Genomic DNA, 249,608 nt, shown 5'->3' with positions numbered 1-249,608 from the left:
TTTGGGCTATGGAGGGAAGATCTAGTACTATCTCCATGTTACATTGCTTCTGGAAGCATCTCAAATCTTGACTATGGCAAGGAAGAATTATGAAATAATTCAGTGCATGAGCACTATAGGACCTGGTCAGCTTTGCACTGAACAGAACTCCACATCTACATTAGCTCTGCTTTTGCTTCTCAGTATCAAACATCCAGATATAACAGTGCTAGGCACTATTACTTACATCTCTCAAACAGATGCAGAATCCAGAAGACCCAGTCCAGTTAATGACAGAAAAAGGCCACCCTTGGAATAACTATGCTAAGTCACTTCAGTCGTGTCTGACTCTGTGTGACCCCATAACGGCAGCCACCAGGCTCCTCCATCCCTGGGATTCTTCAGGCAAGAACACTGGAGTGGGTTGCCATTTCCTTCTCCAATGCATGAAAGTGAAAAGTGAAAGCGAAGTCGCTCAGTCGTTGGAATAACTACTGGATTCTAATTATAATGTTACCTGTATATCCCAGGTGGCTCAGTAGGTAAAGAATCTATCTGCAATGCAGGAGACGCGAGAGTCTTGGGTTGGATCCCTGGGTTGGGAAGATTCCCTGGAGGAAGGAATGGCAATCCACTCCAGTATTCTTGCCTGGAGAATCCCATGGACACAGGAGCCTAGCAGGCTACAGTTCATGCAGTCACAAAGTTGGACACCACTGAAGTGACTTCAGTGAGTGGTTGCTGCACACCACCGGAGCGGCCAAGAGGAGATACCCTATGTCCAAGGTCAGGAGCGGCAGCCGAGAGGAGATACCCCACATCCAAGGTAAGGTGCAGTGGCTGCACTTTGCTGGAGCAGCCGTGAAGAGATACCCCACGACCAAGGTAAGAGAAACCCAAGTAAGACAGTAGGCGCTGAGAGAGGGCATCAGAGAGCAGACAGACTGAAACCAGAATCACAGAAAACTAGCCAATCTGATCACATGGACCACGGCCTTGTCTAACTCAATGAAACTAAGCCATGATGTGTGGGGCCATCCAAGATGAATGGGTCATGGTGGAGAGGTGTGACAGAATGTGGTCCCCTGGAGAAGGGAATGGCAAACCACTTCAGTATTCTTACCTTGAGAACCCCATGAACAGTATGAAAAGGCAAAAAGAAAGAGGAACTCCCCAGGTAAGTAGGTGCCCAATATGCTACTGGAGATCAGTGGAGAAATAATTCCAGAAAGAATGAAAGGATGGAGCCAAAGCAAAAATAACACCCCAGTTCTGGATGTGACTGGTGATAGAAGCAAGGTCCAATGCTGTAAAGAGCAATATTGCACAGGAACCTGGAATGTTAGGCCCATGAATCAAGGCAAATTGAAAGTGGTCAAACAGGAGATAGAAAGAGTGAATGTCAACATTCTAGGAATCAGCGAACTAAAATGGACTGGAATGGGTGAATTTAACTCATATGACCACTATATCTACTACTGTGGGCAGGAATCCCTTAGAAGAAATGGAGTAGCCATCCTAGTCAACAAGAGAGTCTGAAATGCAGTACTTGGATCCAATATTAAAAATGACAGAATGATCTCTGTTCGTTTCTAAGACAAACCATTCAATATCACGGTGATCCAAGTCTACGCCCCAACAAGTAACACTGAAGAAGCTGAATTTGAACGGTTCAATGAAGACCTACAAGACTTTTTAGAACTAACACCCCCAAAAGATGTCATTTTCATGATAGGGGATTGGAATTCAAAAGTAGGAAGTCAAGAAATACTAGGAGTAACAGGCAAATTTGGCCTTGGAGTATAGAATGAAGCAGGGCAAAGGCTAATAGTTGTGCCAGGAGACGCACTGGTCTTAGCAAACATCCTCTTCCAACAACACAAAAGAAGACTACACAAGGACATCACCAGATGGCCAACACCGAAATCAGATTGATTTTATTCTTTGTAGTCAAAGATGGAGAAGCTCTATACAGTCAGCAAAAACAAGACCGAATGCTAACTGTTGCTCAGATCATGAACTCCTTATTGCCAAATACAGACTGAAATTGAAGAAAGTGGAGAACACCACTAGACCATTCAGGTATGACCTAAATCAAATCCCTTATGATTATACAGTGGAAGTGAGAAATAGATTTAAAAGACTAGATCTGATAGACAGAGTGCCTGATGAACTATGGACAGAGGTTCGTGACACTGTACAGGAGACAGGGATCAAGACCATCCCCAAGAAAAAAAAAATGCAAAAAAGCAAAATGGCTGTCTGAGGAGGCCTTACAAATAGCTGTGCAAAGAAGAGAAGCAAAAACCAAAGAGAAAAGGAAAGATATACCCATTTGAATGCAGAATAGCAAGGAGAGATAAGAAAGCCTTCTTCAGCAATCAGTGCAAAGAAATAGAAGAAAACAATAGAATGGGAAAGACTAGAGATCTCTTCAAGAAAATAGAGATACCAAGGGAACATTTCATGCAAAGATGGCTCAATAAAGGACAGAAATGGTATGGACCTAATAGAAGCAGAAGATATTAAGAAGAGGTGGCAAGAATACACAGAAGAACTGCACAAAAAAGATCTTCACAACCCAGATAATCACAATGGTGTGATCACTCACCTAGAGCCAGACATCCTGGAATGTGGTGTCAAGTGGGCTTTAGGAAGCATCACTACAAACAAAGGTACTGGAGGTGATCAAAGTCCAGTTGAGCTATTTCAAATCCTAAAAGATGATGCTGTGAAAGTGGTGCACACAATATGCCAGCAAATTTGGAAAACTCAGCCGTGGCCACAGAACTGGAAAAGGTCAGTTTTCATTCCAATCCCGAACAAAGGCAATGCCAAAGAATGCTTAAACTACTGCACAATTGCACTCATCTCACACACTACTAAAGTAATGCTTAAAATTCTCCAAGCCAGGCTTATACAGTATGTCAACCATGAACTTCCAGATGTTCAAGCTGGTTTTAGAAAAGGCAGAAGAACCAGAGTTCAAATTGCCAACGTCCACTGGATCATCGAAAAAGCAAGAGAGTTCCAGAAAAACATCTATTTCTGCTTTATTGACTATGCCAAAGCCTTTGACTGTGTGGATCACAATAAACTGTGGAAAATTCTGAAAGAGATGGGAATACCAGACCACCTGACCTGCCTTTTGAGAAAACTGTATGCAGGTCAGGAAGCAAGTGAGAACTGAACGTGGAACAACAGACTGATTGGAAATAGGAAAAAGAGTAGTAAATGTGTTTTTATCTTAGGGGGGCTCCAAAATCACTGCAGATGGTGATTGCAGCCATGAATTTAAAAGACGCTTACTCCTTGGAAGGAAAGTTATGACCAACCTAGACACCATATTCAAAAGCAGACACATTACGTTGTCAGCAAAGTTCCATCTAGTCAAGGATATGGTTTTTCCAGTCATCATGTATGGATGTGAGAGTTGGACTATAAAGAAAGCTGAGCACTGAAGAATTGATGCTTTTGAACTGTGTTGTTGGAGAAAACTCTTGAGTCCCTTGGACTGCAAGGAGATCCAATCAGTCCATGCTAAAGGAGATCACGCCTGGGTGTTCATTGGAAGGAATGATGCTAAAGCTGAAACTCCAATACTTTGGCCACCTGACACAAAGAGCTGACTCATTTGAAAAGACCCTGATGCTGGGAAAGATTGAGGGCAGGAGGAGAAGTGGACAACAGAGGATGAGATGGTTGGATGGCATCACCGACTCAATGGACATTAGTTTGGGTAAACTCCAGGAGTTGGTGATGGACAGGGAGGCCTGGCATGCTACAGTTCATGGGGTTGCAAAGAGTTGGACACACTCAATATGACAGTTGACCAACTGAACTGAACTGAAGTGACTTAGCAAGACACCTGTATATCTACCCACTGAATACAGCCTTGATCGTCCATATAGCTGGCTTATAATGGTAGATAAAAGAATTCTGACAGGTCGTCAACAATTCCCAGATTGTAGCCCTCAACAGTTTATGATACCTTCCCTTTGTTTCCTATCAGAGGCACATACTCAGCATTCTGGGTGAGGAGGGCAGAGCCTGTAAGACTCTCAGCCCTAGATGATCTAGAGAATCAGTGATTATTACAAAATGCTGCAATACACAAAGAATACAAAATGCTGCAATATGCAAAGAACAATTATTTCTTGGTCAGAACTTGACTGAGGTTGGCTTCAAATTTTTTCTAACATTGGGACAAAGCAATTAGAGTGCAAATGTTCTGACAAAAAAATAAAAACATGCTTTACTGAGTTTGAGTCTAAGGCAAAAGATGAGGGGATCAGAAGAACAAGATAATATTACCGGCTTTTATATGCACTCTATTATTATCTTTCCTTTGCATAGCTCTTATAGTGATCGGTTCTAATGGTCAGCATTCATATAGTAGTTAAAATGAAGTTTTTAACTTCCTGTTAAAAACCTTGTCTAGGTTCCTTCCTTAACACACACGTGCTCGTTCCTACCCATCCTTCAAGGCTGTCCTCCTTCATGAAGCCTTTTGTTTTACATCTACAAAAGCTCTAACTATTCAAGCACTTGTCATGACCAGTGATTTGCTATTATCAGACCTTCTCATATCTCCTTTTGTGACTATGTCTTATCTGCCTCAACCATAATCACTTTGAGGGCTGGGATATTGTCCACATTGCCTTGCCCATACTAAAGTCTCTAGAAGCATCTGCTTACCTAATCTGGCTTTCTTTCCTTGAGACAGCTCAAGTTCTTATTCTTTGGCAGGTGCTTTTAGGTTTCAGGGAAACAGAGATGAAAAATCAGAAGATTCCCTGGTGGCTCAGGCAGTAAAAAAGCTGCCTGCAATTACAGGAGACCCAGGTTCAATCCCTGGGTTGGGAAGATCCGCTGGACAAGGAAATGGCAACCCACTCCAGGATTCTTGCCTAGAGAATTCCATGGACAGAGGAGCCTGGTGGACTACAGTCAATGAGGTTACAAAGAGTCAGACCTGACTGAGCGACGGACAATTTCACCCTTAAACGGCTTACCTTCTTAGTAAAAAAGTGGAAGAGAGGAAACTTTTTGGGTCTCTGTACAAAGCTGCAGCAGCAGACTGTAGGAAATAGTATATAAGAGCTGAAAACACATTGGACTCTGAATTAGGATGCTTTGATTTCATTTCTAATTTGATGTGTATCTTGAGTACATTTCTTAACCATTTGTCATCTATTTCCTTATATGTCATGGTGAAAGTGAAGTCGCTCAGTCGGGTCTGACTCTTCGCGACCCTGTGGACTGTAGCCTACATATGATTACTGGGGGAATTGATTGAATCAGAAAACAGATGCAAAGCATGTTGCAGGGAACTTCCTCAACCTGATAAAAAGCATCTATGAAAAACCCATGGTAAAACTACACCTAACATGAAAGTTTGAAAGCTTTCTCCCAAAGATGAGTAATAAGACAAGAATGTCTTGCTCTTACCACTGCCATTTAACATTCTACTGGAAGTCCTAGCCAAGTGCCAAGTGAGAACATGAAATGAAAAGAATCAAGATTGGAAAGGATGAAGTAAAATTCTCTATATTTCCAGATGACACGATATTATATAGAAAACACTAAAGAATCAGTTAAAAAAAACTATTAAAGCTATTAAATGCATTCAGCAAGCTTTCAGGACACAAGGCCAATATACAAAAGTCAGTTGTATTTCTATAAACTAGCAAAGAATAACTGGAAAATGAAATTTAAAAAACAACTCCCTTTATAATAGCATTAAAAAGAATAAAATACCAAGGAATAAATTTAAAAAAAGAAGTGCAAGACTTCTATACTCGAAACCACAAAATACTATTGAAAGGAATTAAAGAAAACCAAAGTAAACAGAAAAACATCTTATGCTCTTGAATTGAAACTTAATATTGTTAAGGTGGCAATACTCGTCAAATTAAATTATGGATTCACAGCAAACACTACCAAAATCCCAGCTACATTTTTTGCAAAAACTGACAATCTGAGTCTAAAAATTATATGGAAATGCAAGGGACCAGAATATCCAAAACAGTCTTGAAAACAGAACATAGCTGGAGGACTTGCACTTCCCAATTTTAAAACTTAATATAGAGATACAGTAACCAAGACAATGTAGTACTAGCATAAGGACAGACATATAGATCAATGGAATAGAAGCGAGAGCCCAGAATAAAACCATACATTTCCAGTCAACTGATTTTTGAAGACAGTGCTAAGACCATTCAATGGGGGAAAATAAATCTTTTCAACAAATAATACAAAGACAACTGGATATCCACATGCAAAACAATGAATTTGAACCCTTATCTCAAACCATAAACAAAATCCAGCTTGAAATGAATCAAAGACCTAAAAGTAGGAGTTAAAACTAAAACTCGGAGGTGCTGACAGTCCCCATGGCGGCTGTGCCGGAGCCCGGGGACCCTGGGAAGGGGAAGGCAGATTTAGAAGATTATGTGACATTGGAATAGGAGGATTTATCTTGGCGACTTTAGGATGCTGGTTCCATTGTAGGTATAATTATGCAAAGCTAAGAATCCAGAAAAGACTTGCAGAAAAGGAATTAAAAATAAGATTATATATGAAAGTGCCCATCTTGATCCTGAAAGAAAACAAATCAGTGGCAGCAGCAGCAATTGAGCATAGAAAAGAACTCACTTCAGTGTGAACAAAGCTGAGATGAGCTACAGAAAGCATTTTATGTACCATAAGAAGACTTGCAATTTGTAAATAAAGTACGGGTAAGTAGTAAAATAAAAAAAAATTTTTTTAAACTCAAAAAATATATAGGTGTAAATCTCCATGACCTTGGATTAGGCAACGCCTTCTTAGATACAACATCAAAGCACAAACGACAAGAAAACATAGAGAAATTGGACTTCATCAAAATTAAAACCTTTTGTCTCAACACCATTACAAAAGTAAAAAGTCAACATCAGAAATATATGGGAATCATATAGCTGATAAGAAACTTGCATCTAGAACATATAAAGAACTTTTGCAACTCAATGATCAACAGAGAAACCAGTGTTTAAAAATGGGTAAACCCTCTGAATAGACGTATTTCCAAAGAACGTATAAGAATGGTCAACAAACACATGAAACAATGCTCAACTTCATTAATTATTTGGGAAATGTAAATAAAAATCCCAGTGAGATGCCACTTCACACCTACTAGGAAGGTGTAATGAAAGAGGCAGATAATAACAAGTGTTGTTGAGAATATGGAGAAATTGAAATCCTTATTTAGTGCTGCTGGGACTGTAAAGTGGTGCAACTCCTGTAGGAAAGAGTCTGGCAGTTCTTCAAAAGTTTAAACATAGTTACCATATGACCCAGTAATTCAACTCCTAGGTATATGCCCAAGACAAATGAAAACATATCCATAGAAAAACTTGTAGGCAAATGTTCATAGCAACATTATCAACAATAGCCAAAAAGCAAAAATAAACCAAATGTTCATTAACTGATAAACAAACAAAATATGACATATTCATACAAAAGGAGTTATTATCCAGCCAAAAAAGGAGTGAAATTCTCATACAAGTTACAACATGGATGAACCTTGAAAATATCATGCTAAATGAAAGAAGCTAGTCACAGAAGGCCACACAGTATGTGATCCCATTTATAAGAAATGTCCAGGACACAAATCTATAGATACAGAAAAGTTGATTACTAGGGGCTGGGGACTGGTTGGTGGGCAATGGGAGTGACTGATAATGAGTATAGGGTTTCCTTTGGAAGTGATGAAAATATTCTAAAATTACTTGTGGTGATGGTCACACAACTGTGAATACACTAAAAACTACAGATTTTGTGTTTTAAATGGGTGAATTGCATGGTGTACAAATTACAGCTTAATAAAGAGGAAAAGAGAAGACAAGAAAGTATGTTGGAAAAAGTCTTAAGATGCCATACATAGAGGCACAGTCTTTGAAGAATTTAGTCGCCACGTCAATCTGGAGTTGGATAAACATACATATACACTTTTCTTAGAGGAACCATTATGTGGCTAGGGACTAGAAAGAAAGCATTGTCAGTGGAACAAGATGAACAAAGCACTCTTACTGGCCACTTCCCAGGACAGGGGAATAGTCCTGTGATACAAACCCATTCCCCACCCCTAATCGTCTTTTACTCTACTCCTCTCCCTGTGTTTCGATAGCTGAAGCATAGTGTACTGTTATTAGAAGACTGAAGGTAGCCCACCAGTTTGTGTATGAGAAGCCTGAAATATGTATCTCTTTATTAAGAGTTTCAAGAGTTAGGAAATTCCTAAGATTTCAATACATTGCTCAGGTTCTGCATTACAGATAAACTAGTATTTATAATCAAAGGCTTGGGTTTGTATTATGCTGACCTATTTAGTTTGTTAATTAACCAGTGAGTCATCTCTAGTTCTATGATATGTTGGTCACAGTTCCAAGTCTGTTGCTACCACTGCTGCTGTTTCATTTTTGAAAAGATACTGTATTTATATATGCAGTCAATTCATATAAATATGGTAACAATAACAATACCATCTATGGACATGATGCCATTGGTGCACTGGTTACTCAGAAAATCTGCATGGAATTGCTTACTTTCTCTATGGGTTAACATTCTTGTGATAAGCTAACACTACTATGCTGACTTTATTCACAGTTTACAAGCTGTTCAAAGACTATCAAAACAGTAGTTTCCAGGGAACCTGGAGTCAAGCTTAATTGCAAAAATAATCAGTATAGCAGAAATGTATTCTTGATGTGAATTCATCTGTAGAGGCCAAATCACTTCATGAAATCATTAAACTATATAAACAGTAATACCTAACATATGCAGTGTTTCAAGGCATACTTAGTGGCTTTCTCTAGTCTAACCCACCGTGTTCTCTCTATATACCTTTCTACCCTCAGTTTGGAAGCTGGTGAAAATAATTGTGTAAAATTTTGCCATGACCTGGAGAACTCATTGGCCACAGGACACAAAATTATCTTTACCTTTTCCTTTTTTCTCCTTAGTCATCAATAAGTCATGGCCAATCTTTCCACATAGTATCTCTTGCACTTGTCCTTTCTTCTCCATTCTTGTTTACATCTATGGGCTTATGGACTCATTAGATTACTGCAATAACTATCTAACTGGTTTCCATATGTCCATCTCTCTCAGACTCAAAGGCATCTGGCAGCAATATAAAGGATTACCTTCATAAAAATAATATTTAGTCAAGTAATCTCTCCATTCAAAAACCTTGACTGGTTTCCTCCTGTTCATTGAGTAAAGTCAAAATACTATTATCCTGGTATTCAAGGCTTTCCAATATCTAGGTCCAAATAGTCTTTCTAGATTTAGCATCTACTACTCCCTTGAACAAAACTGGTCCTTTCACCATTACCCTGAACTTTTACAAAATCTTTCTACACCTTTGCGCGTGATGGTCCTTCTGCCTAGAATAGCTTCTCATCTTTGAAAGCCTGTTCAAGGCTTTCCTTTCTCCATGAAGTCATCCCTGAACATTAACACTCACAGCAGCTTCTCATCCCTTGAATATGATATGAGTTATGGACAATGTCATTCATTTGGCAGTTCTCATAGACAACTTATCTTGTCTTATATTGTTAATTCTTGTATTATTTAATTTCGTGTCTATCTTGCCGCCTCAACTAGACTGCAACTTCCTTGAGGGCAGGGGTGATTTGTTACACTTTTTAAAGTGACCCACAGGGCACAGTATATACTGGGGGATAGGATAGAGACTGGTCATTGACAAAAGATTACTCAAGTTTCCCTAAGACATCTCATTCTCAGAAGGCAGCACTCTCTCTGGGTGACAGTTTTTTTTACATATATGTGCCACATATAATAGTTTTAAAGGTGAAACTAACTCTTCACGTGACTCCAAGATATTAAGGAATTACCGACTGCCTCTGGAATTTCTGAATCCCTTATTAAAATACAAAATTAATCTTTTATAAGTAATTTCATGCTCCCCTGAAAGCTTAAAAATAACATGTAAAGAAATATGCCCAAGCCAGGTGCATAATGATCTCTAAGATTTACTTGATCACAGAGTATTTAAAAAGCCAAAGCTCCATACAATACACTTATATTTCAGTGTCTGTTTTCTGGTGTGTTTTTTTTTTTTTTAATGTCTATAAGATAGGCTAAACTACATATGAAAAATAAATCTAGGACTTAATGTTTACATGAAAGGCAGCCAAAATTTTATGGATAGTTCAAGGTAAAAATGTCCTTCACATCTTGGTCTCTCCTGAATTATTTAGTTAATCTGAGGTTTCTTCATAGTTAGAGATGTAATCCTTAGCCAGCAGCTGCTAAATACGTGGTGGTTATGGATACTGACCCAAGAAATGCTGTGATCATCAAGTTCTATCAAAATCCTTATTAACCTTGTTAACTGAAGAAAGTCATCATTACAAAGTCCCTACCCTCAGACTCTGCTGCTAAACTTTGAAGTAACTGCAAATCTCAGAGATGTTTGTTTAGCTTTATGGAGAGTCTCAGCTGATGAAGCTTAGGCAACAAAGGCTGCTTGCTAGGCAAACACAGGCCACAATGGAATCCCTTGCCTCGTATGTTAGAGAGACCACTGACTGGAATACCTAGCATCATTGGATCAAAACTTGAAGGACTGGTAAGCCTGGTATTTCTATGTATATCCTTTCTTTGTGAAATTTTCCTTTTCACATAATGCTTCTATTTCCTTTAGCCCAGTCTAGACCACTGGAAGGCAAGGTTTCAAATTATCTCCTCAGTTGGAAGTATCCATGTTTTGTGAAAATTTTATCAATTTATTCTCCAAGGATTAGTATGATAATGAATTTAGCTTCCTATCAAGAAAAATGCTAAGTTCAAAGTATTATTTCCTTCACTTCTAATTACAAAGAAGTTTTACCTTTTATTGTGTTCCATTATACAATTTTACACAGTACCATTAATATTTTAAGCGACAATTAAGCAAATCGAATTAGTTTTTGAACTCTACTTCTCAGTATATAGATTTACCTAAAAAAGTACAAACTAAGCACAGTGGTGCAATTTTCCAGGCACTTTCAAGTTGCTTAAATATTTACAAATATGTAAGCACCCTGTATGAAAGCATGAAAGTTTTGGTGTCAGGAGGAAACACTCTGTGTATAACAAATCTTTAAATTTTTAACATTTGCACAGCTCCAAATATTCCTGAGAAAGTTCAGTCTTGTTGTCACTTGACATCTGCATGTCCTCATATTTCAGCAGTGTATCTTGGGGAACCATAACTTCGGTCACTCGATGTACCACTAATTGCACAAAATACATGTAATGTGTTGCTCATCCAGGGAGAATGCATTGGGTCTTCTTGTATTATCTAAAACGAAAGAAATGGCATGTTTATCACTAAGCAAAATAGCCATGGCCAAAAAAGGTATGTGTATACAAAATCATAGGCATATTCCAATTTATCACTGACACTTAGCTATTTAAAATGATATAAAGCAGAAAGAGCAAAGAAAAACATTACCGACTCAAATCTTCAAAGCTGTATTACAAAGGCAGCGTATCAAAAAAGCAGAAAAGATCTGGTTACTCATTAAGAAAAACGAAAGGTTGTAAAATGCAAAATTCAACAGCAACTGAGACGTAACACAGTCTTTAAAAATTTTTTTTAACAGATGGTCATAACAAGAGCCTAAACAATGAACTTCTTGATATGAGTTTATAGATCATCTTCTAAGAGTGGTTCTCAAGTTCACTGGGGGGCTTTTGAAATATCCTGATACCCATGCCCTTTCCCTGGAGATTTCATAAATAATTTTAAGTAAAGAGAAAATAAGTCAAATTTTCAAATGTATACCATAATTATGTAAACTAATTGATGCAAAACATTTTTCTTGGAAATGAAGAACTTCATAAATATATACATATAATCATATTCAGTTCAGTTCAGTCGCTCAGTAGTATCTGACTCTTTGCGACCCCATGAATCACAGCACACCAGGCATCCCTGTCCATCACCAACTCCCAGAGTTCACTCAAACTCATGTCCATCGAGTCGGTGATGCCATCCAGCCATCTCATCCTCTGTCATCCCCTTCTCCTCCTGCCCCCAATCCCTCCTAGCATCAGAGTTTTTTCCAATGAGTCAACTCTTCGCATGAGGTGGCCAAAGTACTGGAGTTTCAGCTTTAGCATCATTCCTTCAAAAGAATACCCAGGGCTGATCTCCTTTAGAATGGACTGGTTGGATCTCCTTGGAGTCCAAGGGACTTTCAAGAGTCTTCTCCAACACCACAGTTCAAAAGCATCAATTTTTCGGCGCTCAACCTCTCTTCACAGTCCAACGCTCACATCCATACATGACCACTGGTAAAACCATAGCCTTGACTAGACAGACCTTTGTTGGCAAAGTAATATCTCTGCTTTTCAATATACTATCTAGGTTGGTCATAACTTTCCTTCCAAGGAGTAAGTGTCTCTTAATTTAGTATAGATGTTTTAAAAATTATCCATTTTGTGTGATCAAAATCAACTGATATCTCATGCACAGACAAGATGGAAGAACAACATACACATCACATCCAACCTCTTTACTGTACAGTACCAACTTAGGTTTCAAGCTTTCAATACTAGGTTCTCAAGTTAGCTTTGAAACTTCAGTATTAAGCCTGCAAATTGGCTTCTGGTGGCAGAAATGGGTCATATCATTTGTGCTGCTGCAAATCATGTCTTATATAAAATCCGTAAAATAGAAAAATTTCCTCTTACAAGAGAAAGAACTTCATATTTTGGTATAGGGTAACAGATAACACTGAAAAGGGCCAAGGAATAGCCAGGCCATATCTTTTTGTCAAGTCATCATTTGTGGAGCTAAACAGATAACTCACATTTCAGTACACAGCTATATTTTATCTTCTTTTGTATTATATTTGCCTTTGGGAAATAATATATCTCAAAGTGTCTGACTAAAAAAAAAAAAAAAAAAGCTCTCTTTTATATGGAAATATTGGAAATACTGATTTACAAAAATTCACTAAAAAGTCAACATTTGCCCAAACCAAGGTGCATCTAAATAGGATACATCATGACAATACAGATTTCATAAATATAAACCAATAGAAAGTAAGACTTTTCTTGGTTACCTATCAATATAGAATATAGAAGAATTTAAACTACAGGAGAATATATAATATCAAGGGTCTAAAATTTGGTCTCTAGAACTGAACATAATAGCCATGGTTTATAGAAATTAAATGAGAAAGACAGGTGGAAAATATGACAGCAGATTCATAAAATCCAAATTTCAGGGTGTTAAAGAGACAAGGGACTTCCCTGGTGGTCCAGAGGATGGGACTCCACGCTCCCAGTGCAGGGGGCCTGGGTTCAGTCTCTGCTCGGGGAGCTGGATCCCACATGCCGCAGCTAAGACATGGTGCAGCCAAATAAATTTAAAAAAAAAAAAAGAGAGAGAGAGACAAGAGGCCCAAAATGGAGTCACTTGTGCTAAACCCACATCACCTGAGAATTACTATCAACCTAACTGCAGTTTCAGTCTTTTCCAGGCAGGTAATCTGAACTAGTCAAAAAAGTACATGCATTACTTTCAAGTTTGAAATTTCCTGGTCAGCACTAGTGAGGTACTTCACTGGACAGACCCTTGCTGTGCCCCAGAGGAAGGTGACCTTGCTTGAAACAATCAGGTCTCTTTTAGAATAACTTCCTTGACCAGACTCCTTCTACCTGTAAAAGGCTTCCATTTTCTACAGCTCTTCAGAGCTCCTTTCTCTCTGACAGATGGGATGCTGCCAGACTCATGAATCACTGAATAAAGCCAAAATCTTTTAAACTGACTTGGCTGACTCTGAATAAAAAGCAGAGACATTACTTTGCCAACAAAGGTCCATCTAGTCAAAGCTATGGTTTTTCCAGTAGTCATGTATGGATGTGAGAGTTGGACCATAAAGAAGGCTGAATGCCGAAGAATGAATTCTTTCAAACTGTGGTGTTGGAGAAGACTCTTGAGAGTCCCTTGGACTGCAAGCAGATCAAACCAATCATAAGGGAAATCACCCCTGAATATTCATTGGAAAGACTGATTCTGAAGCTGAAGTTCCAATACTTTGGCCACTTGATGTGAAGAGCTGAGTAACGGGAAAATACTGATGCTGGGAAAGATTGAAGGCAGGAGGAGAAAGGGACAACAGAGGATGAGATGATTGGATGTAATCACCAAATCAATGGATGAGAGTTTGAGCAAACTCCGGGAGGTGTTGAAGGACAGGGAAGCCTGGTGTGTTGCAGTGCATGGGGTTGCAGAGTCAGACATGACCGAGTAACTGAACAACAACATCAGTTCAATTTTGATTTTTAGCAAGGAAAAAAGAACTGTATAGGATGACTGCTCTAAATATCTTGATCATCATACTAGCAGTAAATTGAATAATTTGCTTTCAATTTGAATAATTTAGAGTTCAAGGCTAGGTCATACAGTTGCATGCAAATCCTTTAACTGTAATATACCAGTGAAGTTGCTCAGTCGTGTCCAAATGTTTGCAATCCCATGGACTATAGCCTACCAGGCTCCTCTATGCATGGAATTTTCCAGGCAAGAGTACTGGAGTGCATTGCCATTTCTTTCTCCAGGGGATCTTCCTGACCCGGGGATCGATCCCAGGTCTCCCACACTGCAGGCAGATGCTTTACCATCTGAGCCACCAGGGAAGCCCCTATAACTGTAATATATATTGGCTTAAAATGCTATAATTGTTTTATATTTTTGTAAAGGAGGAGTTTTGCTGTTTTTCCCTATAGACAATGGAGAACAGAACCCCGTAAACTGGACAGTTTCTAGGAACAAATTATGTAGTCTATTTGATTAAAGTATTCCCCAGATGGCTCAGATGGTAAAGAATTCACCTACAATGCAGGAGACCCGAGTTTGATCCCTGGGTTCAGAAGATCCCCTGGAGAAGGAAATAGCAACCCACTCCATTCTTGCCTGGAGAATTCCACAGACAAAAGAGCCTGGGGAGCTACAGTCCATGGGGTCACAAAGAGTTGGACATGACTGAGTGACTAACACTTCAACATACCCCAGAACAGTGAAGGTGAAGAGAGGCATATCCCCACCGTACTCAGGGGCTGAACCTGAGATACAGACAATAAAGGAAGTGGAATGATTCCCTGCCTGCCTAGTCCTGATCACCAGCCTGCTTTAGGAAGGAGACAAAAAAGGACCTCGGAAAACTGAGCAGCAAAGGTATGCCTTGGGATGGTTTACACTCACTCCTAAGTGGGCTAACAGAAGTCAAGATGACAGAAAGAGGAAACAGATCACTGAGTCCAGACTCCTCAGGCCGGCGAGATTCCCTGCCATGAGAATAGGAGAGCAGGAGACTGGGATGACTCATCTCACTGCAAGATGGATGATGAAAGTCTAGCTGCCTGGCTTCTCCATACTGAGAAGATGACCATGGTTAGAAAATTGGACTCCTGGTCACGCAGTGCAACTCTGGACTAATTATAACAAATTTCCCAAAGTCCTTTCTAAGAGAAAGCATACAAGATACCATAAGAGATAGCTAGCTCTTCTAGCTAGAGGAGAGACAGTCAAGTAGCTCCTATAGCAGAGATAGTCAACTAGCTCCTGTTTTCCTTGAAATCTCTCTTCTGCCCCTCCCCACCATTACACTGCAGTGCTTTGGCACTAACCATGGTCAGTCTATTTGTAAGGACACCCTCCATGTGATGGTCTCACCCAGGGGAGTGTCTTCAGGCAAGCAGTGAAATGCTCATACCAGGACAGAGGAGGTTCTCCTTTCTGGAACCAGCAATAAGAATGTGTTCTCTAAAGGGCTGTAGTTATCCTTGTTTCTTTTAAGGGGTCTGAATTTCATAAAAAATTGAGAGTCTGAAGAGTTTCTGAAGCAAATATTGATCTTATTGGCTGTTTTCCTTCTTAAGGAAAGCAAAGAGACATTATGTAAGCTCAATAGGGCTCAGGCACTGAGAACCAGACCATCAGGCCATGACTTTTACATCTGTGGTGAAGACGTTAAAATAGTTCAGTGACAATCCATGTATAGAGTGGTTGCAAACACAGATTTCAGGAGCCTAATATAGGAATGACGTTTACAAGGACAATTCAGGAGTACTCTGGTTTTAAGGCAAGTAGATGTATAAAAGTCTTAACTGCTTAATTATGACAGAATTTGGCTGTCAGTGGTGAGCAGATCTTTGCCTCTATATGTTTCAGATTGTGTTTTACTAAGTTAGCTATAATTGACATTAACAGGCAAATATTACAATGCTAGGTATTATAAAAAGAGTTTTGCAGGCTATATGGGTATTAAGACAATTCTTGAATTTTGGAACTCACTCAGGATCTCACCTAAACGATAGTACAGTTGTCACTCGGTATCCTCAGAGGATTAGTTCCAGGACCACTGCCCCCCTTCTCCCATGGTTATTAAACTGAGGATGCTCAAGTCCCTTATATAAAATCACACAGTATTTTCATGTAACTCATGCATATCCTCCCCTGTACTTTAAAATCATCTCCAGATTATTTATAATAGTTAATACAATGTAAATGCTATGTAAATAGCTGCCTACATACAGGAAACTAAAGTTTTGCTTTTTTGGAACTTTCTGGAAATTTTTCTTCAAATATTTTTGATCTGAAGTTGGTTGAATCCAAGGATGTGGAAGCTGCGAATATGGAAGGCCAACTGTATGCAGTTTTCTACATCTAAGACAGGGGTATTCATTTAGGGATCTGGCACTTCTCTAGGATCCTTCTTGAGAGACCTTAGCCATGCTCACAGTAGATTAATTCACACTTGCCCAACTATTCACTTCTAATGGCACTGTGGCACAAAGAACAAAATAGTTTAACATCTGAAACACCTGCTAAAGCAATTGTCAGTGATTGTTTCAAATCTGATTTGCATTATATCATTTATATGGGTAAAGAATATAAGAACAGATTTTAAAATAAGAGACTAAGTAATTTCAAGGTAATACTATTTCAAACTAATAGGTTTGCTAAGTAACACTTTAGGGACCCAGATCATGTTTTCCTTTTCAATCACCCTAATACTTGCCTGTTCATGAATAATGTCAGACAATTCTTTCACCATGTCTCTGAAATTTGACTTGAGCCCTTCATGGTATTCAATCTGATCCTCTTTAATTAACCGTTCATTTAGTTCCAGTGCAATGCTGCATGCTTGGATGAACTTCCTATAGATGAAGATCAAAGATAAAGTTTTTGTTACTTATTACTCAAAAGTCTCTCTGACAATTTAATATTTACTTTAACCACAGCTTGCCTAGAAGGAAGATTAGAACCCCATATTTTCTCACTGTGTTTTTGCTAATGCCATCTCCTAAGTCTGAAATATCTTTCCTTTTCTATCTTTGTCTTCTGGTTTCTTATCTCCTTCCAAACCTGGCTTGAAATATATACCCTCTGGGAAGCCTGCCTGCTCAATCACTTGATATGATCTCAGCTATGCTTGCACTTGCATTAATTAACATCTATAGACAATGTCAGTTATTGAAAAATAATTTATTTGGGGCTATGTACCCAGTACACTGCTGGGTGCTTATAGGCATGAAGTATCTGCCCTGGGCTGGTAAGAGTGGCGACAGAGAGATTATAATGTATCATAAAAACTTTTTTTATCATTATTTCATATGTTTATGTTTCATGTCCATAATTAGAACGCAAATCTTAGGGGACAAAGTACCTCACTGACCATTTGTGCTGTATCCCTGTCATAGCAAAGAGCAGAATCTTTTTGTACATGCCAGGCATTAATAAACATTGAATGAATGAGTACTAAGTAAGTAAGGAAGTGTTAGACGCTCAGTCATGCCTGACTCTTTGCGACCCTGTGGACTACAGCCCACCAGGCTCCTCTGTCCATGAGATTTTGCAGGCAAGGATACTGGAGTGGGTTGCCATTTCCTTCTCCAGGGGGTCTTCCCAACCCAGGGATCAAACCCGGGTCTCCTGCACTGCAGGCAGATTCTTTACCGACTGAGCTACAAGGGAATGAGTAATGGTTACTCTGTAACCTGAAACAGCTGATAATACAGAGATAGGAAAAGTAAATGAAATAAGTCAGGAGCAAATGAGTGGAGATAATCTTTCTACTCAGTCTGTTTAAATCATCTTTCTCTCTTATTCTGAATCTAAGTTCTTTTATATAAGAAACAGATTTTTCTACTGTGCAACCATTCAGACATGCATTGGCTTAGAGGGATGCTCAGTCCAGAAAAGATTATCGTATGCCCTAGAATAGCAGAATCCAAGTGGAACTAAGGATACAGGATAGAAGCAAACCTATCCAACCTTTCCTAGCCTAAATGGTCTGGAAAAGCTGTGACATGAGCTCAATCAGGCAAAGGAGGAAATCACATAATGAATGTGGGCTTGTGTTTGTGTCACAATATCCACAGCAATGAAGTCGTTGTCATATTTAACGCCTTGGGTCACTAGGATACTGTTACAGTTCTGCAGCAAGAAAGAGATCACACATTTCCTGACTACCTAAAATACCACTAGAAGGTAACTTAAACGTTATAAAAGTGAACAGATAATTTTTTTAGAAGGACATTATTTGGTGAATATTTTGATTTCACTTAAGAAGACAATGGAGTAAAAGAAAACTAGAGGTCTGATCTGAAAACTGCAAAGCACTTACCTAAACATGTCTTTCAACTCATTTACTTTTTTGGCTGGATACTTGCTAGCTTGACTGTCATTTAAGAAAGCCCTTGCATATGCTAACGGACCTGCATTTACCTAAATTACAAAAGGAGAAAAATGAGGGTTGTTAGGATGTAATCAAAAAGTAATTTTTTCATTTCTCTTTTTAAAAAGAATACAATATACAAAAATCCATACCTGAGAAACATATTTACTATTCTTACTATAAATTTATTTGAAAAAGATTAAAGCAAATCATCTGCCAAAATTATACTCTAACAAGTTACTTAACAATTTCTGCTATCTAAATATAGGGCTTAGCTATAGTCAGAGGGATTTATGTTAAAGCTATCTGACATAACAAAAAATTTACAGAAACTGAACATAATGTCTTTATTAAATTAATAAATAATGTAGAGATTTTTGCACCCAGTCAGAGTATAAGACAATTATAATTAGTGTTTGTTCTGTGCCCTTATGAAAGCAAGAGGAACAACAAGAAACATTTAATACATGGTTAGCAACCAACATACCTGCACTGAAACACAGCCCTGCAATTTAAGTTGGAGCTGAATCATGTCCACATCAGCAGAGGAGCAAAGCTTTTGCAGCTCTGCAGTTTTATCTTTTATTTCATCAGTGGCAACATCAATTGGCTTTAAATGAATCTGCTGCTCATAGTTTATAGCAATCCTCTTCTTCACATATGGAAACGAGTTTGAAGCTATTACAGATTAAGATTGACAGATGAGTTTTTAAGACAGCACATCAAATAGCCAAACTAAAACAAAAATCTATTGTGCTTAATTCTCCCCATATTTAATCTGGAAAAATCCCTTAGAGACCAAATATTGCCTTATTACTTCAGGACTGAAGGAGAAATTCTCTCTGAGACGACTCAGACTAAGCATGAATTACATATGGGAAAGGAATGGTTTATAACATAGCCATGTTTGTGTAAGTGAGTGACTGAACTGAAGGACAATAAATGATTAAAATTTTAGTTACATTTTCCTGCTGACCAGCTGCTGCTTGTATGTATCAAAAAAGATCATGTCAAACAAAGAAGTTATGCCAAGTCCTACTTACTAGTCAAGATTGTACGGCGTTTGCACTGTTCCTCTATACAGCCTTGCTTTTTGCCTGACAATGTATAAGGAGCCTCAAAAACAAATCTGTTGATATTATGGTTTCTTTCAAACTCAGTTTTTCTTTCTGTGAGTTCTTTATCATCAAAGTAGGGCTTCACATAAGTGACTTGGATATGAGCATATTTGGGATCAAGCTCTTTGACATTTACCTGGAAAGTAAGAAAGTTTTGTGTTTTATTAAACAGGAGGGAAAATGGGGTACAGGTAAGCTACTAACGCCTCTGAGATCAACTGTGGAACAGTGTCATTGAATACACTGCGAGATGAATATACACTTGGAAGAGGTCTTTGCTCTTTCTTCAAGGATTGTTTCCTTCTGATTATTAAGAAGTTACAGAAGCTATTTGGAGATTACAGAAATGTAGACAGAAAAAACTGCAATGCTACCACTCAGCAATGACCATCATTCACATTCTCATATATTTCCTTGTCATCTTTTTTTCTATGCATATATATTTATTTACAAACTGGAGATCATGCTGAGCATTGCTTTATCATTTGCTTTTTTGAAATGTTTATTTAGTTTTATTTGCTTTTATGTTACATTCAACTTCTTTTTTAATTTTTATTTTTTTAATATAAATTTATTTATTTTAATTGGAGGCTAATTACTTTACAATATTGTATTGGTTTTGCCACACATTGACTTGAATCCAGCACGGGTGTACATGTGCTCCCCATGTATTAAAATGGCTAACTGCACATTTGAATTCCACCTCAAAAAATACCTATTACAGAGAGGATTCTCAGAAGATGGCAGAGCACCAGACGTCTATCTTCTTATAGAGACAATACTTACACCGTCATTACCTATCTGATGGAACAATTTTGGAACTCTGGAGTCTGTTGAAGACTTGCAACTTCCAGGGGAAGACTTGGACAGAAAATTGCCTTAAATTTGATTTTGTTCAATTTTAACTCTGGGCACAATGGCAGCCACCCATACCTCATCCCTCAAGTACTACGGCAGATAGCTGTGTGCATATTCCTAGAACAGCTTGTAGGAGCCAGGATGAACAATGACCCTGTCTTCCAAATATTGTGAATCTGTGCTATGACTGCTGATTGCTGCTTCTGGTCACAGGGGGACAGTCAAAGAGGCTGTGGCCATTTTTATACCACCTCTTCCCTTTGTTGCAATGCCCTCCCCCTCTGCCTAAAGTGACTTTCAGGGTATTTAACAGACCAGCACCTTTCCTCTCTCTTTCATTTTCCTCTCCATCCCCTCTTAGGAGCTGGACATCCAATACTAGACTGTTCTAAGGTAATTGCATAAATGAGGGTGACTAGAAAGTCGCTGCGTATGCCCAGGGGAAGGCACAGGCTCAGAAAAGACTTGAGAAGATCCCAAATTTACACCTCAGGTGGATTCTTGGGACAGACATAGCTTACAACAATTAAAAACAACAACAAAACCCAGGAAACTCTGGGACAGGGAGAGAATCTGATTTTCAGAGGGATCACAATATTAAATACAAATGTCCAGTTTTCAACACCAAAAAAAATTGCAAGGCATACAAAGAAATAGGACAGTATGGCCCACTCAAAAAAGAAAAATAAACCAATAGACATTATCACTGAAAAAAAAGTGATAGCAGATCTCCTAGAAAAAGACATTAAAACAGCAGTATTCATGATCAAAGAACTGTGGAAAAAGTCAAGAAAACTATTTATCAACAAATGTCAATATCAATAAATAGCTAGAAAATCTAAAAGGAAATCAAAAAACCTTTTTTTCAGAGGTGAACAATACAATAACTGAAATGAAAAGTCACCAGAGGGAATTAAAGGTAAACTGCAGCAGGTGTAAGAAATAGTGAGCCTACTTGAAGATAAGATCAATGATCCATCAGAGGAACACAAAGGAAAAAAATTAAAGACGAACAGAGGCTACGGAACCTGTGGAACATTATCCAGCAGGTGAAAATACACACTAGGGGAGTACTTGAAGCAGAAAAGTGAGAGAAAGGGGCAGGGAGACTATCTGAAGAAATAATGGGTCAACTCTCAAATCTGATGAAAGACACAAAGCTCAACAAACTCCAAGCAGGGTAACTCTAAGAGACCCACGGTGAGACACATTAAAATCAAATGTCAAAAGCCAAAGCCAAAGAGAGAATTTTGCAACAATCAAGAGACAAATGGCACGTCACACACAAGGAATCCTGAATAAGATGGTCAGATTTCCCATCAGAAACTTAGGAGGCCAGAAGGCAGTGGACTGCTATATTCAAAGTGCTAAAAAAAAATCTATTAATCAAGAATCCTATATCTGACAAAGCTAGTGGAGGTGATGGAATTCCAGTTGAGCTATTTCAAATCCTGAAAGATGATGCTGTGAAAGTGCTACACTCAATATGCCAGCACATTTGGAAAACTCAGCAGTGGCCACGGGACTGGAAAAGGTCAATTTTCGTTCCTATCCCAAAGAAAGGCAGTGCCAAAGAATGCTCAAACTACAGCACAATTGCACTCATCTCACACGCTACTAAAGTAATGCTTAAAATTCCCCATGCCAGGCTTCAGCAATACGGGAACCGTGAACTTCCAGATGTTGAAGCTGGTTTTAGAAAAGGCAGAGGAACCAGAGATCAAACTGCTGCCAACATTTGCTGGATCATCGAAAAAGCAAGAGAGTTCCAGAAAAACATCTCTTTCTGCTTTATTGACTGTGCGAAAGCGTTTGACTGTGTGGATCACAATTAACTGTGGAAAAATCTTAAAGAGAAAATCTCCTGAGAAATCTGTATGCAGGTCAGGAAGCAACAGTTAGAACTGGACATGGAATAACAGACTGGTTCCAAATAGGAAAAGGAGTACATCAAGGCTGTATATTGTCACCCTGCTTATTTAACTTATATGCAGAGTACATCATGAGAAACGCTGGGCTGGAGGAAGTACAAGCTGGAATCAAGACTGGCAGGAGAAATATCAATAACCTCAGATAGGCAGATGACACCACCCTTATGGCAGGAAGTGAACTAAAGAGCCTCTTGATGAAAGTGAAAGAGGAGAGTGAAAAAGTTGGTTTAAAGCTCAACATTCAGAAAACGAAGATCATGGCATTTGGTCCCATCACTTCCTGGCAAATAGATGGGGAAACAGTGGAAACAGTGGCTGACTTTATTTTTCTGGGGCTCCAAAATCACTGCAGATGGTGACTGCAGCCATGAAATTAAAAGACTCTTACTCCTTAGAAGGAAAGTTATGACCAACCTAGACATCATATTAAAAAGCAGAGACATTGCCAACAAAGGTCCGTCCAGTCAATGCTATGGTTTTTCCACTAGTTTTGTATGGATGTGACAGTTGGACTATAAAGAGAGCTGAGCGCCGAAGAATTGATGCTTTTGAACTGTGGTGTTGGAGAAGACTCTCGAGAGTCCCTTGGACTGCAAGGAGATCCAACCAGTCCATCCTAAAGGAGATTAGTCCTGGGTGATCATTGGAAGGACTGATGTTGAAGCTGAAACTCCAATCCTTTGGCCACCTCATGCAAAGAGCTGACTCATTGGAAAAGACCCTGATGCTGGGGACGGTTGAGGGCAGGAGGAGAAGGGGACGACAGAGGATGAGATGGTTGGATGGCATAACCAACTCGATGGACATGGGTTTGGGTGAACTCCGGGAGTTGGTGATGGACAGGGAGGCCTGGCGTGCTGCAGTTCATGGTGTCACAAAAGAGTCGGACACGACTGAGAGGCTGAACTGAACAGAACTGATATCTGGCAAAACTGTCCTCAAAAGTGAGGAAAAATTAAGGCACTCCCAGATAAAGAGAGGCTGAAGGAGCTTGTCACCACTAGACCTGCCCCATGTGAAATGCCACAGGGAGTCCTGCTGGTCACAATGAAAGAACATCAGACAGGAATTCAAACCTGTATGAAGGTCTCAGTAAAGATAAATACATGGGTAATTATAAAATCTAGTATTAACATAACAATAGTAATAATTCGTTTTTATTTCTCCATGATGTAAAAGATTAATACATTATAAAATTATTACTATAGGGGACTTTCCTGGTGGTGCAGTGGTTAAGGATCCTTCATCCAGTGCAGGGGAGAATACACTGCATTAACAGAATGAAGGAAAAAAAAACACACACACACACACAATCATCTAAATCAATACAGAAAACACATTCGATTATAAAATTCAATACCCTTTCATAATGAAAACACTCAACAAATTAGGAATAGAAAGAAATGACTACAATCCTATGAAGGGCCACTGTGAAAAACCCACAGCAAACACCATATTCAATGCTGTGACAAGAGATAGAAACTTTCTTAGTAGCTTTTAAAACTTTTCCAAAAAGCCTATATTCAAAACTTCTTTATTTTTTTTCCCATTAAATATCTAGATTTCTCCAGAGAAACTTAGGAAATAGTTGAAGCTAATTATCTAAATAACACAAAGCATAGAAGAAAAATAAAAAGAGATCAAGACGGATTTTAACGTTATAAAAATGAACTAAGCATATGGTAAAACATTAAAAAAGTACACTTGAAAAGTAAAAAATGGTTTTTTTCTCCATAAGACTCTAGACTCTCTCCTTTGAGATACCATGGTTAACACTTGTATCATTCCATCTATGGCCGATTCATATTGATGTATGGCAAAAACCATCACAATACTGTAAAGTAATTATCCTCCAATTAAAATAAATAAATTTATATAAAAAGAATATATTTTGATTGGATTACATCCAAACTTATAAATATTTTAAGTAGTTTAGTTAGATCCTTTATGAAGGCAGTACCACGTCCTTAACCGTATGGACATTAGATTGTTTTGAGTTTTGTGCTATATAAACTTAAGAGCAATAAACATCTTAAACATACATCTTTATGTGTGTACATCTACAAGATAAAATCTTAAATGTGAAATTATTGGGTCCAGGAAACGTACATTTAAAATACTGGAAAATATTGCCCACTGTTCTTTAAACTGTTTGTGCCCTTAGGCAGATTTTATTCTTTGGCAAGTAAAAGAGTGTTTAAAATTCTTAATTCCACACATTAAGAAAGAAGAAGGATTTTGAAAGTAGCAACTGCTTCTTTTATCTGTTGCCTATGAAGAGTGACTAAAATATTGTGTTTACAAAGAGGGTCAGGAGTCCAGCTGCCTGATGGTGGTTTGTCATTAGTGCCTGTTGGCCAGGTTTTCAGAGGCAGCATAACGTAGAAAACTGCATGTTTTTCTGCAAGCCTGGCTTTCTAATAACTTTCCATTTATAGTATCAGTAGTGTGCTAGCAAGCCTAAAACTTGCTGGCTACAAAAGAGAAAACTTCTGTGGTCTTAAGAAGACTGAAACTGATAAGAAGCAGAGAGGTTTTGCCAAATGTTAATGAATTTTGGACCTGCAAGCATACCTGTTTTTAAATGTCTAAGGCATATGTTCAAGATAAAATCATCTCCATAAGATACAGCTAAATTTACAAAGTGAAGAGATCATTTTCATGGGGGAAAATGAAGTGTCTTTACCATCGCCAAGGGCCTTTCACTCTGGCAATGCTGCCTGTTAGCTATCAAGTGTTTTGCAGAGCACCATGCACATCACAGTCACTCGGTACGTATTTCTGGGGCCTGCAGATCTTGCACTGTGTTAAAGGGCTTTCCTACCGTAAAAATCAGCTCTCATCCTGAACATGCCCATGGTGACTAAGGACAATCAGTCATTCCCATTGTGCTCTTCTGCAATTCTGTCTATAAGGAACTATGCATTTCTAAGAAACAGCCTCTCTTGCTGGAACCTTTCTCATCCTTGCCTTGGCAGGGTCTAGTGGGATGGATCATCTTTAGATCAAGGCATCTCTCCTAAACCTACATCACTGCAAATATAGCTACTGAACTAAGGCTATCTTAAGAGTGAAATGTGTGTCATAAGATGATTTTTTTTTAAAATCTCATTTATTTTTATTTTTGGCTCCACTTGATCTTCTTTGCTGTGGCTTGCGGACTTTCTCAGGTTGCAATGAGCAGTGAGTACTGTCTAGTTGTGGTGTGTGGGGTTTAGAGCGCCAGTGCAGTGGCTGTGGTGCACAGGTTGAGTTTCCCCACAGCACGTGGAATCCTCCTGGACCAGGGATCGCACCTGTGTCTCCTGCGTTGGCAGGCAGACTTTTACCCACTGGACCACTAGGGATGTCCCACCTAAGATGATTTATTCATACAGTATGAAATTGACAATCACGAGGCACAACAGCAGTAACAATAATGGCTGACATTGGTTGAGCATGCTAGCTTCTATGCTGTTATTGAAGGCGTTTTTATGCATCAAGAACTCAATCACTTTGCATACCTTAACTAATTTAATCCCAACAACAACTCTATGAGGAAGGCACTACTATTAAGTTCATTTTACTAACGAGAACGATGAGGCACAGAGAGGTAAAGTAAATTCCCCATGGTTACACAGCTAGCAAGTGGCAGAGAATGGAGATCTGAATCCTTCTCTCTGATTCCAAAGCCCCTGTCCTTTCTTTCGGGATCTGGAAAGACTCTATTTCCCATGCCTCTCCTCTACCAGCTAAAAAAGGAAAAAGTCAGAAGCAATGTGCCACATTTGGAACTAATAAATAATGATTTCAAAATGCAGGGCATGTTACCTTGTCTGAATCCTGAATTATTTTGACATTCTCTGTACCAAATTTTTCACCATAAAGTTTAACAAGTCTCAGGGAAATCTCTGAGAGGCCGGTGAGCTTTGGCTCTTTATAGATGTACTCCTTTCCATCCTCTTCTTCAAAAAAAGACTATTATAAAGTTAAACATACAATAATTTATAAGTATTATGAGCAAATATAGCATTTAAAGAACATCCACTAAGTAATCAGCAACAATGTATTTGAAATAGATTTTAAACAATGGTACTAAAAGCCACACGCATATATTATAGCTGAAATAAATGAGAACGTTCAAACTCACAGTCATATGAGCACATCATTGGCCTGAATGTTTTTACACTAGATTTTTTATCACTTGCATACTTACCTGACTTTTATTTGAAAACTTTCAGTACTGCGTATTAAATTAACATTTAAGAAGCCTGACTGAAAATGAAACTGAAGGAAACTTCAAATCTTATATGCTGTCCTCTGACCTAGTGGATTTAGATCTGGAGACCAAAGTGAACATTACACTGAGAAAGTGTCACACCTGCTCTTGTGACAGGTGCTTTATCTAGACAGAATCCTAGGGCCAGTAACTGCTGCTATGGTACTCTAATAACTCAAAGGTGAATGTTTAAAAAGGAAAACAACTTGATGAACTAAAGAATACTTACTTGGCCATAAAAGGCAACTCTGAAGAAAGTGCCTAAAAGTCTTTTCTTTGTGTGCATAACCTCCAAAATTTTTGTGTAAGCTCCATGAAGAGTTCTGTAAACTTGAGTAAGCTTCTGAAAATATGAGAATAAACAAATTAGCTTTATCTTTTGGTTAGTTATGAAATGTCTACAATAAATGCATAAGGGGAAAAAATCAATACTATTTCCTTTCCAAAATGGTTTTGGTGGGGTCATTCGCACTCCCTTCTCCCATGGTCACAGAAAAAATGCCTTAACAACTTTAGGTGAGAGGGTAGAGCTTAAAATGGTCAAATAACACTGTAATTCTAAATATCATGCTTCATGTCATTCATATCTCAATGGTAGTATATACATTAAAAGTACTGTGTTATTGACTACTTTTTTCCTTATGTCTGAATTATTGTAACTGAAAAAGAAGCAAAATGCTTTGCTATAGCCCTAAGGTAGACAGATGTGAGTAAACAATCATGCAAACACTTTAGGAGAGGAAAGTAAAATGAAGACACAAAAATAACAGTATAAGCCAGAGAGAGGAATGCTTTTATAACAAGTTCACAGACACTTCCAAAGAATATATTCTTCTACACACTCAGAAAAAGGGAATGTACTATGCAAAGAACATTATCTAGAATGTGAAAAGACACCATACAGAACAGGAGAAAATATTTGCAAGTCACATATCTGATGTTTTCTTATCCAAAAAATATAAGGAACTCTCATGGTTAAACAACAAAATGAAAAACAACCCAATTTAAAAGTGAGCAAAGGACTTGGATAGACACCTCTCCAGAGACTATATAAAATCGGCCAACAAAGACATGAAAAGCTGTTCAAAATCGTTAGTCATTGAGGAATTAGAAAGCCAAACCACAATGTGACACCACTTCACATTCACTAGGATGGCACATTCACTAGGTTCTAATGAGAACCCCAGAACACAAGTGCCAACCAGATGTGCTGCTGGGAAGGTAAAAGGGACAACAATTTGGTGGTTCCTCAGAAGTTATAAATGGAATTACTATGTAACCCAGCAATTCCCCTCTTAGGTGTCTATCCAAGATAAACAAAAACACGCCCACACAGAAACTTACTCATAACTGTTTACAACAGCACTCTTTATAATAGCCAAAATGTGGAAACAACCCAAACATACAAACAAATTTTGGCGTAGCCATACCATGGAATATCATTCAGCCATGAAAAAGGAATGAAGTTCTGATATAGGTTACAACTTGAATGAACCTCTAAATATTATGCTAAGTAAAAGAAGCCACACACAACAGGTCACATCTTGTATTCATCTTTTTCATGACACATCCAGAACAGGCAAATCCATAGACGGAAAGCAGATTAGTGGTCACCAGTGGGGTGCGGGAGGGGATGAAGAGTGATTCCTTGAAGGAGATGGAGTTTTTCCTGGGATGAGAAAAACGTTTTGAACATAGAGAGAGGTGGTGGGAGCAAAATACGAAGAATGCGCTAAATGCCACTGAACTGCAAACTAGAAAACGGTTCACTGTATGCTGGTGAATTTCATTTCAAGTCTAAAAGGGGAGCCGGGAAGCAGATGTTCTTTGTTTCACATTCTTTCCATACTATTTTCTGCAGTTGAAGTCAATTTGAGGGAAGTTTTCCTTCCTTAATGGCTGCTCTGGCTGACACTTTTTAGCCCACCCCATAAAGAACACTGAAAACTTACTTTATCCCACCCAGGATGCTTCTGAATCTATTCAGACCCTTGCCTCTCTACAAGGAAATAGGAGTAGTTCCCCAATAGAACATATTGTTTCCTTTAATGTGTAGGGAATATACATATTTTTTCCCTATTAGTCCATTGAGTAGCAATATGTTCTCTGGGTTTCTAATAACCTGGTCTTCAACTTAAGTGTAAGACAGTAGGTACTTTGGCACTTTTACAAAGGTTCTTAGGATGCAATGCTTTGACAGAAAGAGCAATGCCGATTCTTGTCTTGTCTCATAGGCTATCCTTTGTCATCTATATAACATAGATTTAATTACTTAACTCTCACTTTTTAATATAATCATTTGGGCTGCACTATGATTTTTTAGGCATGTCCCCATATACAGCAAAAGCAGGGCAAAGAGTAGGAAGACCCAGAACCCAGGAAGAAAGAGTGAGTTTGATAAGAGCCAATTTGGAGAAGAGATTAGAACACTACACAGATGACATTAAATGTATGTTTTCACTCTGGGACACTTCCACAATGAAAGGCTACTTGTTATATATGTTTAAGGATAGACTGCTTTGCTTTTAAAAATGGCTTGAGTCCTAAGCATCCCTTTCCAGCTTAGCAGGGATAGAAAATTATGCTATGGACTCAGATTCTTGAATATAAAAAGTCCTGTTGAGTGCTGGTGGCAATAGCTATACTATGATTTTTTTACTAATTGTCCTTGATCAAAGATTTATGTGGCAGACAAAACTGGAAAAGCTCCTCATAAAAGGGTAATTCCTAGTAACTTATTATCCCCCCACTATCATCTGTTAGCAACTTCAGCCTCACCATCAAATTGAAAAGAAGTGATTCACACCTATATCTCTTCCCTGACCACATGGAAATCCAGTAACTTTTGTGTGTGTGTGTGAAGGACAACATGGATTGTTCTCTGCCATGAGTGGAGAAGGGAAGATTGCTGGATAAAACCGCTGTGAGAAAAACTGGCATAATGCTAATTTTAATTTACATTTTAAACATTGCATCCTTAATTTCATTTGGAAAATTTAAATGAATATAAGGTAGGACTTGGAGCAGGCGATGGCACCCCACTCCAGTACTCTTGCCTGGAAAATCCCACAGACGGAGGAGCCTGGTGGGCTGCAGTCCATGGGGTTGCTCAGAGTCGGACAGGACTGAGCAACTTCACTTTCACTTTTCACCTTCATGCATTGGAGAAGGAAATGGCAACCCACTCCTGTGTTCTTGCCTGGAGAATCCCAGGGATGGGGGAGCCTGGTGGGCTGCAGTCTCTGGGGTCGCACAGAGTCGGACACGACTGAAGTGACTTAGCAGCAGCAGCAAGGTAGGACTGGCATTTTAGGACTTTTCAGAATTTTTTAAGGATAGGAATTTAAGACCAAAATAAAACATATACGTGAATGATGCAAATGTTTCAGTTGCTTACCTCAAACTCTCGACGTTTCTCATAAATTGGAATGATCAACTTGGAAATTTCAGAAATTACTTCATAACGCTCTGCTTTCCATAAGCCATCCACACATTGTTCTAGCAATTCCAGCAAAACTTCCTGCATTGAGAAAAAAATGCAATCAAGAATTAGAGATATGTGAGCTCTGCGCAAATATAGTTTGAACTATTTCAAAGGAATAAAAAACAGAACGTACTAAATTTAAGGAAATGCACAGGAGTACAGTTGTGTAACTATATATTCTAAATGACATGCTTGAAATACTTGAAATTGAAACCACATTCTTAAAATTTGAAATTAATATTGACAATAGAAAACTACTATTTACTTTGTTTAGCACGTAATAAAGATGTTAACCAAACTTACATAATGTAACATGTTCAGAAGTACTTTTAAAATGGGATATGGTTTTCCAAACTGAGGATATTTAAATGTCTAACAGGGTAAATTCCACTAAGCCTACAAATGTCCATGATTTTTGCTTTCTACTAAAATTATATTTATATGCAGTTAATAGAGTCTTAAGGTAATTTCACAATTTTCAAGCTGCTGCATCAGTTACATCGGGGTTTATTAAAATGATGTGATTTTGGTCAACAATGCTTCCTTCCTAACTGTTGGTTTGAAAACCAGTGAGAATGATAGTATAATACCTCACGAGAGAGATCTCTGACTTTGCCATAATAACAGCTACTATAAAACAACCATCATAGCATGTTCTCAACAATGAAAAGATGATGCCGATTATTCATGCTATCCATATGTCTTAACAGTTTGTTTCTATCTTAAAGAGATGAATTTCAGTCCTATAAAACTGACTGCTACAACGGCTCTCAATGTATGTCCTCTAGTCAATTCTGAATTTATCTTGTTTCTAAAAAAGCTCTTTTCCTTGTGTTTCCCACCTAGCCAGTGGGTCATATCCTACAGACTAGAAAATTAAAAGCAATTTTGACTTTACTCTTTATTATAGGTTGAACTGTGTCGCTCACAAAGATAAGCTGAAGCCCTAACTCCCAGTGCCTCAGAATGTAACCTTATTTGGAAATAGGGTCACTGGAGATAATGAGTGAAGGTGACATCACACTGGAGTGACTTACTTAGTGAAGGGATTTACTGGGTGAGGCTTACTCCAAAAGGACAGAGACGAACAGGGAGAACATCATGTGACTACAGAGGCAGAGACTGGAAAGACAAGACCAACAGCCACCAGCAGAGCTAGGAGGAGGCAAGGAAGGCTGCTACCCAGAGTGTCAAAGGAAACATGACCATACTGACACCTCGATGTCAGACCTCTGGACTCTAGAACTGTGAGACAATAAAGTTCTATTGTCTTAAATCACCCAGTTTGTGTACGTTGTTATGGCAACTCTAGGAAACTAATACGCTCTCAATCTTGACTCATCTTCTAATCAGTTCATCGCCAAGTTCTGCCACTTTTACTTCCTAAATATTTCTCAACTCTGACCCTTCCTCTCCATTTCTACTCTCATTGCTAAGATTCAGGACATCATTACTGTTTTCTAACAGATCCTCCTGCCTCCAGCCTTGGCACTTTCAAATCTGTCCTCTATAAATCTGCCAGAGGGTTTTGATTAAAATACAAACCAGACTACATCCCTCTTCCCTTGTAATCTCATGGCTCCCCATCATTTGCAGAACTAAGGACAAATTCCTTCATTTGGCACACAAGGTTTGCAGTGATCTGGCTGATATTTCATAAAATCATCGCTCCTCAAGCGAGCCTTGTACCTAATACCCCAGCAGTGATGAACTACTATTAGTTTCTCTGAAGCCCCACGGTGTTGGCTTAACTTTGTGCCTTTGTCCATTCTGTGCCCTCGTGTCCTTTAATCCCTTTCACGTAGTTAACCCTGTAAGAAAAGTTAGATTTCACCTCTTCCAGGATCCTTCTCCTGATTAACACAGAGTAGCGACACGAGGCCTATTTTTCTTACTATGATACCACATTGGGTGGATATTTATCACTATACTTGCCCGTTATATATGTATCTGACTTTACAAGTTGGCTGTGACTCTTTAAGTGTAGGGACAGCACATTTATTATATTGTTTTTTTCAGTCACTAGCAGGGTGGTAGTAAATAGATGTTCATTAAATGTTGCTACTTGATAATCTATATATTAACATTTAATAGTTAAATTTTCCAATAAAAGTTGAAAGGAGGAACTTTGGGGAAATCACAAAAAAAATCTATTAAAAACTAGTAATGTTTGTCCCAGGAATGTAAAGTTGGTTTACAATTAGGAAAAAATCCAATGTAAACAGAAAGAGGCATGAAAACAGAATAAAAGAGAAAAAACGTGATGTCTAGCAATAGTTGCAGAAAAAGACTTTGAAAAAATTCAATATCCCTTCGCAATGTTAAAAAAGAATCCACCTAGAACAGGGAATCGAAGAGATTGTTCTCAATCTGATAAAGAGCATTTATTAAAAACCTGCAGGCTGAACACTCTTCTCCTCAATTTGGGAACAAGTCAAACTGCCTGCTCTTATCATTTCTATTCAACATTATGCTGAAGGTGCTAGCCAGTGTAATAAGGCAGGAGAGAAAGAAAGAGAGAAGGGAAAGAGATGAGGAAATGTGACACTATCTTTCTGTGCAGATGACATGATGGTGTATGTAGAAAATCCTAAGGAATATACAAACTACTAAAACAAGTAAGAGGATTTAGGAAGGTTGCACATCATAAGAGCAACATATAGAATCACTGTATTTATGTAGAGTAGCAACAACAAATTGAAAAATAAGATTAAAAAACCAAACAATACTATTTCCAGTAGCATCAGAACATCCATTATCTAACAAAATTTCCAGGAAAGGGCTTCTACTCTGAAAAAGCACAAAATATTGCTGGGTGAAATTAAAAACCTAAACAAGACTTGATTGAAAGACTCAGTATTGTTCAAGCTATCCATTCTCCACGCAGTGATATATAAATGTAACAAAATCTTGACAAAGCTTCCAGCAGGCTATTTTGAGGAAAGAGAAAAGATGTTCTGAAATTCTATATGGAAATCAAAGGATACAGAATAGCCAAAGTGACTTTGAAAAAGAACAAAGTTGAAGGACTAAGACTATATTATTCCATAACTTACAAACTTGCAGCATTCAAGACAGTGTGATATTGGTATCAACATGGTCAAATAGATCAGTGGCACAAAACAGAGTCGAGAAATAGATCACAAACATATAAAGAACTGAAATTTAGCTAAGGTGCCAAACCAATTCAGCAGGGGTGCAAGAAGTTTTATTTCTCCCCAAATGGTGTGGACTATGTAAAATACCTGTCTACAAAAAATAAATCTTGACTTCTATCTCATCATATACTCAAAAATGAATTCTAAAGAGACTGTAGACCCAAACATAAAACTCAGGAACAAAGTTCATAGCAGAACATATCAGGCAATATCTTCACAGTCTCGAGGTAAGTAAGGATTTCTCAGACCAAACGTACACACACAGACACACACACACATAAATAAACCATTAAAAAAGAGTAAATTGGACTTTATCAAAACCAAAAGTTTCCGCTCAAGAAAAGACTTAGTGAAGAAAATACATAAACGAATCAAACAGTGGTAAATAATCTGCAGCACATATATCTGATGATGGACTTATATCCAGAATATGGAAATAACTCCCATAAATCAACAACAAAAAGAAAAATGCACTTTCTAAAATGGGCAAAAGAATTGAACAAACATTCCACAAAAGATAAATGACAGACAAAGACTGCATGAAAAATGCTCAACACCATTAGTCATTAGAGAAATACAAATGAAAAACACAGTGAGATACCATTTCATGTCTAATAGGATGGCAAAAATACAAAAAGATTAGCAACAGCTAATGTTGGTGAGGAAGTGAAGCAGCTGGAACTCTCATCCATTGTTGATGGGATATAAAATGGTCCAACCACTTTTAAAAATTCTTGACAATTTCATATAACGTTACATATAAAACTTCCCGAGATGTATGGATGTATCTCCAAAAATTTCTGCCAACCAAAAGAGGCAAATACAAAGGTAGATACGGAATGATTTCATTTTTATGACACCAAATACTGTTAAAACTAATCTACATCAGATATTGGGACTGGGCAAACTGACTGGAAATGGGCTCAATAGAACTCTCTGGGGGTAATGCACATGTTCTACTTTTTTGTTTCTCATAGTAATGTGTTACCATGGTGTTATATGGGTGTAGACAACTGTCAAAATTCATCAAGTTGTCCACCTAATATGTGTGCATTTTATTGTATGTTAATTTTTCTTTAAAACTATTTCAAATCAAAAGTCAGAAATGCAGTGTTAAAAACAAATTAAATTATTAATGGGTTAATTCACCTACATAAAGAAGCCACTAAATGAACACTAGTTTGTATCTTTCATTTCAATAAAACCTGTAAGTCAGTGGCAGTTATTTTCCATTGGCTAGGGCATGAGGAAGAAGCCGTATTATATAAACTGAAACATAAAATGGCACTATGGAGAATATGATTCTACTGTATACCTTAAATGAAAGGCACATATAAATTATTACGGTAGAACACAAAGCAGTTGTAACAAATGTGTTTGCATAGGAAACTGATTATAGTTCTTGACCAATAAGAAATATTACTACTTTCCCTTGGAGTACAAAAAAGGGTCAGGCTTAAGGCCACTTCTATGACTAAGCTGAAGCTACTGTTTGGAAAAAAGGACGTAACTGCAGTTGTGCTAATCCACTTATCTCCCATGAACTCCCTGGAATCTACCTGCTGTGAGCCCACACAAACTGGAGATCTTACATGAAAACATCTAAGTCTAACTAAAACCCAAAAAATGAATTAATTTACCCCAGGCTTCACAGTCAAGCAATGAACTGGGATTAAAATTCAAGTATCTGACTCTCTGTTATGATTAGTTAATCCAGCAAACACGTTTTAAACATCAACTCTTCTAAGTTCCGGGAGTAAAAGCCAAGTTTACTATCCAGTTGGTCAGTGATAAAGCCGGACATTTATGTAGCACCTAATGACTTACAAAGAACCTTCATGTTTATTGTGAAGTGACCAGGATAGTATTATTATCTTTATTTTATTTCACTTAAGAAATATTTATTGATTTCATACTATGTGCTAATCATTTGGGGCTTCCCTGGTGGTGCAGACGCTGAAGAATCTGCCTGTAATGCAGGAGACCCAGGTTTGATCCCTGGGTTGGGAAGAGGCCCTGGAGAAGGAAATGGCAACCCACTCCAGCATTTTTGATGCTAGAAGGGCTCCTATTGTTATGAATCTTTTTTCATTTTCATTGGAGGATAATTGCTTTACAATGTTGTGTTCATTTCTGCCACACAACATGAGTCAGTCATTAAGTGTGTGTGTGTGTGTGTGTGTGTGTGCGTGTGTATACCCTCTCTCTTGAGCCTCCCTCCTACCCCCAGATCCTAGCCCTCTAGGTCATCATGGAGCACCGGATTCAGCTCCCTGTGTATACAGCAACTTCCCACTAGCTATGTGTTTTATATACGGTCATGTACACGTTTTAATGCTACTCTCTCAGTTCATCCCACCTTCTCTTTCCCCCGACTGTGTCCACAAGTCCACTCTGTACATCTGTGCCTCTAGTTATACTGCTGAGGAGAGACTCACAGAGAAGTAGTGGGCAAAAAAAAGAGGTAGGAGGTAAAGCTTCTAGGCATAGATCATTTTAGCTAAATGAACAAGAGCTAGCTTGAAATTGCTTATATGTAAAAAATACAGTTCATAGAGTACAAAGTGTGTCTCTGTCACTTTAAATTGCTGCATTTTATGTTTCTTAATACAACCTTAAAAAAATTCATTTCTGTGGGCCTGCAAGCACTTCAGTCTCCCCCCTTTTGTTGTTTCTTTTTTTGGTCTTCACATTCCTTAAATGTGAACGTCACTGTGATTCAGTTCTTGGTTCTCTGGTCTTCACTTGCTATGTTATCTCCCATTATCAGTGTGCTTTGCTTCTCACACAGCTATGACTTCCAGATGTAGCTCCACAACCCTGATCTCTCTCCTTAGATTCAGTTCTTAATGCCTAATGACCTGATGTTGTTTCCATTTCAATAACCTTCCACTGATACTTCAAATTCAATACTCATCAAAAAATGGACTTCATCACCTTCCCTGTAAAATTGTCCATCCATCATTATTCTATAAATATCCAAACCTGAAATCTCAATGCTACTTTTGACTCTTCTCCTACACAGCCAGCAAGTCTCCTCTTTTCCTCAGTGGTCCCTGAACCTGTCACAAGCTGGGTTTAGGCCTGGCTGCTTCACAACTGGACACTCAGGGCAGCCCACATTCCAGCCTCTGACCCCAGCCACCATCCATCGACCTCCAATACATTTCCCACATTACCACCTATTTAACCTTTCCTCCTGCTTCATTTCATCTTGTTATCATTCTGTTCAAAAACCTTTGACAGCAATTCAACATTCTAATCAATAAAGTCCAGACATTCAAAGCTTCTCAAATTCCACTACTACTCTCCCCTATGCAAACCCAATGGCTTAGCCAGAGTGATCCATTCACTGTGCCCCCTAAAATACGCCTTACACTTTCCCACCTCTTAACTTTTATCCCAGCTATTCTCCGCTGCTGCTGAAATGACTTCAGGGTATCCTCATTCTTTAAAGCTCTCTCTAGTCCTAACTCTCCTCAGCCCAAAGGTATCTCTCACCTTTGACTGCCTATTGTCTGTATTATTCAAATGACACTGTCTTGCTTTTCTCCATTTTGTGTAGGTGGGTTGTCTCTTTAGGTAGACTCTGGAGGTCAGGGATCAGCCGTATCTAATTATTTTATATCTCTTCTATCACCAAGTCCAAAGCCTTATTGAGTGAGTGACAACAGCAGCTGTTTACCATCCATATGAAGCTCAGAGCAGAAATTTTCCATCTTTAAAACACCTGGAAGCCTCCTCTCTTTAGCTGTTACATTGTTAATTCTATTTTTTATGGAGATGTGTTCTAAGTATGGTACCTGTGACCTGGTTACTGAAAGGTGATTGGATGATGATACATGGTACATTTCTAAAGCCAGACAGTAAGAACTGTTGCAGAGATAGGGCTCCACATTCCACAAAGGCACATCTGATCCCTGGGTAGTTTTAGTCCTTATAGTTCATCAACCCTTAGTTACCTTTCAAATTAAGTTAGCTGTAATAATTTCTTAACGTAAATATATTTAAAGAAGTTACATTTATCTAACTGACAATGCAGGCCCTGGAGTCTTACTTCACTATAATGGACATCCATCATTCCAGCATCCTCCTTCATTGCTCCTTCTTCATCTATGTTGGGAGTAATTTTCTTGAAGGCTGAACATCCATTAGGGAATAATTCTGTGTAAATAAAAAGCAGTGAAGTAAATTTACTTTTTAAAAGTGTTTTGTAAATGAAAGACAGACTTACATGCATTACCTATCCTTAAAAATAAACACATACTTTTGGTAAGGAACAAAGTCATAAGTGTAATTTTCTGTTACAAAAAAAACAAAAACAAAAACTTTTTTTTACCAATTCTATCTACTATATATCCTACCAGTCTTTTCCCCAAATGATGAGCTCAATATACTTACAAATAAGTTTCATTCTCTGACTATCTCTCATCTGCAATGCTTGGTATAGTAACAGTTTCCTGATATGATCTATTTATTGACTATGCCAAAGCTTTTGAATGTGTGGATCACAATAAACTGTGGAAAATTCTGAAAGAGATGGGAATACCAGACCACCTGACCTGCCTCTTGAGAAACCTGTATGCAGGTCAGGAAGCAAAAGTTAGAACCAGACATGGAACAACAGACTGGTTCCAAATAGGAAAAGGAGTACGTCAAGGCTGTATATTGTCACCCTGTTGATTTAACTTATATGCAGAGTACATCATGAGAAACACTGGGCTGGAGGAAGCACAAGCTGGAAGCAAGATTGCTGGGATGGCATCTGGTCTCATCACTTCATGGCAAATAGATGGGGAAACAGTGGCTGAGTTTATTTTTCGGGGCTCCAAAATCACTGCAGATGGTGATTGCAGCCATGAAATTAAAACACTCTTACTCCTTGGAAAGAAAGTTATGACCAACCTAGACAACATATTAAAAAGAAGAGACATTACTTTGTCAACAAAGGTCCATCAAGTCAATGCTATGGTTTTTCCAGTAGTCATGTATGGATGTGAGAGTTGGACTATAAAGAAAGCTGAGCACAGAAGAATTGATGCTTTTGAACTGTGCTGTTAGAGAAGACTCTTGAGAGTCCTCTGGACTGCAAGGAGATCCAACCAGTCCATCCTAAAGGAGATCAGTCCTGGGTGTTCATTGGAAGGACTGATGTTGAAGTTGAAACTCCAATACTCTGGCCACCTGATATGAAGAGCTGACTCATTTGAAAGGACCCTGATGTTGCAAAAGACTGAAGGCAGGAGAAGGGGATAACAGAGGATGAGATGGTTAGATGGCATCACCGACTCAATGGACACGAGTTTGGGTAAACTCCGGGAGTTGGTGATGGACAGGGAGGCCTGGCGGATTGTGGTTCATGGGGTTGCAAAGAGTTGGACGTGTCTGAGCGACTGAACTGAACTGAATATGATCTAAAAATTAACACTTTGATCCTGTGTATGTTTATCGTCTGTCACCTAAACAAAGAGGGCATGTACTTTTCAGGTGAACACTGAACGAGCTTTTGTAAGCATCTCTAGTTCCTTGTTTTACTGGAGAATTGGAAAAGTGGCCTAGGACTTGTAAAGAGAGGCAGGAAATAAAATAGATGCCAAGGACGGGGAATCCTTAGAGAAATAGGATGGGGCACTGGAAGAACCAGAGCTTTTGGAATTAGACAGACCCAGTTTTATCATTAACTGTGTGATTTTAGACATGTTTCTCTCTAGGACTGTATCTGTAAAACAGATAACCACTACTTATAAGAATTCAGTGAAAAGTAAAGTGTTTAGAGCAGTAAGGGGAGGGAGGAGGGAGGAGGGTTCAGGATGGGGAACGTGGGTATACCTGTGGCGGAGTCATTTCGATATTTGGCAAAACTAATACAATATTGTAAAGTTTAAAAATAAAATAAAATTAAAAAAAAAAACATACAACAACTGTTTAATAAATTTGTTTAACCAAAGCTACCAATAAGTAAACTAGGTTTCTGAAGATAACGTTAAATAATTGCTAGCACTTGGTATAGTGACTGCAGTTGGACCACTGGGAGGGTAAGTAGTGAGCCCCAGCTGAAAACTATTGCTGTAGGATTGTGGACCAAATTGTTACCATCAAACAAGAGTCTGGGGCTAGAAGGCCACATGGTTGCCGCACAGATTTTGCACTTAGGAACACGTCCAAACACTCTTGCTGTGGTTGAATTTACCCCTATATAAGTCGGTTGTCACTTTAAAGGAAAATTCAGTCTCCTAATAACAGAATCTGCTAGTTAGTAGAAAATCACTGGTCGCAAAGGGGACAAACAGCTACTGTTCTACAATCTAATAGTGATGATTAGACATGATGATGTTCTCACGACTAAATGTTTGGTAAGCTTCCTGGTGTTAGAGGCTGGAGAAGGAAGAAAGAAGGTTTAAGAAAGCCAAACCTCATATTGAGATTTCTCAGCATTTTGATGGAAAAAGGGTCATGTATCATGACTTGGTCTACGGGACACTCGTTGAGTAGCAGTGCATTGTGAGCAGTGCATTGAAATTTAGGAGAAAACATCCCACTTGCTTCATAAAGTGAAGGGTTAGTTAGGCAGTTAAGGAAGAGGACCCCAAAACTTGAGAACAGGTAAAGAATGTAGTCCTTAACAAAGAAAAGACTCAACCCCCTGAAGGGCTCATGCAGCTACATCCATGACTGGGGGAAAAATTCTGTCTACTCTGAGGATATTATTATTTTAAATGATTCCCACATCCAGGGTTTCTAGAAAAGGCCGGGATTCAGGAGAGGATAAAAAGGGGTCAAAGCATCTCAGGAAAGGGTCTTTCGGTGTGTATCTCAAGTAGAGGGAGGGTAAATTATGGTTCCTGTCAGAAACAAACAGGTTAAGAGCTACTTTTGGACTCTCTGGTCTATATCATCTGGTGTAAAGACTACTCTTAAGGATTTTTTCAGCTTTAGAGTCCACTCTTCTTACTAAATGCTAAATGCATATATAAATATATATGTCCCTGTTTGTTTAAGTTATCAACACCCACCAAACTAATGATAAGAGGAGTCTTTTTTGTGGGTCTTCAAAACGCTTTTTTGTGGGATTTCCCTGGTGGCTCAGACGGTAAAGCGTCTGTCTACCATGCGGGAGACCTGGGTTTGAGCCCTGGGTTGGGAAGATCCCCTGAAGAAGGAAATGGCAATCCATTCCAGTACTATTGCCTGGAAAATCCCATGGACAGAGGAGCCTGGTAGGCTACAGTCTATGGGGTCGCAAAGAGTCAGACACGACTGAACAACTTCACTTTAAAAATGCTTGGGGAAAACTTTGATTCCCTTTAGTCTTGTTTCGTTTAGTCTTGTTTCAGATGAAACAAGTTACTAAATCTAGGCCAGTGTACATCTGTTTGAGGGCTCTTCTGTGGCCCTATGTAGCATTATGTCACATGGTCTTAAAGAGTCAGCTTTAAATCTTTCTGGTATGTGACCTGGATTCCTGATTCTGCCCTTCAGAGCTGTGGCTTCTGTTTTCCTGATGTTATCCTAGGGCAAGCAAGATGCAAACTGTCCAACTAGACCACTACCTTGAGCACAAATGGTCCTGTGGACAAAGGGGAGGAGAGTTTGGAGGGTGGGAACGCTACCCTTGCTAAAATAAGACTGCCAGTTAGAAGAGGATTAGGAGCCAAGCCTCAAGTGGAGGGCTAAAGGGGAAAGGCTGTAACTGGGAAGGAACTGAGGAAAGGAAAAGCTACGCAGAATGGAAGCTGTCAGATCCTGGGTATAGAGACTTGGGAAAGCGACCAACATTACCCGATAAGGCATGACAAGAACAGACTCTATGGGAAAGGAAATTCCTTTGCCTGGGGTGATGGAGGAGCTCTACAGGCCTGAAGCTTTGCTGAATCTCGGATGCTCTGTGGTGGTGGAAGAATGCACACTTGATTCTTGTCTACCCTGGGAGAAAACAGCTGTGCACTGTCTCAGGAAGAGAAGAGGTGCAGGAGTCTAGTCTCCAGAGAATGACACCTAGAACATGTTGAGGTTTGCAGACAAAGTGAAGTAAGGAAATTTAGATCTGTTTTTTGATTATGTATTTTTGGGACTGGGAGTAACTAACACCTCATATCACCGCTTAGAGGTAACTTAGAAAAAGGGAAGAAAGTGAGATCCTTGAGATCTCTGGTACAAAGAACAAGAGCTCTGGCTGAAAGAAGTTTGCAGGTGGGAGTGAGGCAGGAAGCACTGTACCTCTCTCTCCACTTTCCCGTTCCGTTCAGTGCCTGAAGCATGAAAAGCAGGATCTAGAAATGGCCCCTCTCTGGTCTTCTGTGGTCACTTCGGGATGCCAGGGGTACCAAGTCTTTGCTCACTCAGGAGACCACCCAATGGGACAAACTAATTTTTTTTTCTTAAAAACTCTAAACAGGAGAACATCTGTCTCCAATGCGTCAGCTGTAGTGTTTCATTCCATCTTGATGAAAAAGAAAGCTTTATGATGACTTCAAGAGAAATGGCATACAATGTTGAGAAAACTGAAAAATTTTGCTAATTGATATGTCAGAGATTTTGTCTTAATCATAAAAGGATATTTGACATAAATCAAAGGGTTCTACAATTGCTATATTATTTTTGATAAATAACTTTGTCTTAAGTGTAAATGGAAATTTTTCTTTCAGTCCTGCACTCAAATGTACTTTTATTTACTCTGTGAATATCCAGGTCTTACCTAGGTTATGGATTTCTCAGACTGGAAGACAGGTTAACAGATTAAGATTTTAACTTGTGTTTTAACACTAGTGGTTTAGCTTGGCATGACTATCATACTTTAATCACAAAATTAACAAAATCAGGTGTTTCAGATCATTTGAATGAAAGAAGTGAAGGGAGGGAAACCCTAAGGCTTTTACTACTGCCACAATTTCAGAATAAGATGTTCTAGTTTAAGTGAGTAGAATTTTCCAGGCTTAAAAATGGATGGTACCTATAAATAAACATGTAAACTTCTCCTAAATTTAACATTACTTTTGTTAAAATGCAAAACATCTTTTCCTGTGCAGAGAAGGGCTCTTTGATTTCTACAAAGGATAAATTCTGAAACAAACAAACAAACAAAAAAACCAACAACCCTTGAAGGTTTTGTAAAATAAGTATTTAAATGATCGGTTAAAACCACTGTTTTCACTTCTTGAAACATGTCACATTGTTTGCTGTTCAGACTGGCTGCCTCAAGCTAATGTCCAAAAAAATTCACAGCAAATTTATATATTTCAGTTCCTATTTTCTCCAATCCTATATAGTTATAATTCTAAAGCTTAAGAACTGATAATGGAGAGAAATAATTCTTGATTTTTGCTTAGTTTTAAGGTCTTTGCCCCTCTGAAAAATTTCTAAGGAAATACTTTAATATAGTTAACTATTTTCAGTATCGAATGGGTGTAGTTTTATACTTAGTAGACATAAAACTCTTATTTCAAATTTCTACTAATTGAAAAGATGAGATAATATTAACCTTATATATCTGAAAGACATACCTAAAACCTTAATTAGTTTTGTTTAGGGGTTTCATATTTGTTAGTTTATTTTTAACTGCAGGTGTGCAATTTCAGTATTTGTTTTTATGGCAGTTTCACAGGCATACCAGTGATGTAAGGAAAAGAAGCTTCAAACAAGGCCTTCTTTTGATACTTAATTTTGTTCTCCACTTTAAAACCACATATGTACTAAAAAGAAAATACTAGAACATGTCAATTTCAAACATATGATTGTTGAAAAGAAATTCAGTACCAAACAGAAAGTGGTTAATTTAATATGCAAGGAAAATGGATCATTTTAGTTATGCCATTTTGTTTGTGAAGAAAAATACCTGGTTAACTATAGAAATTCTGGAATTAAAATATAAACCATGGTTGTGTTCTCATAGCCAAAACCAGAGTGATGTGACTTCCACAAGATGGTTTCATTTTCCAGTAATGTTACTCATTTGACTGCCTTCAAGGAAATACTGAGTTGGCCAAAAAGTTCTTTTGGGGTTTTCCATATGATGTTACAAGAAACCAAAATGGAGTTTTTGGCCAACCCAATAGCTTGGCAATTATGATCGATAATAGGAGATGTCTTTGCAGTGCCCAATGTCAATCAGTTTTAAAAAACTTTTTATTTCGTATTGGAGTAGAGCCAAATAATAATGCTGTGACAGTTTCAGGTGGACAGCAAAGGGCTCAGCCATACATATATGTGTATCTGTTGTCTGAACTCAACTGGTTTACTATTTAAGTAGTTGTTACAGTGGTCAACAATACTAATTTTGGAAAGAGAAGCTTTCAGGCAGATTCCTGAATTAGACTTGTGGAATCCTGAGCCCTTTAAGACCATGACTCCTTTTGTGGATGCCCCCCTGCCAGCCCTATACCAGCCCCAGCTCTATTGAGACACAATTGTTATTGATCACTGTGTACATTTAAGGTGTATGTGTTGATTTGATACATGTATATATTGTGAAGTGATTACCACACTAGAGTTCATCACCACACATAATTACCATTTTGGACAGAGGAAAAACATTTAAGATCTACTTTCGTAGCAACGTTCAAGTATATAACAAAATCTACTTCACTGTAATCACTATATACATTAGATATCCAGAACATATTCATCCTGTAGGTGGACATTTGCACCCTTTGACCAAAATCGCCCTATTTTTGGCACCCCTCTGGCTACCACCATTCTACTTTCTGCAGCTACAAGTTTGGCTTAAGATTCCACGTATAAGTAAGATTGTACAGTATTTGTCTTTCTCTTTCTCAGATTTATTTCACTTAGCAGGATATCCTCAAGGTCCAGTCGTGTCGTCACAAATGGGAGGATTCCCTTCTTTCCATTGACTACATGTGCCATGTCTTCTTCATCCATTCATATGGATCCATTTCATGTTTCCATAATACTAATTGGCATCATTTCACTTCAACAGGAAGAACTTTTCTCAGCATTTCTTGGAAGACAGGTCTAGTGGTGATGGACTCCCTCAACTTTTGTTTGCCTGGAAAAGTACTCATCTGTCCATTTCTGAAGGACAAATTTGCTGGATGAAGTATCCTTGGTTGGCAGTAACTTTTTCCTTTCAGAACTTGAAAAATATCATCCTACCCTCTCCTAGCCTATAAGATTTCTGCTGATAGCATCCCACAGATCATATAGGCTTTCTTCACTCTTCATCCTTATCTTCTCCTCTGACTCGATAATTTCAAAGGTCTAGTATTTTAATGCAGATTATTTCTTCTCCTTGATCCATTCTATTTTTAATACTCTCTATTTCAGTTTTAACTTCATTCATTGTATTCGTAAGTGCCAGAAAATGTTTGGTTCTTTTTATGAGATTTCCATCTCTGTTTAACTCCTCATTTTGTCTGTGTATTATTTTCCTGATTTTACTAAATTTTCTGTTTTATTGTAGCTCATTGAGCTTCCTTAGAAAAGCTGTTTTGAATTCTTTATTAGATAAATTGCAGATCTCTTTCTTACTATAAGATTATTATGATCCTTTGGGGGTGTCATATTTCCTTCATTTTTCATGTTCCTTGAAATTTTGCATTACTATCTTCACATTTTAAATGTCAGCCACCTTCAACCAATTTTACTGATTGAGGGTGAGAAATACTTTCCATCTGTCCTGCTAGAGATTCTGAGGCTTTCACAGACCTTCTATGGATACACCTGCTCTGCAATTCTGGCTCACATATATGACAGAATTCATAACCACATATGTCTTTTCCCCATCATGTAACACACAAGGCCAGGTGCTAACAGTCTCTCATTTGATTTCCCAATGGTGGTGCTACTTGTGGTCTCCCCCTGGCCCGCAAACTCTGGCTGGCTTTCTGCACAAGCTCACTAGCCCTCTGTGAGAGCTGACTCTCACTGCCTTCAGCAGCAAGCACACACATCCAGCTACAGGATGGAGGAGAGTGTGGCTGAGGCACATGGAGCACAGGAGGTGCCTGTGGCCCAGTGGGGGATCCACAGGCTAAATATCTCTAGGGATCTGTTGGCAGGCTTTTTCATGAAGTCCATGATGTGGTTAGTAGGGTCTGTTTGCCTGTAATGCCCTCTCAGAATCCTATCTGCAGCTCCCTCAGCCTCTTCCTGCCTCCATCATTCAGCTCACAACTCAGTACTCTGGATAGAGCAAGAGAGAAATGGGCCTCTTTGGGAGCATCCTGTGCTGCTGGGAAATATAGTACCTCATCATATGCTCTCACTTTTCCCTGCATTAGAAATCAAGGGTGAGAAAGTCTCACTTGGCACTGAGCTTTGCCACCTTGTGGAAGGTGACATGAATAAATCAAACTATTCCTCTTACCCTCTTCAATGCATTCAAACTTGTATAATTTTTGCTCCAATAGTATCCTAGAACTTCTCCACTGGACTTCTGGACTTCCCCCAAGGCTTTCTTGTCTGTGGGTGATTATCCAAAATAAGTGTTCTCCGGGGGATCCTAGACTGCAGCTGACAGAGGCTGGAGCCAGCTCATAGGCCACTGCAAGGTCCACAGACAGAACACAGGTCTGTCTGCCCATTACCTGACACATGGGTGGGTAAAATTCCTCCCAGGTCCCTTGGTATGTGGGGCTGGATCCCACAGCTCCCACAAAGGCACTTCATCCATGTATGGATGCCAAATTGTTCTTGAGATGGTTATACAAACAAATGACATATTATAGGGCCATCTAGCTGATGTGTGAACTCCCTTTCTTGTCTTTTTAGCATTTTCAAAAATATATTTCTTTCTTTCTTTGCCTGCACTGGGTCTTAGTTGTAGCAGGTGAGACCTTTAGTTGCGGCATACACGATCTGATTCCCTGACCAGGGACAGAACATGAGAACTGGGAGTGCAGGGAAGTCCTGTCAACTCCCTGTTAATACCAAGATACTGTTACACTAAAATGCTGTAGAGATAGAATTCGTGGAAAGTTGTTGGTAAAGTTGGGGCAGACAGGGGAAAATAAGTGATGTATGTTATCCAGAGCTTCCCATAAGCCCTGAGAAGAATTTAATCTGTGGCAGTCTTGCAGGGAGACAGTCTTGGAAAACAAACATTGAGCATCAGGCCTGGCCCTGTACTATTTAACTTATTCTTGTACTCTTAATGAAAGCAGAAGGCAAATGAACAATCCAGTTTTCTTTTAGAACAACTTCTGTTCAACAGTGAGTCAGATGAAAGGTGAGCATATTTTCAGAGCTCAATCATATCCCATTCATAGCTGCAAGCTACAAAGATAAAACTCCTTGGGCTAACTGAAGTTCTCCCTGACTTGACGAACAGAAATATCTTACTTTTTCGATGAAGAAACTCTGCAACCAAAGCTGCTACATGGACATAACACATTGCTGCCTGCAAAAGGAGACAAGGAACCGTGAGATTGTGCTCCAGGGGTTTGGGAAGGCTTGTGTTTAGAACAAAGTCATAAGTAGTCACCTCTGAAAAATCTCCATTTTTTATATGAATCTTGGCCATACTATCAAGCCAGGTTTTCCTGAGCTCTGGGGTACTTGCGTAGGACTTGGCTAAGCTATACTGGAGATCAATTAGCATTTCGGGGTCCTTCTCATGCTCCTTCATTTGAGCTGTGGCCATAAGAACAGTACGGATTCTCTTGGTCAAGTCTTTGACTTCTGAGGGAAAAGCAGTTGCCTAATATCAAAACAAACAAAAAAGACATGTTTTTCAATGTTATCCATGTGCTGTAAACCTAAGCAGCCCATCCTGGGAATAACATAGAACTTTTACCCCTTGTTAGAAATCTTGGTGTTAGGTTCTTGGTTCTTGGCATGTGGGCATGCCTCAAGAGTTTTAAATTAATTCTTTAAACAATATTCTACTATCTCAGGCTTCAAAAGCACTGAGTTTGATGGTAGTATATTCCTAACACATAAAAGTACAGACTCTGGAGCCAGACTACCTGGTTTTGAACCCCACCTCCTCTGCTGTCAGTTCAATGTCAATTAAGGTAATCCATATTCACTTTTACTGTGTAATTTTAGTTACAATAATAACTAAAAATTGATATCTTACTATGTACCAAGCAGAGGCCTGGGCACTTTACATGTTTAAAGTTTATAACAACATTATGAATTAAGACTATCATAATTCATTTTACTAATGGGAAAACTGAGATACACAGCAGTTAAGTAGTCTGGCCAAAGTTGTGAAGTTGGTAAGTGGTAGAGACAGGACTGACATCCAGGCAGTTAGGCTACAGAGCTCATGACCTTAGTCATTCTTCCATCGACCCACTACCATATGCATTAACATGAAAACAAATTTCAAATTATGGAAATAAGAGTTTATGAATCACAGAACACTCTCAACAAGTTAACTACATCATTACTTTCTCTTAAAGGGTTGCTTTTGTCTTCAAAAATAGGAAGTTAGAGTTTCCTATTCACCCCACTGGAGTAATCACAATTATATGTAGGGTTCTGAGAAGAGGAGTAGGGACAGGTACAGGCCTTAGGGAGCTTTTCAATGTGAATATCACCAAAGGTGGAGAAAATAATTTTCAAAAGAGTCTTCTTTAAAGATGACTTTTAAAAATTGTTATTGGTGTGTGTGTGTGTGTGTGTGTGTGTGTATAAAGTCTCTTCATATACATTAATAGAGGTTTCATTTACTGGGAGAAATCTATACCTTTGTTGTAATAGAGTTTATTGGTAATGATTGCCCTACCAGAATAAAACTGTCATTTCACAAATGAATCATGAAAAACATTTCCTATCACGGAGGGCTAAAACAGACCCCATTTACTTTGTAAAAGCTGGCAGTCTAACTTTTATATAACATGGAATTAAGGATGGTAAAAAATGGAAAATACTCTTAGGGTATGAGTAAAAGATGCTAAAGGACATAAGCTATTGCTGTGCTCATGGGATTAGTTGGAGCATATACTGATTTCCTAAGGACCCAGTAGAACTGGCTGAAAAGTTCTACTTTCCCAGCCTGAGACTGGCTGGCACTATTCAGTGTTTTTTGTTTTCTTCAGTCTAAGCAACATTCCTATGGGAATATGTTTTGGTACAAAGATTCGACACGTCCCAAACATCAAGTATGCTATGACTGCAAACTTTTTTTTCCAGATTTTACACAAATTGTCAAATTATGCTGGAAGATGACCTTTCCCAAGAATGGGGACGATTCCTCTGGGAGGAAACATTCTCAATTGGCAAAGGAGTCTTCTTCCCTTCTACATGTACATCACTAAAGAACAGAACCTACTCTCCATACAACAGAACAAATAAGCTTTTACAACGTTTTAGGTTTTAAATATATAGGTAGGTCTGAGGAGTGGTGGTCAGGGTCATGGGTTTGACCTCAGCCAATGGTTACCTAAGAACGATAGCCTTGGACATGGGTTTGCCAATGAGTATCTCTGGCATGCCCCAGTTACCAGATGATTCTTTCATCTCGGAATATAATGTTGTAATGAATCCCTTCTGTGCCATTTCTCATCTGCTAACAAAAGGATCCAGCAGCTATCAGCAACTCTAGAAAGTGATGTTTTGTGAAATTTCCAACTCAGTGTTTAATTAACCAATCTTATAAATGGTAACAACGGTTGAGAAAAAACCCATTTCTTTGTTGAGTAAGTTTAAAATGCAACCCCAGAAAAAATTGAAATCCTATCATACTTAAGTATACACAGTACAGTCATTCATCCATCCATTCAACTAATACTGAATATCTACTGTGTACCTGGCAGTGTTCTACGTGCTAGAGGTACAGGGATGGACTAGACAAAGCCTTGACCTCTGAAGCTCACATTCTGTACACTTGATACTATATAAAAGTTCTGAATCCAATGCACAGTTTACCTTGAGAAGTGAAACTCCCCTGACAGTGAACATGGTCCTAATTTTTCACTTAAAGTGAGAACATACCTTCATAGGTCTGTCACTGTTTGCAAAGTTATTGATAATGAATAAAGACTCCTGAAATCTCGATCCTCCGCTTAGTGCTACATCTGCTATCAGCTGGCTTACAGCAATTATTATCTGTGGAAAGAAGAAAACACCATCTTTCAAATGTCTTTTGAACACATGTTGCTTGTTCTCTTCAATGTACAAACCCATAGGCATTCATATGAAATGCTTCTTTTAAAGATATTAGAGTTCCAAGAAAAGCTACTTTCTTCTTATATGAGGGATTTAAATTCTTCTATTGAAATAGCAATGGTAGGGGCTTCAGAATCTGCCTGCCAACGCTGGAGACATGGGTTCGATTCCTGGTTCGGGAAGATCCCACATGCCACAGAGCACTGAGCCACAACGAGTGCCTCTGCACTCTAGAGCCCGTGAGCTATAACTACTGAGCCCACATGCCATGGCTACTGAAGACTGCGTGTCCTAGAGTCCATGCTCTGCAACACGAGAAGCCACTGCAATGAGAAGCTTGCACACAGCAATGAAGAGCAGCCCCTACTCATTGCAAATAGAGAAAAGGCTACACAGCAATGAAGAATCCAGCACAGGCAAAAATAAACAAAAAAAAAATTTTAGCTAAAGACAAAGTCATATCATAAAAAAGAAATATCAACTTCAGTAAAGCTACAAGATACAAACAAACTTAATACAGAGAAACCCCTTGCATTCCTATACACTAACAATGAAAAATCAGAGAGAAATTAAGGAACAACTCCTTCACTACTTCAACAACAAGAGTAAAAACCTAGGAATAAACCTACCTAAAGGGACAAAAGACTCAAAGGCAGAAAACTATAAGACACTGATGAAAGAAATCAAACACAACACAAATAGATGGAGAAATACACCATGTTCGTGGATTGGAAAAAAAATCAATATTGGGAAAATGACCATACCCATACTACCCAAAGTAATCTACAGATTCAATGCAATCCCTATCAAATTACCAATGGCATTTTTCACAGAACTAGAACAAAAAATTTTACAATATGTACGGAAATACAAAAGACCCCAAATAGCCAAAGCAACCTTGAGAAAGAAAAAATGGAGCTAGAGGAATCAACCTTGCTGACTTCTGACTATACTACAAAGCTACAGTAATCAAGACAGTATGGTATTGGCACAAAACCAGAATTATAGATCAATGGAGGTTCCTAGTTTCAAATTTTATTCAGAGTTCTCTTGGTTTGATGTGAAAAATCTTCCAAACACATAGCACAGCTAGACCTGAAACCGTTTTCATAATTAGTGAACTGATACAATGGTAAATACAGGTATCTGCCTTCAGTATGTTTGCTAGTTAGTAGTTTTGGCAAAGTTGGGAATAAATGACATTTCTTTGATGGTTTATTATTTCTTTTCACTAGTCTATCTCAGTGTGCTGGACTTCCAACTCCAGTGGCTCAGCTCTCTCCTTTGTTTCTGACTAGGGCCCATCTAAATAATGCCATGTAATGGTGCTTCTAGGCCTCAATGATGGCTCAGCTGTAAAGAATCTGCCTGCAGTTCAGGAGATGTCGGTTTGATCCCAGGGTCAGGAAGATACCCTGGAAGAAGGCATGGCAAGCCACTCCAGTATTTTTGGCTGGAGAATCCCATTAAGAGAGGAGCCTGGTGATCTACAGTCCGTAGGGTCGCAAAGAGTCAGACACGACTGAAGCAACTGAGCATGTATGCATGGTACTTTTAAATCTCTCAGGCTCCCGTTAATGATTCAGGCTAAGGTGTTAGTGGCCAGAAGCTTTACCCCTGGTCCTGAGAAGCAAGATACTGTAGGAGTTGGGTGTAGGCTCTTGAGTCCAACTGACCTAGATTCAAACTTTGACTTTATCAATTACGCACTGAATGGCTTTGAGAAAATGAATAAACCCCCTGTGCCTCACTTTCCTTAAAGGCAATATAGGGATAATAACAATACCTACATTATAGAGCGTTGTGAGGATTTAAAAGATCATAATCATAATACTACAAGTTAATCAGCTTATTTAGCACTTACAACCAGAGTCTGCAATTTATTAATTCATTTCTATTTGAATTTTATTTTTAAACTTTACAATATTGTATTAGTTTTGCCAAATATCAAAATGAATCTGCCACAGGTATACATGTGTTCCCCATCCTGAACCCTCCTCCCGCCTCCCTCCCCATGCCATCCCTCTGGGTCGTCCCAGTGCACCAGTCCCAAGAATCCAGTATCGTGCATTGAACATGGACTTGTGACTCGTTTCATACATGATATTATACATGTTTCAATGCTATTCTCCCAAATCTCCCCACCCTGTCCCTCTCCCACAGAGTCCATAAGACTGATCTATACATCAGAGTCTCTTTTGCTGTCTCGTACACAGGGTTATTGTTACCATCTTTCTAAATTCCATATATATGCATTAGTATACTGTATTGGTGTTTTTCTTTCTGGCTTACTTCACTCTGTATAATAGGCTCCAATTTCATCCACCTCATTAGAACTGATTCAAATGTATTCTTTTTAATGGCTGAGTAATACTCCACTGTGTATATGTACCACTGCTTTCTTATCCATTCATCTGCTGATGGACATCTAGGGTGCTTCCATGTCCTGGCTATTATAAACAGTGATGCGATGAACATTGGGGTACACGTGTCTCTTTCCCTTCTGGTTTCCTCAGTGTGTATGCCCAGCAGTGGGATTGCTGGATCATAATGCAGCTCTATTTCCAGTTTTTTAAGGAATCTCCACACTGTTCTCCATAGTGGCTGTACTAGTTTGCATTCCCACCAACAGTGTAAGAGGGTTCCCTTTTCTCCACACCCTCTCCAACATTTATTGCTTGTAGACTTTTGGATCGCACCCATTCTGACTGGCGTGAAATGGTACCTCATACTGGTTTTGATTTGCATTTCTCTGATAATGAGTGATGTTGAGCATCTTTTCATCTGTTTGTTAGCCATCTGTATGTCTTCTTTGGAGAAATGTCTATTTAGTTCTTTGGCCCATTTTTTGATTGGGTCATTTATTTTTCTGGAATTGAGCTGTCACAGTTGCTTGTATATTTTTGAGATTAGTTGTTTGTCAGTTGCTTCATTTGCTATTATTTTCTCCCATTCTGAAGGCTGCCTTTTCACCTTGCTAATATTAGAATATAGGACTTGAGACAAATTGATGTTTTAACACAGAAGAATGGACCCTAATAGGGAAATTCAAAAATATCAGCACACTAATTGCAGAAATGCTTTGGAAGAAGGTGGTATTCAAGTGACATCTCAATGAAAGCAAGTATTAGACACCCTAACATATAATGCTAGACCTAGTATCCAAAAATAACTAGATACAACATTTTACAGAAAGCATATACTTCTATCAGAGTTTCACATCTCTCATGACGTTTCTAAAAAGCTACTTATGGCCATTTCTTTATTTATAACCCAGTCTCCAACAAACAAATGCAATGGGACTGATCATGGCAGTAAAGATAGAAATATGACCAAGCATTTCCCATATTACAAAGAGGGCAACTGAGCCAAGAACTCCCAACTGTGTTTCAGTTCACACCTGTTTCATCACATAAGCAAAAAATTATGGAGATGTTGAATAACAACTGCCATATACTAAGTGTCTATTATGAGCTAGGCATTTTGTGCCTGGCACTACACACACTTTATTTTTAACCCTCATTATAAACCCCACAAGCTAAAACATACTTGGCCTCATTTTACAGATGAGGCAAATAGTTAAGACAAACTGAGTAACTTCCCTGCCACTGCTGCTGCTGCTAAGTCGCTTCAGTCGTGTCCAACTCTGTGCAACTCCATAGACGGCAGCCCACCAGGCTCCCCCGTCCCTGGGACTCTCCAGGCAAGAACACTAGAGTGGGTTGCCATTTCCTTCAATGCATGAAAGTGAAAAGAGAAAGTGAAGTCGCTCAGTCGTGTCCGACTCTTAGTGACCCCATGTACTTGCAGCCCACCAGGGTCCTCCATCCATGGGATTTTCCAGGCAAGAGTACTGGAGTGGGGTGCCATTGCCTTCTCCAGAGTAACTTCCTTAGAGTCACATATTAAGTAAGTAGCTAAGCTATGATTGAAGTCCAGGTAGGTATGTTTCCAAAGTCCATGTTTTCCACTAAACTTTGAGACTTCACTCATTTCTTAACTAACTGGGCATGCCGGAACATGATAAAACACAAGTAACTTCATTTGTTACTTAATCATCTCTTTAATACTCACCATAACCATATGAGGTAGGTATGGATATTTACCACTGTTTTACTTATGAAGCATCTGAGGTACTGAGAGACCAAAGAAGTCCTTGCTAAGGTCACACAGTATGTGATACTTGTGGGATCTGAAAACTATGCTCTTAATATCTCTGTTCTCAAGCCGTGCTGTCCAGTAGAAATAGGATATGAGTCCCATGTGTAATATTGAATTGTCTAGCAGCCACATTAAAAAGTAAAACGACACAAGTGAATTTTGATTTATTTTACTTAAACCAATATATCCAAAATATCATTTGAGCATATAGTCAATATAAAGCAATCGAGATATTTTACTTCTTTGCACTAAATGTTCAAAAGTCAATACGTCCTGAATTGAGACTAGCCACATTTCAAGTACTAGATGGCCACCTGTGGCTAGTAGCTTTGTATTAGACTGGGGAGCTCTAGATCTTAATGTAGAGAGGCTAAAGTTTGAACAGAAGAAAGAGAAGCTTCGGTGTTCACTGACCTGCAGATGTGTCCTTAAAAACGTTTTCCTTTTGGTGTACTCAAAGTTGTTTCTCATCAGAAGATACAAAAGCGCAGAGGCTTCATTCCTGGTTGAGCTAATCTTTGATGTGCAGCACTTTAGAACCTCGTAGCAAAATGCAGCACACATGTTTACCCTTCCTTTGAAAAAGGCCGAGGGAAACTAAACAATAGGAAAAACATAAAGAATTATCTGAAAAACCATAAAACAGAAATCAATCAACTATCAAGTGCCTACAGTATTCTCCCTAAAACTAAGCTGGGTGCGTTGAGGATACACAATCAACATAAGATTAGGGCACCGCTCTGGAGAACCCAAGCTAGATAAAAACATACAGACCAGCATGTATTAATGAACGACTGAAATGATGACTCATTTCATGATGATGGTCTCAATTTGGGCCATAAAAATGGGAAGGCCAATCTGCATGACTTACTCTTTTGCTTTATATTTAAACAGTTCCTTACATTGTAAACTTCCAAATGCTGTGAAAATTATATCTATTCAGCAAAGAAAGTTGATCTTTTAACAAAATGGAGTATAGATGAAGTGTAGACACACAAACATAAACACGTGCATCCTCTACTCATAAACAGTGGTGAGTAAAATACAGGTTGGCATAGAAAAAGTACACAAGTGACTATCTAATGCTCAAAACAGGCAAGGGACTGCTACTTTTGGAATGTATTGAGTCTGCTTTGTGGAATATAAGCTGTACATAGAACATAGGCTTATTGCAAACTTCCATGCTGACATGTCTCGGCAAGTGAGTACTTAGCTGCTCCAGGGTACACAGTGCATTTTTTCAGGGAGTGTGAAGCTAGATTCTTTCAAAATCATTCTCAGGAATATTGGATTTAAACCCATATTATAGGAATCAACGTAAGGCTAGGGCCTAATTTCAATATTATTTCTCAGAAATATTGAATTTAAGCCCATATTATAGGAATCTATCTTCTTTTTATCACCTTAACACTAAGTACAATGCTTCTTACTTTTTATGCATCGTCATCTATTAATGAACATTTAATAAATGTTTTCTGGCTGGCACTGAAAAAAAATCTCATCAGTGGTTTCACCAGATCAAATAAACCTTGTTGGGCAAGATACTCCTGTATGAAAATACAGGAAGGGAAGGCACAGCAGTAGAGTAGTTAATCTGCTATAGGAAGTCTTCTATCTGTCACTTCTCTGAGTGGGCAATGACCAAAATTATCAATGACCTTGTAATGCCAATTCCAATGGACTCCCTTTCCACCTTATCTTGTTAGGCCACTCTGTACTGCATAATAATGCTGATACTCTCTTCTCCTTTGCTTCTTTCTTGCCTTTCTTCTATATCTGTGACTGCTGCCTTTCATCTCCTCCATAGACTCCTCTTCCAACCCCTTCTATGTTGCTTTTCTCCAACATACTGCTCTAAACTTTTTGTTGTTGTTCTTGCTCTTCCAGGGGAACTTAAACCACTCCCATGGCTCCAACTGCCACTGGTATGCTGATGAGCTCCCTAATTCACTCTGTTCCAACTAAACTGAACTTTCAGTTCCCAGAATTTCAAGCTCTATCCCTTCTCCCTAGAATGTTCTTCCTTGAGCTTTTCAAATGGCTGGCCCCTTTTCATGTTTCAGGTCTCATTTTAGAAGTGACAAACCCAGATTCCAACTACATGACGTTCTAGAAAAGCAAGACTGGGGAGACAGTAAAAAGACTGTAGATTTCCAGGGGGTGGTGGGGAGGGGAGTGGTGAATTGGTGGAGATTTTTAGGGCAGTTAAAATACTTCGTTTGATACTAAGATGGGAACATGTCATTTTTCCAAACCCATGGGATATGCACTGAGAATGAGTCTTAATGTGCACTGTGCACCTTGCAACACTGTTGTTGTTTAGTTGCTAAGTCGTGTCTGACTCTTTCCCGATCACATGGACTTTAGCCTGCCAGGCTCCTCTGTTCATGGGATTTCCAAGGCAAAAATACTGGAGCAGGTTGCCATTTCCTTCTGTAGGTGATCTTCCCAGTGCAGGGATTGAACCTGACTCTCTTGTATTATCAGCCAAGTTCTTTTTACCACTGACCCACCAGGGGAACCCATGAGGAAGATTATTATGTGTCAATGTAAATTCATCAGTTGTAATAAATGCAGCACTCTGGTGGCAGATGTTGATAATCAGGGAGACTGTATGTATGGTTGTGGGGGTGGGGATATATAGGAAACTTCTGTATTTCCCATTGTATTTTGCTGTGAATTTAAAATTGGTTTCAAAACATAGAGTCTTAATTTAAAAAGTTAAAATATAAAAATAAGTGACAGACCCATCAAAAGTAACCCCCACAAATCATTATCCTCTATTTCACCCCCTTGGTTCCTTCTAAGAACTTGTTCCGATTACCATTTTATTTACTAATTTATTTTCTCTCCCCCTTCCACCCACTGAAATCTGCATGACAGCAGAGATTATGCTTCTGTACTATATTCAAAGAGATTTTCCCATACCTGCAACAATTTTCTTAGTACAAATCTAATTATGTTGCTTTCCTGCTCCCCAACACCTAAAAGATGAAATCTAATTGAAAAACATGAGGATACAACCATCTGGTCCTCACTGACTTCTTCAGTCTCATCTCAGTTGCTGAGTACAAACTAAATCCTAACTTGAGTGCTGCAGAGAAATGTTGCTCAATTAGTGTTTCCTGTCCTTCCATTTACCCTCAGTTCTCTGTAGGCTTCCTTTATCCTAATGGTATTTGTAGGTGCGCATCAATGTGTGCTTTCCTCTACTGGACAATAAGTCTTCACACTGTATCCTTGACACAAAGTCTGACACCAGGAATTACCCATCCAGTCACTGTTCATTAAATGAATTATTTCTGAATCTCGTTCCCTTAGTTTTTTGTCATATGTTTCCACTGAACTCAGTTTTCCATTTATTTCTTTATTCACAAAATTGCATTAAAGAATGGCAATTTAAAAATAAACCTTCAAAATCATCTACTTTTCTATGAATTTGGGACAATAAGTTGCCATGCAAATAATGACAAAAAAAAGTTGCTCAGCTAGCCTATTCCAAGAATCAGTTAACTGAATTTGTCTTGTTGGAGTTACACATACCAGAGTGGAAGCCTAGACTGTGCCTTTCCATAATTTTAACTCCGTCTAGGTTTCTGATGCTTAACAGACCAGCAATAAATTTTTGCTGAGTCATATTTGTTCCTAAAAACCTAGTCTGAAGTTTTAGTTTACATGAAGTAAATGGCCTGAAAATCTGGAGCCCAAAGATACAGTTAGCACTGAAAGGAAGGATTCATCCATCTATACATGTATTAAGTGCCTACCACTTGCAAGATACCATACAAGGCCCTGGGGTTTTGTACCTTGTCTCTGCTTTGAAAGTGATTACACATGAGTGCACTCACAATTTATATATCTTCAGCATGATAATACTTTAAAAAGAAACCAAAGAGAAGAAATATTGGCCGTTGATAACTTTACCATGACACTCCTCAAAGGAGCCTACTGGGGAAAAAAAAAAAAAGGAATAACAAAATGAAATTAAAAGCACGTGCTGATTTTAGGGAATTCATGGTCAGGCCCTCTTTCTGTATTTTGCTGTTCTGTATTAATGTTTACAAAGGCAAGATTTAATGGCTTCATTAGCTGAGGTTTGGAGATCCTGTTCCCCTGATCTTTCTTACCAAGAAGCAAGGCCACTCGCAGCCGCAAAGATTTGTTCCTTACCTTACTAATGAACGCTCGAAGTGAGGCAAATACATGTTTCAGCGACACTTCAGACTGCCCATTTTTAAGAAAAGCAAGATGAATATCAAATACTTTTTTCATTAATGGGTTGTGGCCATCATTATTTAAAAGTTGACTCTAGAAAACATAAAAAAGCTTTTTTTGACAAATAGTTTATGCTGCTCCCCCTAAAATGAGAGAACAGTCTTTACCAATACCTATTCATCAAACCACTGCTTGAAAATTAACAATAAGAAGCTTGCTGCTGCTGCTGCTAAGTTACTTCAATCCTGTCTGACTTTGTGCGACCCCATAGACGGCAGCCCACCAAGCTCCTCTGTCCCTGGGATTCTCCAGACAAGAATACTAGAGTGGGTTGCCATTTCCTTCTCCAATGCATGAAAGTGAAAAGTGAAAGTGAAGTCGCTCAGTCGTGTCCGATTCTTAGCGACCCCATGGACTGCAGCCCACCAGGCTCCTCCATCCATGGGATTTTCCAGGCAAGAGTACTGGAGTGGGGTGCCATTGCCTTCTCCTATAGCTTTTGTATTTCTCTGACAGAAACAAAGTAATGTAAGAATTAAGGAAAACATCAATTCTATTTTAAAATTCTATTATCCAATTTGTTTTAAAATGTATGTTTAGTGTATGTCTAGCCACTGGAGACAATTAAACCCTCTAGGAGTAGAGATAATAACAGGTATCACAATTGAAAGACTACACAAACTGTTTAAAGGTTCCTTAGATACTAATTAGGAATAGGCTGCAGAATCTCTTTATGAAGTATTAAATTTGTTCTGATTAATGTGCAACTCAAATTCATTTTTATTGTGCCAGTAAATAAAGACGTTTGATTTCAAAATGTGCACTCTTATTCCTTGCTTCTATTCAAATATTTCTTAATTTATTTAATATACATCTCTTGGTAGATGACAGGCACTATCCTAAGTGCTTTAGAAATTTTAACTCACTGTTTTATTGTGAGACTGGAGGTGGAAAGGGGGACTGACTGCATATGGGCACCAAGGATCTTTTTGAGATAATGGGAATGATTGGATTGTAATGACTGCACAACTCTGTAAACTTACTAAAGTAAAGATATAAAAGAAACTAGAAACTGTAGAGACGAAGATTGCCGGGAGAAATGTCAATAACCTCAGATATGCAGATGACACCACCCTTATGGCAGAAAATGAAGAGGAACTAAAAAGCCTCTTGATGAAAGTGAAAGTGGAGAGTGAAAAAGTTGGCTTAAAGCTCAACATTCAGAAAACGAAGATCATGGCATCTGGTCCCACCACTTCATGGGAAATAGATGGGGAAACAGTGGAAACAGTGTCAGACTTTATTTTTCTGGGCTCCAAAATCACTGCAGATGGTGACTGCAGCCATGAAATTAAAAGACGCTTACTCCTTGGAAGGGAAGTTATGACCAACCTAGATAGCATATTGAAAAGCAGAGACATAACTTTGCCAACAAAGGTTCGTCTAGTCAAGGCTATGGTTTTTCCAGCGGTCATGTATGGATGTGAGAGTTGGACTGTGAAGAAGGCTGAGCGCCGAAGAATTGATGCTTTTGAACTGTGGTGTTGGAGAAGACTCTTGAGAGTCCCTTGCACTGCAAGGAGATCCAACCAGTCCATTCTGAAGGAGATCAGCCCTGGGATTTCTTTGGAAGGAATGATGCTAAAGCTGAAACTCCAGTACTTTGGCCACTTCATGCGAAGAGTTGACTCATTGGAAAAGACTCTGATGCTGGGAGGGATTGGGGGCAGGAGGAGAAGGGGACGACAGAGGATGAGATGGCTGGATGGCATCACTGACTCGATGGACGTGAGTCTGAGTGAACTCTGGGAGTTGGTGATGGACAGGGAGGCCTGGCGTGCTGTGATTCATGGGGTCGCAGAGTCGGACACGACTGAGTGACTGATCTGATCTGATCTATTGGTTTGTGACCCTTTTTGTTTAAAAAAGAATGCATTGGATAATGTCTTCAGCCCTGCTCTCCTGTCCTTTAAGAAACCAATTAGTAGGTTACAAATTGGCCGTAAGTAACAACAAAAAACCAAAACCATATGACTATTTGTAAGAGATTTAATGGTAACACTGATAGCCAGAATCCAAGAATGGTGCTCCATCTTTCTGGCTCCTCCCTTGCAGTCAAGTGAAGTGAAGTCTCTCAGTCTGTGTCCGACTCTTTGCAACCCCGTGGACTATAGCCTACCAGGCTCCTCGGTCCTTGGGATTTTCCAGGTAAGAGTGCTGGAGTAGGTTGCCATTTCCTTCTCCAGGGGATCTTCCTGACCCAGGGATCAAGCCCAGGTCTCCCACATTGCAGGCAGACACTTTACCGTCTGAGCTATCAGGGAAGCCCAAAACCATATGCATATTTGTAACAGATTTAATGGTAACACTGATAGCCAGAATCCCAGAATGGTGCTCCATCTTTCTGTCTCCTCCCATAGTCTACTTAAAAGCATGGGGAGGTGGTTAGAAGCAAGGACTCTTGTGATAACTAGCCAAGATTAAATTCCTGATCTGCTACTGACTAGCTATGTGACATTAAGTTCCCTGTGAGTTTCACTTTTCTCACTTTAAAATGGGAAAAATAATAGTATCTACATCACAAAGCTAGTATGAGGATTAAAGGTGAGTTAATACTTGTGCTTTTAAGTTGACTGAGGTTTAATTTACATACAACAAAATTTACCTATTTTAAATGTATCATTCAGTTATTTTTAGTAAAGTTACAGAGTCGTGCAGTCACTGCAATCCATTCTTTCCCATCATCTCAAAAAGATCCTTGGTGCCCATCTGCAGTGCTCTTTTCCACCTCCAGTCCCACAATAGAAAAGTGAGTTAATATTTCTAAAGCACTTAGGATAGTGCCTGTCATCTAACAGAGATGTCAACTAACAAGAGATGTGTGTTACATAAATAAGAAATGTCTGAATAGGAGGAAGAAATAACAATGCAAACCTTGAGACCAAATGTCTTATTTACTGGCAAAATAAAAAATGAATTTGGGTTGAATTTTAATCAGAACAAACTTAATACTTCATACAGAAATTCTGCAGTCTATTTCTCATTACTATCTAATTCAGTTTTCCCTTATAAGACTCTTTGAAAAGCACAGGCCTGGTTTCCATAGTAAATCTGGAGGCCTGAAGCAATTAACTGAATTACTTTGAGAAGGGGAAAGAAAAGAAAAAAAAATCTGTGAAGCTCAGATGAAAAGCCAGCAAGAGTTTTCACTTTTGACTTCTCCCACTACTGTTACCTCACATTATGGTTATATGGGCTCCCCTGGTAGCTCAGCTGGTAAAGAATCCGCCTGCAATGTGGGAAGCCTGGGTTCAGTCTCTCAGTTGGAAGATTCCCTGGAGGAGGAAATGGCAAACCACTCCAGTATTCTTGCCTGGAGAATCCCAGGGACAGAGGAGCCTAGAAGGCTACAACCATGGGGTCACAGAGTCGGACACGACTGAGTGACTAAGCAAAGCACATAGTTATATAGTGTTTATTCAAAGCTCTCTAACATCCATTATCTCATTTTACACCTTCAGCAACCCTGCAAGATAACTGCTTTCAGTTTCTTCTTCTTCTATTTTTTAATCCTAGCAATGATGATTTGTACTGAGAGGCAAGCATCTGAGTAAAACCAATAAACCCCTGACAAGGGACGCCAGCCAGCCAGCCTGCCTGGATATCATCTGGCTTGACAAGACACCTCATCTCAACAGGTATTTGGACAGACTGACTCAATCATAATTTAGGCTAAAAATGACTGGATATTTTCATAAAAGTATGAAAAAACCTGTTTTTAAACACAAAAATAACAGAGAAGGGAAATAAAGAACAAATTATTAACAGTCCAACTCTCTCATTTTAAGGCTGAGTCTCAGTTATTTCTGGAGGTCACACTAGGTCTGCCACCCACGTTTCCTGACTGCTCACTGGGGTCTTTTATACTAAGCTTCATCTGTCTAGTTAATTTTTGCATACTTTCTTTGCAATGATACCAACTGAATCCTAACTTTTCATTTTTACCTTGAAACACTGAGTGAAAAATGATATGGTATCTAATACTGTTAGGGAAACTTCCGTAGCAGTATTTCCTTCAAGAAGTGCCTGATGGAAAATGTCTGCTTCAGTTGTTGAAGAACCTGAAATTTAAAAAAAAAAAAAAAGGAAATTAAAACTGTATGACACAGGGATTCACATAACAGTTTTGAATGACTTTCTCTCCCAAAGACTCAGAGAGGTACAAGCAAAAAGACACCAGGCTCTCAATACCTGCAGACTTAATGAGTTTCGCTGTATTTACTCCTTAATCGAATACAATCTGGGTTAATCAATTCTGCTATTTTTTTTTTTTTACTTCAGCTCTGTATCAACAGCTCTGCAACAAATAAATAGGTGCCAACTTCTTTGTAGACAAGATGTGAGTGATGAACTAGGTATGTAACTAAGAAATAACGTGGGAGGCATTTTAGGCTGTGCTGCTAATTATATGTGCAAAAATGAGAAACTCATAGAAATGTAGCTATGTTATGTACAGGGGTTCCCTATGGCCTGATGTTTTCGATGATGCCAATGGTGTGAGACTTGTTTCTAAATCAGAAGGAAAACAAAGCATCTGGGCCAACTGAAAGACAGCTTCAATACACTGTTACAAGAGACAAAGAGCAAAGCTGAAGGCTGTCCCACTCCAATTTGTTTTGAAAGGTCCTGAGTCTAGTAGCTCAGCATCCATCTGCTCAAGACATTTGTGTTTATGATTAGTCCTCATAGCAGAGCCAGTTCTGCTGGCTTCCTCTTATGCAACCTCTAAAGGACTGTCTGGTAATGAACATTGTCTCACTCTTTGACTTTTTATTAAGATTTGCTTTCAGAGAATAGCTTTCATGTATATAACCCTCTAGCTTCCTACTGAACTTGTCAATATTTCAACCTGTGTGAAATACGTCTTTGTCAAAATAGTATTTACAGTGCTCTGACCTCTGCAGACAGCTCAGCATGGGCAATCCCTTAATAATCACTGAATGAACAACAGTCACTCTAAACAAATATTATATATACTATTATATTCAAATGTCATTATTTACATTAAAGTATGGATAAAAGATATTGAATGTAAAATAATACAAGAATAATAATTCAATGAGAAAATTAATTTCCTTCATATTAAACTAAGAACTCACTATTAACTAAAATTGCTAAAAACAATGCATGCATATTTGATATTATATTCACATATGATGAAATGACTGTACAGAAACTGAGATGTGAAATGATGTCCAGCTGTACTGGTGATTTAGGTTAAATAGTATTAACATCTGTTTCAAATGGGTACCCTACCCACATTCTGCACTTACTGTGATTAAGTGTAAATGAACTTTCCAGGCTACTAAGATGCTGAAGCCGGGCCTGCATTATTCCTGATCTGTTTCGGAGAGCTGGCATGGTTTGTGATTTTCGGTCTACTCCAAAGTGTTTTGACAGCCAGGCATCATGCACCCTAAAATAAATGTTAAAGTTAGGAAATGGATTACTCTAATACTGTATCTCAATGTTACATTTTTTAACTATGTGGCTTAAATGAGACGTCACTGGGAGTTGTTATAATGCTTACTGTATATTTCAAATACCTTATACTACAAGAATGCAAGTAAGGAATTTAGAGAGAGTTTCTTACTTCCCTTCCTCCTCTCAAAAATATCAGACAGTGGATAATATATCAGAGTGGACAATACTGCAATAAGATTCCATCTTTATCTCAGGAGATAAGGAAAGGCAAGAGTCAGAGAAAACAATGAGAGGGACACTCAAGAGTTGACATGGCAGGGGGTGGTTTCCTGGAGTCAGATATTTAAGAATGAGCACCTATCGGTTTCTGTACCAGAGTTAAACTTGGATCAGAAATTTTTACTCTACAAAGATGTCTATTTGCATATTTTTATTTTGTTTTCCTTTATTTTAGGGTTTCATTAAAAAAATTAACAACTAGGTAATGCAGGGCCTGAGAAAGAAGAAGAGTTTGTCCATCCTCTAGTAAACACAGAAGGCAGGTCACCAGCATCTTAGAGGTTAAGGTTCATGATGGTAGTTACCATACCAGTTCCCAACCAGCTCCCAGTGCTGGGAAGACAACAAAAATCGTCACCTGAATTATTAGTATGTCCCAGAGTCTCAGCAATAAACCTAATCCAAACCACCTCCTTGGGCTTCCCTCATAGCCCAGTTGGTAAAGAATATGCCTGCAATGCAGGAGATCCCGGTTCAATTCCTGGGTCAGGAAGATGCCCTGGAGAAGGGACAGGCTACCCATTCCAGTATTCTGGCCTAGAGAATGCCATGGACTGCAAAGAGTTGGATATGACTGAGTGACTTTCACTTTCTTTCAAACTGCCTCTTTAGTTTTTGGAAGTGCCATGAAATTTACTTTCATAAAGAAAATAATTCTATTTAAGATCCTTTAATGTCTAACTCTACCTTTGAAATATATCTTATCAAAATAAGCAAGTAATCTTTTCCTTAGGATCCCACAAACATTTTCTAAAGTATTTATTTCACTAAGACTTACACAGCAAAAAGAAGAAAGAAATAATATATAATGCATGTTGCAATTACTGTTTGGGATTTCTGTTTACATTACTAACTGAGGTGAATATTGATAGGTTGTAGACAAAAGGACACAACTGACAGTTGTCCTCGCTTGACAATTTCCTGCCTTCCCCTGGATCTAGTCTTTTCTCACATCCTTCAGAAGAGACAAGCATCTGTTCTAGGATTAGACCGGAAACGGTGCACATCAGTCTAACCATTACCCTTTGGGAAACTTAAAAAAATGTTACACTTCACATCAGGTTAATTTCAACTTTAAGTTGAGAAGCATTAAATAAATCATGCGTATCTTCAGGCTAGCTCAAAAGGAAGCATCTAGGTTTTGCATGGCATGATTAAGACTGCCCTCTGTTGGAAGAGAAGAAAAAAAGAGGGAATTGCACTGCTATGGGAATTACCTTGCTATGTTTCTTTTCCCCATGTATCTAAAGTGAAACAAACATACTCTAGAAAGAAAAACAGTAGCATGTTAGTACTATATTACCATACTTTGCATTTTAACAAATAATATTTGAAAATTCATGTGTTACAAAGAATGACCTATTTAAAATCATATTACAAGAATATGTTTTGGTATACACAAATAAATATACAACCACCAGCCATATTATATCACTCTACATTCATTTGCTACAGTTACTTCAGCACCAACAAGTCTCAGGTCTTCATATACAATTATAATGACATATTTTTAAAAAACGTATCAATGCAAATCATCCTTCGAGCTTTATAGTGTGTGTCATAGCAAAGGTCTCTAATATAGTCATTCACACCTAAAAAGGTTCTTAAGCCCTAAAAATTGTGGCAATTGCTATTTTTTTATAATGGCATTAAACCACTTTCTAGTATAGAAAATCCCAAACATACAAAAGTAGAGAGGACAGCAAACTAAACCCCACATACCCAGCACCCACGAGCTTCAACAATTATCAACTCATGGCCACTCCTGTTTAACTTCTACCCCAAACAGGTCCTCCCCACTCCCTCCACACTTACTACCTCCTCCATAATTTTAAAGTAAATCCCCAACAATATCATCTATTTTCATTAGTGAATATTTCATTTTTAGAGTGTTTTTTTTTTAATCCTGCTTTGTTTGCAAATATTTTCTCCAAATGTTTTGCTGGACATGCACATACACTATCATATATGTTATGTGTACTATTTATTTTAAAATGTATTTAGAAATTACACATCACTCTAATTTCTCTCTTACCTTTCAACAAAATAGCTCAGCAAACAATATAGGACAACTTCCCCCCTCCACTTAGGAAAAAATCAAGTACCTTGGAATATATATACATGTACACACAAACACACATTTCTGAAGTGGGTAGAATTACTTGGCTCTATCTAAAGATACACATTCTAAACTCCAACATTTAAGGGGCTCCATTAAGCCAGCATCTGCTCTAAATGAATGATTAGGACAGCTGGTGCCACTTCCAGTTTTCCAGGTCACACAAATATTCCTGATGGTCTGCAAAGATGGGCTATTATTAGCTAGTTTTCTATAATACCACAAGCATTTCGTTTACATGTTTTTCTTCTATGTGTGAAGAAGCTATATGTCAACCTATAAACTATGAAAATAGTTTAACATTCCCTACATTATGTACAAATATGCTGATGAAAACAAAAAAGGAGTAATATTTCATTAACTATAAACATTAAGCTCCCCAAAATAAGAGGAAATTTTATGAAAATAAGACAACTTACTCTAGAAGTATGAGAATGTTTATGAGCTCCTGGGGAGATACCTTGTTCCAGTAAGTTAACAGTGTATCTGAAAATGGAATAAAGTGTTACAGCTTGAAATAGCAGAGACCATAACAGCAAATATTAATAGCACAGTGAATTCCAAAGTACCAATAACTTTAGTTTCAATAACCATCAACTCATAACCAGTTCTGTCTCATCTGAATCCTGCCCTCCTATCTCATCTCACTGCCCAATACCCACACTACACTCTATTGAATTAATTCCAAATATACTGCTAAATCTGTAATTATTTTCAACTTTAACAATTATTTTTATTTACTTTATTTTTTTTAATTTTATTTTTAAACTTTACATAATTGTATTAGTTTTGCCAAATATCAAAATGAATCCACCACAGGTATACATGTGTTCCCCATCCTGAACCCTCCTCCCTCCTCCCTCCCCATACCATCCCTCTGGGTCGTCCAAGTGCACTAGCCCCAAGCACCCAGTATCGTGCATCAAACCTGGACTGGCAACTCGTTTCATACATGATATTTTACATGTTTCATGTTCTTTTTGATGGCTTATCATCCCTGAAGACAGGAAGCGAAGTAGACCTGGGGTTTTTCTTAAAATTTTATGCAAAATGGTGCATTTATGTGCATTGTTCCGAAGGCAGGGTCAAGCACCTTTGCCTGCTACTCAAAGGACTTGGAGAACCAAAAAGTTTGAGAACTTGAGAGGAAAAGTGATAACTTATTTTCCTCTTTCTCTTTGGATTATTAACCCTGAAGTTCTAGCAATATACATACATACCACACAGATTCGTGCAACAACTATTTTAGATACAAAAGCCTCTATATCACATATACTTCTCTTTTGAGTTGTTCTTTTTTTTTTAACTTCCAACACACTCACTGAAAGTTTTTTAAAAGAAAAATATTACCCCCACTTAACCTTCCATTCCGTTTTGTAACCTATTCAGATATAGCTAATGGTGTCAGCAGTTTCACGTCTAAATTTTAAAAACCTAGTGGAAGTGTTACTCAGTCGTGTCCGACTCTTTGTGACCACATGGACAGTAGCTTCATTGGGCTCTTCTGTCCATGGAATTCTCCAGGCAGGAATACTGGAGTGGGTTGCCATTTCCTTCTCCAGGGGATCTTCCCGATCCAGAGTCTGAACCTGGCTCTCCCACATTGCCGGCAGACTCGTTACCTACTGCTGCTGCTGCTAAGTTGCTTCAGTCGTGTCCGACTCTGTGCGACCCATAGACGGCAGCCTACCAGGCTTCCCATCCCTGGGGTTCTCCAGGCAAGAACACTGGAGTGGGTTGCCATTTCCTTCTCCAATGCATGAAAGTTAAAAGCGAAAGTGAAGTCGCTCAGTCGTGTCCGACTCTAGCGACCCCATGGACTGCAGCCTACCAGGCTCCTCCGTCCATGGGATTTTCTAGGCAAAAGTACTGGAGTGGGCTGCCATTGCCTTCTCCGCATTACCTACTGAGCCACCAGCAAAGCTCTAGCATGGCAATTCTGTAACTGATTACTGTTGCGATCCATGCTAGAGCTTTGCTGGTGGTGTTACCTACTGAGCCACCAACACCACCAGCAAAGCTCTAGCGTGGATCGCACAGTAATCAGTTACAAAACTGCCAGTCTCCCGAGAGCCTCTAAATCTAGGAATGGACCACTAAGCAATGTTGCCTAAACGGAGGGGTGACAGGGAGGAAAGAGTGCATGGCTTTTGACTTTATGTCCAACTTACTAATGACCATGGGTATTTGTGGTTTTCAATGATTATAAAATATTGACTGTCCGGAATAAAGATGCTAAAATCGGGTCAAATTAATTTGTTTCAAAAATAAAGCAAGGGGTAAGTTCCAACCCCCCCCCCCTTTTGTGACGCACTTCAGCTCAGCGGGGCTTTCCCAGAATTCACTGCGTTTCCACTCTCTCTAGTCTCCTGTCGGCACGGGGTCGCTTGAAGCCGCCATCTTCCCTGCCTTGTGCCTTCGCTCTTCTCGGCAAAGGAGGCTGGTGTCTCCTTCCAGCCCCCCACCTACGTCCTGCTGTCCACCCCTGAGCCATCTTTGATCCATCTTCTCGCCTACTGGGTGCCCTGAGACGACTTCACAGGTCTGTAAAAGCGGTGAAACTCTCGATTGGTCCGCGGCCCAGTTCTAGTTGACGGCCCTTCCGCCATTTTTTGGTGGTGCCTGTCTCCACTATTTGACAATCCCAGTTAGAGAATCAAGATGGAGGCGCGCGATGTGGGTGAAGAAGACAGGAAAAGTGGGCAGAGCTCTTCTGAAGAATATACAATTCAGAAGGTTAGCCTCTGTGATGTGTCTTCTGAAGATTTTAAAAAAACCTGGCTAACACTAAAAGAGCTCCATGACAGAGAGCTACGCCGACTTCAGGGGAAAGTAAACAGTTTGAGAAAAGAGCGATTGTCAGACGGGAGGAGGACAGGCTCCATATCCAGAATTAAAGAGTTGACGGAGCAAAAGAGAGCGCTGAATGACACTATCCATGACCTGCGAGGTCAGTTAAACGCGAAAGTATGCGATCACTGTACAGTAAACGAAACATACAGAAATACACTACAGCAAGAATTTTATGATATCCAACAACAAAATCTGAAGTTTATTTGTGAGCTTACAGCAGAAAGGAATAAATTAAGAGAAGAAAACAAGCAACTTTTGGCTAGGCTCAAGAGGAAACAGCCACAGTCTCGCCGTTCTTCTTCTGATAGTGATGACGACTTCATCCCTGGGTCTCAAAAGAGCGAGTCATTTATTTCGATCGGGGACCCTCCACCTGGACCTGAGAGGTATGCGGCTCTCAAAATGATAACGCAAACGAAAACCAAACAGATGAAAGCTCGAGGGAAAAAGAAACAGCCACACAGTTCCGAACTTCAGGTTCCGTTGTACAGGCAGGACGTCTTTGAGGTGCCAGAGAGCCCTCAAGAGACTTCCTCTAACAGCACTAAGACTATCACAATAAGCAGTGGCAGTCAGAAGTCATCTAGCACTGTTCCTTCAGCGTCTACACTCGGCCCTCAGACTGTGTGTGAATTTCAAGATGACTCCAGCCTTCCTGATGCCAGGCTTGGCCGTCCACAAAGCAAATCCATTTTCACACAGAGGACCTCCCCACAGAGGATCTCCACACCAAAGCGAGGAACTGAGATTGATTTCCCTTGGAGCCTTTCCAGTATTTCTCCAGAAGAAGACCTACCTACTGAAATATTACCTGAAACTTCAGAGGAAAGTATAATTGATTACAGCAAAAGCATATTTTCTCCTCTCACACAGAGAGACGAAAACAACACTTTACATCTATTTCCTTTAGACTATACTTCAAGCTCTACTGTGCAAAGACCATCATTAGGTGTTTTTCGTATTTCAATGAGAGAGAGCAGTAGCCAGCCACCTTGCAGTGAACAGTCCACAGCAAGGAAGGATACGAATGGAGCTACAGGTGCAGCCCATGATGCTGATAAGCCACAAGATGAGACTCAGGCTTGCACTTCGGGGTCTTCAATCAAGAGAAAAGTCAAGATACAGTTAGGAAAATGGGGGAAGTAGCTATCACTCCATCTCTCTCTTAAGGAGACTGCTTTTCTGGTCCAAGAGGACAGTCTTCCTATCAATTCAGACTTTAACATTTGTATTCAGACTATGTAACTGATAATTCCTGACTTTGATTCTACTTCCCAGAATATAATATACAGGCAAAAAGTTGGGCAAATGACTAAGACTTTGAAATAGTGACTTATTGCCAGTTAATAAAATTCAGCTACAAAGAGAGAAACTTAGTTTTCAGAATCCCTCTACTTCTATATAAAAGTGTAGAGATGACCATCTTTTTGTTGAAATTAAGCTGCTAGTGTCTGTGAGTCAGTGTGTGCCATGCTGAGTTGGTTTAGTTGTGTCCTAGTTTTTGCAACACTGTGGACTGTAGCCTGCCAGGCTCCTCTGTCCGTGGGATTCTCTAGAAGAATATGGCAGTGGGTTGTCATGCCCTCCTCCTGGGGATCTTCCCATCCATCGAGTCTCTTAGACTCTTGCACTGGCAGCTGAGTTCTTTATTACTAGTGCCACCTGGGAAGCCCTTATGAGTCAATAAGAAGGCTTAAAAAAAAGAAAGCCAAGAGAACACCTAAAAGGCCTGGACTGTAAGAGTTCAACCCTGAAATATATATAAAGTGAAATATTTACTGGACTTGACAAGGTAACTACAATACTTACACTGAGAAAGATTCAGCTGGGAAGCCCTTATGAGTCAATAAGAAGGCTTAAAAAAAAGAAAGCCAAGAGAACACCTAAAAGGCCTGGACTGTAAGAGTTCAACCCTGAAATACATATAAAGTGAAATACTTTCTGGACTTGACAAGGTAACTACAATACTTACACTGAGGAAGAGTCAGAAGCAGATATTTTTCAGAATAAAATGAGTATGACTTTACAGATACCATATAGCATGACTTAAATTACAGAAGAGAAGATGTGACACAGACTGTATACTAGTTATGAAAATTTGCTTTTAAAAATCAAAAAGCGAAAGCAGAAGAAGGAAAAACCTCATTAACAAAGACCAACTATTTAGCAAGCAAGGTCAGCATTTATAAGAGGAGACCTCAAGAAACAAAGAAGTTATGGTTTTACCCATAACACAAAGCAGCCAGTGGCTTGTCACGGGTTGTCAGTGTGTGTGCACACGTGCACATGCGCTTGCATACGTATGCAAGTGTGCACATGTGTACTGGAGTGGAGGAGGGGAGAACTACTCAGCAATGCATGTCCCTCTCCTCCTTCCTTCTCTCCTCCCTCTACCACCCTCATTTTCCCTGGGCTCTGGTGGTATTCAACTCCTTTTTTCTTTACAGTTTTTCATCTCCCTTGTATCCTTGAACCTCTAGAAAAACCAAGTTATTGAGTGAATTCATGTGCCATTAAACTCGTTCTTTTAAATAGAGCACAATACAGTAGTTTATGGTATATTTAAAAACTTGTAAAACCATTGCCACAGTTTTAGAATATCTTCATCACCCTTTAAAAAAGCCCATACATAATAGCAGTCATTTTCTACATTCCCCCACTTTTTAGCTTGTGGGGAGACAAAAACAATAAGCTGTGGCTATGGTTGTTAATTTGATCCATTATTTCTTGGAATGAAATACCACCAGGGTTGAAAATTACTGCCCTTTACATATTTCTTTCCCCAAACACGGAAGCTTATAACATAGTCTCAATAATCTTTGACTTTTACTCTAAATCATACATTCTAAGTAGTTGAAGATTTTAGTTTTTTAAAACTGTTTAATAGCTTTAATTAATTTAAAAAATTAATAGTACTTTAGAATTAACTCTTCGTATCTAGCTTTTGATGTGTTTCAATCTCTCTAGCAAGTTAACTATCAACTCATTTTATGTTTTTATATCCTGCATTGTTACAAAAAATGTTTAATACTAAGACCAAAATATAGAAAATAGGTAAAATTTACTGTATTATGATTTGACTTTTATTCTAAATCATACATTGTTAGTACTTGAAGATTCTACTTATTTAAAACACTTTTGTTAGTGTATTTTAGAATTAACTAGTCATATCTAGCTTTTGATGTGTTTCAATCCCTCTGGCAAGTTAACTATCAACTCATTTTATGTTTTTATATTCTGTATTATTACAAAAATGTTTAAGATAATATTTACTAAAAACAAAATAGAAAATAAGTAAAATTTACTATATGATGATTTGACTTTTACTGTAAATCATACATTCTAAGTGCTTGAAGATTCTAGTTACTTAAAACTGTTTTATTAATGTACTTTAGAATTAAGTATTAATATCTAACTTTTGATGTTTTTCAATCTCTCTGGCAAGTTAACTATCAACTTATGTTTTTATATTCTGATTACAAAAAATTTTTAATATTTACTAAAAACGAAATAGAAAATAAGTTAAAATTTAACTACTCTATTGTGATGGTCAAAACCCGGGTGCTTTTATGTACTTCACTTCTGCTTGCCTTTTTTTTAAGAATATTTATTTGGCCACACAGGGTCTTAGGTGTAGTATGTGGGATCTATTTCCCTGTCCAGAAATTGAATCTGGGACTCCTGCATTGGCAGTACAGCGTCTTAGCTACAGGGAAATCCCTAGGTTTTTTGTTTGTTTTGTTTTGGGGGGTCGTTGGGGTGGTTTTATGATTTTTTTTTCTTTTTGAGCAAAAGTAGAAAAGGAATAAAGAGGAAGGAATTGTGTAAACAAAGGTGGTACTTGGAATGAGATAGAACCTTCTGATTTTACTTCCAAAGGACATGCAGTTTATGAAAATCCTTTGCTTATATTCTATTATATATGGTAAAGAGGAAATGGTAAATTATAAATAATAAAATTATACATCAAGGTAAAGAGAACAGCCTGGAAAAGAACCTGACACCGTACAAATCTGTATAATGCTCCTGTGAAGATAATGACAGCATTCCTTACCCTCAGAGAACCCTTCCTGTCTTTTTCCTTGCGTTTGATTTTGTAAATCCTGGGTCAAATAAAAGCTACAGTGTTAAATATGACTTTTGATTATTGTTATTTTCTTCTGTTTACATTGGTCATTTAATGCATTCTGTGCTGTGCATGAAAAAAATACTCTAGCACTTCTAAAACTATTGCCTCACTTTAGTAAGTAACTGTTAGTCACTCATTCGTGCCCAACTCTTTGCGACCCCATGGACAGCAGCCCACCAGGCTCCTCTGTCCATGAGATTTTCCAGGCAAGGATACTGGAGTGGGTTGCCATTTCCTTCTCCAGGGGATCTTTCCAACCCAGGGATCGAACCCGGGTCTCTTGCACTACAGGCAGATTCTTTATTGACTGAGCCACAAGGGAAGCTTTAGAAATTAATTTTAAAGAAAAAAAATTATTTCAAGGAATCAAACCTGTATGATGGAAATGAATCTATTCTATGTTAAAATATAGGAACATTCTAAGGTCAAAGTCTTCAAAGTTCTGTTTGTAATGTGCCTATGTCCTACATGCAGATGATGGTCAAATATTTGTTACGTGAACTTGTGAATCTGTGACGGTGGAGTACAGTCTATGATTAATATGCTGGTAACTCACCTTCAGAAATCATTTTTACTATATACAGATAGCACATCAAGAGGCTTCTGATTTCATATTGATCCAATCGGTTATACTGGGATACACTACTCCTTGTAGAACTCTGCCGAGTCTGTAATACAAAGATAAGGCTTTTGTGAAACAATGCTGGTATTTTAGCTTCCCTTAGCCTTTAACTCAATAACATTTTAGTCCTGTTTGGGAAACTTCTAAGCACATCACATATAACCACATTTGGAAGGTAAATGGGCTGAATCTTTGTTGCTACTGTACCTAGTAATATCACTGGAAATTATCTTGCAGTCTTCAAGATATGGCCATGAATATACTGTGTATGTTTCATTCCCTAAGTCCTGTGTTTTAGTAAGATAATGTTTTAAATCATATGTGGGTATTCTAGGAAAAATAGCCTTTATGTCAAGGAGAAACTTACATTTTAAAGTTTTTAACTTGAATCTCATTAAGAGTTTATTAAAACTCAACTTCTAAATAATAGTTCAGAAAAATCTATCTTAAAAGGAAGCTTAATAATATTACAAGATAATTTTACTAAGAAGGACCCAGTAATACTTCAAAATTGGAGCCTCCACAAAGTAGTGATGTTCCTATTATTTAGTGACTTTTGTTTAAATATCGGTTAAGCATGACAAGATCTGACTTATTCGGGGATTTATATGAATACAGTAATAACAATGTCCTAAAGAAATTGCCCTTGTTAGAAACCAGTGCTTTCAGCTGAGCTAACCTGGGCTTAGGCTATACACTTACCAATGTAGGAGTTACTAAAAACTTTTACTTGGGACAAAACATCTAGGTTCTGAATGCTTGCTAGCTGTGTGACTGCTGGCAAGTCATTAACCTCCTTGTCCTTTGTGTGCCTTACCCATGACAGTATCTGTTGTCTTATTTCTACATGGCGGGAAATAAGAACTTTATGATTAAATAAAGTCCATGGGGTAGCAAGGCGTTGGATATAACTTAGCGAATGAACAACAACAATGGGCAAAGACTCAAGGCAGTCTATATAGAGTGGTTCTTAAGGGGATGGTTCCCAACCAGCAGCGTCAGCATCACCTGGGAACTTAGAAATACAAATGAGCAGGCCCCCAGACTGACAGAAACAGGATGAAGCTCAGCTCTCTATTTTTATTATTTTTTTTTGGAATTTCATTCATTTATTTATTTTTTTAAATTTAAATTTATTTTAATTAGAGTCTAATTACTTTACAATATTGTATTGGTTTTGCCATACATCAACATGAATCTGCCACAGGTGTACACGTGATTTTTTAGAAAGTCGCCCAGATGATTCTGATACACAGAGAGAACACCATGATCTAGGAGAAGAAGTGCTGAAATTCGAAAACTTGGGTTTAGGTCTGGCCCTGCCATAGTTGTGTGGCTGCCCTAAGTCACAATCCCAGTTTTCATTTGTAAATTGAGAGTTGGAATTTATTATTTTTATGGACCCTTCTAACTAATTTTATATGGTTCTATGATTTCATGTAGCAGCATGACAAGGCTTTACTGGTCTAAAATGAGGTTTCTCTATCTCAAGGCTGACCTATCCCAAACTTTAATGTTAGGCTTGAAACAATCTCATGGAAAAGTTAGTATATTCTGATTATGTGATTCTGGGATGTTGAGATTATCAATCTGGGGACCTAATTTTTTTTTCATCCCAAGTTAAGGTCATTATTCTTAGAAAAGAATAAAAAGCTGAATTAATCCTGCCAGGGAGTGATTTAAGTGATACGGGTATATTAGGCATTTTAAACTTGAACCTTCCCTCTCTAGAACAGGTTTACAGATTCAAAGTTAGAACTCTGAAAGATGAATACCTTATCCTCTATAAACAGTTTTTAAGATATCCAAGTAGCAGCTGCCAGGATAGGAAGGAACTGCTACATTATGGGATACTTTTTATAGATATAGTATAGACTACAGGAGAGTAGAGAGCTCCTTATTTACATAAAAAGAAAGACTGTCATGGTTAAAACATCACCAGGGTTAACCTATATATTTTAGGGTCTTACATTTTCACCAGTGCTGCTCTGATCTGGAAATCCAGTTGCTCCTTCTGGGATGAGGGAACCTCTTGAATCTTCCCTCTTAATTCCATGTCCATTTTGAAAAGACCCATAAGCTGGAAAAAGCCAAGTCCTTGTTAGCAACAGGAGGAACTGTCAAAAATAGTTTGAAAAATAAGTACTGGGTTAATTGGGCTTCCCAGGTGGTGCTAGTGTTAAAAACCTGCCTGCCCATGCAGGAGGCATAAGAGATGCAAGTTGGATCCCTGGCTTGGGAAGATCTCCAGGAACAGGGCATGGCAGCCCACTCCAGTATTCTTGACTGGAGGGAGGAGGACAGAGGAGCCTGGCAGGCTACAGTCCATAGGGTCACAGAGAATTGGACATGACTGAAGTGGCTCAGCACTGGGTTAATTTTGGTAAAGTCATATTTTAAGAAATAGATCTTGGGCATCTAAAATGTGAATTTTATATACTATATTAAAACACCATAGGAAGCCAAATAAAGTGTAAGCAAGTTTTTTTACCTCGAAACACTTAACATTATGAAACTACAAGAAATTCCTTGGAAGTCATAACATAAAGGCAAACAATGAGATAATTTTATAGTTAAGGAAACTTTGGCCCAGAAAAGGGAAGTGTCTTGTCCAAGACTGGAGACAGATAAGAGGATTGGAAACTAGTGTTTTTCTCATTATCCTCCATTTTCTGAGTATACTAAGCTACTTTTTTCTATAACCTGAAACAAGGAAACCTAAGCAAAGAAACATGGCACAAAGTGTGAGTCAGATTTTAATTAAACTTTGGTAGAGATCATGCTATATATAGTTTTATCACGAAATATTTCAAAAAATATAGAAAACTGTAGGGTACCTTTCTAGATAGCCATACCATGTATAATCTTTAAAGGAAGGACTTAATTACCAGTGTCTTTGTCAGTGCTCAGACTCCCTCTATTTGTAGGTGAAGTGAAGCCACATGCAAACTCATCCCTCGATGCCTGTAACACAATGTGATACCTCTGTCACTTAAACAAATTTGTACACTAGGATAAGAAATCAGAATTAACAGAATGAAAGGGTACCCCAATTTTAAACAAAGCTCACTGCGAAAGTCTAAATCAGGTATCAGTACTGGTATTTAGGTGACTTCTCTTTTAAAAATGGATCCGAGTATACTGTTATAACTATGACCTCTGGCAAAGTGATACAACTCTAGGTGGCTGGTAAAAGCTGCAACTCGTGTGGTCTGAACATGGTTCCATTCTCCTCCTTGAACCAAAGGCAGTACTAGAAGGAGAGGTGTGACCAGAGGCCCTACATGAACTTGAGCTGCAAAAGAAAGAACAGGTAAGTAAAATATTTCCACATATCACTGTTGAATGTTGTGGAGTGAGCATAAGCATGAGTGACTGTGAAGAAAGGCTCCCTTGGCGCTCGCTTGACACCAGGTAGGTGATGCAGCATCTGCATTTAGCTGATTTACATAATTGGGAGCTACAGGCAATCAAGCCCTCAGTGAGGCTTAAAAGCAGCTTTCTCAGGAACCCAGGGCAGGCTTGACAAATCTGTAGACATTTATTATGGGGAATTTCCAAAGGAAGCTGTGAGGAACACAGTTTTACCGGCCACCCACTCAGCTACCGAACATGTGATGGGGATTTTGGCCATACAGAGCATGGAGTGGGGGTAGGGCAGGAGTTATTCACCCTACTGGGCAAAACTATAAAGTATACACCACATTTTAAAATGGTGACCGGTCAAATGGAGCATGTCTGGAAGATTGGAACTGAGAATGTAAAGGGTTTGAAACAACAAATGATGAAGTGGAGCTAGCTGGTCTGGAGAAACATTTAGAAGGGACATGTATGAAGGGGTACTGTGTGGAGGTACAAGTGATGTGCTCTGTGTACCTCTAGAAGGCAAAACCAGGACAAGTGGATAGAAAATTATGTAGATCAAATGCAAGAAGGAGAGTTTTAAATACAACTATGGCTAAAGGTTTTTTTTGCCAAGTGGGAGACTGATCATCTCCAATGTTCCTTGCAACTCTAAGATTCTAAGGGGAGAAAGAAAACACAGACCAACCATGATGAGTTAAAAGCCGCTCACCAGAAGTGCTGAAACAAGGCTGTCAAAGGGAGGGAGAGGTGAAGGAATATAGTTTAAGGCCTGGAGCCTAACATTTTGGAAAGTGAATATTTTGTTCAGCTTTCCAGTTGAATAAATAGATGAAGGCATATAACAGCAGCAAATCTTAAAAACAACACACTGAGCACAAGGGATTCTTGGTGTTCCCTTGGACCTCCTTACTCAAAGTATGGTCCTTAGACCAGAAAGAGCCAAAAGTTTGTTTGAAACGTATAATCTCAAATTCCACCCCAGGGCTACTACATTAGAATTTATCTTAATTCCCCAGATGATCTATATGCACATTAAGATTTGAGAAGTACTGCTACAGGAAAAAGTATAAATTTAAAATGATGTAAAAGGTGAACTATTGAGACCATACAGCATATGACCCTAGTTCCAAATACAGTCAATAAAACAGGATAAAATGCCAACAGAAACACGTGACTACTTACAGAATTAGGCATGGCTGCACAAGAATACAATGTATCTCGACCTGCTAATCGCTGTATATTTTCCAAAAGCAGTCCAACAAATGGCAGGTACAACTGTGCTATTTTGGCTTGTTGGTTCTGCAAAATAATTATCAAAAGCTTAGTAGATATATACTATGTATATATTACAAATAAAGTTGGCTCCATCTATCTGTTTAAAGACTAAAAGTGACCTAATATCCATAACAAAACAATGAAGCATGAGTCTATTTATACTCATAGTCTCAAGACTAATTACCAGAGAACTTATAGGTATTTGGATTTATATACAATATAGTCAAATCACATCCCTCAACCATCACTACATAAAAGGCAAAAGTTTATTTTTTTAAATAGCAGTTGACTTATAAAGCAGATTGTATTAGTCCTGTCTTTTAACTCCGGTGAGGGCTGAGTATGATAAGATCAAGAATCATGTCTGTCTTGTTCACTGCTTCATCCTCTGTGCCTAGGCACACAGGATATGGTCACTATACATTAACTGAATGAATGAATAGATGGAAGAAGTAACAAAATATTCCTTCCAAAAATAAGTTTTGCTTTGACTCAAGCTGCAATTAAAATAATGTGATCTTGGCCCTCTAAATCAATTATACAACATGGGAGATTGATATCTTTGAAAATATCCAAGTAAACCAGGACACCGGTAGTCTTAATTAATGTGGTACCTCTTATACTAATTTATGTACTGCTTTTCTCAGCTATAGTCCTTGTCAGATGTTTATAATCATTCAAATCAGCAAAAACTGTGGTGATGGCACATGAGCTGCCCTCCATATGTCAGCACTTTGGAAGACTTATATAAGGCATCTAGGGTACAATGGTTAACCAACAGAATTCTGATCTAAAGTATCTCTTAGTTCCTTTAATTTGCATTTACTCTTGAAACTGAACAATTTTTCATATGTTAATCGACCACTTGTCCTTCTCTTGCGAATTTCAGGAACTCTTAATATATAACATATATGTGCTAACATATAACCCTAATCAAGAATGTCTCTATCACTAGGAGATTCTGGTTCAGTAGGTCTGGGCTGGGTCCCAGGAATCTTCCCTAGATGGTTGTGCACAGAGGTTTGAGAACCACTGATCTAGTTCAACTTCCTGATCAAGACAAGAGCAGCCTGCACCTGCATCTTTGACAGATGCCTAGTTTTTAAGCTTCTTAAACACTTCAGCACTTTCAGAGGTTCTGTTAGAAAAGTCCTTAAGCTGTTCTACCTGCTAGATAGAGTTAGGCCTTTTGGATCTGCAAAGAGTAAGTCCACTTCTACTTTATACAGTAACCCTTTAAATATCTGGGGACACATCACGAATTGTCTTAATTCACTCTTCACAAAGCTAAGTAGCTGTTATTATTTTATTTTTCATATGGCTTTGATTTCAAGAGTTTATACCATCATCACCATTTTTCGGCAGTTCTGTAATTTTCCAGTGTCCTACTATGGTTTTTCCAGTAGTCATGTATGGATGTGAGAGTTGGACTATCAGGACAGCTGAGTGCCGAAGAACTGATACTTTTGAACTGTGGTGTTGGAGAAGACTCTTGAGAGTCCCTTGGACTGCAAGGAGATCCAACCAGTCCATCCTAAAGGAGATCAGTCCTGAGTGTTCATTGGAAGGACTGATGCTGAAGGTGAAAATCCAATACTTGAGCCACCTGATGCCAAGAACTGACTCATTTGAAAAGACCGTGATGCTGGGAAAGATTGCAGGCAGGAGGAGAAGGGGATGACAGAGGATGAGATGGTTGGATGGAATCACTGACTCAATGGACATGAGTTTGAGTAAACTCTGGGAGTTGGTGATGGACAGGGAGACCTGGCGTGCTGCAGTTCATGCTGTTGCAAAGAGTCGGACACAACTGAGCAACTGAACTGAACTGAACTGACTTAATATTTGAGAGGCAGTATAGTCTAGGAGCACAGATTTTGAATTTTAGATACACATGAATCCCAGTGCTCCTGTTACTAGTGACTTGATTGTGATCAAATCACTTAACCATAGTTTTCTCTTAATAATAGTAATATAAATTCATATGAGCTAATATTTAATATAGTGTCTGGCATATACTGAGTCCTCAATAAATTTTAGCTATGATTATTAATATTATAGCTTCTAGATGGGATTTCATTTCAGTTCAGATAGTGATTACTAGGGAAGGAGATACTACACCCTTCTTAGGTGAACAGGAACACAGGTAAAACACATGCAGTCAGGGCAAACACATTAAAAGTTTTGTCTGCACAAAAGACAGAAAACCATCTAAGAATCTATTAAAGAAGACAGGTTAGACAAATAAAATAAGGTGTATTCATATGAGAGCATACTATGCAGATTTTTAAAAAATATAGATCTAATCTTCAGAATATATTGTTAAGTGAAAAAATAAAAATACATAATGGTTTCTATTTTATATATGTGTGTGTGTGTAGGCTTGTGCATGAATAAAGCAGAAATTTATATAAGAAACTGATAAACAGTAGTTGCTTGTAGAGAGAAGAATTGAGGCATAGAGGAAAGGAATGAGAGAGAGCCATTTTGATTTTTTTTTTACCATGTATGCAGCTTATTATTTTAAAAAAGGAAAAAAAAAATGCCGACAGTCCAAGTAGAAATTGCGATTCTTCGGTTGTCAGTACCATTTGCAGTGAGTACAGGAGCTGATATACGCCCCAGAATAAATGTTAGATTTTGAACATTCTGGTTCTGAGCAGGAAAGATATCTCATGGTATGTATAGCAAATAAGGAGAGGTCCCAAAGCAGTTTAAGAGTAGCATGTAACAGGGACCAGTGACATCCCCATAATGTCATCGGAAGAAAGGCTGAGGAGTGGCAACATGGTTGGAGTGCAGGCCTGGGTGGGATACTAGGACAAGTAGTCTCAAAGCAGCCTTTCCCCAGGAAGCATTTTTTCTTGACTGTATTTTTATTTGGGAAGCCAGATGGAAATTATGGGTGTATAAAGCTCCCCTCTGCCCTCACCTTGGCATCATTCTTAATGGTGAACATGTTTTAAGTGAATGTACTTGACAAATGACCTCTTACTCAGGCCAACTGTGAGCTCTTTGGATCAAACACAGAAAGGAATTGAAGCTCTGAGTGAGCAGGCCCATGAAACAAAGTTTTATTGGGGAGAATCCTATACTCAATTAAAACCTGTCAGAAGATTTTGAACAAAGAAGGGGCTTTAGAAATCCCTGAAAGGGTAATGTGGTGGGTATTTCAATGTGTCCCATAGTCTAAAACCTCAAAGAAAACCCATGCATCTGTGGGCACCTTAGCTTTGACAAAGGAGGCAAGAATATACAATGGAGAAAAGACAGCCTATTCAATAAGTGGTGCTGGGAAAACTGGACAGCTACATGCAAAAGAATGAAATTAGAACACTTCCTAACACCAAATACAAAAATAAACTCAAAATGGATTAAAGAACGAAATGTAAGGCCAGAAACTATAAAACATCAAATACTCAAACCGGCAGTGTTATTTACAGATAACAGTAGTGGTGTGTGTGTGCATGTGTGTACATATACTGTTCTCAGAATTTTAAAAAGTTAATAAAGTGCAAATACGTGATATAAAATATTTTAACTTCTACCTCTAGGTAAGGCACTAGTGAAATCCCATTTTCTTTCACTTTCCTCTGAAGACACAAGGGGAAAAAGAAAACTTCCTGCTTCAAGAACAGGAAGTTCATTTTGTACTTTACCCACAAATTTTTTGAAATCACAGTTAAAGACATTTTCCTTCACATTGCATAAGACCCTTTTCCCACTACTAGTAGGCACAAACAGACCCCAGCAGTAACTGGCACTTTTAAAGATTTGACAAAGCTTGGTTGGAATGGAAGACTTTAACATATCTTTTCATTTGATACATTATACTGGTTAATTTATGTTAAGTCAACACCAACATCCACAAAAAAGAAAGCGATGCATAATAGAATAGACCACACTAAATGTGAGTATGTTATTATAATGTGAAAAAACAATGCAAACCACAGTACATAATAACATCTTAAAGCTAAGGCATTTAAATCTAGTTTAGGCTAGAATTCTAGAAAACTAGCAAAATTTGCAAGTAAAACATATCTTTGTAATTAAAGAAATATAATTGGATATAGCTGGCAGGCTTATTTTTTTTAATGACAAATAGGAATACTATAGGAAAACAATAAAACCCATCTCCAAGTCAGCTTTCCAAAGTAATCACAAAATAAATGATATAATGACTTTATTTAAATTTGAATGTAAAAATGAAGGAACAAATTATTATGAAACAATATGATATTACCTTGAGCCATCTGGTACCAAGTAGATAAGTTCAGTCAGTCAGTCAGTTCAGTCGCTCAGTCACATCTGACTCTTTGCAACCCCATGAACTGCAACACGGCAGGCCTCCCTGTCCATCACCAACTCCCAGAGTTCAGGCAAACTCATGGCCATCGAGTTGGTGATGCCATCCAACCATCTCATCCTCTGTCATCCCCTTCTCCACCCACCTTCAATCTTTCCCAGCATCAGGGGCTTCGCAAATGAGTCAGTTCTTGGCATTAGGTGGCCAAAATATTGGACTTTCATCTTCAGCATCGGTCCTTTCAATAAACACTCAGGACTGATTTCCTTTAGGATGGACTGTTTGGATCTCTTTGCAGTCCAAGGGACTCTCGAGTCTTCTCCAACACCACAGTTCAAAAGCATCAATTCTTTGGTGCTCAGCTTTCTTTACAGTCCAACTCTCACATCCATACATGACCACTGGAAAAACCATAGCCTTGACTAGACGGACCTTTGTTGGCAAAGTAATGTCTCTGCTTTTTAATTAGCTGTCTAGGTTGGTCATAACTTTTATTCCAAGGAGCAAGCGTCTTTTAATTTCATGGCTGCAGTCACCATCTTCAGTGATTTTGGAGCCCAAAAATATAAAGTCAGCCACTGTTTCCACTGTTTCCCCATCTATTTGCCATGAAGTGATGGGACCAGATGCCACAATCTTAGTTTTCTGAAGGTTGAGTTTTAAGCCAACTTTTTAACCTCATCTTTCACTTTCATCAAGAGACTCTTTAGTTCTTCACTTTCTACCATAAGGGTGGTGTCATCTGCATATCTGAGGTTACTGATATTTCTCCTGGAAATCTTGATTCCAGCTTGTGCTTCTTCCAGCCCAGCATTTCTCATGATGTACTCTTCATATAAGTTAAATAAGCAGGGTGACAATATACAGCCTTGACGCACTCCTTTCTCTATTTGGAACCAGTCTGTTGTTCCATGTCTAGTTCTAACTGTTGCTTCTTGACCTGCATACAGATTTCTCAGGAGGCAGGTCAGGTGGTCTGGTATTCCCATCTCTTTCAGAATTTTCCACTTTGTTGTGATCCACACAGTCAAAGGCTGTGGTATAGTCAATAAAGCAGAAGTAGATGTTTTTCTGGAACTCTCTTGCTTTTTCAATGATCCAAGGGATGTTTGCAATTTGATCTCTGCTTTTTTTTTCCCTCTGCTTTTTCTGAATCCAGCTTGCACATCTGGAAATTCACGGTTCATGTACTGCTGAAGCCTGGCTTGGAGAATTTTGAGCATTACTTTGCTAGCATATAAGATGAGTACAATGGTGCAGTAGTTTGAGCATTCTTTGGGGTTGGAATGAAAACTGATCTTTTCCAGTCCTATGGCCACTGCTGAGTTTTCCAAATTTGCTGGCACGTTGAGTGCAGCACTTTCACAGCATCATCTTTTAGGATTTGAAATAGCTCAACTGGAATTCCATCACCTTCACTAGCTTCGTTCTCAGTGATGCTTCCTAAGGCCCACTTGACTTCACATTCCAGGATGTCTGGCTCTAGGTGAGTGATCACAACATTGGATTATCTGGGTTGTGAAGCTCTTTTTTGTACAGTGCTCCTCTGTATTCTTGTCACCTTTTCTTAATATCTTCTGCTTCTGTTAGGTCCATACCATTTCTGTCCTTTACTGAGCCCATCTTTGCATGAAATGTTCCCTTGGTATCTCTAATTTTCTTGAAGAGATCTCTAGTCCTTCCATTCTATTGTTTTCCTCTATTTCTTTGCATTGATTGCTGAGGAAGGCTTTCTCATCTCTCCTTTCTGTTCTTTGGAACTCTGCATTCAAATAAGTATATCTTTCCTTTTCTCCTTTGCCTTTCACTTCTCTTCTTTTCATAACTATTTGTAAGGCCCCCTCAGACAACCATTTTGCCTTTGTAAGTAAGTTAGGTTATTCTAAATTCAATAAAATTTGCCATCTATTTTTGCAACCCATAGGGTTTAATAAGATTCGAATATACCCTTTATCTTCATATATGTTAAAGGTGTAGCAAATAGTGGCTACAGCTGTGGTCTTCACATGTAGACACTGTGTAGTATATGTAAGATTTATAGCCATGCATATATTTTTTTCAGTAAGAAGATAAACTTCATATTATATGTTTTATATTTGACATACTTAATATGTCTTATTATTAATCACTTAATAATAATAGCATTTATCTAGGAGATATATTTAAGGATATATGGGTATTTAAAAGTATACACAGGGCTATAACCATGCTTTTTTTTTTAATTCTAATCAGTTTATGTAACAAATCATGAAGGAGTTATGTCGTTCTTTAGACATCATTTGAAAAACCAGTGTTTTTCTTCAACAGTTAACTGAACAGTATTTTTAAAACCTAAGGGCTTTCCTGATGGTTCTGTAGTAAAGAATCTGTCTGCCAATGCAGGAGACGTGGGTTCAATCTCTGGGTGGGGAAGATCCCCTGGAGAAGGAAATGGCAACTCACTCCAGAATTTGTGCCTGGGAAATCCCACGGACAGGAGCTTGGTGACTTAGTGACTAAACAACAATAATCATTTGAAATAGAAACAAAACATTATTGTAAAAATAAATTACTCAATACTCATGTTATTTTTCTTACTGAAAACTTCATCTTCAATGTAAAATCTTATAGAAACTAGCTAATGTGATACTCGTGATGATACAAACATCCTTACCTTGTGCTGGTATCTAGTGTCAAATGCATGTTTTATCAAAAGATTCTTTATGACAGAGATAGCTGTATATCTGATCTCATAATTGTCTTGAAGAGCAATGGAGGTTTCCCTCAGAAGCAGACCAACCAGGAAGTGATGCTTGCAATACTCATCTGATAAACTGTATTCAAGATTTGAATCTGCAGTACAATGAAATTTAAAACTCATTTATAAAAATATTCAAAGATCACTTTAACATTAAAGTACTATATTACTTAGTAATATGTGATCATGCTAGCAAGAGCTATATTTTTATTGTAAACAAATATGAACAATATTTTATCATATAGAATAAGCATGCAAAATTTTACAAGATACAAGCACTCGTCATTGGGGCCAGATGATAGCCTTAATGACAATTTCAGTTGGTAAAGTAGTTCCTAGAATTCTTTTTTTTTCTAGATGCTTTTCAAATCTTAGGATAAAACCTAGAATGAAAGAATACTAGATTTGGCAATGTTTTAACACATTTCTTCGTATCTGAAGAGATTTAGTTACAACTAAAAAATGGAGTACTTCTAAACAACACTTGATTCACTCATCTGTTTATATTTGTGGAGCAGAAAGAGAAACTAGACAACTGCATCATTATAACAGTATAAACTATTGAATGTTTTACTAAATGTTACATATTGGCCCCAATTCAATGGAGTACAAGAATGGTAAGAAAAACATCCTCATCTCACTCAAATTCATTACACAAATACAAATCTTTTATTTCATAAAATTACCACTTCCAGCTATTTTCTTCACTTCCTTTTAGATCCTCCATCCACTTTAAATCCCAGCTGCTAATATCCTGGTTGGGACTTGCCTTATAACTACTCAGAAGGAATTGTGACCGAGTACGGACATTTCTACAGGAAACTTCTGCTATCTTTATTTCCTTTCCCCTACCCTTTAATTTTAGTGAGGCCACAAAGCTGAAGGATATGTTTTCTGTTTCTTGTCTAGTCTCTTTAAAACTTAATAGGATGCTATATATTCAACTAGGATTTAATAAATGCTAAATCAGATTTAATCATCAATCCTCACCCCTTCCTTTCCCTGAATTCCTCAAGCTATCAATAAATGATGGGGAAAGTATCTGAGCTATACATGCTCAGACTCTATTATACTAAGGGAATGGTTGAATAGGGGTGGTTGGGTTTTTTAATATTTTTCTCCATTTTCACAGGCAGCCATTCAATCACTAAAACCACTGCTCAGCAGTGGTCTCTACTCCCCGAGAGACCAAGACAGCTGGTGTTCTTTCTGCCATTGGTCATGGTCTTTTGTGAATCACCATCACTTTCTATGTACAAGGGTCAGTACAGACTAACTCAGGTTGCCTTATCTGGGTCGACTGTACAATGGCAGTACGGTTTTTTCACTTGAGGGATTTGAATAAGACCAATAAGGTAGTTTCATCCACACCTTCAAAAACTGTGGCCAAGAAGTCATTAAACAGGGTCAGAGAGAAGGGAGGCGAGCTTGGGAGAGATGACATACACTTAAAAAAAAGATACCCATCAGTCCCCAAGCTGGTGTGGGCCAACACATGTTTTCTGAGGATGGTGTTTTAAAGTTGATTCTTCTAGCAATCAACATCGAAGCTTATTTTTTTCCTTTATTCAAAAAAATAATTTTATTGGAGCATAGGTTGCTTTACAATGTTGTGTTAGTTTCTACTGTACACCAAAGTTGGAGAAGGCAATGGCAACCCACTCCAGTGTTCTTGCCTGGAGAATCCCAGGGAAGGGGGAGCCTGGTGGGCTGCCATCTATGGGGTCGCACAGAGTCAGACACGACTGAAGTGACTTAGCAGCAGTACACCAAAGTGAATCAGCTATACATATATCCCCTCTGTTTTGGGTTTCCTTCCCATTTAGGTTGCCACAGAGCACTGAGCAGTGTTCCCTAAGCTATTCAGTAGCTTCTCATTAGTTATCTATTTTATACATACTATCAATAGTGTGCATATATATACTGGAATATTACTCAAGCTGGTTTTCAGAGTTATCAAATACACTGCCTCCTAGGTTTTCTGGATGCATTAAATAAAGCCTCATCTTGGCTAGGGAGGATCTGAAAAGCAAACAAGGCCCCCATCCATCTTAGCCATTCATGAAATCAATTGTTTTTAAAAACAGCAAACTACTTTAGAGTGAACCGAGTTAAACCTACCTACTGAAGTCAAACGGTCCACCGCAAATGAAAAAAAATCTAATTAATATATGAAAAGAAAAGGGACAAATAAAAAACATAGTAACGTAAGAACAGTGCTACACAACAAAGCAGCCAATAAAACTAGCAATGGAGATAACTGAAGGCACTTCATAAAGTTCATACATACATATAACTATTTTATTCTGCTTTTATACTTCTCTTCTGAGGTTCCATTCACAGAAGTGCATTTATATGTTTTTTTCAAAATTCAGTCTCATATAAGAATCCAAACAGTACAACAGAGAGCAATTTTATTAGTATCTGATGTCTGTGTTTAAGCAGCAATCTATGTAACACACCAAATTTCTTCACACTATGAATACTACCACTGACACTATGAAGGAAATGCAGAGTACCATTAACGAACTGTTAATGTTCTTCAGATAGTAACAATTCTGAGATTACCTCTAGAATCACTGGTTTAACTAGAAAACATTATACTATACTAGCGCTAGCAAAAAAAATGAAAACACAATTCCAAATGATGGAAAACACAAATACATACCTTGAACTCGCTGAAGTTTAGGTTTGGCAAAAGCCATTGGCAAATTCAGAGGAATGTAATGTTCATGATTGCAAATTGTTTGCAGAAATTCAAACTTGTATTCAGCCAGAACCTAAGCACAAAGAAATTATACATGAACTCCTATATAGTAGGCATTTACTATTTTAATAATTTAAAATATTAAATTTTAATGGGCTTCCCAGGTGGCTCTAGTGGTAAAGAACTCGCGTGGCCAATGCAGGAGACACAAGAGAAGTGGGTTAGATCCCTGGATTGGAAGATCCCCTGGAGGAGGAAATGGCAACCCACTCCAGTATTCTTGTCTGGAGAATCCCATGGACAGAGGAGCCTGGTGGGCTATAGTTCATAGGATCTCAAAGAGTTGGACATGACTGAGCAACTGAGCACACACATTCTAAAATAATTAAATACAGAGCATTAATTTTCAAAACAGAAGTGTTTAGTATTTTAGGTATACCTTGAAATGTGACCTGTGCAGTAAAGAGTCAACAATGCAGGCTCAAGACTACTTTCCTTAAAAAGGCCTGCTTGTAAGGCTGCTCATTGGCTGGCCGATTGGGAGATTGGATTTTTTTTTAATTATGTAAGTTTCAGATACACAATATCATGATTTGACATCTGTAAACACTACAACGTGATCACCACCACAAGCCTAGTTACCATCCCTCATCACCGAACAGTTCACACCTTCTTCACCATTGCACCCACCTCCCCCCCGCCATACTCTTCCCCTCTGGTAACCACTAATCTGTTCTTGGTATCAATGAGTTTGTTTTTGGTTTTTCCGTTCACTTTTTTTACACTCCACCTATGAGTGAAATCATATGGTATTTATCTGAGTTATTTCACTTAGCATAATACCTTTAAGGTCTGTCCACATTGTGAAATGGCAGGATTCCATTCTTTTTACATCTGAGTAGTATTCTGTTATACATATATCCACTGATGGACATTTAGGTTACTTCCATATCTTGGCTACTCTAAATAATGCTACAGTAAAATAAACATAGGGGTGCATATAATTTTGAATTAGTGTTTTCATGTTCTTTGAATAGATACCCAGAAGTGGGAAAGTTGAGTCACATGGTAGTTCTATTCTTAATTTTTCAGGAATCTCCATACTGTTTTCCATTGTGGCTACGCCAATTAACAGTCCTTCAGTGTACAAGGGTTCCAATTTCTCCACATCCTCTCCAACATTTCTTTCTTCTTTTCAATAATAGCTATTCTAACAGTTTGTAAGGTGCTATCTCATTGTCGTTTTGATTTGCATTTCCCTAATGATCAGACATTACTTTGCCAACAAAGGTCCATCTAGTCAAGGCTATGGTTTTTCCTGTGGTCATGTATGGATGTGAGAGTCGGACTGTGAAGAAGGCTGAGCGCCGAAGAATTGATGCTTTTGAACTGTGGTGTTGGAGAAGATTCTTGAGAGTCCCTTGCACTGCAAGGAGATCCAACCAGTCCATTCTGAAGGAGATCAGCCCTGGGATTTATTTGGAAAGGATGCTGAAGCTGAAACTCCAGTACTTTGGCCACCTCATGCGAAGAGTTGACTCATTGGAAAAGACTGATGCTGGGAGGGATTGGGGGCAGGAGGAGAAGGGGACGACAGAGGATGAGATGGCTGGATGGCATCACTGACTCGATGGACGTGAGTCTGAGTGAACTCCAGGAGTTGGTGATGGACAGGGAGGCCTGGCGTGCTGCGATTCATGGGGTCACAAAGAGTCAGACACGACTGAGCGACTGAACTGAACTGAACTGAACTGAATGATCAGTGATGTTGAACATCTTTCCAAGTGCTGTTGGCCATCTTTATGTCTTCTTTAGAAAAATGTCTATTCAGATCTTCTTCCCATTTTTAAATCAGGTGGTTTTTATTGTTGTTGAGTTGTATTAATCCATGATGGATATATGATTTGCAAATATCTTCTCCTATTCAGTAGGCTGTCCTCTCCTTTTGATGATTTCCATCACTGTGTGGAAGATTTGCTTAGTTTTGCTTTTATTTCCCTTGCCTTTGGAATCAGATCCACAAAAACACCTCTAGAAATTGTATGATTTCAGGTCTTACATTCAAGTCTTTGCTGCATTTTGAGTCAACTTTTCTTTATGATGTACGATAATGGTGTAGTTTCATTCTTTTGCATATGGCTATCCAGTTTTCCTAATGTCATTTATTGAAGAGACTTTTCCTGCATTGTGTGTTCTTTGCTCGTTTGTTGTATATGTGTGGGTATGGCTTTCCTGGTGGCTTAGATGGTAAAAAATCTGCCTGCAATGCAGGAGACCTGGGTTCGATCCCTGGGTTAGGAAGATCCTCTGGAGGAGGGCATGGCAACCCACTCTAGTATTCTTGCCTGGGGAATGCCCACGGACAGAGGATTCTGGGGGGCTGCAGTCCATGGGGTTGCAAAAAGTCAGACACGAGTGAGCGACTAAGCACATGCATATGTGTAGGTATATCTCTCAGTTCTCAGTTTTGTTCTCTTGACCTGTGTATCTGTTCTTATGCTAGTACCATGCTGTCTTGATTAATATATCTTTAGTATAGTTTGAAATCAGTGAGCATGAAACCCCTAGTTTTGTTCTTCCTATTTTTGGCTATTCAGCATCTTTTGTGGTTTCATACCAATTTTATAATTATTTGTTCTATTAATAGCTCTGTGAAATATGCCACTGGATTTTTGATAGGGAATACACTGAATCTGTAAACCACTTTGGGTAGTATGAGCATTTTAACAATATTAATTCTTCCAATCCATGAATATGGAATATTTCCATTTATTTGTGACTTCTTCAGTTTCTTTCATCAATGTCTTATAGTTTCAGTGTACAGGTCTTTCACCTCCTTGGTTAAATTTATTCCTAGGTATTTTATTCTTTTGGATGCAATTGTAAATGGAATTGTTTTCTTAATCTTGTTGATAGTTTGTTATTAGTATATATAAATGTCACAGATTTCTGTATGCTGATTTTGTATCCTACAACATTACTGAATTCATTTATTAGTTTGAACAGAGTTTTGGTATAGTCTTTAGGGTTTTCAATATATATTATCACATCATCTGCAACTAGTGACAGTTTTATTTCCTCCTTTCCAATTTGAATGCCCTCTCATTCTTTTTCTTAACTAATTTCAGTGGCTAGCACTTCCAATACTATGTTGAATAAAAGTGGTGAGAGTGGGCATGCTTGTCTTATTCCTGATCTTAGAGGAAAAGAGCTCAATTTTTCTCACTGTTGAGTATGATGCTAACTATGGGTTTATCATATATACACTTTATTATGTTGAGGTATGTTCCCTCTAGACCCACTGTTCAGAGAGTCTCTTATCATAAATGGATGTCAAATTTTGTCAAAAGTGTTTTAAGCATCTAAATTTCTTTGTACTTCTGGAGTTTGAAAATACAACTAAAGGTATATATATACAGCATATTCCAGGAACACACACATTACATCTATTAAGATGATTGTATTATTTTCATCCTTCATTTTATTAATGTGATGAATCAGGTTTATTTGTGGATGATGAACCATCATTGTATCCCTGAAATAAATCCAACTTGACCGTGTTGTGTCATACTTTTAATTATTGTATTATTATTATTATATTATTATTATGTATTATTATATTATTATTATTGTATTATTATATTGAATTTGCTAATAGTTTATTGAGGATTTTTGCATGTTCATCAAAGATATTGGCATGTGATTTTCTTTTTTGTGGTGTGGGAAATTTTATCTTGATACCAACATTCCCTACAAGGTAAGGTTGTGCTTTCTGTGCCAGCCTGTTCAGCACCATGCAAACAATGTGATTTATGGTGAGCTTCCCTGTCTTTCCTTTCCAGGAATTCCTTTCTGGAATTATGACCAGCCTCCAACACATAACTAACCCCAATAAAAATCCTAAGTTCTGAGTCTCAAACAGGCTTCCCTAAAGAGAAATATTGCACATAATGTGGCTCAGTTTTCACTGCTGGAGAGAGGATGTGGTCTGCGTGCCCCTTAACATGAGGGAGGGTGCTCAGGAAGCATGTACGTAGATTGCCAAGGACTCCACTTAATGTCTTTCCCCCTTAGTGATCCAGCTGAGCATCCTTACTGTGTCACTGTAATGAATCTTAGCCATGACTACGACTATATGGGACCCTCAAAACCCCATCCATTATTCTCTGCTTTGAGGTACAACTACACTCAAAGTACCTATAGGAAAACAGCAGCTCCAAATCCTCCAGAGGAGAATACATGTCACCCTTGGTCTCACACTCTAATGTTTGGCACCCACTATAATTATGCCCTTGTAACGTACCTTAGGATCTTTGGGGCTGAATCCAGATATATAGTCATTTATCAAATTGAAGACAAATCCTCTATCCATTAGGGTCAGACAGCGCTATAGGAACCAAATCAAAATGAACAGTTAGTTACCTAATTCTAGTTTTTAAAATTCAACACATTTAAAATTTTTTCCACATTAAGGGGATGACATTCTCACTTTTACAGATAACAGAAAAATTTTCAAAGATTTACACGACCTTAAAGAGATAAAGAGCAAATTACTTATCATTGGAATTGGGACTCAACTGTGTTCTTTTCAAAATAAGATGTATATATATAACATCTTATTTTGAAAATAAGATATATATTTTCTTATATATATATGATAAATATTTGAAATATATATATACATACACACATATACACATTCAAATACATATATGCATACATATACACATATATATGCAATCTATTTAGCTATACTGCCTCATTTTGGTTCATTCTCAAAGCTCAAAGTGAACTATAGGGTGGTCAGTCAGCCATTGAAAGGTGGGGCGGGGCTTGCCTATGTGAACATTTCAGGCCAAAGGGGAAGTTTTTCTTTGGGTTCTGTGAAGTCTTGGCCTACAAAACATTCGTCTTGTGTGATAGCCATACTAGTTATTCATATTTTCCTGCTGTCACTCTCCTAGTTAAGGCTTTCATTACCTTGCAACTGCACAACTGCAGTTATCCTCCTAACCTGTCTTCCTGCCACTAATTTTCCATCTAACTGCTTCCAGATTCATCTGTAAGTCCTAGCCCTAATCATGTCCCCTTTCTTCCCAAAAGCTTTCAATAGTTCCCTGTTGCCTCTAATATAATTTCAAACTCCTCAGCTTGGCATTCAAGGAAACCACAGCCTTGTCTCAAACTTCTTTTTCCCATTTTATCTATTTATTATCCCCTCATGTGATAATGCACTGTGCATTCCCACTTCCGGGTTAGTGCTCACACCAGGTCTAGCTAGCAATTCTATCACTACTTCTACAGAATCCTGCCCATTCTTCAATGATGAAGCCCATCTTCGATGAAGCCCATCTTCATTACCCTACAGGGCCCTTGAAACACTTTATAGTAGCTTGTATTTTACTTATTATTTTGCTGTTCTCACCTAAAGAGGATAGTATGTTGTTTATGTTCCCCATAGTACCCAGAACATTCCTGGGAAATAGAAGGAACTCAATATTTGATTAACCAGCTGTGTGCATCTTGTCACCTCTCCTTTCAGCTTTCCCTGCCTCATCACCTCTCACCTGGATTAATGAGGTAGGCTTATATTTACCACTCATCCAAGATCATTTTGACGATCTACTGGGTTTGAGACAATGTATTACATTCTAGAGAAATACAAAGGCAAATAAATAACCCATGGTCTTTAGTCTTGTCCAATGGTAAAGACAAATAAATATTGAAAATACAGCACAATAAAAAGTTACAGAAGTATGGAAAGGACGGGTAAACAACAGCAGAGGTGATCAGCCCTGTGTGGGAAGGTTAGGGAAGAGCTGAGCCTAAAAGATGAATAGACTCTGCCAGGCAGACAAGGGGGAAGGACTAGTCTTCAAACTGGTTGTCTTGACTCTGGCTTTTTCCTCACTTCTTTCAAAGGCCTTGGTAGATAGCTCCATGGTATTCAGCTCAAAATCTAGATTCCTTAGCCTGACATTCATGGCCTTTCATCATTTGGCATCAGATGGCCTTTCCACCTCTGCCTCCAGACAACCTAAATTCTGCACAGTGACTTTCTCGCTCATTCCAAAACAATTCTTGAATATGCCTATCTCATCTCTGCTCATGAATCCTCTACCTACAACACTCTCATCCCCGTTTTGGGGAACTGTTCTTCTAGTCTCTGTTCATATTACCTGGTCATAATCCCTCCTTTTCTTGTTTTCCTATTGTATTTTGTTGTTTATATTTTCAGTATAATAGTCATCACACTTTATCATGTATATGTATTGGAATATAATTATAGACAGCCTTTCTCATCTTTGGACGCTCACACAGAAGTCAGACAAATGTTTGTTGACTTGTAATGAGGTCAATACTGCTATTAAATCAACTATGTTCTACTCCCTAACGTAGCAAATTTCAAGTTTTAACTCCATGAAAGAAACTGAGATCTTATATTTCAGATAGTCTCACCTTTACTTTAAAAAGATATGTGGTTGGTTTTTAAACACAAAAGGGCTAATGTAATAGTGTTGAAACTTTATTTTAGTTCTGGCAGAGAGGTCTTACATCAGAAAATCACACTGTAGAGATCTGAAACCTAGTGTGAATTTTCAATAAAAAAAAAAAAAGGGTATGTTAGATATTAAAATTGCTTGGCTAGATTGTTGAGTGCAGGTTCTTAAAATAAGGTTGAGACATGATGAAGGGCTCTGAGAAGATGGGGAGTGGGAAGAAGTAAGAACTAAGTGCATCACAAGTCTAGGCCCCGTCTCTGCAATAAATCAAATATTGCTTTTACCCACTTTCTAGAACAATTGCATTCCAGCATTGCCCCTTACATGCAGAGAATGACAAAACAGAGCAGCGAGAAATGGACTATCTTAACAGTTTGTGGCATGTCTCAAAATAATCTTACTGACCTAAATTAACAATTCTCATTTACATGTATTAGCAACAAGTAGATGGTGCTTATATTAGCAACATGTAGAATGTGCTTTTAGTTCAAGAGTTACAAACTCAAAGGCCAACAGGGTCAGAGAAATTATTTAAATGTATAGAGTGTCAGGGGTTCTATTAAGGAGTGGTACAGACCATGGTAACCTAGAAGGTAAATGCCCCACCTAAAGGTCAAAGCAAACACCCTCTTCCAACAACACAAGAGAAGACTCTACACATGGACATCACCAGATGGTCAACACTGAAATCAGATTGATTATATCCTTTGCAGGCAAAGATGGAGAAGCTCTATACAGTCAGCAAAAACACGACTCAGGGTGGATTGTGGCTCAGATCATGAACTCCTTATTGCCAAATTTAGACTTAAATTGAAGAAAGTGGGGAAAACCACTAGACCATTCAGGTATGACCTAAATCAAATCCCTTATGACTATACAGTGGAAGTGAGAAATAGATTTAAGGGACTAGATCTTATAGACAGAGTGCCTGATGAACACTGTACAGCAAACAGGGAGCAAGACCATCCCCAAGAAAAAGAAATGCAAAAAAGCAAAATGGCTGTCTGAGGAGGCCTTACAAATAGCTGTGAAAAGAAGAGAAGCAAAAAGCAAAGGAGAAAAGAAAAGATATAAACATCTGAATGCAGAGTTCCAAAGAATAGCAAGGAGAGACAAGAAAGCCTTCCTCAGTGATCAATGCAAAGAAATAGAGGAAAACAATAAAATGGGAAAGACTAGAGATCCCTTCAAGAAAATTAGAGATACCAAGGGAACATTTCATGCAAAGATGGGCTCAGTAAAGGACAGAAATGGTATGGAACTAACAGAAGCAGAAGATATTAAGAAGAGGTGGCAAGAATACACAGAAGAACTGCACAAAAAAGATCTTCATGACCCAGATAATCACGATGGTGTGATCACTCACCTAGAGCCAGACATCCTGGAATGTGAAGTCAGCTGGGCCTTAGGAAGCATCACTACGAACAAAGCTAGTGGAGGTGATGGAATTCCAGTTGAGCTATTTCAAATCCTAAAAGATGATGCTGTGGAAGTGCTGCACTCAATATGTCAGCAAATTTGGAAAACTCAGCAATGGCCACAGGACTGGAAAAGTTCAGTTTTCATTCCAATCCCAAAGAAAGGCAATGCCAAAGAATGCTCAAACTACCGCACAATTGCATTCATCTCACACGCTAGTAAACTAATGCTCAAAATTCTCCAAGCCAGGCTTCAGCAATATGTGAACCGTGAACTTCCAGATGTTCAAGCTGGTTTTAGAAAAGGCAGAGGAACCAGAGATCAAATTGCCAACATCCGCTGGATCATCAAAAAAGCAAAAGAGTTCCAGAAAAGCATCTATTCCTGCTTTATTGACTAGGCCAAAGCCTTTGACTGTGTGGATCACAATAAACTGTGGAAAATTCTGAAAGAGATGCGAATACCAGACCACCTGACCTGCCTCTTGAAAAACCTGTATACAGGTCAGGAAGCAACAGTTAGAACTGGACATGGAACAACAGACTGGTTCCAAGTAGGCAAAGGAGTACGTCAAGGCTGTATATTGTCACATCATGAGAAACACTGGGCTGGAGGAAGCACAAGCTGGAATCAAGATTGCTGGGAGAAATATCAATAACCTCAGATATGCAGATGACACCACCCTTATGGCAGAAAGTGAAGAGGAACTAAAAAGCCTCTTGGTGAAAGTGGTGAAAGGAGAGTGAAAAAGTTGGCTTAAAGCTCAACATTCAGAAAACTAAGATCATGGCATCTGGTCCCATCACTTCATGGCAAATAGATGGGGAAACAGTGGAAACAGTGGCTGACTTTATTTTTCTGGGCTCTAAAATTACTGCAGAGTTTGCTTGCAGCCACAAAATTAAAAGACGCTTACTCCTTGGAAGGAAAGTTATGACCAACCTAGACAGCTTATTAAAAAGGAGACACGTTACTTTGCCAACAAAGGTACATCTAGTCAAAGCTATGGTTTTTCCAGTCATCATGTATGGATGTGAGAGTTGGACTATAAAGAAAGCTGAGCACCAAAAAATTGATGCTCTTGAACTGTGGTGTTGGAGAAGACTCTTGAGAGTCCCTTGGACTGCAAAGGAGATCGAACCAGTCCATCCTAAAGATCAGTCCTTTAGAACACCCTGAACTGGGTGTTCATTGGAGGGACTGATACTGAAGCTGAAACTCCCAATACTTTGGCCACCTGATGCAGAAAGCTGAGTCATTTGAAAAGACCCTGATGCTGGGAAAGATTGGGGGCAGGAGGAGAAGGGGACGACAGAGGATGAGATAGTTGGATGGCATCACTGACACAATGGACATCGGTTTGGGTAGACCCCGGGAGTTGGTGATGGACAGGGAGGCCTGGCGTGCTGTGGTTCCTGGGGTCACAAAGAGTCAGACACGACTTTGCGACTGAACTGTACTGAAAGGCATTCAAATGAATATATTTTAAAAACAGCATGCAAAAGCTGAAAGATGTTCCTCCTGGCTAAGCCTCCTGTGGGACCTCTGATTTAATTAATCAGCCATTGGAGGTGGGGAATCAAACATGGCTATTTAACTGAACTGATGGATTAATTCAATGAGTAGTTCCTCCAGCAGCCCAGCTGAGTCTCTAGAAAGTGGGTAATTTTTTTTCCTTTGGCTTTAAAGACAATACCTGTGAAGAATAATTCCTTACCATGTTCTGGATGCCTTTAACTCACCTTCAAGAAGCTAGCCAAACTATAATTGACATTTCTGGACTCATCCGGAATCTCTGCATAGCGAATAGTCACGTGGGGAATTATTGCAAGAAGCAGTGAATGTAAGACATGATGATATGCCTCAGAAAACCTCTGGCCTCTTGGAAGCTTCAATTAAATTGGCAAAGAAAAAAAAGAGTTGTGAAAGGTCTAAATCAGTGTTGTATTTTCAAACACATACTGTATATAAATGTGTTTTTAACCGCAGTATACTTTTTCTCCCAAATTAAAAAGACATGGCTAGTTAAATCTATACTTTAGATCATTACAGCACCTATTTGGACCTGTAATACTACAACTGACTGAAATCATGAACAAGAGTAGGTCATTCTGACCCAACTTTGGAATCATGTTCCTGAGATACAGACACATCCGTTTTTCATTCCATCTTTTTCCTGACACACAAAGTATACATGCATCCATGCATTTTTAATTTCAGTAAACCTGTTCTGTGGAAATATTGATAAAAATGTAAATATGAAGTGATTATTTTTTACTTCACAAGGTCTTAGCTTTCAATGCCTATAGCTAAAATTTCTTTGTACTTCTGAAGGAGTTTCAAAATACAACTAAAGGTATATATACAGCATATTCCAGGAACACACGCATTATATAAAGAGATTTTGGTTTTTGTCTTTTTTACATAAAATGTTTTTAACTTTGTACATGCCTTCAATCTTTCTAAGAGAATAGTTCTTTCTGATTTGGTACGTGTTCTCCTTCCTAATGAATATTTTCGACACTGACATTTTAAAACCACAAGACAAAGGGAAAGCTTCAAAGATAATGTACTTAATATGGCAAATACCTCACAGGGAAGAATGTATGTGGTGAGCCTCTGAAGTTGAGATTTTGAAAACATATGAACACTTTTGTTGTTTTTTTTTTTTTTAAAGAAAACCTGAAAAAAGCTACGGACTGAGAGTCCTTAAAATATAAAAGAGGATTTGCACATCACAGCTACCCATGAATAAGATTAGCCTTCTTTGTCTATGTTAAATATTATTCTTCAGCCTACTTACCTTAATTTTATTCTCTTCCAGCAAGTATGTGGCCATAGACTTTGCAATAATTTCAAAGAAAAACCATGAGTACTAAAATAAACAAATAAATACAAATCAATCTTTAATTGTTACCCAAATCCCTGAAGCTTATAAAAGGCTGACAAATCACTATGGATTTTGTCTCTGAACTTTAATAACATTTTAAAGTGATCACTACTGACTAGCCAAGTCCCATAGAATATCTTCAAATTGTGTTGGCAAAAAGGTATGCCTCAGGGCTGGCTTGTGATGTACAAAGGATATTTGGTGGAGAGGGGTATTTTATCACTGACACTGCTTTGATTTGCCTACATGTGGTGATAAGAACAAACCAACTTTTAGTTTACTTAATTACTGCTTTTAAATTCTCTATGGACAATGAATCATATTACAGCCTCCACCCAGTGAGGGACCCAACCCTGCCCTTTGTACAATACTGGGGCCAGCCCAAGTAGCAAAGGTGTTTGTGTAAGTAGCATTTGAAGGGTACAGGGAAGTCTCAAGCAGATACCTCGTGGCTCAAATGGTAAAGAATCTGCCTGCAATGCAGGAGACTCAGGTTTGATCCCTGGGTTGGGAAGATCCCCTGGGGAAGGAAATTGCAACCCACGGCAGTATTCTGGCCTGGAGAATCTCATAGACAGAGCAGCCTGGAGGGTTACAGTCCTTGGGGTTGCAAAGAATTGGAATGACTGAGTGACTAACACCATTACTAATAGGAATAGTAAAAATTATGACAATAAGAAGAGCCACCATTTGAGAGAGTGCCTACTATGTGCCAGAAACAACATGTTAGATGTTTTACTTGTATTTCAGAAATGAGAAAGTGGATGCTCAGAACTGCTAACTAACAGGCCCCAGGTCACAGAACTATTGTGTGATGAATACAGCATTCTCGCCCAGAGCTATACCCTCCAAAATTCTATTATGCATTTGACTGAGAGCAAGGGGTAGGTGGGGAGGGTAAAGGGAATGGAGGATTTCTGTGGAGAACTTGGGGGGAAAGGATGCATAGGCAAAGTGCTGGGCAAAGAGGGAGTCACTTGAGGAAATGAGGACAGACTAGACCCGGAATGGGAGGGCATCAAGCAAGCATGTCTCTGTGTCCTTACCTTTAGCAATTTGTTTATTGCTAAAAAGTCTGCAGACTGTTTCAGTATCGCTATCATTGTAGTCGCAAGAGTTTCATGTATCAGCTGGGCCTGAGGAGCACTGGGTTTTTCAGGTCGGAAGCTATACTACAATCAAAGAGAATGAATCATAAGACCAAATTCTCTCGTAAGACAAATGCTCAGAAAGAAAGCTTACTCCACAAACCTTAATGAAGGATCTTAAATAATTATCCAAGCCTTCTTCATGGCACTTTGATACGATATGTAAGAGAACCCTGAAACAACATTCACAAAAGTCAGCACGTCAGACCACAATGAAACACTATAGTTTGATTCTTAGATAAAACCAGCATATCTAACCCTTAAAAATACCTAATACTATCTAAATAATGAAAATATTAAATGGCATCTTGGTTTGGATCCAACAAAGATTTCAGCATGTAACATGTTCAGGGCTTTGTAAAATACATTTCTTGGGTCCAAAGAAGGATGTTTTATTTTGGCAACCAAGATATTTCTTTTCATCTCCTTTCTAAATCACATTTGAAGTATGTTCATAGCTACCATATAGTAAAAAGCCTTCAGTAAGGTAAATATTGAAATCCCCTCTAGTAAAAATCAAAGGAAAATAATAGGAAAAAATGTTAAACATGTCAACAGATGGGGGGAAGGTAAGGGCAAGACAAAGCAGGTATAATGAGATGAACTAAAATTGTAGGCAAATCTAAGATTAATACAAAGTTTTAAAGTTATGAAGCCAGCAGTGGTTCTGCAAGTTTAGCATGCATCAGAAACACCTAGAGGGCAGAGTGCTCACCCCTCTCCCAGAGTTTCTGATTTTTTAGGTCTGGGGTGAAGTTCCATGATTAGCATTTTTAATAAGCTTCCAGATGTATTGATGCTGCTGGTCTGGGAATCACGTTTTTTGAGAACCACTGGACTAGAATAATGCTTCTTAAATTAGCAACCAGACTACCCCCAATAGCAGAGAAGAGTAAACAGTATGTGGGTGTGTGGAGCCTGAACCCTGAGGCTCCAGAGACGCTGTGGCAACAGCAGAAGCAGCAAAGCCAGAAACACCCAGCAGTGAGCTTATAATTTTTTTAAACCCCTGTTTTATTTTCAAAAATTAAGTGCATTTTGCATCCTACTCTACAATATATCCTTGTTTGTTTTCCTATAAAAAGAACACTCTTATTCTTGTGAGTAAAAACTAATGGCCTAGGGCCACTCTGTCCAATGTGAGAGCTGCTAGTCACAAGTGGTGATGTAAACAAATTAACTACCATGAAAAATTCCGATCCTCAGTTACACCAGCCACATTTCAAGATTCAACAGCTAAATATGACTAATGGCTACCATATTGGGCAGTACAGGTATAGAACATTTCCATGACTGAAGAAAATTCTATTGGACAATACTGGTCAAGGGCGTGATTCTCAAACTCCATTTCATTAGGGCATCGTTGTGGAAACTTTAGAAAAAAAAAAAAAAACAATGCTGAGTTCTGCTCTCAGAGATTCAGGTTTAACTGGTATGATGTATGGTCTGGGAACAGATATTTTAAAAAGCTTCCCCGGTTGCTGTAACATGCAGCAGTTTTAGAAACCCTGGTTGAGGAAAACACAGTAAACTTATCCGATGGTTTCTGGTACCATCTATCCCTGGGGATGTGAGTCCCTCAGTCCGAGAAGAAAGAAACTAGAGAAAAGTTATACTAGGCTTCTGCCTTTGGGGTTCTAATTTGGAAGATAAATGAAGAAATGCAAAAGGAAACAAAAGTTGATTCTTCATATTGTAACACCGAAACTCACATGGTGCAGTTGAAAGGAACGTCATCTTCATGGGTCATGTTTGTGAGAACTTGGAAGAGTTGCATAAGAATTACAGGTAGAAACTGTATCATGACTTGGATCTCCATGGCATGCAAACACTAAAATAAGTCATTATTAGTTATGAAAATCAAAGTATGATATAACTTGCAAAGGTGAAACAACCAAAAATTAAGTAATGATAAATACATTCACTCGAATATAAGCTCACTTTAAACACATGCTTCCAGGGATAGGGGACTTTGTCAATTACTTTATACACATCTCTATTTTGGCACTCAGATTTTGTTAGTTCCTTTAATATTAAATACTCTATTGAAGATAACAAGTATAACTGGGATCAACAGGGGAAAGTGGGTCATCACTTTGCAGTGAGAACGGGATTCGATAAAGTGTATTTCTATGTATGGTTGGCTTTACACTGGCTCCGTCCACAAACTGAGGCAGTTCTGCATTCTAACATCCTCACAGTACATTTCTTCAAAGTGCTAACACCCTACCTCTACTGATTGGCACATTAACATCAGAAAGAAGAAATATATCCATGTATACAGAGAAGTGATACAAGCAGCAAAATATTGGGTTGGCCAAAGAGTTCATTGAGGTTTTTCTATACAGCTTATGGAGAAACCCGAACAAACTCTTGGCCAACCCAATAACTGAAATGTCTTTCTTCTTCCGTCCCTCCTTCCTTCATTTACCCATTCATTCATTCACTCACTCAGTCAATTGGCCAACCAAAAAGCACCTCACTGAGCACATTCTACATACTGGAACACCAGTTCAATATTTGGTGCCTGGAAAAGACAGAGATGGTCAGACAAGTCTGTATCCTAAGGAACACAATATTCATCTTTCAGAGTGCCCCATGTTTCCATCCTTATGCTCACCCTCCCTTTTCAGGCCTCTCTCATCTCAACAGTGACCTCTTAGATTTCTGGACAGCTTCTCTTCAATCAGATACCTAATGCGAGAAACTGAGCTCAGGGAACCTCTAGTCTTTCCTTCACGTTTTTCCAAATGTTTTGCCCTCTCTCTTCTACCCATACAGCCATCACCCTGTTTTCAGGACTATAACCTATAACCAAAATAGTCCAGTAATTTTCCATTAATAGTAGGCCTATGTACAGTTTCTCCTCAATCTCAGTATATTTAACTCTCATTTCCAAAACTCAATCCTCCTCAAATAGTGGTTACATCAGGCCACTTTCTGCCACCGTCAAAAAAATTGTTGATGCCTCTCCATTAGCTAGGGCAGCGGTTCTCAACCAGAGACCCCTTCACCACCCCATCCCTCCAGGCCATCCAGCAACGTCCAGAGACATTTTCAGTTGTCACGACTGAGGAGGTGCTACCGACATCTAGTGGATAGACCAGAAGTGCTTCTAAGCACCCTCCAATGCATAGGACAGTCCTTTACCACAAAGACCCATCCTGCCTCAAATGCCAACAGCGCCAAGTTGGAGAAAACCCGACCCAGGCTATTAAGTCTAAGTTACTTAAAACCCAACTTATATTTTTAGCCTTAACATTCACCATTCTTCATGAGGCCAAACTAGCGTCTTGACTGCTCTGCTCCTTGAAATTGTCAAATGCATGCCTACCTTCGTGCCTTTGTTCATATTTTTTTAGCAAAGTCCTAGCCACCCTTCCCAGTCAAGTTCACCCTCAACTTCGGTGAAGCCATTCATGCACTCATTCAATAAAGGTATACTGAATAAAGGTATACCGAATGGGCTTCCCTTGTGGCTCAGCTGGTAAAGAATCCGCCTACAATGCAGGAGACCTGGGTTGGGAAGATTCCACTGGAGAAGAGAACTGCTACCCACTCCAGTATTCTGGCCTGGAGAATTCCATGGACTGTATAGTCCACAGGGTCACAAAGAGTTGGACACGAGTGAGTGACTTTCACTTTTTTCACTTTTCATACTGAATGAACTTCCGATTGCCAAGCACATCAAATGGACATGGTTCCTATCATCAAGCAGTTCACAGACAATCGAAGGAAAACACATGGAACTGAATCGCTGTGACACAAACAGTAAACAGTACACAGTACATGCACAGAAGAAGAAGCAATCGTGTCTGCAAGTGAAGAGGGAATGTCACACACTTCAGAGGACGGAGGTTCTAAGGTTCAAGGTTAAGTAGGATCACATCAGGTAGAAAAAAGAGAGATGGGCATTCCTTGCAGAAGTGGTCTCCCTGTACCAGTACTGTTTCTCTACACAGAGAATTTATTCTCTACCCAGCAGCCAGAGGGTTCTTTTTGAAAGGCAAGTTCAACAATGCCATTTCCCTCTATTACAAACAAAACCAATTGCCACGAACAAAAAGCTATGAAGGGTTCCCCATCCTCCACTCATCTGGGGCCATCCCCTGCTCCTTGCTGCTCAGTGTGCTCTAGCTATGCTGTCTTTGCTTTTTTTGCTGTCTTTCACACATCCCATTGCAAGGTGTTTACACCTGCTGCAATAGTCTGTAGATAAAACTTTTACACAGTTTTATCATCTATGGCTGTCTTCCCCTCATCAGTTCTTTTCAGCTTGAAATTTCATCAACTCCTCAGACAGGTCTTCCCTGAGAACTCCATCTTGACTGCACTCCTGGTCACATTAGAGCCCATTCAGTTCAGTCACTCATTCACATCTGACTCTTTTCGACCCCATGAATCACAGCACGCCAGGCCTCCCTGTCTATCACCAACTCCCGGAGTCCACCCAAACTCATGTCCATTGACTCGGTGACGCCATCTAACCATTTCATCCTCTGTCGTCCCCTTCTCCTCCTGCCTTCAATCTTTCCCAACATCAGGGTCTTTTCAAATGAGTCAACTCTTCACATCAGGTGGCCAAAGTATTGGAGTTTCAGCTTCAGTCCTTCCAATGAACACCCAGGACTGATTTCCTGTAGGATGGACTGGTTGGATCTCCTTGCAGTCCAAGGGACTCTCAAGAGTCTTCAACACCACAGTTCCAAAGCATCAATTCTTCTGCACTCAGCTTTCTTTATAGTCCAACTCTCACATCCATACATGACTACTGGAAAAACCATAACCTTGACTAGACGGACCTTTGTTGACAAACTAATGTCTCTGCTTTTTAGTAAGCTGTCTAGGTTGGTTATAACTCTCCTTCCAAGGAGTAAGCGTGTTTTAATTTCATGGCTGAAATCACCATCTGCAGTGATTTTAGAGCCCCCCAAAATAAAGTCAGCCACTGTTTCCACTACTTCCCCATCTATTTGCCATGAAGTGATGGGACTGGATGTCATGATCTTAGTTTTCTGAACGTTAAGATTTAACCTGTTCTGTTTTCTTCACAGTACTCATCCCTATCTAATGGGACTTCTTTATAATCCCTCTCCGCCAACTGGAGTAGGTATGTTGTCTGAATTATTCCAATTATATTCCCAGCATCCAGTACAATATCTGGTCCCATGGTAGGTAGTCAATAATTATTTGGGGGATGACGGAATAAATGAAGGAATCAAAGGGATAAAGATGGGAACCGTCTAATCTCAGTGGTTCCACAGTTTTGTGAACTCTGAGCATTTATATCCTGTATCATGCAATTGACATTTAATTACATATTGCTTTGGACGATTATTTGTACTACTGACTTATATTGTCATTTGACTTAAGTGGGCCCCTCTCGACTGGTCATAAGATCCCTATGGAAAATAGCCTAAGTTATTCTTCTTTGCAAGACACAGCATCTAGGAAAATACTGAACACATAATAAGCTCAGCATGTGGATGGTTAGATGAAGTGATTAAACAATGTCATTTATAAGGACAAGAGATAGCAAGGTTTGACCCATCAAAAGACATGCTCGGCTCTGATCTCCTACTAACCAGCTGAATAACCACTGGCAAATCTCTGTCCTCAGGCCTCAGTGTCCTCATCTGCAAAAAAAGTATCCCTAAAGATACCTTTTAGCACTAACATTCCATACAGGAGTTTGGCACTTTCTATAAACACATGGCATTTCATTCATTGCCACTAGAGGGCGAGCACAGGTCACAGAACTAACAGAAATTCCACACCCTCAAAAACACAAATATGAATACCTTTCTTCCCCCTCCATTCTAAGAATATCAATACAGGAAATTTAACTTTGTTAAAACTTTTACAAAGCTTCCCCGGTGGAAGAATAAAGCCACGGATCTGAGCACACAAGGCATTCACATATAGAGCGGGATTCTGGACATTACCCAAGATAAGGACTTGAAATTAGATGACTTACTGTACTTCTTAATGCTAATTAAGAATAAAAGCCACCATTTATCGGCTACCTGCCTGATTCTACCTTTCCAACAATCTATTTTCTGTATGGTAAGCAGGATGATTCTTTAAATACCAAAGTCACATTACATCACACTCCTTTGTTCACAGCTCCCCATCTCATCATATCTTACGAAGCCCTACTGGACCAGTAACCCAGATATCCTTCCATGTGCCAGCCACACTGGAACTCCTCCTGTTTCTGGAACACACCAAGGAAGCTCCTCGGGGCCTCTGCACTTGCTGTTCCTTGCCCAGAATTCCACATGGCTGGCACCCTCCTTTCCCTTAGGTCTCTTTACTGGAGAGCTCCTTGTTGACAATCTAAAAAAGAGATCCTTATCACTCCTTATTTCCCTTCCCTATATTTTGGTTTTCTTTATAGTACTTATTACCAACTGACATAAGATATACAGTTGACCCTCCATCTCCACATATTTCACATCTGCAGATATGGAGAGCTGACTGCAAGGGACTTGAGAATCTCTGGTATCTAGGGAGGGTCCTGGAACCATGACTGCAGATGTATATATTTATTCATTTATGTGTTTAGTGTCCATCTGTCTCCACAACAAAGTAAGCTCCTTGAAAATAGAGATATTGTCTGTTTTCTTCACTTATCCTCCCCATGTTTAGAATGAAGCCTGGCCCACAGGAGGTACTCAAGAAAAAAGTGTGCAATGAATACCACACAGCAGATGCCCTGTCTCACTGAGGCCTCACAATCACTGTACAAGTGGGTATTACTGTTATATTTATGAGACAGAAGAAAAAACAAAGGCTTGGAGAAGTTAAGTAACTTGGTCAAGGTCAATCACAGAGCTAACAAGTGATAGAGCTGGGGTACAAGCTCATTTTGTGATTCCAGAACCCATACACGTATTACCTCATTCACACTGCCTCTCTGAAAGAAATGAGTATTTTTGTTCATTTCACATCATTCATTATTAACATATGTCAAAAGGGAAATCCTGTAGAGGACTTCATTTAAAATCAAAACTCCTCAGACTGGCCATGGCTGATCTACTGAAGGCGCAGCCAAGAGAAAAGCTACTGTCAGCTGGGTCTTATGACATGTGCTTTGTCCCACCATGTTAGGGAATAAACGGAATCTTGGATTCTCAATGCTTTTGATAAAATATGGCATTTCTTATGGCTCCTATGCACAATGCAGCAACTAGGTTCCCTCTTATCAGCTGACCCTTTTGATACTCTTTCACCTACGGACCCAGGAACCATTTCACATTGTATTCCAAGTAAAAGTGACTCGTTTCTCCTGGCCTTTTTCTCCACAGCATTCTCTACCTTTACTGGGCTGTCAGCAAGATGAGAAAAGACCTGGAAAAATCAATCTATGGACCCAAAATAAACATTTTCATGAGATTTTTTTTTAAGTATGTTGTTGAATTCTGGCTAAAACATTCTCTTCCTAATGCCACGCTTCCGTTGTGTGCTTCTAAACAGCCACTTGATGGAAAAGGACATAGTAGAAAGTGCTCTCTTGAGGATTTGCAACCAAAAGTATTTTCAAGTATTCATTTTTTTTTGGCCCCCCACATCAAAAATGTGGCAACCAAAAGACAAGAAAAACAAACCTTTCACAGAAAGCTGCTGTTCATTTACCTTTAAATATTTAATGAGCTCCCCAGGAACTTCTTTCGAGCCTGACTGAATCAGCTGGCAATGCTGGAAGAATTTGTGCACATGCAGATCCTGAAAACCAGATGGATACAGCCATATGAAATTTGATTCATTACCCACAAAACACAGGCTCTCCACCTCTACCACCCGTCCTCCCACTCAGAATCTTGCAAGCCTGTTTCCCCAGGTCTTCTAATGACCCGACTCGGCATCTACAGCCACCAGCACACATGTTCCTCCTTGAGTCCCAGAGTCCTCTCAATCCACACACAAAACAGCGAACCAGGCCCATTCAGCATGCATCTCAGTGCACCGGGTAGGCCACCATTTATGCCCAACAGTGTCAGACTTTATTTTTTGGGGCTCCAAAATCACTGCAGATGGTGACTGCAGCCATGAAATTAAAAGACGCTTACTCCTTGGAAGGAAAGTTATGACCAACCTAGATAGCATATTCAAAAGCAGAGACATTACTTTGCCAACAAAGGTCCGTCTAGTCAAGGCTATGGTTTTTCCTGTGGTCATGTATGGCTGTGAGAGTTGGACTGTGAAGAAGGCTGAGCGCCAAAGAATTGATGCTTTTGAACTGTGGTGTTGGGGAAGACTCTTGAGAGTCCCTTGGACTGCAAGGAGATCCAACCCGTCCATTCTAAAGGAGATCAGCCCTGGGATTTCTTTGGAAGGAATGATGCTAAAGCTGAAACTCCAGTACTTTGGCCACCTCATGCAAAGAGTTGACTCATTGGAAAAGACTCTGATGCTGGGAGGGATTGGGGGCAGGAGGAGAAGGGGACGACAGAGGATGAGATGGCTGGATGGTATCACTGACTCGATGGACCTGAGTCTCAGTCAACTCCGGGAGGTGGTGATGGACAGGGAGGCCTGGCATGCTGCGATTCATGGGGTCACAAAGAGTCGGACACGACTAAGCGACTGAACTGAACTGAGTCCAATATTTGTTTCCTTTTTTCAGTAATGTCATCTCTGAAGTTGGGCTGCTTCTGTATTTTAATGGAACAAGCAGGAAGAGAGGTCTGAACTGACAGGTGAAGAAAAGGGAGTCACCTGACCCTGCGGCAGCCAGTGTCCAACTGTCCTATGTGAAATCTGCAGACACTGAATCTGTGGATAGCACAGACTGTCTCAGGAATCAGAATCAAGAAATTCCGGATGAATTGAGAAAGTAGAATTGACATATATACACAATCATGTGTAAAATAGCTAGCTAGTGGGAAGCTGCCATATAGCACGGGGACCTCAGCTCTGTGCTCTGTGATGACCTAGAGGGATGAGAGCTGGGGTCGGGGTGGGGGGGGAAGGCGCGGAGGGAGGTCCAAGAGGGAGAGGATATATGTATACATATAGCTGATTCAGGCTTCCCAAGTGGCGCCACTGCCAAAGAATCCACCTACAATGCAGAAGACGCGAGAGACTTGGGTTCAGTCCCTGGGTTGGAAAGATCCCCTGGAGGAGGGGATGGCAACCCACTCCAGTATTCTTGCCTGGAGAATCCCATGGACAGAGGAGCCTGGTGGGTTACAGCCCATAGGGTCACAAAGAGTCGGACACGACTGAAGCAACTGAGAAAGCATGCATTGCTGATTCACGTTGCGGTACAGAAGAAACTATCACAACAATGTAAAGAAATTATCCTCCAATTTTAACAAAAGGGATTAAAGAGAAAAAAATGGAAATCGGATTTTGACCTGCTTCCTCTAATTATTATCTGTGGGACCTTGGGTAAATCTTTTAACCTGACTGAGCCCCTGTTTCTTTTCCTATAAAAGGATGGAATGGCCAAGGAAACCTGAGAGGGCTGCACCAAGGAGTGTGGGCTTCACCTTCTCCACCATGATTTTTCAAATGGTGCTTGAGGTGTCTCACAGATACTTGATTCTAATTTCAAGGATGCTGAGTCTAAGAGCAAACTGTAGTAGCTAACCCTGATCCACTGACTGCCAACTTCTGTGTTCAGCTCCAGTCTAACCATAAGAAAAACATCAGACTAATTCCAACAGAGAGGCCATCTGCAAAGTACCAGTAGTTCTGAAAACTGACAAGGTCACCCAAAGCAACGAAACACTCGGAACTTGTCACAGCCAAGAGCCTAAGGGAATGTGACAACTAAAAGTAACATGTTATCCTGGATAGAATCCTGAAACTGCAAGGGGTACTAATAGGTAAAAACTAAAGAAATCTGAATAAAGGCCAGACTTCAGCTAATGATTATGTCTCAATACTGCTTCAAAAGTTGTAACAAGGGTGTCACACTCATGTTAAATGTTAACGCTAGAGGAAACTTGGTATAGGGCATATGGGAGGTAGCTGAACTATCCTCATAATTTTTCTGTAAATCTAAAACAGCTCAAAAAAATATATGGTTTAAAAATGGTGATATAGCCTCCACATTTTTTTCAGAGTTTTGGAAGATTCTAATCAGTCAATGGGAATAAAAGGATTTGGTCATTTGAGAAGAATTTAAAAATTTGAGCTATTATTAAGAATGGTGTTATTAACTATTGAGAAAGTGTTTCAGGCCACAACTTCTCTATATTCATGTAGAAATGAATATAATCTATTTTAATCAAGAAAAAAACCTCAAGTATTAAAATTGACAAAATTCAGGGACTTCCCTCATGGTCCAGTGGTTAAGACTCCTCACTTCCACATGGAGTGGCCAAAAAAAAATTTTGACAAATTCATGGGATGCAACTTACTTGAGTGTAAATGGTAGACTCCAAGTGGCTTTTGATCTTCAACAAAGGCTTTGCACCATCTACCCACTTAATATCCACATTCGGTTGCTGGGAACAGAAAACATACATGTGAGTTTTTGTACCATAGTAATGGACAGATGAGCAATATATGTATTTCAACATTTTTCTCAGAAACAAATGTGCTAGTTTCAGACATAGGGAATTATTGGTGAAAATAACCTGCCTTTAGAATAAATGTATCCTAAATCATTTTGAAGTTCCCATCCTTTGCAGGCGGATACTTTTCCTAATGACAATAAAAATGACTATAAGAAGGTATTTTTTTATCATGCACAAAATCAGAGTCCCATTTTAAGTTACTGGAATCAACTGAGATGAGGTTACTTTGTCAAACTATGATAGAAACTTCCCAACACTCGTTTTCCATACTTACTTTGTTGTGGACCAGCATCAGCCCTCAAACTACACTCTGAGTAGCTATCAACCACACTAAACCATCCAATACGCCAACAGTATTCTATTTTTTAAACATTTCATCATATACGGAAGACTGAATCACTTTGCTGTACAGCAGAAATTAACATGACACTAAATCAACTGTACTTCAATAACATTTTTTAAAAGAAGGCAAAAATAACATTTCATCATGATTTCTTCAACAAATACAGATATTTTCCTACCCTTCTGGATTCTGCATCATTCAGATTCATGTAGCCTGGGGGAAGATTGGCGGAAACTGGCAGCTGCTGCTCCAATGTGATGATTCTACCATCCTTCAGTAAAGGTACCCAGGCAAAGCCAACTGACAAGACAATAATCAACCATGAGAAATGAAATCACAGATGCAATTAGCTACACAAATATCTGGTCACTGGGGAGCAGGGTAGGGCTGGTGATGCTGCCAGGGGTTTGTATGTGAGAGTCCAGGTATTGGGCATCCAAGCACTGGGGGAAAAAAAAATGACTTTGGATGGCTTCCTAATCCTAGCCTGGCCACTAACAGGTTATTCACGCTACCTCCTTGACTATAATAGGAACAATAACACCCAGCTCTTCTATAGAATAGTGATTGAAAGACCAAAATGAGCTGATATACCAAAACACTTGGAAGCTTTTAAAGTGCATCCATTTCATTATCTTGACATACTAGGGGAGCATTTTGGTAGACTTATTTTTTTGGATTCAGATGTCTCTTGTCCACCTTACAGTCTCATATCTGAGACTATAATCAGACAGCAATCACCGTGTTGCAAAATTTCTTCCAGCAACCCTAGGGTAAGTAAAGGACTGTGGAAAATGAAGGTCACACGTCAGGGTTACGTTCTATATTTATACACAGCAGTATTTGGTTGGGCGGTTTTCCTGATTACAGAAGGAAGAGAGGTAGCAAGAGAATACAGCCACAGCACAGTACTTACAACTGGAATCACTGAGAGATTTTCCTCCCCAGTCTCTACATTTCTTAACAGTTCTACCCCAAAGAGCCTCTTGGCTTCTTATTAGAAAACTCATCATGTTCTAAGCTAAAAAAGCCAGAGCCATCTGTGTTGCTCAAGTCAAGCAGTGTCAGTATTTCCATTATAGAGATTACTCTGGACTTCAAGTGTTTATAACTTAGCTGTAAAAAGGATTGCTCTGAACTGAGTTCTGGCATATGAGGGAGGGTGTTGGCTCGAGAGTACTTTTGAAAGCCACTGCCTTCTGATGCTTTAAAATTCTTTGTGTGAGTGTGTGGGTGTGTGTGTGTGCACACGATGTGTGCGTGTGTTTACAGTGTGAACACAAAAGTCAACACAAATCTGGTTAGAACGTGTCTAATTTGGCAAAGCTTTAATTCTTAAAGAGACTGATACGTTGCATTCTCCAAGTAGACTGAATGGCTTTCTCAGACGCCAAAGCACGCCTGCAGGGCATCTTCACTAGTACAGCTTCAGTAATGCTTTACCCAGGGCTTTTCTTTTAGAAAAAGCAGAGGAAAGTAACATGAGCAGAAGAACCATTCAAAAGGACTCTGTCAAAGTAGTTAAACTGAAAATCAGACAAATGACAAAAGGTTTCCAGTCCAGAAAGCAGGAAAAGGAAAAGATATTTCTTGTTTTTCAAGGATATTTTTTCCTTACATAAATTTTTATTGACATACAATTCAGATGCCTTACAATTAATCTATTTAAAGGATACAATTCAATGGTTCTTAGTATATTCACAAAGCTCTACATCTATTGCCACTACCTAATTCCAAAACTTTTTTATCACCCCCAGAAGTAACTCCATACCCCACAGAAGTCACGTTCTATTTCCTCTTCTTCAAGTCCCGGACAGCCACTGATCTACTTTCTGTCTCTATGGAATTGCTTGGGCAACACTGTTGCACTGCAAATCAATCAGAGCATGGCCAAGTGTGTCTCTTAGTCAAAAGTCATCTAGAATGCTTGGAACCTATAAAGGTACAATGTCAAGCACACACCATCTGCCTCAAAGGTGTGAAACCACTTAAAGGATAGACAGTTAAAGGTGATGAGTGCTGGGGAGGAGTTTGGGATTAACAGATATACACTACTCTATATAAAATGGATTTTAAAAACTAGCACCTGCTGTATGCAGCACAGGGAACTATGTCCAATACCCTGTAATAACCTATAATGGAAAAGAATCTGAAAAAGAACAGATATGTGTGTGTATATACATATGTATGTATAACTGAGTCACTTTGCTGTACACCTGAAACATTATAAATCAATAATACTGCAAAAAAACTTAAATATATATATTTTAAAACCTGATGAGTAGCAAGAAAATAACCACCTCATGCTCTACTGAGCATCTTGCCCACTTCTGTCTAGGATCTGGATAAGACAACATTTGTTAGTTTCCTCTGGAGGTACACTGTCATATACCTCACTGTCTCATTATTCTGCTAGATTTCTTCTCAACGTGCAAGGTCACTATCCTAAATGAACTGCAATTTCTAAGGGGATCTAGAACAAGAACACACTATCCACAAAGGGACTCTCCTAATATTCAGTACTGCTGCCTGCTGGGCATCACTCAGATGTGTCACTAACATTGCAAACTCAGCATCAGTCAAAACCCACCAGCCCTAGGCATAACTCTGCTACTCGGCAATACCTTCTTTCCAGTTTTGAAACTTCAGTGCTAACTTTGAATCATCTCTCTAGAGGCCAATCACTTGCCAGGCCCAGTATATTCCTCTGCAATTGTCTTTTTCTCCACCCTCACCACCTGCCCCCCACCCACCCACCATTACAGCCCCACTGTGGTCCCCTTCTTCTCCTGAACTCTTGAAACAACCCCCTAACTGGTGTTTCCTTCCTTCCTTCTTCCTGCTCCACCTCACCTCACCCATTATATTGCTGCCTGATTGGATTTCCTGCAAAACAGCTCCTACTGATGTTTATAACCCTCCAGTATTTCCTATTGGTAACAGAACAAAATCAAACCCACAACCTGGTATTCAGGGCCTTCTATCATCTGACTCTTCCTTTTCAATCTGGCATCCTATGCTTCCCTCCCCAGTTCCCGGTGCTCCAGTGCATGGAACTATTTGGGGTTCCCTGTCCAGATCCCTCAATACTCTGCCTCTATACTGGCTATTCCTTCATGCTGGAATCCTCTACCTTCTTGTCATGACTGCATTGTCAAACTCTATGCCACCCTTCAATACCTCACCCAAACATCATCTCCTCCTGGAAGCCTTCCCTGACTCCCAGCCACTTGTCCTTCCACCAGTTGAACTGAATAATTTTATGTGATGTCAGAGAATAACTCGCTCTTCTCTGATATCACATAGCACCATTTTATTGGTAACTACTACTTTCTATCTTGTGTTATAAATGTCTACATAGATCTTGTTTCCCCCACTGGACCATGTGCTCACTGAAGATGACATCTATGTTTGATGCTCCACTGTCTTCTCCATATTACCTACTACAATATCTAGTACATAATAGATATGCAGACATATTTACCAAGTGAATGAACAAATTTAAGATGGGTCCAGGCTAGCGACACAGAAGCAGCCTGAATGCCCATCAACAGAGGAAAGGATAAAGAAGATGTGGCACATATATATGATGAAATATTACTCAGCCATAAAAAGGAATGAAGTTGTGCCATTTGCAAAGGCATGGAAGGACCTAGAGGCTGTCATACAGAGTGAAGTAAGTCAAAAAGAGAAAAACAAATATCACATATTCATGCATATGTATGGAATCTAGAAAAATGGTATAGATGAATCTATTTGCAAAGCAGAAATAGAGACACAGATGTACAGAACAAAGAAATGGACACCAAGGGTGGGAGGGGGTGGTGGAAAGAATTGGAAGATTGGGATTGACATATACATACTACCTTGTATAAAATGGATTAACTAATGAAAATAGACTATATAGCACAGGAATCTCTATTCAGTGCTCCCTGATGACAAAGAGGGGATATATGTATACATATAGCTGATTCACTTTGCTGTACAATAGAAACTAATGTAACATTGTAAAGCAACTAAACTCCACTAAAAATGTTAAAAAAAAAAAAAAAGAAAGAAAGAAAGAAAGAAAGGAAAAGATTGGCACAGGCTAACTTGGATTTGAATCCCAAAGCATACTGACACTGAGATAGTGGATGTGGCATGGGCCATGTCCGTAGGACCTGTGATATTCTCCCAAGGATGCTTCCCATTGGTCTATCTAAAGCCTCGAGGAATGAGACCACACTTGGGGCTTCACTACCAACGCTTATTCAAGTTTGTTAAATCTATCCTCTTCTCCCTAGAATTCCAATCTCCCTTGGGTTCAAAAACGCCCATGGCTCTGGGCTCACTTCCCTCTTCTCAATGAGTAGAGCTGGAAGATTCTGCTTGCTGGGCCATTCCACACAAAAGAAATAACAAAAATATAGCATCACAATATGGGTTTCTCTCTGAGAAGAACAATATTACTTTATGTTGCCTACAGTAGTCTAAGCACACTGGCAAGCATTTGGACATGATGTTGAGTAGAAATGATGATAAAATTAACATGTAATTCATATTTTAGCAAGGAAATTTTAACTCAGAAATGCACTTTTTGATAAGGGGAAGCAGTCTGTAGCTTGATGAAAGAGGGTATATCCTAAGACAACTCCATTTCGAATAGCTCTAGAGAGAGAGATTTAAAGAATGCATGGATATGTGTATACCTATAGCTGATTTACATTGTTGTACAGCAGAAATTAACACAACATTGTAAAGCAATTATACTCTAACATTTTTTTAATTTTAAAAGATACACACTTATAGATAGATTAGACATAGATATAAATATAGATAAATAGATAGATAGAAAGGATTATAAACAAGGACTTCTGGACAGCACAGGCAATTCTACTCAACACTTTGTCTTAAGCCATATGGGAAGAAAATCCAAAAAAGAATAGATGCGTATATATGTACAAGTGAATCAAGTTGCTGTACACCTCAAACACAGCATTGTAAATCAACTATTCTCCAATAAAGAACACACGTACCTGGAGTTTCAACTGTGTCCTGCTTTTTGGTTGTTCCCTTTGTGTTAATTTCACAACTTACGTGATAAAAAGTGAAAAGCAAATGATGTTTTTGATGAAGGTGAATGGGAAGCTCAATTTTTATCTGAAATGAAAGCAAAATTATATAGAGCATTTTGTTTTCTTCGTCAAGTGGGACTGTCAGACCTTTAGCTTTGTTTCATCATACTTTTCCAATGACATAATTTTCTAAATCACAGGTCAAGTGGTCAAATAATAGATATCATTTAAATATATTCCAAATGCCTTTCTGGTCAGTTTCAGTTTGACAACAATATTCTCTTGGGTTGTGAGGGCTGATTTATTACTCTTCCTGGAGAGTTGTGGATTCTCCTGGATTCAACTTTGCAGAAGCATTTTCTGAAACACTGGATCAAAACCACATCCTTAAAGCCCAGAGATACTATGTAATTCAATCTGAGTCAGTGAATCCAATCCATCTACAATGTGCACTGAATTTGAAAACCTGCCTTTTTTTTTTTTCCCAAAATCATTGCCCTCCTCTGCGTGGAAAAAAAAAATAAGCCTTTATGAATAAATGAGCAAAAAGTCACTGAGGTATTATGGAATCCACAAATTACAGTTGTATAAATTTCTTTAGAGGAAAAACACAGCTTTACTCTTGAATAAATAAAAAGTATCATGACACATGCATTTCATGCTAAAAATTAATACTTTAATACAAGCACCTCAAGTAATTTGCCAATCAGAACCCAAGTGAATGTTTTTAATGTCTCCTGGGAAGGATGTGGGCGACAGATCACAGATTTAATTGATTTAACGCACATGCGTGGACCTGCCCAGGAACCCATGTAAGCATACACGCTCACACTCACTTTCCTGGTTAATACATAGCAAATGTTTCAAAAGTCCGTTTCTGGCTTCCTAACATGGATTACTTACTACATGAACAAGCTTTCTCTCTAGTGACTGGCACTGGTTATAGAGAGGAATACATTAAACAGCTTGGTGATGGGACATCTGGCCTAATTATCATTCACACAAGACACGGCTTTGGTGTGATAACTAATTTCTGTTGTAGGTATATTTCACCACAGAATATGCCTATTCACAGCATCTAGACCATCTGGGTATCTAATGCTCTGCTGCACATAAATATGGACACACTCCCTCCCTGGGTGGCAAAAACACATTCCCTGCAAAGGTTGGGGCACTGGACTGAGCAAGTCCCGGGCTGGGGTTTCAGGCCTCCATACTACAGCAGCTGGGCCTGGGGAACTGGGGACAGCAGGGTGGGGGGATGGTTTCTGACCAAGCCAGGGATGGACACGTGGAGCCTGAGAAGCAGAAACAGCAGACCTTCTGGCCTGGGATGCACACCCAGGTTCCATGGAGACACACGGTTATCAAAGGCAGCCTGCGGATTTGGATAAGCTGTCTATGCTCAGACTAGAGGAGGTTTTGACAGAGACACTCAGAGAGACACTGAGAAGGACACAGACACGCAGAGACAGAGAAGTGGGAAGAAAGACAGCCAGGGACAGAATCGGGCAACCTGACTGAGGACAGGTGCTCAGAGGCCGGGAGATGGCCTCTGTGTATATTGCACTGAGGCATTTGGTGCAGCCGATGGGATTCTGGGGGCCCAGCCACACTGCTGTGTCTCTCAGAGCATTTCACTTACAGACAGGCTGCACCCTCCCATGCAGAACCACAGGAGGTAAGAGCTAGGAGGGCCTTCAGAAAACCCCTTCCAAATGTCTTATTTTAAACTCTGGAAATTGGAGACTCAGGGAGGGGAAGTGACCTGCTCAAGGTCATGGAGCCAGCTGATGTCCAAGTGTGGGCTAGAAGTCCTGTTCCAGTCTGGCGTTTGTTTCCTATGTTATCCCATGTCAGAGCCCCTTCTATCTGTGGGCCCAGGCTCCACTGTCACCAAAGGGCACCAAGCAGGCAGTGGCCCTTCATTCTGATGTGACATTTTCTATTTTCATGTGACTAACCACTCAGGGATTGAAGGTGCAGATGCAAGACTGGAAATGATTCAAACAGAAAAGAAACAACCACCACAGCATTTTCTCAATGAGAAAATAAGGTATTTTACCTCATCATAGAACTCTGGATTTTGGTTGTGATGTGAGACCACAGCATAAGCATTTGTGGTAAAGACAGACCCTGCAGGTTTTCCATAGATACACTGCAAAAGAAGGAAACAGAGTCACCACTCTCCAAGCTGCTCTTTAAACAGAATGCTAGAGAACCACATACAGTTACAGGCATCTGTGAGCACCGGGTCATGGCCAAGCCCACCCAGCTCTCACCATGAGCCTGTAAATTCCAAATCATTTCCAGTCACTCCAGACACCCCCAGACATCGCCTAACTTGGCTCCATGGATGCTGCTGAATTTCCTGCCACCAAAGAAATATAATTTCAACCTAGCTGACAGGAAGTGGCTGAACACTTCTAATCATTTGGAAGGGAAACACTCTCCAGCCAGGCCTGGCAAGCTTACTTCTCTCATGCTGTTTGCACTTCTTAATATGAGAAGCTCCTTCTTGGTCGGTCAGCAACATGTGCTGAATGCTCATTGTGCGTGGGCCAGGTAAGGAGTTTTAACAGAACCAACAGCAGATCCGTTCCTAGCCTCAAGGAATTAGAAAATGAATGGCCATTAGGCCAGACAGGCTTACTGTTTTCTCACTTTACGAGCTATACTTTCAGAGTCACCAGCTTGCTGCTACACCAATAAAATGAATGGAAGGCTTTCTAGGGTTCAGTGGAAAGATCTGATTTCATTTCTAGTGTGAGTTTTTCACTTCCATAGGCTTAATACGTTCAAGGATGAATATGGAGTCGACGAGCCAGGCTCCTAATGGCCTCACCCGGGTACTTCAGAGCCAGCCTCCAGGCCAGCTAAGAAATGAAACTGACACTCGCCTGCTCTCCTGAAATATGGTTATGAAGGCAATTTGCAGGAACTGCAGAGAGGTAACCTAAGAATCTTTGAGAATACAAAAGGATAGTGCACGGAGATGAAAAAAAACTATTCTCAGCTCCACTGAAGAAGAAGCTGAGAACCTACATCTCATTTTAGCCAGCTAATCCTTAATTTAACTTAGGTTTCTCTGTGAAAAAAATCTCTTCTCAAAGATGAGAGCTATTAAACATTCAATGACTTAATCGGGGATATTCCAGCCTCTTTTCCTAGGTGGTTTAAGTGGAAGACTCGCCATCCATCTGTCTGATTTAGGCTCAAGCTAGAGACGTGGGGAGCCAGATAAACACTTTGTGATGGCTAGATGTTCAGACTTCTCTCTCAGGCCTCTGATTCCTGGGCTAAAGAGCCAAAAGTAAAAGGTGGCTATAAAGAGTGAAACTGACAGGTATTTTAAGGATCACAGTATCAGATACTGAGATGCTTTTCCTAGATCACTCATTCAAGTTTGGAGGCACCATTTGGCCAGCCACAGACTCGAAGTCATATCTCAGATCAAAGCAGTCATGCTGTGCTACTGTCAGCTTGAAGCCCATTCAGGTTTCAAGGAGAAAGGAGTTTCAACTCCCCTGATGGTACCACTATAAGCTGTCAGAAGAAAATGACCTTGTGATTGGGCATTGAAGCAAGGCAAAATCCAAGTGGAGCAAAGGCAGAAATTCTGGCATATGCAGCTTACCCTTTTTAAAGCTATATATACGCTCCTAACACGTTGTGTCATTTCTTAATATTTAACTCAATCTTGCCGGTAATGTTTAAGAATAGAAAAGGCAATATTACATTTGTCACTTTACTACATTGTCTTTGACATTTAAGCACATGAAACTTAGCATTTGAAACTACCTACTACCAAAATGTCTGTCTCTATGAAAAATGCATGCTTATCAATATCACAAACAAACCTTTAGAGCGCTAGCATCACTTTCATCCGAATCCCGGAATTCCACACAGACCGCAATGTTCCTTGCCTAAAAATGATTCATCATTCACAATGAGTCACAAAACGAGAAGATTATAAACAAGTGTAACACCCCAAAATGTATAGTTTACCCTGTTTACCTTGGCGAATGTTTTCTGGCTATCATATTTTAATTGCAAGGGATACACATATAGATGGTTTTTGTAAATGGTAAATGGGTAACAATATTTCGTCATTTCGGGAACAAACTCTTCAACTTCCACAGTAATATTTTGACAATTCTTTTCAAAGGGCTTCAGAGGCACATATGAAGAAGTAATACAATCTATAGCAGGAAAAAAAAAAAACAGGCAAAGATGCAACAATTGTTAACACATTCCTGCATTTATAAATATATATATATACCTGGATTGTGTTCTCAAAGAGCCGTTTAACAAACAGAATTCTTAGTGATTGACAAAAACTCATACAGCCACTTCAAGAACCCAGAAGAACAAGTAGGAATAAGTAGCCTGATGCTGATTTTAGTGAAACCCTTCAAACCAGATGCGGATTGCTATTTCATTCTCAACGTAGAGTGATTTTCCAAATATAACACATCATAATTTTGACAAATTTAAACTCTGCAAAGAAATCCATTACATTTTTCCTCCTGTGACTGCAATTTAGCTTTTCACTGCGAATTTTTATTGGTATCAGGGAAGTAACAGTAAATTTATGCCAATTAGCTCATGGCTAGTCCCTCTTAAAAACTTAACGTAGTACAGGTGCAAATTTTCACTTAAGGAATAATGGCAGCCTTCTGAAACTACAGATCTTCAGATGTGTTACCAATAATAAATTCCATCCTCCTAAATGTGGAAAACACAAAGCCTTAGAGAAGTATAGCTGCACATGTTATTAAGGTAGCCACTTGCAGTAAAGGTTATTCATACACTTAAAGGGGCTCTAAGACTGCTGGTCCTTGCTGAAGAGTGATATTGATGGAGAAGAAATATGCATGAGAGTCAAATCTGAGGACATAATAATTTTCACTGGGTTTGGTTTTCTATGATAGCAATACTTACAATAAAATATCTGGAAGAACAGAGTAAAGGTCCACAGATAAAAGTGATCATTTCACTACCCAGAGTTAACTACTGCTCATATTTTGGCATATTTTCTTGTAGTCTTCTTCCTATGTATGTCTCATCTAACAAACACAAAAATCTCACTGCATAGAGAACTGTATCCTAGTTGTTGGTATTTTATCTGATATCTTATTTCATGAACTCTTTGTAAACATCATTTTGCAGAGCTGCATACAAGTTGCATGGTATCAGGATCCCATAACTGAACTGAACCACACATGACTGAACCGTGACTGAACCACACTGACAGTGTCGTACTCTTTGGTTGCTTTCAATCCCTTCTGTAATATAGACAACACTTCAAAAAATATCTTATGCATAAACTTGTGTCTACACTTCTTTAGGAAAAAATAATCCATTGAACTCTTAGATGTTTTAACATGCCAACTGCCACTCTCCTACTTACAATCCTTTCGTGACTTCTCGTTGTACTTGGGATGAAATTCAGTTTTTTAAGGAGTTACCGTGGTTTTCACAATGCTCTTCATGATGTGATTCTTCCTACTTCTCCCACTTCATTTCCTATCTCCTGTGTTCACATCACACACTAGACTAGAGTCTCATTGGTTCCTTTTGCGTCCATACAAACCAAGCTAGCTGCACCTCAAGATCTTTACATGTGACACCCTCAGAGTAGAATGTACAGTCCCAAGCATTTCATGCTGGCTGGGCCACATGGTGAGCCTTCCTTAGCCACCCTTTTTGAAAGCAGCCCACCCAATCAGAGACAGAAAGTATTCATTTGCTTTCTTGTTTAAATGTCTGTCACTCCTTCTAGACTGTAATCTCCATACTTTCAAAGCACCTAGTAAGTATTCAATAAAGTTTACTCAATAAATGTTTATTTGCTGAATAAATGGATAGATAATGTCAGAATTAGAATGCCTTAGTTACAGACGTTCATGGATGTCTCTTGCCAAACTGTACTCCTACTTGAGATGGGTGATGGTGCCTGGCCAAAACTAAGCCGGCATTAGACAGTTACAGTTTATTTTTTGCAAATTTGATAGATGAACCAAAACATACCAATGCTGAAATATTTACATTTGTGTTAGTGGCATCATTACTGAGACTGGATGTTTTCCAATTATTTACCAGTCATTTTATTTCCTGCAAATTGTTTTTTCTGTCTTCTGTCCATTTTTCTCCTGGGATCATAGATTCTTGTCTTTAGACAAGAAAAGAAATTCTCCTTTTGGATCCCTTCACTGATGAAATTCAGCCAAGGCAAAAGGAGCAGAAACTGACTGGAACACACTCACATCATATATTATACATGAAACAGCATCTGATAAAAATCAACTTAATTTACTTCCTAATCTCTAACCATTCACCATGTGTCCTGGGTTGAATAGTGTCCCACCAAAATTCATGTCCATTGGAAACTCAGAATGTGACCTTATTTGGAAATAGGGCCTTAGCAGATGTCATTAGTTAAGATGAGATCATAATAGATTAAAGTGAAGTCGCTCAGTCGTGTCCGACTGTTTGCGACCCCATGGACTGTAGCCTACCAGGCTCCTCCGTCCATGGGATTTTCCAGGCAAGAGTACTGGAGTGGGGTGCCACTTCCCTCTCCAGGAGATCTTCCCGACCCAGGGAGTGAACCCAGGTCTCCTGCATTGCAGGCAGACGCTCTACCGTCTGAGCCACCAGGGAAGTCCATATAATAGATTAAGGTGGGCCTTAAATCCAGTGACTGGTGCTCTTAGTAGAAGACCATATGAGGACAGAGACAGAGACCAGAATGATGCGTCTATAAGCCAAAGGATGCCCAGGCTAGCCAACAGCCACTAGAAGCTAGGAAGAAGAGATTCTTCCTCAGAGCCCTGAGAGGGAGCGTGGCCATGCTGACACCTTGATTTTGACTTCCAGCCTCTGGAAACACAAGAGAAGATTTGTTGTTTTAAGCTACCCAGTTTGTAATACTTTCTTACAGCAGCCCTAGGAAACAAATACTCCATGTAAATCTCAAGAAAAATGTTAGGAAGATAAAACACCTGGTAGTTGAGTGCTCTCAAAGCAGGGGGCCCGGGTTCGATCACTAGTCAGGGAACTAGATCCCACATGCCACAACTAAGAGGTCATGTGCTGCAATAAGACCTGGCACACCGAAATAAATAAACATTAACAAAATAAAAACCCTGAGATTCAAACGTAGCCTTTTAGGTTTATTTGCAATATTTAAGTTCTTACTTGAAAAATCCACAGGAACACATTCTACTGTGATGTTTAGCTGCCCAGGAATAATCTGCAATTTGGTCTTCTCTGGCCTAGATGTAAAATAAGAATATTTTATATTCAAAAAATATGATTACTAAGTGCACTGGTTACCATTTATTCAAACTTCCAAATGCTTCCAAATCCAAATGCTCCAACATTTGATTTTTCCCACATATGACTCACATTCATCATTCAAAGAAATTATAATTCATCTATGATATTGATTTACTGCAGTAACTCTAAAACACTTACTTCTTGTATTCCGAGAGCAACTTGAGAATGTCTTCATTGGAAAGCTTGCTACTATCTTGTTTATACAAAGGAGAAAATCTCCCATCCACATCCAGAGAGCCTTGAATATCTTTGAAAATGGGCCTAAAAGAGCAACAGAGGGTTTTTTTTTAACTCGAAAGTATAGATAAATTAAAGATCAAATAGTGGTGATGGGAACATAAAATGGTGAAACTCTTTTGGAAAATAATTTGGCAGTTTCTCATGAAGTTAAGCATATACCTACCCTCTGATCCTGCGATTCAACTCCTAGGCATATTTCCACATGGTACTTGAATGTTCACAGCAGATTTATTTGTTATGGCCACAAACTGGCAACCATCCAGATATTCATCAACAAATGAATGGGTAAACTAATCGTGGTATATTCTTACAATGGAATACTACTCAGTGAACAACTGATACAACATTATGAATAAAATACAAAAACAGACTGAGAACAAGAAACCATAGGCAAGGTTATATACTGCATAATTCCATTGATATGAAGTCCAGAATAGGTAAAAGTCATCTAAGGTCAGTGGTTGCCTGGCTGGGAGTGGATGGTTGATTGGACAGGGATGTGAGGAACTCTCTGGAGTGATAGAAATGTTCTAGATCTTGGTAGGGGTGGTAGTTATATGACTATATACATCTGTGAAAATTTATCAAGCTGGACATATAAATGTACATTTTAATCAAAGATAAATTATATCTCAGTGAAGTTGATAAAAATTGAATTAGATCTTTAAGATCAACTTATATAGAGTTTATATCTATAAAATTTCTAATATGAATTAGAATTATTCCCTCCTCCTTCTCTTCTTTCATTTTCAAAGTAGCTATTTTACTGCCAGAACAGGAAGTAATATACAAGCACCCAACAGACTGGAAGCAACTATGGCCCAAAGCACAATCTCCCCTGGCAGAGCCTCTGAAAACTGCGGGTAAAGGCACTAACTACCATTCCTACTTCTAAGCATACCTCCTTTATTTTCAGTAAACAGGGGTTTATCACACAGCTTTTAAATATCCCAGCCAAGCCTTTAGAGTCAGTTCCTGTTGCTGCTAACAACCCAAATAATTTAAGAAGAAAAAAAAACAGCATAATTCCACATCAGAACTGGGGATTAAAGCTTCTAACTTTGAAGATTTTATAATTTATTTTTCTACAAGCACATTAGCATCAAGCAGTTACTGATGTGGCCTAAAAAGGGGTGGAGAGCTTGTGCCATGGCTGTCTATAGTGGGCTCTGAATTCAGGTCCTGTTAGTTCTAAGACCTGCTTACACACACGCCATGTGAACTTAGGCAAGGATTTATTTTTTCATTTCTGTGACTCAAATTCCTCATCTCCAAGATGGGGGAGAAGAGTACCTACCTCTAAAAGAAATATGCATTAAGCACGTAGACGCCTGCCTTGTACGTGCATGTGTGTTAAGTCTCTTCAGTTGTGTCTGACCCTTTGAAACCCTATGGACTGAAGCCCACCAGGCTCCTCTGTCCGTGAGATTCTCCAAGCAAGAAAATTGGAATGGGTTGCCATTTCCTCCTCCAGGGGATCTTCCCGACCCAGGGATCGAACCTGTGTCTCTTATGACTCCTGCATTGGCATGTAGGTTCTTTACCACTAGCGCCACCTGGGAAGCCCACCTGTACAGTTAGCACTTAATTACCATAAATATTGGACTGGCCAAAAAGTTCATTCTGGTTTTTAAAACCTGAACGAACTTTCTGACCAATAAGTAACAGCAGCAGCCACTGGAGCACCACTAAGTATGTTTCACCTTCTGGAACAGCTAAGTATACCACCTTCCACTACTCTTTGCCATTGACCTGTCCTTGGCTAGCACTTCTTACTAGTTGGCAAAATAAGGACAAGGTGCCTTTTCATCTACCAACATGGAACACATTTTGAGACCCTTTCCCAAGTGAAATGATTATAGTGATAGAACAGTTACTGACCTTAAATCTCCACTCTTAGGGTACTCCCCAGCACCCACTGAACATAACTCACTGAATTATTCAGAACATAGTGCCCTTTACCCAGAAGTTCCAGTGATTTGTACAGGCTGTACCATAAACAAGTCAGGGAACTTGTACTTCAAAGGGCGTATAAGCAAGGAATACAGTTTCAGTCATCACTGTAGGTAGATTGGCAAGATTTAGAGAAAAATCATGTACACCACCATCAGATATGTGGTACCATTAACACACTTCCCAATATACTACCCCTGAAGAAGTTGCCAAATTTGTCATCAGAAAGCAAGAAAATCTAAGTAATTACACACTTGCACTGAGCAACTACATTTTTTGCCTTCTAGTTTTTAGTATGTTTTTCAGAATTACTTTATGATGGCTTTTCAAAGCATAAACCCAGCCAACTCTAAAATAGTGGGCACACTGTACATAATTCACTGCAATTTCTGGTTTTCTGGAAAAAAATTCCATCACTTTAGCAAATAAGCTCTGTTTTAAAATGCAATAAAATTAAGTGGTGTCAGTCAGATCAGTAACCCAAGCCAAAGAAAATTTCCCTGAAGCAAGACATTTGAAAAAATGAAAGGGTCTTTGAGGCACAGCAAATTCTAAAAGAAAGAATATTTATATCCTGCTATAGACTGAATGTTTGTGTCACTCCGCTGCCCCTACACCCCCAAATTCATATGTTGAGATCTAATCCCTAAGGTGATGGTATTTGTATGGCCTTTGAGAGGTGATTCAGTCATGAGGATGTAGCCCTTATGAATAGAATTAGTGTCCTTATAAGAGGCCAGAGAGATAGCCTGCTCTCATTTCACTATGTGAGACTACAAGGAGAAACTGGTTGTCTAAAACCTGGAAAAGAGTCCTCACCAGAACCCAACCATGCACTCTGATCTCAAGTTTCTAACCTCAGAGATTGTCAGAAATGAACGTCTGTTGTTTAAACCACCAGTCTAACTTGTTATGGCAGCCTGAATGGACTGAGACACATCCGAAGTGTCCCAATATATAACTGGTTTGTCAGAAACAGACTTCTGAATGCTGCTGGCAAGGACAGCAGCCCTCAGCTTCACACAGGAGCATGAATAGATGGGTCAGAAATACATTTGTACAAACCTGGCAGCCCAAGCAAAGGGCATTCTGTATTGTCCAAGGCGGCTACACACTTGCTTAGCTGTCCTGTGCACCTTCTGGGCCGTCTAAGGTTAGAAATAAAAAGATAGGCTCAGATTCGTCCAAACTATCAGAGACTCACCCAGAACAAATAATTTCCCTAACTTACTGATATAAAACATCAAAAACTAGGAAAACAAGATACAGAAATAGTTATAAATAAAACACAACACACATCAGCCACCCACTTTTCAAGATAAAAGTATTTCCTAAGGTTATGGATTTTCTCATCAACAGAGCCCTCGTCAAGATATCAGAAGACAAACAAAATAGATGTATGGCATGTTTTGTACTGCAGACTGCTACTGGGAAAAAAATTCAGCAGTTTTAATGTCTATTTCCTTTCACACATGAGCAGGCATATACTTATCATTCTTGGGTGAAGTTGGTTCTGGGTACTGCTGACCTTTTTACTCCCAAGATAAAAGCCAAATGACCAAGACTCAATGCAATTAGTTTAGCGTGGGCAGGAGCTGCTGTTTGCACAGGCACTGGGAGATGACAAAGGAGATAAACTGCCTATAGAGTCTAAACAGGCTGTGAAATGCTGCCTTTATGCTACCCCTAGGGATACAGAATGATGAAGGCTTTTATCTATATTGTTGAGACTTTCCCCCCACAAATTAGTCATTCGTGTCCTCAGCATCTCCCACTTAATAACACTATTTTCATCCACAACTAAAGGCTACATACAACAGACTGACTCATAAGTACTCAGAAGCTGGATTGCCGCTAATGAACTATGCCATGAATGCTTTCCGTCTTTGGGCCTGACTTTTCTCATTTATAAAATGAGAGAGGATTAGATCAATAATTTCCAAAAGTTCAGAATTCATGATACAGAAATTTGGAGAATTATCTGGGTCGCCAACTTTTAAGGTTGCCATTTAAAGACTGTGTCTGATTCTTTGTGACCCCGTGGACTGTAGCCCACCAGGCTCCTCTGTCCATGGGGATTCTCCAGGCAAGAATACTGGAGTGGGTTGCCATGCCCTCCTATAGGCAATCTTCCTACAATCCCTGCCACTTCACACACCAACATTATAGAAAGACAGATAGGTGTGACGTTTAAAAAGTAGGAAGTGCAAAAATCTCAGAATAAACTCCTTCAAATTGAATACCCTGAAGCTTCATGAATGGCTCACTATCTTGTCTTTCTTTTCTCATGTCATCAGAGACAGGATTAAATTTGAGTACCGTCTGGCATTTACCCTTGTTGCTCTGACATCTTTGGCTAATATGCAGGGCTGGGAATAAAGAAAGAGTAGCTATTTCCAAGGATATAGTGTCAATGAACATATGTTGCCTAAAAGCCTTTAGCTCTGATTTTGATAAATAAGCAAAAAGCAGATTGCCATGTAAAAAGGGGGGAAAAAGTCATTTTCAAGCTTAAACGTGCATACTTACAGAGCACACGATATTTTCAGAATATACTGCAGGCTGAAAGAATGTTGGTTTTTTTTTTTGTTGTTGTTGTTGTTATTGTCTTTCTTTTTAGAGGCATCATTGACATTATCATTTAAAGTATCAATAAAAGGCAAATTTTGCATTTGGCTGAAATGCTCACAAATGATCTTTATAAATACCTTTGCCGGGTCGGAATTTTTGATGTAGGGTTCTGCACAGTGTGTGATGTTTCCTTGGAGAACCTTTTCAATTCTTGCAACCAGGAAAATTTCAGGATGTGGATTCGTCACTGAGAAAATTCCCTGGAAAAAAATTCCTTCTGTTAGATTTTTCTTTAATGTAATCTCATGCATACAGTTGCTTGGTTAGTGATTCCTAGCAGTGTGTTTGGCACAGAATATTGATATTCAACATAGGATCATGTCCAGAGCCCTGGCAAGAGATAGCATTTCCATTCATACAGTTTTCAAAGGTCCTGATTGATGTTCCTTTCAATAAAGATTTTCAATTTTGTCACCAGTCTCACATCTATTAGTCCCCAAAGTGTAGGTGTCACCCTGACTACTTAGCCTCTTGTGTTTGGTGGGGTATGCAAGGTGTATCCTTAGGCCTAATCAATACAATGTGTATTGTTTGGCTTAAAGTAGCATGTGCTAAAATAGCATACATTGCTGAAGTGGGACAGGACATGCATTTTTAAAGGTAGCTGCCTGTAACTCCACTGCAATTCACTCACCCTTAACTACTACTAAAGGTAGCCAAGAAGGATGAAAACACTTTACTATTCTGCATAGAATAAAAACTAAATCATCCTATAGAAAACACTCCTTTGTTGCAGCAGAAGAGCTCTGGTGCTCTCAATGTAAAGGTAGAGGACAGACGATCCAAAAACTCCTTTTGTCCCAAAACAGTTTGTTTCAGGGACTAATGTAGATGCTACCAAGCTCCATGTGGAACAACTATACCATCTCATGTCCAGCTCAGCTCTTTCCAAATATAATATATTCCAAATAGCCCGTTAGGTGGTGATGTCTGTTGCTTAAATGAGCATCACACAAGTGAATTTGAATGGAAAAATCCATCGTTGGGACTCTACCAAGTTTTATTTTGTCTGCTTGGTATATTAACAACTGTGTTAAGATAGTGTGTTCCAGTTTTCAAAGCATTTCAGACTCATGAGCTCATCTGTTGCAGATAGAACTCTCTGAGGTAGACAGGAAAGAAGAGAACACTGAGTAGAGGACACTAAGTAATCCCCCCCAAATCCAAATGGCATCTAAGGGTACTGGATTATGGCTGATTCACCTTCGGATTCCCAAGCAGCAACGATGGAAGAAAGTGGTTAAAAGTTGTTCGAGGAGTTAAATTTCCTGGGTTCAAATTCTGGCCCCACTATTTATGGGTTTAGATAAAGTCACATCCTCCCTATAGCTCAGATTTCCCACCTATGAAATGGGCTATGACAAGAGGAATGGCTATTTTGTAATCTTCTTGAGTGGATTCAATGAAGTAACGCACATTAGGTAACTGGTTACCAGAGTAACCCACATCTCAAGGTCGCAGAATCCGATTTTTGGTTCTGCTAGCAGCATGCTGCCTAGGTTATGAGATGCAGCTGGCAGAGTGCTGGAGCAACCCACAGAAAGTATGCTGAGCAGTGCTTTTGAGCACCATCTCAGGCTTTCGATTGTCACACAACTGTGCTAGATAGCTTTTGTGCACCCTCTCCCTTAGTCTTTGGGAAGATCCCCTGGAGAAGGGAATGGCAAGTCAGTCCAGTATTCTTGCCTGGGGAAATTCCATGGACAGAGGAGCCTGGCAAGCTACAGTCCATGGGGTCACAAAGAATTTGACATGACTGAGCCACTAACATTTTTCACTTTTTTTTCTCGTCTTCATAAAAACCCTCAAACAAAGGCACTACGACACACACTTCTTACAGATTAAGAAACTGAGGCGTAGTTAGGTTCGTGCAGTAAGTGGGTGACGACTGCAGTCAGGGCTTCCAGACAATACAGCCCAGGCTACAGAGCCACTCAGCCTATCAACACAGGCTCCCATTGTCTCACCTGATAAAGCTGGATGAGAAGAGCAACGCTGCTGACTGCCGCAACTAACATTCACTGAGCACCTTCTGTGCCTAGTACTCTAGCCACTTCCCTACACTGATGCCAGAAACGAACATGATCGTGTCAAAGGATGTGACAATTTGATCAGAGGAAGCTGCTTTGACTGTGTGATCCCCGTGACTGCTGCTCTCACTAGCAGCCCCACCGTACTGAGCAAATTCGGCAGGTTGGCACAGGGCCGAGTGCTTTCTGGGATGGGGCACCTTAGACACATGAGAATGCTGAGGCACAGAGATGCTCACTGTTCAACTAACCAGGATTTCGAGGTAGGGGGACACTCTCTGAGGCAGTTCTGCCTTTTGCCCCTTAGCTTCCACCTCTTCTCCACTCCCCAGAACACAGTGGGGTAGCTAGAGAATACCCTGGAATCCCAGGTGGCCTGGGAGTCTGGCTTTTCAGGACAAGGCCCTCCTTTCCCACCAAGGAGACACGGCTATCCCTGCCTCTCTTCAGGGTGACTGTCACCCACATCACTGCCCCCTCCCTCTAAGGGTCAGCACCTCCCCCACAACCCCACCCTAGGTCATCTTGAGGGACCCAGGACACCGAGCTCTATCTGGGCACTTGGGAAGGAACTGTTAGGCAGCTGAGAGTGAAGTGACTGGTCACAGTAGCTGGTTGGTGTCAGGAAGGCAAAACTACTCGATGGGCTCAGCTTCTTCCTATTCCTGTGGTCAACTGTTGCTCCTCAGGAAGCCGCTACAGAGAAAGACTCTCCAAGGAGCAGATGGGGAGAACCTAGAATAGCTCCAAGCACCACCATCCACCGAGCCCTGGGAGTAGGTGGCCTCTTCCTATAGATCCTGCTGCCGCTTGAACAGCCTTGCTGTAGGGGTGGGGTCTTCACACTTTCCACAAGTGCCAGGGAAGTGCCATGTCCCTCTCTAGGGTGAGAGGGAAGCAGAACGGCAGGAGGGGAGGGGCAGGAAGGGGGAAGCTGCACTCTGGGGCCTGTTAGAGCCAGATTCAGGTCCTGTTCCTCACCATTGTAGCTCTGGGACCTTGAATGAGTCACCTGGTTGGTCCGTGCCTCAGTTTCCTCATCTGTAAAATGGGGATAGGAATAGGACCTATCTACTTTACTAGGGTGTGGTAAGAATTAAATGACTTCACACAAGGACTTCTCTGGTGGTCCAGTGGCTAAGACCCTGCAGTCCCAATGAAGGGGGCCCAGGTTCAACTGCTACAACAAAAGATCCCACATTCCACATGCTAAGACCTGGCACAGCTAAATAAATAAATATTAAGAAAAAATTAATGACTTCATACGGATAAAGTACCTAGAGGAAGACTGAAAAAAATATTGCTGGAAAAAAAATCAATGAGCTCAGATCAGTGTTCAGATCTGCTAATATTGTCTCTCCCTATACACTACTGCATCCTAGTCCTAATCGGAAGAAGTTGAAGAAAAAGACTTCTTCAAAAGGGAATGTTCAACTATTTGAAGTAAAGGACCACTTCCTGATATCTTTACTGGATCTGGGAAAAGAGTGAAAATGATCAAGCCATTTGAGGCCACTTCCATTCATTCTCACCTCTGCAGCTTTCATCTACTCCTTTGAAACCTCCCTGACGTCCCACAACTTCTGCGCCATCTTCTAAGTCAACTTTCAACCCCTGAAGCCTCCTCACATTCCAAACCCCTCCACTCCCATTGTGTTATACATCAGTTCAGTTCAGTTCAGTCGCTCAGTCATGTCTAGCCCTTTGCAACCTCATGGACTGCAGCACGCCAGGCCTCCCTGTCCATCACCAACTCTGGGAGTTTACTCAAACTCATGTCCGTTGAGTCAGTGCTACCATCCATCTCATCCTCTGTCATCCCCTTCTCCTCCCGCCCTCAATCTTTCCCAGCATCAGGCTCTTTTCAAATGAATCAGTTCTTCACATCAGGTGGCCAAAGTACTGGAGTTTCAGTTTCAGCATCAGTCCTTCCAATGAATACTCAGGACTGATTTCCTTTAGAATGGACTGGTTGGATCTCCTTGCAGTCCAAGGGACTCTCGAACATCTCCTCCAACACCACAGTTCAAAAGCATCAATTCTTTGGCCCTTGGTCTTCTTTATAGTCCAACTCTCACATTCATATATGACTACTGGAAAAACCATAGCTTTGACTAGACGGATTTGTTGCAAAATGATGTCTCTGCTTTTTAATATGCTGTCTACGTTGGTCATACCTTTTCTTCTAAGGAGCAAGCGTCTTTTAATAATATGGCTGCAGTCACTATCTGGAGTGATTTTGGAGCACCCAAAAATAAAGTCTGACACTGTTTCCACTGTTTCCCCATCTATTTCCCATGAAGTGATGAGACCAGATGCCATGATCTTAGTTTTCTGAATGTTGAGCTTTAAGCCAACATTTTCACTCTCCTCTTTCATTTTCATCAAGAGACTCTTTAGTAGTTCTTCACTTTCTGCCATAAGGGTGGTGTCATCTGCATATCTCGGGTTATTGATATTTCTCCCAGCAATCTTGATTCCAGACTGTGCTTCATCAAGTCCAGCATTTCTCATGATGTACTCTGCATATAAGTTAAATAAGCAAGGTGACAATATACAGCCTTGACATACTCCTTTCCCTATTTGGAACCAGTCTGTTGTTCCATATCCAGTTCTAACTGTTGCTTCCTAATTTGCATACAGATTTCTCAAGAGGCAGGTCAGGTGGTCTGGGATTCCCATCTCTTTCAGAATTTCCCAGTTTATTGTGATCCACACAGTCAAAGGCTTTGGCATAGTCAATAAAGAAGAAATAGATGTTTTTCTGGAACTCTCTTGCTTTTTCAATGATCCAATAGACGTTGGCAATTTGATCTCTGGTTCCTCTCCCTTTTCTAAAACCAGCTTGAACATCTGGAAGTTCACAGTTCACGTACTGTTGAAGCCCAGCTTGGAGAATTTTGAGCATTACTTTCCGAGCATGTGAGATGAATGCAATTGTGTGGTAGTTTGAGCATTCTTTGGCATTACCTTTCTTTGGGATTGGAATGAGAACTGACCTTTTCCAGTCCTGTGGCCACTGCTGAGTTTTCCAAATTTGCTGGCAGATGGAGTGAAGAGCTTTCACAGCATCATCTTTTAGGATTTGAAATAGCTCAACTGGAATTCCATCACCTCCACTAGCTTTGTTCTTAGTGATGCTTCCTAAGGCCCACTTGACCTCACATTCCAGGATGTCTGGCTCTAGGTGAGTGATCACACCATCATGATTATCTGGGTCCTGAAGATCGTTTTTGTATAGTTCTTTTGTGTATTCTTGCCACCTCTTCTTAATATCTTCTGCTTCTGTTAGGTTCATACCATTTCTGTCCTTTATTCATCTGTTCTTTATTTATCTGATACAGATTTTCCTTGAGAGTCCAGGAGACTCTGGCAGAGGCATGGGTCAGTGATGGCCTACTGCAGGGTTGGAGGTACTGAGTGCAGCAGAGCATGCATTGGATCTTTTGAAGGAGGTCACCATTATCTTCATTACCTGCACCATAGTTTGGCCCTAGGTAAATAATAGGGAGGGAACACAGCCCCATCCACCAACAGAAAATTGGATTAAAGATTTACTAAGGACACCTTGCCCATCAGAACAAGACCCAATTTCCCTCTCAGTCAGTCTCTCCCATCAGGAAGCTTCCATGAGCCTCTTACCCTTCTCCATCAGAGAGCAGACAGACTGAAAACCACAATCACAGAAAACTAATCAATCTGATCACATGGACCACATCCTTGTTTAATTCAATGAAACTATGAGCCATGCCATGTAGGGCCACCCAAGATGGACGGGTCATGGTGAAGAGTTTTGACAAAAGGTGGTCCACTGGCGAAATAAATGGCAAACTACTTCAGTTATTCTTGCCTTGAGAACCCCAAGAACAGCATGAAAATGCAAAAAGATAGGACACTGAAAGATGAACTCCCCAGGTCGGTAGGTGCCCAATATGCTACTGGACATCAGTGGAGAAATAACTCCAGAAAGAATGAAGAGACAGAGCCAAAGCAAACACAACACCCAGTTGTGGATATGACTGTTCATGGAAGTAAAGTCTGATGCTATAAAGAGCAATATTGCATAGGAACCTGGAATATTAGGTCCATGAACCAAGGCAAATTGGAAGTGGTCAAACAGGAGATGGCAAGAGTGAATGTCGACATTCTAGGAATCAGCAAACTAAAATGGACTGGAATGGGTGAATTTAACTCAGATGATCATTATATCTACTACTGTGGGCATGAATCCCTTACAAGAAATGGAGTAGCCATAATAATCACAAAAGAGTCTGAAATGCAGTACTTGGATGCAATCTCAAAAACAACAGAATGATCTCTATTCGTTTCCAAGGCAAACCATTCAATATCACAGTAATCCAAGTCTATGCCCCAACCAATAATGCTGAAGAAGTTGAAGTTGAACGGTTCTATGAAGACCTACAAGACCTTCTAGAACTAACACCCAAAAATGATGTCCTTTTCATTATAGGTGACTGGAATGCAAAAGTAGGAAGTCAAGAAACACCTGGAGTAACAGGCAAATTTGGCCTAGGAGTACAGAATAAAGCAGGGCAAAGGCTAATAGAGTTTTGCCAAGAAAACACACTGGTCATAGCAAATACCCTCTTCCAACAACACAAGAGAAGACTCTGCATATGGACATCACCAGATGGTCAACACCGAAATCAGATTGATTATATTCTTTGCAGCCAAAGATGGAGAAGCTCTATGCAGTCAGCAAAAACAAGACTGGGAGCGGACCGTGGCTCAGATCATGAACTCCTTATTGCCAAATCCAGACTTAAATTGAAGAAAGTAGGGAAAACCACTAGACCATTCAGGTATGACCTAAATCAAATCCCTTATGATTATACAGTGGAAGTGACAAATAGATTCAAGGGATTAGATCTGATAGATGGAGTAACTGAAGAACTATGGACAGAGATTCCTGACATTGTACAGGAGGCAGTGATCAAGATCATCACTATGAACAAATGCAAAAAGGCAAAACGGTTGTATGAGGAGGCCTTACAAATAGCTGTGAAAAGAAGAGAAGTGAAAAGCAAAGGAAAAAAGGAAAGATATACCCATTTGAATGCAGAGTTCCAAAGAATAGCAAGGAGAGATAAGAAAGCCTTCCTCAGTGATCAACATGTTATACATATCAGCATTTAATTACATTCTGCCTAATTTTGCTGCCTGAGGTCTTTCAAACAGACCTAGGTTCAAATCCCACCTTCACCACTACTGGCTTTGCCATGGTAGGCAGCTTACTTAGCCTCCCTGATTTGCAAACCAGTCATAATTATATTTTACAAGACAATCATGTTTACATGAGACATCAGTGGAAGATTCTAGCACACAAGATATTAAAAAAATGTTGATTTTCTTCCAAACTGGGTTATAAATGGCATGACATCTGAAACTACAATTCAAACTTCTTGCGTTGAACAGACAGCTGAACACATTGAAGTAAGGCAGCAAATATATCATCGGCTTACAAGGACTTATTTGGAATTGTGTGGAAAATTTTCAACATATAATGCAATAGCAGGTTCTCGAATACTTATAATACTGTTTTGCTCAATCTCTCTTTTAGAAGCACAGGCCATCAGAGTGGAATGTTCATATATGTGACAACCACAGTCGAGTAACAACCCAAGAGAATGAGGGATAACATGGGGAAAAACGACCACAGATCCACAGCCCACAGAGGGGAGTGACAACACATGTATCAATGAGCATAATCTTTGACACCGAAATGCCCAATGCTTAAAATTTATTCTAGGGAGATAATACACATGAGCTACAAGGATGCAATACTGCAGCATTATTTATGATATGTCAAAATTAGAAATATCCTAATAAGCTAAATCACCATATCATTCTTTAATAAGAATGTAACTGATCCAGAGAGTGATATAGGATGATAAACATGATGTTCAATGAATACAGTAGGTATAAAACAGCAGGACTATAATACAGTTCGTAAGAGCACACATAATGTATATGTGTTTATATATACACAACAGAGATATTTAGAAAAATGTTGGCCAAAATGTTAATAGTTATCATTTATGGGTGGTGATTTTTAATTTTCTTCTTTAGTACTTTTTGTATTCTTTGAATTTTCTACATAATAATGTATTTATCTTTTTAATCAGGAAAAAAAGTAACTTTTTTTTTTAAATCGGGGAATAACTGTTTTACAATGTTGTCTTGGTTTCTGCTATACAATGCAAATCAGCCATAATTATATGTATGTCTCCTTCCTCTAGAGCCTCCCTCCCCCCTCCCATGCTTCTTCTCTAGGTCATCGCAAAGCGCCAGGCTGGGCTCCCTGTGTTATATACACAGCAGCTTCCCACTAGCCAGCTATCTTCCACATGATGGTGTATATGTGTCAGTGCCACTTTCTCAATTCGTCCCGCCCTCTCCTTCCCCTGCTGCGTCCACAAGTCAGTTCTCTACGTCTGCATCTCTACTCCTTCTCTGCATGTGGGTTAATCAGTACTATTTTTCTAGATTCCATATATATGTGTGTGTGTTAATATATGATATTTGTTTTTCTCTTTCTGACTTACTTCATTCTATAGAACAAGCTCCAGGTTCACCCACCTCACTACAACTGACTCAAATTCGTTCCTTTTTATGGCTGAGTAATATTGCATTATATACATGGTTGGTGGGAATGTAAATTGATATAGCCACTACAGAGAACAATATGGACATTCCTTTAAAAACTAGGGATACAACTACAATATGACCCAGAAATCCCACTAATAGGGCATGTATCCTGAGAAAACCACAATTCTAAAAGACACGTGCTTCCCTGGTGGCTCAACTGGTAAAGAATCTGCCTGCAATGTGGGAGACCTGGGTTCGGATCTCTGGGATGGGAAGATCCCCTGGAGAAGGGAAAGGCTACCCACTCCAGTATTTTGGCCTGGAGAATTCCATGGACTGTATAGTCCATGGGGTCGTAAAGAGTTGGACACAACTGAGCGACTCTCACTTTCTTTTCAAAAGACACATGCACCCAAAGTTCATTGCAGCACTATTTACAATAGCCAGGACATGGAAGGAATAACATTTTTATTTGAGGTAAAATAAATCTCCTTACAAAGTGAGGTGCTTTGTTCTGCTTCTTCCTGCTTTAGTTCTCTGCAATACTCTAATTTCCTTTCAGTTGCAGAAGTCTAGAAGGCAGACTATCAGTTCTGCTCTGCCTAACCTCTTAAGGCCTCTGGTCTGATCAGAGGTCAAAATGCAAGGGAACTGTTTGGCTCCTTCTGAAGGGGATTCTTTGTATCAGATAGGACGGCTGTGACGACATAAGAACTCCTTGTGTAAGGACTGTTTATGCTCCATTAAAGCTACCTACTCGAAATGGGAATGGGAAAGGGAAGGTTATTTTAGGGTCAACTTTTTCTTCAAAGAAAATAGCCTTTCAGGTACTTATTGCCTTGCTCAAAAGTATGTGCATGAGTCCAGGGGTGTGTCTGTGTCATCTGCATTCCATCTCACAAAATACTTCCTTTGAGATTCCCATCACGTCCCACTTCACTAGGGTATTATTAGCATATTTGCTGTTTTCCCTTTTATTCCCTCCAACTTCAGTCACCAGAAAAACAGCTATACACAGACCCTACAAAAGACGGAATGCCCATGAAAACATTAAAACATTGGCCTGAAACTATGCAAGAAACCAAGGGTCTTTCTGTTTCTTATTCTGAACGTGCTACCAAGACTAAAAGATTCCTTACCTGCTTTATAAAGCGTAACTGAGATTCAGCAATTCCATGAATGAAAGACTCAGGTGAAGAGCCTCTTGGGGTACCATCAGTAGCTGGTTGGCTTGAAGGGCCCCACAGCATTTCACGGACAGATGGGGGATTCAAGTCTACATGGAAGTCAGCTGAAATCTTACAGTTGTTCTTCACATCAAACAAGGCAAGATTAATAAAAAAGGGTTCAACCTGGGAATGAAAACCATTACATTTTTAAACAATGACTTTTATTTTAGGTGGGATGGGGGAGGGACACAAATTACAGAAATTTTTTTTTTATTCTTCAAGTTTCTGTGATTACAGTTCCTTTCTGAGTTCAATATTCAGCTAAAAGTGTATTATGGCTCATTTGCATATGAGAAAGAGCTTTCTAAATAACAGACTCTCAAATTGTAACTTTTGTCCTGTGTAATTTCATAAGTTACAAATTTTTTTAAATGAGTAGAAATCGGAAGCCACACTTAAAGAACATCAATTATTCTATGAATAAATTTTAATTCTCCATAGGCTCATTGAAATTACCTAAAAATAATGCCAATATTACACAGTAGAAATAAATCTTCCCTTTTTCTATATTACAGCTTACTGGATTATACATTTAATAAGAGCTAATATCAGTCAAAATCAAATTACTTGACAAAAGCTTTGCCCCATCAGCATTTTGGAAGACATGATTCCTCTCTACAGATGGCATTTGAAAGCTGGTCACAAAGAGAAATTTCATGCCAGATGGCATAAAGATTAACCCTTTACACACCGAGAGTCTGCTAGTGTATCTCAGCTACTTCATAAGAGAATAAATCATCACTGGATACTTTTCAAACATAAACTAGAACTCCCTCCCCCCCCCCCCCCAAAAAAAAAGAAAACAAAAAAAGGTGAACAGAAAATGCAGTCTTTTGGGCGTTTTACATTCATAGTTTCAAGTATTCCTAAGCAGCTCAAATGATCTGTGACAGCTAATAATTAGAATTTTCTGTGCAGAACACAATGAATTCACTCGATGAGAATAGTGAGTGAGACAAGCTGACTGAACAGCCTCTGTGTTCCTTCATGATTTTGGTGTTCCTTATTCATGGCTATGAGTCAATTTCACAGAAGTCATATTCTCTAGTAAAATTTACAAATTTGAGGACTTTCCAGGTTCTGGAGATATGTCCCTCCTGAAGGTCAAGAGCCTACCTACTCTGCTATTTTGAATAGGTAAGACTTTCATGAATCCTCTTAAGATGAAAACATATTCCTATCCTGGCAAAAGAAAGACAAATAAAATTCTTCCATGTTAAATTTATTGTAACATGTAGCAATGGAATTTTCACCCAGTAAATTAGTTCTCAGCAAAAACAAAACAAAACAAAACAAAACAGTAATTTCTTTAATGTACTGGTTTAAGGGAGGTAGAAGAAAAAGTCATACATACGTTTGTGGGTGGTCCTTTTGCATTGTCTCCAACTTGACCCAAGATATTGAACATTAAATCATGGCAATTTACCAAGAAACGTTTATTGCACTTTTCCTCAAATGGCTTTATATCAGGTTCAATTCCTGAAAAGTCCAACCTCTAAAAAACAGATAATATGAATCATTTCTCTCCCAAAATAGAATTCACATGAATTCACATAGATCTCTAAGTAAAACTTGCAAAATCTAACAGATCTCTGTCCATTCTTCATTTGAACTCTTAACTTTTTTCAGTGAGCCTTTGTAGTGTTCTTACACTAAGGTTCTAACACTGAAATAAATCCCTGCCTCACTCCTGACCCTGCTCCTCTGATTTCATCTCCTACCACTCAAGCCTGCCCCCTCCCTCTGTTTCAGCTCCACCAGCCTCTTTGGTTATTTTTCCAGCACACCAAGTACACTCCCACCTCAGGACCTTTGAACTTGCTGTTCTGTCAGGAACTCTCTTTCCCCAAGATAGATGCATGGTTTACTCCCTCATTTCATTCAAGTCTCTAATCAATTGGCAGTCCCAAAGACAGACTTTCCTTAACTCCCTATATAGAATTATATACTCTCTGACAGCCTATACTCCCTTTCCTTAATTAAGTTTCTAACATTATTTTTAACATTTACTTCATTATTTATTGTTTGTCCTCCCCACAAAATACTGTGTTCCAGGATGGTAGGAATTTTGTTTCTTTTCTGAGCTGTGCATGAAACAAATTTGACATGAATGGATATGGGAGGCAAGAATAATACCATAGCCTCTAACTTGGAAGATTCAGTAGATTGCGATGTTATAAACTTAGTTGTGAAATAAAAATGAATAACAGATATAAGGGGAGGGTGAATAGAGACAATGACTTCAGTTTAGGATATACTGAGTTTGAAAGGATACAAGTAACTGGTTAGAAAATAGGGAAGGTGTGGGTTGGAGATCTGGATTTCAGAATCAGTGGCAACTAGGGTGAGGAGGATGAGGCTGGAACCCTGGGGACCACCTACACTGAAATGATGGACAGAGGGTGAGGCGTGCACATAGGAAACAAAACCACTGAGCTCAGCTTCTAACAGAGCTGGAGGATGAATCCTGGCTGCCACTGAGATATATTTTTTAAATTATTCGTACTTCAAAAAAAGTTTAAAAGAAGATACTGAGAGTCAAGAAATTCCTCCCAGCAGGGGAGGAATCTGTCCCCCTCCCCCGCCCCAAAGAAACTCACTGAATCCCCCTTCAGCTCACCCAGCTCAGGCGATCTGAGTTCATCTGTTCATTCTGATTGTCTGAACAGATTCACATTCTGTTCACAAATGTAAGAAAAAGTATAGACTGTGGCACAACTTACTATACTTTCAATAAGACCAGAGAGAGGGTAGATGGGAAGTGACTGGATGAATCTGAGCAGAATATATTGCCAGTATGGAAAAGTCAAGCCAAGAAACACAAGAATTTTTCTCAATTGCCTGAGTAATTCAAGCCAAAACAGGTATTGTGCCTGAAGAGTCTTAGATAATTATAGCTGTTCTGACCTTGACTGCGTCACTGACAAAACTCCCCTTAAAAGGGCCTAAAGTATAATATTTGTACCTGAAAGCATAATTTTTTCCCCTAGAGTCTATTTATCTACAAATGTGTGGGACTAGACAGCTCCCTCTTGAACACTTATCTGTCTGTGGAGCCAGCAAAGGCAAGTCATTGCCATGGAGATCAATTCTAATTTCCGCCCATTTATCTGCTCTCCTTTCGAGCTTACTCAGACAGTGGAATGTGAAAGAAAACTGGACTAAACCACTCCAGCCCCCTTTCTCTTCTGAGGCCTGTGCGTGCAAATGTGGGGACATACGGCCTTCTCTAGGAGTTCAAAGTCAGAACCATCTCCTTCAGTCAGTGTTTCTTTATTCTCTACAGTCAGTGGTAGAAAACTCGTCTCTGGACACTGAACTCTGACCATAAGGGAAGGCTGATATTATCGGATGGCCTGCCTACCTAGAAATGTACACACAACCTGGATTTCTCTGTGGTAAAATTGGCCTTCCGTAATTAACACTGAATTCAATTTTTGCTCAAACTTTCATCTCAACTGTAAATTTTTCTCTCACTGTAGCTCACTGATAAACAAACATAAAATCAGTTCTGCTGCATGACCACAAAAACACTACACCACAAATTTTTTAAATACATTGGATGGAGTTTCAACCACAGTCAATTGGCTTCTTTGTATACAATCAAAGAGTCTGACGTGTTCAATTAGAGTGCAATCAAGATGGCGGGGGGGGGGTGCACGGGACAACAAGTGAATCAAAGGCTCAGACATGGCTCAAACGAGTAAATTTCTGAATGAATATCTTAGAACTAACATTCCCAAGGCCTGCTATACACTTTCTGGAAAAAAATTATAGAACTTACACAAATAATATAATAGTGCTATGGGGGAAAAAAGATGAAACATTTAAAATGAATTTTCCCCAGATAATTTTATTTTTTCGTGTAGTATTTTTATTAAGGAAAAACTTCTGCATTATTGATAGACTACATACTTTTTCCATTTCAGACTAAAAGAATTTTAGTTAGAAAAATGTTTGAAGCAAAAGAAACACAATCTATCTTCCCAAAATTATTTTATATTTTATTGCTACATATTCACCGAGAAAAAAACTCTAATGCTTATATAATGCATACTATTTAAAAATTCCATAGATTTTAATTAGAAATCTCATGTAGAAAACCCCTTCATGGATCACAGCCTTGTCATGGCAAAGAGGCTTGCGTAACTCTGTGAATCTATGAGCCATGCCATGTAGGACCAACCAAGACAAACAGGACAAGGTGAAGAGTTCTGACAAAACGTGGTCTACTGGAGGAAGAATGGCAACCCACTCCGGTATTCTTGCCACGAGAACTCCATGAATGGTAGTAAAAGGCAAAAACATATGAAACCAGAAGATGAGCCCCCCAGATCAGAAGCTGTCCAATATGCTACTGGGGAAGAGCAGAGGGCAACTACTAATAGCTCCAGAAAGAATGAAGAGGCTGGGCCAAAATGGAAACAACACTCAGCTGTGGATATGTCTGGTGGTAAAAGTAAAGTCCAGTGCTATAAAGAACAATATTGCATAGGAACCTGGAATGTTAGGTACATGAATCAAGGTAAATTGGAGGTGGTCAAGCAGAAAGAGGATGGCAAGAGTGAACATTGACATTTTAGGAATCAATGAACTAAGATGGACGGGAATGGGTGATTTAACTCAGATGGCCATTATATCTACTACTGTGGGCAAGAATCCTTTAGAAGAAATGGAGTAACCCTCATAGTCAACAAAAGAACGTGAAATACTGAGACATTACTTTACTGACAAAGGTCTGCATAGTCGAACCTATGGTTTTTCCAGTAGTTGTGTACAGATGGAAAAAGCTGGACCATAAAGAAAGCTAAGTGCAGGAAAATTGATGCTTTTGAATTGTGGTGCTGGACAAGACTCTTGAGAGTACCTTGGACAGCAAGGAGATGAAACCAGTCAATCCTAAAGGAAATCAATCCAGAATATGCATTGGAAGGACTGATGCTGCAGCTGAAACTACAATACTTTGGCCACCTGACACAAAGAGCCAACTTATTGGAAAAAAAACCCTGATGCTAGGAAAGATTGAAGGCAAAAGGAGAAGGGGGTGGCAGAAAATGAGATGGCTAGAATGGACATGAATTTGCTCAAACTCTGGGAGACAGTGGAAGACAGATGAGCCTGACTTGCTGCAGTCCATGGGGTTGCAAAGTGTCAGATAGTACTTAACAACTGAACAACAATATGTAGAAATACTGAAAAGAAAACCAAAAGATTCATCTTCCCTCAAGTATTTTATTTTCTTGTGAAGTATTTTCCATTAAGAAAAATATCTGTAAAATTTAGACACGGTAGAAGTTTACCATTTTTAAAAATTGGTAACTTAGTTGGAAAATATCATGGAATTACCTAAATCAGAAGAAAATATGAAAAAGAATAGATACATGTATATGTATGACTGAATCACTCTGTTGTACACCTGAAACTAACACAACATTGTTAATCAACTATACACAAATATAAAATATAAATTAAAAAATAAAAGGTAAAAAGAATCATGGAACTAAATATTAACTACATATTTAGTAGTATCTTAATACTAAAAGTGCCTCACTCTCCTGAAAGAGACTAAAATACACATGTGCACATAAATTTGCACTTTCCTGGATCGCTTTCCCTCTGAAGTGAGATTAAACCAGACATGAAAATTATCCCAGTTCTACAGGCCTACATCAAAAATGGAAAATAAACATGTCTCATATGATGTGGTGTTCCTTATACTATACATTTTCACTGATACTGGATCACAATTGTATTTAATGTGTTAAAAGCACTGAAACCATTGTTAAAGATTCTTTAATTTATTGACTTTGAAGAGTAAGATGAAGTGACAACAATATAAAGAATTGAGAGGAATATATATATACACACACATATATACAGTTCCAAACTATTTGTATATTTTCAGTCCTCCTAGTGAAATTAGTTATTAAGCTACCTATTCAAAGCAACCAAGACAAAAAAATATAAAGCAATAAATATATGCCCAGTAGTTCAAAAATCAGTGATTTAAACATTTCAGACACTGTTTATCTGAATAAGCAACAATTATTTAAAGCAATATATCATTAATACCTGAACTTCTGAATCGAAAGAAAAGAGATTCTGTCTTCCATCTCCTCTACTGAGCTTGTTTAGTTGTTCAGTTTCTCTTCCATACTAAAATTGAAACAGACAAATATATATATATATATATATATATATATATATATATATACACACACACACACACACACATATACACGTGTTGATCATTACTTCATTTCCTTCAAAACAGTATTAAATGCCATTTAATGATCTAGTTTATGAGAAACTAGCAGCTTGACACAGCTTCAAATATACACTCTTCTCCACTTCCAAGTACTTAAGGTGGATACAGAATGCTTGCTGTGCAGAGTTACAGTCACAGTTACAGTTACAGTTACAGTCGACCTGTGCTATTAATCAAGTATTTACACTTTCTATACACTTTTTTAAGACCAAGAATATTATTCAACCCATAGTACAAAAAAGAAATACAAGAGACTTGTGATATAAAAGAGAATTAACAAGAGAACTAATCCATGGTGCTACTCATCCATGATATATATAATATATATATATAAATCCATGAGTATATATGTTACATATATATATATGTATATTATATACAATTCTGATTCTATCACTTTAGGAAAAAAAAACATAATGGGCTCTATGGTCTGAAATAACAAAGACTCAAAGAGAACACATTAAAATCTACAGGGGATCATGAGTGTGTTTCAAAATTTTTGAAAATATATTAACATTGAAGCTTAAGAGAATGGTAAATTTAAAACAGAAAAAAGTAACATCTAAATCTGTATAAGTTAATAGCTCAGGAGGAGGAATAAAGTAAAAATATAAATAGGTTTGGCAAGGATTTAAATGGAGAAATAGGGTATAACCTCCTAATCTAGTATAGAGTCCACAGAATAAAATATGTAACCTAGTAAGACAGACATGATAATCACCTCTACACTTTCAAAGCGGGCTCATTTCAAACACCAAAGAACAGAGTAATCAACACAAATGATGTCTGTTAACCAAAATCCTTATCTGATAAAATTATTCATATACATATAGATAGGCATTCACATACAGACAGACTCTGATTTTCATATGAAATTAACATATACAAACAATTAGACTGAATATCATGTTCAATCTGCATCAATAGCTCCTTGAATGAATAATATTTAGTGTATGAATGACATATAGTAATTAAACTGAATGTGGAGAAGGAAATAGCAACCCCCTCCAGTATTCTTCCCTGGGAAATCCCATGGACAGTAGGAGGCTGGTGGGCTACAGTCCATGGGGTCCTAAAAAAGTCCGATATGACATAGCGACTAAACCAGAACAATACACTTAATAAGAAATAGCAGATAAAATTAATATTCATAAGAATCTAGTAGCATTTCTTGGAACCTAGGGAAAAAAAATAACACTTTCCAAACTGTTAGTTGGTACTGAGCAGGTCCAACCTGAGCAGTGTACTTGTCTTTTGTAATCTCTACCTGTTTCACTAATTTGTTGCGATTTTGAACTTAGAAATGACATTGCCAAATGGAATCCAGCATTACAGCCTTAATATGCAGGATTAACACTGTCTCACTTGAAGGTAAGTTGTAGTAACAAAGGTGTACCTTCATCAGTTCCGGATGCATGCTCCTTTCCAAACTGGCCATGATGTTCTCGGCTTTTCCTTGGCTGCTAGGTTCATCATCTGAAAATTCATTAAAAGCAGATGTTCTAAACCATGCAGACCATTAACAATCACCTAAGAGGAATATCCTAACTATCTCTCTCTCCCACCCCAATCTCTCCTACTAGATTTATTACAAAGAATTTTGATTATGAAAGCACTGGGAAAACTTTAATGGACTTTTGAAAATCTGCCATGAATCCCCTATCTGTTTTCAGTCTGGTTATATTTCACATGTCAGAGCCAATGGAGCATCAACTCTTTAAAAAAAAAGAAAAACCTATCAACCTCCACAGTCACTTTTAATGAAGAAGTAGGTCAACCCTCACGAATAAGAGTTCCATATTCACCCTACACAAAGGACATTCCCATGGATTAAACACGAGGGCTTTACCTCAATAACGAATTATTAAAAAAATTCTGACCTTGTGATATTTCCACCGTCTCCTTTTTCTCTTGCACTAAACTGTCAGTATTGATTTGAATAATCTTTTTCAAAGTTATCAACCATTCCTCCATTTCCTGCTCAGTTTCAGCAGCCAGATAATGGCTATACTTATCTAACATCTTGAGTTCAAAAGCATGACGGCGCATTTTGGGGCACTGGAGGGAAAAAAGAAGAGGTATGTGTTCAGTTAGTTTAGTTACCCTTTTAATACTAGATATCATTAGTTTATTTTTACCTCAGCTCAGCACACATGTATGTCAATACTTTCATGAAATAATTGCTTCTTTCAACAAGGAACAGAAATTCCAAGACAATGTAAAGACCATGTCAAACATCTTTTTTATTCCCCTTAGTATTGAGCACTGGAGAAGGAAATGGCAACCCACTCCAGTATTCTTACCTGGAGAATCCCATGGACAGAGGAGCCTGGTGGGCTGCAGTCCATGGGGTCACGAGAGTCGGACACGACTTAGCGACCAAAGCACCACCAGTATTGAACATGGAAGTATAAGCACAAAGCTGATATAAAATACTACATGTTGAGTGGGTATTATCATTTAAGGCCTTCTGACATCCTTCACATTTAAATAATCAAACTAACTCGACAAAAATAAGCCAATGTTTTACTATTTCCACCCTGCTGGAAGTTTTCCTGACATATTTATAGATTCTCAAAAGCAGTCCTTAAAAACAAGCTCAAATGTGACCTGAAATAAATCTGGTAGCTGCTTTATATCACACCATAAAATACAATATCGCTATCTAGTTCATTTTCATCACAGTATGAAAGAAGTATAAAAGAAGACTGTAGTTGGTTCATATTAAAGTGTGGTTCTCAATAAAAATGATGGAAATGGCCTAGACTGAATCCTAGCACACAAGAAAAGAAAAGCCTCTTCCTTTCATCAAACATGATGACACCTTCTTTTATATTACCGCTTTCTCTGTCATGACAAAAGAAGTCTGTCCCCTGCTCCCAAACCTCAGCCTTAATTTCAAGGAAGGCTCATGAATCAATAATTTTCCACTGCATGGTCATTATTCAGGAAGGATCCAAGAAAGTCCCTCCTTCTCATCTTCAAAGTATAGTAAAGAATGATTAAACTGCTGTAGCAAGTCCTAAAGATTTATATATTTGAAAATATTTGGGAGGAGGGAATCATAAATAGAGGAGAAATCAGAGCCTGGGAGCCCCAGTAAAGGAAGGTCAAACTGTACTAGAGCTAATTGAGAAAATGTGGGAATTGTATGTGCCTTCTTCTTTCCAGAAATATAAGAAAGCTGTCACACATATATATTGGGTTGGCCAAAAAGTTTGTTCCATTTTCTGTAATGTTACAGAAAAAAACAAATGAACTTTTTGCCAATTCAATGTATAAAAGAAGGTACCTTCTATTCACATAGATCATTGTATATTATATTTTAAAGTGTTTTTTCATTTGCTTCTCATGATAATCTCACTTAATAAAGTGAGGAGATATTATTAATCACACTTTACACCTCTGTAAACTAAGATTCAGGTAGCTTGGGGGTGTTGAACCGACATCTCCTGCCTCCCAATCAACGCAGTGCCCCTTCTAGTCGACCAGGCCAGGCTGGCTCTGTAGTCTTGGCTCCTATTGCTTGGTCAATCAACTTCCTACTTAATCATCTCTCTGTCCTCTACTCCCCACCCTGTACATACTAACCCTAACATCCATGCCCCCTCAGTGACTCAAATCAGCAAACATGTATTAAGCCCCTACTGTATATACAACTTACCTAATTATTATAAGGGGCTTGGACATGAATATGACATGGTCTGTATAATGGAACAAGGAATGGGAATAATTCAGCACAGTGGTAGCACAGGGGAGCTGGAGCATAGTTCCACTTAGTGGGAGTGAGTGTGAGGAAGAAAACAAAAAATGTTTTCATGGTACAAGGCCCTTTTGAGCTAAGTCTTAAAAGATAAGGTTCAAACAGGAAGTATGTGCTGGGCAGAGGAACAAATATAAGAAAGGCACATGTGTGTGACACTCTGTGGAGTGCTTAGCCTGGAGTGATGAGAGCACAGAATGTATGAGGGGGGTGCCGGGGGTGGGGGTGGGGGGTTAGTAGGAAAAGTCAAATCACCATGGGCCTGCAATGCCCTGGTAGGATCTTTAGAGCTCACTCTGCAAGACAGTAAATCAAGAGCCAAAAGGTTTTGAACAGACGAGTGAAGGACCCCATCTATATCTCAGGAAGATGGAGTGGAGCATGGCAACGCAACAGAAGGCAGAAGACAAGACTCTAGGCAAGAGAGGATAAAAGAGAGAACAGGAGGAAGACAGTGAGAATGGAAAGAAGGTGAGGGATTGAAGAGGCACTTTGGAGCAGACTCCAGAGGATCGCGAAAGCACTTGAATGGCAGCACAGAGGGAGAGTGGGATTCTGAAGAGGATTCCGAGTGTCTAGTATGCACGTTTTGATAGGTGGAGAGGCAATTCATCAAGGCAGAAAAGTACTGAGGTTCTTACTAGATCAACAACCCTCTTCCAGAAGGAGAAAGAAATATTACCTCCATGAGCCCTACCTGAACAACATCGATGCAAGCATCCAAGTAGATGCAACCTTTAGATTCTTTTGAATTTTTCTCATCTTTATAGGAATTGAGAATATACGAACCATCAGGAAGCTGAGTTAAGTAAAAATACCGTCTCTTGAACACCTATGGGGGAAAAACCAACAATGACACATTTGTTACATGTACACGGCATCTGAACAAAACACCTTGATGGGTTTGCCACAGACATTATATCCGGATAATTTGCAGACAACTTGGAGAAGTCATTAGGAATCAGCATGATCTTCACTTTCTTAAGATGGAGAGCTTGAAGTCAAGTGGTTTAACTCTCAGCCAAGTATCTGGAGAAATTTTAACTCTTTATAGTTTATAAAGCATTTATGTATATGAATTACCATCCATTTCATTACAGCATCCTTTTCCTGTTTAATTGCAAACCATAACTGGATTCTTATTATTTCATTAACTGGATTCTTATTATTTCATTCACATCACTACAAATCCAAGTTGTATGTATATATACAGTGTATATATACTTATATATACATTATATATATATATATATATATGTAATATACACACACACACCCTGTATCATGTGCTTATATCTCACCTGTAGACCTTACTACACTCACTTATGCTGCTCCAGGGTCCCTATTCCTGAAAGTCCAGCTTAGAAAGTACTCACAGGGAAACACTGAGCACCACCACTTGCTACGAGTTGCTGCTGAAAGCCCTGTAGGCTGAGAAGTGCGTTAAAAGGCCCAATGGGATCAGCCCATCTATTTGAAATTAGGGATTAATAGTAAGGAATACCCTTGCTACAACTCACAGTGAAATCCACAGGAATTGGAGAAGAGCTGGAAGACAGCCTGATGCATTTATTCTTCCCTCTGCATGTGTGCATGCTCAGTCGCTTCAGTTGTGTCCAACTCTTTGTGACCTTCTGGACTGTAGCTCTCCAGGCTCCTCTGTCCATGGGATTTCTCCAGGCAAGAATACTGGAGTGGGTTGCTGTGCTTCCTCCAGGGGATCTTCCCGACCCAGGGATCAAACGCACATCTCTTACATCTGCTGCATTGGCAGGCAGGTTCTTTATCACTAGCACCATCTGGGAAGCCCCTCTGGGCTTCCTTGGTAGCTCAGTTGGCTAAGAATTTACCTGCAGTGCAGGGGACCCCAGTTTGATTACTAGATCGGGAAGACCACTCCAGTCTTCTTGGGCTTCCCTGGTGGCTCAGTTGGTAAACATCTGCCTGCAATGCTGGAGAACTGGGTTCGATCCCTGGGTTGGGAAGATCCCCTAGAGGAGGGCATGGCAATCCACTCCAGTGTTTTTGCCTGGAGAATCCCCATGGACAGAGGAGCCTGGTGGTCTGCAGACCATGGGGTCACAAAGACTCAGATGCTGCCTCTCTATTCTCCCTTAAAAAGAGTCTTGGACCTGCTGAAGGAGGTGGGAAAGGGGGATTCAGAGCTCTGTGATTCAAAGTCTGTGGCAGAAGCCACAGACTGCAAGATATGTCTAGCATTTGTTATAGTAAAATTCCCCAGGACAAGAGATCTAAAATGATTTCAGGGTGGGAATGGGGAGACAGACTAGGAAATAGCCTCTTGATGATCCTATTGAAGAAATGCATTCCTATGCATCTTGTCTTACAGAAGTCAGTTTTCAGATTTAAGCCTGCTGTTTTCAATAACCCATATGACTATCCAGTATGATCTCTGCCTATTTTAAGAACTTTAATTAAGGAAAGAGTAGTATTTGGCAAGATTATTCTTGAAAACTACTTAACTTCTGGCAAAGTATCCAAAATATCAACAATTTATTTCTCTATGGCATGAGTAGGCAAAATATAAAAATATGTTAAACGGCATTTCCTTTAAGGAAAACCAGTAAAAAAGAAATCATATGCTTGTGGTTATTTTTGACTTGTTCAAATACCATTGATTTTGGAATGAATGACAAAAATATACCAGTATGAGGAACACCCTAACAGGTTAGACTGGTAAATGCTTATAGCATCTATTTCAGAAAGGGACTGTGTGGGCTATATGGAATCAGTAGAAAGAAGTTCAAGCAGAAAAATACCAGTTTGGATGCCAATCAAGTAAATATGACTGTTTTACAAAGGTATAGAAAGTATGTGTGTGTGTCTCTGTGTGATCTCATTTTACCCACATTTAAGTTTACTGCCACTGTAACTGAAGAAATCTAGATCCATATACAAGGAAAAAGTTAATCATAAAGGTCATTATATATGTGTCTGTGTATATAGATATTGCTTATTTTTATGACAATAGTTCATATCTGTTATTAAATTGATGGAACCAGACCTAAAATGACACAGTTCAAAATTTCACATGAACAGAATACTACTTCTTAAAAGTTATCACAAAAACTATGTATGATAAAAATAAATTTTCCAGGCAAACCTAGATCAGTCTTATGGACTCTGTGGGAGAGGAAGAGGGTGGGGAGATTTGGGAGAATGGCATTGAAACATGTAGAATATCATGTATGAAATGAGTCGCCAGTCCAGGTTCGATGCACGATACTGGATGCTTGGGGCTGGTGCACTGGGACGACCCAGAGGGAGGGTAGGGGAGGGAGGAGGGTTCAGGATGGGGAACATAGGTATACCTGTGGCGGATTCATTTCGATATTTGGCAAAACTAATACAATATTGTTAAGTTTAAAAATAAAATAAAATTTAAAAAAAATTACAACCAGATTAGAATCTGAACCATGGTCAACTCTAAAACTCAAGGTTCATAGACTCAGTGGTACAGTCTATAGAATCCACTGGCAGAGTCCTTAACCAGCACCAGAGGAAATAAAGATACAGAGCAAATCAGTTGTGGCACAGAGTCAAATTATAGCCTGCAAAATTTGTTTCATGTACAGCTGCCTCACCAAGCAAAGACGCTTCATGGCAGCCGGCACTTCCAATATTAGCAAGGCACGATCATTACAATAGAGATGGAAAGGGATCTGAAATTACAGTCAATCAGTTCCTGTAACACTGCAATTATGTCTAAATGTGACACTGAGGTAGGAATGTAGCTTGCAGATCTGGGAAGAGAGCAGATGCCTGGAATCGCAGATCTGGAGTCTCACCCAGCACTCCTGCTCCCCAGCAGTGCAACTGTCCTCACGACTTGCCTCAGTTGTAAAGCGATGGGATCAGACTACATGATCTGTAACCTCCTTTTTTTTCATTATCTACATATAACTTTATTGGAAATGAACAAATAACACACCTGCCTTCCCAGCTGGGGGCCACAATCCCCAAGTGATTTCCTACACAGGCTTAAATCATACAGTCTGCACAGTAAGGAAGTTTCTTAAAGTCATTTCTATAGACATCAGACTGTCCCCACAACAGATCCATAAGATCTCTAAGATTTCTTTTCATTCAAATATTTTATGATATATGTTGGGTTTCAACTTCTGGGAAGCTTTTAAGATACTTTTCAAAGAAGAAAGGAATATCTTAAATCTCTCAGTTCAGTTCAGTCACACAGTCATGTCCAACTCTGCGACCCCACGGACTGCAGCATGCCAGGCTTCCCTGTCCACCACCAACCCCCGGAGCTTGCTCAAACTCGTTTCCTTTGATTTGGTAATGCCATCCAACCATCTCATCCTCTGTCGTCCCCTTCTCCAGCCTTCAATCTTGCCCAGTATCAGGGTCTTTACCAATGACTAAGTTCTCCGCATCAGTCCTTCCGATGAATATTCAGGACTGATTTCCTTTAGGATTGACTGGTTTGATCTCTTGCAGTCCAAGGGATTCTCAAGAGTCTTCTCCAACACCACAGTTCAAAATCATCAATTCTTCAGTGCTCAGCTTTCTTTATGGTCCAACTCTCATATCCATACATGACTACTGGAAAAAGCATGTCTTTGACTAGACAGACCTTTGTCAGCAAAGTAATGTCTCTGTGCTATCTAGATATGTCATAGCTTTTCTTCCAAGGAGCAAGCATCTTTTAATTTCATGACTGTAGTCACCATCTGCAGTGATTTTGGAGCCCAAGAAAATAAAGTCTATCACTGTTTCCATTGTTTCCCCATCTATTTGCCACGAAGTGATGGGACCAGATGACACAATCTTCGGTTTTTGAATGTTGAGTTTTAAGCCAGCTTTTTTACTCTCCTCCTTCATTTTCATCAAGAGGCTCTTCAGTTCCTCTTCACTTTCTGCCATTAGGGTAGTATCATTTGCATATCTGAGGTTATTGATATTTCTCCCAGCAATCTTGATCCCATCTTGTGCTTTATCCAGCCTGGCATTTCGCATGATGTACTATGCAAATAAGTTAAATCTCTCATGTGGAATCAAAAGGGAAATCAGAAACATGACTTTATAAATTTATATAAATGTGGGATTCCCCAGGTGGTGCTAGTGGTAAAGAATCCACCTGCCAATGCACGAGACATAAAAAACTCAGTTCGATCTCTCGGTCAGGAAAATCCCCCAGAGGAGGTAATGGAAAACCACTCCAGTATTCATGCTGGGAGAATCCCATGGGCAGAGGAGCCTGGCAGGCTATAGTCCACTGGGTTGCAAAGAGTTGGACATGACTGAGCATCTGAGCACAAAATATACTTATTTATTTGGCTGTGCCAGGTCTTGGTTGCAGGATACAGGATCTTTAGTTAATGGCATATGAACTCTTAGGTGCAGCATGTGAGATCTAGTTCCCTGACCAGGGACTGAACCCAGACTCCCTGCATTGGGAAAGCAGAGTCTTAGCCACTGGATCAACAGGGAAGTTCCAGAAACATGACATTTTTTAATGTTGTTATTTAGAGTACAGGTTTACCTTGGTATTTTTTTCCATTTTGAAAAGAAGACAGCTGTTAAAATAATGACTATATAGAACAGTGGTAATTACTCTGTATCATACCTTTCATCTGATGGCCTCAAGTTCTTTGTAACCAGGAGCTAATTTTTTTAATGTCACTTGGGGATTAGCGTCTTTATCCACATGTTATCTAACAGCAAACTAAGAGACTAAGAACTCACTCAAGTTCACATGGGCAAGGCGATGGCAGAACTAGGATCACAATCATAGGACAATGACAAAGAATCCTGCCCAAACCTTCCAATGGCTTCCCATTGAGATTAGAATAAGACCTGAAATCCTCCCTATAGCCTGGGATGATGTGCATGCTCTGGCCTTGGGTTACCTCATGGACTTTATTTCTAATTATGCAGCTACACTGGCTTACCTGCTGTTCCTCAAACAAAAAAGTGTCCTTTGGACCTTTACGCTTTATGTCCCCTTGGCCTGGAAGTCTCTTCCCCCACATATCCACAGCTTCTTTCAGGTCTTCGCTTGACTCTTACCTCCTCTGAAAGGCTTTCTGTGACTACCTGCCCTCGTGGCAGCATCTTATTTTATCTTTTTCATAGAATCATCACTATTCAAATATATCTTATTCATCTATGTATCTATTTGCTGTCTCTTTTAAAACGATTAAGGTCCACATCTCATCCACAGCTATAGCCCTAGTACCTGAGACAGTGCCTGGAACGCAATAAAATTTTGCAAAATGAATGAGGAATGAATGAATAATTCATTCCCCAGTGCAGATTCTCCAGTGGTTTCATACAATAGAAGGGTGTCTCTCTGTAATGCCCATATTCTTCTTCCTCTTCTCCCGTTTTATTATGTTTCCTAGATGGTGAACACAGCTGAAAATTCCCCACTTAACTCAGTGAGAAGCATGAATCCTGACCAGTGGCTTACCCAGACCACCCAGAAGAACAAAACAGAGTTAGCCAAAGGAGATTATTCTCTGGCATCAGGTTCTGCCAAGTATCTTGAAGGCCCTGAGCTATTCAGAGAACAACCTTTTGAACATTTACCCCACACGACCCTTTCTGGAGCAGGAACAAAGGGTTCGGGTTAATTCAATGATGGAAAGCAGGGAGGTTTGAGCACCTAGTATTCTCAAATTAGGAGAGCCTTTTATCATTTTATGTAACAAATCTCAAGGGTGTTTAACCTATGTGTGTTCCCTAGAGGGTAATTATGTAGGGTTAAATTCAATGAACCAGGAGCCCTGAGAAAGGATGGTCCAAAGGCTTTGTTAAAGTTAGGTGGGCCAGGAGCAATGTAGAAATCGGGAGGGGGAAATTTACCTGACTCATCTCTCAGAATAGGGAAGAAGAGGCAGCGAGGAAAAGAAGAAAGCAGGAGAATAGGAGACACACTGGGTCTGAGAACTACTCAAAGCAAAGATGAAAGAAATAATGGGGAAGAAAATCCCATAACTTATCAGAAAATTGAGTTGCCGTTAATGACACCAGACTGTTGGGAACGTCACCCTGCTAAAGCACCCCTACCCATAGGTTGGCAACCTAATATATCACTTATGACTCTCTACCATATTATTTTACAGTCCTACCAGGTTTTAATATACTACATATGTCTACCCCCTGGACAACTGGTTAAAAACCAAATAGCTTTACTTACATAATTCTATCATATCTGGGCCCTGGAAAATTTTTTTAACTATTTAGTTTGAAGCAAAGTCTAAAAAGAGGGGTCTACAATCCACCCTTCTCATTAGAGACAAATTAATTTATTGTCTTTCTTGGGGCATGTCATGGCCCTGCTCAAATTTCCAATGACCCCCAGTTACCCACATATGTGGTAAGGCTCCCATGCCTGATCTGACATTCAAGGCACTCCCACAGCCCTATTAATAATATAAAATAATACCGATCTGTGACATCTGTGGAGTGCCTACTACATTACAGTTCTGACTAAGTGCTTCTTTCATATCAGTGAAATCCTCATAATGACCTTGTGTGGTAATTACTATTATCATCTCCATATTGCAGCAGAGAAACTGAGGCCCGAGGAGAGAGCAGAGGACCAAATCAACTCTGTTTCCCATGACTACCCAACTTCACCTAATATACTTGCCCTGTACACACTGCCTGCCATGCTCACCTCCTTTCTGATTCCCTTCCTTGACGTCCCCACCCCCTTCAAGAAGCCTTCTCTGGGACTTTCCTGGTGGTCCAGTGGCTGAGACTCTAAGCTCCCAATGCAGGGGGTCTGGGTTTGATCCCTGGTCAGAGAACTAGATCCCACATGCCACACCTAAGAGTTCGCGTGCCACAACCAAACATCCTGCATGTCACAACGAAGATCGAAGATCCCGCATGCCACAACTAAGACACAGTGCAGTCAAATAATTATTTAAAAAATAAAAAAAGAAGCCCCTAATAAATGGTTTTAAACATTCACCAATGAAGAGAGAAAAGGAAACATTAAAAAAAACAAACTAGTGAGAAATCCCTTACCCATTAAATAAGTGTCATCTGTTTGTCAGCTGTGAGAGATGGACTGGAAGACTTGAACATACAAGGTATTAGTGTAGCAAAAATAAAAGCTTCCCTCTACCTCTGTTCCAATAAACACAGTGACCTTGGCCTCTCAGCAATTATTTTAATTTCATATGTGCTTTTTTAGGTAAAATCCTCTTTTGATTTGTTGTTCGCCCAGTGCAGAAGGCAAAAAACCCCTCCTCTAACAGTGAAAGAATAAGTGAGAACTCTTAGACTCTTGTATATATAACAAATGGCTCTGCTTTGTGCAAAAAGAAAGGGCACCAGAACTGAGTCATACATCAAGCAACTGAACTTGCAACCCCGATAATGTACCCAGACACTTCAATGTTTAATTGCTAAGAATGGAGAGGAGGGAACTTGAGGAATGTGACCAAATTGAGCCAAGAAGATGCCTAAAGGTGGGTGTCCCAAAGGGTTGGCCAAGAATCTGCAACAGATTTTTTTTTTTATGAAAAACCACAGTCAAGATCAGATTCTTCCTTATTCCATATCATTATATCCCTCAGGAAAAACAGTTCTAAATACCACAGGAAGGTCATGTCCAATATCAGAGCTATCTAGTCCACACTAAATTCCTTCACTGATATGGAGAGATGCTGAAAAAAGCAGATGTCCCTAGCAGCTAGCTACTTGGGAAAGAGAGTATGGACGTTTCCGTGATGACCGACGTTTCTGCCCAAGGGATCATTTATTGTCTTTGCTATCTTTAAACTGCTCTCCAGAACTTTCCCAGGAACTGAAGAGTAGCAATGGGGTGTGTTCTCATGATCTAGAAGGTACAAATTGAGGAAATTAATCACCTATGACAAAGCTTGTCTTGTTTTAACATGAACACTGAGAAAAAAGCAATTATGAGCTGAGTGAAGTGGTCACTGTGCCCAGACAACCAACAGAACTTCTGGGAGAGCTACAAGCTGCCAGCATCTGCCTCCATGAAAGGACATGCTCAGGCACCAGATAACTGTGACTTGGGGACGGACACATGTCATTAGCAGCTCTCCTGTAGCTTGGGTTCCTCAGGGCTAGTTCTCAGCCAATAACAGGGAAGCTCAGCAAGCACTTCTGGGAAAATGAGAATTGTAGAAAATGGTGCAGACTATATCCCGTCTGACCTCACTGGCAGAAAGGTGGATACTGGGGAAAATACAAAGATTTATTCTCTAAATATGGGGTCTTCCAATCTTTCAATAGGAAGAGCTCAGCTCAGTTTTCACCAGACTTTTTTCCCTAGAGACCATCCATTGCCCTCAATGTTCTTGCAAAACTGTCTGGCAGCTGCAAGGGAGGCTGAACTTTCTAAAGCAGCTCATGTACAAATTACTTGGGCTACATTATTCATATTGCATTAGAGGTCATGTGCTTGCTTTCTCAAAAGCCCTTATAAAGTAGGAGTCTTCTGATCCTCTTTTATCTACTGGACTTTGTGGAGTCTTTTCTAACCCCCTTTCCTTCATTTTTTTTTTTTTCTACCTTCTCACGTGATTCTATTTCTTCCTTCCTGGCTATTAGATGGCCTTATTTCTGAGAGGCAACATGGCCAGGAAAAAGACTCAGACTTGTTGATAAAAATAGTTTTAAAGTGGTTGTGCATAATTTCAAACAATCTAAAGGACTGATTCTGCATAGCTTTTAAAATCCAGAAATTTTTAAGTGAATAAAGATCTGTAAACTTCACCTCCCTCTGAAAGATACCCAGCTGCCCTGCTTTAATCCCCGTCATCCACAGAAGGCTCCGCCAGCCAGTGTCAAGACACAGCGCATCAAAGACATGCAGATAAAATAGGAGGGCAGACACATGGCTCCCATAGGCTGTTATTTGCCAATGAGTCATGATTAATACCCAGAGCCTTCTGCTGTAGCTTCCTGGTTAGCCTGCTGTGAATTTGCAGGGGCTGTCAACACGCAAATTTTCTGATAGAAAAGGTTCTTTGGTCTCAACTCTGCAAGCGCTAGCCCTGTGGTGAGCTCATTATTGAAGCCACCAAAGCCTGTCACCAGCATGGGCTGGAGTTCCTAGCAAGCAGGGGACTCTGCATGTACCAAAAGTCAAACTACCAGCAGGATCGGGAAAATGACTCAACCAACAGCATACCTGAATCATCTTCCCATTCACTCAGGAGAGGAATTAAAATTCTTCTCGTCAAACATTGGCACAGTAGAAAGAGATATATAGAATTTTCCCTTTCAGAGTGTCTCATAAACTCTAGCCCTCCACCTTGGTTCTTCTGTCCTCTGCCTGAGCCAATCCAGGCCTGATGTGTATGATCCCCCACCCTGTACAGGGCACCTAGGGATACAAGCCTGAGGCCTCCAGTGCATCTCAGTTTATTGGCCTGTACTTCTGCTTTGGCCCTCAGTCCAACTTTAGCCTGACGACTATAAAACTGCTACCCACGCCCCATCCTCCCCCTGCCTGTTTCATACACTCACACACCCTCTGTTTATGTAGGGAGAAAGAGTACAGTAAACACTATGAGTTTCCACTAATTTCAACGATGCTAAACTAAATTAGAGTTAAAGCACAATTTTTATAGGAAAAAAATATCTTGGTGAAATCCTTCAGATACCTTTAACTGAATCTGGCTGGACCTTCCTCTCATGCCCAGTCTAGCCATGAGAAAATCTGGAAATCCACTACTTATTGCTATGGTTTTAGGAGGTAAAAACCAGAAGAACATAGATTGTATAGTCAGCTCCCAGAAATCCAAAATGGAGACTCAGAATCCATAATAAAGAAGAGCTGGGATAAATGAAATCCATAACCAGAGACAATTCCCAAAGCTCATTATGGCCTTTATATTTCAAATTATTCCCCACTCATTTTTTTAAAAAGAACTGTGTAGCACATATGACCAAATTAATTTACTCTTCTTTTCCTTTCTCTGCTTACTGTTTGGTAAAGGTTTTGAAAAGAATAGGTGTTTTTATGTTATGTGAATTACATCTCACTTTTGCAAAAAGAAGAAAGAAGTGGTAAAAATATGAACAGCTGGGGATAAAAAAAAAAAAAAAAGGGAGGGGGGGAAGCAAAGAGCCTAGCTCAGCAGCAGCATAGAAATGATTAGCCGGAAACAAGCAGCAGCTGTCCCCTTCAGCCAGGCCACGTGGTTACCAGGTCATCTCAGACCCACGACCCACTTCATGAATTTATGGTTCCTGCCTGGCCTTTGTAAGTAGTGGAGTTTTAAACCTCAGGGGGAGATGATACAAAAGCTGAACAATCAATCTTTGACTAACTGAGTGAATTGCTTTTCTATTTCCATTATAACAAGTTACGATAAATTTAGTGGCTAAAAACAACATAAATGTACTATCTCACAATTCTGAAGGTTAGACATCTGACATGGCTCTCACCAGGCTAAAATTAAGGTGAGAGCAGAGTTCTGCTCCTTTCTGAAGGCTCTAGGGGACAATCCACTTCCTTGCCTTTCCCAGCTTCCAGAGGCTGCCCGCATTTCTGGGCCCTTCCTCCATCTTCAAAGCCAACAACATAGCATCTCTCTCTGACTCTGCTTCTACCCTTACATCTCTTTCCCTAACTCCCCTCTTTTGCTTCTGTCTTCCAGTTAAAAGGACCCTTATGATTACATTGGATAATCCAGGCTAATCTCCCTACTAGCTGATTAGTGATTTTTTAAACTCCCCTTTGCCATGTAAGGGAACATTTATAGATTCCAGGGATTGGGAATGGATGTCTTGGCAGGGGGGTCTTTATTCTGCCTACCACATCAATCTGTAGTTCATGAATTATGGTAGAAAATTTGAAAGCATACACCTTTTACAGACAACTGCATTTGCATTTATAATATATAAGCTCCTTAAAAAGTAATACTGGGGCTTCCCTAGTGGTCCAGTGGTTGAGACTTTGCCTTCCAATGCATGGGATGCAAATTCTATCCCTGGTCGGAGAACTAAGATCCCACATGCTGCAGAGCAACTAAGCCACATGCCACAACTAGAGAGCACACAGACCATAACTGCGTCCACACTTTAACTAGAGAAGCATGCGTGCTGCGACGAGGCGCCTGCATGTGCGATGAAGACACAGCAGAGCCAAAATAGAAAAAACTAAAGAAGAATTTCTTTTTTAAAAAAGTTATATGTAAAACAAATTACAATTTAGTCATTATAAGTGAAAGTGTTAGTCGCTCAGTCATGTCTGACTCTTTGTGACCCCATGGACTGTATGGACTGTAACCCACCAGGCTCCTCTTTCCATGGAATTCTCCAGGGAAGAATATTGGAGTGGGTTGCCATTTCCTTCTCCAGGGGATCTTCCCAACCCAGGGATGGAACCCAGGTCTCCCGCATTGTAGGCAGATTCTTTACCATCTGAGCCACCAGGGAAGTCCCAAAGTCATCAGACTAACTCACTACTGAAACAAATCCTGTGGTGAATAGTTCTGTAAAGATATTAACTCCCTGATGTCTTCTTTTAGGAGTCCAGATTTTCATACATTTACTTAATGTTGGACTAAAGCTTAAGTATGGGTAAAGCATTTTAATATTTTGAGAAGTTAGGGGAAGAGAGTGGAATCAAAAACCATAGAACCATTTTCTAAGAAACTGCCCAGAATTATCACCTTCACATGGACATTTCTGAACCTGATAACTCTGATAGGAAATATAATAAAGACTTGAATCTCACTCACTCAGCTAGGGAGCACCAACAACATGCTGATTAAGATCACAGGCTCAGGCATCTGCCTACCTAGGTTCTGATCCTACCTCTGAAAACTCGAAGCTATATGACTTTGGGTTAATCACTGAATTTCTTTGTGCCTCACTTTCCACGTGTCAACCAAGAATAATAATTTTACCTGTATCTTAGGACTGCCATGAGGATTAAGAGATACAGAATGTGAAACATTCAATATGGTGCCTGGCGCAGATCAAGTCATCAATAAGTGGATTTTCTTATCCTCACCACGTTCCAATGCACAGGTTTAGGTGCAAAAGACATATAGGAAGTATTCTGCAACTTAGATTCATTATTTTCAGCACTTGAAAATGAAAGTGAGAACAGGACATAACCACTAAATGGAAAGCAGCAGGCAAAATATTAAATTAAGATAAAACTTGAGTCTTCCCTTGGTAGACACCCATGGTTTCTGCTTGCAGGTTATGTGGAAGATAGAATGACCTTTTTTACTTAATGGAAGTGTGAATCACCCTCAGCAAACCACATGATGTGATATTGAATATCCAAAAGAACAGTTATATTTGGTATCAGAGAATAATTTGGTTTTCTGCTCAGAATCTTCAAGTAGCTTGTTAGTTTTACCTTTGGATTTTAATGGCTCTCCACTGCCTCCTGAACAAAAGCCAACTTCATGTCTGAGGCATTCATGGCACAATTTGATCCCTCTCAATGTTTCTAACTTCATTTTGCACAAACCGCATGCATAAAGTTGCTATTCTGGCCAAACTACAAAACTCTAGTTCTGACAGGACTAAGGTAAGCTTTGGTATATTAGCTAATTTGGTATGTTTTTTAAATCTAGTTTGGAGGTTTCTGCAGGCCAAGAATACCGTCTTAGATATCCATACCTTTTCCCCATTGTGATCGGCATAGAATGAGCAACTAATTAAATTTGGTAAAGAAAGAGAGTACCCTATTCTTCTACTCAATTTACATTCATTTCCACACAGGAACCTTTGATGCCTTTTTGTTTCAAAGCTATTTTCTTCACTCAACTGACAGCCTCCTTTTCAAACACCCTGATTCAGAAGATAATAATTACATTTCTTTAAAAAGGTACGCTTCTAAATTTATCTAAGGTTCCAGAGTTCTTCAATTCCATACTTCTGTGAGAATCCTCTCACTAAAGAATTTTTTTTGTTGGGGCTCCTTGCTAAAAAATTTTTAAAAAGAAATATTGCTTCCAGAGAGGCTAGTCATGGCACTATCCTTAAAATGATGAAATGATAATAATAACTACTTCCTACCTTCATGGTAACTGTGATGGTGCTATTTACATTGGCTTTATGCAACCAGCCTTGTTTGATCACACCACCCTTCTGAGAGCATAAAGATGATGAATCCTGAAACAGAGGGAAAACCATCAGTGAAACAGCAGCTGGCCCATTATCTAATCAAACAATTGGGGAGCACGAACTAGGCCCTGCCGCATTTTGCAAAGCATAAAGCTCCCTCTCCCTGCACCCCCCCACTCCCCCTTGAAGATGCCTGATTAAACTTGAAATTGTTAATAACAGGATGAGGATGAAAGGCTCTGTGCTGAGAAATGGAATATTGCCTGCCGTATCAGTAGACAAAGGATGTCAAAGTCAACAGCAATTGCAGCCACCAAGGATGGTGAGCTGGTGAGCCCTGAGAGAACCCAGAGAGGAAAGAATACCTGCCATCTAGCAGCCATCAGACTGCAGCCACTCCCTGCATTAAACCCTGAGGAAACTCAGGATACTGGCTCCAGATAGCGGAGGTATATATCAAAGGAATGATGTCAGTGAGCCCCGACTCTTGCATCTTCCCATACATAGAAAAGTGCTAAATTCCTTAACTTGGTTTTCTTTAATTAACAATAATCTTTTGATGTTCAAAATTCCTGCCCTTCATCACAAAACTTCTAAATAACCTGGCTCCACCTCTTTCCTCCACTGAGTAGTTCTTTCAGCGTTACTTGAGATGCTGCCTCCCGGACTTGAAGTCTTACAAATGTCGACTGAATAAAAACGTAACTCTCAGTTTTTAGGTTGTGGATATTTTTTAAGTCCACAGTGCCATGCACACAATAAACAGTCAATATTTACTGAATCATAAGGGCTGTCTTGTGGGAAAGTCTTCTACATTATGTAAATGGTCAAACTTCACCTCAAAATGTCATAGACATATGGGTCCTCTGTTCTAAGAGGGATCTATCAGGCAGGAGAGTCCATATGAATCACCACACCACATGCCCAGTGCAGGAAAAGCAACTCCACAAGCGTGTCCCACAGGTGGGAAAATGGGTTTATACACACATCACAGCCCATTTCACTTTATTTTTCCTAAACTCCATTTGGAAATACAACAATGTTAAATTAAAAAAAAAAAAAAAAAACACTCATTAGCTTGAAAGTTTGCTCCAGATCATTCATAAACAATTCTTTCCCTCATCTTTTCTCAGAGAAATCTCTCTCAACACAAGGGACCTTGAAGAAGCCAGTGCAATTGCCCCCATCATTACCTCATCCTTCTCACAGTCCTCATCAATCTCAAATACATGATTGGGAATCTTTTCTGGTCGCAGAGACTTGCTGAAAATACAAAAGAGTAGTCTTAGACACTGAGCAGAATAGAAAAAAAGAAACCAAATCAAGATGAGTAGACTTCTTTCTTTCACAACCAAGAAAATGCCAAGACATAAGAAGGAGGAATTCTTTTCTCCTTTTCAAACTGAGATTCTCCCCTCTGGCATTACCTTCTGCAAAAGGACTCCCACATGTGCAGCCAACAGCAAAGACGTAATAAGCCCAAATTGCAAGGAATGCACGCCAGAGCTGTCGGTGGTGGGACCTTATCTTTCCCAGGCCAAAAAGCAACCCCATGTCATTCTGGCTCTTCCATCTGTTTGCTATATGATCCTGGACTGACCATCTTAGGACTCAGCTTTAAAGGACATTTTTAAGACTCAGTTTTCGTCTATGGGAACGTGCCTTGAAAGCTACCAAAGGTACACCAAGTCTTATTCCTCCAAAACATCTCCCATGTGATGTCCTGTGAGGTTAATAATCTTATGGATGACAAGGGGAGGAAAGCAAGCATTCAAGTGACTGAGTGACTAGCCCAAGGTCACCCAGCTAGGAAGTGGTAGAAATAAGATTTGAACCCTGACAGTCTGGCTGTTGGGCCAGAGTGCTCACAGCAGCCTTTCAACTCAAATGAAAGAGATGCACTTAAAAAAAAATTTCATAATTGCAGTGGGAAGAGGGGGGGAAAATCTTGTTTTATTTTAAATAAAATATAAACTTAAAAAAAAAAGTATCTGCTTATTTATTGGGCTGCATCAGGTCTAAGTTGTGGCACATGAGCTTAGCTGCCTCATAGCGTGTGGGGTCAAATTCCCCAACCAGGAATCTAACCCGTGTCTCCGGCATTTCAAGGCAGATTCTTAACCACTGGATCACCAAGAAAGTTTCAACAGATGTCCTTTTGTCAGAGATGTCTGGGGCCATCAAACTGAGTCAAATGTCTTTTGGCTTTTTCATCGACAGCACTAGAAAATGCTCACATTATCCAGAATCAAAGAAGGATGATTTTACAGTCAATATACATGCACCAAAGCCAAGAAGTGAACACGTCCATTTCAGAAAAAATTTCAATAAGCAAAAATATCCAATTACACAAAACACACTTACCAAACATACTGGTTGTTTGAGGTTTTGCTTTATTATCTGTGATAATTAAGAAGATTCACAAGTGGTTTGAAAAAATGTAAAATGTTTAATAACTCGCCTCTTGAAAGTTTGTCTTAAATTCTAAACTTACCATGGCAGCATTCGAAAGTCTCCAGAGAAGTCTTCATACTTGTAGTTCACCACGTGCCAATCTGTGCTATAGGTTTTTATACACTGAAAGAAAATAGGAATCTTTCATTTGAAATGTAGGAAAGGTACATGCACACTGTTTTTATGTCTGGTAATAAGCTGATGGGGCTTCCCTGGTGGCTCAGGGGTAAAAAATCTGCCTGCAATGCAGGAGACCGGGGTTCGATCCCTGGGTAGGGAAGATCCCCTGGAGGAGGGCATGGCAACCCACTCCAGTATTCTTTCCTGGAGAATTCCATGGACAGAAGAACCTGGTGGGCTACAGTCCATGAGGTCACAAAGAATTGGACATGACTGAAGCGACTAAGCAGCAGCAGCAGCAATAAGCTGACAGACTTTTAAAAATCATCTGGGGCATGCTAGTACTGAGATCTTCCTTTGGGGATTAACTGTGTCTTCCTAAACCAGTTGGTGGTAATAAATCCCAATTCACATGTTCTCTTGGACTCTCTGACTTCAAGTCCAAAGAGTATTCAAGTTTATAAGAAAAGACTAAGAATACAAGCTACTTGTAAAAGTATTTAAGCTGTATCCTCTATGTCACATCAAATAGACTTGTTATGTAGGTCAGTTAAATTCTAGTAATTTTGTTTTCCATTTCCACTGGAGTATTTTAATTACAGTATTTATTAAATGAATGAATAATGACTTTTCTTCTGTGGCCTCTGAGCCTCTTACCTCTTTGACAAACAAACTCTGGGCCCTCTTCTCACCATCTTCTGGCACAGTGGACTGGACTGTTCGGCGCTGACGACTGATCACGGAGATCTAGAAGACACAGAATATTCTCGCTATACGAACCAGCCTGAAAAATGCAATTTTGAAGAAGTACTAGTGGACTCACAGATATATCTTCCATTGGAAACATAAGCAGGTCTCGGAGCGGGTCGCTGTAAATCTGAGTTTTTCTTTGGGCGATAACGTTCTCATAGTCCAAGGGCTCAACAACTTTGGTCTTTTCCTTTATAAGAGACACAAAGAAAGTAATACTGTCAAACAGACTGAAGTTCTTTGTCATGTGTCCAAGATACATTATTTCACCAAAGGGATTACTGATAATCAGCACTTAAGGGAGACACTTTTATGAGAGAAACCATCTCTATAATTAGACACACACACCAAATACACACACACACACACACACACATCTCTCTGCTAAAGGCAAGAGCTGAGGAGAGACAGCCCTGTACTCTGCTTGTCCGTGTACCCCCCAACAATTTATTGAATTTAAGACAAAACAAAAAGTGGCCTATTTAGAAGCCTGTGAGTTGATAATGAGTATGCACTATTCACTGGGTAACTGAAAGGGAGGCAGTATCAACATTCCTATGCCCATTCGGTACCAGGCATGCCGTCCAAAGGATGCCTTAAGTTCTGCCATAGCCGGGGCAGGTATGGGTCCTAGAGATGCTTGATTCAGTGGACAGGGCATGAAAGGATGAGGTTCCAGGTGGCAAAGTCAAGGGTCCCTGTGGGACTTGCAGGTGACACAGCCATTGACAGTAGAGTCCAGCCCGAGACCAAGGTTACAAGGGTTAGTGACTCTGAGAAATCCAGGCTGTGATTCTTTTAATAAGAGTGATAACAGCATTTACTAAGCCCTTTCTAGATGCCAGGCATCACACCAAGTGCTTTCTCTACAGTTTTTCATGTAAGACTCATAATAACCCAATGAAACAGGTTGAATCTTTGTCCCCACTTTACAGATGAGGAAATCCTGGACTCAAATCAGGTTACGTAACTTGCCCACCTTTAGAGCTGGAATTTAAACCTGCATCTGACTCCAAAGCTCTGTTCTTTCTACTTCATGCAGCCTTCCGTTGCCTGAGAAATACAGAAAGATACTAAAGAGCAAGGTACTGAACTTGGAATAGGATCCCATCTCCTACCTTCAACAAATCTAAAAATGCTAACAAAAACAGTATAGAGGTGCCTCAAGAAATTAACAACACAACTACCATACGATCCAGCAATCCCAATTCTGGATACATATCTGAAGGAAAAGAAATCATTATCTCAAGTTCACTGCAACATTATTCACAATAACCAAAACACGGAAGCAACCTAGATTTCCATCAAGAGAGGAATGGAGTTTTTAACAACATAAAATAGATAGATAGACACACAGATAGAAAGGTTGTTCAGTCACAGAAAAGAAGGAATTCTGCTCCTTGAATAAATCTTGAAGGCATTATGCTAAGTGAAATAAGTCAGACAAATATTATGCAATATCACTTATATGGTAGAATCTAAAAAAAAGTAGAATGGTGGTTGCCAAGGGCAGGGGGATGAGGGAAAACGGGGGAGAACTTAGTCAAAGGGTACAAACTTTCAGTTATAAGTTAAGTTCTGAGGACCTAAAGTACAGCATGGTGACTACACTATATTGTATACTTGAAATTTGCTGACAGTAGATCTTAGACATTCTCTCACACACAAAAAAAGGTAATCATGTGAGGTGATAGATGTATTAATTAACTTGATTGTGGTAATCACTTCCCGATGATACATATATATTAAATCATCATGTTGAAGCTTTTAAACATATACTTTGATTTTTCAATTATATCTCAATAAGTCTGCTGGAACAAAAGATCTGAACAAAGATATACTTTATTTCAAGTCAAATTTGAATTTATTGACCCATGGGATTTAATTAAGCAGATTATCCCTATCATGTCTATAGATATGCGTGTGAAATGAGTTGAAACAAAAGAAAAAAACTCTTATTGTGAACGCAGAGATTTTTCTGATAGGAAAATTTGACCCCCTTGTCCCACATCTACCATGTTTCATGGACCCAATGAAAGAACACTGTGAATGCAGCTTCCAGCCCTAACAATCAGTGTGATCCATTTCTCAGAGAAATATGAGAATAAAGTGAATAAAGCCCCATCAGAGAAGGCAAGACTTAGTGAAAAAAATTCCAAAGTCTTGCTTTTGGTGCCAACTATCTTCCCATACAGATTGCAAAAACAGTCCTCAAATTTCAATGTTTAACCTGTTGGATTAGCATCTATTAATCTCTCTGCATAGTAATTTCATAAGTACCTACTTCAAGTAACTTTGAAAAAGAAAAAATCCTCCTTTAGCTTTCTAACGTAGTTGTCAAATTAATATGCTAAAGGATACAGCAAAATGAACCACTTATTTACACGTGCAGTATATGCATTCTAAAAATGAAACTTGCAGTTCTCTGTGTGTTTTAAAGGCCACATATTCGTGTTACAGAAAACAAGGTTTCACTTTTCATAGAAAACCGATTCAACTAAGCATTCTGGGTCTTTGGTCCTATTTCTTTATCAGTGGTAGCTCGAATGCAGAAAAAGGTAGAGTGGCTATTCTGAGTCCCACAAATCTTCCCCTGAAAGAAGATCTAAGCCTGTGAATCAGGCTTCATCTTTTTAAGAGGAAAAAGAGAAGGACAAAGGGCTCCCTCCCATCAGCCAGCTGCCTCTGATCTGAATTTTTTTCTCCAGCCCTCTCCCAGGCATTAAAAGCCCAAACTGTCAGTGGCTACAGTAGGAGTCAGCCCCAAAGAACCGCATCCTACATTTCCCTTCCAGTAGGATTCAGTGTAACTCTGTTGGCATCAGAGACAATGAAAACCTTTGACTTTTAGAATTATCATGATTTAATAGCAGCTCTGCCTGGCAGTCTATAATTTTTTAATTAATTTGCATTGGAGTACAGTTGCTTTACAATGCTGTGTTCATTTCTACTGTACAGCAAAGTGAATCAGCCATGTATATACAATATATCCCCTTGCCTGGCAGTCTAGAACATAAAATGCTTATCTAACTTTCCTATTTGGCTTTATCATTTGATGATCAAACTTACAGGGTTACCCTAAATAAAGCTTCTATCATACACAAAAAGGGTCTTCCTCTCAGATTTGGGAACTGCCTTCCTGCCAGTTGGTACACTGATTGGCCTGAAAAGGTGCTTTCTCATAACGTAAGAACACTGTTATAATAAATGGTACTTTATAAACATCCAGCTCATAGCAAGCTCCCACTGTGTACTTCTCTAAATTCTGTAGCAGCATTAAGTAAAAGGCAAAAGCATTCATATAATCTGGAGAGAAGCAAGCATATGTTTCAGTCTTCTCTTCTTAAGTAGTGACAGGAAAACCGTCAGCCTAAATTTGGAACCTACTCAGTTTTCACCATGTAGGAGAAAAAAAAAGGTTTGCCTTTCAAAGTTCATATTCACTGATTCCTGAGGGCTCTTGAAATAACTTGCTGGTTATATTATTAGGGGGTTGGATGTTGTTTCACTCCAAAATGACTTTGAAGTTTTAAGAAAATACTTTCAATATATATTCTACCTGTTTCTTAACCCAAACCTGTGAAATAGACAAGGAAAATACTACTGTTTCAAAGTTACACACGAAGAAACTGGTTCAGAGGCTTAAGATCAGCTGTCTATATCCAATGGTAGAATCTGGATTCAAATCCAGGTCTTCCAACTACTGATCCTTTTTCTGTTCTTAGTGTGCATCCATGCTCAGTCGCTCCAGTTGTGTCTGATTCTTTGCAACCCCATGGACTGTAGCCAGCCAGGCTCCTCTGTCCATGGGATTCTCCAGGTAAGAAAACTGGAGTGGGTTGCCATGTGCTTTTCAAGGGGATCTTCCCGACCCAGGGATCAAACCCAGATCTCCAGCGTTGAAGGTGGATTCTTTACCCACTGAGCCACCTGGGAAGCCCCTCTGTTCTTAGCAGTGTCTCCCAACTCAACTTACTCATGTAAAAAGTCTTCAAAAAATTTTGCCACAACTTCTGCACTATTATATACTCCATATTTTTCTTCAAATCTCTTTTCCATTGAAATGGATTTATTGCAACAGTAAACTTCGTATCAGTCCCCCAGAGGAAACTAAGTCAATATTTTCCTAATCCTTAGTAAAATAAAAATTTAAATGTCAATCTCTGTACTGTGGTTTGGGACACAGTACACTCTTCCAGACTTAGGACACTAGGACCAAATCTCAATAGAGTTTCATGTATAAACCCTCAAATTGTGAAGAAGTGCACAATTCCACAAATGAAGATAACTTTCTGATTTCTAACATAGATTGAAATGACAGAGATTGAAAAAGGGAACTCATCAGTACAGATTCAGATACAATCTGCTTCTTAGTACAAAGACAGGAAGGTACAAAGACGTATCATCATTGGGAATCGCCAACAGCATCAAACACTGAAGACTTTATGCTTTAGTGGTAGTCCGTGTATATCTACTGTACAGTGTGACTGATCATTCATCATCTCAACTTACGTATGTATCAATGTAAAACCAAGTTTGCAATCCTAAAATAATATGTAAATATGTATATGCAAGTATATCTTCAACCCTCCAACCACTCATGTATTTAAAAGGGAACAGGGACTTCCCTGGTGGTCGAGTGGCTAAGATACCACATTCCCAATGCAGGGGGCCCAGGTTCCATCCCTGGTCAGAGAACCAAATCCGACATGCCACAACTAAATAATAAATAAGTAAAAATAAAAGTGCACATTACTAGCAAGCTGGCTTAGTACTGGAGTGGGTTGCCACTTCCTTCTCCAGGGGATCTTCCCAAACCAGGGATTGAACCCGGATCTCCCGCATTGGAGGCAGACACTTTAAACTCTGAGCCACCAGGGAAACCATATCATTGGAAACTGTATCATTTCAATTTCATTTTTAAAAAGTAATCATAATCATGTAATATTCTGTCAACAGTGCAAAATCAGCCTGCTGATTTAAATCATTACTTCTGTTTAGATATTACACCAAAGGTCATTCGTTCGCTGGTAAATTTTTGACTTTAGAAACTAGTTCTCCTTAAGAATGCTAAGAATGTCTCTTCTACAAGTCTGCAGTGAACACTGCTTGACAGAATCCCTTCTGTATCACACTGGGAGAGAGAGCAGAGCAGGCAGAAGGCTTAGCAGTGGGGCATGGAGCCAATTCAAAATCTCCCCCTGCCACCTCCTTCTCCACACTAAGTTTTGGTGCCAGAAGGAGAGCGGCAACGACTGGTTTAAGAAGGAGAATGATGGCGACCAAAAGTTAGAAGCTGATTTTCGCGGTATTGTGATCAGACTATGGTTTCAATGGCATCTGAACAGACTTATATTGAAAATAACAACCATCTTAGAAAAGAAGGAAGACACAAACAGAGGGGGTTACTCCATGCATCTCTCCTTCCCACCCGTTGCCCACTTCCCTCCCTTGGGAATGACTCCAGACACCCACTAAGAGATTTAGCTCCCCTTTTGTTTCAGACATTTGGAGCCAGGTTTGGAAGGCTTTCTCCACAGAGATCTCAAAATAACACTTTACGCTCAAAATGGCCCACTGGGGACATGCTGCTTCCAGCAATGCAGAAAAGAAAGTGGGTTGGGGGGCAGAGCACTCTTATCAAGTCCCTGCTAAGCTCCAGGCTTTGTGCTAGCCCTGGATGGCTCAACTGGTAAAGAATCCGACTGCAATGAGGGAGGATCTGGGTTCGATCTCTGGGCTGGGAAGATACCCTGGAGAAGGGAAAAGCTACTCTGGTGAAGAGAAAAGCTACCCTCTTCAGTATTCTGGCCTGGAGAATTCCATGGGCTGTATAGTCTGTGGGGTCACAAAGAGTCAGACACGACTGAGCAACTTTCACTTTCACTTCACTTTGAGGAGCTCATGATCTACAGGGGGAGGTTGATAAAGCCAAGACAGCTTTGATCACAGAAACTGTTATACTTGATCACAAGTATAACACTTGATCTGTTTAACTTGATCACAGAAACTGTTATAATTTGAAGCCCCATTTGGCTTCCACACGTGTCAGACCCTTTGATATGACATTTTCTTCCAACAAAACGACTGCACAAGTGTTCTTGCACATTAAAGTGTGCGAGCCCATCTATTCACATGTATAGCAATCAGAAGAATTCCCCTATATGGCTACACATGGTCTCGGATCATTTCATCTTCTACTTTTGTTGATAAATTCTGTAAGGTTGGAGACTAGGTATCTGTCAAGAGTGGCGGGATGGTAGAGAGCAGCAAAATTTGAGCTGCAACTAGCAGAAATGACAAACGTCACCACTGTAGACTAGAGATTTCTAGAGGGGGACTCTACACAGCATGGCAACAAAGGAACATGACTGTGAGGAATTTTTCATAAGGTTCATGTCAAGAGTATCTGGCTTTATTATGCCCTTGTCTTTTGTCAATCATATGATTACCTTTCACCAGGTCATTTCTTTTCCTTTTTCCAAATAGGAAGTCAAGTACCAAAAGAGCTTTGAATTAATATAAACTGGATGATGATGCTAGTGGAGGGAAGGCCATCTTTTCAGTTAGTACAACCGACTTGGCAAAATAGACATGAACATATTTTAATAAAGAGTATTTTTCAGGACAGATCTTGGCACAGATAGCCACTTACAAATCTCATTCAAGACACTGACCTTTCTTACAGCTAACAAACAGCTAAAGGGAAAATCATACTTTTCATGAGACCATGGGTAATGCTCATTCCTAATTTCTACCTTGGCTCTCACGTTCTTCCTGTGAGAGTCCAACCTCCAACCTCTCTCATCCACAGCCCTTAACGTCTTTCCCAACTACTGTGGCATTTACTCACGTAGAGCTGTAATTGCATTGTGGGTACTTTGCATATTAGACTCCTTAGCAAGATCGTAAACACCTGGAGGAGAAAACAATGTCTGTACATTAGCTATCCCTTACACTGAGCATAATATACACTAAGTATTTTATATCTATTATCTCACTTAATTCCTGCAAAACCTCACAGGAGGTTCTTTTATTATGCCCATTTTACAGATGAGGAAACTGAGGCTCAGGCAGGTCCAATGCCACATATTAGCAGAGCTGGGATTCAAATCTATATCTATCTGATGGACTCCAGAACCAGTATTCCTAACCATAATACACACAAACAAATATAAAACATTTCCCAATCCTCGATCCTACCACGTTTAATTCCCTTGTACAGACTTAGCAATTTAGGATTTGCTGGCCCTGACTCAAACTACACTTTCTTTATTTTTTTTTTTTTAACCAAAGTGAGATCTTGCCTTCTCATCGCCCTGATGATACTGAGCATGACTGGCTTATGGAACTTGTAATTGGATAAGAAGTTTTACATTTCTTAATTGTTGCTTCCAATTTAGCATTTGCCATCAGTGAGTAGGGATTAGCACCTCAGGTCTTTTACTTTGGGGCAGGAGTTGGCAGATTCAACTTCAAATGGGTAAGAATCAGATTACAAAAAAACAACAGTAAGATGTTGTCAAGGGACCGTGTCTAATTCACCTCAGTATCCTCCATAGAACCTAGAAGAGAGTCGTGAGAACCACAAAGCCAGACAATAAAACAAAGAGACTGATCTTTTACACGTATGCTTTCCCAGCCCAAATGGCAGCACACAAGAAGAGAGGGACAGCTCATTGATTGCTAAGGCTTTCAGAATTCATTTTCAGATCTCAGTTTCAATTTGATTTTTGATTCTGAGAAAGCAGCAAAATGAGATTCTAAAGGCATTTAAATCTGAGGAAAAAGAAAACTCATTTTTTTTTTCCTCTTTAGAGTTTTCACCTAGGGAGGAATTCTTTTTAGATGCCAAATTACTTTTCTAAGTCTATTTGGCTATTTATACAAAGTCAAGAACTATTTTTTAAAACCTACAAAGAATTTATATATTTTTTTAAAATCACAAAATAGACAAGTCTTGATATATCATCTATGATTAATTCAAACTCAGTTAACAAGTGTTTTCATTACAGCCAACTCAAATATTATGCAAGTAATATAGATTATCTACAGATGAAAAAATAAAATTTTGATGCACTCTATACCCCAAAACTTGATTTAAACTGATAATTATAAGTATACTCAATATGCTGGCTGACAGGTAGGAAACCTGATTTGAATCCAGTCACTCCCTTACTTTTTGTGTTTACTTTGTGCTAATTAGTATTTAAATGACTCAAAGATAGGACAAAAAGAGGTAAAAATAAAAAGAAAGGCTTGAATAAATTGAGAGAATAGTGAAGTAGCTTTTTAAAACTAGAAGCACAGTTTGTACTCTTTAGCAAACCATTATTGACAAAAAGAAAAATGCAACCTGATTATATGTAATGGCTTTCTTTCGGCTTGCTTTCTAGCCAACCAAAGAATTTAACATGTTCACATAGACATACAAAATTACTGCAGATAATTCATTCGTGCAAGAAGAAATTAGACTATGTGTCCATCAAATAATTTAAAACCTGCCTCAGATCTTGGTTCCCACTCCAGTAATGACATAAAAGAAACCTTGTTGACTTTTTCTTGAATTTGACAAACACAACTATAACATACCTTGCATTCTTAAGCAGAACAAAATGTAAAATGCACTGATGTTCGACGGGTCTATGTATTGAGCCAGCTAGATTACTTACACTCCATGAAAACAGAAAAACCCAAAGGTCCTGTTTGTGTCATTTGAACACAACAGGACAAATCTATTTCATTAAAAAAGCTCTGTAACCTATAAATCAGCCACTCATCATTTTCCACACTGGATCCAACCACTGGTCTACCCATTCAATTAATTTGCTTCTGACAATGGAGTAAAGAAGACTGATGGGCCCCATTTTGAAAACCAACCTTTAAAGGAGCAAAGACACACCTTTCTACAAATACTTTCATTTTCCACAATCAGTCATATTGGATCTATCCATTAATCGAAATTCTGCCTTTTTTTCTCTTTTTGTGGGGAGGGGAAATCGGGGGGTGGACTTCGCTGGTGGCTCAGACGGTAAAGAATCTACTTGCAATGAAAGAGACTTGGGTTCAGTCCCTGGGTTGGAAAGATTTCCTGGAGAAGGAAATGGCAACCCACTCCAACATTCTTGCCTGGAGAATCCCTCAGAGAGAGGAACCTGGGAGAGTACAGTCCATGGGGTCGCAAAGAGTTGGCATGATTGAGCGACTAACACTTTCATACTTTTATTCTCACACTTTCTGCCTTTTTTGAATATCCTCAGTTCATACCACTTCATAATACATTCTAAAGCTATATGAAATAAAGTGAGAGCTCCTTTGATTTTTCTTAAGTTTACCTCTTTAAAAAATCAGGAGATGCCCTACTTCTTGCTATATATAATTATTTCAGTATACGGTGACCTGAGCCATGTTTATCCTATCTACCCACTTGTGATTAAAGAGATAGACCTTCCAGTAGGTTCTGCCTTTTGGTGATGTGAGGCAGGAGTCTATACATCATGCTGCTTATCATGCCCTGTATCTTATTGTCCTTCCTACGTCCTGGGAGGACTGTTCACAGTGTTTAGTCTACAGTCACTCCCACGCTGCTTTAGCAGAGAGTAATCAAGCTCAGAGCCTACTCTCAGGTTAGTAAGTTTCAGTGACCTCTCCAGCTCTTATCCATTCAGAAATTCATCTCTCACTTTCCTGTCCACATTTTCCAGCTTCATGGGGTCTCACTGGGGCACAGCTCCCGGGAACATGGCGACTGTCAACCCTTAGGAAAGGCTGTTAAATCAGACCAGCGTCCTTCGGGTAACCACCCCTTGGCTACTCTAAACAAACAAACAGAAAAATGCCTATCTGTAATCCTTGTTTCTTTCTTTAAGCCAATTTCCTCCTAACCAGTCTCACTTCCTTATACCTAAAAAGACCCCTCCACTATTTAGGAAGAGGAGTTCCCAGGACAGCAACCATGGCGGCCCTCACTAGAATGGTTAGCTGTCAGTGTGTGAGGAGCCCACGCTTCAGCCAGAGTCCACTGATAGGCCTGGTACAAAAGTGAGGCTTGCTGCCCTGTCACTCCCTGACGGCTCTTTTGGAGCTCTTACAGAAACACAAAACACACAGCTTAGTTCTGACGGTCCCTGAGCATCCACCCTGTGCCAGGCAGTGGGCTACAGAGCTGAGAAAACAAAGATGGGCAAGATGTGGGTGCTGCCCTTCAGGAATTCATGAGCTTCAGAGGGAAGACAGACCTCCTCAATAGACAGTTAAAATTCGGCGGGATAAGGGGATATGGAGAAGGCTGTGGGAATGCAGATTCAGTCCATGGGTGAAGGAGGCTCAGAGAGGACGTCACATGTGTGCTGAGCCTTGAAGGCCTGAATAAAACTGCCCGTGGCAGGCCAGGTGGAGAAAGGTATGGCAGGCAAACACGAAAGCAGAAGTACTAGAAGAGGATGAGAATTGATGTGTTCAAGGGGTCTGGAGACACAGAATAAGGAGAAATGGTCGAGATGAGCTGGAAAGGCATGATAACAGAGGACCACAGATGCCAAGGCCATGAGACTGGACTGCTTCCTAGTATAGGCCATGGGGAGCCAGCAGAGGTTTCTAAGCAGGGGAATGACATGAACAGATGTTTTACTCATATTTATGCACGGAAAGCCAGGAGGTCAGCGCTAATGGAAATTAATCCATAAAATGACAGCATAGGCTGAAAATTTGCCCCATTGTCTACTTTTTCCAGGAGCAATACACAGAATTATGGAAAACTACTCATTACAGTTGCATACAAAACTACTGAGGAAAATAAAGTGAGGGTTCTGTTTCTGTGAGCAGCTTTTCTTTCAGAGAAAGAAATGCTTGCTTATATCTTCCTTGTGTGACAGAGATTAATTTGCCTGAGCATTTTATTTTGAAAATAACAACTGCCAATTTGCACTTCATGTGTTTCCCACACCTTTTCAATGGCTAATTTGATTCAAAATGGTTAAATTTTCAGTGAAACATAAGGTGGATCACAATATTTCTTTGTTTAAACCCCTTTAAGGGGTCAACACAGCCTGCAGAGTTGGTGATTTGCAAAGCAGAGAAAAATGTTGGGGTAAACAATGGGAAGGACTGAATAAAAATGTCCTATGTTTTCCTTGAGAAATACAGAATATATTAATATAATCAGCAATAAGTTTTTTTAATTAAAAAACAAAACCATAGCCTACAGAAAAAGGTTGGCTCTGGTTAGTAAGGCTTATAAGATCTGGCCTCCACTCCCAGCCTCTGACCCCACCCTCTAATCCACACCCCCCCTACCCTGTGGGCAGAGCTCCTAAGAGCCCTGTTATCCACCTTTGCTGCTCCTCTGCCAGTTCTCCCCGCAACCCCACCGCAAGACTTCATGAAGCTGCCCATCTTTCTAGGTACAAATGGCCACTCCCTCCTACCCAGTGCTACCCACCTCCTCAAACCCAGAGGTAGGACCTGTACCTCCTTCCCCATCTTAGTCCCATGATGAAGTGCTATGGTGCCCATTTCCTTTTCCACCTCTCCCCTCACTAGAATGAAAGCTCTGTGACTCAAGGGTCTCTGTCTTATTCTTGGCTCTATCCTCATCACCCTCAAATTATTATCTTAAATGACTGAACGAACAAAGTATGAAACCACTGTGATTATCTTTCTAATCTCAACATTAATATTTTCTGGACTTCCCTGGTGGTCCATAGGATAAGAGTCCACCTGCTAATGCAGGGAACACGGGTTTGATCCCTGGCCCAGGTACATTCCACATGTGGGGCAACTAAGCCTGTGTGTCCCACAGCAACTAAGCCCAGGTGCCCTAGAGCCTGTGCTCCACCTCAAGAGAAGCCAGCACAATGAGGAGCCTGAGCACCACAACTAGGGAAAGCCCGCAGGCAGCAACAAAGAGACAGTGCAACCAAAAAGAAAATAAAACGATTTTCTGCCTCTTCCAATCTTTCAAGAGGATTCAAATCTACCAAATGCTCACTGAAAAACACACATTTGAGTAGCCGTCCAAAGCAGCCAGACTACTGAACACTTTAATAACATGAATCATCACTCATTCTTTTTTGACAAAGTCACAACATCATATATGAAGTTTTCATAGAATCAGACACCTGCATGAAGAAACGTAAAGTGTCAGGGGGTAGAAAATCGTGTTGGTTGGACATGTGAATTAGACTTGAGAGAAAGTTGATGACTCCAGAAAAACTCTTTTTGTGCTTGTAACAGTTCTCCCATTGCCAAACTTCATCCTGAGCAACCTCTCTCTCTCCCCATCCCTCCCCTCCCTTCAGCTCACATTTGCTCGGTGTGCTGAAGGTGCCTACAGGTACATTTTCTGGCTGCCTTCCCTAAAAGTAACTGAAAGTGCAATTCATCACACATGCAAAGAACCACTAGCAAGAAGCACCTCCATTTTGCGATGCTCATCTGACGCAATGACACTGTGAGACTCCAGACTCAGCACAACCCTCCCTCTACAACCCTCTACCTATAACATGTGGCTGGACCACTGTTATAATGATCGAACTCTCTTTCCTAGAAAAGAATCTCCCCATGTTGTCCCCAGGACCATCTCCAACTAGGCTAACATCCCCCTTGCCAAGTGTCTCCATATGACAGCACATTCCTATCCTGTGTTCATTTTCATTTCAACCTGGACCCCCTGGTCAATAGCACTCTCATTAGTCCTTTGTCATTCGGAACCACATCCATGGCCACTCCCCAGCACTACATCAAACCCCTCCTTGCTTGTCTTTGCTGCCACAGGAAAAAATCCTAACTGGGTGCTCAGGGCCTTCATTTACAGGGATAACAAATCCTTGGCTCAGCTGGGCTCTCAGTCTCCTCGAGGATTTTACTTACTCCTTGTCAGCACACCATGACCTAAAGAACAGGACACTTGAGGTTCCACAAATGGAAAATCCCCTCTCTCTTACAATAGCATCCTGCTTTATTTCCATAGCTTGACAGAAGGGCTGGTCTACTGAATCTGCAGTCCCCACTGGCACTGACAAAATTCATATAACCCTATATCTTTCCTTATTGATTTAGCAGTCAACTCCTTTCTGGGTGCCACTTTCTCCACTCCTAATTTGGTTCCTAATCTGGAGTCTCTAAATGATCCTTGGATGGGCTACATGGGATCTATGAAAGTCTGAAATTATATGAAAAATGTATGAACATCTTTATAGGAAAAGGACCCAGAGCTTTCCCTACCTCAAAGCAGTGTGTGATCCAAGAAAGGCTAAGATCTACTGCCTTACTAACTGCGTATAAACAGGTCACACTTTTTTATATAAGATTTATTGATTTTGTGTAATTATAAAGCAATACATGGGACTTTCCTAGTGGTCAGTGTTGAAAAACCCGCCTGGCAATGCAGGGAACACAGGTTTAATCCCTGGTGGGAGAAGATTCCACATACCATGGGGCAACTAAGCCCGTGCATCACAACTACTGAGCCTGAGCTCTAGAGCCCACGAGCTACAACTACTGAAGCTCACACATCCTAGAGCCCATGTTCCGCAATGAGAAGCCATCAGAATGAAGAACCAGCACAGCCAAAAATAAATACTGATTTTAAAAATTTTTAATTAAAGCAATATATATTCATTAAAGGATCTTTAATGTAAAGAAGATCTTTAATGTAAAGAAGAAAATAAAAGTTACTTAGAATTCCATCATTCAAGGAGGACCGCTATGAGTGACCATTTTGATGTTCCTCCATCTCTTTTCTATTTTCTCTCCTTTTAAACTGGATTCATACTATTGATTTCTGATAGTTACAGTGTTCCAAATAACATAAAAAACTTCAGAGTACAAGGAATTTGGGACTAGTGTTCAAAAATTCCTTTGATTTTCAAGTGCACCCACCAAGAAAATTTCTTGAGCACTGCTATGTGTATGACATACTACTCCAAAAGTCAAGAGGTAAATAAAGCCTTATCCAAGTTTTCACACAAAGTGTTTAAAAATTCTAGGGATTTCAACAATCTGTGTAAAGCTCCAGCCTAAGAAAAAGAACATTTTCGTTTAAAATGACTGGACCTATATCAACCAGAAAAAAGGGGAGACAGGTGGCAACAATGACTTAATCATAGACTTGAAATAATGCAATTAAAACCACCAGAAGTCAGGTTTTTAAAAAAATGGTTTTCCTTTACTACCAAAACATTTTTCTTTTATCACCTAATGATAAAAAAAAAAACAGGTGATTAAAAAAACACATGAGATGGGACTATAGAGTAAAGGCCCAGGTCATCTCACATGACTCATAAACTCATTCTGAGGAAAATTCCCTGTGTTTTGAGCAATGACATTAGGAAATAATTGTGTGGCTTCCTATGGCGACTGTTCAAAGGACAGCACTTGTGTGCTTGTGGAATTCCGCTGTGTTGAAAGAGGATGATCAGTGTAATTACTTCACTGCCACTGCTTACATATTTCACAATCAAGATAATTCTGGAAAAACAGGATTATTGCTTCTTTGCTTTAAATACATATAGGCAGAGGACAAGCCAACTGAAAGATTTCTTATCTCAAGTCCACTCCCTCCAATACAATTTTCAACTTACATTTAAGTATTATTCCATTTTCCAGCAGGAAAGCAAGTAAGTCTCTTTGCACAATTCAAGGCTGAACCCAGTGAAATTCTCTAGAACTTTCTCTCTGTCACCCCATCCCATGCTAAACCATTGAGCCTTTTCCTCATTCCTCTGACCATTGGAAGTCTCTCTGAGGGAGTGATCCAGGCCTGACCCCATCAGAGTTTGCCAGAATATACTGGAATTGACTGGAGAAGGCACAGCCTCTGGTCAGGTCAAAGGCTCAGCCTTGCTTTCTTGTCAACACCACAACGTGACCGCAGCTTCTTGCAGGCTCTAAGTGAGGTAGTCACGCGGCAAGCAGACAGAGGCAGCCCCACTGCAATGCCTCAGCATCTTTTTCTTCTTTAGGGCCAGGGCCCCTTTCAGAAGACCCTGGAGCAGCCAGTGGACAGGATGGTTGAGAGTGGATGCGAGAGTTAAGAGCCCTTTTTAGGTCACCACAGATCACTGAGCAGTGATAAAGAACCCAACTGCCAATGCAAGAGACATAAGAGACACAGGTTCAATTCCTTGGTCAGGAAGACCCCCTGGAGGAGGGCATAGCAACCCACTCCAGTATGCTTGCCTGGAGAATCCAATGGACAGAGGAGCCTGGTGGGCTACAGTCCACAGGGTCATAAAGAGTCGGACACAACTGAAGCAACTTAGGTAGCTAGCTAGCTAGTAAAAGTCGCTTAGTCATGTCCAATTCTTTGCAACCCCATGGACTGTATCAGCTCAGTTTAACTAGCTAGCTAGAGCACTGAGCAAAGTGAAGTGAGTCAGTCGTGTCCGACTCTTGTGACCCCATGGACTGTAGCCATCAGGTTTCTCTGTCCATGGGACTTCCCAGGCAAGAATAGTGGAGTGGGTTGCCATTTCCTTCTCCAGGAGATTTTCCCGACCCAGGGATTGAACCTGGGTCTCCTGCATTGTAGGCAGACGCTTTACCATCCACCACCAGGGAAGTCCTACTGAGCAAAAGGAAATCCAAAAAAAGAGGCAATATATGTATACATACAGCTGATTCACTCTGCTAAACAGTAGAAACTAACACAACATTGTAAAGCAACTATACTTGAATACAAATCAGTAATTTACACACTCTTGGACTTTCCTAGTGGGCCAGTGGCTAAGAATCTGCCTGCCAATGCAGGAGGCACAGTTCCAGTCCCTGGTCCAGGAAGAGCCCACATGCTTGGAGCAACTAAGCCCATGCACCACAAGTACTGAAGCCTGTGTGCCCTAGAGCTCGTGCTCCAACAATAAGAGAAGCCCCCGCAATGAGAAGTCCTCGCCCTGCAACTAGAGAGTAGACCAAACTCACGGCAACTGGAGAAAAGCCTGCACGCAGCAAAGAAGACCCAGCACAACCAAAAAATAAAGAAAAGAAAATTGCTAAAACATCTCCTCTACTTGTACAAGACATGAACCTTATCTACTCAGCCTTGTGGCACTGGGAGCTCACTGTGGGCAGATTCTCATTCTTTTTCACCTTCATGTTCCTAGTGCTTTGCACAGTAGAGGAGGCACAAAATAAGTGTCTGGTATCAGCTGATTGAGTCAAGTATATGAAACCAGAAATGATCTGAAGACTTTTCCTGTTGTAATATTCTATAAACTGTAAGCAGGCATCCTTCTGTAGGCAAGAAAACGTTTTCAGAAGGTTTTTTCAATAAAAACTTTGCAAAGAATTTATTCTATCTATATTTCAAATTGCTATAATATTTCCTATAAATAAAATATCACCTAAAAACGATCAAAAAAAAAAAAAAAAAAACCAGAGCCCTCAGATTCTCTTAGAATGCCACAATCAACATATGAGGGACTTGAGTCCATTCTCCAGGGCTCAGTGTGTCGCACAGAAAGACCAAAGACTTTAAAGCCTTTTTATAGACTTTTCATAGTACTACAGCTGGAAAGTAAGACCTGCTGACCCATTAGGTCCCCACGATGTGCTCAACAGCTTTGCAACTCGACACCGACTATTTCTTTTCTGTTTGGGGATTGTCTAAGGTGCTGAAATTTCATGGGGGAATAAGTAGGTGCTACTGTACTACCTATACCAGAAGCAGTAGAAAGTCACGGTCATTTTACTGACAAGAGAGTAGTTAAAAGTAAAAATGGTCAGACTTTCCTGGGGGTCCAGTGGTTAAGAATCCACCTGCCAATGCAGGGGACACTGGTTTGATCCCTGGTCCTTGAAGATCCCAGTGCCTCAGAGCAACTAGGCCTGTGTGCCACAATTCCTGAAGCCCACGCTCCAAAGCCCATGCTCCACAACAAGAGAAGCCACCTGCTCACTACAACTAGAGAAAGTCCCCTACCCGCAACAAAGATCCAGCCAAAAAAAAAACAACAACTGTATTTTTAAAAAGTAAACACGGTCAAACGAAACCATTAAAGATTTTGGTATTCTGAATGACAAGATTATGGATGAATTTTTCTTCTTTTTTCTGTTTTCCCCCCAATTTTTCTAGCACAAACATGTATTGCTATTATAATCCAAAAACATAAAATTAACTTTATTAGCTTTTTATTATGGTAAAATATACATAAAATTTACCATTCTGACAATATTAAGTGTACACTTCACTGGCATTCAGTACATTTACATTGTTCTGCAACCACCACCATTATCCATGTCCAATTTTTTTCATCATCCAAAACAGAAACTCTGTAGTCATTAAACCCTAACTCCCCCTTCAACCCAACCACTGGGAACCTCTGATCTACTTTTTGCCTCTATGAATTTGCTTATTTTAGGTATGTCAGACAAGTAGAATCATATATAACTGGCCTTTTGTGTCTGGCTGATTTCACTTCACTCAGTTCAGTTCAGTCGCTCAGTCGTGTCCGACTCTTTGCAACCCCATGTACCGCAGCACACCAGGCCTCCCTGTCCATCACCAACTCCCGGAGTCCACCCAAACCCATGTCCATCACGTCAGTGATGCCATCCAGCCATCTCAGCCTCTGTTGTCCCCTTCTCCTCCTACACTCAATCTTTCCCAGCATCAGGGTCTTTTCAAATGAGTCAGCTCTTCGCATGAGGTGGCCAAAGTATTGGAGTTTCAGCTTCAACATCAGTCCTTCCAATGAACACCCAGGACTGATCTCCTTCACAATGGACTGGATGGATCTCCTTGAAGTCCAAGGGACTCTCAAGAGTCTTCTCCAACACCACACTTCAAAAGCATCAATTCTTTGGCACTCAGCTTTCTTTATAGTCCAACTCTCACATCCATACATGACTACTGGAAAAACCATAGCCTTAACTAGAAGGACCTTTGTTGGCAAAGTAATGTCTCTGCTTTTTAATATGCTGCCTAGGTTGGTCATAACTTTCCTTATAAGGAGTAAGCATCTTTTAATTTCATGGCTGCAGTCACCATCTGCAGTGATTTTGGAGCCCAGAAAAATAAAGCCAGCCACTGTTTCCACTATTTCCCCATCTATTTGCCATTAAGTGATAGGACCAGATGCCATGATCTTAGTTACCATGATATTAATATTTTCAAGGTTCATCCATATTACAGCATGTGTCAGAATTTCATTCCTTTTAAAGGCTGAATATGATTTCACTGTACGTATGTAGAATGCTTTGTTTATGATGGACATTTGGGTTGTTTCCACCTTTTGCCTATGGTGAATAACAGGATATGAACACTGACAGGATGTGTTGATAGGAACACTGGTGTACGAGTATCTGTATGAACCCCTGCTTTTTCTTTGGGGTTCACAATCTAGAAGTTGGATTGCTGGATAATACAGTTGTTAGAAGAAGCACAGTGACTGAAACTACCCACCCTGGCCAGGCACCATAGTAACCATTTACATGATCTTTTTTATGACAGGAGGTCCTGGTAAGGAACACAGAACTAATAGGCCACCACCAATCAGAAGAGTTCAGGAAAGGTCAAAAGGAAACACCACACATCCGACCACCTCCCAGAATCCTTCTCACTGGCATCCATCTTGGCTGAACAAGGCATGGACTTAGAGTCCACAAGGAAGGACTCTGAGTCAAAATGATTGGCTAAAGATGACCCAGAAACTAATCCCATCACTATAAAACCCAAGACTGTGAGCCATGTGGCAGGGCAGTTCTCCTCGCTTCCCTTACCCTACTGCTCTCCACCTGGGCGCCCTTTCCCAATAAAATCTCTTGCTCTGTCAGCACATGTGTCACCTTGGACAATTCACTTCTGAGTGTTAGACAAGAGTCCAGTTTGGGGCCCTGGAAGGGGTCCCCCTTCTTGCAACAAATGGTGACTCTGGCAGGACTCTTCATTGACCATTCAGGGTACTCAGAGACCAGCTTGCCTATCAATGGACCAGACCCACCGGCTGCAATTGGGACCCTTTTGTCCCTGGTCTCCTCCTGACTAGGACAACTGGCCAGAGTGCCCTGACCCAGTAAGGAACAAGAGACTTTATTGACCTCTCTCCCCTTCTCTGTCCTTAACCCTTCCTATTCTACCCCCTTTTTCTTGTCCCCCAGTCCTAGATGCAGGAATTGGCCAAAGGGACTCAGCCTGAGCTGGGGATTGGAGACTGATCACCTCCTCTTGGCAGAGAACTCGAATTCTGGTTCTGTTCTGGTCTGGTTTCTGGTAAGGTCAAGTTCCAGTCCTCCTTTCTCTGAAGGCCCAGGGTAAAGTCCCGTAATGCCTAGATGTCTGCAGGTGGCAGGAGACGTCTGTAAGGCCACCCCTTTTGCCCTCCTCTCCCGCCTCCTCCCCCTTCTTCTTTCAACCTGGCTTCCTTTCCTCCCTTTGAAATGTTTGAAGACCGAGAAATTTTCATTTACTCTGTTAGTACTTGGATCTGGAGTTCTATGTGTCTATAGGAGGTTTTCTGAGAGACTGTAATCTTATATTTAAGTGTCTGATGAGGACTGCCATATCTGTGTGTATATGTTTTATATTCTGTGTTCTGTGTTATGATTTGTGATGGCCATTTTGCTTTGTCTGGCCACCATTTGGTTTAGACCTGCCGCCATTTTGTTAGAACTTGATTTTCTTTCCCTGTACCTTGAGACCAGGGCTCTCAGGAACACTTATCTAGACCATCTCTAACTCCTGAGACTGAGGAAAAATGGGAAAAAGCCTTTAAAAGTTTTATTTATTCCAACTGTTATCTATAAACTTGTAAATTTTATACTGTACTATCTAATTCATGACTAAGCTTAGAAAATGAAGCTAGATCTTGTGTTGTGTCTGTCTGAATATGTCTCGGTATGTCTTTGTCTCTGGATAATATTTTTTGAGATTAATTTGTAAATGAGCTGTATTTAATTGGCTTAAAGAAAAGTAAGCATTTACAAATCAAATAATTCTAAAAAAATACATTCCAAGTTCAAGTGAACTGGGAAATATTCAGTATTAAATACCTGATATTAATGTTTGTTGATCTATCTAATACAGACATGTCTTAGAGTAATTTACATTAAGTACAATATTTCCATTGTACCCTGGTATAATATGTTAAATATTATCATATCTGTTACAAGTTTGTCAACAAGGAAATTACCTCCAGTGAAGAAACTTCTAAAAAAATGTAAATGAGAAGTGAGCCATAGATAAACTCTACTAAGAATAATTATGCTTTCGGGGAATATCTGTCTAAAATAGTCTCTCCAGATTGGGATAACTTAAATTTCTAAGGGTTGTGCTAAACTAAGTGTTGGAAGTCTATTGAATAGTTAGGTCATTTCCAAATAAAATAAGATTTTGAAACATTTACTACTAAACACTGATTTCCTTTTACAGAGAAACTAAAGAGATTTGGGACTATAAATGAATAATGTTTGGTGCCATCCTAAAATGTTCTAAGAAAGCAAAGGTTTTAGAAATTATCACTGGTATTTATGCTCAGGAATCTATAAAATGCTAATATAAAAGTTAGTTCCTGGTTGCTAAAGTAAAGAAGTGTGTTTTCAGTAAAAAAATTAAAAAAAAGTATAAAAAAATACTGAAAAGAGTCATACATGATCAGTATTTTCTAAAATTGGATTACAGTTAGTTAGATAAATGGATTTTGTTAGGACTGACACAGCCATAGGAAAACTGGTTAGAGCCAACTAGGTCCAAGATGGCGGAGTTAACTTTCACAAGACCCTGAGCCTCGGTATATACGCCCATTGTGACATATCAACAAGCAAAATGATACACCCATCAGCACTGATTCTAAACCCTTTTAATTGATCTTTTTGATAAAACTTCCTAAATCAAATTCTGTTAAAGTTCCTTTGACCTCTAGCTCACTTTGGGGTACTTCAGAGGGCCCCTGAAACATCCCAAAGAGAAATATTAAACTAATTGTGTTTATTTGGTTGGTTAAATTACATGAAAAATATTATCAAATGAGTAATAAATCCACTCACGTTATAGTATATGGTAAATATTACTAATATAGGTACCCTAGAAATTATATGGAGTTCTTAACATTCTAATATGTCCTGGTATTCTAATAGAAAACCTAAACAAAGGTCCGTCTAGTGAAGGCTATGGTTTTTCCAGTGGTCATGTATGGATGTGAGAGTTGGACTGTGAAGAAAGCTGAGGGCCAAATAATTGATGCTTTTGAACTGTGGTGTTGGGAAAGACTCTTGAGAGTCCCTTGGACTGCACGGAGATCCAACCAGTCCATTCTGAAGGAGATCAGTCCTGGGTGTTCTTTGGAAGGAATGATGCTAAAGCTGAAACTCCAGTACTTTGGCCACCTCATGCAAAGAGCTGACTCATTGGAAAAGACCCTGATGCTGGGAGAGATTGGGGGCAGGAGGAGAAGGGGATGACAGAGGATAAGATGGCTGGATGGCATCACCAACTCGATGGATGTGTTGGCAAAGTAATATCTGCTTTTCAATAGGCTATCTAGGTTGGTCATAAAGTTCCTTCCAAGGAGTAAGCATCTTTTAATTCCATGGCACAGTCAACATCTGCACTGATTTTGGAGCCCAGAAAAATAAAGTCTGACACTGTTTCCACTGTTTCCTCATCTATGTCCCATGAAGTGATGGGACCAGATACCATGATCTTTGTTTTCTGAATGCTGAGCTTTAAGCCAACTTTTTCACTCTCCTCTTTCCCTTTCATCAAGAGGCTTTTTAGTTCCTCTTCACTTTCTGCCATAAGGGTGGTGTCATCTGCATATCTGAGGTTATTGATATTTCTCCTGGCAATCTTGACTCCAGCTTGTGTTTCTTCCAGCCCAGCATTTCTCATGATGTACTCTGCATAGAAGTTAAATAAGCAGGGTGACAATATACAGCCTTGACGGACTCCTTTTCCCATTTGGAACCAGTCTGTTGTTCCATGTCAAGTTCTAACTGTTGCTTCCTCACCTGCATACAGGTTTCTCAAGAGGCAGGTCAGGTGGTCTGGTATTCCCATCTCTTTCAGAATTTTCCACAGTTTATTGTGATCCACACAGTCAAAGGCTTTGGCATAGTCAATAAAGCAGAAATAGATGCTTTTCTGGAACTCTCTTGCTTTTTCCATGATCCAGCAGATGTTGGCAATTTTATCTCTTGTTCCTCTGCCTTTTCTAAAACCAGCTTGAACATCAGGAAGTTCATGGTTCACGTATTGCTGAAGCCTGGCTTGGAGAATTTTGAGCATTACTTTACTAGTGTGTGAGATGAGTGCAATTGTGCGGTAGTTTGAGTATTCTTTGGCATTGCCTTTCTTTGGGATTGGAATGAAAACTGACCTTTTCCAGTCCTGTGGCCACTGCTGAGTTTTCCAAATGTGTTGGCATATTGAGTGCAGCACTTTCACAGCATCATCTTTTAGGATTTGAAATAGCTCAACTGGAATTCCATCACCTCCACTAGCTTTGTTCATAGTGATGCTTTCTAAGGCCCACTTGACTTCACATTCCAGGATGTCTGGCTCTAGGTGAGTGATCACACCATCGTGATTATCTGGGTCATGAAGATCTTTTTTGTGCAGTTCTTCTGTGTATTCTTGCCACCTCTTCTTAATATCTTCTGCTTCTGTTAGGTCCCTACCATTTCTGTCCTTTATCGAGCCCATCTTTGCATGAAATGTTCCTTTGGTATCTCTAATTTTCTTGAAGAGATCTCTAGTCTTTCCCATTCTGTTGTTTTCCTCTATTTCTTTGCATTGGTCGCTGAGGAAGGCTTTCTTATCTCTTCTTGCTATTCTTTGGAACTCTGCATTCAGATGCTTATATCTTTCCTTTTCTCCTTTGCTTTTCGCTTCTCTTCTTTTCACAGCTATTTGTAAGGCCTCCTCAGACAGCCATCTTGCTTTTTTGCATTTCTGTTCCATGGGGATGGTCTTGATCCCTGTCTCCTGTACAGTGTCACAAACCTCCATCCATAGTTCATCAGGCACTCTATCTATCAGATCTAGCCCCTTAAATCTATTTCTCACTTCCAGTTTATAATCATAAGGGATTTGATTTAGGTCATACCTGAATGGTATAGTGGTTTTCCCTACTTTCTTCAATTTAAGTCTGAATTTGGCAATAAGGAGTTCATGATCTGAGCCACAGTCAATTGCCATACGACCCAGCAATCCCACTGCTGGGCATTCATACCAAGGAAACCAGAATTGAAAGAGACACGTGTACCCCAATGTTCAATGTAAACAGTACTGCAGCACTGTTTACAATAGCCAGGACATAAAAGCAACCTAGATGTCCATCAGCAGATGATGGATAAGAAAGCTGTGGTACATATACACAATGGAATATTACTCAGCTATTAAAAAGAATGCATTTGAATCAGTTCTAATGAGGTGGATGAAACTGGAGCCTATTATACAGAGCAAAGTAAGTCAGAAAGAAAAACATCAATACAGTATATTAACGCATATGGAATTTAGAAAGATGGTAATGATGACCCTATATGTGAGACAGCAAAAGAGACACAGATGTAAAGAACAAACTGTTGGACTCTGTGGGAGAAGGCGAGGGTGGGATGATTTGAGAGAAAAGCATTGAAACATGTATATTATCATATGTGAAATAGATCGCCAGTCCAGGTTTGATGCATGAGGCAGGGTGCTCAGGGCTGGTGCCCTGGGATGATCCTTAGAGATGGGATGGGGAGGGAGGGTCAGGATGGGGAACACATGTACACCCATGGCTGATTCATGTGAATATAAGGCAAAAACCACCACAATACTGTAAAGTAATTAGCCTCCAATTAAAATTAAAAAACAAAAGAAGCCCGTGCACCACAACTAATGAGTAGCCCCCACTTGCCACAACTAGAAAAAGCCTTCAGGCAGCAACAAAAACCCAGCGCAGACACAAATAAATAAATTTCTAAAATCCTTTTTAGAAAGTGAAGATTGCAAAACTCTGTGAATATACTAAAAAATAAAAAATTGATGTGATTAGTTTAAATGAGAGGATTTTATGCTATGTGAATTACATCTCAATAAAGTTGTTTAAAAAACTAGGCTTAATTTGGTTATATTTGATAAAAATGAGGGTAATTTTAGGAAGAAAAAGATTTTTCAATAAATGTTAAATCCCAGTTTGTTAATGGAGGTCTGAATCTAGTAAGACTCATTTCCTGGGTAGTTCTTTGCTGTTATCTGATATTAATGTAAAATTTAACTGAATTCTTTTTTTTTTTTTTTTTTAAATTTTATTTTATTTTTAAACTTTACATAATTGTATTAGTTTTGCCAAATATCAAAATGAATCCACCACAGGTATACATGTGTTCCCCATCCTGAACCCTCCTCCCTCCTCCCTCCCCAAACCATCCCTCTGGGTCGTCCCAGTGCACTAGCCCCAAGCATCCAGTATCGTGCATCGAACCTGGACTGGCAACTCGTTTCTTACATGATATTTTACATGTTACAATGTCATTCTCCCAAATCTTCCCACCCTCTCCCTCTCCCACAGAGTCCATAAGACTGTTCTATACATCAGTGTCTCTTTTGCTGTCTCGTACACAGGGTTATTGTTACCATCTTTCTAAATTCCATATATATGCGTTAGAATACTGTATTTATGTTTTTCCTTCTGGCTTACTTCCCTCTGTATAATAGGCTCCAGTTTCATCCACCTCATTCTTTTTTTTTTTTTAACTGAATTCTTAAAGAGCACCCTAAGTTTACTTCTGAAGCTTATCTCAATAATGTATCTTTGGATGAAGATCAGATGCCTCATGAGCTGCAACCAGGACTGGAAAAAGACATAATTTAAAGGACTGTCTCCAACCTGGATGAAAGGACCTTTTTATCAGGTACTCCTAACTGGCTAATGCACAGTGAAATTGATTCTTAGATTAATTCCCACTTCCAAAGGCCCCTACACTGGACTGGTCTAAAGAGAGGAGAGCTGACCTGATCTCACCTTAAAATGATACTTAGAGGAAAAACTACACTACACCAGGAGGAGATAGACAGTTTGCCCAAGATGCTGGACCTGATTCATATGATCATTTATAATGTTTTCTTGACTTCTTAGACCTTTGCATATAAATCAAATGCTTTTCTATCATAGGCCTGATACTATGCTAGTTTTAAAAATCAATCCAATTGTTGGGTTTGTGGCCAATTACCTGTGTCTAGTTCTGGGTTACCTTGGTAAATTTCTCTACTTCAAGGCTCTAACTAGTTGGCCCTGAGAAAATTTACTTAAAAAAATTTATAGTCATATTCAAGTCACTATTGATATTACTAGATGGGATCCCCTCACCTGGCCAATTAATAATGCCTGCTCTGACTCTGGTCATAAATTTGAGTTTTCTTCTATTATTCAAGCTCAATCAGAACAATAAGCAAAGTTTCAGCAAAGGAAAAAAAAATCTCCCACAATTATGGGATAGATTTATATAGATAATACCAGGCTATGGTAATTTAGATTTAAAGTCTCCTGTATGTTGAAAACAGTTAAATCATACTAAGGAAAATCAATCAAGTAACATTAGAAAACTAGGCTATGTGCCTTATAGACAGTGCCAATATATAATTTCCCTGGAAGATAAAGATTCATACAAATTAGACTAAGTCAGATGACCTGGAATATACTGGGCTACATCTAATGGAAGCTCTTAGCTTAAGTCTTACTTATGACTTTACTAATACTGGTGACTATGTTATTTGTATTTTACCTGTTTTACAAAATTGCTGTTTCTTATACTGCCAAATGTGTGAATGAGGCCTCTGATAAAATAATACATAGTTCCATATGAGATCGATGATGGTAACAGTGTAACTCTAGATATGGGAAGAAGCAACAAGAGGGAATGTTTTCCTGGACCAAAAGGCTAATAAGACAGATGGTCCAGAGAATTTTGGATACTGTTTTATGGCCTAGTCCAGTACCAGCACATTGAGTGGCCTGTCAACAAAATCTTTGCCAAACCTGAGAATGGACATTCTCAGCACCATGGGATAAAATGGTCATGAAATGTCCCCCTCAAAATCATGGTCAAGTTTATGACCAAGAAGGGGCTCTCCCAACTAAAGAACTGACACTTGCCAACTACCTTTACAAAGATTAATCATGACCACTGCAGCTGCTTATCTTCAACACCCCTAAAAGGAGTTCAGGTTGGAAATTGGGAATGAGACACTCTGTGCTCTGGAAAAAAAAAAAAAAAACTGGCAGAACAAGCCTTCGGGTAGTTAGATCTTTTCAGGAGAAGATTTTATGAGTTCCAATTCTTATATCTTCTCATACCTAGAGAAACACTGACATCGTTAATGGTGACATCTGCTTTGGTTATTAAGGAGAATTTTACAATTAAATTTCAAAATAGAATACCTATGGTTCAGACATCCAAGGAAATAACTAGGTGATTCTATGGGTGTAATTTCAGACTAGACCCTGTATTGCTAAACACTTGAGTTTTCTGAGTCGTGTCAGGCTTGGATGCCACCATTCTCAAAACAACGTCTGCTGGCAGCTAGTAACTGCAACCATACCTTTTATAAAACTAGGCAACTGGCTACCTGACTACAAGCCTCCCCAAAGTGCCAGGTCCAGACAGGGTTTCAGGCCTATTCTTCAAAAAAAAAAAAAAAAAAAAAGAACCTGGACTGGCGACTCGTTTCATACATGATATTATACATGTTTCAATGCCATTCTCCCAAATCTCCCCACCCTCTCCCTCTCCCACAGACTCCATAAGACTGATCTATACATCAGTGTCTCTTTCGCTGTATCGTATACAGGGCTATCGTTACCATCTTTCTAAATTCCATATATATGCGTTAGTATACTGTATTGGTGTTAGAGGGAGGGTATGGAGAGGGAGGAGGGAGGAGGGTTCAGGATGGGGAACACAGGTATACCTGTGGCGGATTCATTTCAATATTTGGCAAAACTAATACAATATTGTAAAGTTTAAAAATAAAATTAAAAAAAAATAAAATAAAAAGATGCAAACTATTAAAAAAATGAGATTTATTTTGTCTATTAAAATTCCAGTTATCACTCCTCCAACCACTTCTAATTGGGTCTGTTACACCAAAATGGCAGACCAAGGGATTGAGATTTTAATCATACAAGACTCAGATCTAGGACTTGGAACTCAGGAATACTTCTAAATCAGTGTCTATTCTCCAATCTGAGACAGTCCTATGCCCCATTTTGACAGGAAGTTCTCACAGTCACAGCTGCCTAGTTCCCTGAATTAAAACTGAGCAGGACTCTCTGGGGCTCTGGAGTACAGATCTGTTCAGTGTTCTCCATTTCTTGTCTGTAGGATATAGGCTTCATTCAGCCTCCTTGACCTTCCCTGAGCTCCAAAGGGTAGATTCAAACAGTTGCTAATCAGGGAAGGGAGGGGATACAGAAACAGGAGAAACAATCAAAGGGTGGTACAGCCTCCAGACAGGGTCCCGGTTCCTACTCAAAAAAATATGCATAACAATGTCTTTGAGTTCTACAGAACTGGAGCCCCCACCCAGGTGGAGGATGGTAACTTCAGGTTGAACACAAGATTCCTGGAGCACAGCTCTGTTGCCTCACCACCAATCATAAAAAAAGTCACACACCCTGCAGCTCTCACCCCAAATGTTGCCTTCTTTTTCTCTGGACCAGTGATGACCATCCTGTTAGGTATCCTGTTTGGCCCCTGTCTATTTCATCTCTGAGAGGAGCCAACAGTTTCAAGCTAAACTGTTGTTATTACAAGGGTGAATGCTGGTTTCAGGCAAAGAATACCTCGACTTAGATCAGGTAGAGAGAGATTTCTGCTCTGCTAGGCAGGTCTACGCCCATGCACAGCAGGAAGAAGTTACAGAAGAAAGAGACCTCCGCCCCAATTTCCAAGAAATATCTTGAGTATGAAGTCTCTCAGGGGGGTAGTTGTTAGGGGAAGCACACTGACTGAAACCACCCACCCTGGCCAGGCACCATAGTAACAATTTACATGAGTTGTTTTATGACAGGAGGTCCTGGTAAGGAACACAGAACGAAAAAGCCACCACCAACCAGAAGAGTTCAAGAAAGGTCAAAAGGAAACACCACATGTCCAACCACCTCCCAGAATCCTTCTCACTGGCATCCGTCTTGGCTGAACAAGGCATGGACCACAAGGAAGGACTCTGAGTCAGAATGATTGGCTAAAGATGACCCGGAAACTAATCCCATCACTATAAAACCTGAGACTGAGCCATATGGCAGAGCAGTTCTCCTGGCTTCCCTTACCAAACTGCTCCCCACCTGGGTGCCCTTTCCCAATAAAATCCCTTGCTTTGTCAGCACATGTGTCTCCTCAGACAATTCACTTCTAAGTGTTAGACAAGAGCCCAGCTTTGGGCCCTGGAAGGGGGTCTCTCTTCCTGCAACAAAGTGATTCTATATTGAACTTTCTGAGGAACTGCCGAGCCACTTTCCACAGTGGCTGCACCATTGTGCAGTCCCACCAGCATTGCACAAGGGTTTCAATTTCTCTTCATCCTCTACAACATCTGTTATTTTCCATTTCTTTGACAACAGCCACCCTAGTAGGTGTGAAGACGTATCTCACTGTGGTTTTGATTTACATGTGCTTATTGGCCATTTGTTTATTTTCTTTGGAGAAATGTCTACTAAAGTTTCTGGCCCATTTTTTATTTAATCAAGCTGTTTGTTTTTTTGTTGTTGAGTTAGGAGTTATTCATATAGTCTAGATATTAATCCTTTATTGGGTATTCTGTGGGTTGCTTTTTTCTCCTGATAGTATCCTCTGATACGCAAAGGTTCTTCATCAACTTTATTTTTTGAAAAAAACACAGGTAAAAGCTTTAGAGGGTAGACAGACAGTGTAAAGTATAGAGGAGATGGGAATCCTCATGCTTCTTTTTAGACTTCCTTTTTATGGGAAAAGAAACAAGAACTGAGGTCATTTCTACGAGGTAACAACTCACATCTCCTCCCTCAGCTTGGCTTCTCACTAGGCAGCTAGTGCTGTAGGACACTGGTGTGCTAGTGAGAGTCCCAGAAAGGGAACTCATGCTGGGGGGTGGTAGGTGAGCCCAATGGGAATGCGCAGGGTGGTGAGGACATGGGATCCTGTAAGACTTTTAAGGTCCGCCAGTTCCACCAGGCAGACATTTCATGCCACCGTTTCTCAGGCTGGTTCATGACTATATACACTCAAACTTCTCAAATGGAAGATAAACACACAGATTTGTTACTACTGAATGGAATGGACTGTTCAACTCCTCATTGTGAAAAGTGACACCCAAGCCAAGTTCCTTCTTGAAGAATCAAACTATTCAAGTGACATCCTCTGTAAATTGCAGGCATTTTGCCTTTTGTGTATCTCTGCCCTTCATTTCTTTTCTCCCTCCTCCTCCCTCCCCACCTCCCTACTCCTGTCAGCAAAATGGAGCTTCTAAACAACTCTTTGTCATGTGAGAATTTATTTTCCAAACATTTTTGAAGTTTAATGAGTTTCTACAGGCAATCAATCAGAAGAAGCACCACATATTCATTTTCTTCTGGGGATCCTGGAAACACTCAAATCCCCTGGAATGTGAATACATGAAGTCTAAATTTCAGGACAATTGTGAGGCTAAATTGTTGAGTATCTAAGACTAAAGGTTAACCCACTGCAGATCCAGTAAATTGATTATTTCCTGCTCTACAAAGTAAGCATTTGTTATCAAAGATATTCTCAATTATAAATCACTGATCCACCAAACCATTCTTTCATAAGAAGACAAATATCTGAAACTTTCCCCCTAACATGGAAACATACCTCATACCCCAGGGCATGAATCAAGTACTGTACACGCATTCATTTAGCAAAGAACCAAACTGGAAGTGTTAGGGGAAGCATGCTGATTGAAACCGCCCACCCTGGCCAGGCACCATAGTAACTATTTGCATGAGTTGTTTTACCACAGGAGGTCCTGGTAAGGAACAGGGAACTAATAAGCCTCCACCAACCAGAAGAGTTCGGGAAAGGTCAAAAGGAGACACCACCTGTCCAACCACCTCCCAGAATCCTTCTCTCTGGCATCCATCTTGGCTGAGCAATGCATGCGCCACCAGGAAAGACTCTGAATTAGAATTATTGGCCAAAGACCACCTGGAAACTAATCCCATCACCATAAAACCCGAGACTGTGAGCCACGCATCAAGAGGTGTTCTCCTGGGTTCCCTTACCCTACTGCTCTCTACCCGGGTGCCGTTTCCCAATAAAATCTCTTGCTTTGTCAGCATATGTGTCTCCTGGGACAATTCATTTCCAAGTGTTAGACAAGAGCCCAGTTTCGGGCCCTGGAAGGGGTCCCCCTTCCTGCAACAGAAGGATATCTGTAGGAAGCCTCCCTCCACCTACACATTCCAAAACAACTGGTTTAGAAATTTCATCTTTCTTCTTAGGAAATCCCTTTTTTTGGTAATTAAATCATTAGGGGAAAAAAAAAAACACCTGAATTCCTTTAGCCTGTGCTCACATGCTCTACCCTTCAAAGTCATCACATTATGGAATGGGTAGGGGTAAAGAAAACTAAGAGGGGAGGAAGAAAAATAGCTCAACTCTACCACAATTCTAACATTTATTGAATGCTAGCTAAGTACCAGGTGCTGTGCTAAATGCATTACATGTGTTATCTCATTTTATTCTCACAATAATCCTGTGGAATAGAAAATACTATCATGACTTACATTTTATCAATGGGAAAAATTGAAACTAAGGGAGGTGGGACAGGAATGGTAGGCAGAATTCTATGATGCCCCCTAAGATATTTGGCCCCAGCCTGCTCACCATATATAATTCTCTCCCCTTGATTGTAAGCCAGACCTGTGAATATTATGAGCTATCATTCCCCTGATTAGGTGACTAATAAATTGACTCTGAGGTCACCAAAAGGGAGATTATTTTGGGTGGGCCTGGCCTAATCAGATGAACCATAGGAGAGGAACCAGGCCCTTCTTGGAGAGGGAGATTCACCCACTGGCCTTAAAGAAGCAGACAGAAATATTATGAGCAGTCCACAGTGCTAGACTTGAGGCTCTCCTCTAGGAACTGACAGCCACCCCCAGCTGTCAGCCAGCAAGAAAATGGGTCCAGTCAGTCCTACAACCACAAGGAACTGAACCACGCCAACTTGAAGGAGCTTGGAAAAGGCCCCTAAGCTTCCAGACAGGAACACAGTCCTGCCAACACATGTGAAACCCTGAGTAGACTCTAGCTGTGACCTGCCCATACTTCTGACCCAGAGAAACTGAAATAAGAAGTGTGTGTTATTTTAAGCTGCTGAGTTTGTGGTCATTTGCTATGCAGCAATAGAAAACTCATTCATTCAGGAGTCAAAGCCAGGACTTTTTAACTCTGGCATGAATACTCTTAACCACTACAGTAGTTCCAGTGGCAGTCTCACAAATTCTTAACCATTTTTAATTCTTCAGAAAAAATAGAGACATCAATTTTTTCAACATTTTTTGGCAGCATCACTCAACATGTGGGATCTTAGTTCCCCAACCAGGGATTAAACCCATGTCCCCTGCAGTGGAAGCATGGATTCTTAACCACTGGATCTCCAGGGAAGTCCCCAAGACATCCATTTCTACCAAACAGTCATGGGTATGATCTTTTCCTCTTCTGATGCAGTTTTCAAGTTTTAAAAATGTTTTGGGGACTTCCCTGCTGGTCCAGTGGCCGAGACTCCATGCTTCCAATGTGTGTGTGTGGCAGGGGTGGGGTTGATCCCTGGTAGGGGAGCTAGATTCCACCTGCTGTAACTAAGGGTTTGCAAGCTGCAACTAACACCCACAACAGACAAATAGAATAAAAATATTTATGTTTTGATTGTATTCTAGAACAGAAACACATATTGGCTTAAGATCTGGGGGAAGAATACATATTCAATCAAAAACTGCTCAAATGCAGTATGATGACAGGTAAAGTTGTGATAAAATAAGTAGGCTGGAAATCCTAAGATTTTATTTACCAATGGCACCTTGTTGAAGCGGGTTTGGTTTTTGCAAGGGCTCCAGGCTGGGCTACTTATGAATACTTTCCTTCTGACTATTGCATGATCTACAAGATCTGTCATCGTGTGCCTCTGAGGAGATGACAACCCATTATCCCTTCTCAGACAGCCCAACTCAAAATTCACTGAATAGGACCAGCCAGCGAATTCTCTGCTGGAGTGAGATCAGCTTAAAGAGCAACTCACAGAACTGTACACTGGAGTTGCTTCTTGGAGGGCATCAGTCAACAGCTCATGTTTCATGTTCTTTCATTCACGAACACACCCAAACTACACGTGGGGGCAAAGTAGATGTATAATGATAGCTAATGCTTATGTAGCTGATGCCAAGCATTTACCATGAATTATGTCATTGAGGTCTCACATTTACCTCACAAAGTAGATATTATTATCACTGTCTGTCCCATTTTACAGACCAAGAAACTGAGACTTCTTTAGAAAGTAAAGTAACTTTCCCAACATTCTCCAACCAGACAGTGGCATTTCAACTCAGATGCTGATACCACAGCTCACATTCTCAGTCACTTTGCTGTATCACCAGTACTTCTGCTCTGCAACTACATATTTTTTCCATCCTTTACAGGACCTAGCAATGAGCCTTCACATAGCAATGTTCCATAGATATTTGCTAATACTGATAACGAATGAGGCTCATACTGGAGGGACTAGGCAAGGTTTCCAGACCCTTCATCACTGGGAAAAGATGGGAGACCAGAGGACTGAAGTTAATACAGGAGAAGGAGGCGGGCTGAAGGCAGCCCCTCACTCACATGTGTCCCAATCTCACAGTAAGTGAACAGAATTGTACTCTATGTTGACTAACTGTATACAGGAAGATTTGATTCTGGCACTAAGATCACAAAAATCAAAAGGAAAACTAACTCAGTTTTCCAGAGTTTATTTCTCCCTTTTGGAAAAGTTTCTGTGACACATCTGGAAGTGATTTTCTAACACACTAGTTCCAATGAGTCATCTACACTATTAAGCAATGATTCCATAGGGTGAACCCTGATCATATTTTCCCATTAAGTGGCATCCACCGAGGTCAATGAAAGGCAATGGCTGACCCAGACTTGGACAACCTCACCCTCCACAGCCCCATTTTATATTATCAAGAACGTCGGTTTTAAAAGGTATAGGAATGCAATCTATCTCCCAGCACTAACGCAAGACTTGTTCTAATACCCTTAGTCTCCTTTCACTGCAGAAGATGGATCCAAAGACTGCTATGGGGGAAGCAACACTCAGTAAAGCTGGCAAAAGAAATGTTATCAGGTCATGTGTAACCATGAGGCAATCAGAAATGGAGGGGTCAGGGTGGGCAAAAGAATAAGACAATCCATGGTATACAGAATTCAACTGGAGCACAAGACTCTTAATGCCACCAACAAGAATTTCCCAAGGAATATTCTAGAAAGGACTGCCAATCCACCCCTTGCCCGTTCATCCACATCCTAATACAGTGGCTCCAACATCAACTTTTCACCCATATCATAATTGGTTTCCTAATATTTAAAAGCTCTAGTATTGATGTTTAGAAGTATAACTTAAGTCCATTTCCCAGAGTCTTCTGACACTTGGATTTCTGTCAGATTACAATGAAAGAATGAGTCATGTTTTTTCAGAGACTAAGGAGCCACTTACAAAGGCTATTTTAAATCTTTCAGGTGACAAGGGTATTATTTAGTTCCCAGAAACAATAATTGACTAAATGGCTTCCTCAGGCCTGAAAGAGTTAATACAACTTCCCAGAGCGATTCTTCACTCCCAGCCACCAAAACAATCTGATTGTAAATGGCAAAGCAACAGTCTCAACTTTAAAGCATTAAATCCTACCTTACAAAAGATAAAAATTTGTGGGTGGTGATTTGCATTACAAAAGGATTTTCTTTGCTTCGCCAAAGAATTCCAATCAAACATATTCAAAAATCAGATTCCCCTAATGTATGCTAAATGATATGATTTGCACATGAGCTTCATTGAGCAAACACAGCTGTACCAAAGCTTGAATTTAATTACAGGTACCTCTTCATGTGGTTCTTCAATACCCATATCATTCCAGGGATTGGGGGGCGGGGGCGGGGAGGAAATTAGGACAGCTAACAGGCAAAGAAAAAAAAAATTAAAGATCCACACAAGCAGAAAAGAATTACGTTTATTTTTCTAAAAATAAAATATTTCATGTGTGGTGTTTTTTTAATAGACTAGTTTTTCAAGCAATTTTAGGTTCACAGCAAAACTGAAAGTACAGAGAGTTCAGTTCCCATGTACCCCCTGCCCACACGTACAGCACAACCCTCCCATCGTCAACATCCCCTACCAGAGTGGTACATTCGTTACAATCCATGAACCATCACTGATGCATGTTAATCACCCGCAGCCTATAGCTTACACTAAGGTTCACTCTTGGTGGTGTACCTTCTACGGGTTTGGACAAATACATAACAATATTTATCTCCCACTAGTTGGAGAAGGCAATGGCACCCCACTCGTGTACTCTTGCCTGGAGAATCCCATGGACGGAGGAGCCTGGTAGGTTGCAGTCCATGGGGTCGCACAGAGTCGGACACGACTGAAGTGACTTAGTAGTAGTAGTAGTAGAGTATCATACAGAATTGTTTCACTGCTTTAAAATTCCTCTGCACTCACCCTATTCAGCCCTCCCTCTCCTCTACTTTTAAGTTATGAAAATATTCAAAGCTCAGTTTAAATACAACAAATCAATTTTTATAAACCACTTTTATATTATGATCAGAATGGGTGCTAGAAATAAAATGGAGCATGAAATGTGGTGGGGAAAAGACAGAGTACAAAAGCAACCAAAAAGAAATTAATTCAAGCATGTGCATACTGATAGAAAAAAAGGGGGAGCACACAGGGAAAAGGGAAAAAGAGGTCCTGCCTATCAAGATCTGCAGCATCATCTAATTATTTGAAATGTCAGAGGCAAGACCTTCCATTTCCAAGCTCTTAATTCATCCCCAATTCTCCCATCCATTTGTTTTAAATCCACAAGAAATCTAAGATTGCTTTTAAATAACAGAACAAAGATACAGCCTATTGTAATCTGTAATCCTGTTCAAAATCAGGAAAATGGCAACCATAAATCCTTTCAGTATCAATGCATATCAGCCGTTAATAGTTTTATTTGAAATTTCAGTCTCTCTAGTGATTGATTATATTAATGGCAGCAAAGGATGACTACAGTATCGACAAACCTAAGACACAGGTAACACGCAAGAAAGGTGAGAGCAATTTTAATTTACATTTCAGAAAATTCAGGGTAGGCATTTCTGCCTCTCAAAACTTGTGAAGATAATATGAAACATTAAATAGATATATGCAGGTCTATGGGGTCGCACACAGTCGGACACGACTGAAGCGACTTAGCAGCAGCAGCAGCAGATCTACAGACATATATGTGTAAGTATGTACACATAAACCCTTTGAGACTTCACTTTATAGAGAACCCACTATGATCAAAATTAGGGGAATACTTAAGCAGATTGAAATGAAATGCAAATAGGAATTGAAGTCTCAATTTCTAGACCATCCTAAATTTATTGCTTCAAAAGAGAGAATGTGAGATGTGGAAAGCAATGAACAAGCAGCTGTAAGATTATAGGAAAAATATTTTAATAATAAGAGCACCATGCTAATTACTATATAGATACCATGTCATACACATATGCATTTATATGTGTCACCAAACTATAGCAAGCCTGAAAAGTAAGTACTGAGCTTTTCTTGAATTCTATCAATACTTTTTCCGATTACAGAAATAATACATTTTAAGAACAGAAAATGTAAAACAAGAAAAAAAATTTACTCATAATCTCAGCACTCAGAGATGCATACTGTTAATATTCTATATACCTACATGTATTATAAACACAGGCATTCCCTTTGAGAATGTTTCTTTGAATATAACAATAATACTAACAGCAAATATTTATTCAGTGCTTCCTATGTTTCAGGCATTATTTGTTCCCTTGTATTCTTTTACTCAATCCTTACAACAACCCTGTGAAGTCAGATCTATCTACCATCATCTCCATTTTACAGGTGAGAAAACTGAGGCACAGAGTGGTTAAGCAACTAAAACCATATATTATCACATATGTGTTATTTTAAAAAAATACAATCATACTTTTCATGCTGTTTCATACTCTAAACTTTTTCCCATGTCAATAATAAACAGAGATGTCATTTTATTGACTGCATGGTTTTCTGGTGTGTGGATATAAATTTTGCCAACCCTTACTTTTGAACAGTCAGGCTGTTGAAGCCTGGGGCAGGGGTGTTGTTTTTTGTTGTTTTGCTACTGTAAACAACTCTGTAAGGCACCCTGATGTTGATACTATTTCCTCTTTACAAATGAGCATAAGGTGTTTCCACACAGTTTAATAGCCTGTCCAAGGTAACACAGAGGGTCAGAGGAATCACTGGGCCTTTCTGGCACTCAGACAACTATGCATTAGCTCCTTCTACTCTCCTGCCTGCTCCTTAGGCATTTACATGTTAATGAAGGCAATGGCACCCCACTCCAGTACTCATGCCTGGAAAATCCCATGGACAGAGGAGCCTGGTAGGCTGCAGTCCATGGGGTCACTAAGAGTCGGACACGACTGAGCAACTTCACTTTCACTGCTCACTTTCATGCATTGGAGGAGGAAATGGCAACTCACTCCAGTGTTCTTGCCTGGAGAATCCCAGGGACGGCGGGGCCTGGTGAGCTGCCGTCTATGGGGTTGCACAGAGTCGGACACGACTGAAGCAACTTAGCAGGACGAGATAAGTTGTCAACCATAGATAGTTATGAGGCTGAATGAAATCAAGTCCTCTCTAAAACTGGAGAACTGGAGTGGTAGGCTGAAAAATTCTCCCCCCACCCAGATATGTCCCCATCATAATCCCTGGAACTCCCAAATTATACCTTATGGCAAAGGGTCTCTAACATGTGTTTGAGTTCATAAGGGTCTCAAGATAAAGAAATCAAGATCACTCTGGATTATCAAGGTGGGGCCTAAATGCGATCACAAACATCCTTATAACAAAAAGGCAGAGGGAATGAGAAAGAATGAAATAATGCCATTTGCAGCCTCAAGGATGAACTTAGAGATTATCATACTGAGTAAAGTCAGTCAGAGAAATAAATATGGTATTATATCCCTTATATGCAGAATCTAAAAAGAAATGATACAAATGAACATTTTTAACAGAAGAGATACAGACTTACAGACTTAGAGAATGAATTTATGATTGCCAGGGGGAAGGGTGGAGGGAAGGGATAGTTAGTTTGGGATGGGCACGTACACACTACTATATTTAAAATGGATAACCAAAAAGGTCCTAAGGTATAGCACAGGGAACTCTGCTCGGTGTTAATGTGGCAGCTTGGACGGGAGGGGAGTTTGGGGGAGAATGGATATATGTATATGTATGGCTGAGTCCCTTTACCTTCACCTGAAACTATAACATTGTAAATCAGCCATCAGTTCAGTTCAGTTCAGCCGCTCAGTCGTGTCCAACTCTTTGCGACCCCATGAATCCCAGCACGCCAGGCCTCCCTGCCCATCACCAACTCCCGGGGTTCACCCAGACTCACGTCCATTGAGTCGGTGATGCCATCCAGCCATCTCATCCTCTGTCGTCCCCTTTTCCTCCTGCCCCCAATCCCTCCCAGCATCAGAGTCTTTTCCAATGAGTCAACTCTTTGCACGAGGTGGCCAAGGTACTGGAGTTTCAGCTTTACCGTCAGTCCTTCCAAAGAACACCCAGGACTGATCTCCTATAGAATGGACTGGTTGGATCTCCTTGCAGTCCAAGGGACTCTCAAGAGTCTTCTCCAACACTACAGTTCAAAAGCATCAATTCTTCGGCACTCAGCTTTCTTCACAGTCCAACTCTCACATCCATACATGACTACTGGAAAAACCATAGACTTGACTTTGTTGGCAAAGTAATGTCTCTGCTTTTGAATATGCTATCTAGGTTGGTCATAACTTTCGTTCCAAGGAGGAAGTGTCTTTTAATTTCATGGCTGCAATCACCATCTGCAGTGATTTTGGAGCCCAGAAAAATAAAGTCTGACACTGTTTCCACCGTTTCCCCATCTATCTCCCATGAAGTGATGGGACTGGATGCCATGATCTTAGTTTTCTGAATGTTGAGCTTTAAGCCAACTTTTTCACTACTTTCACTTTCATCAAGAGGCTTTTTAGTTCCTCTTCACTTTCTGCCATAAGGGTGGTATCATCTGCATATCTGAGGTTATTGATATTTCTCCCAGCAATCTCAATTCCAGCTTGTGCTTCTTCCAGCCCAGCGTTTCTCATGATGTATTCTGCATATAAGTTAAATAAGTAGGATGACAATATACAGCCTTGATGTACTCCTTTTCCTATTTGGAACCAGTCCATTGTTCCATGTCAAGTTCTAACTGTTGCTTCCTGACCTGCATATAGGTTTCTCAAGAGGCAGGTCAGGTGGTCTGGTATTCCCATCTCTCAGAATTTTCCACAGTTTATTGTGATCCACACAGTCAAAGGCTTTGGCATATTCAATAAAGCAGAAATAGATGCTTTTCTGGAACTCTCTTGCTTTTTCCATGATCTAGCAGATGTTGGCAATTTGATCTCTGGTTCCTCTGCCTTTTCTAAAACCAGCTTGAACATCAGGAAGTTCACGGTTCACATACTGCTGAAGCCTGGCTTGGAGAATTTTGAGCATTACTTTACTAGCATGTGAGATGAGTGCAACTGTGCGGTAGTTTGAGCATTCTTTGGCATAGCCTTTCTTTGGGATTGGAATGAAAACTGACCTTTTCTAGTCCTGTGGCCACTGCTGAGTTTTCCAAATGTGCTGGCATATTGAGTGCAGCACTTTCACAGCATCATCTTTCAGGATTTGAAATAGCTCAACTGGAATTCCATCACCTCCACTAGCTTTGTTCGTACTGATGCTTTTTAAGGCCCACTTGACTTCACATTCCAGGATGTCTGCCTCTAGGTGAGTGATCACACCAACATGATTATCTTGGTCATGAAGACCAAATCAGCTATACTCCAATATAAAATAAAAAGTTAAAAAGAAAAAAGAAACAGGCAGAGGGAGATTTGCAACTACCAAAGAGCAGGCAACATGACCCACAGAGGCAGAGACTAGAGTGATCCAGCCACAAGACAGGGAATGCTGGCACCTACCAGACCTGGGAGAGACAAGGAACGGAAGTGGCCCTGAATTCTCCAAAGGAAGTGTGGCCCAGTGATACTGATTTTGGACTCTGGCCTCCAGAACTATAAGAGAATTCATTCATTGTTTTTAAGCCACCGAGTTGGTGGTAATTTTTTATGGCAGTCTCAGGAAACCAATACAGGAAGCAAGAGGCTATGGGCAACTTGTTCCGAATGTGTACATTCGGGCGGGGAGCAGTGAAGGATGGCCATTTGACCTAAACCCTGCAAGACAGATAAGATTCCCTTTAGCAAGGAAGGAAGTGGAAGGGCCTTCTAGGAAGAGGAATCAGCACGTGGAAAGCATGGAGATGAGAAGCTTTAGTGTTTTGGGGGAGCAGTAGTTACTGGACCACTAATGGTCCAGTGCAGCTGGAGTACAGGCAACAGGAAGGGATGTGATGGGAGAAGAGAATCCAAAAGTGGGATGGGCCTTCCTGGTGGACAGGAAGGAACAGGAAGTCCTGCTAAGAAATCTGGGTGCTCTTTTCCGGTAATGTGGAGCCAATGCAGGTAGAATTGAGTTTGGGGATTTTGTCATTTTCCCTCATCTTTCCTGAGAGGGAGCAGAATGGGAGGTCAGTTTCTAGCTATTTCAAGACAGTAACTGCTTTGCTTGTTGCCAAGATGATGATCCACTCTGGTATGTCATACTCTAGGGACATGGAGACAAGATCCTGCCTAAGGGATTTCTCCAGGGGAGGGACAAGAACCGTGACAGTGGGGCAGCCCTGCTCCATTCCACCTGGTGTCAACTGGGAGGACTCTGGTGCCCCCCGGGAGACTCTGCAATAACCCCTGTTGCTATGAAATGTGTATGGCCTCTGCCAACTCACCACCCCAAGAAAGCAAAATCCTCCATTAAACTGAACTTCATTTGTGTCTCCTGTGGAAGGTTTCACTTTTGAAACGCCTACTAAGCCAAAAAAAGGCCACTCTTTCCCAATGAAACACAGCAAAAAAAAAAAAAAAAAACTCAAAACACACAAAGTGATGTAAACTGGGCTCTGGATTTGTAATTATATCATTTCTTAAACTCTTCATTCTTATTCCATAATTCCGCAGACAGAACCTCTGCTTCTTTTAGTTGGAACTAAATCCAAAGCCAGGACATTTTAGGGGACAACCTTGCCAGATGTGTAGCTCCACGACATTCCCTTAGCATCCAGGCCATTGAATTTCCAGAAAAGAAACCCAGCCATCACTAGCTCAGGCCTTTGGAATTTTCCATCCTTGGCTACAGAAAAGGTTAAAAAAAATAAACACAGTGATGGCCTTGTCCCATGGAGAACACTTTATGGCCAAACATGGGGGAGAGGGAAGGAAGAGGTGAGAAAAAGATGAAAAGGGCGAGTAAGAAAGTGCCCACAGTGGAAGGAAGTTTCCAGAGCACGGGGCTGGAGATGGGAAAGTTGTGGTGCAACTGGAGCCAGAGATCCAGATCTACAGAAGCTTTTTCTGGAAGGCTGCAGTACAGAGAGGTGAGCGCTGATGGGAACAGCAACTGAGGAAAATCAAAATGAGGGGGGAACAGTCAGGGTACAGTTGAAGGTAGAAAGAGAAAGAAAGGAAATCTGATAAGGAGAGCACGAAGTCAGCCAAAGGAATCCAGCTCCAGTGGGCGCTGAGCTCAGAGCAAGTCTCAAGGCTTCAGCGGCAGTCTCCATGACATTCCTGTCTAGCCAAGTTTGCTGCCTTGAGAAATACGGGTCTGGATTGTTGTGAACTGTGGCCCTTCTTCTACAGGAAGATGGAGGACGTGAGAGCCAGCCAACCCTTGACTCCCAAAAGAAATCTGGCCTTTGCAGGTTTCAAATCTTGAACTCTCGAGTTGGAGAACTGGGTCCCAATGATCATATACAGCAGAGAACTGTACACAAGTGTCCTGCGCACTCCTTCACTAATTAATTCAAGGTCTTGAATTATCTGAGGTGACAGGGTGTGCTGCTATCATCTCCTGAATGTCTACTTACCCCCACTCTGGTCCCACCCACAACTTTCCCATTTGCCTAGTATGGTTTCTACAGGGGTAGATTTATTCCTGTCTGAATCTAAAGATATACTGGCTACTCTCATTAAATAGTTAATATTTTAATCTCTGGACTCCTGGTCTACTATAATGAGGGGGAAAAAATCCCTTCCTTCCGTCTTAACTTATTTTTATCCTTTAGTTTCTTCAGATTAAATCTTTGTCTCCCTTCCCCCACCCCACCCCCAACTTTGCTCTAAGTAGATTTAATCCATTAAAAAGAAATCAGTGGAAATAGATTCTCTGCTTCTCTTCAATTTAAGCAACAGTTCTAGAAGCATTTCCTTTGGGATTTTAGCATGACCCAAAGCAAAGTATCTATCTTTTCCTTCAGCTCAGGCAGCTTGCTATCTCTCACAGCTCAGCTTGCCTCTCTCTCTCTCTCTCTTTCTCTCTCTTCTTTCACTCACTCACAAACAACACATTTGCTCTGTTGTTGCTTCTGGTATATACCACACTCCCAGATGTTCCAGAGTCCTGAGGCATCAACTCTGTCACGAAGCTCATTGATCTAATGCCTACTGCCCATAAGCCATAATTCAGATGAGGGCTACTAAAAAAGAAAAAAAAAAAACCCAAACTAGAAAGGAGTAAGTCAGTAAAATAATGTGAAATTAACTGCAATAAAACAAGCCAGGTTGAAGGGCAAGAGCCTGTAACATGAAAATGAACATCCATTTCTAAAGATTTAAATAGGATTACAGTTAATACCCTTTCACATTCTAGAGATAAGCAGTATATAAATACATTAGGAAAAAATTTTTATGATAATTCCACTGAAAACATCTGAATTTTTTTATGGAGATGGCTTATAAGGAGAATTGGAACAGTTTTCCTGTTAAGCAGAAAGGAAAGGAAAAATGGAACAAGAGAAAGGGAAGATGGTTAATGTATATTTTGTCTATAAGATTTTTAATCAAAATCTTGCCAACCCCCAGATTTACATAATTTTTTTTAGTACATTTCAACCAGTTATTCAAGGGCCTGGAAAAAGATAGGCCAGCCCTCAGAGAAATATAGCCATGACCAATTAGAACTGATGTAAAAATAGAAAATGCAATCCACATCGATGATAGAGTGCTTCTTCAGGGCAGTCGGGCTCTCTGCCATCAGCTCATCATGGATATTGTTATAGCCAGTGTTCGGAGGGCTGATGAAAATGTGATCAGCCAGGAAGCTTTTGTGGTGTGTCTAAGATGGCAGTGACTGGACTTGGTGAATGAGAGAGGAAGTTTCAATTTCTCTCTCAACTGAAACCATCATGAAGCCAGAAGGAATCAGAGAGATTTTCCAGTCCTTCCCTCTGCTTCTCTAATCATGTGTTTTAGAAACCCATTTTTGGGAAAGAGTCCATCAATTACCTTGAATATGCAGGAGGGCCATGGCCAGTCTAACTTGACCATCAGGATGAGTGAAGTGCATCTCCACAGGACAAATGACAGGTGTCTTGGGCTTGTCAGTGAAACAGTTATTCTCTGTGATTTGAAACCATCCTTTTCTCTTTTAAACACACACACACACACACACACACCCTTACCTCTTTACACTTTAGCTGAGGGTGGAAAATTCCATAGGCCTGAACTGGCCAAATGCCTGCTAAGTGTCTGGCCAGCTTGTATCTTGAAACACCTCAAGTCTGAAAGCAGTGCCCACTTACAAGAACTCCAGACTGAGAGACTTTTGTGTGGGAAAATTTTTTTTTTAATTATGAAGAATTTAAGAAAACATCCAAACTGAAATTGCAGACTGCAAACCTATATTGCTTTCTTCCGGCCAAAATTCTCAAAAGGGATTGTGCTTTCTCATTCTAATTCTGTGAAGATTTCTGCACCTGGTTCACAGTGTGCCAGTCTATCAGACCCTCCTCCAGACCCTATGGTGTTCCTCATCCACCATAAGATCACCATTCCTCAACTTCCAGCAATGCCTGAGCACTAGGCAGATGCCCCCTTCCTATTTACTGGAACTTGTGACTATGTTATATTACACGGCAAAGGGATTCTGCAGATGTGATTAAATTAAGGACTCTGAGGTGAGAAGATTACCCTCACTAGTTATCCTGGTGGGACCAATGTAATCATGAGTCTTTCTAAGTGAGGGAGGGAGGAAGGCAGGAGAGTGAGAATCAGTGAAGGAGACGTGATGACAGAAGCAGTGTCACTATGACACGATGTGAGAAAGACCTGACCAGACATTGCTGGCATGAAGACAGAGGAAGGGGCCATGAGTCAAGGAATGTAGGCAGCCTCCAGAAACTGGAAAAGGCACCGTAAGAGCTCCCCGCCTAGAGCCTCTGGGAGGAAGTGAGGACTTACAGATACCTTGGCATTAGCCCAGTGAAACCTGTTTCAGACTTCCAACCTCCAGGACAGTGAGTTTAATAAACCTGTGCTGCTTTAGCGGAGAAGGCAATGGCATCCCACTCCAGTACTCTTGCCTGGAAAATCCCATGGACAGAGGAGCCTGGTAGGCTGCAGTCCATGGGGTCGCTAAGAGTCGGACACAACTGAGTGACTTCACTTTCACTTTTCACTTTCATGCACTGGAGAAGGAAATGGCAACCCACTCCAGTGTTCTTGCCTGGAGAATCCCAGGGACGGGGGAGCCTAGTGGGCTGCCGTCTATGGAGTCGCACAGAGTCGGACACAACTGAAGCGACTTAGCAGTAGCAGTAGCAGCAGTGCTGCTTTAGACACTAAGTTTGTGGCAATGTTTCTAGTGGCCAGAGGAAATTAACAGACCATGCGTCTGGTGCACATCTCAGCAGGGCCACCGCTAGAACTCCTCATGGAAGTATTCTGCCTCTTCTGAGTTCTCTAAGCAGACCTCCTGCTAAGCTCAAGCTATTGTGCAGTCACTGTGAGGGTAGGGCAGTCCTCCTCAGGATCAGCAACAAGATGAGAACCCTCCTAGAGGAACTGGGCACTTGACTGGCAAACCAAGACAGAGGGTTAGATACGGGGTCAAGCCCAGGACACAGGGACAGCAACCCCTGGGGACAAGAAAGAAGATCAAACCCAGGGACCAGCAGTGGATTTGACAGGGCAGAACCAACAGCCTAGATGACTTAAGGCCCAGCCCCCAAGCTTTGAATACAACGAGTTTTCCAATGTCCCCTGCTTCGGGCTCTGCACCTGGGGTGATGCCAGGCTGGCAGTGGACATCCGAGTAGCTCCCACTCCACACTGAGGTAGCAGGGCGAGGGAGCTGGGCATCAATCACAGAACTGAAGTGAGAAAGCCCTGCAGAATTCTCCTCTGACTTCCCCAGTGAGAATTCAGCCAGACCATTTCATTTTGTTTGGAAGGGGAAGACAGAGGCAGAACTCCTCTGTAAGCAGTCACGTGGCTCACCAGCAGTGGAGGAGTGATTCTCCCCCAGGGTCAGGTTAGCAGGGAGTACCTTCTTTGCGGCACAAGCACTAGAGCATGAGCTAAACACTCTGCTGGCAGAAGAGAGCTGTGGCGCCTATGAGCTTTCCAATTACTGTTTGGTTCAGTGTTTGCAACAGTTGATGGAGAGCCCTCCTGGATTTCAGTTCTTTCTGGGTGGGAAGTTAGGCAACTTAGAAGGTGGTATGCCCTCCTTCAGGTCTCTAGGAAATCATTTAATGGACCGAAGCCTTGAGAACTTGTTAACCTATGAAAATAAACTGGTTTTGCCAACAACATTCTTCTACTCATGCCATGAACATTGACAACAGGTCCTGTAAGGCGTAAATCTGGCAGTTTGACAAGTGGGAAAACTAAACTGCTCATATAAAAGGCATGGAGAGAAATATATATGTTGTTATTTTTGGACAGCACTAACCTGCTTGGGAAAAAAAAAAAAAAAAAACATAAAAAACAGTTCCCTGAAAATGATCCCATGTACCTCAGCTGAACCAGTGTCCTGGAGATATTTTTTCCCCCATATCATTATTCAAACAGCAAAGAAAGGAAGAACGGCCAACGGCAAACAGTTCTCAAAATCCTTTGGCTGACTTTGGCAAGGAAAAATCTATACTGATCTTGCCTGCATTGCTCAATAACAACATCACCCCTCTTTTTTTCCTTCTGTCCTCACCTTCTACTTTCCCATAAAAGAGACCTAAGCTTGTTCAGAAATAAACACTGTTTCCCAATAGGAGGAGATCATCACCCAAACCACACTAAAAGAGATTCCTCCACCCAATCTATTGTGGAATCTGGCCCGGGAGCTAGTGCTTCTTTACCTGATGAGGCCAAAGAAATTGAAACACCTGGAGTTCATTACCTGTTCTGTCATTTAGCAAACATGGGTTGCCTACAGCCTGCCTCACTTGAAACCATGCCTCTGTTCCCTTCTGATGGGAGAGAGGTGACGGCAATGCAGTATGCATTTCATAGTGACCTGGAAGAACATGTGAGGGAGGTCAGAGACATAGCTGCAGTTTTTTAAAACTCTTCCTAAGATCAGGGCTATAAAAATACAAGGGCTTTTCATTGTCCAACCACCATTTCGTACAAAGGCATTCCCCAGCCTCCTGACCCACTTCACCGAAGCACTTCAAATAAAGATGTTCTGGTCTCAGAGGCTTAGAAGAACACTTGACTTCTTAGTTAAATCTCACCCAGTCCAATCTTTAAGCCACTAGGGAAAGCAACAGGAGGGAAAAACTGAAGTATCAGAGTACCTTCAAACATTTCTCTGCAGCTTGAAACATAACACAATCTGACATAAGCTGTTGAGAAAGGCCAAAATATAACTTCCTGTCAACAATAAACTCAATGGGCAATAAAAATAAAGTGGCAAAGAATGGCAGGAAATCATTAATAGCAAATTTTGGCGTGATTGTGTGAGGCTCTGCATAGACAATAGGTAAACCTCACATCCCTGGAACAATTGGCATGTTTTCTACCGTATCAACCACAATGGAAACCTCTCCACACCATTCCTAATAGAACTGACCCTGCTACTGCAAAACCAAGATAACTGGGTAGAAAAGGACATTAATTTCTTGCTGCTACTGCTAAGTCGCTTCGGTGGTGTCCGACTCTGTGTGACCCCATAGACAGCAGCCCACCAGACTCCCCTGTCCCTGGGATTCTCCAGGCAAGAATTAATTTCTTAGGAGACCTTTAAGCTTGAAACGTGCCCACTAAAATTACATGTTTCCACAATACATCTTTAAAAAGGCATTTGAATGTCAATATTCATTTGATTATTTTTGAAGTAAGGATGAATGCATGAAATGAAGATTAATAAAGTTTTGAGAGGGAAAGGAAGGGTTGTTGAAGTTCTAGTCTTCCATACAGAGCCCAGTGCTCTTCTAGCCACGCTTTTGCAGGAACCATGATAAAGAGCCAGTCATAAGTTCCCCAGACCAGAGAACCTTCCCCGGACATGGGATGGGATGTTCTTCCCCACTAGACAACTAGCCTTCCCACTCATTCATCTGGCTAGTCTGAAAGCAGGAACTGCCAAAAACCCAGAGTTTTTGTTTTGTTCCTACCTCACATCCACTGGGCTCTCTGATATGACCCCGTCCACCTGAGAATGGCGGTTCCCCAGGACCTCATGGGCAGCCAGCTTATTCTGCCAAGAGGGAATGATTCTTAGCTCAGCCATGTATGTAGCTCACCCTCTGGGGCATTACCTGGAGCAAGGAAATAAAAAAGCAAGAGTACGGATTCCTAACCTTCAAGCTATGACAAACCTAGACAACATATTAAAAAGCAGAGACATCACCTTACTGAGAAAAGTCTGTATAGTCAAAGCAATGGTTTTTCCAGGAGTCATGTATGGATGTGAGAGTTGGATGATAAAGAAGGCTGAGCACCAAAGAATTGATGCTTTCAAACTATGGTGCTGGAGAAGATTCTTGACAGTCCCTTGGACTGCAAAGAGATCAAACCAGTCAATCCTAAAGGAAATCAACCCTGTATATTCATTGGAAGGACTGATGCCAAAGTTAAAGCTCCAATACTTTGACCACCTAATGCGAAGGAAAAAGACCCTGACGACTCATGGAAAAAGACCCTGATGGAAAAAGACTCATGGAAAAGACTCTGATGCTGGGAAAGAATGAAGGCTGGAGGAGAAGCGGGCAACAGAGAATGAGATGGTTGGATGGCATCACCAACTCAATGGACATGCGTTTGAGTAAGCTCCAGGAGTTGGTGATGGACAGGGAAGCCTGGTGTACTGCAGTTCATAGGATCTCAAAGAGTCAGATATGACTGAGTAACTGAACAACAACAGGGCTTCCCTGGTGGCTCAGTGGGAATCCACCTGCAAATCCACCTGCCAGTGCAGGAGGTAGGGGTTTGATCCCTGGTCTGGGAAGATCCCCCATGCCATGGAGCAACTAAGCCCAAGTGCCACAACCACTGAAGCCTGTGTGTCTGGAGCTCATGCTCCACAAGATAAGCCACCACAAAGAGAAGCCTGAGTACCACAACCAGACAGTAGCCCCCATTTGCTGCAACTAGAGAAAAGCGCACGACGCGATGAAGACCCAGCATAGCCAAATCCAGGGATGCAAGGATTCTTCAATATCTGCAAATCAATCAATGTTATACACCACATTAACAAATTGAAAAACAAAAACCATATGATTATCTCAATAGATGCAGAGAAAGCCTTTGACAAAATTCAACATCCATTTATGATAAGAACTCTCCAGAAAGCAGGAATAGAAGGAACATACCTCAACATAATAAAAGCTATATATGACAAACCCACAGCAAACACTATCCTCAATGGTGAAAAATTGAAAGCATTTCCTCTAAAGTCAGGAACAAGACAAGGGTGCCCACTTTCACCATTAGTATTCAACATAGTTTTGGAAGTTTTGGCCACAGCAATCAGAGCAGAAAAAGAAATAAAAGGAATCCAAATTGGAAAAGAAGAAGTAAAACTCTCACTGTTTGCAGATGACATGATCCTTTACATAGAAAACCCTAAAGACTCCACCAGAAAATTACTAGAACTAATCAATGATTATAGTAAAGTTGCAGGATATAAAATCAACACACAAAAATCCCTTGCATTCCTATACACTAATAATGAGAAAATTGAAAGAGAAATTAAGGAAACAATTCCATTCACCATTGCAACAGAAAGAATAAAATACTTAGGAATATATCTACCTAAAGAAACTAAAGACCTATATATAGAAAACTATAAAACACTGGTCAAAGAAATCAAAGAGGACACTAATAGATGGAGAAATATACCATGTTCATGGATTGGAAGAATCAATATAGTGAAAATGAGTATACTACCCAAAGCAATTTATAGATTCAATGCAATCCCTATCAAGCTACCAATGGTATTCTTCACAGAGCTAGAACAAATAATTTCACAATTTGTATGGAAATACAAAAAACCTCGAATAGCCAAATCTATCTTGAGAAAGAAGAATGGAACTGGAGGAATCAACCTACCTGACTTCAGGCTCTATTACAAAGCCACAGTTATCAAGACAGTATGGTACTGGCACAAAGACAGAAATATAGATCAATGGAACAAAATAGAAAGCCCAGAGACAAATCCACACACCTATGGACACCTTATCTTTGACAAAGGAGGCAAGAATATACAATGGATTAAAGACAATCTCTTTAACAAGTGGTGCTGGGAAATCTGGTCAACCACTTGTAAAAGAATGAAACTAGAACACTTTCTAACACCTTACACAAAAATAAACTCAAAATGGATTAAAGATCTAAACGTAAGACCAGAAACTATAAAACTCCTAGAGGAGAACATAGGCAAAACACTCTCCGACATACATCACAGCAGGATCCTCTATGACCCACCTGCCAGAATATTGGAAATAAAAGCAAAAATAAACAAATGGGACCTAATTAAACTTAAAAGCTTCTGCACATCAAAGGAAACTATTAGCAAGGTGAAAAGGCAGCCTTCAGAATGGGAGAAAATAATAGCAAATGAAGCAACTGACAAACAACTAATCTCAAAAATATACAAGCCACTCCTACAGCTCAACTCCAGAAAAATAAATGACCCAATCAAAAAATGGGCCAAAGAACTAAATAGGCATTTCTCCAAAGAAGACATACAGATGGCTAACAAACACATGAAAAGATGCTCAACATCACTCATTATCAGAGAAATGCAAATCAAAACCACTATGAGGTACCATTTCACGCCAGTCAGAATGGCTGCGATCCAAAAGTCTACAAGTAATAAATGCTGGAGAGGGTGTGGAGAAAAGGGAACCCTCTTACACTGTTGGTGGGAATGCAAACTAGTACAGCCACTATGGAGAACAGTGTGGAGATTCCTTAAAAAACTGGAAATAGACCTGCCTTATGATCCAGCAATCCCACTGCTGGGCATACACACTGAGGAAACCAGAAGGGAAAGAGACACGTGTACCCCAATGTTCATCACAGCACTGTTTATAATAGCCAGGACATGGAAGCAACCTAGATGCCCATCAGCAGATGAATGGATAAGAAAGCTGTGGTACATATACACAATGGAGTATTACTCAGCCATTATAAAGAATACATTTGAATCAGTTCTAATGAGATGGATGAAACTGGAACCTATTATACAGAGTGAAGTAAGCCAGAAAGAAAAACACCAATACAGTATACTAACGCATATATATGGAATTTAGAAGGATGATAACAATAACCCTGTGTACAAGACTGCAAAAGAGACACCAATGTATAGATCAGTCTTATGGAGTCTGTGGGAGAGGGAGAGGGTGGGGAGATTTGGGAGAATAGCATTGAAACATGTATAATATCATGTATGAAACGAGTCGCCAATCCAGGTTCGACGCACGGTACTGGATGCTTGGGGCTGGTGCACTGGGACGACCCAGAGGGAGAGTGTGGGGAGGGAGGAGGGAGGAGGGTTCAGGATGGGGAACGCGGGTATACCTGTGGCGGATTCATTTCGATATTTGGCAAAACTAATACAATATTGTAAAGTTTAAAAATAAAATAAAATTAAAAAAAAAAGAAATGAATACATTTTTTTTTAAGGCAAGGGTACCTGCTTCCCTTCTACCCATTTACTATTGTCTGTTGACTTGTCACACATACACAAAAGACCTCCTGCACACCATCAAGCCCAGGAAAAATAATGCAGGCCAACAGTCATTCAGTGCCCTCCATGTGCCAAGCCCTGGCCCCCGGTGCTTCACATGCAACTCGCTGAAGCCTTTCAACAAACCCACAAGAGGGTTCTCGAGGCCCAGAAGGTTAAAAAACTGGCCCAAGATCACCCAGCTAATAAGCCACTAAGCTGGACTTTGAACCCAGGCCGTAAGCTTTCAGAGCCTACTCTGCCCTACTAAACACGAGTCACAGGCAACGGAGCTGAATGAAACTGTCCCTTTGCCCCAGTTACTGCTCTGGGAGCCTGCAGGGTGCGGCCCTGCAAGAGTTGGAAAGGCATCTGGCTCTGAGCTGATATAAGTGACATGCTAACGTTACCATGAACCCCGCTGCAGTCTGACAAAAGCTGAAGGAAACCAAGAGATATAAATCCCAAACAGAGATGTATCATCAAATGACCGTTAGGATTTACAGAAAAGGGGAAACCGCTCTCGCGCTTTCTCCCGTCTGTGGTTTCTGGCCTTCCCTTCTGTGTTTCAGAAAGAAAGAAAAAAGAAAATGGCACACACACAAAAAACTAACAACTTTTCAACATACTTATGATTTTATGTGTCAGAAGAAAGCAAAAGCAGAGAGGTGAAGACACCTCTGAATGGAATTCCAACAAAGGAGCAACAGGGGCTCCCAGGGTGGAGCGCTGGGGGTCTAGGAAGATATCAAGGACTTCGGCAGCTCACAGAGGTCAAGTCAAGGAATGGCAAGATGAGTGTCAGACAACTGCCGTTTACTTTCTCCATTCTTACGTTTTTTTAAAAAAAGGCCTCTGTAGTTCAGTAAATGTGGGCAATGCCAAGAGGAACACTTAATTAGCAGAGGCTCATTTAACACTAACACTGTTGAGCCCAGAAGGATCAAACTCTTGAAAAACCCTTAAGGATCACAAAAAGGATCGTCACAGGGCCCTGGGCAGAAATGATGTAACTAGCTGAAGAGAGAAGCCACACCACCATCTTCTCTATTTCAGTCATTTGCATACATCTCATCTCCCTTCCGGGCCTGACACTCCCTCCACGGCAGGAAACCTCCAGCCTCTTTGGGGGAAAGAGGCTAGTGAGGCTGAGCCCTTGGAGAGGAGGCTGTTCGAGGGTGACCTAACTTCCCATGAAGTCTGGAGAGGCCGCTATTGCTGCCCGGCCTCCCACTTCCCTAATCACCCCCAAAGGTGCAAACTTCTTCAATCAGCTAATCTCTCCTACAATCTCACCTCACCAGCTGCTCAACCCTGGCTCTTCCTCCCCTTCCTAATCCCATCTGGGACACTCTTTTGGCCCTCAACAACCCCAGTCTTTTGCCAAAACACAACACTACACACTCTCTCCCTTCCCCTCTCATGGAACACGCTGATCCTGCAGATCACCCGGGTGGACAAACTTCAGCCATCTTGACTCCACCTCTCCCCATCCCACTTTCTCTCCCTCCCACTTCTTCCTTTCCCCACTCCTATGCCCCCTTCAAGACATCACTAAATCCTGTTGATTTTATCACTTCTCTTTTGCCTTATCTCCATTGTCACTGCCTCAGTTATGCCTTTGTTGTCCCTCTTCAGAGCCATAGAGCTACATTTTAACTAGTTACCTGGCCTCCAGGCACCCAGCACCCGGTCCCATCCTCCATATTGTTTACAGTGTATCTGCTGCCAAGTCCCTGACTTCTTGGCTCATATCCAAAATGGGTATGAAATACTGCTCCCTTCTTTACTGTAATCTGTATTAGACCCTTCCAGAATACAGTTTTTTTTATAGAGAAATCTAGTAACAGTATTTCATATGCATTTTGGATATGAGTCAAGAAGTCAGGGACTTACCTTTATGAATCACTTATACATCAGACACTTTCCAAATATTACCTTCTTTGACCCCACGAGAACTCCACAAGGTTAGGACAACTATCTACCCCCATTTCACAGATGAGGACAACAAGATCTGGTTACTTGCCTCAGTTCACAATGCAAGCTGGTGACAGAGGGCAGATTCAAGCCCAGGTCTGACTCTTGAACCTGGGCTCTGCCTTCCATATTTTAAGGAGGACACTGAAACCTTGGAAAGGAGCCCAAACAAGACAAATGTGATGGTAAAGCATCTTGAAACCAAATCATGTGAGGAAGGAACAAAATGAAGGCTGTTTGGCTTTGGGAAGAGAGAATTTTAAAATGCCATGGTGGCAGTCTCCAAATATTTGAAGGGTTGTCATGTGAAAGAGGAAGCAAACATTCTGTGTGGCTCCAAACAGCAGAGCTGGGCCTAGCCTAGCAGTGGAACTTAAAGAAAACACATTTCAGCACAACATTTTTACCCAGCCCTCTCATAGGCGGAGAGTGGCTAAGAAGCTAGTCCCCGTTTGTCAGGGGTGGTACAGGGGACATTCCTGCCTTGAGTAGGCAAGTGGCCTAGATCTGTGTTTCTGTGCACTGTGCACATCAAAATCACCTTGGGTTGTTTTTAAAAATACAGATGCCTGGCCCCACCCCAGACTTATCGAAACAGAATCTTAGGGCTAGAGACCGTTAGTGCGAGGATTACAAACCAGGAAATAAGTCTGTAAGAAGGTTCACTCGAATCCTCAAAAGAAGAAATACAAATAGCTAATCACACATGCAAACTTGTTCCACTTCAAGACTAATGAAAGGAATGCAAATTAGAAGAGTGTTATGCCCTTGATCACCTATCAGATTGCAAAGGTTAAAAAATATTAATTGCCAGTGCTGGATGCGGGGTGGGGAGAGGAACACGCACACATTCTGGTGACGAAACAGTAAATGGTAATAACATTCTGCAGCGCAATTTAACATCAGGTTTAAGGGGAACTTTTAATGCTAAATACGTATCTAATGTTGGAGCAAACAATTCTGGTGCTACAAATTTATCCTAGATGGTCAATCTAGCAAGTTTGAAAGTACCTGCTCAAAGATGTTCATTCCAATCCATGTTTATACCTGCACTGTCTAAAATAACTTTAAGCAGTGATGGAAATTTGCTCTCTGTGCTGTCCTACTTGCCAATTACTAGACACATGTGGCTATTGAGCACCTGAACTGTGGCAAGTGCAGTTTAGGAGCTGATTTTTAATTAATTTTAATTTTTGAATTAATTTAAATGTAAATGTAAATAGCCACAGATGGCCAGTAGCTACTGTCCGGGAGAGCTTGTGTTCAGAATGCCACAAAATTATAGCTTCTCAAGGTATCAAACAATAAAGGATGATTAGCTATAATCCACCCACAGTGTAATTTTTGGCAGTCGTTAAACATGATTATGTAGACTTATATTACTGATGTCAAGAAATGTTCTTAAAATATGGATAAGTGAAATAATTATTTAAAAGTTTGTATGATAAATTTGTTTAACACATTCAGCTTAAGAAACAAATTCTACTATTTGGTGCTTCTAAGTAACCTCTGCACTGGGCTTGCAGACAGATCCTTCCTTTTCCAAACCTGGAAAAGCCAAGGAGCAGCGAAGACTATTTCATTGAGAGCCCAACTAAGTCTTTGAACTGGAGTGTGCATGTGTGTGTGTGTGTGTGTGTGTGTGTGTGTGTGTGTGTGTGTATGTTAGTCGCTCAGTCGTGTCCAACTCTTTGTGACCTGCTATAGGGCTACACTTCTCTGTCCATGGGATTTTCCAGGTAAGAATACTAGCGTGAACTGCCATTTCCTTCTCCAGGGGGTCTTCCCGACCCAGGGATCGAACCCAGGTCTCCTGCATTGCAGGCGATCAAAACCCATTGCAACTGGCTTTATTATTTTGTACTCAATTAAGTATATTCCACAAATTCCCTTGGGAAGAGGGAGCAGGGGAGCTGATTCATTTTCAGGCCTTCCCTAAGTGCGAACCTAAGGAACACTTCTGGGTGTGTGTGTGTGTGTTACAGGGGTGAGTGAGTGAGTGTGTGTGTGTGTGTCTGTGTGGAGAGCTTTTCTCTACTGGCCTTGTGTGCAATGGGGCCAGCCTGGGGACCATGCATGCATTGCCTTGCCTCAAGGGGCTACAACCCGTAATATCTAGCAACTCTTTCCTGATCCTTTGGCGCACAAGGAATTGAGGGTATATTCAGCAGCAGCAAGCAAACAGTTTTGAAACACCTACTAGGCGACTTTCCCAGGCTGACACAGGGACTCCTCCCAAGGGCAGCCAGAATACAAAAGGTTTATCAAATGGCTTTGTCCCCTCATAGGCACAAACAGCTCCATCCTGAATTCTAACAAAAACAGCACTAAAACTCTGCATTCTAAAATGTGTGTATATATGTAAACACTTCTCAGTTAATCACATACACTCTCAGGTTATAATATTCCTCCCCAAGTCTTTCTTGAGAAACCTCTGCCAGTGGTTAATTCTGTAATTATCCCTTTGCTTGAGTTAAAAGTATCCTTCATAAAAATGCCAAACTTACAGGAAAATGCAGCCACAAAATGGTCTTTCTTTCTCTGCTTCATTATTTAGTTAATAGAGTCGAGGAAGTACTGATAACTGGATGAAGGTCTGAATACACAACTACATGCTATATATAGCCCAGGCCTTCTGAATTTTTCAAACAGTGAGCAAAACTGAATGGTGTTAGCAATATGCCAAACAGGGTATAACTGGTTTTTTTTTTAAACAAACCACCTAAACAGGAAATTCTGTATATTTGTTCAGCTTGGTGGGTTTTCCAACTTCTAGTAAAAGATACACCACAAGAAAGCTTGATCTACAGCAGGAATGACTCCATATTGGAATCTAATGAATGTGACTCCATGTTGAAGCCCTAACTTGAGTGTCGTGGGTTTACAGCAGCAAGTATAAATCCCACCTCAGCTGTCACAAATAAACATTTTGGGTCTTAAATCAGAAAAGAATCAGACGTTATGTCGGCAGCTGCAACGTGCATGGTCTACTCACTCTCCAGTCACGCGTGGCTTTACTTAATGAGCTCTTGGTGTCAGGAAAACAGGGGCCAAGAAAAAGAGCCATTTAGGAGAGTATACTCCTTTATGATTGTTTCCTCATTTCTTAATTGACTGAACCACTTTAAAACAGCATTCACTAATGTGCTATGAATAATCTATAATTGACGTATGTATATAATCTGGGCATCCTCCTGATAAACACATATGTACACCCAATCCAGGCTGGAACTAATGAAACAAATGAAAATAAAGTAATCCACATTCACTCATCATTTTAAGGCATCTAGGATTGTGTCTTGCACACAGTAAGGACTCAACAGATATAGATTTAGATTCCTCGAATCAGTTCTCCCCACCTCCCAAAATTTCAGTGTGGACTACATACCAAAGTAGTAAATAAATATTCCTGTGCCTTGCCTGTTAAAGTCTGTAGCCTTGGTTCCCAAGTAAGCTAGATTGGAGTCTCCTCCCACTAACAGCTTTCTGAGCTTTGCCAAAGAGTCAGTGGTTAGGAAGGTACCTATGTTACCCCAAATTATTTTTCAAACCCGAAAACCTGGGCAAGAATGCTAATGTTAACTTTACGCTGCTGAGGGTGGCAGGTCAAATGCTGGTCAAATCCCAGTGGAGGTTTGCTGAGGCCCATTTATTCTCTTGAGACCATCTGTCCACTTCACAGGGTGTGGTAGAGAGCCAGCTACCCCTGCTTAAGTAAGATTTTTCTTTCTTCCTGAATTTAGAAAAGGGTTTCCTGTGCTAGGGAGATTGAATCACTTGTTAACAATCACCCGAGATAAGAGCCCTGGTATAAATTCCCTACACACAGCTTGTTTTCCAATCTTAAGGGGCTGTGCTGACAATCGAGGTTCCAATCTGACCCCAACAGGACCTCATTCTACAATCAGTGAGACACACAATCAGCCAAGTCCATTAAAACAACATTAAAGGTCTGGGTTTTTAGCTCTGCTAAACAGCAGGATTAAACTTTCAAGGTTCCAGCCAGGATAGAGAGATTTCTTTAAAGTCACTTGGCTTTGCACAGTTGTAGCTATTAGGGATCAGATCTTTATCTCAAAGGTACATATTTTGCCTTTGATCCTCCTCCAGAAACTCCCACTAATGTCAACTTTCTCCACAGTTGGGATCAGGTCCCTGGCCTCCTTTTTTTTTTTTTTGGCCTCCCTTTTATGTTGGTTTTATCAGATACTACAAGATCAACAGAAAAATTACATGGAAAGGCTGTGAAGTTCCCTTGAGATGATAAGTTGTTTTAACAAAAACAGCTCACTCTTAAATGGTGAAATTTAAACACAGCAGATAACTTGCTGTAAGGTAGAGGTACCAGAGAGAGATGAAAACGACCAACCAACCAACCAACCAAAGCAACAAAACAAACAGTAATTAACCAGTCTGATTGCTTATTTAGGTTTTGATCGCTGGTCCAGGAAATTGGCAACAAGCGGCTTGAAAACAGAAGAGGCCCGTTAGTACCCGTCCGCTGAGCTCCCGAGTCTGACAACCCGAGGGTACAACGGAAGGGTTCCCAAGGGGTCAGCTCGCTTTCCAATCCCCATCCCCCAGCCCTGAGCGGTGGGGCTCTGAGCCCAGGTCCTCCATCCCCAGACTAGCGCACACCATCTTCTCCTAAAACCCCATGGGCCCATCTCCTCGCCTCTGGAGCGCTCCCGGGTCCCAGGGGACACCCTGGCCCTGCGGCTGCCGAGCCCGCGCCCACTCGCCCCGGGACCCCGTTGTCTCCAATCCGCTCCCTTCTGGGCGCCAGCGCCAGCAGCGCCCCTTCTACACCCATCACCACCCTCTCCCCAGTAGCAGGAGGAAGTCGCTGCGCTTCCTCCGTTCTCACCGCCCGCCCGAGCTTGGGCGCCCGGGGCTTTTTGGGTGGGGTTCTTTTTTTGTGTACACGGTGTGAGTGTCTGTGTGTGTGTGTGTGCGTGCGCGCGCGTGCGTGTGTGTGCAAAACGCTCATCGCATCCTTCCGCCTAGGCTGCCTCAGGTGCGGCCAGGAGGGAATCAGGATCTCGCCGCGCCGGGGTCTCAGGCTCTTTGTGCGGGTCTCGGGGAGCAGGGTCCGCTCTCCAGCTCACGCTCCCCTCCCGGGGCCCGGTTCCGAGCCCCCGATGGCCCGTCGGCGTCCAGCCAGGCGCACGCTTCCTCCGCCGTGCGGGGCAGCCGGGCAGCCGCGGCGCTGTCAGCGGGCACCTGGGACTCGGACCCCCAGCGATGGGTGGCCGCGGCAAAAAACTTACTGAAGCGGAGCAAAAAGCGCGGAGCGCACCGGGCGGCCACGGGCTGAGCCGTCCGTCCCGGCCCGGCGCGCGCGCGGGAAGCCGCCCGATCGTCCTCGCCTGGAGCGTGTCCCCCGGGACCCCTCGGTCACTCACCAGCACCACCGAGCTCCGCACGGCCTCCGACACGCTCTGCCGGAGCTCGGCCGCCGTGCCAGGCTTGCTGAGCCGCTTGGTGAATTTGCGCACTTCGGCCATGGCAGCGGCGGGCAGGTCTCGGCGGGCGTGCTCAGTGCCCGGGGCCGGGGCGGCCGCGGCTGCTCCCCGTGTTTACACGCCGGCTGGCCGGCCACATCGCAGCTCGGCGGCGGCGCGGCTCCCGCGGCTCCTCCTCCCGCCCCCCGCGGCCCCGCCCTCCTTCGCTCGCTCGCAGTCCTGCCCCACAGCAGCGGCCGCTCCCTCCCCTAGAGAGCCGGAGCTCCGCGCGCGAGCTGCGGGAGGAGGAGGGTGTGTCTGGCGGGGAAGGGTGTGCGGAGGGGGAGGGAGCGCGGGAGGGGGGCCCGGGGTCACGAGGGAAGAGGGGGGAAGTGGCAACCGCTCGGGCTCCGCCCGCAGCTGCTGTTGCTGGTGCAGCCGCATCCGGGAAAGGAGATCTGGCTGCTTCATTTTTCGTGTGTATTTGGGGGGTGGCGGGGGCGGGGGGACACGGAAAGTCGCCAAGAGTGCAGCACGCTCTTCTCCAGCGCTCCTTTCCCACCCGTTAGGCTGCAGTGCCCGCTGGAGGGCTGGGGAACTCTAGCCTCCCCTCGCCCCTCAAGCCCCCAGGGCAGGGGCGCCAGAGGGGCTGGGGAACGACGTGGAGCGGCCGCCTATTGTGTGCTTCGCCCGGGAGGAGTCACGCCGATGTCAGAGGTCGAAGGAGGGAGAATGGTTTTCCGGCCGGAGCGATATGCCTGGGTCACCTCCCCACACCGTTTCCTTACCCATCGGTCATCCTCACGTTTGGGGCGGTGGGGGGCAGCCTCGGAGTAGAGAGTTGCTGTCGCGAACCCACCCCGCAATCCCCCCCCCCCGCCCCAGTGCAGGGAACAGCTGGGTGGTGGGGGCCTGCACCTGTGGCAGGTTGTCTAGTTGGGCAGAGACTGCTGTAGGCCGGGGCGCGGGAGCCAGGGGGCGGGTAGGAGGGTGGTATTGGGAAGGCAATTACCTGGAGTCCAGAGGATTTACTGATCTTCTAGAAGCGTTTACACACCGTCCTATCACCTCTCCATTTCCCACTCCTTTCCTTATCCTCTTCACCTTCCAAGAAATTGTTTCCTAAGAATCAAGGAACATATTCTGAACCGAGATGTAAAATAAAGATGCTTAAGACAGAAATAAATCACAAGCTGGAATCAAGATTGCAGGGAGAAATACCAACAACCGCAGATGAGGGTGAAAGAGGAGAGTGGAAAAGATGGCTTAAAACTCAACATTCAAAAAATGAAGATCATGGTATCCGGTCCCGTCATTTCATGGCAAATAAAAGGGAAAAAAGTAGAAACAGTGACAGATTTTAATTTCTTGGGGTCCTAAATCACTGTGGACGGTGACTGCATCCAAGAAATTAAAAGATGCTTGCTCCTTGGAAAAAAAGCTTTGACAAAACTAGACATCGTATCACTTTGCCAACAAAGGTCGGTAGAGTCAAAGCTATGGTTTTTCCAGTAGTCATGTATAGATGTGAGAGTTGGACCATAAAGAAGGCTGAGCGCTGAAGAACTGATGTTTCCAATTGTGGTGCTGGAGAAGACTCTTCAGAGTCCCTTGGACAGCAAGGAGATTAAACCAGTCAATCCTAAAGGAAGTCAACCCATTGGAAGGACTGAAGCTGAAGCTCTAATACTTCAGCCACCTGATGTGAAGAGTCAACTCATTTCTCATTGCAAAGAGTCACCTGATGCTGGGAAAGATTTAGGGCAGGAGGAAAAGGAAGTGGCAGAGGATGAGATGGTTAGATGGCATCACCAAATCAATGGACATGAATTTGAACAAATTCCAGAAGATAGTGAAGGAGCCTGGCATGCTGCAGTCCATGGGGTCACAAAGAGACAGACACAACTTAGCGACTGAACAACAAGACAGAAATAAGGATGTGAATCTTGAAGTACTTGTGACCCTGTAAAGCCTCCTCAAGTGCAAAGTGAGGTTCTGCTAACTGCAGCAATTTTGTCTGGTTACTTAATGTGTTGACAGTTTGAAAATGACCAGTAATTTCTGTGGATCCATGCAGCGCTTCTAAGTGGATCCTACCACTGCCATAAGGGCACGTTCCCCACTTTTCCCATCTTCAAAGAACAAACAGTCACACCTACATATAGGGCATGCATGGTTGATGGCCTCTGTGAGTCCAGGGAAGGCCAGATCTCTTAGCAGCATGACTATTTCAGCAGCCATCACATTAGTCCCAATAAAGCATAGACAAAGTTTCCAGAGAGTTTGGGCCCTGGAAGTCCTGTAAAGGAAAAAGCCTTTTATCACCAATCTTGGCTTTGCACAGTGCATGTGTGTACAAAAGTTGTTAATCATTGAATGTTGGTATATCAGTCTGATTTCACCCCTCTGTTCCATGAGTACCTGTGTGTTCCATACTGTTGGTTACCTCCACAACAGCCATAACACTTTTTCCTTGCTAAGGGAGCCCAGATTCGTTTCTGGTATCAGCAGAGCCACGGGGCTTAAGAAATGCAGACCCAGCTCCAGGTGATGAATTATGACTGGTTAAAAAGAAAATCATGACAACCTCACTCTCCTTTACCAGTTGCCATTGTTCAGTCACTAAGTCGTGTCTGACTCTTTGACATTCCATGGACTCCAGCATGTCAGGCTCCTCTGTCCTTTGCTAACTCCCAGAGTTTGCTCAAACTCATGTCCATTGAGTTGATGCCAACCAACCATCTCATCTGCTGTCCCTTCTCCTGCCTTCAGTCCTTCCCAGTATCAGGGTCTTTTCTAATGAGTCAGTTCTTTCTATCAGGTGGCCAAAGTTTTGGAGCTTCAGCTTCAGCCTCAGTCCTTCCAATGAATATTCAAGGTTGAATATTTATCCTTTGCTAGATTAATGGTCTTAGCTCCCATTCAGTTTGGGCCAATGGAATATAAAAGAGAAGTGTGGGAAGAGAGCTCCCACACTCTTTTAAAAAGAGGAAAAAAAAAGAAGATATTTTTTTAAAAGAACTGTGCAGAGAGACCTCTGCTCCCCTTTTTCCCTGAGAGGTGTCTTTTCTGGCGATGCATCTGCTCTTGGCAGCCATTTTCCAACCACAAAGAAAGTCCAAGACCATCAAAGAGGAGCAGATCCAGAATCCAGACGGCATTGAATGGTTGAATCAACCTTACCTGATACTGCCTACCTCTGAGAAAAGTAAACCTTTATGGTTTATGCAACCTTTAGTTGAAAATTGTTTCTTTCAGTCAAAAGCATTGTTACTACTAGAGACTCTGTTGTAGCCACTAGAAGTAGACAGACAAGGTCCTTCTTCTGGTGTAGCTTACCTGCTAGTGCTAGCAGATGACCATGTTAATTACAGAATGTGAAAAACACTATGTGGAGGATTAAGTTAAGATGATAGAATAGGGAGTAACTGGAGTTGAAGACCTAATTTATCTTGTTTATTAAGCTTCTTATTTTGTATTGGGGTATAGCTGATTTTTCTGGGCTCCAAAATCACTACAGATGGTGACTGCAGCCATGAAATTAAAAGACGCTTACTCCTTGGAAGGAAAGTTATGACCAACCTAGATAGCATATTCAAAAGCAGAGACATCACTTTGCCAACAAAGGTTCGTCTAGTAAAGGCTATGGTTTTTCCAGTGGTCATATATGGATGTGAGAGTTGGACTGTGAAGAAGGCTGAGCGCCGAAGAATTGATGCTTTCGAACTGTGGTGTTGGAAAAGACTCTTGAGAGTCCCTTGGACTGCAAGGAGATCCAACCAGTCCATTCTGAAGGAGATCAGCCCTGTGATTTCTTTGGAAGGAATGATGCTAAAGCTGAAACTCCAATACTTTGGCCACCGCATGCGAAGAGTTGACTCATTGGAAAAGACTCTGATGCTGGGAGGGATTGGGGGCAGGAGGAGAAGGGGACGACAGAGGATGAGATGGCTGGATGGCATCACTGACTCGATGGATGTGAGTCTGAGTGAACTCCGGGAGTTGGTGATGGACAGGGAGGCCTGGCGTGCTGCGATTCATGGGGTCGCAAAGAGTTGGACACGACTGAGCGACTGATCTGATCTGATCTGATCTGATAGCTGATTAGGGCTTTCCTGGTGGCTCAGACAGTAAAGAATCTGCCTGCAATGCCGGAGACCCTGTTCAGTCCCTGGGTTGGGAGGATCCTCTGGAGAAGGAAATGGCAACCCACTCCAGTATTCTTGTTTGGAGAATCTCGTGGACAGAGGAGCCTGGCAGGCTACAGTCCATGGGGTCACAGAGTTGGACACAACTAAGCAGCTAACACTTTCACTTTCACATAGCCAATTAACAATGTTGTGATAGCTTTGGGTGACTAGCGAAGGGAATCAGCCATACATATACAGATATCCATTCTCCCCCCAAACTCCGCTTCCATCCAGGCTGCCATATAACATTGAGTAGAGTTCCCTGTGCTATACAGTAGGACCTTGTTGGTTATCCATTTTAAATATAGTAGTGTGTACCTGTGCATCCCAAACTCCCTTCATTTTAAATATAGCAGTGTATACCTGTCCATCCTGAACTCCCTAACTGTCCCTTCCCCCCACCCTTCCTCCCCAGCAACCATAAGTTCATTGTCTAAGTGAAGACCTATTTTAGAATAGATGGTCAAGGAAGTCCTCTTGGAGGAGGTGAAAATTGTTAGATTCTTGAAGGAAAAGAAGCAGCCAGTAGAGATCTAGAGGTAGAGCACTCCGGGTAGAAGAAATGACAGATACAAAGGCATGGAGATGGGGGCAGACTTAGTGTGTTCAAAGCCAGAAGACAAAAAAAGGCCAGCATGGTTGAAGCATAGAAGGAAATGGAGTGGTAGGAGATGGAATCAGAGAAGTAGGCAATTTCTACAGAGCCTTGTGAGCCATGGAAAGCATATGTCACACGGATGGTATGCAAACACCATCTGGTCATTATGTAGGCTCCTCGCTTATTCTTGAGACTGTAGGTTTCACTCTCTTGCTTTAGGGCTTCTGTTTCATTACACAAACATTAAACATTGTACTATGCACTGAGAGAGGATGCTGGATGAATTAAATACACTGTCCATTCTCTTTAGGGAAAAAAAAAGTCTTTTGGAGAACGTGTTTATGATACAAGGAAGTATGTGATAAGGACCGTACTTGAGGTGAAAAGGAAGATTAGAAGATCGCATGTGATTAGGAGTATTGAAGGCTTCCTGTAGGAGGGGGTGTTTGAGTTAGACCTTGAAGATGAATAGGATGTGGGCATGACTACACTCTCATAATAGGCTTCCCCAGTAGCTCAGCGGTAAAAGAATTTGTCTACAATGCAGGGAGACAACAGGAGACGTGGCTTCGGCATTGGGTCTAGAAGCCCTGGGTTGGGAAGATCCCCTGGAGGAGGCCATGGCAACCCACTCCAACAGAGAAGCCTGGTGGGCTACAGTCCATAGAGTCGCAAAGAGTCAGACATGACTGAAGCAACTGAACACACATGCATGCACACTCTCATAATAAAGGGAAATTGTAGAGGCAATCCTACAGCTTCCAACAGAGCATTTTATTGGGTGGTTTCCACATTTGTTAGGTATCTTTGATTTCATCACAAAGTTACCTATCCTAATGTTTAATTTAATGTTAGCCCTATCCTAATTGAACTTGAGATTCAAGTATTAGAAATGCCATTGACCCTTTTGACCTAGATGTTCCACTTCTATGAATCAATGCCAAATAAAAATGCTCTCATGTGAACTGAGATGCTTGCATAAACATACGAATTGTATCAATGTTAATAATAGCTAAGTATTAGAAACAATCTTGGAGAAGGCAATGGCACCCCACTCCAGTACTCTTGCCTGGAAAATCCCATGGACAGAGGAGCCTGGTAGGCTGCAGACCATGGGGTCACGAAGAGTCGGACATGACTAAGTGACTTCACTTTCACTTTTCCCTTTCCTGCATTGGAGAAGGAAATGGCAACCCACTCCAGTGTTCTTGCCTGGAGAATCCCAGGGACGGGGGAGCCTGGTGGGCCGCCGTCTATGGGGTCGCACAGAGTCGGACACAACTGAATCGACTTAGGAGCAGCAGAAGCAATCTAAATATCCATCCATAAGGGACTACTTTATCCTCAATCCCTAGATCAGTGCTTAGGTACTCAAAAAATATTTATTGAGTGAATGAATGAACACTTGGACATAACATGATTCATTCATACTAAGGAATTCTCTACAGCTATTTTTTTTTTAATGAGGTATGTATATATATGCATGCATGCTAAGTTGCTTCAGTTGTGCCCGACTCTTTAGGACCCTAAGGAGCCCACCAGGCTCCTCTGTCCATGGGATTCTCCAGGCAAGAATACTGGAGTGGGTTACCATGCCTTCCTCCAGGGGATCTTCCTGACCAAGGGATCAAACTGGTGTTTCTTATGTCTCAAGCATTGGCAGACAGGTTCTTTACCACTAGCGTCACCTGGGAAGCCCCATATATGTATGTGCATGCATGCTAAGTCACTTCAATGGTGTCAGACTCTTTGAGACCCCATGGACTGCAGCCCACCAGGCTCCTCTGTCCATGGGATTCTCCAGGCAAGAATACTAGAGTGGGTTGCCATGCCCTCCTCCAGGGGAATCTTCCCGACTCAGGGATTGAACACAGGTCTCTCAAGTCCCTTGCATTGGCAGGTGGGTTCTTTACCACTAGTGCCACCTGGGAAGCCCATATATGCATGTACTTACGTGGAAAAACTTCAAAAGCAAGTTGCAGAACAATTCTAATTGTGAAAAAAAAATTTTATTTACGTATGTGTCTCTTTACCCCTATACATGAAACAGTGGGGGGCCTCATGGTGGGGTCCTGGGTGTGGAGAGCAAGAGGACTTTACCATTTTATCACCTAAAGGCTGCAGATTCTCAAATTTATATTTCCAGCTTCAATGACTAGACTTGTATGTTCAATTCATCACCCCTATGTGGATGTCTAATAGACACCTCAAATTAAGCATGCCCAAAGCCTAACTCCTATTCTTTCTCCACAAATGTACTTCTATAATTTCCTGTATCTCAGTGCATATGACAGTTTTTTGTAGCTGCTCAAGCCAAAAACCTTAGAGTTATCCATCTCTTATTTCTTACACATCTAATCTAACAGTGAGTCCTGTTGACTCTGCCTTCAAAATACATTCAAGAGGGACTTCCCTGGCATCCAATGGTTAGGGCTCTGCACTTCTACTGCAGGGGGTACGGATTTGATCCCTGGTCAGGGAACTAAGATTCTGCATGCCAAGTGGTATGGCCGAGCAAACAAACACAAAAATACCTTCGAGATCCAAACACTTCTCACCATCTCTACCAATACCACACCCTAGTCTCAGCCAGCATGTCTTGCCTAGATTATCTCAGAGGCCTCTCAACTGACACCCCATCCTCCACCCCGCTTTCCTCTGTACCTGGCTACAATCTATTTGCGAAATACCAGCCAATCTTTCTAATCAGTCCTTATGCCTTGCCCAGTTTGTACTTTGACTGACCTGCAAGATCCAATGTATTAGTACTTTCTTGCCATGCAACAAATTACCTCCAAATTTAGCAGCTTAAAAGAACACACATTTATAATCTCACAGTTTCTGTGGATCAGAAATCTGAGCATGGCTCAGCTGGGTCACCTGGATGAGGATCTCTCACTAGGCTATGATCAGGGCATTGGTTGAGGTCTCACTTATCTCAAGGTTCAATTGGTGGGTTAAGATCTCCAGCTAAGCTGGCTCAGTGATTGTTGGCAGGATCTGGATCCTCACAAGTTGCTTGGCTGAAGGCCTCAGGTCCTCACTGGCAGTTGGCCATAGGCTGCCTTCAGCTGTTGTCCACATGGGCTTCTCCATAGGGCATCTAGAACATGGCACCTGGCTTCATCAAAGTGAGCTACCGAGAGAACGAGAGACTACCAGAAAGTGGAAGCTTCAGCCTTTAAGAACCTAATCTTGGAAGTGACACCCCTTCAGTTTTGCCATCTTCTATTCATTAGATCCAGTCCCCAGTCAGGGGGAAGGTTACGCAAGGGTTTTTGCACCAGGAGGTGGGGACCATCGGGGACTGTGTCAGAAGCTGCCTGTCACAGACTAGACCACCTGTCATACTACATATCCTTTCCCATAAGTCTCTGATCTCGTCTCCTATTGACCCTCCCTCTTGTATTCTGTGCTAGAGCCACACAGGCATCCTTCTGGTTTCTTGGAATGGCAGGCATTGCCCATCATCAGAGCACTTGCTATTCCCTCTCCCTGGAAGGCTCCTCCCCACATAGCTTCATTGCTTTATTCCCTCAACTCCTTTGGGTTGTGCCCAATGTCAGCTTCTATTAGGTATTCCTTGATCTCTCTGTTTAAAATGGTAACCCTCCCTCCTATCTAACTTACCCTTCTTTACTTTTCTCCAAAGGGCATATCATCATTTTATGTGCTGTATATGTATTTATGTAGTTATTTTGTTTAGCATCTGTCTTTAACACTAAAATTTAAGTTCCATGCATGCATGCTGTCACTTCAGTCATGTCTGAGTCTTTGTGACCCCGTGGACTACAGCCCGCCAGGCTCCTCCGTCCATGGGATTCTGCAGGCAAGAACACTGAAGGGTTATATTCAGGATAGAAGGGTTGTCATGCCCTTCTCCAGGGGAATCTTTCCAACCTGGAGAGCAAACCGCATCTCCTGAAACTTCTGCATTGCAGGTGGATTCTTTACCCACTGAGCCACCTGGGGAGACCCAAGTTCTGTGAGGGCAGGACATTTTGTCTGCTTTGTTTACTACCTGTTTTAAATGCTTAGGGCTGTGCTGTCCAATAGAAATAAGATGCAATTACATATGTAATTTTAAATTTATTAGTAGCCACATTAAAATTCAGTAAAAAGAAAGTGGTGAAATATATTTTAAGAATGTATTTTCTTTGACCCAATATATCCAAAATGCTGTCATTTCAGCATGAGATCAATATACAGGCAGACCTCGTTTTATCACACTTTGCAGAAACTGCGTTTTTAAGTCAATTGACAGTTTGTTTGCATTAAAGGAATCCGCTGTTGCTATTTTTCCAACATTTGTTCACTTCATGTCTGTGTCATGCTTGGGTAATTCCCACAATATTTCAAACTTTTTTCTTTTTGTTATGATGATCTGTAATCAGTATCTTTCATGTTACTGTTGCAAAAAATATTACAACCTGCTCTGGGCTCAGATGATGGTTGGCATCTTTTGACTATAAACTACTTTTTAATTAAAGTGTATACATTGTGTTTTAGACATAATGTTATTGCACACTATATGTAAACTGCAGTATGGTATAAACATGACTTTCTTTTTTGCCCACACCAAGTGGCATGTGGGATCTTAGCTCTCCCACTACGGATAGAACCCATCCATGTCCTTTGCATTGGGAGCATGGAGTCTTAACCACTGGACAACCAGGGAAGTCCCTAAACTTGACTTTTATATGCATTGGAAAACCAGAAAACTCATGTGATATGTGCTTTATTGAAGTGGTTGGAACCAAACCCACGATATCTCTAAGGTATGCCTGTAAAAATTGTTACTGAGATTTTTGTTTTTACTTTATTTTTATAGTAAGTCTTCAAAATCTAGGCTTCACCTTACATTCTTCAGATACTAAGTTTTCATCAGAAATCCATGATCTACATTTAGATTCATAGTACTAGTTGAAAGAGTACATTCACACATCCCAGTTGTTTAAAAAGTTTCCAATAACTGTATCATATATTTAGTTTTATATTTAAATATACATTAATCAAAATTAAGTAAAATTGCAAATTCAGTTCTTCACTTGCACAAGCCTCATTTCATGTGTGGCTAGTGACTACTAAATTGGACAAAACTGGCTTAGAACAGTGCCCAGTACATCAGGGTCACTCAATAATTAATTAAAATATGCAAATTTATTGTGTGAGGCTTTTCCAAAGAGAAGATATTCATGGTTAGTTAGATGAGACAAATAAAGCAAAATGAAAACAATCATGATGCCATGCCCACTTCTTTGTTTTGAGGCATTTGTAGCAAGCACAGTGTAATTGTGGAGAGCTGTAGAAACTCCAAAGCACATTTATATCCATTAGCTCTTGGAATCCTCAACACAGTTTTGAGAGGTACATAGAGCCAAGACTATTTTTCCCATTTTACAGATAAAGAAACTGAGAAAGCTAAGTCCTATGTTATTTGGCAGAGCAAGAAACAGAACCCAGGTCTTCTAGTTCTTTGCAGTACACCAGATAGTGTCAGGAAATGGCAACCCACTCCAGTATTCTTGCCTGGAGAATCCCAGGGACAGAGGAGCCTAGTGGGCTGCTGTCTCTGGGGTCGCACAGAGTCAGACACGACTGAAGCGACTTAGCAGCAGCAGCAGCAGAGAGTGTCAGGTAACCAGAATGGCCTTGAGAAGAACTCCATTTTACTTCATGTCATTATGGATCCATCATCCATGAATTTGTAGTGATGGTGTGTGATTGGATACAATAATACACGCATTATAGGAGTATCTGAAAATGTTAAGAGCCCTATTACAAGTATGAGACACTCTAAATTATATAAACCTTATTGTGTGTACACTGACAGCCTATTGCACCACTTGGTATAATAGGAGGTTTCTTATTCCCCAGTCAAAGCCACAAACCTCACCCTCTTTGTTACTTTTTCTGAATCCACCTCCTTCAAAGAGTGTAATAAAAATCTTCTACCCATAAATTGTTTGTGGATTTAAGGATAACCTTTTCCCCTACTGGAGGCTAATGATATGTCTCTGAAAATGCAAATGTAGGGGTCTTGAGTATTTCAAAGGTTGTAGAAAGTACTAGGTGTTACTTTATACTGTAAATGCATGTTTCTGAATGGGAAACTTGTGAGAGACTGAATGGTCCAGGCTAGGGCAGGAAGATGAGGGTTTGACGCTGGGCGAGATGAGTGGAAACCATCTCTGGTGCAGAGTTGAAAAGAGCAAAGGACTACTTTCAGAGGCTTTTAGGGGCAGATAGATTGTATCAGAAAACTGCAGGGACTAGGATCAGAGCAGGGACAAGCACAGGGAAGGCAGACACTTGGAGCTGGAGCAGATTTTAGAAATCACCTAATGACTAGATTCTAGTTCAAACTGCTTCACTGTATAGGAGACAAGACGGGGTTAAATTCAGACACAGGAAAAGAAACCACTTAGGAGAAGGGGCCACATGACAGGCCAGAGAAAGCACCTGGGCTGACACCTAGTAGGAGTACAATCAACATCCTGGTGGTCCAGTGGCTAAAACTCTGTACTCCTAATGCAGGGAGCTGGGTTCGATCCCTGGTCAGGGAACTAGATCCTGCATGTTGCAACTAAGAGCCAGCACAGCCAAATGAATAAATATTTTTTAGAAAAAGTTTGCTGAACAAACAGGACCGTGCTTCTGCTGATGCCAAAAAGGGCTCTTCAGGGTAATAAATGCAACCAAGCCTGGAAGGCACACTAAGGGGAGAGGAGAGGAGTGACCTTTTACTGAGTTCCTACCATTTCCCAGGCATCATGATGATTACTGTGATCTGACCACCCTGGAGAATTCACAGGAACACAACAACCCAAATGGTCAGGGCCGGTGAGAGGGTGTATAATAAACAGGAATAGAATAGCATAGTGGGTATGCACTAGGGCACAAGAGTCTAATTGAACTGGTTCAACTTCTGGTTTTCTACTCTCTAGCAAAGTAAGCATAAGCAGCTCACCTTCCCCCATCAGAAAAAAATGGGAATAACAATTAGTATCTGACTTTCATGTTTATGGAAATTTAATGAAAGAAAGTGTCTGGCACACAGTAAGCCATCAAATAAACATTGGTTGTCTATGGCAGAGGTTATGTTTCCCAAAGATGCTAGAGCATGATCTCCCATCCCATGCGCTCTTGTGTGTATATATATATATATATAATAATATATATTAATACATATTCTACTATATATAATATTTAATATATATATATAAGCTTATTTATTTATTTTTGTCTGTGCTGGGTCTCTGTTGCTGCCCCAGGGCGTTCTCTAGTTGTGGTGTGAGGGCTTCTCATTGCGGTGGCTTCTCTTGTTGTGGAGCACTGGCTGAAGAGTGTGAGGGCTTTAGTTTATGGCACGTGGGCTCAGTAGTTGCAGCTCCTGGGCTCTAGAGCACAGGCTCAATAGTTGTGGCCCACAGGCTTAGCTGCTTCGAGGTATGAGATCCTCCTGCACCAGGGATCAAACCCATGTCCCCTGCATTGGCAGGCAGATTCTTTACCACTGAGCCACCAGGGAAGCCCCAACATGCTCTTTTTACAACAGGACGTTAATGCTTTGGCCTCAAGGCGAGACCAGCTACATAATTTTCTGGGCTCAGTGTGAAGTGCAAATGCAGGGCCCCTTACTTGAAATGTATTCAAAATTTTACTTTTACACTTACAATGACAGGAGAACATTAAACCAAGCATGGGGTCCTTCTGAGGGTGGGGCCCTGTGAGACTGTCCAAGTAGCACACCCATGAGGCTACGGGTCTGTGTTGCCTCTCCCAGAATCCCAGTGGGCTTGTGACCCTGGCAGAATGACGCAATGTGACTTCTGAGGAGTGATCATAAAAAGTGATACAAAGTCTATCTGGTTCTTTGTTGATACCCTTTTGGAGCCCTGAGCTGTCTTTATAAGCAATCTATCTGTCTCCAGGACACCATGCATGGAGGAAGCCCAGAATGACCCCTGTGGAGAGGCCACATGGAGAGACCCTGAGGCTACATGAAATGAAAAGAATGCCTGAGCAATCTCCTGCTACTATGGTGCCCCTGCAATTCCAGCTTCAATCACCATGGGGGACCACAATCACATGTGAAATTCATCAAGAACCATCCAGCTGAGCCCTTCCTGAAATTCCTGACCCACAGAAACCATGAAGAATAATAAAATAAGTGTTGTTCTTCTAAGTTACTAAGTTTTGGGGTGATGTGTTATGTAGTAATGGATAACTGGAACACTATCATTAAAACAAGGAATTAAAACAGCCAGTGACAGGAGCAGAAGTGATATAGCAGAATGAAAGGAACTGTGTCTGAATGTGTGAAACTTGTTTGGCTCCTGTCTCAATCAAACTAGCTTTAAGAGAATTTTAAGACAATAGGAAATATTTGAACTTGGACTGGGTATTAAGTGATATTAAGGAATAATTGTTCATCTTGTTAGATATGACCACAGCATGATGACTATGTTAAAAACAGTCTTTATAGATTTGAGATGCATACTGAAGTATTTACAAATTAAATAACATGACCTGGGATGTACTTAAAAGTGCCTCTGAAAGTGCCAAGATCATTCAATGGAGGGAAATGTAGTTTCTTAAGCAAATGGTGGTGGGACAATCATATTTCCACATGTATAAGAATAAAGTTGGATCCTTTTCTCACTCCATAGATGAAAATTAACTCAAAAATAGATCAATAATCTAGTTATAAGCAGTAAATCTGTAAAACTATTAGAAAAAACATACACATATATCTTTATGACCTTGGATTTGGTGATGGACTCTTAGATTTGACACCAAAACCACAAGCAACAGGAGATAGATAACTTGGACTTTATCAAAATTAAAAACATTTGTACATCAAAGTACATTATCGAGAAGGTGAAGAGTGGGAAAAATATTTGAAAATCATGTCTTTTAAAAGTTTAGTATCCAGTATAAAGAATTCTTGTAACTCAACAAGAAAGAGAGAAAAACTCAATCAAAAAATGGGCAAAAGACTTGAACAAATATTCCTCCAAAGACATACAAATGGCCAAGTAACATACGAAAGGATGCTCAACATCATTGGTCATTGAAGATATGCAAATTAAAACCACAATGAGACACCATTTCCCATCCGCTAGGATGACTGTAATGAAAATAATAATAATAATAAAGAGACTGAGCTGCTAAATCTCCTTATTGCCAAATTCAGACTTAAATTGAAGAAAGTAGGGAAAACCACTAGACCATTCAGGTATGACCTAAATCAAATCCCTTATGATTATACAGTGGAAGTGACAAATAGATTCAAGGGACTAGATCTGATAGACAGAGTGCTTGTTGAACTATGGATGTAGGTTCGTGACATTGTACAGGAGACAGGGATCACGACCATTCCCAAGAAAAAGAAATGCAAAAAAGCAAAATGGCTGTCTGAGGAGGGCTTACAAAAAGCTGTGAAAAGAAGAGAAACAACAAACAAAGGAAAAAAGGAAGGATATACCCATTTGAATGCAGAGTTCCAAAGAATAGCAAGCAGAGATAAGAAAGCCTTCCTCAGCGATCAATGCAAAGAAATAGAGGAAAACAATGGAATGGGAAAGACTAGAGATCTCTTCAAGAAAATTTGAGATATCAAGGGAACATTTCACGCAAAGATGGGCTCAACACAGGACAGAAATAGTATGGACCTAGTAGAAGCAGAAGATATTAAGAAGAGGTGGCAAGAATACACAGAAGAACTATACAAAAACGATCTTCATGACCCAAATAATCACGATGGTGTGATCATTCACCTAGAGCCAGACATCCTAGAATGTGAAGTAAAGTGGGCCTTAGAAAGCATCACTACGAACAAACTAGTGAAGGTGATGGAATTCCAGTTGAGCTAAATTCCAGTTGAGCTAATCCTAAAAGATGATGCTGTAAAAGTGCTACACTCAATATGCCAGCACATTTGGAAAACTCAGCAGTGGCCACAGGACTGGAAAAGGTCAGTTTTCATTCCAACCCCAAAGAAAGGCAATGCAAAGAATGCTCAAACTACATCACAATTACACTCATCTCACACACTAGTAAAGTAATGCTCAAAATTCTCCAAGCCAGGCTTCAACAGTACGTGAACTATGAACTTCCAAATGTTCAATCTGGTTTTAGAAAAGGCAGAGCAACCAGAGATCAAATTGCCAACATCCGCTGGATCATGGAAAAAGCAAGAGAGTTCCAGAAAAGCATCTATTTCTGCTTTATTGACTATGCCAAAGCCTTTGACTGTGTGGATCATCACAAACTGTGGAAAATTCTTCAAGAGATGGTAATACCAGACCACTGGACCTGCCTCCTGAGAAATCTGTATGCAGGTCAGGAAGCAATAGTTAGAACTGGACATGGAACAACAGACTGGTTCCAAATAGGGAAAGGAGTAAGTCAAGGCTGTATATTGTCACCCTGCTTATTTAACTTATATGCAGAGTACATCATGAGAAATGTTGGGCTGGAAGAAGCACAAGCTGGAATCAAGATTGCCAGGAGAAATATCAGCAACGTCAAATATGCAGATGACACCACCCTTATGGCAGAAAGTGAAGAGGAACTAAAAAGCCTCTTGATGAAAGTGAAAGAGGAGAGTGAAAAAGTTGGCTTAAAACTCAACATTCAGTAAACTAAGATCATGGCATCTGGTCCCATCATTTCATGGGAAATAGATGGAGAAACAGTGGAAACAGAGACAGACTTTACTTTTTGGGCTCCAATATCACTGCAGATGGTGACTGCAGCCATGAAATTAAAAGACACTTACTCCTTGGAAGAAAAGTTATGACCAACCTAGACAGCATATTAAAAAGCAGAGACATTACTTTGCCAAGCTGGTTCGTCTAGTCAAGGGTATGGTTTTTCCAGTGGTCATGTATGGATGTGATAGTTGGACTATAAAGAAAGCTGAGCACTGAAGAATTGATGCTTTTGAACATCAATTGGAGAAGTTGGAGAACTTTTTTGAACATCAGTTGGAGAAGTGGTGTTGGAGAAAACTCCTGAGAGTCCCTTGGACAGCAAGGAGATCCAACCAGCCCATCCTAAAGGAAATCAGTCCTGAATATTCATTGGAAGGATTGATGCTGAAGCTGATACTCCAATACTTTGGCCACCTGATTCTAAGAACTGACTCACTTGAAAAGACCCTGATGCTGGGAAAGATTGAAGGCAGGAGGAGAAGGGGACAACAGAGGATGAGATGGTTGGATGGCATCACTGACTCAATGGACATGAGTTTAAGTAAACTCTGGGAGTTGGTGATGAACAGGGAGGCCTGGCATGCTGCAGTCCATGGGGTTGCAAAGAGTCAGACAAGACTGAGCGACTGAACTGAACTGGGGTCATCAGAGAGCCCCGAGCTGAGTTCCCTGTGCTATACAGCAGATTCCCACTAACTATCTATTGTACACATGGTAGTGCATATATGTCAATCTCATAAATAAATAGAAGGAAGGGAGAGAGAAAGGGGGGAAGAAGAAAATAGCAAGCATTGGCCAGGATGTGCAGGAATTGGAATACTCATACTTTGCTTGTGGGAATATAAAATGGTGCAGCTGCTGTAGAAAAACATTTTGGCAATTCTTTGGAAAGTTAAACATGGAATTACCATATGATCAAGCAATTCGTATCCTAGGTATTGATATATATCCAAGAGAAATGAAAGCATATGTCCATACAGAAACTTTACATGAATGTTTATAGCAGCATTATTCATAATAGCCAAAAGGTGGAAACAGCCCAAATGTTCATCAGTAGATGAATGGGTAAGGAAATTTTGGTCTAGCATATAATGAAATATCTTCATCCATAAAAAGAAGTACTGATAAATGTTATAATTTGGATGAACCCTGAAAACATTATGCTACGTGAAAGAAGCCAGACACAAAAAGTCGCATATCATATGATTCTATTTACATGAAATACCCAGAAAAGGCAAATCCATAGAGACAGAAAGCAAATTAATGGTTGCCAGGGGTTGGTGGAGGGGGAAATGGGGAGTAATTGCTTAATGGACATAGAGTGTTCTTCTAGGATGATGAATACGTTCTGAAACTAACAGAGAGATGGTAGTTGCACAGCATTTTGACTGCACTAAATGGCACTGAATTGTATGTTTTAAAATTATTAACTATAGAATATTATTCCAATTTTAAAAAGAAGGAAATACTATCATGTGATCCACATGGCTGAACCTTGAGGACATTATGCTAAGTGAAATAAGCCAGTCACAAAAGGACAAATAATGTATGATTCCACTTACATAAGATACCTAGAGTAGTCAAAATTACAGGAACAGAAATAGAATGGTGGTTGCCAGAGCCTGGGGAGAGAAGGAAATGGGGAGTTGTTCAATGGGTATACAGTTTCAGTTTTAGTAGAAGAAAAAGTTCTAGAAATCTGTTACACAACGGTGTGACTGTAGTTTATAGTACTGATAAATACACTTAAAATGATGAAGAGAGTACATTTTTAAAAATAATTTTACTTATTTTTGGCTGTGCTGAGTCTCTATTGCTGTACAGGGTTTTCTTTAGTTGTAGAGAGCAGGGGCTACCCTCTAGATGTGGTGTGAAGGCTTCTCAGTGCAGTGGCTTCTCTTGTTACAGAGCAAGGGCTCTAGGGTGTGCAGTTCCAGGTCTCTAGAGCACAGGCTCAATATTTGTGGCACATGGGCTTAGTCGCTCTGAGGCATATGGGATCTTCCTGGATCAGGGATCTAACACGTGTCTCCTGCATTGGCAGGCAGGTTCCTATTCACCGAGCCACCAGGGAAGCCCAAGAGTAAATTTTATATTATGTGTTTTATCACAGATAATTTTTAAATAAAAAACTGGTTAGCTGTATGTTACTCAAATTTAAGCTTAAAAAATACTACAGCAAAAAAAAAAATAATGGAGGCGTGGTGGTAGATGAAACTAGATTAGCAAAAAGCTGATAATTGCTGAAGTGGGTTAAGGGTATCTGAAGATTCATTATACTGGTCTTTCTTCTTTTGTGTATGTTGTATATAAAATTTTCCATAATGAAAAGTCAAGAGAGAGACGGTGCTTGTAAAACTATATAATACATATTGTCTGGTTTCAGGAATTTCTCTAAAATTACTTTAAAAGTCTAGAGTAAATCATGCCCTGACAAACTGCCTACGTCTGCTGATTTGGCATGGACCAGTGGCAAAAAAACAGACTGCCAAGGAAAACAGCAAGTGTTGGGAACGCTGATGCCTAAGGGAACACACTCATGTAATTGTTCTTATGTGATAATCTGCCTTTCAAAATGGCGTGCTATGCCCAACAGCTACTAAAAGTCCATAAAAGACCACCAAGAGAAGGAAAACGTGACAGTCAGAGAATTAATGCATAGGCAGCATTTATCAACTAAACTTATCTTACTAAAATGTATTGTCCTCATCCGTGACTACAGTTTCTGTGACACTCAGAATTATGTGTTAAACAAATGTACCGCCAGGGCTACCATACTGAATAGTAACAATTCTAGAGAACTCCAACCACATCCTAGGCTATGTGAGTGGCAGCCCCTAGGGACGTGGACGGACAACTTGTACAGTTCCACGCAAGTGGCCCAATGCTGTATTAACTCATTCTCCTCACTCCCCAGGGATATTTTGGTTGGGAAAAAAGTTATAAACAAATAAACAAAATAAACAAAAACCCAGAGTCTTGGAGTGCTCAAATGAAGTCTTTTTTTAAAGCTTCTGTTATATTTCTTTACTTCATATAAGTGCTACTTTGTGGTTTTAAAAAATATTTTATGTATTAGTTGGTTTGGCTGTGTCAGATCTTCATAGCTGTGCACAGACTTCTCACCAATTAAGGGGTGGGATCTTAGTTCCCGGACCAGGGATTGAACCTGTGTCCCCTGCATTGGAAGGCCATCTTTAACCACTGGACCCCACGAGAAGTCTCTCAGATGGAGTCTTAATCTAACAAAAACAAAGTTAGAATTTCTAATTACAAGTGAATAATGTCCATCTATAGATGACTGTATAAAGAAGATGTGGTACATATGTACAATGGAACACTCCTCAGTCATAAAAAGGAATGAAATCATGCCATTTGCAGTGACATGGAAGGACCTGGACGTTGTCATGCTAAGTGAAGTAAATCAGAAAGAGATAGACGACGTATATCACTTATATGTGGAATCTAAAGAATGATAAAATGAACTTATTTACAAAACAGAAACAGATTCACAGACATAGAAAACAAACTATGGTTACCAAAGGGGAAAGCTGGAGGGGAGGGATAAACTGCGAGTTTGGGATTGACAAGTATACACTGGGTTGTGTACTTAGTCGCTCAGTTATGTACACCTCTTTGCAGCCCATGGCTCCTCTGTCCATGGGGATTCTCCAGGCAAGAATACAGGACTGGGTTGTCATGCAGTCCTCCAGGGGATCTTCCCAACCCAGGGACCGAACCCAGGTATCCCACATTGCAGGTGGATTCTTTACTAACTGAGCCACCAGGTAAGCCCTACACACTACTGTATTTAAAATAAATAACCAACAAGGACCTACTGTATAGCATAGGGAACTCTGCTCAATATTCTGTAATAACCTAAATGGGAAAATAATTTGAGAAAGAATAGATATATGTATTGTTGTTCAGTCACTAAGTCATGTCCGACTCTTTGTAACCCCATGGACTGCAGCACACTAGGCCTCCCTGTCCCTCACTATCTCCTGGAGCTTGCCTAGGTTCATGACTATGAATACTGCCTTGTCGTGGTGAAGGGGCTTACGTAACTCAATTAAGCTATGAGCAAGTTAGACCTCTTACCTGAGAGAAGTTAGACCTCTCTCCTGATCCACAGACTTGTATAATACATCCAAGTGTCTACTCAACCAAACCTACCTGAATTTAGTAGAGGTGCGTTAAAATTAATCTGCCCCAAATAAACCTTCTCATCTCCCCCTACAATTGTTCCAGAGGCTTACATATCTCAGTGAATGGCAACTCTGTGTTTCCAGTTGTTCAGGCCCAAAACCTTGGAGGCAACCCTATATTTGTCTCACACCCTACATCCAGGCCATTAGCATATTCCGCTGTCTCTACCTTCTCTGCATAAGATCATTTCTCACCATCTCTGCTGCCAATACTCTGGTCCGAAGGGCCATCCTCTCTTACTTAGGTGCTCCTTGGGTCTTCTTGCTCGCAGTCACCACTCCTTCAGTTTGTTCACAGCATGGCAGCCAGTGTGGTGCTGTTCAAAGGAAAGTCAGACCACAGCAGTTTGCTCAAAACTCCACTGACCCCTCATTTCACTCAGCGAAAGCCAAAGTCCTAACAGGGGTTCATGCCCTCCAGTGACCATTCTGCCCTTCTCACTATCCTCATACGGGAACTTCTGGCTTGGCTTTCCTGCTGTTTCTCAAACAAGCCAGGCAGGCTCCAGCCTCCAAGCATTTGCCCTTGCTGTCCCTTCTGTCTGGAATGCTGTTACCTCAGACATCCTCGAGGCTCCCTCTCTTCCCAATTTCAGCCTTTGCTCAAATGCCACCTTCTCACTGAGACCTTCTCTAAACACCCTATCTAAGCTTGCAACCCAGCTCCGCCCTCAGACTCCCTATTTTTTCTCTTCCCTGTTTTGTTTTCTTCCCAAAGCACCCTATTACCTATATATTTTCTTTAGTGTTGATCTTTTCCCAGCTCTGTGTGAGAAGAATTTTTGTCCTTTTTTTTTTTTTTTTTTTTCATCGCTTATATTCACAGCACCTAGAACAGTGCTTGGCACGTAGCAGGTGCTCAATAAATATTTGTCAAATGACTGAATAATGTCAAACTCCTGTTCAGCACAATTGTTTATAATATGAAGAAAGTGTGTGATCAGAAGACACGAAAGTATTGTTCTCATCCCTAAATATTGCTTTTTATACCACATTTTATAATAAAACTTGAGTCGTGTCCAACTCTTTGCAGCCCCATGGACCTAGCCTACCAGGCTCCTCCGTCCATGGGATTTTCCAGGCAAGAATACTGGAGTGGGTTGCCATTGCCTTCTCCAGGGGATCTTCCCAACCCAAGGATTGAAGCCGGGTCTCCCACACTGTAGGCAGATGCTTTACCGTCTGAGCCACCAGGGAAGTCTCCTCTTATAATAAAACTTGAAAACACAGATATCTGAGCTTAGTATATTTTGTTCTTTTATACATATATTTTTAAAAGTCTTTGTGGAATTTGTTTCAATATTGCTTCTGTTTTATGTTTTGTGTGTTTTGGCCCTGAGGTATGTGGGATCAGAGATCAAAAGTGCACCCCCTGCATTGGAAGGCAAAGTTTTATAACCAGTGGGCCACCAGGGAAGTCCCTGTATTTTGTTCTTAATGAAATAAAAATAATTCAATCTTCTAAATGTGTTATCATAAGTATTTTGGTGTCTTATAAAATGTATAAAGCCTATGAATCAAATTGTAATCATTTCTTACAGCAATTAATCTCCCAGTAAAATGTTTTCGTTGTTTGATTTTCTACTTTAATTCAAATGAGCATTATCTTGAGCTCTTGGTGGAGTTCCAGCCACACATGATAATTTTAATTTTGGTCAAATACACTCGGGAAATTCTGCTTAGTCTATTATCTTGTGTGAAACTACTTCATCTCCTTGGTCCTTTACCAGATTTTCTGGACTGCTACCAGCTGGGTGACTTCAAATGGTCTCTTGTTCTTCTTCTGTTTTGCAAGTCAGCCTGAATTTCTCATCAAGTGCTTGCTGTAGCATTTGCTTTTCTGCTAGTCTTAATAGTTAGAGAGCAATTTTTCCCCTCTTAGAAAATGTATTTTTTTGTATCTAAGCTTTAATGGCTATTGACTTTAGTTTCATATTTCTCATGAAATGGCTGGAAATGTCTAAAGGGTCAATATACTTGTTGGACTTCTTGTTCTCCCCACGTGAAAAGTTTTCAAGATTTTCTTTTTCTGTAATTATGACTGGTACTCCATTTGAAACTTTGGGTCTGGTGTCAGCCTAAATGTTAAATTCTTTCTTCATGTCCTCTTTGCAAAAATTAAAAATTTGAACAAACATAATATATACATACAATTATGTATATATCATATTTGTGCATGTATTTATATTTTTGTATGTATACCTGTGGCGGATTCATTTTGATTTTTGGCAAAACTAATACAATTATGTAAAGTTTAAAAATAAAATAAAATTAAAAAATAAAAATAAACAACTTTACAGAAACAAACAAACAAAATATATTTTGAACAAATATATTTGTTCAAAATATATTTGTTTTATTCAAAACAAATTTTGAATAATCTGTTAATTAGTATCGTGACTATATTAAAATATATTACACACACACACACACACACAGGCTTCCCTGATGGCTCAGTGTTTAAAGGATCTGCCTGCATGCAGGAGACACAGGAGACCCTTGTATATGTGTGAATATGTATGTACATATATACAGAAACTCCGTGTATATACTTCCCATGCATATTTTTCTACTTTTGTTGTATTTTATTCTTAAACAGTATGTAGTATCTTCCCCTCTTTCATGGCCCATCTTCTAAAGTAAATAAGCTTCCACTGCTTCTTCCTTTGTTTCTTAGCTACTTGCCACCTAAACTCTCATCTTTGCATGACACAATCTTCTCATCTGAAAGTAATCACCATATTCAATAACTTTTCCTCAGTCCTGATTACCTGACTCCACATTGTTCCTCATCCCCTCCCTCTTAAATCTCTTCTCTGAAGGCCTGGAATCTGTGACATGATGAAAAGATGGAACTCAGGGCAAGTATCCTGCTTTGGCACTTCCTATTTGCAGGCTAGTTTTCTTCCCAATATCTGGCTTCACGAATCCTAAGTGCATTTTTAGCTGGATGTTCTGCTGTTTCCTAAGGCGAACATGTCTGCTTCCGTAGCTTCTCTCTTTCTGTCAATGCAGGATCACCAGACATAAAATCTGACTCATCTCTGACTCCTTTCTTGACTTTACACCCACACTCTGTCAATCACCCAGCCTTGTGATTCTTTTTTTTTAATATTTGAATTTATGAAATCTTTCAAACACATAGGATGGAGCATAGAATAAACACCTATTTAATCACTGCTCAGTTCAGTTCAGTTCAGTCGTTCAGTCGTGTCTGACTCTTTACGACCCCATGGACTGCAGCATGCCAGGCCTCCCTGTCCATCACCAACTCCAGGAGTTTACTCAAACTCATGTCCATTGAGTCGGTGATGCCATCCAACCATCTCATCCTCTGTTGTCCCCTTCTCCTCCCGGCTTCAATCTTTCCCAGTATCAGGGTCTTGTCAAATGAGTCAGTTCTTCGCATCAGGAGGCCAAGGTATTGGAGTTTCAGCTTCAGCATCAGTTCTTCCAATGAATATTCAGGACTAATTTCCTTTAGTATGGACTGGTTGGATCTCCTTGCAGTCCAAGGGACTCTCAAGAGTCTTCTCCAACACCACAGTTCAAAAGCATCAATTCTTCAGTGCTCAGCTTTCTTTATAGTTCAATTCTCACATTCATACATGACTACTGGAAAAACCATAGCTTTGATTAGATGGACTTTTGTTGGCAAAGTAATGTCTCTGCTTTTTAATATGTTGTCTAAGTTGGTCATAACTTTTCTTCCAAGGAATAAGTGTCTTTTAATTTCATGGCTGCAGTCACCATCTGCAGTGATTTTGGAGCCCATGACATATATTAATATTTTTCCATATGGGCTTCAGAGGTTTTCTTTTAAAAGTTTTTTCTAGCTTTATTGATATAATTGACATATATCTCTGTATAAGTTTAATGTGTACAGCATAATGACTTGATGCACTTATATTGTGGAATAATTACCACAATAAGTTGTTATCTCATATAGTTACAAATGTAACTCATATAGTTACAAGTCTTTTTCAGAGTTTTTCAAGAAATAAGATATTATTAATACATTTCAGATCTACTTTATACCTGTCTCCTCAATCCTATTTCCCACTCCCTTACAGGTAACCACTACGTAAATTCCAGGTATAACTTCCCATTCAAGGCTTTATACTTTTACTACGTATGCATTGGGGTTGCAAAGAGTTGGACACAACTGAGTGACTGAGCATACCCTTATGCATTTTTCCATTAATAATATATGGTATTGTTTTGTGTATTTAAAAATTTTTACATATATGGTGTATTGTACATACAACTTGGTTTTGTAATTCAACATAATGATTTTGGTTGTTATCCATATTAATACATTTATACCTAGTTCATTCCTTTAAACTGCTATACCTTATTCCATTGTATGAATATACTACAATTTATGTACCCATTTTCCTTTTCACTTGTAGGTTATTTCCAATTTTTCAGCATCAAGAGTGATACTGGATGAGCATTCTTGTACACGTCTCCTTGGGTACCTATGTAAAGTTTCTCTGGAGTCTGTATAGCCAAGACTGTCCTCACCTTTCCCCTAAACTAGCACATTGTCCTTCCAAGTGGTGGTACAGTCTTGCACAAGCTATTAATGAAAATTTCCCTTTCTCTTCATTCTCATTTCTATTTGGAATTTTCAGACTTTCTTCCAAAAGCATTAACATTCTGTTTTCACATTTGTGCTCAGTCGCTGAGTCATGTCCGACTCTTTACAACCCCATGAACTATAGCCCACCAGGCTCCTCTCTCCATGGAATTTTCCAGGCAAGAAAACTGGACTGGGTTGCCCTTTCCTCATTTAGGGCATCTTGCCCACTCAGGGATTGAACCCGTGTCTCTTGTGTATCCTGCATTGGCAAGTTGATTCTTTACCACTAGTGCCACCTGGTTTTCATATTTGAGTATTTCATTAGCCTGGGATTTAATTTTGTGAATGGTGTGTGGTAGTGATATTGTAAATCTCTTTCAATCTGAACAACCATTTGTTCTAGCATCACTTAGTAAACAGTCTCATCCTCTCTTATATTTCAATTCACTTCTGTCATATACCACTTTTCCATATATGAATGAGTCTTTTCTGGTTTCTCTGTTCCAATCCATTGAACATCTTATCGTCCTTCTGCCATTAGCACAATGTCTTCATTGCTATGTCTATAATGTCATCAAATCTCATAAGGGAAATACTCTCATATTGTTCTCCTTCAAAATGTGTTGGTTATTGGCACTTTTACATATGAATTAGAGAATTAACCTATCAAATATCACATAAACACAAAAACCTCTGGGAATTTTTATTGGAATTGTATTGAATTTATAGATCATCGGGGAAAATTGATCTCTTTATGATATTGAATCTTCCCATTACTGAACTTGATACGCTTCTCTCTTTAGTAATGTCATCTTGTCCTATTGTGAGTATGATTATTTATTTTCTTTGTATATTGATCTTGTATCCAGTAATCTTGCTGATTTCTCATATGAAATCTAATAGTTGGTGGATTATCTTAGATTTTCAATAAGTGGACAATCACATCATTTGCCAGTAAGAATAGCTTTGTCTCATCCTTTCCAATTCTTATGCTTCTTTTGTTTCTTTCTTATTGGATTGACTAGATTGTCCAGTACAATGCTGGATAGCAGGTGCAATTTCTTTTTTTATTATATTTTTAATATATCAATAAGAATGCTTCAAAAATATTATGAACACTGAGGATTATATAAAAGATTTTTGGTAGATACCTCTATCAATTTAAGAATGTTACCTTCTATTCCCTGGTAGCTCAGTCGGTAAAGAATCTGCCTGCAGTGCAGGAGACCAGGGTTCAATCCCTGGGTTGGGAAGATCCCCTGGAGAACGAAATGGCAACCCACTCCAGTATTCTTGCATGGAGAATCTCATGGACAGAGGAGCTTGGGGGGCTACAGTCCACAGGGTCTCAAGAGTTGGACATGACTTAGTGACCAAACCACCACCACCACCTTCTATTCCAAGCTTGCTAAAATTTTTGTGTATCGCCTCTTTCTAAACAGAGATTAAATCATGTGTTGCCTCTTTGTAAACAGATTAAATCATTATTAACAATATTTTATTGTAATGGAGAGTTTATTTTAGAGGCAGATCAAAATTATGGGAGAAATTATTCATATTCTCTGACCCAGCTATCTACGTCTACACAGAGGCAGAGCATTTGGATCCCAAAGACATAAGCCCCTCATCATTGGAGTCACCTGAATGTTACGTGTAATTCTTAGAAGTCAAGAGAGAACTTTTGAATGTCTTAAGAATCCAAATGTATATAATGGGCAAAGAGAAGAGTCCAAATGACATTCCTGCCATTACTGGTAGGTGCTGGTTTTTAGTGACAGGGATATGCTGAAAGGAAGGCATTGAAAGGGCTGAGCACTGTCAGGCAATGGAAGAGAGAAACTGACTATATTGACAAAGTTTTTTGAGAAAGAAACTCCTGGTATTTTTCAACAAATCCTACTAGGAAAATGGGTTAACTATTTAAAAAGATCTATAATCACTCCCACTCCATACACATTGAAAATTTAAAAAAAAAAAAATCAAACCGCAAAAATCTTGAAGAAAAGGTAAATGAATATTGGCTATCTAGATAGGGGAAATTGTTCTATGTTAAAACAAGAGACTGGATCATGTAAAACCTCTGTAAATAAAGGGATCATGACTTACAAGATCAACAATAAGCTAGGCACAGAAATAATATATTTATTGTATGAAGAACTGATGCTCTCTTTGATAAGAAACACAGAAAGATTGATGTGTTCACAAAGTGGGAGATAAAAATAATGAAGGATTGAAAGCCTGTTCAGCCTCACTAAAAATCAAAGAGAGGCAAATTAAAACAATTGTTAAATATCATTTATTGGTTATCAAATCAGCAAACTTTTTCTTGAAGTGTGACTATTGGTAAGTTAGAAACTCC

General features: G+C 40.2%; 1 protein-coding gene across 5 annotated transcripts; it reads right to left on the bottom strand.

Moving 5' to 3' along the window:
* Positions 1-7,419: 7,419 nt before the first annotated feature.
* Positions 7,420-223,138, bottom strand: DOCK11 (dedicator of cytokinesis 11). 5 transcript variants are annotated; one of them, XM_070784592.1, is made up of 55 exons: positions 222,909-223,130; positions 165,277-165,393; positions 165,111-165,200; positions 164,374-164,456; positions 163,073-163,142; positions 161,832-161,927; positions 148,513-148,647; positions 145,933-146,110; positions 145,449-145,528; positions 143,857-143,940; positions 139,139-139,279; positions 137,695-137,907; positions 127,994-128,116; positions 126,351-126,433; positions 123,231-123,353; positions 122,952-123,028; positions 119,766-119,950; positions 119,609-119,674; positions 117,814-117,906; positions 115,710-115,833; positions 110,870-110,991; positions 110,190-110,276; positions 107,455-107,544; positions 101,529-101,647; positions 99,920-99,989; positions 99,715-99,840; positions 98,582-98,653; positions 97,521-97,667; positions 92,160-92,243; positions 87,818-87,929; positions 87,271-87,309; positions 85,066-85,244; positions 78,014-78,130; positions 76,354-76,429; positions 75,436-75,545; positions 73,400-73,511; positions 66,281-66,347; positions 64,960-65,007; positions 63,313-63,455; positions 61,985-62,100; positions 57,935-58,072; positions 54,179-54,361; positions 49,430-49,543; positions 46,971-47,186; positions 46,829-46,886; positions 37,587-37,693; positions 30,285-30,407; positions 27,117-27,230; positions 26,440-26,586; positions 19,766-19,976; positions 19,210-19,400; positions 18,672-18,772; positions 17,064-17,202; positions 11,483-11,500; positions 11,213-11,329 (listed from the first exon to the last, which is right to left on the bottom strand). In XM_070784592.1, exons 1-54 carry the CDS (start codon positions 223,008-223,010, stop codon positions 11,495-11,497), a joined length of 6,147 nt encoding a protein of 2,048 aa, XP_070640693.1. In that variant the 5' UTR covers positions 223,011-223,130; the 3' UTR covers positions 11,213-11,329; positions 11,483-11,494. The 5 variants fall into 5 exon arrangements, with proteins under 5 accessions (XP_070640691.1, XP_070640692.1, XP_070640694.1 ...); XM_070784590.1 differs by lacking the exon at positions 11,483-11,500 and having other exon boundaries at positions 7,420-11,329; positions 222,909-223,128; XM_070784591.1 differs by lacking the exons at positions 11,483-11,500; positions 87,271-87,309 and having other exon boundaries at positions 7,420-11,329; positions 222,909-223,127.
* Between the last annotated feature and the right edge of the window lie 26,470 nt (positions 223,139-249,608).

Source organism: Bos indicus, chromosome X (assembly GCF_029378745.1).
Source record: "Bos indicus isolate NIAB-ARS_2022 breed Sahiwal x Tharparkar chromosome X, NIAB-ARS_B.indTharparkar_mat_pri_1.0, whole genome shotgun sequence".
NCBI classification, from domain to species: domain Eukaryota; kingdom Metazoa; phylum Chordata; class Mammalia; order Artiodactyla; family Bovidae; genus Bos; species Bos indicus.
This window is presented reverse-complemented; position numbering and strand designations above follow the sequence as displayed.

Coding starts and splice junctions, on each gene's coding strand:
- DOCK11 (XM_070784590.1), bottom strand. CDS start 223,010: ATGGCCGAAGTGCGCAAATTCACCAAGCGGCTCAGCAAGCCTGGCACG. Junction 123,354..126,350: donor CCCTTTGCTTGGGCTGCCAG/GTTTGTACAAAT, acceptor TTGCTCTTTTAG/GCCCATTTTCAAAGATATTC. Junction 99,841..99,919: donor ATTTAAGATCCTTCATTAAG/GTTTGTGGAGTA, acceptor CTTTGATTGTAG/TATAGCTTCCGACCTGAAAA.